General features: G+C 41.3%; 22 protein-coding genes across 27 annotated transcripts; 14 read left to right on the top strand and 8 right to left on the bottom strand.

The window, feature by feature from the left end:
- Positions 1-883: 883 nt before the first annotated feature.
- myo1hb (myosin IHb) lies at positions 884-17,186 on the bottom strand. Its single transcript, XM_079551232.1, has 32 exons — positions 17,072-17,186; positions 11,532-11,693; positions 10,580-10,695; positions 10,219-10,417; positions 10,076-10,156; positions 8,323-8,502; positions 8,148-8,246; positions 7,404-7,517; positions 7,251-7,322; positions 7,051-7,170; positions 6,886-6,953; positions 6,671-6,776; positions 5,686-5,766; positions 5,516-5,607; positions 5,356-5,450; positions 5,237-5,283; positions 5,093-5,173; positions 4,908-5,013; positions 4,151-4,268; positions 3,875-3,988; positions 3,727-3,803; positions 3,588-3,656; positions 3,064-3,148; positions 2,832-2,994; positions 2,673-2,756; positions 2,466-2,559; positions 2,337-2,392; positions 2,127-2,262; positions 1,977-2,062; positions 1,701-1,798; positions 1,115-1,214; positions 884-1,034 (listed from the first exon to the last, which is right to left on the bottom strand). The coding sequence occupies exons 1-32, from the start codon at positions 17,099-17,101 to the stop codon at positions 1,008-1,010; spliced, it is 3,156 nt and encodes a 1,051-aa protein (XP_079407358.1). The 5' UTR covers positions 17,102-17,186; the 3' UTR covers positions 884-1,007.
- A 3,591-nt stretch (positions 17,187-20,777) lies between these two features.
- On the top strand, positions 20,778-31,614 carry LOC306959920 (synaptic vesicle 2-related protein-like; the record flags this gene model as incomplete). Its single annotated transcript, XM_079552175.1, has 15 exons — positions 20,778-21,000; positions 25,946-26,031; positions 26,111-26,209; positions 26,292-26,363; positions 26,438-26,562; positions 26,885-26,948; positions 27,022-27,147; positions 27,231-27,359; positions 27,426-27,502; positions 29,346-29,422; positions 29,518-29,622; positions 30,453-30,564; positions 30,642-30,723; positions 30,795-30,884; positions 31,438-31,614. 15 exons carry the CDS (start codon positions 20,778-20,780, stop codon positions 31,612-31,614), a joined length of 1,644 nt encoding a protein of 547 aa, XP_079408301.1.
- Positions 31,615-37,408: 5,794 nt separating this feature from the next.
- On the top strand, positions 37,409-43,978 carry LOC306959919 (synaptic vesicle 2-related protein-like; the record flags this gene model as incomplete). Its single annotated transcript, XM_079552174.1, has 15 exons — positions 37,409-37,520; positions 39,320-39,405; positions 39,485-39,583; positions 39,666-39,737; positions 39,812-39,936; positions 40,233-40,296; positions 40,371-40,496; positions 40,583-40,711; positions 40,781-40,857; positions 41,535-41,611; positions 41,711-41,815; positions 42,671-42,782; positions 42,860-42,941; positions 43,013-43,102; positions 43,802-43,978. 15 exons carry the CDS (start codon positions 37,409-37,411, stop codon positions 43,976-43,978), a joined length of 1,533 nt encoding a protein of 510 aa, XP_079408300.1.
- A 3,371-nt stretch (positions 43,979-47,349) lies between these two features.
- On the top strand, positions 47,350-63,391 carry ssh1b (slingshot protein phosphatase 1b). The gene is made up of 15 exons (XM_079551832.1): positions 47,350-47,675; positions 48,328-48,365; positions 52,900-53,000; positions 53,847-53,911; positions 53,990-54,111; positions 54,349-54,417; positions 55,152-55,217; positions 55,845-56,039; positions 56,132-56,225; positions 56,297-56,425; positions 58,226-58,272; positions 58,464-58,610; positions 59,301-59,501; positions 59,646-60,258; positions 60,353-63,391. Exons 1-15 carry the CDS (start codon positions 47,595-47,597, stop codon positions 60,911-60,913), a joined length of 2,529 nt encoding a protein of 842 aa, XP_079407958.1. The 5' UTR covers positions 47,350-47,594; the 3' UTR covers positions 60,914-63,391.
- Positions 63,392-70,407: 7,016 nt separating this feature from the next.
- Positions 70,408-77,525, top strand: coro1cb (coronin, actin binding protein, 1Cb). 2 transcript variants are annotated; one of them, XM_079582809.1, is made up of 11 exons: positions 70,408-70,726; positions 72,935-73,134; positions 73,981-74,103; positions 74,508-74,637; positions 74,761-74,942; positions 75,018-75,137; positions 75,510-75,614; positions 75,688-75,833; positions 75,952-76,009; positions 76,211-76,453; positions 76,650-77,525. In XM_079582809.1, the coding sequence occupies exons 2-11, from the start codon at positions 72,937-72,939 to the stop codon at positions 76,770-76,772; spliced, it is 1,428 nt and encodes a 475-aa protein (XP_079438935.1). In that variant the 5' UTR covers positions 70,408-70,726; positions 72,935-72,936; the 3' UTR covers positions 76,773-77,525. The 2 variants fall into 2 exon arrangements, with proteins under 2 accessions (XP_079438935.1, XP_079438936.1); XM_079582810.1 differs by having other exon boundaries at positions 70,410-70,726; positions 76,653-77,525.
- Positions 77,526-77,552: 27 nt separating this feature from the next.
- On the bottom strand, positions 77,553-85,870 carry LOC306983088 (uncharacterized protein; the record flags this gene model as incomplete). Its single annotated transcript, XM_079582812.1, has 4 exons — positions 85,758-85,870; positions 78,147-78,279; positions 77,961-78,041; positions 77,553-77,669 (listed from the first exon to the last, which is right to left on the bottom strand). Exons 2-4 carry the CDS (start codon positions 78,261-78,263, stop codon positions 77,553-77,555), a joined length of 315 nt encoding a protein of 104 aa, XP_079438938.1. The 5' UTR covers positions 78,264-78,279; positions 85,758-85,870.
- Positions 84,306-86,516, top strand: tmem119b (transmembrane protein 119b). Its single transcript, XM_079582811.1, has 2 exons — positions 84,306-84,605; positions 85,598-86,516. Exon 2 carries the CDS (start codon positions 85,605-85,607, stop codon positions 86,394-86,396), a length of 792 nt encoding a protein of 263 aa, XP_079438937.1. The 5' UTR covers positions 84,306-84,605; positions 85,598-85,604; the 3' UTR covers positions 86,397-86,516.
- Positions 86,517-90,382: 3,866 nt separating this feature from the next.
- Positions 90,383-91,884, top strand: LOC306959716 (chemerin-like receptor 1). Its single transcript, XM_079551897.1, has 2 exons — positions 90,383-90,532; positions 90,755-91,884. Exon 2 carries the CDS (start codon positions 90,775-90,777, stop codon positions 91,801-91,803), a length of 1,029 nt encoding a protein of 342 aa, XP_079408023.1. The 5' UTR covers positions 90,383-90,532; positions 90,755-90,774; the 3' UTR covers positions 91,804-91,884.
- Positions 91,885-92,828: 944 nt separating this feature from the next.
- Positions 92,829-96,602, top strand: rnf185 (ring finger protein 185). Its single transcript, XM_079552050.1, has 6 exons — positions 92,829-93,327; positions 94,960-94,978; positions 95,854-95,966; positions 96,041-96,095; positions 96,161-96,278; positions 96,357-96,602. The coding sequence occupies exons 1-6, from the start codon at positions 93,176-93,178 to the stop codon at positions 96,452-96,454; spliced, it is 555 nt and encodes a 184-aa protein (XP_079408176.1). The 5' UTR covers positions 92,829-93,175; the 3' UTR covers positions 96,455-96,602.
- A 572-nt stretch (positions 96,603-97,174) lies between these two features.
- Positions 97,175-99,550, bottom strand: LOC306959825 (uncharacterized protein). The gene is made up of 2 exons (XM_079552049.1): positions 99,182-99,550; positions 97,175-97,864 (listed from the first exon to the last, which is right to left on the bottom strand). Exons 1-2 carry the CDS (start codon positions 99,309-99,311, stop codon positions 97,185-97,187), a joined length of 810 nt encoding a protein of 269 aa, XP_079408175.1. The 5' UTR covers positions 99,312-99,550; the 3' UTR covers positions 97,175-97,184.
- Positions 99,551-100,645: 1,095 nt separating this feature from the next.
- On the top strand, positions 100,646-104,333 carry LOC306959209 (paired box protein Pax-6). Its single transcript, XM_079551238.1, has 3 exons — positions 100,646-101,714; positions 101,803-102,041; positions 104,240-104,333. Exons 1-3 carry the CDS (start codon positions 101,501-101,503, stop codon positions 104,315-104,317), a joined length of 531 nt encoding a protein of 176 aa, XP_079407364.1. The 5' UTR covers positions 100,646-101,500; the 3' UTR covers positions 104,318-104,333.
- A 1,437-nt stretch (positions 104,334-105,770) lies between these two features.
- ess2 (ess-2 splicing factor homolog) lies at positions 105,771-115,649 on the top strand. The gene is made up of 10 exons (XM_079551235.1): positions 105,771-106,114; positions 106,303-106,471; positions 106,572-106,655; positions 106,728-106,897; positions 106,978-107,095; positions 107,539-107,669; positions 107,751-107,853; positions 107,928-108,037; positions 114,890-115,005; positions 115,265-115,649. The coding sequence occupies exons 1-10, from the start codon at positions 105,968-105,970 to the stop codon at positions 115,542-115,544; spliced, it is 1,428 nt and encodes a 475-aa protein (XP_079407361.1). The 5' UTR covers positions 105,771-105,967; the 3' UTR covers positions 115,545-115,649.
- A 1,226-nt stretch (positions 115,650-116,875) lies between these two features.
- On the top strand, positions 116,876-128,717 carry dgcr2 (DiGeorge syndrome critical region gene 2). 2 transcript variants are annotated; one of them, XM_079551944.1, is made up of 11 exons: positions 116,876-117,337; positions 123,064-123,096; positions 124,023-124,142; positions 126,249-126,335; positions 126,403-126,613; positions 126,691-126,767; positions 126,849-127,031; positions 127,110-127,313; positions 127,421-127,573; positions 127,709-127,945; positions 128,135-128,717. In XM_079551944.1, the coding sequence occupies exons 1-11, from the start codon at positions 117,256-117,258 to the stop codon at positions 128,356-128,358; spliced, it is 1,611 nt and encodes a 536-aa protein (XP_079408070.1). In that variant the 5' UTR covers positions 116,876-117,255; the 3' UTR covers positions 128,359-128,717. The 2 variants fall into 2 exon arrangements, with proteins under 2 accessions (XP_079408070.1, XP_079408071.1); XM_079551945.1 differs by lacking the exon at positions 123,064-123,096 and having other exon boundaries at positions 116,878-117,337.
- A 3,888-nt stretch (positions 128,718-132,605) lies between these two features.
- car15 (carbonic anhydrase 15) lies at positions 132,606-138,465 on the top strand. Its single transcript, XM_079552334.1, has 8 exons — positions 132,606-132,817; positions 132,907-132,936; positions 134,319-134,495; positions 134,802-134,947; positions 135,076-135,168; positions 136,498-136,564; positions 136,645-136,805; positions 138,205-138,465. Exons 1-8 carry the CDS (start codon positions 132,766-132,768, stop codon positions 138,427-138,429), a joined length of 951 nt encoding a protein of 316 aa, XP_079408460.1. The 5' UTR covers positions 132,606-132,765; the 3' UTR covers positions 138,430-138,465.
- A 2,858-nt stretch (positions 138,466-141,323) lies between these two features.
- setd1ba (SET domain containing 1B, histone lysine methyltransferase a) lies at positions 141,324-155,412 on the bottom strand (the record flags this gene model as incomplete). 3 transcript variants are annotated; one of them, XM_079582706.1, is made up of 17 exons in its annotated part: positions 152,976-153,182; positions 152,623-152,765; positions 152,312-152,410; positions 151,781-152,051; positions 151,188-151,309; positions 149,286-150,368; positions 147,583-148,317; positions 147,116-147,289; positions 146,760-147,038; positions 146,611-146,683; positions 145,420-145,767; positions 144,095-145,303; positions 143,699-143,865; positions 143,496-143,621; positions 143,302-143,421; positions 143,090-143,227; positions 141,324-143,004 (listed from the first exon to the last, which is right to left on the bottom strand). In XM_079582706.1, exons 1-17 carry the CDS (start codon positions 153,034-153,036, stop codon positions 142,831-142,833), a joined length of 5,322 nt encoding a protein of 1,773 aa, XP_079438832.1. In that variant the 5' UTR covers positions 153,037-153,182. The 3 variants fall into 3 exon arrangements, with proteins under 3 accessions (XP_079438832.1, XP_079438831.1, XP_079438830.1); XM_079582705.1 differs by lacking the exons at positions 141,324-143,004; positions 143,090-143,227; positions 143,302-143,421; positions 143,496-143,621; positions 143,699-143,865 and having other exon boundaries at positions 144,084-144,727; positions 144,833-145,303; XM_079582704.1 differs by lacking the exons at positions 141,324-143,004; positions 143,090-143,227; positions 143,302-143,421; ... (1 more) ...; positions 143,699-143,865; positions 152,976-153,182 and adding an exon at positions 154,684-155,412 and having other exon boundaries at positions 144,084-145,303.
- A 1,896-nt stretch (positions 155,413-157,308) lies between these two features.
- rhof (ras homolog family member F) lies at positions 157,309-159,269 on the top strand. Its single transcript, XM_079582114.1, has 5 exons — positions 157,309-157,784; positions 157,849-157,936; positions 158,485-158,594; positions 158,833-158,967; positions 159,091-159,269. The coding sequence occupies exons 1-5, from the start codon at positions 157,668-157,670 to the stop codon at positions 159,253-159,255; spliced, it is 615 nt and encodes a 204-aa protein (XP_079438240.1). The 5' UTR covers positions 157,309-157,667; the 3' UTR covers positions 159,256-159,269.
- A 1,248-nt stretch (positions 159,270-160,517) lies between these two features.
- tmem120b (transmembrane protein 120B) lies at positions 160,518-165,680 on the bottom strand. Its single transcript, XM_079552002.1, has 12 exons — positions 165,452-165,680; positions 164,864-164,982; positions 163,544-163,660; positions 163,392-163,451; positions 163,222-163,317; positions 163,060-163,149; positions 162,918-162,983; positions 162,787-162,848; positions 161,523-161,615; positions 161,243-161,307; positions 161,020-161,088; positions 160,518-160,932 (listed from the first exon to the last, which is right to left on the bottom strand). Exons 1-12 carry the CDS (start codon positions 165,533-165,535, stop codon positions 160,816-160,818), a joined length of 1,038 nt encoding a protein of 345 aa, XP_079408128.1. The 5' UTR covers positions 165,536-165,680; the 3' UTR covers positions 160,518-160,815.
- Positions 165,681-166,656: 976 nt separating this feature from the next.
- morn3 (MORN repeat containing 3) lies at positions 166,657-168,068 on the top strand. The gene is made up of 5 exons (XM_079551794.1): positions 166,657-166,927; positions 167,017-167,174; positions 167,254-167,413; positions 167,500-167,684; positions 167,777-168,068. Exons 1-5 carry the CDS (start codon positions 166,783-166,785, stop codon positions 167,840-167,842), a joined length of 714 nt encoding a protein of 237 aa, XP_079407920.1. The 5' UTR covers positions 166,657-166,782; the 3' UTR covers positions 167,843-168,068.
- A 312-nt stretch (positions 168,069-168,380) lies between these two features.
- On the bottom strand, positions 168,381-169,692 carry orai1b (ORAI calcium release-activated calcium modulator 1b). Its single transcript, XM_079551795.1, has 2 exons — positions 169,099-169,692; positions 168,381-169,005 (listed from the first exon to the last, which is right to left on the bottom strand). The coding sequence occupies exons 1-2, from the start codon at positions 169,210-169,212 to the stop codon at positions 168,448-168,450; spliced, it is 672 nt and encodes a 223-aa protein (XP_079407921.1). The 5' UTR covers positions 169,213-169,692; the 3' UTR covers positions 168,381-168,447.
- Positions 169,693-169,839: 147 nt separating this feature from the next.
- Positions 169,840-182,953, top strand: kdm2bb (lysine (K)-specific demethylase 2Bb). Of its 2 annotated transcripts, none has more exons than XM_079551793.1 (21): positions 169,840-170,012; positions 170,776-170,920; positions 170,991-171,069; positions 171,137-171,183; positions 172,209-172,387; positions 172,473-172,579; positions 173,082-173,175; positions 173,307-173,460; positions 173,600-173,715; positions 173,870-173,996; positions 174,058-174,422; positions 174,507-174,593; positions 178,757-178,987; positions 179,134-179,277; positions 179,367-179,453; positions 179,588-179,914; positions 180,039-181,066; positions 181,160-181,323; positions 181,899-182,060; positions 182,204-182,422; positions 182,684-182,953. In XM_079551793.1, exons 1-21 carry the CDS (start codon positions 169,968-169,970, stop codon positions 182,863-182,865), a joined length of 4,089 nt encoding a protein of 1,362 aa, XP_079407919.1. In that variant the 5' UTR covers positions 169,840-169,967; the 3' UTR covers positions 182,866-182,953. The 2 variants fall into 2 exon arrangements, with proteins under 2 accessions (XP_079407919.1, XP_079407918.1); XM_079551792.1 differs by having other exon boundaries at positions 179,367-179,454; positions 179,580-179,914.
- Positions 182,954-187,147: 4,194 nt separating this feature from the next.
- On the bottom strand, positions 187,148-210,571 carry rnf34b (ring finger protein 34b). The gene is made up of 8 exons (XM_079551653.1): positions 210,440-210,571; positions 196,453-196,671; positions 194,397-194,873; positions 192,130-192,192; positions 191,826-192,027; positions 191,717-191,740; positions 190,173-190,214; positions 187,148-188,458 (listed from the first exon to the last, which is right to left on the bottom strand). Exons 1-8 carry the CDS (start codon positions 210,443-210,445, stop codon positions 188,274-188,276), a joined length of 1,218 nt encoding a protein of 405 aa, XP_079407779.1. The 5' UTR covers positions 210,446-210,571; the 3' UTR covers positions 187,148-188,273.
- Positions 210,572-222,135: 11,564 nt separating this feature from the next.
- On the bottom strand, positions 222,136-254,032 carry lrrc75bb (leucine rich repeat containing 75Bb). Its single transcript, XM_079551923.1, has 4 exons — positions 253,605-254,032; positions 243,662-243,790; positions 239,644-239,756; positions 222,136-223,313 (listed from the first exon to the last, which is right to left on the bottom strand). The coding sequence occupies exons 1-4, from the start codon at positions 253,896-253,898 to the stop codon at positions 222,716-222,718; spliced, it is 1,134 nt and encodes a 377-aa protein (XP_079408049.1). The 5' UTR covers positions 253,899-254,032; the 3' UTR covers positions 222,136-222,715.
- Positions 254,033-254,239: the final 207 nt, after the last annotated feature.

The raw sequence follows: 254,239 nt of genomic DNA, 5'->3' as shown, positions 1-254,239 counted from the left end.
TGCCCCGGGTCGGAGGCGCAATACACACTAATAGAATTATGAAGAAGAAGCTAACAGGCTAACTGTGGGCTAGCGCCACTTAAACAGTATTTACAGCCAAGTTTGAGTGAAAAAAATTATCTCCATTGTGTAATTGGATGTGCAATATCCCTCTGTCCCTTTGTCTTTTCTGTCACCGTAGTATTTACTCTCACGGACAATTAATGAGTAAAAAAACGCAACATGCTGCAACACCTGCAGTGACGCTTATGGTCTCTAGGGGCATGAGTTACTTAGTACTGCTTTAAAATATACACACCAAAACTCCTAATTCAAAGCAGTTTGCAGAAAGAGGAGCAGGTTGTTTTTTTGTCATGGGAGAAAGTTGGTTTGGCCTAAATCAGGTTACTCATGTGGCCCTGTGTCAAAATGAATTACTAATGCAGACGAAGAAACCACAAATGTATCATACAATACTAATGCTGCCAAACTTTTGATATCTTAGTGGAAAGAAAACAGAAGCTGTAATAATGAAAAATTTATTGTGTAAATGTATGACAAAGTAGTGATATTTGACAGTTTTTCTCTAATTTGAAAACTATATACAGTAAGATCAATAAAATACTATGTAAATTGTATTACTATGTAAATATTGTATATTAACATATATATTAAAAGTTAATAAACAACGTAAAGTCTTAATTATAGGTAATAATGTCATGTTGAAGACTAATCTATCTGATATTTGATCAACACTGAGGTATTAAAGTGCTCAGTTTTTATGGCTATGCATTTGTTACACTAATTGGTTGCCAGGATTATGTATTTATCTCTTTTGTTCATTATTTCTGAGCATGTGATGTCATAACATAAGCAAAATATAATTGAGTGGCTATGTCTGCAATGTTATTCTCATGTCATTGTTTGATTTGTCCATTCATTGGAGGTTTGGTTTCCCTCCATTGGCGACACACACAGAGCAAGTCCTTAAAGAGAGCAGAGCGGGTGCAGAAAAAAAAAAACAGGCTTTATATTCTGGATTTGGTCCTTGACTCCTGAAACGAAAGTATGGATTGCATTTTGGTTACGTTGATATGATAATGATACGTTTGTAGATGACATGTGTTGCACTTACAACCATTAAATGTCCATTCTTTGCTCTGTAGACCATGGGCTCCTGCCCACTCTTGAAGTCCACAAACCCCTCCCTGCCAGGATGGATGTCAAACCGTACACTAAACAAAACATTAGTCATACAAAAGTGTTATTCAGAAGGTTTTCTGTTTTCTGTTTTCTTCCAATAGGTTATGTTCACGTGACATCACAACATTGTAAAGATTGAGGCTATTCTTTGCTGGTAACTTGTGACACGTTTTTGTTTTTGTTTATGGTGAACATCTCTGTAATCCCTGATATCCATATCCATCTGAAACAAAAACTGCCCTCATTGTCTCCTCTGTCTGCACAAATGACTAAAGTTGGATTATGTTCTCATGGGTGTCCAAAATTGGTGTAAAAACATTGGCGTTATATTTGTAACTTGAAGGGATTTTCAGCCAAAAGAGGAATATGTCAGGATTAAGTTAATTAAGTTGACCATTTGTTTATTTCTTTCTCCCATAGACTTGCATCGGCACCATCCACCTGACATTATTACATCATTCTGATTATGACGACATCCAGAGAACGTGAACACAACCTGTTTGGCCGTTATGGTTTACCTGCCCTGGACCACCTTGATGCAGTCCTGCTTGTTGGCAATGACACACAACTTGGTCATGGCCTCAAACAGGTAGTCGCACTGCAGAACGAGGTCCCCCTGGAAGTCAATAATAATGCCATGGTTTAGTGTTGACTGTATGTTCACTGGCCTAATACTATTAGGCTATTATGTAAGTTAGTTTAAAGCACCATAACAAAATACACACAAAATATTACGGCTCCAAAGCTCATGTTTGACAGTATAAAAAGTAAGAAACAAGACTGTGGGGACACACCTTTTGCTTGTTGTCATTTTGCTTCATGTCTGCATATATTACATGTAGTATCAAGAAGTTGTCACTTAGATTGCTAACAGAGACACCTACAGGAATACAAATCAATGAATATTGTCTATGTCAAGTATTTTGACCTAATTTTGTCCTAACCTTTGAGAAAGTTGAATTCTATCCGCTGTTTGATCTTGACCTCCTCCACGAGGTACGCGGCCTTCCGTGTGAAGATGAGCTGCCGGAGACGAGGCCTGAACCCGTTTCTGTCATACTTCACCACTGGCACACTGTACTGTCGGGCAGGGACAACAGATCCATGAAGTTCAGATCGAAATCCTGAAAGGGGTGTTTGTCACAGGAAGTTACCTGGATACGTTCGGGCCGAATCATTTGAAGCACTTTGAGACTAATGTCCTCTTCAGCTGTAAGACCAGTGCATACGGTCAGGTGAAAGCTGCGGATTTCTGCGCTCTTAAGATGTTAGAAATGTGTTACCAATCCGGGTATCCAAAAATGGCATGCAAACACTGAAGGGGTAGTTTTCCTTTTTTCCTTTGAATATTGAACTGGCCTGAACCTTCAGCACCATCTGTGGAAGACGAGCTATCAACATCATTTAACTCTGAATGTTACATATTACGTTCATTACTGACCTGACTGAATGAGACATGGAAACGTGTGCCGTATTAGAAACATAAATACCTGGGTTTTATGCTGTGGAGTGATCCCTCGCATGTACTTCCGCACCATGTGTCGAGTGTAGAGTTTTTTCAGTAGTTGTGATGCCTATAAACCGAAAAGCAACACAAGAGGTTGACACTGACACTGTGCAAATCAACACTGTGACCATGCGCCCCTCACCTGCTGCATTATGGGAGGAGGGGTGAGCCACAAATCTTTTTCCAGCACTGTTTTAGGGAGATTTTCCTTGAGTCGCGTGAGGTAGTTCTGCCGCACATAGGCCAGATACTCACTGTTGTCAACGCAGGCTGGCTCATGTCGGGTCATGAAGCCCTTGATAAATCTACCACAAACCAGACGTTTTACAATCCGACTTCACTCAGCTTTTCTCGTGTACATCATGGGTTCTTACTTTTTGATGACTTTAACAGCCCACTGTCTTTTCTCTTTCTCCTTTCTTGCCATCAAACCTCTCCAGCAGTTCTCGATTTTAGTAGCTAAATGAGTAAAAAAAAAATGATTCACTATACATTTATAAATATGTCATTTCTAAATTGTAAGTACAAGGGATATTACTTATTTCTTCTTTCTAACTTTCACACCTCAACCCTTCCCCTGTTCATAAGTACATTTCACAACTTTCAGGGAGCAATGCAGTCACGTTCATGTCAACAACAGCACCATATTAGGTCCTCAGCCTCTCCTTTACAACTCAAGGCATTATTGCAGCAACAATTCTCTGAAAATTTTTAATATTTTTTTATCACTCGTTAATACGGCAAAATGAATGAACCTAATCCCTGACAATAGAATAAAACAATAAGACACAACTTAAAGTTAATAAATGGATCATGGAGTCATCTAGGTCTGAAACTGACCCCATTATTATAATTTTCAGCCTCTTGAATGCAAACTATTAAAGGAGTTAATAGTTACCGGCTTCTCGCTGCTTTTTGTAGTCTCCTTTCACTCTGTGTCCTTTATATTTGGCTTGTATCCTCGTCGCTGGAGAGAAGAAACACATTTATTTCACTGATCATGGCCCTTTGAGTCAATATTCACAGCAGTGTCTCACCGAGCTTGTGCTTGCAGACCTGAAAGGCATCTTCTGTTGCAAACAGTGTCCTTGGATGGCGGATGAAGATTTTTGTTCTTAAACAGAAAATGTAAAAGTTTATATTTACAAGGTTGAAGTAAGATGGAACTGTGTTGCTGATGTTTACCTGCCCATCTTGTACTCATCACGTGTGTAGCCCAAGTGCTTGATGAGGCACAGCACTCCCTCTGCAGCGGTGCCTTTCCAGTGCGGCCACGTCTCTGGACACAGAGCCTTATATCTAATACAAACAAAAGTGTTGCTATTATTCCACACAGCAAGAAATAAAAATATATTTATCTAGGCCCGCCATGGATGCAACATTTTTGAAAGTTCCTCTCATAGTAGTGACATATTTCAGCACAAAACACTCAATATTTTAAAATCAGGTCCCATGTTATACCTCTGAAGGAAAAACTCGTATTTGCGGCGATAGGCAAATCCAGCACGCCTCACCCTGAGGTGCTCCATCAGACCCAAGTACTTGACCTGATGTCTGACCAGCACATCATCAAAGCGCCCTGCAGAGGGCAGTGTAGGTCATTTATAGTCATCACAGGATTCAAAATGCTTTGCCTAGGATAGTTGGTACATGGTGTACATTCATCATCCAATGTGAGATGTATTAAGATTAGGCACCAGTCCACTATCCTTCAGGTTAGTGGCCAGGGCGGGGTCAGGGTTAAGCTGATTGGTTGATATACAGGTGCTTGACTTATAATTAGAATATCATGACAAAGTGCATTTACTTCTGTTATTCAACTTAAACTGTGAAACTAATATATGATATAGACTCATTACATGAACAGTGACATATGTCAAGCCTTTGTTTGTTGTCATTTTGATTATTATGGCTCAGGTTGCAAAAACCCCAAATTAAAATCCCGGAAAATTCGACTATTTTGGACTTTATAAATGGACTGTAAGCCATAATCATCAAAATTATAACAAACAAAGGCTTGACATTTGTCACTTTGCATGTGCTGAGTCTATATCATATATTACTTTCACAGTTTAAATTGAATTACAGAAATAAATGCACTTTTTCCACAATATTCTACTTATACCTTGACCTTTCACTCTCATGACTTGTGACTGGTTGCTTTACCAACTATCCAAGGAAAAATATTATCGCAGGGAGCAGCTAAACAGTTGCTTACCTGGTTGCTTTGACTCATTTGGTTTGATGCAGCGAACATACCAAGGCTCTTTAGACATCAGGATCTCAGTCAAACCCACCAGACTGACTTTAAACTGTGTCACAACCTAAGAGTTATAGAGTCATGATGTTTAATTAAATTACCTTTGTAATAGAACAGACATAAAGATATTAGAAATCACTTACAGTTTCTGGCCTCCTCTTACTGTCTGGTTCAGTGGCAGGAAAACAGTGCTTGATAATTGCATTTGTGGACTGGCGCATGACCTCGATCAGAAAACATTAGTGTTAATCGATCATAAGTGAACAGCTTTCAAAAGAACAAATTACCTCTTTGCCATTGCGATACAAGAGATCATTGTTTTTGTCTAAGAATCCTCCAAAACAAAATAATAATAATATTAATACAGTTATATACACCAATATTAATGTCATTTTTCACCTCTTACCTACAACACAGTATGTAACCTCCCCAGCATAGTGCAAGAGGCGAAAATCTCCCCTTTCCAGTGTTTTTCTGGTCTTCTGATTAGCAAGTTTATGTCTGTAACGTTCAGAAACTATTAGCTAAAATGATCTGGTCATTCCTTTTTTTTTTGTCTGACTCACGTGACAAAATGTGGGTGATTTCCAATTTCTTCCTCCATTTTCTCCAGGAGGGTGAGATCAGTAGCTTCACCTGGACGTAAACACTCTTCATCCTGTAGGAAATGGCAATCTCTGAGTTAAGAAACATCTATATTGTGCTCGACAAATTGGAAAAGTTTGTTAAGTTTTACCAACAACGAGACGATCCCTTTGTGTTTTGCCTCGACAAGATCACATATGATTTTGTTGTTAAAGAATGGCACTGGTTCCCACTGCACAGAAGCAAAACATTATAACAAGATGACGGGGAAATACGTATAAACTGATGACTCCATATGTAGGTACATAAGCTGCAGAAGTATCTTTAAAAGGTACTACTATGACTTAGATCTAAACTGGGACTAAACCACGACTTGACCTCTTAACCCCCGCCTGAACCGAGAAAATTTTCTTGTGCTCAAAGTGTCAAAATAGCAACGAAAAAGAGGATGAAAACGCAACAGAAAAGTGCCAAAAACATGAGGGAAACACGACAAAAAAGCTACGAAAAAGCGACAAGAAAGTGACAAGAAAAACAATGAAAAAGGAACAAAAACGTGACAAAAACACGCCGAAAATGTGAGTTAGGACCAGTTTTGTAGGTCTTAGCTTTCAAATGAGGTATTACACTGCTGCTCTAAAGTCGAGAAGTTTTCCGATTTAGGTAAAGGCACTCGGTTCAGGTGGAGGTTAAGAAGTCATTGAAAAAGACATTTAAAAAGACTAAAAACAGGAAGATGAAACTAAATCTATATTGCAGAGGCCAAGAACCTGTAGTCTTCTTGTGATTTTATGTAACTGTGATGCACTTTGAATTGCCCTGTGTATGAATTATGCACAAATAAACCTTGCCTAATGAATGTGAAGGAGACCCCAGGAAGAGTAAGTAGTTCCTGAGCTGAACGGGATACCCTCATTTAAACTACTAAACAACTACACTAAACAAACAAGTTGGTATCACACGTCCAACAAAGTAAAGTGTTTCTCATCTGTGGGATCATTTAACAGTAGGTTTTTGAGCTTTCGCCAAAAATGACTGTTGATAAGTTGAAATTTGTATTTTCATGTGAGCCGAGGCCATTTCAGGTTGAAATCGGGCCCACAAACTTAGAAAATAATGAACGTAGATGCCATTACTTCAATCCCTTCAGTCTCATACTCCTCTTGTTCTGATTTGAGGGTCAGCTGGATGAAGAGCTGCTGCAACTTTTCATTGCAGTAATTGATGCAAAACTGCTCAAAGCTGAAAAAGAACATTCAGAAATGTCAGTGTCCTTTCCTTTGATAATTGAGATTAAATAAACTTAATTCTTCACTTTGTGTGTTGGCTCTTTGATACTTTATAGACATACCTGTTGACACTGAATACTTCAAATCCGTAGATGTCCAACAAGCCAATGACTGTTTTTCTAGAGGAGTCCTGTTTGGATATAAAAGTGATTTTCAGAAATGAATGGGATGGAATTCTTACTAAACTAAAAACAGAGTAAATTTGATGAAGGTTTCTCTTAACATACTTTGTTTGCTAAGGATTCATTGACCTTGTTGACCAGCCAGTTAAACGTCCGGCCATAGATGGCTTTGGCAAGTGCATCTCTGGCATACACGGCATGTTCCACAGAGAAGGGACTGTGCACCTTGAGTAGAAATGGAGGCTGAGCAGGCCACTCACACAGCGATTGAAATGTAAAAGTATCACACGAGTAATATAAATAACCTCCTCCATTTTGGCTTCAATCTTCTTGTGGGTTAAGCCGTGTTGTAGCACAGGGGCAGGAATACCAAGTAACTGCATTGCAACAGAGTGTCCGGGTTATGTCTTATATTGTAGGTCACATGCACATATACGTCATCACTCGTTCGTCCTGACCTTTGACACCCAGTGGATCTCCTGACTGTTGTTGAGCGTGGCGTATCCTTGAGCGCCCGCTTCAAATTTGATGTTCCCCAGATGAAGAACACTGGCAATGATTGCAAACAGGTTCTGTATTGCACGAGATAAAAGTTATTGGGTTGACAGGCCACGCAAGGCAACAGTGTGTGGGTCTGGTGACGAAACAACATTTAAAGGGGGGGTATTATGCAAAATCGACTTTTTCAAGCTTTACATCATGTTATTATGTCACCCCCTCATTAAAAACATGCCTGAAGTGTTGCCTTGGCACATGCACGTATTTTTGAGTAATCTGTAAAAACTCTGATGGCAGCCATTTTAGGGATAGGTTTGCCTGAGTCCTCCTAGGAACGCCTCCACCTCCCGGAGACGCCTCCGAGCTTTCATCACCAGCCGAGTAACCAACCACTGCTCCTCAGCAGAACCCCCTCCCCACTGATGCCACAGACAGCGTGTGGAGGGGGCGTGTCTGAAAGAGTCAGAGGTTCTTAAAGAGACAGAGGCCTATTTCAAGACATTCGCTACAGCCATTTTGAGAGAGCAATTTTATACAAGGCAGTTATTCTAATTTACTGCATTTACAGACCAACAGAAGGTTTCGTCATCATTGTAGTGTGCTATAGACGGGTGCTAAGTGATTAAAAAAAGCATAATACCCCCTCTTTAACCTAAAGATGCTCCGCAGTGAGACTTTTAATGTGATTGAGCTCACGTCCTCACCTCAATATCAACCTCACTGAACTCTATGACAGAGAGAGCGTTCCGCACTGTTTTCCACTCGCTTTTGTCGTTGATGGAGCTGACTTTGGGACAGTTCCCCTGTTGGACACGGAGGCACGGTTAGTTGCTTGTTATATCCATCCAGTGAAGTACAAATGTGTTTTCTAATCCCGACCTGCATCAGATAACTGTAACGCTGGCAGTTCCTCTCCAGGCCAAGCCACCGCAGTAGCTCCTCCTCCCCTCCCTCCACCAGCTGGTAGAAAATGTGGAAGTTTCTCTCACCATGGTTCTGGTGAACGACACGCGACTTCTCCAGGAGGTAGCTGAGAATGTGACCTCCGACAGCACCGCCCTGAAGCAGTCATACAGGTCATAGAAGCAGTGGAGAAAAGTCAAAGTACTGCGGAGTGTGGCATCTGCGTGTTTGTTTTATAGGAACACAAAGGAAAATATATGAAAGTAAAAGGGTGGAGGCACTTGGAATAATTTCAGATTTACAAAAAGGTGAAATTGAGTACCGGTAGTTTTCAGTGTTTTAGTTAAATAAATCATGGCAACACGTAAACAAGCAGCAACTTCCCCCTCTCATGGTACAGCGGCGTTTTTTTTCTTCCGCTTTTTCTGTGAACTGCATTTGTAGTTACTTTTGGTGAATGGTCTCAACTTATATAGTCAGATCGGAAATGAGCGTGATGCGGGAAGGGAGAGACAGAAGAGTTATGTAGTAGGAAACTTGTTGGAACAGCTGAGGTACAGCTACAGGATTCTTGGAGGGGCTGAATTGATGAAAGTTTTCTATGCGCCCTGTATGTGACATACAATATACTCTGTTTCGGACTGAGCCGTTCTGGAGAAGCAGAAATGCAAAAGGAAACATGAGGCTTATTACGACGACCACTGATGCTCTTCATTCATCAGGAGGTAAATCAGCAGTGGCACTGACACACGTTGTAAATACAGCCTTTAAACGCAACAAATGCAGCCGCTAACATCAGCTGCTTGTTTCCGTGCCACACGCTTGGATGGTAGTAAGTGTAAAGACCGCCCTTAAAGCAGGTCGAGTGAAGGGAATGCAGCCAGCGCCCATTGAAGTCAGCGCTGCTGGTAGTTCACGCAAAGCATGCATTTGCGCTCGACCAAAAACTCGCCATATTTGCATCAGGCACAAGATCTGGTATCAAGGCAAGACTCACAGCTAACCTTTTGTCCCTAAATTGTTCTGACTAATGCTCATTCACTGGAGAATTACATTTGTCTGCTACGACTTCCCAGAAGATGGCAAAAGACTGCTGTGGATCGGAAGGAGCTGCTAAGGAGGAAGAGGAAGGAGGAGGTGGAGGAGTCGACCAGTGCAGGACACCACGCTCTGAAACAAGGACAAACCGGTGCTGTCTCAGAGTATCTGAGGAGACTAAAGGCAGCCAGGCAGGTTTCCTCCGGGTGCTACGGTTTCCCCGACCTCTAAAAACATGCTGGTCAGGTTGGCCCACAGTGGTGGCGCCTCTCAGGACAAACCCAACACCTGAACGTATTTCATTAAAGCACTTAGCCTACTTACTTGCTAGTATTAGCTTTATTCTGAACACATCACAATCAGATAATGTTGTGTCTGGGGTGAGGGGAATCCCAGGTGCTGCAAGTGGATTAACATAGATGAAAGGGTAAAAGTCTGAGAGAAAAAATTATCATGTTCATTTTCTGCATATTGACTGATCTCAATCACAAACGACTTCATCCACCTGAACTATGTGTGAATGTAAAGAGCGAGGAGCTGGTGATGGCAGAAAGGGTCACTGAGTGAGCAACTGATCAAATGCCCAGTCCTGGAGTTTACGTATACATTGTTACTACATTATTTCTAAGACCTGGCTGATTGAGACTTTGAATAAAAGGGCAGCTAATTCCACTGGTGTCATTCAGCGTACCTGGTAATTAAACTGTATATCCATGTACTTTCCAAAGCGGCTCGAGTTGTCATTCTTCAAAGTTTTGGCATTTCCAAAAGCCTGTAAGGTGCAAAACACGTTCAGCGCTGTCACACGGGTTAAGCATGAATCTACACACTGACCTCCAGCACTGGGTTTGAGAGAAGCAGTCTGTCTCGAATATTGTTCAAGAGTTTAGTACTGGGACAGCTGACGGCGTAGAACTGCAGGATTTTCTTGGAGGCCTCTGTTTTTCCCGCCCCGCTCTCTCCTGAGATGAGGATGAAGTGGTTGTTGAACTCTGATAGCATGGTGCGAAAAGCGTTGTCTGCAAGAGCATAACTGAAAGTGCAGGCAGTTTTAAACATTTTGCCCTGATGCTATGGAAAGGTCATTGTGTGTGGCTCCTCAAAAGGGAATCATTTCAACGCGATGCAGTTTCTACATTTTTAGCACTTTCCGAATTTCAAATGTGTTACGAATGTTATAAATTAACTTTCTTACATGTGAGGAGGAAGCTCGAAGAAGTTTACACCCATGTAGATATCCATTTGCTTCTTGCTGTATATGTCTAATTCTTTGTAGGGGTTCACAGACACCAGGAGCGTGCCAATGTAGGTCTGGAGAGGAAGAAATTACAAAAGCATTTCAATTCAAAGCACACCAGCGAAATGTTTCAGTCTGTATTAATGCCATTCAGTTTCAAGACTCCAGAAGAGGAGCAGGCGAGGCTTTAAGACTCCTTGAAGAAAAGATGAAGACAGAACTAGTGTAGTAGGAGTCTGAAGCAGGTAACATAATTATGTTAAAGATGCAACTTGGCCATTTTATACTCACTACTGCCACCTTGGGTCATACGTGTAACTGCAGCTTCTATATTAAGCTCGTGCATGACGGCAATTCGGACCCGAAGTAAAACTTTTTGATTTTAGAGGCAGTTGTGGTGAACAGGTCTGGGCTCATTCTACAAATTAGGACATGGCTGGAACATGTAGGGGAGGAAAATACTTAATTTTAACATTTTTAAACTCTGCATAGTCCCTTTAACTTAGTAAATGAAACTTTTTGAGCTACTTTCAGTAGTTTTACCACTTAGTCCTTTCTTTAATCTCTCTCAAGATATTTTTTTTTTTATATATTAGTATTTTTACATTATATTTTATGTTTTGTATGTTGGACAACATCAACGCTGAAACATTTAGACTTATCCACTCAGTTACCCAGTATTCAAGTAGTATTTTCACTAAGTACTTTTGACCTATACATGAGCAATTATTTGGGTCTGTACTGTTTACTTCTACTTTATTGTATAATAACAGTAGTCTTACTTGAGTAATTATTTCAGAAACTCTATCCAGTTCGGTTGGTGCCATTTACCATAATCCTATAACCTCTAAGAAAAAGCTGACAACAAATGTGTCAAAATAATGACAAACAGAGAATGAACGAGTCATACATAAATGAGGTTTTCATGGAAGCGCTTCCGCAGGTTGTCCAGGAAGGCTGTCTCACTGGTGTAGGAATCCAGCAGAACAAAGTCCTGGATCCCAACTCGATCCCGGGCCGTGAGCGAGGCCTCCATGTTCCTCAGCATCCGGTTACAGCGCTGCTCCAGGCTCTGCAATCCAGAGAGAAGTCTTCAGCGGTTGTTTCTTTTGTCAGGCGATAAGTCATGTGTCATATGTTCTGTGGATGCGTGTTATCTGAGTGTGATTACTTTAGCACCCACACACACACACACAGTGGACCCTCACATCCTGGTGGTTGGGTGCCATATCTGCAGACTTCCAGATTAAACTGGTGTCCGTGTCCTTGACTGCATCCTCTTAACAATAGCAAATCTAAATCCAGCCACTATTATCTCACCTGCTTCCTAAAAAGTTATCTATCCACAAGTCCACAAATAGACAGTGCTACAGGATGCATCACAACTCTGTCAACCAACACTGTTAGGGCCGCTCCAAAGCCTTTACAAAAAACATGAGGCAAAAACCTGTCTCTTGCCACTATTGTAACTATTGTGAAGAAATATAAATCTTTAGCATTTGAAAATGGTCTTGTCTTATGTCAGTTTAGCGTGACAGTGTTAGTGAAATCATGTGAAGCAGGATGAGCTGCTATTTGAGCTTTAGGTCCTCCACATTTAGAGGTCCTCTGCAGGATGTGAAACTCTTTGCCATTAACTGTTCTGTGAAGTTTAAATTCAACTTGACATTGTTGAAGGACGGTCAGGTTTGTGATCACTAGCACAAACCTGGTAATCATGGTATTTTTCAAATTGCAATATTGTGTAAATAATTGATCAAGTGTAAATGTATTTGGGCTTCTGTTAAGGTGATCCTTCTGCCGGTGCTTCTTATTGATGCCCGTGGGGTGTTTTATCTGAATGTTATGGACTTGAGTATGAATTCTCACTGCTCATTGTATAAATCCTATGTCACTCTGCCTCTGCCCAGGGACTACAGATGAAAACTATTTGTTTTATTACGCGAACACAGCCACGCAGGATTATAGCCATGGTCCAATTTCCATCCAATGTCCCGCACTCACACTGTCAAACACGCTCTCATTCATCCTGGCCTATTGTTTTTAGTGATGGGGACCGGAGTACCCAGGAGAACATGCAAACTCCACACAGAAAGGCCCCGTCTTGGTGGGAATGGAACCCGGGCACTTCTGAATGTGAAGCACGAGCACTAACTGCTGCGCCACCGTGCCGCCCAGGGCAACAAGAATGGTCACAAATGGCAAATTATTGTTGATTATATTCCTTTATGCTCTACAAATGAACAAATGTACCTGTCCTAATAAATGTAAAATCAGTGTTTTTAATTGTATTCGATAATACTTCAACCACATGTTTGTATTCCACTCAAGATGCTCAGACGTGTCAATCTCGAGTATTCCCTGACCAGCTTAGAGACATAGGCTGTTCCCCAAAGACTATGTACCTTTCCTTACCACCGAGCTAACTTCCTAAGTGTCCTGCCTTGCTCCAAATAAAGCTGCTAATAGATCACAAAATAGAAATCGAAGAGAAGAGGGGACAATCTGAGGGGTTAGGGGTTCAAAGTTTTTTTTACTAAATCAGCTAAAGATGATTAATTCTATGACTGAAATCTCCAGATGTTTTCATTGGCTAATAAATCTAAATAAAAATCGAAAAGGGGACGAATAACATTAATAATACAATACTGAAATCGCCTCATATCAATTAAAGTCAACACCAAACAAACAAATCTGGATCTTTGTTGGGCCATGAAGTTGTGCCATTTGCTTGGATAATAAGAGCCATTGTGCATTATGGGTGATTTTGGCTGGTTCAAGACAGCACAGGATACGGGAAATTATCCACATGTTAACCAAAGAGAGGACACAAAGCCCTGGAGGAAATGAGCTTTGGAACAGCACTTTGTGATGATGTGGAGGCCCGATCACGCACCCTCCAGGAGTTATCTGAAACAGATGCCTGAGCCACCTTTATTCAAAACTCTGCTATTTCATTATGTGTTTTGAAAAGCCAGGGACAGTGGCTAGACGCCTCATGTACATACTGTAGCATCGGCCACCTTTGGCAATGCATTCTTGTGTAATGTCCCTGTCAAGTAAACAAATAAATACAACTTAAATTTCAATATTTTCATCATGGTGTAAAAGAGCTGTCTCCAAATTAACAGTACCTTTAGACATTGTACCTAACTAAATCTAGTACAATGTAATGTGCTCTGTAACAATGTGTAATAACTTGTACCCATGGGTTAGATACACAATGGAATAATATGTACCTGTAGTTTGTACATGAAGTAATGTAAGCCCTAACCCAAAGGGTCTCGTGTCCTATTACACTATTTACCTAAAGTACTAATACAAGTTATTCCATTGTGTATCTAACCCATAGGTACAAGTTATTTCACATTGTTACAGAGCACATTACATTACATTCAAAAATATAAAAAAAAACATCACACTGCCATTGTCTGTGACTTAGAGATCTCTGCAATGCCTGTGACAGTGATTCTTGTATTATTTCATGATTTCATGCTCAAGGATTTAAAATAAAACATGCAATCAAGATCCAAAAAAGTGACTTGTTGAAAATGCATTTGTTTGACATGTACTGAGAGTCTTATCTCCCACTGCATGTATGAAACGTCAGGTGAAAGTCAACACCGTTAGACCATTCAATACTCTCTCGTCTCTAGTTTAAAGATGATAACATGCCAGGGAGAGCGCACTGCACTTTAATTACGGCGCTATCAAAGAGCCTCTGTGGATATGCTTCAGCGCTTTGGCTCTCATCACAGTAACACACACTCACCACCTCTCAGGCCCTCTGCTTACCAAGAAAATACCAAATGCCCCCTGGCCAGATCTGGGAAACACCCGACTGAAAACAATTAAAAATATGTAATAAAATTAGGGGAAAACGTTGAACTGAGAACTATTATTTTTTTGAAACACATCCAGGAGCAACATTTGAGACTCAATATGAGCAGCTAAACTAATACAAGAATGAAAATCCTAACACATTTTAAGAGATCTGAACTATTGTCTGTGAAAGGCGCTATATAAATAAAGATCTTCTTCTTCTTCTTCTTCTATTGGGTTAGCAGGATTCATACATCATAAGCATCATCATTTCTCTTTGCAAAATTGTACAGTACATAAATACAGTCTATTGCGCTTTCTATTGCACTGCCATCAACTGTGCAGCCCTAAAGCAAGGTGAATGCAAAATATTCATACCTGCTGAGTCCCAGATGCAGTGAAGTATCTTTCTCAAAACAAAACATTACTGCCTTTATATGGAGGGGAAGGTGTGACAGGAAACACTGACAAACTGCAGCTTTGGCTTCCTTCACTCGGAAAGCATCAATTATGAAGAGGGAGCAAAAAAAAAGGGAAGCAACTCCGATTCAATAAATAACAATGAGCGATTACCGTACAGTGGGGGCGCCCAAAGTGCGGCCCGGGGGCCAAATGCGGCCCTCAGATCATTTTTTTGGTGGCCCTCAGGCTTCTTCTTGAGTTGCCACACATGGGCAGAAATGGCACTTTTGCTGCGAGTTTATGATTCTACAACCTCTAAAACTGACATTGTATGGTGAGACAGAGCAGGCATTAAGTTCCCGAGCCTAAATGGTTTGAACTTCTCTTAAATGCGCCCAGTTGAATGTTGCCCTGCACTGACCGCCGAGCTGTGGCCCTCCATGCTGTGTACACTTCAATGTGCGGAGTCACTGAGTCGGTTTAATCTGTGTTTACATTTTTCAGTATTGTGAAATGTTCTGAATGGCCTAAATGAATGTTGCTTGTCGACTTCATTGTTATTTTTGTCAGAGTAAATATTCTTTAAAATGAACTATGCCCCTTGATTAAAAATAATATTAATACAAAAGTCACATACCTTGACAAAAATACTTCAATAATGTTTTAAAATATATATTCCACCTGATTTTTGCACCGCTACAGTATAGTCCTGGAACTAGTTTTGTCTTTGTGTCTAAGCAGTTAAAGAAGGAGGTGGGCGGATGCAGATTTACATCCATATGAACACAATAAATCCACCTTACGCGAGCTCTACATGCAGTCAGTGTAAACATCAAACTTTGAGACAAATGCTCAGCAGAACAGGTAAGACTATCTGGCCTGAGAGGGCGCTCTATTGTCCTTCTGTTTCCAGTATGGCACAGGATCCTGTTACCGGTCACAAAGTGGCAGTTATGCTTCTGAAAGAGATAGCACTCCTCGTGGGCCACTGACAGACACCTCACATCGTCCCCGGCAACACACATATGGGGGCCACTGTGCCGAAACCTGACCGGACCCCCACAGATGGTGCGGTTAGCTGTTGTTTCAACACCATCAACATTTAGGTGAATTAGGTGTATGTATATCAGGCATTTACTGATTTAAGGGTTTTCCATTTGGGGCTTGGAGGCAGAACAGAAAGGCTGGTTACTACACCCGCTCTGAGGGAAGGTGACTTAGACAATACGTCCTGTGTTTCAGAGGCTGATCCTCCAACTGATGCTGAGCGGCAGCCTAGACTTTATCATCTCTGGAGCAGTGGCACCCAATCCTTTGGTCTTGCCCCTTAGATCTTCCATTTATACTTTGTGTACCCATATCATATCACTTTCTAACTCTGGTTGAGGTGCTCTATTATATTATTTGATCCATCCTTCTCTGCCATTGGGGCAACAGGTACAGATAATGGTTTAAACGGTTTGACAAATCATGAGTAAATGAGGCGGCACTGTGGCTGAATGTTTAGTGCTCTTGCCTCACAGCAGAAGGTCCCGGGTTCGATTCCCAGACGTAGGTTTACAATACAATAGGTTAATCATCCAACAGGTGATTCTGAACATTAGCCTGGCTTGACATCTGGAGGTGGGTCCCCTGCTGCCCACTACTCCTGGCAGGTTGCCCCAGCGGCATCAAAGGTTGGGTTAAATGCAGTGGACAATTTCCCCACTGGGATCAATAAAGTGCAGCTCGAGCTAAATGAGGTGTGTTCATATGAAAACTTAAAGACTCTAAAATTCATACAGTTTAAGCCTCACCTTTTAAAACAATATAAATACTAGATAAATACTATAAAAAACCATTCAGTTTCTTCATCTGTTTGATCTGACATATTTCCAAACAAGTGCGCGCCCCAGGGGTCGTCCTCATAACATGAGGCCCTTTGTCTGACCGCATGAAGAGGCCAAAGCACCATCAGTGGCACATGCACCACAGTTTGAGAACCACCACTCTAGAGGCTGAATGTGAGTACATGGTTATGTCTGTGTTTCATCTCTGCAACACCTGTCTATGGTTTTTCTCACTTAAAGCGCAACTCATGGGATAAGAAATCAGTCAAAAATATCAGGCTTTGGAATTCTTATCGTAACCTAATTATGCACATGCTTAAGTATACTTTACTGGTGTTCTTTTTCCTTAATAGAATTTTAACTGAACTGAATTGAAGCAAGGCAAGTGTGTGTTTACCTCTCTCCCTTCCAGCGCACGGTGTGTCATGGTTAAACGACTGTGGAAAAACGTGCAGGAGACTTCCGTCCAACAGCGAATCTCTCTCTGAGACGTGGAGTTTGGGTCCTCTTCAGTGAAGTTGTCCTACAGCATTTTGCATGACTCCTTACAAATAATTCACCACATGAAGAGATTCAAAATCCCGGCTAGGATCGGTGCTGGTCCGTTTGGGGCGTGGAGAGGCTGCAGTGGTTCTCTGGTGCCATCCCGGTGCCTCTGCATGGTCCGTAATGAGGGTGTAATGGACGAGCTGGCCCTGGAAGCAGCGAGGTGGTTAAACATTCATGGAGCTCAGGCAGCAAACATTCAGTCAGTGCCTCACCTGACCATGAGCCTGCCGATCTGAGGAGCGTATGTAGGCTAACGAAAGGATGTGGCAACTTGATCCCCTCGGAGACCCGTCCTCACCTTCCTCCTCACACAATTACAGTGAGGGATTCCATTACTGATCTTTGATTAGGCAGATGCATTTCAAACTAATTACTAGCTGCACATTCAAGTCAATTGGGGTTTGGTCTGTTGGAGATACAGTTACAGCAACTGGCATTTATGAATCATCTGTGAATAATCAAAAGTTTCATTTCAAGATGATAGAAAACAATAATAAATATTGTGAAAACATAGAAATGTATTGTCATTATTCAAGTTTCTCATCTCACCAAATGTTAGGGCAGTCTTGTGGCCAGCGTAACACTGCCTTCTTTTCCGGCTCTTTAAAATTTAAAATTCAAGCTTCCTGTAAGCATCAACAGAGGCATCTTGTATTACTGCCTCAACTTTAGCCTGGAACAAAAGTTGACAAGAGGGAATATAGTGGAAAACCTGTCATTAATATATAAAGTTAATACTGACGAGTTATAGTTTTCCACATCTGCTAAATCTGTGTGTTTTCCAACCTGATGATGGTTCCTTGTCACTGGCAGTAAAGGCAGTGACTAAATGTTCAGTCTGTTCAATGTTAATGCAGCCGTATACGTAGCCCTTACAGGTTTGTGAGTCAACCTCAAGATGGGTTACAGGAGAACTACACAAACATTCAGTCCCATTAGTGCCAAACAACTAAACTTTCCAATCATTTATTCATGTGAGCAAAGAGATTCTTGTCTCTTTGTCAGAGCTAAAGGTCAAGTTAGAGGTTTAGAAAGACAGAAACACAAGACTACCAGTGACCATGTCGGCAGGATTAGTAAAAATTAAAAGTTTAATGATGTGATCACAACCTTCTTTATGTCACAGCTGCACAAACCCCAGTTTACGAGCTGTTGGTCCCAATGTTTGAAACTTTCAGTGTGTGGGGAAGTGCAGTTTGGTTTAATTAGCCTATGTAGCTTCAAACTTTTCTGCCGACTGTAAGTCTATGGAAAGCCAAAGATATACTGAACAAAACGTTTTTCTAATTATCAATATAAAATGTTAAGATGAAACGAGAAAGAAACTTCCGGTCATTTGTCAGGTGCCGGAAGTAAAAATCCCACTTATATTTTGCATTGAATTTTAAACAACAAGTGTCTAAAAGCACGATGCTCATGGACCTAAAACACACAATTTTAAATCAAAGATTTAAAAAGATTTATAAAAGGAAAAGCTATAAAAGCATTTTGCCGTATTTTCAAGTATTTTTTCAGTGTGTTTCAGTGTTTTCTTTCTTATAAAATATCTGCGTAATGGTCTGCAATCAGAACATAGCTGATTAGCTGGGGTCGTACTTTCAAACTCTTAATATTTACTTTACTTTTTTTCCGAAAAGTCAATGTGGACTCTGAATGATATTTTTTTACTTCCGACACCCAGCGAGGGTGAGACTGTTGAGCTGTATTGGCTCACACACTTAAGCTGCATCTCAATCCTTCACATGCTCCAGCACGAGGGAGGAAGAAGAGCGATTGTTTTCACTCGGTCTGAGAGCACTGTCACACACTCTCATACACACTTGGGTTCCACCCTGCATCCATCCAAAAACAGTGCGTAGGTTTGAAGTAGGTCTTCACAGCAGCTTCTGTAGTGCACTTAATGACTTTAGGCCAATAACCTCCAATCTACTATGGAGTGAGGAACTTGTTTTAACATCTTGCTCCCATCACAAATGTACGTCATGTGTCACTCAACAGAGTGTGGAGAGAGTGACTAGTGAGTGTGGAGATAGTGACTATCTCCACACAGAACAGAAGGCAGAGGTTCTCTCGGTCATGATGGGCGTTACAAAGTGTTTTCACTTATATTGGTAAATGTAATGTAAAGCATGCCTGCAGGAAGGGTGTAAAAGTCAATAGCAGCTCTCGTTAATTAGGCCTCAAGCTGAATTCTCTCTCTTGAGAACTGAACTTGAACTTGAAACTGAGGCGGTGGGAAACTGAACATTCCATATTGTCAAACTGTGAAACCGCACATCTTCTTTGTCATTGTTTTAAGCCGGTAGAAAAAGATGCAGGTTTGTGAATCTGATCAAACTGATGAAGTATTACTACAATATGTGTCAATTTTCTGTCGGGAGATTTCTTAGGAACAGAGTTCAGAACAGAGTTGCCCCTGCCCTCCACCTGAGATTATGACATCACAAATGATAGAACGTGAATGCAACTCGTGTGAACGGGCTTGTGTTTCACAACAAGAAGGTCCCGGGTTCGATCCCGGGCAGATGGAGTCTTTCTGTGTGGAGATTGCATGCTCTCCTTGTGACAGCGTAGGTTTCCTCCGGTCTGTAAAGGCGACCCTGCAAGTTGTGAAATGCGCCTATAAACTCGTCTCTGTGAATAATCAGGATGCAGGGGCGGATTGGGTCTAAAAAATGGCCCTGGACTCTGACCAGCCCGGCCCAAGTTAGTGTAAACACACACGTCCACAAAGACAAATTTTGACATCAATTTATAATAGGCCTAATTTTTGTTGCGCGATTGCTGTGTCACCAATTAACAACAGAGCTGTTAAACAAATAGAATAGAGATTTGTTTTGTTTTTTTGCTGCTTCACTGTGCAATTGCAAGGCCGGGTAGCAGCACCCCCTTGCAGGCTGGTGGCCCTCAAGCCAGCAGCCCTTCTGTGCTCCTCCAGAATGGACCTATGGCCAGTCCGCCCCTGGGTCATAATGACACGAGATTGATTCAATAAAAAATTAAACGTGTAGTTCTATTCTCAATACTTCAACAGCATTAAGTTGTTCAAAGGTTTCCAGTTAAAAAGCTTTTAAACAAATACTGAGTCACAAATAGCCTAAATCTATTGTTAACATCAAGATGCAAGAAATTTAACAGTTTTTTGTCAACAGTTTGTTTTTGTCGCTCTTTTGTTTTGTCACTTATTTCCCCCCAGAAGCATTTAGATTTGGGTAATGCCAAAACTGGAGAACATTTTTCTCAGTTCAGGTTCTTCTCCTAATTAGAAGGACATAGCGCTATTTCTCCAGGCAAAATGAAGATATTTTTTATAAAATAAGCCTTCATTGTGTATGAAAAAAGACATCATTTGATAATTAATGTCAGAAAAGTATTAGTAACCAAAGGCCAGAGTAAATGTAATATTTCTTTGCATTAGACGTTCAAACAGAGCGCTACCCGGAAGTAGCGTGATGACATCATCACCTAGCAAACTGAGGTTTCCATGGTCACCATAGTGTTTTGATGCGTTAATGTTAAATAGAACTTCTGGTCTCTATTTGTTCGGTGGTGCGATGGCCGAGCGGATAGCGCAGGTCCCTCGACCTCATCCACATCGCACCACCGGGGACGGCGCTGCCCATAGCCATGTCTACTACACGGATGTCATCATGGCGTGTCGCTCGCTAGACACGTTGTGGTGCCTCCGTGGAGGAAGCAGGTCGTCTCTTTTCTTTAGCGGCCAGTTTTGTGGAAAACACGCCAACTCTAAGGTCGCGGGTTCGAGCCCGGGAAGGGGTTAGAATGCCACAATGTTCGGAAACAACGAAACACATAAAGATAAATCTATTGCTTTGACATTACATGGCAGTTGAAAAACATTGCCCGCTGTCTTTCATGACCTGTCCGACTCCTGACTGTAAAATAAACAAAACAAAAACGCCACCTGCTGTTTGCCTGAGGTTACTACTTACTACAGGCTCACGCTGCCTTCACACTGTGGAGATGATCTGTTGCATTAACACGGAAACTGATCTGAATTATTGTTTGTGATAGAACGATGGTTAAAAAGAAAAATCAATCAAGCCAAATAAGAAATTACACCTATACAGTGCCTCTCGAAAGTATTCATACACCTTGAACTTTTGCACATTTTGTCATGTTTACAACCCTAAACATAAAGATTTTTTTTTTTTTTTTTTTTACTGAACGTTCACACACAAGTAACAGACAACTGTGAAGTGAAAGCAAAATGATACATGATTCTGTTATTTTTCAAAAAATAGAAAAGTGTGCATAAGTATTCATACAGCATGAATGAATACTTTGTGGAACCCCCTTTTGCTCTAATAACAGCAGCAAGTCTTGGGGTTTGACTCTACAAGATTTGCACATGTAGAGACTGACATTTTAGCCCATTCATCTTTACAAAACAACCTAAGCTCTGTCAAATTAGAAGGAGAGCGTTTGTGAACGGCAGTTTTCAGATTATTCCAGAAATTTTCAATAAGATTCAGGTCAGGACTTTGACTGGGCCATTCTCACACATTAATATGTTTTCATTGAACCATTCCATTGTAGATTTATCTTTGTGTTTAGGGTCATTGTCCTACTGAAGGTGAATCTCCGCCCCAGCCTCAGTTCTCTTGTGACTCCAGCAGGTTTTCCTCCAAAATGTCTCTGTATTTGGCTCCATCCATCTTCCCAACTATTCTTACAATCTCCCCAGTCCCCACTGAGGAAAAGCAGCCCCACAGCATGATGCTCCCCCCCGTATATTTGACACTGGGGATGGTGCACTCAGGACGATGAGCAGTGTTAGGTTTGCTCCATACATAACGTTTTGCATTTGGGCCAATAAGTTCAATTTTTGTCTCATCTGACCAAAGCTCCTTCTTCCACATGGAGCTGTGTCCTCCATATGACTTCTAGCAAACTTCAAACGGGATTTCTTATGGCCTCCTTTCAATAATGGCTTTCTTCTTCCACTCGTCCATGAAGGCCAGATTTGTGTAGAGTACGACTTATAGTTGTCCCATGTACAGATTCCTCCAGCTCAGCGGCAGGACTTCACAGCTCCTTCAGAGTTATCTTGGGGCACTTGGTTGTATTTCTTACCAGTGTCCTCCTTGTTTGATCTAATATTTTAGGTGAACGACCGTGCCTTGGTAAGTTGGCACTGGTGCATCCATTTCTGAATGATGGATTGAACAGTTGCTCCGGGAGATGTTTAAATCTTGGGAAATCTTTGTATAACTTAACACTACTTTAAACTTCTCCACAGCTTTATCCCTGACCTCTCTGGTGCTCCTTGGCCCTCATGATGTTGTTTAGTGACCAACACACTCCGACCACAGCTCTGAGGGCCTAAAAGAACAGCTGAAATTATACTGAGAGTAGATTACACACAGGTGGCCTCTATTTAACCGTTAGGCCAAGGTGTGAACATTCTGGAGTCATTATGAATGTTATAAAGGCAATTTAATGCACTCAGAAAATGCTGTATGAATACTTATGCAGCCCCACTTTTCACTTTTCTATTTTTTGAAAAATAACAGAATCATGTATCATTTTGCTTTCACTTCACAGTTGTCTGTTACTTGTGTGTGAACGTTCAGTAAAAAAACCTAAATAAAGTCTTTATGTTTAGCGTTGTAAACATGACAAAATGTGCAAAAGTTCAAGGTGTATGAATACTTTCGAGAGGCACTGTATATGCGCCTATCGTATTTGGCCTATGGTGGAAATGCGGATGTGGAAGTGAAAACACAGGTTAACCATGAACTCATCCTCATATCAGTCACTCTCATCCTCTCACAGACATGCCCATGTTATGGTGGTGACTGCACGAGCAGGTTTGGCGAAACTCAACACTGATAGGCTTTGTTTCTTTACTCTTGACACAGGCGTGTTGGACAGAACAACAATGGAGATTTTTTACCGGAAACGTACTTTTACATTGAGTACGAGGTTCGTGAGCGCTTTGATGAGACAACTTCACTACCATGCACTGCTAACCTACATTTATACGGACTTACCATTGACCTGTCCCATCTTCCTCTTTGTTTAGGACCGAGGAACGCATACTGGGCCGGCCAGATGAGGATTTGTGCAATGACAGTGAGATTTATACCAGAACCGTAAGACCCTCGAACCCTGCGACCATCTGTGGTGCCAATGAAGGTTTTTGTAAATTTTATTATTTTATTTATTTTATTTTATTTCTATTTATTTATTTAGCTTGTTAAGACTTGGCCAAATTGTTTACTGTTTATGTATCAGGATCCCCTATCTCTGTTCTTGAGCCAGCTAGTCTTTTTTCAATGGGTTAGGATGTAAAATGTCCATCCTCCATCCAAAATAGGGGTCACAAAACAGGAGGCTTATCTATGGACGGACTGACAGATATCACAAAACAGAAGAACAAGGACCATGTGCATCGTGTTTTTAGAGTTTGCTCATGCAGGAGTGGGACTATCGCAGTCCATGGCAGTCGAAAGCACGTCTCTATATCCGTCCATCCATCCATTTTCTTCTGCTTTATCCGGCCGGGTCGCGGAGGCAGCAGTCTGAGCACAGATGCCCAGACTTCCCGAGCCACGCACACCTCCTCCAGCTGTTCTGGGGGGACCCCGAGGTGACACCAGGCCTGCTCGGAGACATCCAGCGTCCTTCCTGGGTCTTCCACGAGGCCTCCTCCCTATAGGACATGTTTGTCCCGAGGGAGGTGATCTGAAACAGATGCCCGAGCCACCTCAGCTGGCTCCTTTCAACGTGAAGGAGCAGCGATTTGCTAAATTACTGTAAAGAGAGCACATACTAGCATGATTTCTTATTTGGCTTAATTGACTGATATTTCTTCATAACATCGTGCAAGCACAAAGCTAACAATAATTCAATTCAGTTTCCGTGTTGATGCCTGTTTAGTATAAAGCATTTCATTCACTTTCATTGTTCTGTTGTAACTACTTAACAACAGAACCCTGCAAAGGAAACTCATTTCGGCCGCTTGTATCCACGATCTTGTCCTTTCGGTCATTGCCCAGATACCAGATATGACCATAGGTGAGTGGGAACTTAGATCGATCGGTAAATCGAGAGCTTTGCCCCCGACTCAGCTCCCTCTTCACCACAACAGTCCGATACAGCGACCGCATCACTGCTGACGTCGCACCGATCCGTCTGTCGATCTCACGCTCCATCCGTCTCTCACTCGTGAACAAGACCCAGAGATACAGTGCCTCTCGAAAGTATTCATACACCTTGGACTTTTGCACATTTTGTCATGTTTACAACCCTAAACATAAAGATTTTATTTTGATTTTTTTACTGAACGTTCACACACAAGTAACAGACAACTGTGAAGTGAAAGCAAAATGATACATGATTCTGTTATTTTTCAAAAAATAGAAAAGTGAAAAGTGGGGCGTGCATAAGTATTCATACAGCATTTTCTGAGTGCATTAAATTGCCTTCATAACATTCCTCATGACTCCAAAACGTTCACACCTTGGCCTAACCATTAAATAGAGGCCACCTGTGTGTAATCTACTCTCAGTATAATTTCAGCTGTTCTTTTAGGCCCTCAGAGTTATGGTCAGAGTGTATTGGTCACTAAACAACATCATGAAGGCCAAGGAGCACCAGAGAGGTCAGGGATAAAGCTGTGGAAAAGTTTAAAGTAGTGTTAAGTTATACAAAGATTTCCCAAGATTTAAACATCTCCTGGAGCACTGTTCAATCCATCATTCAGAAATGGAAAGAGTATAGCACCACTGCCAACTTACCAAGGCACGGTCGTTCACCTAAACTAACAAACCGAACAAGGAGAGGACAGGTCAGAAATACAACCAAGTGCCCCAAGAGAACTCTGGAGGAGCTGTGAAGCACTGCCGCTGAGCTGGAGGAATCTGTACATGGGAAAACTATAAGTCGTGCTCTACACAAATCTGGCCTTCATGGACGAGTGGAAGAAGAAAGCCATTATTGAAAGGAGGCCATAAGAAATCCCGTTTGAAGTTTGCTAGAAGTCATATGGAGGACACAGCTCCATGTGGAAGAAGGAGCTTTGGTCAGATGAGACAAAAATTGAACTTTTTGGCCCAAATGCAAAACGTTCACTTTGCTTTCACTTCACAGTTGTCTGTTACTTGTGTGTGAACGTTCAGTAAAAAAATCTAAATAAAATCTTTATGTTTAGGGTTGTAAACATGACAAAATGTGCAAAAGTTCAAGGTGTATGAATACTTTCGAGAGGCACTGTATTTGAACTCCTCCACTTGAGGCAAGGACTCTCCATGTGAAATGGGGAAGCCACCTTTTTCTAGTGAAGAACCATGGCCTCGGATTTGGAGGTGCTGATTCTCATCCTGGCTGCTTCACACTCGGCTGCAAACCGCCCCAGAGCGCGCTCAAGGTCCTGATTTGTTTAAGCCAACAGAAGAGCAGCGTCTGCAAACAGCAGAGATGAGATCCTGAGATTCCCAAACAGGACACCCTCCGGTCCCTGGCTGTGCCTAGACACTCTGTCCATAAAAGTAATGAAAAGAACCGGTGACAAAGGGCAGCCCTGGCGGAGACCAACACGCACCGGGAACAGGCCTGACTGACTGCCGGCAATGTGACAACACAATTTTGTTGTACAATGACAAATAAAGCACTTTACTTACTTACTTACTTACTAACTTACTTACTTACTTACTAATGATAAGTTCTCACTGGATTGTTTGTGATGTGTTTTTAGATACTTTTACTGTTGATGATGCCCTAGAAGCTGTTGGCTTTGGAAAGTACCAATGGAAGATCAGCTTGTATGCAGGACTATCATGGGTACTTTTCCCACTTACACATGTGGTCACTCTAATCTCTCTCCATCTAAAATGTATTGTCCATTCGTCAATCTGAGCAGATCGCTGATGCCATGGAAATGATGATCCTCAGCATTTTAGGACCCCAGTTACATTGTGAGTGGGCACTACTCGGCTACGAGGTGGCCTTCATAACATCAGTAAGTCTGTCATCATCTTCAGATGTCTATGCTGTCTATATTGAAAAACTGTCAATGGATAAAGAAAGTGAACATATTTCAGGTGGGGTTTATCGGGATGGGAGTTAGTTCCCCGTTATGGGGTCATTTATCAGATAAATATGGCAGAAGAACAGTAAGTGTGTTTTTTAATGTTTATATATACAGCAGTTCTTTTGAAGCCCAATCATCTGTGTGTCTGTTTATTAGGGGCTAATTTTTTTTGTGGTGTGGACACTTTACTATGGCCTGCTGAGTTCTTTTGCTCCTCGGTATCACTGGATGATAATCCTTCGAGCACTTGTGGGTTTTGGTGTTGGCGGAGCACCACAGGCGTAAGTACAAATGTTTATGTCCAGGTTCAGTCTCTGATGCTGTAAGGTAGGGCTACGTAAATGATCACAATCAAATAAAAAATACAGTTTTATGGCTCAATGAGCAAATTGACCAAAAGGAGAAAAACAGCAATAATAATGTGATAATGACTCTGAACTTGTTTAAAATATCCACAAACAACTGAATCTTATTAAAACATGAATTGCAAATCTAATCGCAAATATCAAATCAGAAGAATCAAGATTGTCTTTGTTTTAATTTCTTTTCCACAATTGTGCAGCCCTATTGTAAAGCTTCCATTAGCTTCTCTCTTGTCTTCAGTGTGACGCTGTTCACTGAGTTCCTCCCTGTGAAGGCAAGAGGAAAATCCGTCATGCTCATGGGGGTATCCAGTGGTGTTGTATTAGTTAAGTTAATCTGGTATTTCTTACATCTGACAAACTGTGTGTATGAATCAGACATTTTGGGCTCTTGGTGCTGTTTGTGAAGTTGCCCTGGCTCTGTTGGTCATGCCTACACTGGGCTGGCGATGGCTTCTTGGTCTGTCAGTTCTACCAATGGTTATCTTTGTACTTCTCTGTCATGTAAGTATGATTAAAATGCATGAATAAAATACTGCACTTTTATTTCAGCGGCATTCTCTTAAAAACCTGTTTTTATTGCCCAGTGGCTGCCGGAAAGCCCTCAGTTTGACGTATTGAGAGGAAGATGTGACAAAGCCTTGAAAACATTAAAGCAAATGGCTAAAGATAACAAGAAGTCGTTACCTAAAGGAAGACTTATCTGTAGAAATGTGGTAAGACTATAATGATGAATTACAGGATAAACTGCACTGTTGCCTAGTCTGTTTTTTTTATTTTAGCAAATCAATCGTGGAAGAATCAAAGATCTCTTCATCCCTCAGTATCTACGAACCACACTTCTTTTGTGGTTTATTTGGTAAGTTGTAATGTTGATTTACAGACACTAGACTAGACACTAGGGGTGAGACCATATATTCATTTTGAGATACAGTGCCTCTCGTATGTATTCATACACCTTGAGCTTTTGCACATTTTGTCATGTTTACAACCCTAAACATAAAGATTTTATTTTGATTTTTTACTGAACGTTCACACACAAGTAACAGACAACTGTGAAGTGAAAGCAAAATGATACATGATTCCGTTATTTTTCAAAAAATAGAAAAGTGAAAAGTGCAAAGTGGGGCTTGCATAAGTCTTCATACAGCATTTTCTTAGTGCATAAAATTGCCTTTAAAACATTCCTAATGACTCCAGAATGTTCACACCTTGGCCTAACCATTAAATAGAGGCCACCTGTGTGTAATCTACTCTCAGTATAATTTCAGCTGTTCTTTTAGGCCCTCAGAGCTGTGGTCGGAGTGTATCGGTCACTAAACAACATCATGAAGGCCAAGGAGCACCAGAGAGGTCAGGGATAAAGCTGTGGAGAAGTTTAAAGCAGCATTAAGTTATACAAAGATTTCCCAAGATTCAAACATCTCCCGGAGCACTCTCCCGGGAGATTGTAAGAATAGTTATGAAGACGGATGGAGCCAAATACAGAGAAATTTTGGAGGAAAACCTGCTGGAGTCAACAAGAGAACTGAGGCTGGGGCAGAGATTCACCTTCCAGCAGGACAATGACCCTAAACACAAAGATAAATCTACAATGGAATGGTTCAATAAAAACATATTAATGTGTTAGAATGGCCCAGTCAAAGTCCTGACCTAAATCCTATTGAAAATCTGTGGAAAAATGTGAAAACTGCTGTTCACAAACGCTCTCCTTCTAATGTGACAGAGCTTGAGTTGTTTTGTAAAGATGAATGGGTTAAAATGTCAGTCTCTACATGTGCTAATCTTGTAGAGTCAGAACCCAAAAGACTTGTGCTGTTATTGCAGCAAAAGGGGGTTCCACAAAGTATTCACTCATGCTGTATGAATACTTATGCAAGCCCCACTTTTCACTTTTCTATTTTTTGAAAAATAACAGAATCATGTATCATTTTGCTTTCACTTCACAGTTGTCGGTTACTTGTTTGTGAACGTTAAGTAAAAAAATCAAAATAAAATCTTTATGTTTAGTGTTGTAAACATGACAAAATGTGCAAAAGTTCAAGGTGTATGAATACTTTCGAGAGGCACTGTATATCGTGATATTTTGCGGGACGATGCGATACTTTTTATTCAGATATAGATACTTTTGATGACGTTATGCATATTAATGAGGTGGCAGTCCCCCACAGTTTTCACATTCAATAGAGACCAATGATGATATATGATAGTTTATATAAATATGAATTAGATTAATTTGAGGGTGATTTATTCCTTTTGAATAGGACTGTGGTTTGTTGTTAATTTAAATGTAACTCAATAGACCCATTTTCCAAGTCAAGGATAATTTATTTACTTATTTATTGAAGAAAAGTGTGTACAAAGCACATGAAAACAAATGTTAAAGATGTATACTATGTAGTATGCAAAAAATAATGGTTAAAATTCACATGTTTCTTAAAAAAACAGATGCATCATAAGTTATTTTTGAGCAATATATCGATTATCACAGTATCATTAAGTTATTGTTCGCATAAGCCATGTATCGCGTATTGTATCACAGGTTTCAACCCCTACTAGACACTAGACTTAAGATGCCATGATTTTGTATAATGACTCAAAGAAAATACAAGAATATATCTTAAGTAGATAAGTAGATTGTACATAGGACCTAATAGCATGCATGAATTTTAATTGACTAAATCACTGTTGTGCATATCCAGGTTTGCCAATGCTTTCTGCTATTATGGTATTGTCTTGCTGACAACCGAAATGTTCCAAGATGGAGATGCATGTGGAAGTGAGTGTTTTTCTCATTTGTGTCTCTTATTTTTTATTTTTTGTACACAATGTACACAATTTCCATGGAACCTATATTACATATGTCTCCTTTAGCAACTCAAGTAATGAAGAGTGAATTCACATGTCGACTGGGGTGCAAAGATTTAACAACAAAGGACTATGTAGATCTCTTATGGACAACACTGGCTGAATTCCCAGGTACATTTTATGAATCCTTTATGAGAAGAGCTTAACACAAATAAATCATTTTTTAAATTGCAATACATAGATTATATAGAGCTATTAATTAAAAACAGAAAATAAGAAAAAAAGTAAAATGTTTGCATGATGCAGCAAAGCAAAGTCCAATTCACAGTTATGGCCAGTGTGGGAGAAGAGCGCGATGCTTTATGTGAGTGGAGGGATAACGGGGAACAGTAAGGAGTCTGTCTGCCTCAGGCTGAAATGGAACTGAGAGGCAAAAATCACATGCATTTAGAATATGCTTGGGAGATCTTATATATCTCATATATTGTTGCGGAGCCCTATAGGACAGGTTCTATTTTTACTAAATCTAAAGGTACATTATTAAACTTTGTATGCAAAAATATATATGAATGCATATTTGACTTTTTGGTGACCCAACAGCTGAATGTGTAGTTAGCAGCTTTACTTTCCATCACAGTGGCCCTGTTTGTGAGCATTGCTTTGTCCATCATAGAACTGCTATTATTTATTTAAAACACACTGCAATCACTCGTATTGTTTTTAGGGTTTCTGGTAGGTTTTCACTTCTGATGTAACTGTCTCCATGGTTACACATATATTCCAACCAGAAAACCAACCCTGAAAACAATTGATCCTGGAGCCACTATGATGGATAACAAAGGCGACATGCTGACCGGCCATACAGCCACTGGGTCACAAAAATGTCAAATACAAGCCTATATCAAAAGTTTCTTTTCCCCACATAAAAAGTTCCATAATACACCTTTAACAACAGACCCCAAACTCACTGTTTTCATACTTTTTTTTACTTTTTTTTTTAGGTATTTTACTTATCCTTCTTGGCATTGATCGAATTGGTAGGAAGAACAGCATGGCGCTGGGTTTCGTGTTGTTTACACTGTGCGTGCTGCCCATGTATGGGTGCATTGGGAGGTAAGTCTGACTCTTACCTTTCCTTTCATCTGTCATGGCACCAGTGACATCAGTAAGATGTATTTTTCATTGTGTAGAGTATCCCTTACAATCCTGATTTTTGTCGCGAGAGCTGTTATCTCTGGAGGATACCAAGTAGTTTATGTTTACACTCCAGAGGTAAGTACTTTGATTTGACCTACTTTGTGGGTAAAAGACTAATTGCATTACTACATTCTTCTTTTCTCTAGGTGTATCCTACAGAAGTAAGGGCCTTGGCCTTGGGGATCTGCAGTAGCTTTGCCAAGTTGGGAGCCCTCCTCACTCCTTTTGTTGCACAGGTATGTGATTTTACAAGGAGTATTAACATGAAATACCGATGCTCATCTTTAACTCATTGACTGCCAGCGATTAACCAATCAGAGAGCTCCCCACTGCCAGAGGTTTTTCAGGATTTTCTCAAGATCCAGAGAAAATTTTGGTCTAGGTCTATGTCAACACGAAACCCACCAAAAGAAAGATTAGACTCTCTTCTTTCATGTAAAAAAAAGTTTGTTTGTACCTCTTTCCATTCTTTTGTAATAGTCCGTAAAAAATAGGTGAAATCACCCAAAAAGCTGAGAAAACGAAAGGGGAATGCTGCCACCTAGTGACTAGCCACCTAGTGACTAGTCACTAGGTGGCAGCATTAGGCAGCACAACTAAGATTTTAACACCAGACATGCTTAAGGCTTTGCTACAGCTGTTCCCATTGAAAAACCTAATTGACGTCTATATACGTCATTGGCAGTCAACGTTCGGTCTTTGGAATCATTTCTGTTCAGTATATCATCTATGTTGCCTGTGCATTAGTTCATTTTAGTTGCACTTCTGAACAACCTTTTCTTGCTGTAGGTGTTGTTGCGGTCCTCAGTCAGCCTCACGTTGTCTGTGTACTGGCTGTGTTCTTTGCTGGCTGGTATAGCAACCTTGTTCCTGCCCATTGAGACCGTAGGCAGGAGCATGCAGGAGCGGGCAGCTGAAGAGGAGGCTGGAATAGAGAGCACACCTTCCACTGAGCACACACACTGACTGAATGTACAGAACAACATTTCACCAACTGCTCACTGTCCAGGGTTTGACAGTCCAGAGTTTGATTCCCACCTGGAGCGTGTCTGTGTAGGTTTCCTCAGGGTCCTCCGGTTTCCCCTACCACGAAAAACATGTGCAATAGGCCAGGATGAGTGAGAGTGTGTTTGAGAGTTCGTATGAGGGACGACGGATGGAAATTAACCTAAGGCTACAATCCTGTGTGGCTTGTTCATGAACATGCACTGTCAAATAAACCAATAAAACAAATGTGAGTGTGTTCAACAACCAATACAAGCGTAAACCATTATCGTTATTATTATTATTTATTTATAATGCAATATTCAATATGTGTTTTGAGCTGTCAACCGATCACCACCTGGTGGTGAGCTGGATCCGCTGGCAGGGGAGGAAGCCGGTCAGACCTGGCAGACCCAAACGTGTTGTGAGGGTCTGCTGGGAACGTCTGGTGGATCCCTCTGTTAGTGGGGTCTTCAACTCCCACCTCCGGAAGAGCTTCGCCCAGATTCCGGGGGAGGCTGGGGACATGGAGTCCGAGTGGACTCTGTTCTCCTCCTCCATTGTCGATGCGGCTGCTCGTAGTTGTGGCCGTAAGGTCTCTGGTGCCTGTCGCGGCGGCAATCCCCGAACCCGGTGGTGGCGCCCGGAAGTAAGGGATGCCGTCAAGCTGAAGAAGGAGTCCTACCTGGCCTTGTTGGCTTGTGGGACTCCTGAGGCAGCTGAGAGGTTCCGGCAGGCCAAGCGTGCTGCGGCTCGTGCGGTCGCGGAGGCTAAAACTCGGGTCTGGGAGGAGTTCGGGGAGGCCATGGAGGAAGACTATCGGTCGGCCTCGAAGAGATTCTGGCAAACCGTCCGGCGCCTCAGGAGGGGGAAGCGGTGCTTCACCAACACTGTTTACAGTGCGGGTGGGGGGCTGCTGACCTCGACTGGGGATGTCGTCGGGCGGTGGAAGGAGTACTTCGAGGACCTCCTCAATCCCGTCGTCACGTCTTCCAATGAGGAAGCAGAGGCTGGGGACTCGGAGGTGGGCTCGCTCATCACCGGGGCTGAAGTCACCCAGGTGGTGAGAAAGCTCCTCGGTGGCTCCGGGGGTGGATGAGATTCGCCCTGAGTACCTTAAGTCTCTGGATGTTGTAGGACTGTCTTGGCTGACACGTCTCTGCAACATCGCGTGGCGGTCGGGGACAGTGCCCCTGGATTGGCAGACCGGGGTAGTGGTCCCTCTCTTTAAGAAGGGGGACCGGAGGGGTGTTCCAATTACAGAGGAATCACCCTCCTTAGCCTCCCCGGTAAGGTCTACTCCAGGGTGCTGGAGAGGAGGATCCGGCCGATAGTTGAACCTCGGATCCAGGAGGAACAATGCGGTTTTCGTCCTGGTCGTGGCACACTGGACCAACTCTATACCCTTCATCGGGTACTCGAGGGTTCGTGGGAGTTCGCCCAACCAGTCCACATGTGTTTTGTGGATCTGGAGAAAGCGTTCGACCGTGTCCCTCGTGGTGCCCTGTGGGGGGTGCTCCGGGAGTATGGGGTCCGGGGCCCTCTGCTAAGGGCTGTCCGTTCCCTGTATGACCGCAGCAGGAGCTTGGTTCGCATTGCCGGCAGTAAGTCAGACCTGTTCCCGGTGCGTGTTGGTCTCCGCCAGGGCTGCCCTTTGTCACCGGTTCTGTTCATTACTTTTATGGACAGAATTTCTCGCCGCAGCCAGGGGCCTGGAGGGTGTCCTGTTTGGGAGCCTCAGAGTCTCATCTCTGCTGTTTGCGGATGATGTTGTTCTGTTGGCTTCAACGAACCAGGACCTTCAGCACGCTCTAGGGCGGTTTGCAGCCGAGTGTGTAGCGGCCGGGATGAGAATCAGCACCTCTAAATCCGAGGCCATGGTTCTCCACCGGAAAAAGGTGGTTTCCCCTCTTCAGGTCGGTGGGGAGTCCTTACCTCAAGTGGAGGAGTTCAAGTATCTCGGGGTTTTGTTCACGAGTGAGGGACGGATGGAGCGTGAGATCGACAGACGGATCGGTGCGGCGTCAGCAGTGATGCGGTCGCTGTATCGGTCTGTCGTGGTGAAGAGGGAGCTGAGTCGGGGGGCAAAGCTCTCGATTTACCGATCGATCTACGTTCCCACTCACCTATGGTCATGAGATTTGGGTCATGACCGAAAGGACAAGATCGTGAATACAAGCGGCCGAAATGAGTTTCCTTCGCAGGGTGGCTGGGCGCACCCTCCGAGATCGGGTGAGGAGCTCAGCTACCCGGGAGGAGCTCGGAGTAGAGTCGCTGCTATTTCACGTCGAAAGGAGCCAGCTGAGGTGGCTCGGGCATCTGTTCCGGATGCCTCCTGGTCGCTTCCGCGGGAGGTGTTCCAGGCATGTCCTAGTGGGACAAGGCCTCGTGGAAGACCCAGGACACGGTGGTGGGACTATGTCTCCGAGCTGGCCTGGTGTCGCCTCGGGGTCCCCCCAGAACAGCTGGAGGAAGTGTGTGTGGACCGGGAAGTTTGGGCATCTCTGCTGAGACTGCTGCCCCCGCGACCCGGCCCCGGATAAAGCGGAAGAAAATGGATGGATGGATACTACTGAGTTGAGTTCATGATCTTGTATTTTATTATTAATTTTGCCTGGTCTTGCATTTCCCTTAGCATCACTGATAATATGCATGGGGAAAACTGTGCTCTTGCCTGACAGTTTGTGAGTTTATTTCTTAAGGATGTGACTTTTTGTCTCTTCCTCGTGAGACCTGGTTTTAATGATTTTATTTTAGTGGCACGTGACGTCCCTCTCCATTAATTCCCGACACTGTCAAGCAACAACTTCCCCTTTCTCTTGTTATGGCTCCCTCTTTTGGTACAATTTGACATTACATCCTTCATTTTAAACAGAAACAGATGCATCCCTCACTCTTGCAGTGGCTCTCAACAGGTATCACTACAGTTTATGCTGATTTGATCTTTAAAGTACATGTAAAGCTGCTCTGACAAAACAGCTCTGCGAGTCATAAGAGACTCAGTGAATATTCTCTAAGAAAGGCTCACAACCCACTTAAATGTTTTGGGTCCCAGCCACCAGTTGACAATCAGTGCTGTATTGGATAGAACAACAAACACTACCAGTCAAAAGTTTGGAGATGCTTTTAATGTATCTGCTTTTCTTTATTTACTTTGTGTGATTCTGATTGAAGACATTAAAGTATGAATGAACACACGGGTTTATGTAGGAAACCAAAACGGGTGAAATAACTTCCAAGTGTGTTCATTCATAAATGCCTTCAGTGAGAATGTACAGTGTGAAATAAAAGAAAAAACTATTCAGAAAAAAAAAAAGCGGCTTCAAACCTTTGACCGGTATTGTGTATTTACATGTATGTATTTATTTATTCATGTGATTGTTTATCTGTTTACCTGTCGCCTGCTGTTTACCTCACAGGCTCATGTGTACAACTCAGGGCATGGCTGACTATTGTGTGTGAAATCAAGTGTTCCTGCAGAATTCATAAAAAGTTACCTTCTACTGTTAACCCCTTAAACCCCGCCTCAACCAAGTGCATTTTCTCCAGGTCGGCTTTACCCAAATGTATACCATGGTGTGGGTGAATACTCGATTCTGATTGGCTGGAGGGTGTCCGTGAAAAGTGATAATGTACCTGCAACAGTTAAATAACCACTGCAGCTGTTGCCATAGTAACGATAAACAATTGAGCTGGAACTAGCTTCAGGTAAAACTGATTAAAAAGTGAAATAACTCCTGCCCAAGACTTAAAAAAATAAGCAAACAGGCCCCAATGAACAGTTTCAGTTGGCAGGACCATGGTATGAGTGGAATAATAGACTCATTATCGGAAATAACCGTGCGAAGGACGGTTGCTTCCGCACACTCCTCTTCGTGCATTATCCGTTACCTAAAAGCTTCTCGATAAAAAGCGTCGAAAAAGTGAGGGGGGGGGTAAAAAAGGAGCGACAAAAACACTATTGAAACATGATGAAAAATATTTGTTTAAAAGTGATGAAAAAGCAACAAAAACTCGCCGGAAAAGCAACAATAACACAAAAAAAGCAACAAGAAGCAGGAAAAAAACGATAAAACAAACAAGACAACAAAAAAACAGACTCTTGCCTCACAGCAGAAGGTCCCGGGTTCAATTCCCGGACGTAGGAGCCCTGCAGATACTCCCACATCAACCAAGCAGCATCAAAGGTTGGGTTAAATGCAGTGGACAATTTCACTGGGATCAATAAAGTGCAGCTCGAGCTAAATGAGTTGTGTTCATATGAAAACTTAAAGACTCTAAAATTCATACAGTTTAAGCCTCACCTTTTAAAACAATATAAATACTAAATAAATACTATAAAACCATTCAGTTTCTTCATCTGTTTGATCTGACATATTTCCAAACAAGTGCTCGCCCCAGGGGTCGTCCTCATAACATGAAGAGGCCAAAGCACCATCAGTGGCACATGCACCACAGTTTGAGAACCACCACTCTAGAGGCTGAATGTGAGTACATGGTTTGTGTATGTCTGTGTTTCATCTCTGCAACACCTGTCTATGGTTTTTCTCACTTAAAGCACAACTCATGGGATAATCAGTCAAGTCAGTCAGGTCCCGGGTTCGATCCCGGTCAGATGGAGTCTTTCTGTGTGGAGATTGCATGCTCTCCTTGTGACAGCGCAGGTTTCCTCCGGTCTCCACTAAACATAATATGCCAGGTTGAGCGAGAGTGATTAAGGGTTCAAGTGGGGGATAACGGATGGAAATAAGCCCATGGCTACAATCCGCCGTGGCGTGTTTACATGCATGTTCCATTTGTGCAAGGGTGGCTCAAAATAATGTTGTTTTGGAAAAGTCTACCCCATGTGGATCTGTGTTCCTTTTGGGGTAGAAAGTCATGGGATTTTTGAAGGATGTTTAGGGGCCGCCCAGCGCAGAGGAAGTTTTATCATATTAAACAAAAGGTGTAAATATGGATTTTTTTTTCCATATATGAAACTTTTATTTGCAAAATTGAAGAAACCATTTAACATTACAAATTCTTAATTATGCTCTTCAATCTAACTAGACACAATTTACTCAGTTTATAACATCTCTATGCAACTAGACCTATGCAAAACCCCAAAAATTCTTTCTACCCCAAAAGGAACACGGATCCACATGGGGAGGTTGACACACACAAAAAAACATTCTGTTGAGCCACCCTGTGTGTTCATTAAAGGCATTATACTTGCTTTTTTTATGGAGCTTTGTCCTTCAGTAAATTGTAAACTCAGACATTAGTGCATTATTATAAAGCATTTGGAAACATTTTATACAAACTTTCAGCTTGTTTTCTAGCATTTCTGTAAAGTTGTGCAAGTTGTGAAATGCGCCTATAAACTCGTCCCTGTGAATAATCAGGCCACAATGTTCGGAAACAACGAAACACATAAAGATAAATCTATTGCATCGACATGAATTGACATTACATGACAGTTGAAAAACATTGGATAAAGGTGCCTGCAGTCTTTCATGACCTGTCAAATACTGTAAAATAAAACAAAACAAAAGCGCCACCTGCTGTTTGCCTGGGGTTACTACAGGCCCACGCTGCCTTCACACTGTGGAGATGACCTGTTGTATTTGTTGTATATAGATTATAAAGTAGTTACAACAGAGCAATGAAAGCGATATTCCAAACAGGTATCAACACGGAAACTGATCTGAATTATTGTTTGTGATAGAAAAATCAATCAAGGCAAATAAGAAATTACACCTGTATATGCGCCTATCGTATTTAGCCTATCGTGGAAATGCGGATGTGGAAGTGGAAACACAGGTTAACCATTAACTCCTCCTCATACCAGTCACTCTCATCCTCTCAGACACATGCCCCAGGTGTTGTGGTGGTGACTGCACGAGCAGGTTTGGCGAAACTCAACACCGACAGGCTTTGTTTCTTTACTCTTGACACAGGCGTGTTGGACTGAACAACAATGGAGGTTTTTTACCAGAAACGTACTTTTACATTGAGTGCGAGGTTCGTGAGCGCTATGATTAGACAACTTCACTACCATGCACTGCTAACCTACATTTATACGGATCTACCATTGACCTGTCCCATCTTCCTCTTTGTTTAGGACCGAGGAACGCATACTGGGCCGGCCAGATGAGGATTTGTGCAATGACAGTGAGATTTATACCAGAACCGTAAGACCCTCGAACCCTGCGACCATCTGTGGTGCCAATGAAGGTTTTTGTAAATTTTATTATTTTATTTATTTTATTTTATTTCTATTTATTTATTTAGCTTGTTAAGACTTGGCCAAATTGTTTACTGTTTATGTATCAGGATCCCCTATCTCTGTTCTTGAGCCAGCTAGTCTTTTTTCAATGGGTTAGGATGTAAAATGTCCATCCTCCATCCAAAATAGGGGTCACAAAACAGGAGGCTCATCTATGAACGGACTGACAGACATCACAAAACAGAAGAACAAGGACCATGTGCATCGTGTTTTTAGAGTTTGCTCATGCAGGAGTGGGACTATCGCAGTCCATGGCAGTCGAAAGCACGTCTCTATATCCATCCATCCATCCATTTTCTTCTGCTTTATCCGGCCGGGTCGCGGAGGCAGCAGTCTGAGCACAGATGCCCAGACTTCCCGAGCCACGCACACCTCCTCCAGCTGTTCTGGGGGGACCCCGAGGTGACACCAGGCCTGCTCGGAGACATCCAGCGCTTCCTGGGTCTTCCACGAGGCCTCCTCCCTATAGGACATGTTTGTCCCGAGGGAGGTGATCTGAAACAGATGCCCGAGCCACCTCAGCTGGCTCCTTTCGATGTGAAGGAGCAGCGATTCTACTCCGAGCTCCTCCCGGGTAATTGAACTCCTCACCCGATCTCGAAGGAGGAGTTAATGCTGAACGTTTATTTGCTAAATTACTGTAAAGAGAGCACATATTAGCATGATTTCTTATTTGGCTTGACTGACTGATATTTCTTCATAACATCGTGCAAGCACAAAGCTAACAATAATTCAATTCAGTTTCCGTGTTGATGCCTGTTTAGAATAAAGTTTTCATTGTTCTGTTGTAACTACTTAACAACAGAACCCTGCAAAGGAAACTCATTTCGGCCGCTTGTATCCACGACCTTGTCCTTTCGGTCATTACCCAGATCTCATGACCATAGGTGAGGGTGGGAACGTAGATTGATCGGTAAATCGAGAGCTTTGCCTCCCGACTCAGCTCCCTCTTCACCACGACAGACCGATACAGCGACCGCATCACTGCTGACGCCGCACCGATCCGTCTGTCGATCTCACGCTCCATCCGTCCCCCACTCGTGAACAAGACCCCGAGATACTTGAACTCCTCCACCGACCTGAAGAGGGGAAACCACCTTTTTCCAGTGAAGAACCATGGCTTCGAATTTGGAGGTGCTGATCCTCATCCTGGCTGCTTCACACTCGGCTGCAAACCGCCCCAGAGCGCGCTCAAGGCCCTGATTTGTTTAAGCCAACAGAAGAGCAGCGTCTGCAAACAAAGGGCAGCCCTGGCGGAGACCAACACGCACCGGGAACAGGCCTGACTGACTGCCGGCAATGTGACAACACAATTTTGTTGTACAATGACAAATAAAGCACTTACTTACTTACTTACTTACTTACTAACTTACTTACTAATGATAAGTTCTCACTGGATTGTTTGTGATGTGTTTTTAGATACTTTTACTGTTGATGATGCCCTAGTAGCTGTTGGCTTTGGAAAGTACCAATGGAAGATCAGCTTGTATGCAGGACTATCATGGGTACTTTTCCCACTTACACATGTGGTCACTCTAATCTCTCTCCATCTAAAATGTATTGTCCATTCGTCAATCTGAGCAGATTGCTGATGCCATGGAAATGATGATCCTCAGCATTTTAGGACCCCAGTTACATTGTGAGTGGGCACTACTCGGCTACGAGGTGGCCTTCATAACATCAGTAAGTCTGTCATCATCTTCAGATGTCTATGCTGTCTATATTGAAAAACTGTCAATGGATAAAGAAAGTGAACATATTTCAGGTGGTGTTTATCGGGATGGGAGTTAGTTCCCCGTTATGGGGTCATTTATCAGATAAATATGGCAGAAGAACAGTAAGTGTGTTTTTTAATGTTTATATATACAGCAGTTCTTTTGAAGCCCAATCATCTGTGTGTCTGTTTATTAGGGGCTAATTTCTTTTGTGGTGTGGACACTTTACTACGGCCTGCTGAGTTCTTTTGCTCCTCGGTATCACTGGATGATAATCCTTCGAGCACTTGTGGGTTTTGGTGTTGGCGGAGCACCACAGGCGTAAGTACAAATATTTATGTCCAGGTTCAGTCTCTGATGCTGTAAGGTAGGGCTACGTAAATGATCACAATCAAATAAAAATACAGTTTTATGGCTCAATGAGCAAATAATAATGTGTTAATGACTCTGACCTTGTTTAAAATATCCACAAACAACTGAATCTTATTAAAACATGAATTGCAAATCTAATCGCAAATATCAAATCAGAAGAATCAAGATTGTCTTTGTTTTAATTTCTTTTCCACAATTGTGCAGCCCTATTGTAAAGCTTCCATTAGCTTCTCTCTTGTCTTCAGTGTGACGCTGTTCACTGAGTTCCTCCCTGTGAAGGCAAGAGGAAAATCCGTCATGCTCATGGGGGTACTCCAGTGGTGTTGTATTAGTTAAGTTAATCTGGTATTTCTTACATCTGACAAACTGTGTGTATGAATCAGACATTTTGGGCTCTTGGTGCTGTTTGTGAAGTTGCCCTGGCTCTGTTGGTCATGCCTACACTGGGCTGGCGATGGCTTCTTGGTCTGTCAGTTCTACCAATGGTTATCTTTGTACTTCTCTGTCATGTAAGTATGATTAAAATGCATGAATAAAATACTGCACTTTTATTTCAGCAGCATTCTCTTAAAAACCTGTTGTTTTTATTGCCCAGTGGCTGCCGGAAAGCCCTCAGTTTGACGTATTGAGAGGAAGATGTGACAAAGCCTTGAAAACATTAAAGCAAATGGCTAAAGATAACAAGAAGTCGTTACCTAAAGGAAGACTTATCTGTAGAAATGTGGTAAGACTATAATGATGAATTACAACATAAACTGCACTGTTGCCTAGTCTGTTTGTTTTTTTATTTTAGCAAATCAATCGTGGAAGAATCAAATATCTCTTCATCCCTCAGTATCTACGAACCACACTTCTTTTGTGGTTTATTTGGTTAGTTGTAATGTTGATTTACAGACACTAGACTAGACACTAGGGGTGAGACCATATATTCATTTTGAGATATATCGTCATATTTTGCGATATTTTTTATTCAGATATAGATACTTTTGATGACGTTATGCATATTAATGAGGTGGCAGTCCCCCACAGTTTTCACATTCAATCGAGAACAATAATGATATATGATGGTTTATAAAAATTATGAATTAGATTAATTTGAGGGTGATTTATTCCTTTTTAATAGGACTGTGGTTTGTAGTTAATTTAAATGTAAATCAATAGACCCATTTTCCAAGTCAAGGATAATTTATTTACTTATTTATTTAAGAAAAGGGGGTACAACGCACATGAAAACAAATGTTAAAGATGTATACTATCTAGTATGTAAAAAATAATGGTTAAAATTCACATGTTTCTTAAAAAACAGATGCATCATAAGTTATTTTTGAGCAATATATCGATTATCACAGTATCATTAAGTTATTGTTCGCATAAGCCATGTATCGCATATTGTATCACAGGTTTCAACCCCTACTAGACACTAGACTTAAGATGCCATGATTTTGTGTAATGACTCAAAGAAAATACAAGGATATATCTTAAGTAGATAAATAGATTGTACATAGGATTGAATTTTAATTGACTAAATCACTGTTGTGCATATCCAGGTTTGCCAATGCTTTCTGCTATTATGGTATTGTCTTGCTGACAACCGAAATGTTCCAAGATGGAGATGCATGTGGAAGTGAGTGTTTTTCTCATTTGTGTCTCTTATTTTTTATTTTTTGTACACAGACAATGTACATAATTTCCATGGAACCTATATTACATATGTCTCCTTTAGCAACTCAAGTAATGAAGAGTGAATTCACATGTCGACTGGGGTGCAAAGATTTAACAACAAAGGACTATGTAGATCTCTTATGGACAACACTGGCTGAATTCCCAGGTACATTTTATGAATCCTTAATGAGAAGCGCTTAACACAAATAAATCATTTTATCATCATTCTATCATTAAATTGCAATACATATTATATAATATACAGATTATATAGAGCTATTAATTAAAAACAGAAAATAAGAAAAAAAGTAAAATGTTTGCATGATGCAGCAAAGCAAAGTCCAATTCACAGTTATGGCCAGTGTGGGAGAAGAGCGCGATGCTTTATGTGAGTGGAGGGATAACGGGGAACAGTAAGGAGTCTGTCTGCCTCAGGCTGAAATAGAACTGAGAGGCAAAAATCACATGCATTTAGAATATGCTTGGGAGATCTTATATATCTCATATATTGTTGCGGAGCCCTATAGGACAGGTTCTATTTTTACTAAATCTAAAGGTACATTATTAAACTTTGCATGCAAAAATATATATGAATGCATATTTGACTTTTTGGTGACCCAACAGCTGAATGTGTAGTTAGCAGCTTTACTTTCCATCACAGTGGCCCTGTTTGTGAGCATTGCTTTGTCTATCATAGAACTGCTATTATTTATTTAAAACACACTGCAATCACTCGTATTGTTTTTAGGGTTTCTGGTAGGTTTTCACTTCTGATTTAACTGTCTCCATGGTTACAAATATATTCCAACCAGAAAACCAACCCTGAAAACAATTGATCCTGGAGCCACTATGATGGATAACAAAGGCGACATGCTGACCGGCCATACAGCCACTGGGTCACAAAAATGTCAAATACAAGTCTATCAAAAGTTTCTTTTCCCCACATAAAAAGTTCCATAATACACCTTTAACAACAGACCCCAAACTCACTGTTTTCATACTTTTTTTCTTTTTTTTTTAGGTATTTTACTTATCCTTCTTGGCATTGATCGAATTGGTAGGAAGAACAGCATGGCGCTGGGTTTCGTGTTGTTTACACTGTGCGTGCTGCCCATGTATGGGTGCATTGGGAGGTAAGTCTGACTCTTACCTTTCCTTTCATCTGTCATGGCACCAGTGACATCAGTAAGATGTATTTTTCATTGTGTAGAGTATCCCTTACAATCCTGATTTTTGTCGCGAGAGCTGTTATCTCTGGAGGATACCAAGTAGTTTATGTTTACACTCCAGAGGTAAGTACTTTGATTTGACCTACTTTGTGGGTAAAAGACTAATTGCATTACTAAATTTTTCTTTTCTCTAGGTGTATCCTACAGAAGTAAGGGCCTTGGCCTTGGGGATCTGCAGTAGCTTTGCCAAGTTGGGAGCCCTCCTCACTCCTTTTTTTGCACAGGTATGTGATTTTACAAGGAGTATTAACATGAAATACCGATGCTCATCTTTAACTCATTGACTGCCAGCGATTAACCAATCAGAGAGCTCCCCACTGCCAGAGGTTTTTCAGGATTTTCTCAAGATCCAGAGAAAATTGAGGTCTAGGTCTATGTCAACACGAAACCCACCAAAAGAAAGATTAGACTCTCTTCTTTCATGTAAAAAAAAAGTTTGTTTGTACCTCTTTCCATTCTTTAGTAATAGTCCGTAAAAAATAGGTGAAATCACCCAAAAAGCTGAGAAAACGAAAGGGCAATGCTGCCACCTAATGACTAGTCACTAGGTGGCAGCATTAGGCAGCACAACTAAGATTTTAACACCAGATTTGCTTAAGGCTTTGCTACAGCTGTTCCCATTGAAAAACCTAATTGACGTCTATATACGTCATTGGCAGTCAACGTTCGGATTTCAATTGACGTCTTAGGACGTCATTGGCAGTCAATGAGTTAATGGTAAGCAATGATTACAACTTGATACCTCTATATTGGATCAGCAATCCTGGTTCTCTTTATGGCTACCATTCTCAAAGTGGGTTTCTTGATTTGGGGAGGCACATATTCGGGGGTGTTTGGAATCATTTCTGTTCAGTATATCATCTATGTTGCCTGTGCATTAGTTCATTTTGGTTGCACTCCTGAACAACCTTTTCTTGCTGTAGGTGTTGTTGCGGTCCTCAGTCAGCCTCACGTTGTCTGTGTACTGGCTGTGTTCTTTGCTGGCTGGTATAGCAACCTTGTTCCTGCCCATTGAGACCGTAGGCAGGAGCATGCAGGAGCGGGCAGCTGAAGAGGAGGCTGGAATAGAGAGCACACCTTCCACTGAGCACACACACTGACTGAATGTACAGAACAACATTTCACCAACTGCTCACTGTCCAGGGTTTGACAGTCCAGAGTTTGATTCCCACCTGGAGCGTGTCTGTGTAGGTTTCCTCAGGGTCCTCCGGTTTCCCCTACCACGAAAAACATGTGCAATAGGCCAGGATGAGAGAGAGTGTGTTTGAGAGTTCGTATGAGGGACGACGGATGGAAATTAACCTAAGGCTACAATCCTGTGTGGCTTGTTCATTAACATGCACTGTCAAATAAACCAATAAAACAAATACACTTAAACAGTGGAAGGACATTGGCTTTTTATCAAAGACCTTTAAGGAAGTTATTCTTGATTTGAGTGTGTTCAACAACCAATACAAGCGGAAGCCATTATCGTTATTATTATTATTTATTTATAATGCAATATTCAGTATGTTCTTTTTTTTTTTTAAATCTAGCTATAGTGGAGTAGATCTCCCCTTCCTATGGTTCTCCCCAAGGAGTTTTGTTTTTGTTTTTCCTCAGAGGGTTTAAGGACAGGGGACGCCCAGGGCACGTTTCTATCTGCTGCTAGAACATTATATTTGCATGGACATTACATTGGTTATTGTTTAGTGTTTTTTTTTTTAACTCGTGCTGTTCTTTGGGTCATACAAAACAACTTCCATGATTGGTTAAAAGTTGTGGAATCAAGGGTCACACCGAGATACTTAAATTTTGAGACAATTTCTAATACTTCACCTCTTAAACGTACAGCAGGTTGTTTTGTCTTGAGACTGTTTCGTGAACATCGTACAGTTTTTTGATAGGGACATCTTAAAAGGAAGCTTCGACCCTGTTAATACCAACACAGTTTCCTTGAGTTACTACTGAGTTGAGTTCATGATCTTGTATTTTATTATTAATTTTGCCTGGTCTTGCATTTCCCTTAGCATCACTGATAATATGCATGGGGAAACTGTGCTCTTGCCTGACAGTTTGTGAGTTTATTTCTTAAGGATGTGACTTTTTGTCTCTTTCTCGTGAGACCTAATTTTAATGATTTTATTTTAGTGGCACGTGACGTCCCTCTCCATTAATTCCCTACACTGTCAAGTAACAACTTCCCCTTTCTCTTGTTATGGCTCCCTCTTTTGGTACAATTTGACATTACATCCTTCATTTTAAACAGAAACAGATGCATTTTCCCCCCTCACTATTGCAGTGGCTCTCAACAGGTGTGGCCCCGGGTCCCAATATCACTACAGTTTATGCTGATTTGATCTTTAAAATACATGTAAAGCTGAAATCAAAACAGCTCTGCGATTCATAAGAGACTCTGTTAATATTCTCTAAGAAAAGCTCACAACCCACTTAAATGTTTTGGGTCCCAGCCACCAGTTGACAATCAGTGCTGTATTGGATAGAACAACAAACACTACCAGTCAAAAGTTTGGAGATGCGTTTTATGTATCAGCTTTTCTTTTTTTACTTTGTGTGATTCTGATTGAAGACATTAAAGTATGAATGAACACACGGGTTTATGTAGGAAACCAAAACGGGTGAAATAACTTCCATGTGTGTTCATTCATAAATGCCTTCAGTCAGGCCCGCCTTAATGCACCCATAGGCCCCAGGGCTTAAACAGAATTGTAGGCCCCCACCCCGCCTCAGCGCAAACCCTAACCCTAATGCTAACCTATAACCCTAACACTAAATCCCTCAAAAACCCTAACCCTGCTACTCCTACATGTATCCCTCTGGGCCAGGTAGGGCGGACCTACTCCAAGTGCACATATAGGAGCGCAGCGCAATCATCGCATATGGTTAGTCCTGTCGCAAAGTGAAGTGATTGACATGAAAATCAACGAATCACCTTTTATTTTTTCCCCCCTTAATTCTGATAGGCTCTTGACTATGGTAGGCCCCTGGGCTCCAGCCCCTGCTAGCCCATTGGTTAAGGTGGCTCTGCCTTCAGTGAGAATGTACAGTGTGAAATAAAAGAAAAAACTATTCCGGAAAAAAAAAAAAACGGCTTCAAACCTTTGACCGGTATTGTGTATTTACATGTATGTATTTATTTATTCATGTGATTGTTTATCTGTTTACCTGTCGCCTGCTGTTTACCTCACAGGCTCATGTGTACAACTCAGGGCATGGCTGACTATTGTGTGTGAAATCGAGTGTTCCTGCAGAATTCATAAAAAGTTACCTTCTACTGTTAACCCCTTAAACCCCGCCTCAACCAAGTGCATTTTCTCCAGGTCGGCTTTACCCAAATGTATACCATGGTCTGGGTGAATACTCGATTCTGATTGGCTGGAGGGTGTCCGTGAAAAGTGATAATGTACCTGCAACAGTTAAATAACCACTGCAGCTGTTGCCATAGTAACGATAAACAATTGAGCTGGAACTAGCTTCAGGTAAAACTGATTAAAAAGTGAAATAACTTTTTAATCAAGACTTAAAAAAATAAGCAAACAGGCCCCAATTAACAGTTTCAGTTGGCAGGACCATGGTATGAGTGGAATAATAGACTCATTATCGGAAATAACTGTGCGAAGGACGGTTGCTTCCGCACAGTCCTCTTCGTGCATTTTCCCTTACCTAAAAGCTTCTCGATGAAAAACGTCAAAAAAGTGAGGGGGGGATAAAAAAGGAGTGACAAAAACACTATTGAAACATGATGAAAAATAATGTTAAAAAAAGAGCAAAAAAAAAAAAACAATTAAAAGTGATGAAAAAGCAAAAAAAAAAAAGGAGCAACAAAAACTTGCCGGAAAAGCAATAATAACACACAAAAAAAGCAACAAGAAGCAGGAAAAAAACAATAAAACAAACAAGACAAAAAAAAAACAGACAAGAAAGAGACGCGGCGACAACGCAACAAAAGAGTCACAATCAGTTCTGACGGTCTTAGCTTTCAAATGAGGCGTTACTGTGGCCTTTAGGCTGTGAGCTCCAGTCGAGAAGCTTTTAGATTTAGGTGAAACCAGACTGGAGAAAACGCACTGAGTTAACATAAGAGGTGAAAGAAAGTATCTACACATTGTCTCAAAAAAAAACAGCCGTTTATTTTCCTCTATTGTTAAATGTTACAAAATGCAATCTTTACTTTTCCTCTTTATTTGTATTAAAAACGATGCATTGCCGTGATCTCAGCGTCGTTTTGATGCCCGTTCATTCTGATAAACGTCTTGATAACTTTTATTATTGAGACGTGCATAGTAGTCTGGCCAGGCACCTTGACAACATTGGACCAATCAGAGCGCACACGCGAACTAGGCCAGCCAATCAGAGGCATCCGGCCAAGCTGCATGTCATTTCTGCCCTGTTTGCAACCTGCGCGCTACTTGTTTGTCTACGCTCCGACGATGTAACCTCCTCGGACGGACTTCTCAGACTCGGCACCGGTGCTTTTTTATTTTTTTTTCGTCCTCTGCGTGGGCTGCCATTGCGGAGGGGCGTATTGAATATAGGCTCTCCACACACACACACACACAAAAAACGTGCGCCTTCCTAGAGTCAGGTGCCGCTGCTGGATGAGACTCTGACTAGGCATTTTCTCCCCGGTGACAGACACTCACTACCGCCGCGCATCTTCCCAGATAAGCGCTCCTCCTCTTCCCCCCTCTCCTCTCCGGCGGAGCACCACAGACCATGGCCCTGGTGACTCTGCAGCGCTCTCCCACCCCCAGTGCGGCATCCACGGCGAGCACGACCAACAGCAGCGCGGGGGAGGTAAGAGGGAAAAGCCTGGCTCGCTGTTTGGATTTGGGTTGTTTTCGTGTGGCACAGTGTGGGGGGGGAAAGACGCAATAAGCCTCTACGGGGGGATAGATCAATAGTCAATGGGTGGTGCTGGTTTTTAACAACGCTAACTTGATTTATTGGCTGCAATACGTGGTCGGCTGTTTACTCTTGTTTTGTGACATTAGATAGGCTAGGGCTCTTTGTGAGAGGTTGCAGCAGAGGATTTGTAAACAAAATCCGGCCAGGGGAGGAGGGGTAAGTGCAGGGCTTCTGGTTTAGCAGCGTTTAGGAACAAAGTGGTCTTTCCCCTTTAAACCTCGCACAAAATTGCACACTGGCCTCATGTACAATTAAATGCATTAAACTTAACCAATCATTGTTTAGTTAAGTCCAATAATCAACCAGAATATAGGCCTTCGGTATCTGAGATTTAGTTATAAAGAGGGTGGATTTGCATTTTTTTTAAAAAAAATTTTTAAAGGCATTGATGGGAAAAAGCACGAGGGCTGCTAAAAGTGATTTTGGGAATGTCTGAACTTGTTTATTAAGGGGCGTCTAGAGATTTTTGCAGAAGCATAGATGGACATGGCCAGTAGATGGTGCTGCTCTTTTCATCCCTCATTTTTGCTTTTGTCTTCAGGACTTCGGGAGTGATGATGACAGGAAAAACAATCAATGGTAAGTATCATATTATTGTACGACAACACTAGTGCATGTGTGACAAACGCTGCAAATGGAAGTTATAAATGGTGTGTTTCTGTGCTTCTTTATTTTTCTTTATCACATTGCATTGAAGTTTTCAGTTGTTGTTTTTTAACAAGGACACGTAGTGCTTATCATGAGCTCATGTCACATACTACAATATTTTAGCCAAAGCATTTATCAGTGCCCGACGCCCGTCCCTACATGGGCTTCAATGGAAAATACTTCATAACAACACAGTGTACACCAGGGAGACAAGGAGCCCTTTCTGCGACAGTGGTGCAGTTGGTAGAGCGGGTCGTCTCGTGATCGGGGGTTTGAATCCTGCTTTCTGAAGGTGCACACTGCCGTTATGTCCTTGGGCAAGACACTTCCCCCTCCTTGCCTCCAGTGTCGGCGTACATTGGTTCCTTGCTGTAAAGCGCTTTGAGTGCCTAATGTAGGTGAAAAGGCGCTTTATAAGTTGAGACCATTTACCATTTGTCGGTAGCTCGCCGAGGGCTTTCCACATTTCTACAAAAGCGCAATGAATGATGCACATTTTAGAGGTAATTCTTTGATGTTTTGAACATGTTGAACACAGTCTGTAAATATATGCTTCAGTATAGTGAAGTATAAGGACAAAACTCAAGTCATTTAAAGGAACAGGCCACCGTTTTTACATATTGAGATATTTTCTTACCTTAGCTTTGACGAGTTCTTTAGGACCTGTCTGGTCTTCACCAGTGCCTTCAGTCACGTAAACACAGCGCAGACGGCGTTAGCATTTAGCCTCTCCCTCTCTCCTCTATAGCTCCAAAACAGGTCAAGATAGAAGCTACCGAGCTCTTCCACGTTTTCCCTATTTAAATATGGTTACGTGAAGTGTTACACTACAAAGTATAATTACACAAAATTAGACAATGTGGATTTTGTAAGCGGATAAAAGGGGAAACTAATAATGTAAGCCAGGAGTAATTTGGCATCCGCACAGTAAAGTGAAGATTACTGCGCGGATTTCGAACTACTCCTGGTATTGTTACGCCTTACAATATAGTTTACTTTGTAGTGTAACACTTCACGTAACCATATTTAAATAGGGAAAACATGGAAGAGCTTGGTAGCTTCTATCTTGACCTGTTTTGGAGCTATAGTGGAGAGAGGGAGAGGCTAAATGCTAACGCCGTCTGCGCTGTGTTTACGTGATTGAAGGCACGGGGGAAGACCAGACAGGTCCTAAAGAACTCGTCAAAGCTCAGGTAAGAACATATCTCAGTATGTAAAAACGGTGGCCTATTCCTTTAAAGCAGTCCTGGGCAAAGTACGGCCCGCGGGCCACATCCGGCCCGCGAGATGATTCAGTCCGGCCCATAACTTGTAGGGCATAAATTCATAAGCATGTCAAAAAAAAAAGTAAGTCTCTAGCTCATTCCTGTGCGGAGTTGTGATTTTTTTTTATTATTACCAGAATGCTCACTCTAGCCACTAGGGGGCAGATTAAATAAGAATAAAAGTAAAGAATTCCACAGGTGTCCAGCAAAGGGCACTGGCATAATAAGATATAAGGATATAAACAACACATTGTAGACAAGTGGGAAATGGGACAGTCTGCCCCTGGGCAGCTGTGGCTACAATAGTAGCTTACTACCACGGAGTGCGGAGAGAATGAATATTGACTACAATGTAGCAGAGACTTGTGACACAGGCTTGTAAAGTGTAAGCCGTTTATATGAGGCTACAGTCCTGCCAGGCTCATCATTATAGATTTATTGAAAAAAAGTCCTCAATGTATTTTCCCAATCAAAACATTTTTTTTTATTTTGGAGCTTTTGTTCATGGACCCCGGCGATACACTCCCGATATATTATACTTATATCCCGATATAAGTTTGTGTTATTGTTGGTGCGGCCCTCCAACTCAATTCAGGCTCCTCATGTGGCCCCTTATGAAAATGAATTGCCCACCCCTGCTTTAAAGGAACAGGACACCGTTTTTTAAAACTGAGATATGTTCTTACCTGAGCTTAGACGAGTTGATACGCACCTGTCTGGTCTTTGTGCCCGTGAAAGAGTGTGGTCGCTTCTAACCTCACCCCCGTCTGGAGCTATTGGAATACAATGGGAGAGGCCAAATGCCAACAACATCGTTGGTCTTTTTGTTTGACTGAGGACACACACAAAGACCAGACAGGTACGCATCAACTCGTCTAAGCTCAGGCAAGAACGTATCTCAGTATGTAAAAACCGTGGCCTGTTCCTTTAAATTGGGCGAGATGGTGGCGCAGCAGTTGGCGCTCGTGCTTCACAGCTAGAAGGTTCTGGGTTCGATCCCCGAGCCGGATGGGCCCTGTCTTTGTGGAGTTTGCATGTTCTCCCTGTGCCTGGTTTCCTGCGGGTCCTCCGGTTTCCCCTACCACTAAAAACATGCACGATAAGCCAGGATGAACGTGTGAGTGAATGAAAGGTGGTGGTCGAAAGGCAGATGTGAGCAGTCGCACTCATGACGATCTGTCCCAAAGCGCTGCTGTGTGTGAATGTAACTTGTCCCATGTAAAGCACTTTGTGAAAGGCGCTGTACAAATAAATCCCTTCCTTAATTGTATTGAAATATCTTCTTCTCTAAAGGAAACTCTGCGTAAGTTACACAAGTGTCTTTTCAAAATATAGTTAGCTCTCTGACATTTTTGTTACGTAAAATTAGCTCTGGCGTACGCTAAACGTGTCTGAGTCTGGCCTCTGACTTAAAAGACTTTGAGTTCATGTTTGAAAAGGACCCAGTCTGACTCTCATGATGGGAAGTTCAGCGGTTTGAATCCCGGCTTCCACAAGTGCAGACTGTCATTGTGCCCTTGAGAAAGACACTTCACCCTACTTGCCTGGGTAAATGTAGTGTGTGTGAGTGGTTGGTGGTGGTCAGAAGGGCCGATGACACAGATTGGAAGTCTGGCTTATGTCAGAAAACATGCTGCAACATAAGGTGATGGTCGCAGGTGAATGGCACAACAATGGGCATCAGGATCTCGTCACAGTATCTCTGTGTTTTCAAAATGCCATCAATAAATGCACCTGTGTTCGTTGTCCATAACGGTGCCGGTCCAAAGTTTGGAAGCACTTTTTATGCATCTGCTTTTCGCAATTTTCAATACTATTTACATGGTGTGTTTCTCATTGAAGGCATTAAATCATGAATGAACACACGGGATTATGTAGGGGGAAAAAATGGTGAAATAACTCAAAATATGTTTTATATTATAAATTATTCAGAATTGCCACAATTTATCCTTGTCATTTTCTCATTGAGCTTCATACGGTCATCATCTGAAATGGTTTTCAGTATTCCAGTTAGGTTAAAACCATCTCCGGTGACGACATCGTGAAACTCATTAAATGTCAAAAGTGTGCAAAGTAGAAATCAAAGCAAAAGAGGCAATTTTGAAGAATCTATTTCAACCGTTTTTTTTGTTTAAAGGAACAGGCCACCGTTTTCCCATATTGAGTTATGTTCATACCTGTCCTGAGCTTAGACGAGCTGATTTGTAGCTGTCTGGTCTTTACGCGTGCCCTCAGTCAACCAGAAAGACCAAAGATGTTGTTCGCATTTAGCCTCTCTTCCGCTCCTCTATGGGGCCAAACGGGGGTGAAGTTTGAAGCGACCAAACTCTTCCACGTTTTCCCTATTTAAATACAGTTACATGAGTAGTTACACAATCCGATACATAAAAAAGAGTGTACTTTTGACCGGTATTGTACGGCGGCCCATACCATGACCCCACCACGGCCATTGGCCACTGACGTCAGCAAACCGCTCCCCCACACACTGTCTGCCATCTGACCTGACATGTGCAAACTGGGATTCATCCGTGAAGAGAACACGTCTCCATCGAGTGTGAGCATTTGCCCGCTCAAGTCGGTTACGATGCCAAGTTGCGGTCAGGTCGAGACCCCGATGAGGACGACAAACTCCCTGAGACGGTTCCCTAAGACAGTCTGTGCAGAAATTCTTTGGTTATGCAAACCTATTGTTGCAGCCGCTGTCAGGGCTGGTCTCAGACACTATTTAAAGCCACGCTGCAGAGTAGTCCAGGTTAGACTTTGCAATGTTACAAAAGAAACTAAAATGTAGAATAAAAAAATTAAATACTTACCATACCCGTAACACCAAACATGCTCCTTAAGATTAAAAAGAGGCTCTGCTATTTTTGCAGTGGGTTATAATAAAATTAAAAAAGTGTTTGGAAGAGGACCTAAACTGTAGCCTGTAGCACTCTGACCTGAGGAGAGGCCAGCTCATTATAGAGATGCTTGTTTTTGGCTGCATTGTTGACAGTATAAACCCTGTTAAGAAAATGAATGCTTGTATTTTACTTTATATTAATTGAATGAAACGTCACAGTGTGTACAGTGAGATTATCCAGTGTAACAGCTTTAAGAGTCTAGAGCTCAACCAACAGTTTGGCAACAACCTTTTTTTGGTGTCTGGTCTTGTTTTCAGAATGTTCTTGTTTTCCATTTTTCTTTGTTTCTTGTTTCAGCCTCAGTGAGAGTTTCTTTATGGTCAAAGGAGCTGCCCTCTTCCTCCAGCAGGGCGGCGCTGCACAGGAGCCAAAAACCCCGACCCATCATAAGCATGCAGGTAAGACCTCAACTTGTCCCCCAAAAAATGAGCTCAAGACAAAAGAAGAGCACAGCTTGAGAACATACTTGTAAACAAAACTCTATGTATACATACATTCAGTTTTGTTAATAGTGGTGCAAATAGTCCCTTCTTAGTAAGGACGAGCCGAGAGCTACAGTAAGTCCAGGGATAAACCACAGCTGAATTCAGAGCTAGATCATTAAAATCTCTAAAATAATCATATCTGTGTGTATAATCAGATTCAATTCAATACTATTAATAGGACAATAACGTCTGATGTGTGTACAGTTATGAACAACACTAAAATAACGTGTACCACTGGTGGTACTTGGTCTCCTTGAGGTGGTACACAGGGTCATCTGCATCTTTTTAAATCTTTTAATGTATGTTTAGTCATGTAGTTTAGAAATGTAGTTTAGTCATGTATGTTTAGTAAGGCAGTTTGTAATGTATGTTTGTAATGTATGTTTAGTAATGTATGTTTAGTAATGTATGTTTAGTCATGTAGTTTAGAAATGTAGTTTAGTCATGTATGTTTAGTAATGTAGTTTGTAATGTAGTTTAGTAATGTATGTTTAGTAATGTAGTTTATAATGCATTTAACAGATTGGTCCACATGAAGTGCCAAAACAAAACACATTTCAAAATTCAATTTTCACACTCATTTGGCCTCTGGTTCCATGCTGGGATGTCATCTGCATACCCTCTATACTGGTAATTGCTTTAATTGATGGTTGCTAGGCGCCACTGAAGAGACACACAGATTGAGGAGGTCACCTTTGTGAAAGAACACACTGTTCATATTCATGAGTGTTGCTCATTGATATATTTATTTTTATCTAGGGGATCTACCTCAACACCTTCAGGTCATGTTTAAGATTCTTCGCTCTGAAGATCGTGTTAAATTGGTAAGTGTAAAATTGTCCCACAAACATTTAACCAACATTTAACGAAGGATTGAACAGTATCTGTCCACTCTGTTGCAGGCTGTACGATTAGAGAGTGGCTGGTCAGAGAGAGTGCGGTACATGGTTATCATTTACACCAGTGGTCACCAAGACACTGAAGAAAATATTGTCCTGGGAATGGACTTTGCAGAGAAAGACAGGTATGATCTCTCTACTTTCATATAGGGCTGCTCGAGTGAAATGCTGTTCTATTATATAGGTGACCTGATGTGCTGTGAAATCAATGAAAAAAAACATGCTAACCTCCACAAAGCAGTTCTGAAAAGCATGTGATTCTTATTAGGCAGTTCATATTTCTCCGTGTTTCTTACCAAATTGTGCTATGCTTCTTTCATGGCATGTTTTCACCAATAACGTGTATATTTTGTGGTATGCAGTAAAACGTGTTCGATTGGAATGGTGCTACCACTGTGGAGTGACACAAATATCCACTTGGATGGAGATGGGTGAGTGTGTCTGCTTTCAGAGCTTTGAATGTGAAATAGAAAATGGAAAAAGTTCTGTTTTTTAATTGGTTTTGGTTTTATTTTTGTCATAGTTTTAGTCACAGTGGTGTTTCTGTTCACTAAAAGTACTACTACTAGTTACTAAACAGATAAAACCAAATACATCATGAAAATAGGGGACTAAAACATCAGAATTACAAGTTTGATATCATTTAATTCCCTGCCAAAGGAACAGGTCTGTGTTTTGTTCATGTGGGAGATGCTCCAGGAAGCAGAGAATGATTAAATATAGCTGAATAGAATAATATTGAATGTAAAAAAATAAAAATATTAGTCTATGTCTTGACAAAATGACTCATCTCATCAGAGGACTAAAGACTAAAACTACATTTGTGAGCTATTTGATTTATAGTTTTACATTGTGTGTCACTTGGCCATGTCTCCCTCAAAAAAGAGATTTATCTCAAGGGACTTCCTGGTTTTAATGAGGGGGAAAGAAAAACAATAATCACCCTTTGCCCTCAAAAAACACTGTTGGCTGCGCCCTAGTGGCTGAAAACGGTACGACACTCATTTGTGTTCTTGCTGAGCTGAGGGCTTTGCGTCGGAGGAATGTTCCACCGGTCCGTGCTGTTGAATAGTCCCGTGAATAAACAGCATTGTAGCTATGTTTACATCCATGAACACGTCTCTCACGCTCAAACTGACGTCTGTTTTCATCTCTGTTCCCTCAGAGGCTTCAGCGTTAACACAGCAGGGAGGTCACATGTCTTCAAGCCTGTGTCTGTGCAGGCCATGTGGTGAGTAAATCTTTGATCTGTGGGATTAGACTAAGAAAGATAAGCAAGAGTCTCTATCTGGACTAAAGGGTTCTTTCTAGTCTGTCATTTCGGGTAATTTTGTTTATGTACAGTATATATATTTTTTAATTTCATCTCATTCAAAATATGTGTTAAAATAGTGAATGAAAAGGAGCAGAGAGAATCTTATGATCTGCCCCCTTAACTTTAGGATCACTTCTTTTTCTTTTTTTTTAAGTTTTACAGATACTTTTGTGCATCTCGTGTACAGTATTTACACAACCATCACTTCCATGTTTGTTCTCACATTATCCATGTCTAAGTTTAACATTGTAGGTTTGTTCCATTACTTTGGAATTAGACTTGGGTTTTTTAAAGGTTGACTCTCTCTTTTAAAAAAAATGTAGCAATTATCCTGAAATATACAAAAAAGAATGCTCTTCTTAGATACTTATCGTAATGAATATGAATATAATATTTTGTAATGCCTTAATCCACCAAAATGTTCCCTCAGGTAAATTTGCATAGCTACATTGTCATCTGTTACTGTTAGTGCTGATAATAACTGTGCCATCTGCTGGTCACTCACTAGAATTGCCTGTCACTTTCGCCACATTTGCCTTACAGGTCTGCCCTTCAGGTCCTGCACAAAGCGTGTGAGGTGTCCCGTCGGTTCAAGTACTTCCCAGGAGGCATCGCTCTCACGTGGATGGCCTTCTATGAGAGCAGCATCGCCTCAGAACAAAGCTGTGTCAATGAGTGGAACGCTATGACGGACCTGGAGACCACGCGGCCTGATTCTCCTGCCATGTTTGTGGAACGGTAAATGAAAGTACAACATTACTACATAAACAATACGGTCTGACTCTATAGAAAGATATTCACACAAACTACTCCCGCGTTTGCTTTTGCAGGCCAACAGAGAGGGAGAGAACAGAGTGCCTGATCAAAGCCAAACTGCGTAATATTATGATGTTTCAGGACCTGGAGAACATCACGTCAAAGGAGGTATTTCAAAAGTGTCAGGCTCTACAATGTGTCTGTGAACGACTAAATACAAAGGTTGATTCTGTTTGCAGATTCGAAATGAGCTTGAGCAACACATGAGCTGCAACCTCACCGAGTACAAGGAGTTCATAGACAATGAAATGCTCTTAATTTTGGGACAGATGGACAGAGCCACACTCATCTTTGACCACGTCTATTTGGTAAACACCTTTTTAATGTGTTTGAGATGCTGTTAAAGGTTCTATAACCGATTTTTTTTTTTTTTTTTGTATACATGCGTTTTCAGTGACATCACACATAGTTCCTGTCGCCATTTTGAATACCGAAGTAGAATTATGCAGTATGACAACATGTAACAATATCTCTACTCAGGATGAAAATGAAAGACAACTGATTGACAGTGGCATTTTTATGTACTTGTAATCATTGTTCAAGAAGATAACAGTAAAAACATGGCCCCAGAGACGCACGTTTACGTGATATGACCAGCATGTGGCACAGACGGAGCAGCTCTGTCTGTCGAGCTACAGCAGGATTTACTAAAGATCTGCTTCACTCCTCAGACTAAATTAACCCATCAAAGAGGAAACACAAAACCTTTCTTTGTGATTTGTGGTTTGCCATGTCAACAGAGTCTCGGTCCGAGAGAGTCAGTTTAAGCTGTTCAAGATGTTAGCATGCTACCGGTTAGCAACTGTCAACCATTGACAGTTGATTCAATTAACAGTTGACAGTTGATTCAATCAACTGTCAATGGCTTCAACACATGTGTGTCTCACATCTGTGAACACTGATGTTTTGTTTTGTTATTTTGAGGAGTTAACACTCTAGCTTATAAGCGCCCACCCCCAAAATCCATACAATTAAATAATACAAAGAAAAAGTGCAAAAGGAACATAATACAAAAGGAAAAAACAGGAAACAACAGCAAAAAAAGATTATACATACTCACAATCCGATCACGATAGAAAAGACCGTTTACAGGTGGCATTTACATAAGTCATTACATGACTGGAACACATGTACTGTATACATCTTCCACAAAAGCGTAATACTGAAAACAAAACAATAATGCTACCTAAGGCGCCGTATCAGTCGCATGCACGACCCCTGCAGCATGCACACATACACACAACATGCATGTTTACATGTTTATTATCAATCATACAATATAATACAATTAGCAGCATCGAGTTTTGATTTGCCTCATTAGCAAAAGAGAACCGTACACTTCAAGGCGGCTATTTTAACACAGACCAAACTGACTATTATTTGAAATATTCGCAGAATTAATTAACAGAAACGAAAACGAAGCACAACTACTACAGCTGTCTCGTTTTATGTACAATGTCTAGTACAAAGCAAGTAACAAATGGCGATCATTAACAACTTTGTTTCAGATGGTTATCAATGCCAAACAATGTTGACATAGGAGGAAATTCTACAGTAACAGCTCAGCTCTGACCTGTCACATGTTGTATCCAAGGCTAGATGTTTGGAGTGTGGTTTCTCTTGGAAAGGCTTATCGTGTTGAAGCAAATGCTAACCGGTAGCACAGCATCTTGAGCAGCTTAAACACTGACTCACTGGTTTCTTCGCATAAATGTGTGCCCTCTGGAGATGTGTTTTTACTGTTTTCTTCTAGAGTAATGATTACAAGTGCATAAAAATGCCACTGTCAATCAAATGTCTTTCATTTATATCCTGTGTAGAGATATTGTTACATGTTGCAGTACTGCATAATTCTACTTCGGTATTCAAAATGGCCGCCATAACAACAAAAGTCACATGACTAAAAGGCATGTATTGTCAACTTTACAAACAATACAAAGGGGAATTACATACAGTACATTTTGAATTGTTTGTTGTCTTCCAAACTGATTTCAAACATTCCCATTCCTCATGGGGATTACAATACAATTAAATGCAATAGACTGAAATACAAAGCAAATTAAATTCAACTACAAGTAAAACAAAACTTGTTTTTTGGCTTGTTTCAGGGCTCTGAATGGAATGCTTCAAATTTGGAGGAGCTGAGGAACGGCGGGTGAGCTTTTTATTCACTGTCTCTTAAATGTTCTGTGCTTATGCAGTTCAGTTATAGACGTTCAGCTTTCTGTCGTTAATATAAAAAAAACGTCTGACTAACTGTTAAAAAAATTATATTCAGCACATCTATTTGCGAAACGCAGATGTGCAGCAAAAATAAGTGACTGTGTGCTTTGTCCTTCGGTGCAGAGTGGGATTCATTCTGAATGTTACAAGGGAGATAGACAACTTTTTTCCAGGGCAGTTCTCCTATCACAACGTGCGAGTATATGATGAGGAGGCCACAGACCTTCTGGCCCACTGGAATGACACCTACAACTTCATTGTCAAAGCCAAGTAAGACACTAAAACAATACTGTACTACCCACAGTCACGAATGTACCAATATTGAAATATTGAGACTGCTGTTTTAGTAGTTAGTACAATTCAGTGTAGCTGTACCAGGTGTGATCACATTGAGAACAGTTCATCGTGCAAATACAAGACACAACACAACTGTTAAGGCCAATGCACACGAGACGCTTTGATCCTATGAGAGAATGTACCCAGGTAGCGGCAACACTCAACCCCGCAACACGATTCAGATCTGCTGAATTCAGACACGGTGCAGCGGAAAAAACTGAAAATACATTTACAATAAGATCCAGCAACGTTTCTAATGTGTAGAATGAGCCCAGACCTTTTCACCATAACTGGCTCTAAAATCCTGCACAGTCACTCAAAAAGTTGTTACTTCTTGTCTGAATTGCCATCATGCACAAGCTTAAGGTGCAGCTATGCATAAAACCTGAGGTGGCAGTAGTGAGCACAAAATGGCCAACTTGCATCTAGCCCCTTTAAATGGGTTTAATGATGTGCCATGACGTGCTGTGTTCTGGTGTGCGTTGGCCTTAAGAGGTGAAAGAGTGCTGTTTAATGTGGTTGTGATGCAGCTGTCTGGAACCTTACATGGTGTAAAACTCTCACAATGCTTTTTAGAGCAAAGTCATCATAAATTCAGATTCAATGAATGTCTGTGTCCAACAGGAAAAACAATTCCAAATGCCTGGTGCACTGTAAGATGGGGGTGAGCCGGTCTGCCTCGACTGTTATTGCCTATGCCATGAAGGAGTACGGCTGGTCATTGGATAAAGCCCACAACTATGTGAAGCAAAAACGGAGCATCGCTCAGCCAAATGCGGCTTTCATGAAGCAGCTTGCTGAGTACGAAGGAATCTTGGATGCAAGGTAAAAGTAGATTTTTCTGGTTAGTTAGCCTAGTTAACTGTTGCTGATAATGTTTGGTTCAAGTCTACAGTTGAAATTGTGCTGCTGGACCTTTTTGTTTTTAAATGTTTGTCTGATGTCTGATGTAATGCCCCTGTTTTACAGTAAACAGCGCCACAACAAACTGTGGAGACCTGAAACTGATGAGGAGAGCTCTGATGATCTGCAGGCATCTGGACACACCACTGGAGGGGAGGAAACGCCTGGGCTCAGAGACGAAGAGGCCTGGGGGGGCTGTGGGGCGTCCCCTTGCAGAATGGGTTTAGAAATGGAGCCCTTGGACTCTCTGAACTATAACTATTACTTCAGACGTTTGTCAGATTCTGCCCTAGACAGTGAGCCATCCACACCAGTGCGAGGTCCTCCTCTGCTCGGGATGGAGAGGGTTTTCATAGAGATTGAAGATGTGGAGAGGGATGCTCTGCTGGAGGATGATGGCTTTCCTATGGCTCATTTAGTACCACCTGGTGAAGGCACAGCCGCTCAGACGTGTGGCCGCCTGGACCCTTTGGAGGACATGAGACTGAGACTGGAGTTCAGCACTCTGGAAGAAGAAGATGAAGAAGAGGCCAAGAAGGAGGAAGCAGAAATGGCTGCTCTTGCTCAGACCCCTGGAAACTCTGATCGACAGGAACAGGGTCGTTTAGGCTTTGCAAACCTGAACACGAACAACAGCAACCGCCTGGCAGCTAAACGCAGCTGTCCTGCAGCCTTTGATGTAAGTTTTTCTGCTCCAGTGCTTATGTCTACTGGGCTACTTTGAAAATAATTTCTGCCACCACCTGATCTTTTTCTGTTTTATCCACATTTAGGATAGTGGAAGTTCTAACAACCCCCTGAAGGTAAAGCCCTTCTATCAGCCGTGTAAGGACTGTCTGCGGCTGCCCCAGGGACGACGCTGTGATCGTCCAGCAGGGGGCAGGTCCCATCGCCTTAACTCCTCCCGCCACTATAATGTCCCCTCCATCTACATCCATCCACCTGGCACCACTTTCACTTCCAGTCCAGCTTTATCATCCATGGCAACCGGAGTCATCACACCAAACCTGGTCCAGCCCTGCACTCATTTCTGTCCCACCTGCACTACAGGAGTTCCATTGGCTCATCGGCCCAAACTAGCTTCCCCCATGAGCTGTGAAGAGGCCGACAACATGTCTGAAGAGGTGCAAGGACACATTCATGCATCAACAGATGCCATAAATCCTTCCCCAGTCTTAAACCCTCATTGTGAGAGTGCAGTGCCTCTCCAGATGCAGATACCGACTCTGGGGATGGGATTTGGACTTGAACTAATGCAGCAGAGGGCAGAGCAGCTTGAGAAGCTGCCCAGTTTGGAGGTGGAGAGCCAGCTTCCAGTAAGGCCTCTGCCTTAATAAATCCGACCTGGAGAAGATGCAGCATTGGGGGGCTTAGCTGTGCCTCTACAGTGCACTTTATTCACAGGCCTTGACTGATCAGAACTCAAAGCTCTGGCCTGACCCGTGCTGGCATATGCTGCCATCCAGTTCCACTGTATTTATAGGAAGGCTCCTAATGTCGTGTGTCACTGTAATACATTTAGATCTGAAGGTTCAGTGCTGGCTGGTTTATCTGCTTCTCTAAACCATTGACTATAGACATGTGTACGCTCTCAATTGTCCAGGAATTTTCCATCGTAGCAGAGGTTTTCATAGTCAACTAGACTGGCTTCTTAGAGGCTTCTTCTTGCACAAAACATCCTTAACTCAAACCACCCAGTCCAGTTGACAACTTTGAAAAACTCTACTACAATTTCTCTAAAGACCTTTCCCAACACTGCTCACAGCAATTACAATATCTGATTCGTGTCCTATGGGGTTAGGTGGCATATTCATGGCCTAATGGTGGTAGGTCATACTGACCATTGACAGATTTGATCAAAAGCAAAGATTAGAAGATTATTACCTGACCAATAGCTAACGCACTTTGATGCTGAAATTTAAAATATGCTGATGTCAGTACATTTTATGTTTTGGATTCACCTATAGTGTATAGTGAAGCACGTTCAAACAATGTTTCAATTTGGGATCACCGCATAACCACTGGATCACCACTGATTCACAGCTGTTTCTGTTCTTGTAGATTAGACATTTTAACATTAGATGTGGCATTATGTAAAATGCATGTCATTGTTTGTATGCCTTGTATCTGATCACCGTCCTCTTTGTGTATGTGATGCTCCATTGAGTCTATTTTATTATGGATATGATCATGTACTTAGAGCAGTTGACTGAGCATGGCAGTGTCACACACGAGTTTGCAGGACACACTCCACACATGCAAGCTATCTTAGAAATCCATTTATTGGCACAAAAAAACTATCCTCCTCATACCAAGAGAAGACACACTTATCTGTTAAAGTGATAGCCTGTAAGTCTTTTCGTTTTTCCCACCAAATTTAGTAGATTGTGTATAATTGACCGCCTGAAATGTGGCGTAACGTAAGTGATATTGAATAATTCTATTTTTCCCTCTCTTTACTGATCTCAGCAACTAATGAGAATCCACCGATGAGACGAGCTGTCCTGTGAACCTGCCTGTTAGGTTCAATCACAGGGGGATGGGGGGCTTGATTGTTTACTTTTTGATCTCTTTGTTCTCATGTTTCAATCTTACAGACTATCATTTTGAGTTGTGTTTGCAGCTTGTAGAACTACCTTACAATGAAAGGCACAAACAAATGCACACAGGCGACTGAATGGCATTAGCACATCTCTTGATACTGAAACAACATGCTGGCTAATGTAAATAACTGTGCATATGTTTAAAACCAAAAAGTAATATCTGGTTTCGGTTAAGTACTTGAAAATTATTTTTGCACTTCATTGTTCACACTTTTCACAGAGCCTACAACTGCGGTGCCACAGGGAGTTACTGTGTAAATGTGACCTTTGCTTGAATTTGTGTTGTTCTGTTGAAGCATGCTGGGTGTGCTGGAACCAAAGGAGGGTTATTGTTGCTTTTTATTTAAGTTATTTTTATTATATAACTATTGTTTGTATTTATTTTTATACCTCTCGGTAGCTTGGAGCTGCGGGTTTGCTCCACTGTAACCTTTTATTGTTATGTTGCGATCAACTTTACATTGTAGCATGGTGTAACCTAAGCACATCCAGCTGATTTTGAACATGATACAGTAGGATTTATTCACTGCAGAAAAGTCTATTTTTCCCAACATTATGCATGAACACCCCTCATTTCTCTAGCAGTTTGTTTTGCATTTAAGTGCCTTAAATCCAGCCTTAGCTCCATCATTTTAAAGGATTAGGATTTTTGTGAGTTAATGGTTTGGCCTTCTGTAAACAACACATTTACTCTCAGTAATTATCAATAACCATAATAACCATGTGTGGCATGAATGCCAGCAAACAGAACGGATGGACTTCCATTATCATACATTACTATTATCAGTATTATTTGCCTCTGTGGTTTCCTTTTTATAAATGACTGAGAAACCTCAAATGTGCTCGAATTGCTTTTGGTATGACAGCTGAAGGTCCATACAGTTTTCTCCAAATGCTTGCAAATGTTATTAGCAAGATTATGCTATGAGCGCTTCTTTATGTAGAAAGATGCTTGTATCGTTTTGGTGCATAACACTCAACTTGCTTTGCCTACTGTGGAAGTACAAAGGCTTCTTCCAGTCCAAACATCAGGCATCACCGACAATCCACAGGAAAACTAACAAGGACATTTGCCCGTTTCTGGTGGAAACTCCTAATATCCTCATTGTCTTCTGTATGGTACAATGCCAATGTTTATGTGCAATGCACTTTTTATATTTGTTAAAATAATATCCATGCTAATATTTATCATGGAAATAAACCATTACTTCTGCATAGTATTTATTTATATTTCTTATTGAGTTATTAAAGGGTGTTCCAGTTCAACATAAAATGCAGTGTTCTGCCCTGACTCGCTCTTTAACTGGGTAGAGAGAGGGAGCACTTTTATTGAATTATCCAAATGAAGTGGCTCTGACATCATGTGAAAGGTGACAGCTTACAGACGGACTTTCAGAAAGTCTTATGTTGTTCAACAGCTGCAGCTGGACCAGCATCACCCTAAACTTACTTTGTAAGTATACAACTACTCGTAATACTTTTGCTTCAGAAGAAGACATTTTGATTAGAGCAGGAAGTCTCTTATTATAAACAGTATGTTGGGAGAAACATAGTCTTATTTTGGAAAGGCATTATTTAATATAGAAGAAACATGCCCTGGTAATACAAATGAACTGTCATGGTCTATGTAAGATTAACCGTGTTTTATTTGCATTCAACAAATGAATTGTTATTAGAGGTAGGATAAGAAAGCATATCCTACAGTGGGGACATGTACAGTATCTTTACCTCTCTAACACTACTACAAAGTATCGAGCTAAAATGTTCAGCAAACATTGTGCTTTAAGGCAGTGGTAAGAGGAAAAAACAGGGACAGGGCTAACAAACAGCCTGTACCCAAGTCACACGTCTCTCATAAACTGTCTGGGTGGTTAGTATTGGAAGCATGAAGGTCAGTAAAGAGGACCATGGAAACATTACCGCAATGGAGGGGCTTTCACACAGGCTGTCATAGTAATGCAACCGTCCCAAAAATAACACTGTGCTCGAGCGGCAAACTCTCGCATCTGTCAAGAGACTACAATGTCAGACAATTAGACGACCAAAGCTCAATTGTCCCGACATAAAAATAACATTGAATCTGAATCTAAATGAAGATACAACTGATATTGTTGTCTTTGGTGAAAGTGCCATTGGTCTGACTCTCGTTCTCTGGTAGAAGCCAAAATATTTACTAAAATAAGAGTCACGCTGCTTAAAAATAACTCTACTCAAGTAGAAGTAAAAAGTAGTGGCCCAAATAATTACTCAAGTCAGAATAAAATTGTTCTTGAGTACTGTGAGCACTGAGTAACTCTCTGGGCGTTAAAGTCTGATTTATGTTTGAGCAGTGACGTAAATCATGAGAACACGAAATAAGGAAAAAAATAAGAAAATACAATAAAAACCTATAAAAAATAAATCAATTTGAAGAATTAAACAAAACAAGAAATACATCTATTTTTAGTTTTATTTTACTCCAGTAAGAGTACAGATACTTCATTGTAATATTACTCAAGGAGAAGTAAAAAGAACTGTAAGGGAAAAGTACTTGCAGAAATACAATTACTTCGAAAAGTTACTTAAGTACATGTCCTTGAGTAAATATTACCCACCTGCTTTTTTATTGATGGCTCTTTTGGATAAGCAATTAAGCTCAGGTCAACACCAGCTTTTTTCAGGTGAGGATTCTTGGGGAGGTGAAGCTCTACTTGCTCTCAAATCAAAATAGGTAATTGGAAAGGTCGACCATAACCAGTCGTTTGAACCACTGTGATTCTTTGTATTTTACATTGAGCCACTCCTCGACTCATCGCCTCCTGCTTGAACAAAATGCAGCAGCACGTTTGCTTAGAGGAGAGTCTCGACTGGATCACATCCCTCCTGTCATAGCAGCCCTTAGTATGAGCCACCTGTTGTTTTCAGAATTGAGTTTAATATTGTACTGCTCGTTTTTAAATGTCAAAATGCGGCGCCTTATTTATCAGAAATGATTTGCACACACCTGTCAGAGCTCTGAGGTCCTCTGGTCGTAAGTGCTGAGGTGACACAGCCCTCCCACATGGCTACTTCAAACCCTTTAGCACTGGCCTACATCACTAGCTGAGCTGGACATTGCTCTTTTAAACTATTTACATTACAAACTTACTGTTTTCACTTTTATAAACACGTACAGAGAAGGAGATGCATTGTGTATCCCCCTTAGTTAGTTACCCCAAAACAGTGTTTCCCAGCCAGAGGTTCAGGGCCCGATGGGATTATGGAAGCACTTGGCACAGGGTACCTGGAATATTCATTTAAAGTGCTTTGAATTAAGTTTTGTTGTTGTTTTATCTTTGGCAAATTTACACATAAAATATGTTATGAGCTTCGGAACTACAGTTGTCGATGTAGGTTTTATTAGAGGTCTACTTCCGAGATGAATTAGGTAATAGGGAACCACTGCCCTGATGGCTAAATTCAATATTACAGCAACATTAAAGCCACACTACGGGACATTACACATGATAAATAGAATATTATACAAGTATTCATTATATTGTAGCTGTTTTTATTGTTAAAGACAACACACACATCTTCACTTTAAGCATGCTTGGTTCTCTTCAGACCTGACTCGTAACTGTGTAGGGAACAGGACCTCATAGCTTTCCTCTATGGATATGTTGATTAAGCTTTTTTTCATTTTTTTATCACATCAGGTCCCCTTCCATATGCTTTATTCTGTTAGCCCACAGCACAAACAAAGCATTGCTAGTGCACTACCAAGCTGTGCATTAGTTTGTTAGGTTTTATGAAAGTCTGTTTTGTGAAGTAGCACCGAGATAAACCCTGGAACATGTGCGCAGTGTGGCTCTAATGTGCACTGTCCAGTAGTGATGCCTGTGCTGGTGGTGAACCCGGACAGCCTGGGAGAAATGAATTGTCACTCAGCACTTCTCAAGCTTAAAATACCTCCGGCACATGATTGCAGATGCAGAAGGAGGGTGAGGGGTCCAGTCACCTCTCCGAACATGAAAGAAGCAGCGTTAACATCATACCTCTGTTATAGTTTATTTATTATAGTTTTACCCACACATTTTACCAGTCCTCTTCGAGTGAGTCCAGAAATACATCTCTTCGTTCTACTCTTTAGACAGATAAGCATCTTTCTTTGTATTAATGTCTCTCCCCATGTAAAATAGCGGACTCAAATCTGGTGCCTAAAAGTAATCTTTGGAGGGAGCTCTGCAAGCAACAATAACAAACTTTAGACAGGTTAAATGGAAGAGCATACAGAACAGATTAGCCCTGTCTTCAAAGCTAATTGAGAATGCCTGATGTCTCATGCTGACTCTGAGAGGACAAATTAGACTCTTAAATAATGCAAGCTCTAACTCTTGGTGTTGTGCAAGAGTTTGGAAATAATACAAACTTAGCTTTGGTGATAAATGTGGTGCTACTTGGTTTATGTGACATATCTTGCCTACTTTTCTTTTTAGTTTCCCTACACACTGGCAGCAGCCTTTATGGATAGCCGGCGCAGAATTTCATAGACAGACAAAAACGTCTACGTGCAAGTGAAAGAATAGATGTTATGCAGAGTATGTCACAGCACGGTAACCGATGGCAAAGAAAGTCAATTCTACATAGTTATTATTTGATTTGACACTCACTTCATAACATCCACAGCTCTGTTCTGCTATGCTGTTACATCACAGCATGTCATTCTAAACATAACCCTCAACGCTCCAGACTGAGGCTCAAAACAAACCTGCATATCCTCCATTCTAAAATAATTAAAGCCATACTGCGTACCATTTCACCCGTGGAATAAAAACAAAACAAGATTTAACTTTATTACGGTTGTAAACAAAAACAACATACTGTGAGCGTGGTGATGTTTGCTGCTCTGCTTTGACCTCTACAGGCAGCCAGACGTGATACATTCCTCTTCTACTTTATTCTGATAACCCAGTGCAAAATTAATATCATCTAGCTGATCATTAAGAGGTGGTGTTGCTGCCATGTTTATGTCTTGTTTGTATCTTAATGTTTTGCTTACAATAGCTGTTTTTGTGACAAGATATATATGGAATGTTCCGCAGCGTGGCTTTATCCTGTTACTTGCCGTCCCCACAATCAATCGGTTTGGGTTATGATTAGGGTCAGGAACGGCAAATGTCATGTAAGTTGGGTTTCATTCATGTACAGATCTAACATATAGAAACTAGAAGGTCTTGGCTTTCAAATGAGTTATCACACTGGCATACAGGCTGTACGCTCTCCTGCCAATACGCTTTGGCATTTGGATATGCAGAATTTGAGAAAATCACTTTAGCCCTAACCCTAAGACGGCAGATAACAGGTTAACGACAGGAATGGATGAGTGTAGCTGATTTACCCTGATTTGTGTGTTTGTTTCCATCAGGGAGAGAAAAGCAGAATGGGCCAAAAGCTTGACAAGTCGTTTGAAAACGATGAGGACTTGCTGGACAATTCTGATTGGTCGGCACGAATTGGAGGGACGCCAATGCCGGGGCTGGACACCAAAGACCAGCAACATGACAGTTTTGTGACCCCTAAGAATGACCCTGGAGTCACTGTCACTGTTGCACGTACAGATCCCCAAACAGGGCAGCCAATCACGGGTCCAGGTCAGAGCGAGTGCCCTCTCAACACCAACGAACAACAGGTGGGCGGAGTCGACAACAAGCCGGGCACCACTCGAGCCGCAGAGGGGTCAAAATCTGTTCTGAGCGTGGAGGAGCGCAGACACCAGGCAAAGCGGCCTAATAATAAACATAGTGCGAAAGAGGCTGTGGTCTGTTTTGGGACCACAGCAATGGAGGGGCAGAGGAAGGACTTAGAAGGAAGAGCTAAGGCCACCAGAGACGAAAATGAAGAGGACTTTGTGGTACTAGAGAGAGATGAGTCTTGGGTTTCAACAAATGGGGAAAAAATAGAGGTTCAAAGCAGCAGAATCCGATTGTCGTGCCAAGAAGCAGCAAGCAGTGAGAAGAAAAGCTTGAAGAAGTCTACAGGCAGAGTGGAAGTCACTGCTGCTGAGAGTGAAATAGGCTCACATTCAGTTGACATGACAGACAGCAGGTGTCAGCTAAAAGCAGTCAGTCCAATTGGAACCACCACTGCAGAGACAACTGGTGGAGGAACGGGAGAGTTGGGCGACCAGAGCGCCAGGGAAGTCCGAAATGCGCCGATCCCTAAAAGCAGAGGTCTAATGAAAAGGATTGTTAGACGGAAAACCAACGACGAGTGTGAAATCATTCCGTGCGAACCTGCCGCGAAGACAGAGGCACAAGAAGAGGAAGATCCAGACAGGGCGAACTATAAAGAGTGCTTTTCTGGCAGTAAAACACAAGAAACTAGCAGGTTTGCGGGCGCTGTCTCGAGAAGGGCCAACGCTGGCTGTGTTGTTTCCAGGAAGGACTGTCAGTCCGTTGCCAACTCAGCTAAGCCCTCTAGCTCCAGCATGCTCCAACAGAAAGACGATCCGACTGTGTTACTGGAACAATGCGATGCCATTCCTGATCTCCAATACTGCAATGGAGCAAAAGAGGTTGCAAGTTTCAAGAAGGAAAGTGAGTTTGTTAGCTTCTCTGCTGTCATCAATCCTCCACCGCAGACGCATATAATGGCGGAGAAGGACTCGCAGAAAAGAAATGAGCAAGATTCAAAGACAACGCTTGAGGCAGAAGAACATGTGGGTGAATCCCTATTAAAAGAAAGTTCAAAAGCTAAAGGTCCACCGCCACCAGTTCCTAAAAAGCCCAAAAATCCATTCATAAAAGTCAAGAGAGCACAGTTAATGTCAACAGATGTAACGAAACGGGGAAAAGATCACCACCGTTCGGAAGAAAAAGTGAAGAGGAGACACACTTTTCATTTTAACAAAGATCTATTCGGACAGGCGCCTCTCAACCAAGATATGTGCCAGCTTTGGGATGAACGGGGAACATACTACTTACCAGCCAATGTAAACCGTCTTTCAGTTGACCTCAGTCCATGGGAAGAACTCTCGCGCGTGGATAATTATGGAGGCACAATAGATTTTGACTATTGTGCACGTATTGCAGATCTATCGCCAGACGAGGAACCGAGGGACCTGGACATGCTGCAGAGGAGAGTGTTTTTAGAAAGAAGGTCGAGGAATAAAAGCTCTCCTCAAACAGTGGCCAAGAAACCTGCAAATCTTCATGCCTCAGTGGAGTCCTTCCATGTCCCAGAGACGTCATCAGAACAGGAGATAGCACAGACTGAAGTGGATGCTGGCAGGAGACAAGAGTTTAAAAATGATCTAAAAGTAATCGGCTCACAGGTTTCACAGGAGTGCAGTAAAGTTGTCACGGTTCACAATGATGACAGAGGTGATTTGGCCTCATACAAACCTGTGGCTGAAATTGTAAAGGAAACAAATAAAATCCAAAGACATTCTTCCTTTCGAACTAAAACAGAAGGACCGAAATCTCCAATTCGGGTTGTAGACCAGAGTGTCAATGTGTCCCAAATGAAGAACACTTTTGATGTTCCAAAGAAATCCAAGGAGCGACCACAGGAGGCTCCGGCACCTCCGAAGAAGGGTAAGCAGAATTTGCATTGTGGATGAAGGTGTAAAATATTGTTAAAAAATAATAATTAGAATAAGAATGAGCACATTCCATCCATGTCTCCCACTTGTTTTGCTCCTCTTTATACGAAAAAAGGAATCAGGTGAAAATTATTTTAAACTTGTTGCTTGTTTTAGCATGTAGCTATAGTTGAGTGTAATAACACATAGTGTTAGTAAGTAGGATGCATAGGAGTTTAAAACATATATACAATGTATTTATTTAGCTACACAAGGTAGCTGCAATGCTGAATAGCCTTGTAATTGTATGGCATTTGTGCCCAAATGTTCATTTTTTTAAATCTAGCCTGGCTTTGAGCTGGCACATTCCTAAGTTGAATGGGGCTTCAAGACACAAGATTGTCAATAATTGTAGGCTACAATCCAAACTCCGAATGAAAAACCTCAGCCACCACCAAAGGTTAAAGCAACCCTAAGTCAATGAACAAAACCGATTCATTCTTCAAAGGTGGTCCTTTGGGACAAAAGTAGCTATTATTTCGAAACGGATTCTTCCTTACTGGCCAATGAATCCTCTTGCTGGCCTGCCCAAAAGGGAAAGTTGAATGCATAAATCCCACAAACCCCCACCCCTGCAGCCGCCCGGTCCCCATTCACAGTCTTGGGAAACGCTTGCGCATGTGCTGTAGCCGGTCGTCGGCGTACCCCATTGAATTTAATAACGATGAGAATAGGCGATTTCTAGTCTTCCGCAGGTGATGACAGATCAGGGGATGCTCTTCTGGACATCTGACTTTTTGAAAGAAACTACTATTTGATCCATTACATTATATAAGTCGGTGTAGCCGATAACGCTTGGAGAACAGAAAAACCGCTGGGCGTTTGGTGAAGACAAGGGATACTAAAGGAAACGTCCTGCAGGATAAGGGCGCGCCTAAACTACCACATTCATGTGTTGTGATTGATTGCATCCGTGAGAAATTCTTGCGTAGTTCTAGAAGGTAAGAAAATATCACTAGTCTTAGTTACACTGTACATGTACTGAATGGGCAGGGTTGCGGGACACCTATTTGATGAGTTACAGGATGCGAGCAGCCAAAAGCTTGGGTGGAAATGTCTGCACTTGCGTCAGCTAGCGGCGGTCCGCGGCAGTTAGCGGCCAGGCTAATGGTTAGCATCAGACTGTTTTCAGCGCTAACGTGGACCGTTATAAGGAGATTTATCCTTGTCCGGGGAAAAAAAAGGTAGTTCAAGCTGCATAAGCATCCACAGCGTGTCTACGGTCTCATATTAAAACATCCAATTCAAATCAAGCCACTACATTGTGTTAAAACAATCTATTAACAAATGTAGCTGTTTGTGATTTTCAAAGCATCCTGACAGTAGCTAGCAGCTAGCTAGCAGCCCTTTCTGCTGCTGCTGTCGGACAGCCGCACAGCTGTCGAGAGTGCTCGCGGATCTGGAATACAATTAACACTTAATTGCATCATTATTAATGACAATGTGGACTGATCATACCCTAGAAAATCTGGTGCTGAGCTGAAACATCCTTAAAACATTAAGGTTTATGCTCAGGTTAGACCATGTTTTCTGTGGAATAAAAAGAAAAGTGCTATGGCGGGCTTCCAATGAATGAATGTTTCTGCAATATCCAGTGATTCAGTCATAATTTAAGTAATATATATGTATATATATGTTATATGACCGTAACTTTATACATGGATGTTTAAAATGGATTATTTTTAAAAAATCCACTTTTTATAATATATATTTTTTGTAAGTATGTTCAATAATATATGAATAACTCTTTACACACATATGACTGAAACAATACAAATTGTGCATTTTAAAATAAACAGTGATTAGCATGGCAAGTGTATCATCAAATATAAACGACCTTACTCAGTTATATTTTGTTGCTTATTAATCATTACTATTTATTATTGCACTTAATCATTATGGTGAGAATTCAAGACTTAAGTCACACAAAAAAGTCACACATTTCAGTGCAAAAGGCAGCTCACATTTATACACAGCACTGACTGCTGGTTGCTGACTGTAGCAGCACACTGAGGAGAATAGAGTAGTAAAGTGTAATGTATATTAGCCCAAGCCTGCGGGCGATGAAGCCAGCTCATATTGTCAGATGTCTAATGCAGAAAAGTCAAGGTTCTTTTGAATAATGTTCTCAAAGGCCGAAAAGAACACAGTGTTCTGGTCAGACATAACTGCTGATTGTGCTCTGGAAAGACTTTCTAAAGCCAGGCCTCGGTTAAAAACTGTAAACTCTGAATGGATTTACAAATATCTTGTTCCCTTATCACCTCAACTAAACCGCACCACAGAGGTCGGGTGATGTTTAGGATTCAAGTGAATAAAAACATAACACTCATGCAGTGGCCCCCAACTAAATCTGTTCAAGATCCACAACATTTTCCTTTCGCTCCATTGGGGCCCAGAAATATATGTGATTGTTATGGAAATCCAGATTAAAGCCTCTGGAAGTCTGGATCTGGACCCATTTCTGCCAGTTGTGGACCCCTGCTCTAATGACTACTCATGCCATGATGAAAAGTGACACCAGAGAATGAAAGGTGCCGTTCATTTAAACATGTATAAGAAGTATAAGAACAGTGTACACCCACACAGACCATTGTCCTTCAGGCTATTTCATGAAAACACCTGAGTACGTCTGTAATTGAAAAACTTAACCTTTATTGCAAATCTTTTTGTGTCTAAAGTAAATGATCTAGTCACTATACTGATGTCAATGGAGTTTTACTGAGAACAAATGGGTTTCCAGCCATTATGCAACAAAGATAAAGCATCCATGTTGTAGGTATTATTTAAATAATGATGTTTGATTCATGTTTTCCATTCACAGAATCTGTGAGAATCGAGAAGCAGGTGTGTTGGTGTGACGCCAGGCCTGTAGATCTCACATCTCAGTTTATAGAGCTCAGAGCAACAATGTAATTACAACTATGAAAAGCTTATTGTTTCAATCATTGCATCAGAGAAAACATATGCTTCTTGGAAACAAGAATCTTCTCTTTCAAATATTTTGTTTGGCATTTTAAATAAACACAATTATGTTGGAATGTGGTAAATGTTTCAATACTCGAGCAGAGAAAATACCATTTCCAAATTAAATGGAAAAAATAAACCTCAAACTGTTGCATTAATACACTTGATGTTTTTCTTTTTAGACATGTTGAGAAGAGTTGTGCGCCAGAGCAAGTTCCGCCACGTCTTTGGGCAGGCGGTGAGAAACGACCAGTGTTACGATGACATCCGCGTGTCCCGAGTCACATGGGACAGCTCCTTCTGTGCTGTCAATCCCAAGTTTGTTGCCATCATCATTGATGCAAGCGGCGGAGGAGCCTTTCTTGTGCTGCCGTTAAACAAAGTGGGTACTGCCTACTGTTCGATCATCAAGGACCTATTGTTTGTTTAGGATGCATTAAGTGTGTATTAGTTAAAGCTAGTAAGAGCCACATGTAACATCTTCTAAATCAGTGCTTCTCAGACTTTTCACATCAAGGATCGCCAGGATTTACGCAGGTCTATAAGGAATAGTATACAGCATTATCACACAATATTTTAGTCATTAAGAAGTTCAGACCATATCCAATACTATTCCATCTTGCCCGATCTTTGTCCCAGTGGTTTGTTATTTCCAAGAAGAGCTTATGCACGCTTGTAGGTATAGATCAGGGGTGTCCAAACTTTTTTCACTGAGGGCCACATACATAAACATATACAAACAACTGGTCCGCACTCAGTAGAGGTCAGATAAACTTCACCTCTATTGTATTAAACTATGCTTTTTCATTGAATATGCTTAAAGTAAAGAAAAAAGACTTTCTATTAATGGATTTTCATTTATTTTATATACATTAAATTAAAGCAAAAAACAATAATAAAAAATTCAATTATATTTTTAGAATTTGCCGCAGTTGGCCCGCGGGCCGTGACTTGGACACCCCTGGTATAGATAATCAATTCCTAAATGCACATCTGATATGTATCATGTTGAACACTTGATACTTGCAGGGGGATGGGCCTTAGAACTAGGTCATTGTGTTGTTTTTCCAAGTCAATGGTCACAACCTATTTTATACCGACTTAAAGCTCAGTTTAGAGGCAGGTGTTTTCCTGCAGGAGATAAAACTCAGTTATTCTATATAATGTAAGCAAATGTTTATTGCCTTTATCTCGCTTCTGCCTAACACTCTTTGTGCTTGTTCCACAGACTGGCCGTATAGACAAGGTTTACCCAACAGTTTGTGGTCACACAGGCCCAGTGCTGGACATTGAGTGGTGTCCTCACAATGACCAGGTCATTGCCAGTGGCTCCGAGGACTGTACGGTCATGGTAAGAGCAACACATAATCTCACAGCTCTTAAAATCTATGTGCATCATGTCACTGTTATATTTAGGGACGGGGATTTATAGGCTTTATAGACTTACAGTGCTTTTCACTGACATGGTTCATAAGAGACCATTATTCACTGTCCATGCTCACTCACCACATTTAAACATAGACAAGGACAGTGGCGTGTCTTGCCCAAGGACACAAGAACAGGTGGCATGGATGGAGTTTTATGGCGGCAAATAATAAGACTTTATAGCTTGTATTGTGGCATGAGTAAAATAAATAGCAACAGTCACAGATATTATATGTACTAGTATGAAGTATGTATTTTTTCATGAGCACATTTTACAAGTATAGTATCTGTAGAGCTGTGTGTTAATCTTTTGTTGTGATTTGTCTTCAGGTGTGGCAGATTCCTGAGAATGGCCTGGAGTCTCCGCTTTCAGAGCCAGTTGTGGTTCTAGAAGGACACTCGAAGAGGGTCGGCATCGTGTCCTGGCATCCCACTGCCCGCAACGTTCTTCTCAGCGCTGGTAATGTCTGACAGAGGCCTCAGGGCACATCTGAACTCCAAATCTGACCATTATCTCACAGAGGGGCCGTCCAAAGGGCTGAAAATAGACCGTGAGTGGTGTTTATGCATGTGTCCATTTTAGGGTGCGACAACCAGATCATCATTTGGAATGTGGGCAGCGGCGAGGCCATGATCCACCTGGAGGACATGCATCCGGATGTTATCTTCAGTGTCAGCTGGAGTCGCAGCGGCAGCCTGCTCTGCACCGCCTGTAAGGACAAGAAGGTCCGCGTCATTGACCCGCGCAAAAACAAGATTGTAGCGGTGAGTGGAAGCACCAGACGAACAAGTGCCATGACTGTGGTTGTTTCCAATATTAACACTTCTGCTTGTTTTTAGGAGAAGGACAAAGCCCACGAGGGAGCTCGGCCGATGAGAGCAATCTTCTTAGCAGATGGAAATATTTTCACCACAGGCTTCAGCCGCATGAGCGAACGTCAGCTAGCCTTGTGGAAAAGTGTATGTCGGAGTGAACCCTGAAACAGCACACACAGCTTTACTTTTATTTCTCAAATAAAAGTTTCAGTCAATGTACAATTAATGAATAGTTATGTCATGTAGCCATTATTAACATAGTATCATGTAACCGGGTCTTCGATATCAAGGCCAGAAAACCATTTGGTTTATCTGACACATTTGTTGATGTACTTTACCTCTAACCTATTACTAACTTTACATGTCTTTCACTACACAATGACAAGCAAAAAGTAAAAAAAATCCCTCCAAATGAAACAATATATTGGTGGATAATGGTTCATCCATCTCATAAAAAGTACAATACAGCAAAAACATATAATTTTAATCATTTTTATTTGCATGTTTGTTTTCTAGGACAACATGGATGAACCAATATGTGTTCAAGAGATGGACTCTAGCAACGGGGTCCTCCTCCCCTTCTACGATCCGGACACCAACATTGTGTACCTATGTGGGAAGGTAAGAGGGCCCTAAACTGTTTCCAGGTGTGTCTAAGTCAAAACTTGTCTAATAAGTGACTCTGTGTCCTCAGGGTGATAGCAGCATTCGGTACTTTGAGATCACAGATGAAGCACCGTTTGTTCACTACCTCAACACCTTCTCTACCAAGGAGCCGCAGAGAGGAATGGGGTACATGCCGAAACGGGGCCTGGATGTGAACAAATGTGAAATAGCAAGGTACTTATCATCGCTGCCCATGTCTGTGTGCTTAGTATAGTATAAACATGTCACGAAGCACATTGTCGTTGAAAATGTCTTATTGTGTAATATTAAGTGTTAAATCTCTCACTTTCAGATTTTATAAACTGCATGAGAGAAAGTGTGAGCCAATCATTATGACTGTTCCCCGCAAGGTAAGTGTGTGTCTAGGAGTTTTCTGTATTTATTATTTTTTTCTGCTAATGCTAGTGCTAATACACTAAAGGGGGACAACAGTAGTATAGGCCCTTTAAGAATGCTAAATCTGAAATTGAAGCTTCCTGCGATATGGACATCGGGTCAGCTAATATTGCAGCCCCTTGTCCCCAGTGTGTCACGTCTGTGTCTCTGTCCAGTCTGACCTTTTCCAAGACGACCTGTATCCGGACACGGCGGGCCCCGACCCCACTCTGGAGGCTGAGGAGTGGTTTGCCGGGAAGAATGGTAGCCCTATCCTGATCTCGCTAAAGCACGGATATGTGTCAACAAAGAGCCGGGACCTGAAAGTGATCAAAACAAACGTCCTGGAATCCAAGCCAGCTCCCAAAGCAGAGAGCATCACGCCTGTCAAGAAGCCGGCCGCTTCACAGCCTGCAGTGGTGAGAGTTTCACATTGAGGCTTGTTTTTATGCTCATATAGTTCATTGTAATTAAGACTGCTCTAAGTAAGTTATCACAGCTCTAAGTTATAGTTTTTTCTCACTGTTTGTTTCAACATGCATCAACTGCTCCTCAACTTTCTGGTTTTGTTTGAGTTGATAATGAACAGTTGACATGACGGTTTTTGTTTTGAAGCAGAAAATGGAAGACAAACTGGAAGAGGTGCTGCGAGAGTTCAAGTCACTCAGGGACCGCGTCATCCTACAGGACCGTCGGATCGCCAGACTGGAAGAGCAGGTCGCCAAGGTCGCCTTGTAAGACACTGCGGTGTCCCAGGATCTAGTCCAATGGATGTGGTCAGCTAAGGCCCCAATCCCAAGATTCGGCTTCATTGAACTTGGCGTCTATGTAATGGCTCCAAGTCGACATTCCAAGATGGAATTTGCTATTTTCCAGTTTCACACTCCAGTCCTGTCTCAAGAAGAAAAAACTCTTGCAGCTCATGTTTGTTTGAAGAGACATTTTTGTTGAAGGATAAGTCTTAATTTTGTTTTAAAATGTGGCAAAACATTCTCATGTGAAGTTTGTACTTCTCTGAAATTGTATGTAGCATCAGTATTTCCATTTTATGTTTTTGTGTTGCCAAATATCTTTTTTTTTTTGCGTTTTTATGCACTGCTTTTACATTTTCTCTCCCGATGTACATTCCTGTCACACACTGATAGAATCATTTAGCCGAGCTGGACTTTTGTAAACAATAGCTGTTTTTCCTCATCAGATTTATGAATGTGGCAGAAGTCCTTATTAGACATTACTGTTCCTTTTTGGGCTCAACATAAAACATTGGGGGGTAGAGCGAGGGAGGGAGGGGGTGGGGGGGGGGATTGGGGATTTAAATGTTGTGCAAATTGTGGTGGTGCCTCTTGTCACTGTAAAGGGTCAAAGTACCGCTGCTCTCCTCAGTGCATACGTGGTGTTGGGACGGGACCACTCACCCAGCTTGTGTTTCACTGAACCCCAACCAACAGGTCTGTGGTCTGTGCACATAATAAAGATTTTACACATCAGAAACTCTGCGCTTGTTGCATTTTGTTCCACCTATCGAGCTGTGATCTCTGAGCAGGCCTCTGTCAGCAGGTGGTGCCAAAGCTTAGGGTTTTGCGGTGGCTGGACCTGCAGCAGTGCAAGTTGATGAGTGAGGAAGTTCTGTATTTTCTGCAAATGACAGCAAATACACTAAACAGGCAAGCACATTTCCACAGCGTCAGTGTTTTGATATTTTGTCTTTTCTATCTCTTATAAAAGGACATTGGCAGCGTTTAAATGAAATATCTCACATTATTAATTGTCTAACTTAAACTTTGAAAATCTTGTGATTAATACAAGTTTTATCAGCAAAACTTTCACATGTATTTGCCGAATACAATTTGTTTTTTTTTTAAATTATTATTATTTATATATAGTATTCATCCACCAGTGATCCGTTTATGAAAGCTTACATCTCACCATCGGAAATCTTTTGAGAGCACTTCCTGCTGGTTTGATGTTAGTCATCAGAGCATCAGGACTCATCTCAGCTGCCATACCCTGTCACACAACAAGGTAAAAACTTTCAAAAGCTTTATCCATTTTAGACAATTCACTTAAGAGTCATCATAAAATGTATCTCTCAAGGACGTCACTGGTTGTTACAATCATGTTTGTGCTCTGAGTTTGAACATTTCCTTCTCTTTTCACAGTTGACCTGTCATTTTCCATGGCACCCTCAGTAGAGCTCGAGGGTTTTTCTGATTGAGTCCGTGTATCCATCTGTGGGCCTGCACAGCTGCAAGGTAAGACCATTCAAATGTGTAGTTGATAGTACTACCTTCAATTTGACAAATTAGATTGAAAGTGTCTGATTTGGAAATGTTACTCTTCACCCTTTTGTATTGGCAATTCAAATTCTGTTAAAATAAGTGAAGTCTATTTTAAACCCCCACCAAATAGTAGACTTATGTTCTATATTGTAAAATATAGTAAAATGTACGACGTGTGGCAAAAAACCCTGCTGTTTCGTAATACGTCCTTTACCACCCACTTGAAGTTCTCACTTTCCGTCAATGAGTGTTGCATTGCTCAAAACATAAGAGACTTTTCTTTAAGAATAGTATTGTACCCTTCAAACTCTTAGGAGTGTACGGTGGAGAGTTTTCAAAGTATTTTAAACAGGCTACAGGCGCTCATCATATAAATAGAATATCATGAAATAGTGCATTCACTTCTGCTATTCAACTTAAACTGTGAAACTAATATATGATATAGACTCATTACATGCAAAGTGAGATATGTATAGCTATGTATGTTATTTGTTTTTATTTTTATTATTATGGCTCAGCTTAAAAACCTCAAATTAAAAATCTCAGAAAATTAGAATATTTTGTACATGGACAGTAAGCCATAATCATCAAAATTATAACAAACAAAGGCTTGACATATGTCGCTTTGCATGAACTTAGTCTATATCATATATTAGTTTCACATTTTAAGTTGAATAACAGACGTAAATGCACTTTTTCATGATGTTCTAATTCAAATAATAAATAAAATACATCTGCGATTGCAAAAGCTTTTAGTGGCTTCACACCCAAACATGGCGTTGAACATCGGGCCAAACAAATTAGTTTTTTTTCCCACCAAATGGACTGAAGTCACAGTAAATACAAAAAGTACATTGGACCTAATAATTGTATTATAATCTTTCTTTGTTGTCCTGCAGGTTGTGACCATGACGTCTCTGAGCATGAAGACATACCCTGCTTTGTTTAGTGGAATAATTGCATTGCTCTTCCTGGAAATAAGAAGTGAAATCCTCCACAACGACACCGTCACCCCTGTGCACTCTGTCCCAACACCAGCAGAACTGACATCCCCCAGCCCCACATCGCCTTCTGCTGCTCTGACAACATCTATAAGCTCCACTCATGCAGCGTCGCCTCGGAACTCAACAGACAAAACCAGAACTGCAAGTGAAAAGCCGTTTGCCCACACTGTCAGCGTCTCAGGAACTGAAAGGCCCACCACACACAAAGACGCATTCTCCACTGCAACAACTGCAAGTGCACGTCCTGTTAATATCACAGACCAAACGAAATCAAAAGAGAAGAAGTCAACCGCGTTCCCAAAATCAGAATCAAGCCCATCACTGAACAGTACAACTCCGACAACGACGACAAAAGCACCAGCCGTGACATCTGGACAACACCCAGCAACCAATAATCCAGCAGATGCATCATCAGTTACAACTATCTTACCAAAAACAGACCCTCAAACACCAGAAAATACAACGGCCTTCACAGTAGCACCAAAGCCCCCGGCGTTGACAACGAGCTCCGTGCCAACTTCACATAACACATCAAGTGAAAATCCTACGCCGGCCATGACAATGTTGCCAGAAAACAGCAGCAAAGGAATGGAAACTACCAAATCAATACAGGAAACCACGTCATCAGCCACCACCATGAAGCACATCCAAGACACAACCAGTAAAGAGTCGAACCGGTCCACAACAGCCACCACTGAACTGCCTGCTTTCACACCCAATGCTACAAATGGATCTGCGCTTGTCGACCACACAAAAACTACTGAAAATACCAACAACCTTTCTGCGACAACTCAATCAACAACAGGGACCACTGCCTTTTCCAACAAATCAACAACAATTGCTGAGATACACACAACAAACGCTTCCATTTCAGTGACCACAAATGCCACACAGGCCGGATTGATCCCCGTTATTACCAAAGCAGCACCGACAAACACACCGAATTGTACTACAGCGACTGAAGCCCAGCCCTGCTCCTCTCTAGGCGTGGCAAAGCAATGTCTGATCGTCATCGCGTTCCTTGCGGTCGTGGCGACTATCTTCATTATTTCCACCATTGCCCTCTGCACCAAGCTGTCATCGAGGAAGTACAGACTGAAGAGGCAGCAGCGGGGCACAGAGATGACGTGCATATCTTCGCTGCTCGAGCCCACCGCACGAAGATCCAACCACACCCCGATTCGTTACACGAGGCAGCGCAGTCCGGTGCCCAATGGAGTCCTGGTTATTCACAATTACGATGACAGTGACGACGAGGCTGGAGATAATCTCACCCTGAGCAGCTTTCTGCCAGAAAATGACCGCTATGTCTAAAGGCACAAGACCAGAAGTGCAAGGGGCCCCATGAGTCACCTGAATTGAGAGGGCCGCACCAACGATACCTTTAATTCTGCTCACTTTCCTCCCATTGCAAATTGTCAGTTCTATCTCGCTTGATTGTAATTGTAAATATTGTACAAAGTCTGGCAGATGTCATAAGATTTGCCGTTCGGTGTGGATAATGCTGATAGATTATGGAAAGAAAGTCGAGGGCCGGACAAAATTGCTTGTAAAGATGTTGCGAGGACTTGTCTTGTTTGTTGTATGTTCGGTTATTGGTGAAGTGTCATCATTATCAGTCAGCTATGTCAGATAGTGTATCAGATGTGAGGGGGATGTGGAAAGAGACGCCGCTTCCCCTTTGAAGCGGGTGGTTTGGCCTCGCAGCACGTCCTTTTTACCGAGGAGGAGGAAGCAGCACAGGAACCGCAAACACGAGCGCACATTCATATATTCAAACACTTTGAACCGTAGCTGGCACTGAGCGCTGTGTGGAAAAGACTCTTGCAACATGTGACTGAGGACCTGAGCAGATCAAAGATGTTGTCCCCCAAATATCCCCAGCAGATGGCCTGATGGTTTTTCACTTAGCAGCAGGAGACAGGAAGACCCTCACTGTCGGGGGCTCACTGTTCCTCTCACTGTCTTTTTAGTGTCATTCGGAATTTAGGATAATATCAAAATGATTTCTGAGTTGCGGCAGTTCAAGTGTCTTATTCCTGCAGCTTGTTTCTTAAAGATTCATTTTGAAGTTCATCAGTAATAAGTTTTACTATTATGCTGAGCAGATCAATAGAGTATTGTGAGTTTTAAAAGCAGAATCTACTTTACTTGAGTTAAAACATGGCCAGGTCTCACCTGACTCAGGAGAGTGATTTCAGGAACTGTGCATTTTGCATATAGTGTTCAAGTGTATAATTTTGAAATGTTTTTTTTGTTTTTTTTTGTAGATTCCATTGAGATATGAGTATGTGAGCAAATATTGGCATTTAATTATCAGAGCTTTTTTACAAATAGCTGTCTACGTACTAAATGTTTTATTTTTTCTCATTAGAGTCATTTTTTTTATTCTGTAAAGCTTGTTTTCCGACAGATTTATTTTGAATGTTGCCTTATGCTGTAAATTCTTACATGGGATGCCACTGAGTGTACCATCATTAAATAACACACATTCATTACACATTTATTACAATTCACAATATTTTGAAAAATCTAAACTCAAAGTGCTTTGTTTTTTTTCTAATTAATTGTTTTGTGGTGAATGTGCTCTTTCTACAAACAGAAACCTATAAAGGATCTCTTCATATCTCTCAGCTGGTGGATCGGGACCTAAAAGTGGCTCGCAGAACCATTTCCAGTGCCTTTCCCTGAGAACATTTCCTTTATTTTTCTATCCTCTGAAGAAGTGTGAGGACACTACCTGAGAGTGTGAAAATGTTTCTGTAGCTTTACTGATTTTTAACAACCGGAAATGGTGGAGACTTCTAGTATTTTACATTTTGCACCACAGATTCAAGTCTTATTTGGGTTGTGGCGTGTCACCCTTTGGTAACGGGTCCTGATGCCCTACCAGCTGAGAACCCTTGATAGAAAAAAACTATTTTAAAATATTTAAACCTTGCATGCGGGTCTAGGTGTAAATCTATTTATCAACAAAGCAGACTTTTCCATCGACTTTATTTGTTTGGTACAAAGTGCAGTTTTTAATTTATATTTTATTGTAGTCTAAGATTTATTCATGTGTGACTCAGTATAAAAATACTTTTGTGTAACTGAGAAGATCTAGGGGCCTCTCCTTTGGAAAATCTAAACTTCAAATATTTTTTTATTCTAGTGCATATTAGGTCTTTAATTATCCCACTTAATTTATATTTAAAAGCATAAATCGATTTCTGATGTGCCAGGGTTTACTTTTAGGATACATTTAGTTGTGTGTTCTAAAAGCGTATCAGTATAATCTACGGCAGCTATAATATGCACATTACCTCTTGAATTGTGAGTTTGTGAATATCAATTAAAACATGCTGTCACCATCCTGTGTTTCAAATGAAACAGTGGAAACATTGAGGTTTGAGGATCAACAGAGCGAGGGCCACTGTAAACTGTGTGGATGCAGGAGCCGCTCAGATGCGTCTAATGACCATATAAAGCTCGACTTGTCTGACGGACTGCCTTGGCTTCTCGGACCTCTCAAAAGGCAGTCACATTCTATCCTAAAGTGGTCACACGCACCGTCGTAATTGCTCAGTGCTGCTGCTGGACAAAATACACAGCATTGTTTCAAAGAGCAGTCTATGCTCCATCCCCCGGCTCCCGCCATAGGTCCGCACACAGGAAACATTAACCTCTTCCTGCGTGAGCCAGGAGCTGCTCCCCCCCCCAGACACATTTTACCTTTACACACTTCACTTCTACCAGGCACAAATGCCCAGCCAGGGTATTTTTTTGTCCTGGTTTAGACACGGTTTAAACCAGGAATAGGCCAGTTTGCTTGGTCACGGCCCAAACTCAATCACCTTATTTGACAAATATAGTGTGGTACACCGAATATGGTTTCCGAGTGCTCCTGTAGGGAATTGACTATATTTACAGTACTTTAACAGGGGCCCGCATTAATATACCTCAAATCATCAGGGGACCACACGATACATGCAGTGGGACCAGATGTGGCCCTTGTTTACACCCTGGTCAGACATTAAGTAAAGGTAAGTGTGTTTCTTTTGACCCTGTTTTAGATGTTTTAGAAACAAAACAACTGATTGATTATGATGAAAAAGATTGTTAAAGGTCGTTGGTGATGGTATTGCTGAAATATGTTCTGAGATGCTTCTAAACTATTATAAGAATCATCATTGGGAGATATGATAAGACCTTAAAGCCTCGTGTTTAATTTTCAAGGCAAGACACTGCAGGTGAACAGGTTCAAATAAATGTAGGTGTGTAAACTAAAAGCTTTTTGCAGTAGATGGCTTTTTAATTACTTTACTTAATTTGATTAGTTTTATCAAATTATTAAAAAAAATATATAGCAAGTTTTCTATAATCTAATATTTTCCAAAAGAAATAACATACATTTTGTAGCCTGGCTCTGCTAGACTACACTCCTCTGTTTATTCTAAACTGGAGTTTGTTTCACAGCTTGAATACTTAGAATACAAAGATTTATTGATTTATTTGGTTGGGACAGTGCATGTTAATGAACACACATGGGTCTCATGCATGTAAACACGCCACGCCGGATTGTAGCCACGGGCTAATTTGCATCTGTCGTCCCCCATGTGCACTCTCAAACACACTCTCATTCATCCTGGCCTACATGCAAACTCGAGCCCCAGACCTTCTGCCTCTCTGAAGCAGGAGCACAGTGCGGCCCTATTATTGTTAGATAGATTATTTTTCTATCTTTGTCTTTGAACAAACTAATTATTGAATTTGTATTATTGTATTTCGGGGTTAAAAGCTCAAATAATTAAGCAAGTGATTAAATATCAACAAATCCCTCTTAAACAAAACATTTGTGTCGGTGGGTTCAACCTTAAGTGCGATGTCCGTATAGAGCGAATACAAGCATTTTGAGAAAACAGCCTTTAGACTTCTGTACAAATCTAGGGAAAAAGTTAATTTAGTCCATTTCTGTATATCCAGATGAATGATTTGATTGACCCACAATGAACATAGAACAGTCTGCTCCAATCTTCAGGGGCTAGACACTCGAACCGTGTCCTTGACTGTTCTGTGGAGAAAAGCCTCACACCAGACCGTAATAAACTGCTACCTAACAAGAACAATCTGTGAGTGGACCAGGCTGCTCAGACACTGCTGGAGAAAAGGGGGAGGAGGGTCGAGGAGGAGGGATTTGTCCATGGTCTGCACTATCCAGACAAAACTCCAGGCTGAAATCTGAAACAGCTAGAAGGAGACCACCCGAGTCTTGCAGTCGACTTTACACACTGCAGTCACTTCTGATGGTAAGTGCAAGGCATTGTCTGAGGTAGAAGCTTAGATTGTGCATAAAGTAGAGAGTGTTACTTTAATGTGCTGAGATTAGCTGTGGGAGGAAAAAAGCCCATTATCCCTCTTTTCCAGACGAGAGCAGATGTTTCAGTCACCAAGCTTGTGCGCAGATGAAGTAGTGGAAAGACAAAAGTCTGATGTCTGGCCACAGAGCCGGAGTAAACCAGCAGAGCATATTGTCTATTTACTTTGCATCTGTGCATAATCTTGTAAGAAAAAGTTAATCATAGTTTGGATATTCAGTAATCTTGAATCTACATTCAAATTCAAAACCTTAAGGTTAAGCTGCTTTATTTGTCATTATACAACAAAAAAACAAATTCAATATTTGTCCGCTGCATTTGACCCATCCTTTGATACCGCTGGGGCAACCTGTGAGGAGCAGTGGGCCACTGCGTGTGGCGCAGGGACGCATCTCCAGATGTTGAGCCAGGTTAATGGTGAGAATCATCTGCTGGAGGATTTGTGCCTGTTTTGGGGTCGATGGGGGAACCCCATCCAGACATGGGGAGAACATGCAAACTCCACACAGAAATTCCCACAGGGTCCCGGGATTAACCCTGAGTGCTAACCACTGTGTCGCCCTGTTGATCAAACTGAAGTTGATGATATTTTATTCTATTAGCACCAATTGTCACCGTCTTCTGCTTCTAGTGAAGCTAAGTTAAAGCTAAGAAAAGTCACTTAATTATATGACTCTAACAAGGATTTTCATATCTCTTTACCAGTAAGCAAATAAACCTCAATTTTGTTCCTACTGAACACCATAGTTGTTTCCTCCAAGTTACTTCATCTGACATCTTTTAAAGTGGAGCAACAGTGGCCCATGAGGTCCACAGGGTTGGCCAGTAATCAGATGTAGCAATTGTAGCTTCAAAGTGTCCTGAATTACACTGAAATGGTGAGTAAAAGTTGATAAGCCTCTGCTAATCTGTCTCATTTGCAGAGACAAAATGAAGATGCCTGTGACTTATCCGATCGGTCTCTTCATTGGCGGTTTCCTCAGCAGTGCTTTGGCTGCAGCTCTGCCACTGATCAGCACTTTTGAAGGCAGCACAGATGAGGAGGAACTCTTCAACTTTACAGCTTCTTTCCCAACCACGTACCTGTTCTCTGAGCTTCCCACCACACCAGCTGTTCCCCAGGTGAACGCTGACGCCCTGAAGCGAGTCGAGGACTTCCTTCGGGAGAACACACTGTTGATTCTCGTCACAATAACTTTGGTTTTTCTGATATTTCTGATTATATGCGGGGCCTTCTTTATGAGCCGCAAACAGAAAGTGAATGCATACTACCCTTCCTCTTTTCCCTCGAAAATGTATGTGGACCACCGGGACAAAACTGGAGGTGCTAAACCCTTTCATGAAGTGCCAGAAAAAGAAAATCTGGAGCAGATAAATGAGCCAATGGACAGCCACAAACAGCTTCAAGCAGACATTATGAGAGCTGCCCGGAGTCTGCGGACTCCCAATAAAACAGGTGGTCAGAAGGAGGACCACAGTTCTGAAGAGACGCTGAGGCCACAAGACAGCAGCATTCTGGATGCACTGTTGCCCAGCCTCCCAGAGGAGGAACCGTGTCAACTTTCTGTCTGTGAAACAGCAGCAGTTTCTTCAGAGGAGAACCTGTCTGAGAAAGGTGAATCACAGGAGATTTCACTCTGCAGGAATGCACGACCGTCCTCTCTGCACATCCACGAATCTGCCACCCTGCAGCTGATCGCGGGGGAAAAAACTGCATTCTGAAAAGTCCCGTGGGGTAACATGGCTGGGACAGGGACTAAAATCTAACCATAGTACTTTAAAGTGATGTTGATCCAAGAGTTCAAATAGATGTACTGTTGCAGAACATTTCTATGTTCTACATTCTGGGATAAACTAAATTGGTATCACTTTATTTTACACTACCTTGATACATTACACCTAACTAAATTTAGTACAGTGTAATGTGCTCTGTAACAACCTGTAATAACTTGTACCTATGTAGTACGTACACAATGGATTAACTTGTACTAGTACATAATGTAATAGGACACAAGACCCTTGGGGTTAGAGTTAGGATTATATCTTATTACATTATGTATCTACAAACTACAAATACATATTATTTCATTGTGTATCTAACCCATAGGTATAACTTATTACTTACATTACATTACATTACATTACATTGTTTGTTTGTTTGTATACTTTATTGTCCCCGTAGGGAAATTTGTCCTCTGCATTTAACCCATCCTTCGATGCCGCTGGGGCAACCCGTAAGGAGCAGTGTTCGACGGCAGTGCCGCGCCCGGGGACCCATCTCCATGATGTGGAGCCAGGCTGATGGTCAGAATCACCTGGTTGTTATGAAGCCCATTACATTGTACTACATTTGGTTAGGCACAATGTATCAAGGGTGTAAAATAAAGTGTTACCTTATTTCGTCTGGACTGGGATCCTAGCAAGGCTCAGTGTAACATTCCTTTTTTATACATAAAATGTGAGTAATATTATGTGCTAACTACAACACTTGCATGTTTCAGAGTTCCTACAAACACATCAGCCCACGCCTTTCCTATTTCAAATTTAAATTTGAGTCATTTCTTTTTAAGTATATGTTGAAACAAACCCTAGAATTTTGTTTAACTTAACTCTGCCTTAGACAGTGCATGGAGGTTTACATGTGTGTTTCTATGGGGTTTTGCTTGTGTTGTAACCTCGAAGAATGTCAAATGAAAGCTTTGAGTGCAGTGAAGTAGAGAAGAGTATGGTTTGCGTGATTTCCCCTTTTTAAAAAGGAAAGAGGTGAGCAATATTCATGTCACTGTCACAGCTGCACACAAAATATAGTTAAAAATAATTATGTAACATTTATAAACATTGATGTCACATAAGAGCCAAATAAAATGAGTATTTACCATTTAATTGTCAATATCATTTATCATGCATGTGTTTATTATAGGATTGTCCTTGAGCATATTAATGAAATGTTTCTATATTTCCACAAAACAGCAGCAAATGTTCAAATCAGTGCAGTCTTTTTATAAAAGAAAACATTTGACAATCTGCAGTCTTTCATTGTATTCACTTTATTACTACACAAGGCAGCGTGCCTAAAGGACTAATATGTACAATGAACCAAAAGGACCCTTCTGAGGCCGCATTTGGCTTTTTGCATAAAAAAAATGAAGTGACTAAAATACGCCTGAGAGGCTCCTAGTTTTCCCCACATCTCCATAACATCTTTGAAAAAACCAAGTCTAGACGAAAACAAAAGGCGTTTCAAAGTACTTTCTGCCTGAACAGTACTTAAATTGTGCGTTACTGTGACTGGCTGTGAGTTAAGTGTACAGGGAGCGCAGACTTATTGATAAGTCTGGAGTCACTGAGGGCTGAGAGTATGTGCGTAATAATGTACTGGATGTACCTCAACACTGCAGAAACATGCTAAGTTGCTCCTAGAGTTTGCGAGGCAGTGCAAAGCTTGAAAAAAGGTGATTCAGATCTGGCTTCTCACTGCCTCCTGCTGGTCGTCCTGCTGCTTCAGGCGATAGTCAGCAAGGGCTGCTTTGATGGCGTCCTCCGCGAGCACTGAGGGTGACATTAACGAGTTAGACTTAAAAGTCACAATCCTGAGAGGAAGAGTCATAGATACAGACTTACTGGAACAGTGAAGTTTAACAGGTGGAAGGCAGAGCTCTTTGGCAATGTCCGTGTTCCTTATTGTTAGTGCTTCCTCAACCTATCAAACAACAAATATTGAAACTCAGTCAAAGTTGATAAGACATTTTCTTGGAAGATACAAAGCACGCAAGCATTTATTTTTACTCACCGACTTGCCCTTGACCCACTCGGTTGCAAGAGAGCTGGAAGCAATGGCAGAGCCACAGCCGAAGGTTTTGAACCTGGCATCTACGATCTTGCCTTCATCATCCACTTGAATCTGTGAAATAAAAGATAATGCAAACATCCAATAAGAACTTCACATGAGAAATAGAATACGCTCAGCAGTGCTCACAACTTTTGCTGTCTCATTTAGAAGAAGAATCACATTTATCTCTTCAGTGTTGCGTCCATGTAACATTTTTAAACACAACATTTCTAAAGAGCCACCAGCTTATAATCGGCTGCTGAGAATCGTATGGTGGTAACTATGGTAGCAATTGAAATGTTGATTTTTCTTTTTAGTTTATGGTCAATATCCCTGTCATTTCTGGAACCAATGAGTAACATGTATTAATGATAGTACATGTAACTCATTGCAAAACAAAACTACTGCTATAGTGATAATAAAAAAACTGCGTCGTTATTCTCGGCCTTTTGGTCATAATTGTTTTAAAGTCAATAACCTGAAGCTTCATCACATCTCCACAGGCAGGAGCACCAACCAGGCCGGTCCCGACATTTTTTGAATTTTTATCCAGAGAGCCGACATTTCGTGGGTTTTCATAATGATCCACCACCTGCAAACAAAACACAAAAGTTTAGCAAGTAAAGTTGGTGAGAAACGCAACATGTTTCCACACAGGTAAATAATTTGGTAGCTTTGCTGGGCTTTGTTAGTATTTGCTGAGTCACAGTGACACACACACATATGGTTCGTCATTTTTTGTTGTTTGTTTTTTCTCCTGATTATAACTATATGTATGAACAACTGATCAGGATCTCGCTGTGTTTTGGTGTGTATTTAATCAACATAAGTGAATTCTGCTCCATTGGGTTGCAGACTAAAAAAACAACATAAACAATCAGGGGTTTAGTTTAGAAATATCCCTTTTCCCCCCATAATAAAATAAAAACACAATCAAACACATCGCATAAGCACTCGACCGATAAACGGAGTTACAAAACCAGCTCAGTGCTGTGACCTGTCAATGACGCATATATAACTAAAATGCTGTAAGCACAAACGTGACAAGCCTAAATAAAACTCTTTACCTTCACGTGGTAGCAACACTTGCTGATAAATTCTGGAGCAGACAGTCTTCTGGTGAGGAAAGCCAAAGGATAAAAGCACTTGTTCGCCACAGGACCCGCCATGTTCACAGACTGTGCTCAAATGCTAAGTGACGCACTTGGCTAACGGGCTAACTTGTTTGTTAGCCTCGGAAGGTCACGTGTCTCCACCGAACACTGGGCGGAGTAACGTGGTTTTATTTTTATGTTTTTGTTGCAATATTTCAATCAAAAAGGCAATACAAGTGAATACTGAAAATAGAGTAGCACCATACATTAAATACAAATAAATAATACTTTGTAGTGAATTTAAAATGGCATCAGATTTAACCCTTTCATTCGCCAACCTGGTGTACAAAAATGCACACGCCTAAAAACAGGCGATTTTTGTTTAAATCTCTTGAACTACTAGATGCAATAATAAATATTCAATAATTTGAAAATGCCCAACCAGAAACCTAAACAATAAACAGAAAAACATTAATATTTTCTAAAAAAAATATATATATATATTAGAGGGCTGGTGTTAAGAGCCTTGGACGTGTCAAAGATGAGAACCAATATTGATTTGATTACATATTCTTTGTCCAAATTTTCTTCAATTTTCTTTGCTCTTCTATCACCATATATAGACATTAGACATTAGATTACACACAGGTAGACTTTATTTAGTCATTAGGTCAACATGTGATCATTCAGAAATCATCTTCTGAAGGCAGTTGGTTCCACTAAAAGGAAATGGGGCCTATACTTTTGCACATTACACTTTTTTTTTTTTTTTTTTTCAGCTATCTGAAGTTATGTTTTGTTTTCACTGTTTTCTTTTGTTTCGTCACTCACATTACTCAGCCCAGGAAATCAGAATGAGAAGTGAATCCAAACTAAGGGTGTATAGAGGTGTAGCACTTTGGAGAAAGGCAGAAACTGTTCTCAACACTCCAGACGTAAGTACTTACTTTTGAATGTTATTTGCGTGTGTGTGTGTGTGTTATATATATATATTTATCGGCCCATGTGATATTTGCATTTGGTAAAAAAGGCTACAGATGGTGATTTTTGTATATAATAAGTATAATAATAAAGTATTTTATTATTATTATGTGAAGTTCATTGCTGTGTTTATATATTTTCACTAAATATATTGACATGTTTTTGTGATATTTCAGAATTTAAAATATTGAACATAATGGATTTTGATTATAAAGAATATGATGACTACAGTCAACCCAACGACACCGAGTATAATACAAACAACGAAACTGACACAACTAATGGTGGACTGTTTCTTTATGCTGGCACCCAGACATCTTGGACTCCAGTGTTGGTCACAGCAAATATAATTGTTATTGTGCTTGGCCTGGGAGGAAACTCTTTGGTCATCTGGATCTGTGGATGGAAAATGAAGAGAACAGTGGCTACAACCTGGTATATCAGTTTGGCCATTTCCAACTTCATATTCTGTGCCTTCCTGCCCATGAACGTGTACTACATGATAACACTGCACTGGCCTTTCGGACTACTCCTGTGCAAGCTGACCTCCTCCATCTTATTTCTCAATATGTTCAGCAGTGTGTTCCTCTTAGTCCTGATTAGTGTTGATAGATGTGCAATGGTTTCATTTCCTGTTTGGTCACACAACCATCGGTCACCCAGGAAAGCATCAGTAATTGTTGGTATGATGTGGGTGCTATCTGCCCTCTTTGCTGTCCCTTCGATTGTGTATAGGCACAGCAAACAACATGGGTCCATTACTGTGTGTTATACACATTACAATGCATCCTCTGAGCACAAGGCAGTGGCACAAACAAGGTTCATTTGTGGCTTCATTTTTCCCTTCTTAATCATTGTTGTTTGTGGTGTTTGGCTTGTTGTGCAGCTAAAAAACAAGACTCTCAAATCGGCAAAACCATACAAAATTATGTCAGCGCTCATATTTTCATTTTTCGTCTGCTGGGTCCCTTATCATACCTTTATCCTTTTGGAGTTAGGAATGGAAAATCACAGCCTGCATGTGCATCACACTGGACAAAAGGTTGGGACAACCCTGGCTGCTGCAAACAGCTTTATCTCACCAATTCTATATGTCTTCATTGGCAATGACTTTAAGACCATATTAAAAAGGTCACTGACATCAAGAATAGAAGCAGCTCTGTCAGAGGATTTACGCTCTGGACGTGTCACTTCTAAAAGATCAATGTCTTTGGGAAATTTGTAATTCTAGTGAATAAATCAATAGCTTAAATTTACAGGACAGCAGGCTGGAGGCTTCATTAGGATAATCACTTGGAGGAAATTTAAAAAAAAAATGTTTATAAGAAGAGAACACTTCATTGTTTTTTCCGTGGCTGTTTTGTCTTTAAACCATAGGCAAACTTATGAATAACTGCTAGTGCGCATGCCCATAATACTGCTCCAGGGGAAGTTGCACAACCATTAAAAGGGCATGTTCTGACTGAAATGTGTGTGAAATGTGTGTTGTAAACAGATTCAGAAAGGACTGATGTGTTTTTTTATTCAACTTTTCAAACGTACCATGTCTCTCTTGTTGCAAACTATAAACCACTACTTTCATGACTCTACACGGTGAGAGCTGGCAGCCATTATGCCGGACTGGAAGGCCACCACTATGGTGACACTAATGTAAAGTCCAGTGTCTTTCCTTGTACCTGCAATAAACTGGATCTTTATTTCTTAAAACTGCTTCTAATGAGTCGCTTTTTCCCCCACTACATCTTGCTTTATGCTGTAAATAAGAAGTAAGAAATATGTAATATGAATTGACTGTTCAATACTGTGGAGGGGCAGAGGAAAGAAGGAATGATACATGGCCATAAATCAGTGTGCAATTTCAGTCATTTGTAATCATAATTGATTTTTTGGTCGCCTTACCAAACGAAAACTGATGATAGCCTTAATTTTATATGAACAAGATCTATTTATCCAAACACAATAATGCACCATAACCAAAAAAAAGTGGACCGATTATCTCACAGTGGTGCAGTGGCTATCGCTTGTGCTTCACATGCAAGAGGGCCCGGGTTTGATCCCCGGCCGGAGTGTGGAATCTGTGTCGGTTTCCTCTGGGTACTCTGGTTTCTCCGACCATTCAAAAACAAAACATGTACATTAGACCAGAACGAATAACTGTGTTTACCTGTGTGTGAGACAGAGCACACACAAGACCCAGCAGGTGGCGGTAGAGCTTAATCTTTGTTTGCCAGCGTTACAGAAGAACCAAACCACGCCCCCGGGCTGTCAGACCCGGATCTGCATTTCTGTGGACTGTTGCAATAATGAGATGGTCTAAAACGGCCTTTAAAGTTGATATAACAACCAGGACGTCACATCGTTTTATGTTTGTAGATCGCTAACGTGCTATTTAGCTTACCATTTACTTGGTATGGGTCACAGCGACTACTTACTGGGTGAAGCTAACATCCGCGCTAACTGTAGCAGCAGCTATTTACTTTTTCCACTGTTGGCCTGAATGTTACAACTTCTTCTTGTCGTGGGCTTCACTGTTTCACTGCGCTATCAAGGCCACTCCAGCTCACCCGTGCTGTCGGCAATAAAGGGCTTCATGTTAAATGGCCACTTCATCAGCTGAAAACACTGGGACCACGTCCAGCAACTCGACCACTGCGGCCGACAGCAGCAGCCAGGACAGCACGTTTGAGTGTAACATATGTCTAGACACGGCCAAAGATGCGGTCATCAGCCTGTGTGGCCACCTCTTCTGGTGAGTCTCATATAGGGTGACCACCTGTCCCTCTTTTGGGTGCCTCCACAGCCATTTAGACCTTTGTCCCCCGTTTAATGGGTCAAAAAAACAACACGTCGTCATTGTGGAGGGTGCTATGATATTAGCCTATCAACGCACGCGATTGATGCTACGCTATGTCGATGGTGTGCGTTGATAGGCTAATATCGGCACCTCCACAATGGCGACGTGTTGTTGTTTTTTGACCGAATTTTCAAAAAAGTTAGATTGACAGAGAATGACAAATAATCCACCAGTGTTTGCACGTTTTTGAGTCGTTAAAGGAACAGTGCTAAAATTAAGACTTTAAAGGGATAGTTCAGGATTGTTGACATAGATACAGACGGCAACTCGTCATAGAGGGGGGCGTGGCTTCGCCAAGGGGGAAAATAGAATTCACTCTTTTTAGCCATTTTCTGGTGTAATATGAACTTATTTATCACATACAAATAAAGTCAAGTCTAAATTGGGCCCATATGGATATTTTCTCACAGCAGATTGTTCTGTAGAAGTGAAAAAACGGCAGTTATAGCTAGCGCTAGCTAACCGTTAGCATTAGCCCGATGCTAACATGAAGCGTCAAGTTAGCATTCTCCATTATTTATGTATTTATGGGCGGTTGAACCACTTTGCTCCTCTCCATGTCTTTGTTTCTTTATTTAGTATAAACTATATTCATATTTCAGCGTCTGTTAAAGTCGTTTATGAATAATTAGAGAAAGTTTAGATTTTTCTCCAAATTGTTTTCCCCCTCAATTGTTTTCAAACATGACCATATATGGGCGAGTCCAGATCTATAGGGCCTCATTTCCTATTTATCCAGAATGTTGTTGATTTCTGGAGATTTCTGGAGCCCTAAGTCAAAAATCCTGAAATATCCCTTTAAAGGTGCATTATGCAGCTTTTTATGCAGGAAAAAAAAAAAAGGTTCATATTAGTGTGTATTTTACCTTGTCGTGACCCAGCGGTCAGCATGGCGCCTTTACTTTCAATCACTGTGGAGTCTACAATGCCCCAGGGTCAATTGTTTTGTAGGTTTTCTGGTGAGAGGCTCCGTCAGCAGTGAAGACCTTCCAAACAATTGATCCTGGCGCGTCCTAGAGACCACTGTGATTGAAAGTAAAGGCGTCATGGTAACCACTCCTACCACTGCTGGGTCACTACAAGGACAAATCCGCACAAATATCAACTTTTTTTTCCACATAAAAAGTTGCATAATGCACCTTTAAATACTGCTGAAAATCATGAAGTAGGCATTAAATCTCAATTTCTTGATCTTGTATGCCATGAATTCATTTTACTCATGTTAACTCCATTCCTCTGCTTATTCTAATGTCTGATTTGTGGAATTTAAGGCATTCAAAAAACTTAAACTTTGCATCAAATGTACAATAATGTGTTTCTGTTTTACAATATTGTGTGACATTTCTGTCTATTTGATTTTTACATTTCTCATGTACTGCATCGCATGGCTTGTCCCACTTTCACTGCTATTTGGGGTGCTCACCCTATTTCTAAATAATAAATATTTAACATATAGAGGAAATGCATTTGAATTTTATAACCGGAAACAACTTGTACTCTTATTAATATTTCCTTTTTCCCTTACAGCTGGCCTTGTTTGCATCAGGTAAGCGTTCATATGTTTGGTGTTTGGTGTTGGCAATAGTCTTAACGCTCAAGCCCTCGTCTAAAATACTAATATTCACCCTACACTCCACCTCCAAAATGCATTTTAAGCACTGGGTTCTGTCTCAAAAATAATAAACATCTAGAAAAAAGCTTTTGCTGTTCTGGGATCATTATCTCCTGCTCTCTTCATATTTTCATTGTTTAACCTTCCAAATACTAAAATGTCACAAACTGTGTATTCAAAAAAATAATAAGTGATTTCTGTATAAAGGATGTGAAGTAAATTCTATGTGTGCAGGTGATGTGAACCCCAGACTTTGATGAGAATGGATTTTGATAAAACATATTAGCTTTGTGTGTGAGTAATATCCCCCATATTACTCACACACAAAGCTAATATGTTTTATACCTGAGGGGCCTATTTCAAATTTCAAAAAACATTTTTTTATGCAAATAGTTCTCATTGTGTGGGGGAATATTCAAGTTTAGAAGCAAAAATCGGAAATGAGTTGAGCATAATGACATGTTAAAAACTACTAGATTCTATGTCAATACCTCAGATACATTCCAAAAAATGTTTTCGTGCCACAGCTATGCCTTTCATATGACTTGCATATACTGTATTTAGCATTAGATCATATGAGAAATAAACATTTCCACTCTGGTTAACCCTGAATAACAAAGATAACATTGCAAGATGCAGTTATCAGAATTTCTGACATTAGAAATGAAAAAAATAATGAATCAAATAAATATCTTTGCCAATTAGAAATGACCAAAGCAGAGAGAAACAATACAAACCAAGAGCCCTAAAGGGGTGTCAGGAATGCTTCAGGGTAAGATCTAATCGTAACTGTTTGTGTCTTTATGCAGTGGTTGGAGACACGACCAACTAGACAAGTTTGTCCTGTGTGCAAAGCTGGAATAAGTCGAGATAAAGTGATCCCACTGTATGGGAGAGGAAGTACTGGGCAGCAGGATCCCAGGTCAGAACCCTGAAACACATTTAGGACTTTTCATGTCTCAGATCATATGTGAATATTGTAATTGTCTATAACAGAGAAAGAACTCCCCCTCGGCCACAAGGACAAAGACCTGAACCCGAGAATCGTGGCGTAAGTGTCAATAAGACATTATGTGATTTTTGTTTTTTGTAATAATGAATGTTTTGTATCCCTAGGGATTTCAAGGTTTTGGGTTTGGAGATGGAGGTTTCCAGATGTCATTTGGAATAGGTGCCTTTCCATTCGGTATTTTTGCCACAGCATTTAATATAAATGATGGCCGACCACCACCAGGTACGTTGTATGCATTTCACTCTGGATTGTGTTCTCAACATCAAATATTTTCTGAATATTTATTTATTTCCCAAACAGCGGCTCCGGGGACACCACAGCACATGGATGAGCAGTTTTTGTCTCGACTTTTTCTCTTTGTGGCTTTGGTAATTATGTTTTGGCTTTTAATTGCCTGAACAGCAAAACATAATTGTACGTATTCAGGGCTTAAGGACGGTTTCTTAAAATGTTATTCCAATGTACTTTTTAGTTATTTTCCTTAAGTTTAACTGAATACCTGCCAAGCTTGATTTGTTTAACATGCAGTCATTGCAGAATCCTCTTTGTGGATGTCTCAGACTTGTTTGTACAGACTACACTCCCCACTATGCAGTAGTAATAATCAACAGGCCGAAAGTCTAGACCTGAAGTGGGTAAAAAAGTCAAGTTTAATAGATTATAATTGTTTACATGAAATTTCAAAGCAGGTTTCAAATTGATGTGCCATAATCACATTGGTTGAAATAATACATTTGAGGAGCTGCAGGTTCTGTGCGTTTATTTAGACCGACTTTGTTGAAGTGTTTTTAAATGAATATTAAGTTGACAAAAATGAACAGTCAATTTATACGAAGAGTTGAATTGTTTTATTTAATAAATGTTCTTATTTACAAAACTACATACACGATCCAAAATATTAGACCCTTACTATTAAGACTATTTTAGATCTATTGTATGTAAAATCTGTTTTACGAAGCCACAAAACCAGTGTGTTTACTGTATGCAACTAACATGCAGAATCCTGTAAAAAAAGATGGTTAACAATATTCTCTAAATGTGAAATTAACCAACAAATCAATATTGTAAATAAAGACATTCATATCATTCATTGTTAATATTCAAGTTTGGAAACGGAACAAAATCCCGTCAGTCCTGCAGATCGTGCTTGTCCGATTCCAGCACATTGAACTCTGCTTCATACATTATCTGTTGGATTTTTATTTTCGTTTCACATCTTTTCTGAGGAGCAAGTCTTTTGAGAGCAGGAACAAAACTCAGCAAAAAAAGTTCGTCTTCGTCTCGTGACCTGGAAGAAATGTTATTATTGCTGGTGTCTTTGACCATCCACTTCGGAGAAAACTCTGCGTTTGTGTTGGTTGGATCATTCGTAGGGAAAGAGTCGCGTGTCGACCGCCGTTTCCGTCCAGGCTTGTTCATAATTGGGGAGATACTGGATGAGATCTTGGCCAGAGCTGCCAGCTGCGCAATTTGAGCCTCTTGAGCGACAGACGCGATCTGCGGTTTGATGTCATTTTGATTGACCTGGTTGGCTTTAATGCACGACTGTGGGGTCTTGATCACTTCTGCTGTGGTTTCGCCCTCTGCACTCCCCGATTCGGCGTCATGGTTATCTTGCTCATCCTCAGGAGACAAGTCAGTCAGGCCAATTCTTGAACCAGTGAAAGGAGCGATAAAGTTCATTAGCTGTCTGTATTTCCATCGGCTTTGTACAGGTTCTCCAAACAGTGATTTGCTTTTGATCTCCAGGCGAACTTCTTTCAAATAACGGTCTCTCATATTCTTCCATTTTCGTTTGCACTCATCAGCTGAAAGAGAAGACACAAAGATGAGGCAAATGTGTTTCAGAGGGAAAATTTAGAAGCAGCACTACTACATTCAGCAGACCTTTTTACATCCTGTCTTGCCTCTTCTTTTTTAAAAAAAAAAAAGCATTATCTTTAGGGTCTCGGTGTGGTCTGATCATATACATAGTTTACCATTATTCTGGGTTGAAATCTCAATACCATATCTGCCTAAATTGAAATTGTTATCCTTAAAAAACAAAAACACAAAATAAATCTATGGCCAGAACCTTAAAGGAGCTATACCTGATTTCTTTTCTAGTTGTGGAATGAAATCTGCTTCGTCTTAAGTATATTGTAAACTCCGACATTTGTGGGGGAAACACTGTAGATCTAATTATAAAGCATTTGTATCTGTTTCATGAACTTGGTAGTTTTCTAGCATTCTTGTGAAAGTGAACCCGGAAACGTGCCTATAAACAAGTCCCTGTTGAGAATAGGGATGCTCCACATGTTTGGAAGATTAGGGATGAGTTTGTTCCCCCACCAACATTTCAATTTAGTGGCTTCCTCATTTATTGTTTGAAGTGGGGGGGGGGGGGGGGGAATCAGGAATAGGGCCTTTTAAGGACTAACAAAAAATGTGTCGAGGGCCACATTTGGTCCCATTGCATTAGCTTTACAACACTTGTGTGGCTCCAGGCTGTACACTGCTGCTGTAGGTTGACACTATTTAAACCTACTGTGATTCAAAGTACAATGTTGGCCACCAAGACTAGTCTTATCAAATCTCATCGGAATGTGTGAGTGGACATTTAGTTTCATTTTGTTCGCGGACCAAATGGCCTACAACACGCCGATGCCTTTTACATCTTTGTTTTTTGTTTTTTTTTCTCAATCGTCTTTTTTGTTGAGATTTTCAACTCCCGGCGCCATCGCGGTAACAAGCGAAACGACACACGCGCGGCTCTCAGTCCTTGCCGCTCCCGTTAACGCTCCGCACACCGCTTCACCGTCTTGCCGTGCCGTAGACGCGGCTAGCGGCGCCAACAAAAAGCCTCACCGTGCGGTTTACCGTGTGCGCAGCGCGGCCTGCTGCTGCTGCTGCTTTGCTACCGCTAGCACGGCACCGCGGCAGCTGAAGCAGCGACCACGGCACGCGCGCGCGGTCCTCAAACCTCAGAAACAATAGTGGCGGTTCAATATACGAGGAAGGAGCGCAGTGCTGTGGGCGCATACTGCGTTTAACTCTACTTTACTCGTCATAGCGTTTAATCCTACGTGGGCAAACCGAGAGTGAGTAAAGTTAGGATACGCGTTTCAACTTTATAATATACTCACTGGGGAGACCTAGTGTCATGCTGATGTTTTTCCACGCATTGGCCCGAGTTTGTGTGCAGCGGTAATTTGGTAAAGTCACGTTGTAGAGCTCGGGGTAATTAAATACCGCCAAAATTAACTTATCGTCCATGTCGCTTGCTGCCGTGCCGTGCTTTTGCCGTGTGTGCTTTTGCTGCGCGGAAGGACGGACGCGGAAGCGGCAGTCTTCTCCCGCCTTTTCCGCTCAGCAGCAGCGATGAGTAGCGGACCGCCTGCCGCCCTCTTTGGACAGATAGGGCTCCCCACACTGCCTCAATAACAATTACATGACATGGAATAAGCGCTAACAGCAGCTATTACAAGTCTAACACTAATTATGCTAATAAAAGGCTCACACTAATAAAACATATTGCTAATCTCGGTAAACTGTGGGCTAATTCCCTATCCTTTGGTGGGAAATGAAAAAGGCATGGCTAACCCACACCACTAAAGGACAGGCATGTCTTAGTTTCAAAAACGTTTTTGCTCACTGGACACAATGGCTAGTCTTTTTCACATGTTATGCATTATAATATAGTGATGAATGTCTTGCTTATTTTTAATTGCCCTATAAAGGCCTATTGCTGGTTTAAAGCCACACTGTGTAGAATTATGCCCAATAAATAACATTGAAATACAAGCTTTTTATGGCAGATAATCATTGAAAAATACCTCATAAAGCTCACCTCTCCGAAGATATGACTGCAAACTTTACCGGGAGTGGGTACGTCTCCAGCTCGTCTCCATGGCAATGTGACTACAGGCAGTAAAGTTTAAGATTTAAACAGGTTAGTTTCTCATCCAAATCCATTCTTTGATTATTCACTGCAGTAATACAAGTGATAGCAATGTCGTCACATCCAAGGGCAGTGGTAGGCATTTTATGTTTTAAACAAATGATAAGATTCCTATGATCGGCAAAAAACAATGTTCGGGGGAGTGCTTCTCTTGCGCTGTAACAGATCGATCAGTTTATAAAACCGTGTTAGAGGCCTGGATGCATCAGCTGTTGCCTCCATTCACCAAAACATCCGGCAAAAATTGTGTAAGTAAACAATAACAGTGATTGCTCGTACAGCATTTTGTGTGCTGAGCTGATCATAAGGAATTTTGTTTTGCCGGCAACAGTATAGTCCGAAATGTTACGCAGTGTACCTTTAACGTAGACTATAAAATGATATCATACATGGTGCACCATATTTCATTTGCTCATTGTATTAACACTTTCAATTCAGGAAACCATGATTAACAGAATACCTTCAGATTTGAACTTTCTATAAATAGCCTACTTCAATAGCCTAGTTGTAGTTTTAACATATTGTCGATAATAACCCGCTTGAGAGAAAGTCCTTACAGAAAGTTACTTGCCAATATAGAGATTTGTGTTAAGCAAGTGTTAATGTCAAGCCCTCATTAGGATGCAGCAAAATGTTCCACCACCTCTATCAGCGTCCAGATCAGCCTTTGCCAATGAAAATCAAACTCTCTAATGCTGTTCAAAATATCAACATTAAGGTGCTCGTCTTCAGCAAGTATAAAGGACTGAACTGTTTATTGTCTATTTTCAAAAGTCTTTTCACAAGAAGCTTAAGATGGATTAATTCTTTGGAAAGGGGTGTGTTGCCTTGTATGGAAGATTTGTACAAGGATGAATTTAACCTGTAATTGCTTTAGCTCTGCTGTGAACAGTCACATTGTCACACAAGTCAAAGTGAAAAGACTGCACAGTACAGATAAGGCGCACATACAAACCACGCGTACAAATCTATTACTGCATTTCATGTGTTAAGAGGTTTTCTTTTTAGGATTGAAGCTCAACATCTGTTTCATCAGTGCACACTAAATGCATACTTTTTATAGATTATCTGCACCTTGAGCCAAGAAAGTGACATTATGAAATGTGTTTAAGGGCTAATCCTGAAGTCAGCTACATAAGTCGGTGACCACACCAAAATGTTCCACAAATCCACGGTTATCTCCTTTTCTCTAAAACCTTAACAATAAGGATCTTAGCTGCTCCCCTCTTCTCATTTTATGCAGCGAAATCTGATTTCTTTTGGAGAAAGGAATAAGGCCAGATTAACTGAATCTGCTGTCCTCCCCCTAACCTCTTCACAAAACTGCCCAGATTAGCCAGGAATTAAGTTTCAGACGTTTTATGTGGCTCGTCCATGGGGGGATTACAGTTTTACTCTTTTTTTTTTTTTCTTTGCCTTTAAAAGTCACTATAAGGAGCTGATACTTGGTTAAGGAGAAGGAAGAAGGATGTTGCACTGGAAGCTACAAACATTGGCTGCATAGATGGAGAGACAGAAGTTCCCATTTACCATTAAAGACATTCTGAACAAATATCCAGATAATAATCATACAGACACCCCTTTATGTGGAATAATGCTCTCTGGAGTTAAGGATAAACCACGACCTTCTGTGAACCATCAGACTTGCTTCTGCTGCTGTTATTGCTCTCACTGCTCACATTGTGGAGAGCTGATTCAGACGGACTACATTCATGACGGTAGGTTTAAACTTAATGCACGCTTGTCTTTCTTTTGTTTTCTAAGAAATGTGTTGTTCGTTCAGCTGGTTCATTGTCTCTCCTTTAGGCTGCACCTATGGATGGTCTGCAGCCGTGCTCTCAGACCAGTGCAGGCAGGGGGATGATGATCAGCGAGAGGAGCAGTTGCATGGCCAAGCACAGAGGAGAACCAGACGTCACCGCACAATTTTCACTGAGGAGCAGCTGGACGCACTGGAGGAACTGTTTCTGCTCAACCAATACCCAGACGTCAACACCAGGGAAAAATTGGCTGACCGCACACAATTACGAGAAGAGAGGGTAGAGGTAAGATTCATGCTCAATATGGGTTAGAGGTTGTGTTCATGTTCATTCTAAAGAGCCCATACATTAATGAGGGGTGGGCAGCTAAGTACTACGTACTTGCCTGTTAACTGCCAATTGTTGGATTTGTCTTGTTGTAATAATTCTGTATTTAGAGAGCGTATCATCTTTGCCCTTACAAATAAAAAAAGATGACAAATATTTCCAACAATATAGTTTATAGTTTATAGTAAAAATGTGGAAGCATTCAACATTTATCCTTTTTATCATTAAACATTACTTTAAAACTAATATGACAGGTTTTCATTATCACTTTGATGGAATAATAATGCGTTCAAGCATTAATCATAGTTCTATACAAGTTCCATACAGACCCAGCAGACCAGTAAACACACAAGCTATATATTCTGACTAAAAGAACCAAGAGATGATGGAAGCGCCGTGCCCTCATTCAGCCTAGTCCAGTTGACGCTGTTTGAAAATCTCTACTATGATGAAGTATTCTTGGATGACTGAGAGCCACACACATCTTCAATGAAAATTAATTTATACAGTCCTGATAAAAATTTTCTGACCAGTTGAAAAATGCCACACACAAAAAAAATCCCATTTTACTTTGGATCTGAACAAGGTTTCAAGTACAGCTTCAGTCTGCAAAAAGAATAAATGTGACACAAAATAACAATAACAAATACATTGAAATAGGCTGTTTTTGTGTTATTATCTGTCAGACATTAACACTGTCATGACGTCCTTCTGGCAAAGGCATTAAAAATGTTCTTGTTTTGAACGTGTACTGGTTGTTGAGCTGCATAAACAGGGTTTCTCGCAGGGCGCCATCGCTGCTGAGGCGGGACACAGTATTCAGAACGATGCCCCTCTGTATAATTTACACACAGGGACATCAGTCGCTGGTACAGCGGTGAGTCTGGATTTTTTCCAGGCAAGGGTTGCAGTGAGACAGTCATTTTTAATTTGCTAAAAGATCCTGAGTGTTATGGAACAACAAAAGTCAAGTGGAAGACCCAAAAAAATGTCACCAGCACTGAGCTAGAGGATCAGATTGGCTGTCCGTCAAGACACTGGACGATGCTCGATCCACATTGAGGCCGTTACTGGAGCCGACTGCAGCCCAGTAACCAGTGGTTCCCACAGACGTGTGGGATGCTCTGCAACATCTGCACAGAGCCACCGGCCGTTTGACCTCCCTGCACCACCTGAAGCTCCATTAACCCACTGAAGGAAAAAGCACCGCAGATCATTATGGCGCCCCCTCTCTGTGGGGCTCAGTATATCTACTGAGATGTATCAGTACATCTGAGGAGAATCTGGGAGCGCTGCCAGTGACATTGGAAACCATCAGGACCATCAAAGTTACATTTTTGTAATCAGAGATTCAAGCGTTATTGCACCTTTCAATGTCCCATGTTTGGTGCTCTCTTCAAAGTCCAAATGGACAGTTTGTAGCGTTCAAGAAGACAAGGCCTTTGAAGAGGTGTTTTGTTTTTAAATCCCTTCAGTGGCAGAAGCCTCTGATGGTTATTGGGCTGCAGTCGGCTCCTGAAACGGCCTTAATTTGCGTCGAGCATCGTCCAGTGTCTTGACGGACAGCCATTCGGATCCTCTGGGTCAGTGCTGGTGACATTTTTTTTGTTTTCCTCCACAACCCTCAGGATCTTTTAAGAACTTCAAAACGGCTGCGAGAGGTCCTGCTTATGCAGCTCAACAATCACGTTCAAAATGAGAACTTTTTTTGCTTTTGCATCAGGATGTCATGACAGTGTGAATACCTGCAGAAAATGACACTGAATGCACATTGGCACATTTGGTCTGAAACAGAAATAGGCTCCAAAACAGCCTATTTCTGTTGTAATTGTTGTTTTTAACTCAAAGGTTTACTCCAAAAAAATTGTCTGACTCCCATTTCTCCTTGGTGCATATTGAAGTTCTAGTTGGAACCTTGATTCAATCATGCAAAATGTGTTTTTTTGCCATTTTTCAACTGGTCTTAAACTTTTGATCAGGACTGAATCAACGGAACATTAATATAAGATGTGACTGAACAGTTTTCAGTTACATAGTCACATGTGACTACAGTATAGTAGTCACATGAAACCAGCCCTTCGTCATTCTACGTATACATCGAAGACAAGTTATCAGTGTAACTATCGTGAATGTTATTGAAAGATGTTCTCTTTCAGGTTTGGTTCAAAAACCGAAGAGCAAAGTGGAGACGACAGAAGAGACTCACTTTCAGTGTGGGGCATTTTGAAAACTAATATTCATGAATCTTGAGGTAAACATCTAAGACAAACAATCTTCGAACTGACTGAATAACAAGTTATTCTGCTGTGATTTGGGGCTATTGTATCACAATAAATGAACCTGAAAAACGTCTAAATGTGGCTGCCATGCCAATAAAATAAATAGTTTGTTCTTGACTTGAAAGCATAAATAGCCTACTAACAAATATTTTAACTCACATTTTTGTGGTTTTGGAAAGATTTTAATATCTGTCCTGAGATGTTAAGAATTTCAGGTTTAAAGTAGCATGGTACTCAGTGGCACGGTGGCACAGTGGTTAGCGCTCGTGCTTCACAGCTAGAAGGTCCTGAGTTCGATTCCCACCAGGACGGGGCCTTTCTGTGTGGAGTTTGCATGTTCACACCGTGTCTGCGTAGGTTTCCTCCAGGTACTCCAGTATCCCCTACCACTAAAAACATGTATAATAGGTAAATGCTCCAGCCAGGTTATTCTGACCATGAGCCTGAGATGGGTCCCCACTGCTCTCTACGGGTCGTCCAGTGGCGTCGAGGGATGGGTCAAATGCAGAGGACAAATTTTGCTGTACAGCTCATGTATAATGATAAATAAAGCAACAAACAAACAATTAAAGAATGTAGTGGAGTAGAAAGTACAGATACAGGAGCTAAAATGTAGAGAAGTAAAAGTATTCATCATAAAATTTACTTAAGTAAAGAAAACACTATCTATAATTTGTAGTTTTTACTTTGTTACTTTCCACCACTGGAATCTTTGTTTTGCTTTTGCCATCAGGACATCATGTGTGAATAACTGACAGAAAATGACACTGAATCCTCATTTTTGTACAGATTTGGCCTTTTAAAGCCTTTTATTTCTTCTTTTCAATAAAAACTGTACTCATTTTGTTTTGACTCACTCTCATTTCTTCTTGTTGCATATTGAACTACGTTGAACTTTGTTAAGATCCAACCATTAAAAATTTGAATTTTTGCCATTTCTCAACTCTTAAACTATTGCTCCGGACTGTAATTTTATGGTATTTCCTTTGAAAATATTATAATTTTCACCATATTCCATGTTTTATTTCTCATCATTTATGTTACTACTAAAACATCAAACCTTTGCACTCAGTTACTCACAGTACTCACAGTACTCAAGTAAAACTATCTGTACTTTTTAATGTCATTATTTAGGCCACAACTTTTTACTACTTGCGTATAATTATTTCAAAGCAACGTTACTCTTACTTGAGTATTTTGGATACTTTGTTATGCTATAAAATATTTTTAATATTAGTTTTATTGTTAATAATAATTATTGTTGACAATAATAATAATAATAATAATAATAATAATAATAATAAATCTTGTGTATCTTTGACTGATTTTCTCTGAATAAACAAAAATATATACTTTTAGAGTGAAAACTGGTTGTCGTAAGAACGTTCTTCCGGTGACGTAGCTGGATCATCATACGTGCGTAACACACGACGCCAAACAGTCGACATGGTTAAGCTAACTGCCGCCGCGGATGTCATTTAGCTTTTGTAACAAAGGATGTACAATGTATGTATTTGTGTGATTTAGCGCGGGTGTTTGGGGGACAACTGTAACGCGATCAACTCTGTCTAGAGTTCACTTGAATATAAGGCTAGTGTGTCGATAATGGAGGGCAGCGCGAGCGTGCGAAAAGCCCTGTCCGGGACCCTGGTTCCCTCTGCGGTCACAACAGTGGCCGTGCGAACCCAGACTGAGGACGAGAACCAAGAGAAGCCAAAGAGGAAGGTTCTCGACGAAGAAGAGTACATAGAGGTGAATAAAATGACTGACTTTGTGCTGCTATCAAGTTCATAACAAGTCGTCTGCTAAAGCTACCTGCTAAGCTAAAAGCGTTTGCATATTGGCTAAATATAACATGATGGATCAATCCAAGAAGCTATATCAAAACTCTGCTAATGTTTACAGTGTATATGATGTTACTGATAGGTTTGTTCTCTCAGAATTTAGAAACGATCATTCAACGAGACTTCTTCCCCGATGTGACCAAATTACAAGCACAAAAAGAGTATTTGGAGGCAGAGGAAAATGGAGATCTTCAGAGGATGAGAGAAATATCCATAAAGTATGGATCTTCCTTGGCAAGATCTACACCACAATCAGTGGCACCTTGTGAGTTGTGTATTTTGCAGGTCTAGTACTTGGATATTTTCTGTTATACTTGGATGGTAACTCACAAATTCTCCCTCAATTGCCGTGTGTTTTTCTAAAGATGTTACACCGGCCAGTTTTGAGACACCTGTGGGTCATCCTGGGTCTCCTGCCTCCAGCCATACCAGGAATTCAGTAAATAAAGGTAGAGCATAAAACATTCAGTGAGACAAATAATCTGTGCAATAATGTAATTAGTCTGTCATTGTGTCTACAGAAATGAAGGAGGGTGATGAGGAGGAAAAGGACTTGCCAACTCTGGATCGTTTTCTTGCTAAAAATACCAGTGAGGATAATGCCTCTTTTGAACAGATCATGGATATAGCGAAAGACAAAGAGAAACTGAAGCATGCCTGGTTATATGAAGCTGAGAATGAGTTTAAACTGGTAGGATTGCTACATTTCAGTGCCCTTCAGAATGTAGAAATGTTTTTGCCTGTTGTGCTAAGATGATTTGTACTTTACAGCGACATCAAGAAAATCTGGCTTTACTAGCGCCAGAGAAGGCTGCTCTGGAGTGTGTGAAAGCTGGACTTGAGACCTGGGAGTATAAAGCAAAAAACGCGTTGATGTATTATCCAGAGGGTAAGGGCAATGGCAACCACTCCATAAAATGTATCATTGTGTTTTCTCTTATTTAGCTATAATGATTATTATAGAGCAAAGCATTTCCTGGATCCGTAGGACTTCAGGAGGAGCTGTTTGGGAGCTGCAATGCTAGGAAAACATAAGGACACGTAGGGAGCTGACATAGACAAACTGGGTGGCTATGTACTTAAAAAAAAAAAAAGACAAAGCAGGCGAAACGGCACTTGGAATAGTTGGTGCAAGAGATTCAAAGATTGCTCAAGTGTGCATGAATGCTGCGAAACATAACCCTAGATTAATAAGGGGAAAGTATGACCTGGCAGAAAGCTGTAAAGTCTGTGCATAATACCCCCCCACCCCGCCCCCTCCCACACACACAAGGACTGTCTTACACATTACTGTAATTAAATGCACCGCATGATTTCTTTGGTTTTTTACAGGAGTAAAAGACGACACCACCTTTAAGAAACCCAGAGAAGTTCTTCACAAGAATACTCGATTTTCCGGAGATCCTTTCAGCAAAGCTCTCAACAAAAGCCAGATTCAACAGGCAGCTGCCCTAAACGCACAAGTAACATTTCACTCATTTGTATATTTTATGAACTCCGTGTTTCATCTCAAGTAAAGTATTTGATGTGTCTTCTCTGTTCAGTTTAAACAGGGTAAAGTGGGACCAGATGGAAAGGAGCTCATACCTCATGAATCTCCTGGGGTAAATGGTTATGGCTATGTGGCAACCCCATCACCTGCACCTGGTAGGTGCAGCTAACACTCTCTCTTCTAAATAACAATATGTACTCTGATGTCTAAAAGCTCTTTGTGTTTATAGGTGTAGCTGAGTCCCCTCTGATGACCTGGGGAGAGATTGAGAGCACCCCATTTCGACTAGATGGCTCGGACACACCGTATGTTGAGAGAAATCATGGTCCATCCTTTAAGGTGAATATTATAATAAAGACTCATACGTCTGATGCACTTTTCAAAATTGGGATGGCAATGCAGCTTAATTGCATCGCCTCTGAACATCATAACGCACTGTGTGTCGGCCATCAAATGTTCCCACACTGAATGGCATTTAACAGTATTTGCACTGCTGTTTTATTAATGCAGCTGACAAAAAAACAGCCCATATTCAATGTGAACGATGAGGAATAAAAGACACATGTGCCAACATGGCAGTGATCGGGGGGGCTTCACAAACAAATATAAGTTCAGATGCCCCAACAGTTAGCAGCCTGTAGTGTTCTCTGGAGCTGGTGTTCACAGCGTGAAAGAGGAAGGCGAAGCTCCTCACAAAGTCTAAACTTCTGCAGCTACTTCTGCGTCTTTTTGGATAAAAAGTTTCCGCTATTGACCAATTATAGCCGATTCTGCTCCGCACTGGTGCACACACGGCGCTGTGGGGATGACAAATAGCGGGTCAGGTAGAAGCTGGACACTCAGAACGGAGACGGTCCGATGTGCACAACAGGTCGCAGACATAGATGCAGGCCACACAGCTGTCTCTGTCTCTAGTTCATTCTCAATCAGTGAACACGGAACGATGTGGACCGCCGGGGTGGCCATGGACAAAAGTGGGTGAGCACAAGCCCTAGTGTAGCGCCATGTATGCTTTAAACAGGCTGATTTAAACAGCTATACTTAAGACATTCTCTGCTTTGCTGGAGGTCAATGTCCAGTGCTGCCCTTGTGTGCTTTTCAGGTTTTCACGCTTTGTAGATGCGGACATTTTGTCTACAATTCTGAGAGCTGAAGTACTTCCTGCTTTGAGAGGGGTGCAGACGCGTCTCTGCTTGCTTATGCTGCTTGCCTCTTTATTCGCTTTTTTAATCATTCTTTTTTGGCACATGTCACACGGATATGATTTTATTCTCTTCTTCTAAGTGAGCCAAGACTTTTTAAATCATTTTTTAATCATTTTATGCCTTTTATTTTTTACAACTCATCTGGACCAGCGACGACAGTCTTATCAACATGGCTGCGGGAGTAACGCAAACATCTTCTTGTGAAAGCTGTCGGATTTATCAACAAGAAATTCTTTTGCTGCGGGACAAAATTCTCGCCTTTGAGATGGATAAAGGACTTAATGACACGCTCCCTATGGAACACGGTAAGAAGACTGGAAAAACTGATACTTGCAACCTAAAGCTAGACGATACCGTAACGTTCCCGAAACTATACAAACAACTTGGTGCTCGGCCAAAGCAAAGACAACATACTAGCAAAAATGAACCTGGAATAAAGTTAACAAACAGATTTTCACTTCTCTCAAAAGATGAGTGTAACAAACGGAGAAAATCAGAGAGAGACAGAGAAAAAGAAGTCAAAACAAAGCTCAAGAGGAAAAGTGTGGCAAGTGTCAAGGCCAGAGATATCCTGGTGCTTGGAGACGGAGCCATATCTAATATAAACAATGACAGGATTACTACAAGCAGTTATCCCAGCGCCACAGTTTCTGACATCATAGATGTTCTAAACAAGGAAATCACAAATAACCCTGGGATTGATAAACTTATCATACATGTTGGTGCTGTGGACATAAGAGACGAAGAGTCTGAAGCCCTGAAAGAAAAGTTCAATAAACTTTTTGAGAGACTTGATTGTCTGGATAAAGAGACAATACAAATGTTCATCAGTGGACCCATCCCAAACATCGATGGGAGAATAAACAAATTCTCCCGGCTATTTCAGTTGAATACATGGCTGTCCAACGTCTGTGAGCCGAGAGGACTGTATTTCATAGAGAACTTTAATCTGTTCTGGCAACGTGATGACCTGTTTAGAGGAAATGGGCCTCACTTGAGCAGAGGTGGAGTGAGACGACTGACGGAAAATCTCCTCCACGCTCTGCAAAATCAGAGGAGGCCTGAGCTACAAGAGAGAGCCGAGAGGAGCATGAGAAGAGCTCCTGGCTCAGCAGCAAAGGCCTCAACTGCACCACCAATAAATGATACAGTCGCAGCTGCGTCATCTGCACCTGCAGTAAAGGACTCAGCTGCAGTAATGGTTCCAGCCATAGCAGCACCACCTGCACCTATGGAATCAGCCACATTTAAGGATTCAGCCACAGCAGCACCATCTGCACCTATAGACTCAGCAGCAGTTAAGGATTTAGCTGCACCAGCACCACCCGCATCTCCAGAAAGCGTTTCAACAATAGCAGCATCACCACCTGCATCTCCGGGGAAAAGCTCAGCTTCAGCACCACCTGCACCTATATCAAACGATTCAGCCGAAGGAGCACTTTCTCTTACTCCACCACAGGCCTTGAGCCCGACTACTACATCTACACCCTCCAGAGACTTTTCTGAATTGTTCCCATCCCCAGAGTCACCTATGGGATTTTCCAACCATCTTGAAAACTTGATCAAACATGGGACTAAAATGACTCCCCTCACTCCAATTGTGTCAAGACCAAGGCTTTCATCCCCAAAGAAGCATCATGCCCCTCTCCCACCTCCGCCTTTTTCACAAACCAAGGTCTCCCCAGCTCGGCCCCCACCACCGGCGCCCACAGCTGTTATCTCCAGCAGCTTCACTGCTGCTGTCTAGGACATTAGGGGCCTCTGCGTTGCTACCATACATAGCAAACTCAAAACCAACCAGAGGTCCATAGAGGGTGTGTGTTCTTACAAGACAATTAGTACTGTCAAACAACATAGATTAGATAAGAGAGGGACAGTCAGACCGTCCAATCAAAGAAATCTAATCCATATCCCCTGCAAAAAGATTCCACCCACTCAAACACAGATAAATCTCAAACATGCTGTACTCAATGTCAGATCGCTAAAAAACAAGTCCTTTTTAATAAATAGTTTTATTTCCTCTCATAATCTAGATTTTATGTTTTTAACTGAAACATGGCTAGACAAAAACACTGGTAATGCAGTTTTGATTGAGTGTAGTCCATCTCACTTCAATTTTGTGTCTGAAACACGCCAAAACCAGAGGGGTGGGGGTGTTTGTGCCATATTCAAGGACAATTTACTCCTGCAAAAATTGTCATTTGGGGTTTTTCCATCGTTTGAGTATGTGTCATTCAAAATTGAGATAAAACAATCTTCCATACTTTATATGACTATTTACAAACCACCACAGAACTGTTTTATTGAAGATTTTACTCAATTACTGTCATTTATATGCATTGATTTCGATTGTTTAGTAATTTCAGGTGATTTTAATGTGCATGTGGATGTGACCAACGACAGGCATGCAATAGAACTCGGTGCTGTCCTTGAAATGTTTGGTTTAACTCAGCACGTGAGTGAGGCGACTCACAACAAAGGCCACACTCTAGATCTAGTTATTACAAAAGGTGTTAATATATCAAATGTGAATGTTGTTAATGTTGCATTATCTGATCATTTTTGTGTCTTCTTTGACCTGTGTGTGACACCTAAACCAGTGGTTGGGCCTGGAGTTATTCAAAGAAGACACATAAATGATAAAACGAAGACACAGTTTATGGAGATGATCAGATTTGAAAATGCCCCATGTTCTAATATTGATAATCTGTTGGACTCTTACACATCAAGGGTCTTAAATGTTTTGGATACTATTGCTCCTGTCAAGGTTAAAATGGTTAACAATAGGCAAAAGGCACCTTGGAGAAGTGAAGTTTCGGTCAGGGCACAGAAAAGGGAGTGCCGAAAAGCCGAACGGAAATGGCGCAAGTCAAAGCTCCAGGTTCATTTTGAGGTTTACAAAGAAGTACTTTGTGTGTTCAACCAGATTTTGCGTGGAGCAAGGGAGAAGTACTTCTCTACAATCATCTCAAACTGCAGAAACAATTCTCGTGTTCTGTTTTCCACAGTAAACAGATTAACTAACCCTCCAGTTTCACTGCCCCTAGAACTAATCTCGACATCTAAGTGTAATGAGTTTGCAATATTTTTCTATGACAAAGTCCAAAGCATTAAAAATGCCATAAATTCCACAACACAAAAAGAAACTCTGCCACCAGATAAACACCTTGAGCTGACACATTTCACACCTGTTACTGACAAAACAATCGAAGAGGTTATCTCTGGTCTGAGTTCATGTACATGCTGCCTTGATGAATTACCCACTAGATTTCTGAAGTCTGTGCTGACCAGCTTGTTACCACAACTTGCTCAGTTAGTTAACATCTCACTCCAGACTGGAGCATTTCCAAAGGCCTTGAAAACAGCAGTCATTAAGCCTCTTCTAAAAAAGAGCAGCCTTGATGCCAAGGTAATGAACAACTACCGGCCCATATCAAACCTGCCATTCTTAGGAAAAGTCCTAGAGAAAGTAGTATATCAGCAGCTCACTTACTTTCTCCTGTCTAACAATGTGTTTGATACTTTCCAGTCAGGCTTTAGGCCCCACCACAGCACTGAGACAGCTCTGATCAAGGTGACAAATGATATCCGCATGAACACCAACGCAGGTAAGGTCTCAGTTTTAGTTCTGCTGGACCTGAGCGCTGCCTTTGACACAGTGGACCACGGGATCTTACTTCACAGGCTAGAAAACTGGGTGGGAATCTCTGGTACTGCTCTAAACTGGTTTAAGTCCTATCTCGAGGACAGGACGTACTTTGTTGAAATTGGCAACTGTGTCTCAGACAAAATTGCCATGACCTGTGGAGTCCCCCAGGGGTCAATCTTGGGACCCCTCTTATTCAACTTGTACATGCTTCCATTGGGTCAGCTAATAAACAGCAACAATGTGTCGTACCACAACTATGCAGATGACACTCAAATCTACGTGTCACTGACGGCTGGTGAACATGGGCCTGTAGATACACTCTGTCACTGCATCCAACAGATCAGTTTGTGGATGCAAAACAACTTTCTCCAACTAAACTCAGACAAAACTGAGATCATTGTTTTTGGCCCACAGGCACAAAGACAAAGTGTTGTCAGTCACCTTGAGTCTCTCTCTCTAAAACCAAAAAATCAGGTTAGAAATCTAGGAGTGATCATGGACTCAGACCTGAACTTAAACAGCCACATCAAAGCAATAACATCAGCAGCTTTTTACCATCTGAAAAACATTGCTAAGATCAGAGGAATAGTGTCAAAACCAGACTTAGAGAGACTTATCCATGCGTTTGTCTCCAGCAGGTTAGACTACTGTAACGGCCTACTCACTGGCCTCTCTAAACGAGCTATCAGACAGCTACAGTACATCCAGAACGCTGCTGCTCGAGTCCTGACAAGAACCAGGAAATATGACCATATTAGTCAAGTGCTCCGGTCTACAAGTCTTTTCATGGTTTAGCTCCAAAGTACATCTCTGACATGTTAGAGCCGTATGAACCATCTCGGGCCCTGAGAACTTCAGGGAGGGGCCTCCTGGTGGTTCCCAGAGTCAATAATAAACACGGTGAGGCTGCGTTTCAGTTTCATGCAGCTAAAATCTGGAACAGTCTTCACGAGGATGTGAGACAGGCCTCAACTCTGACAATGTTCAAATCCAGGCTGAAAACAGTTCTTTTTACCAATGCATATGACTGAAAGTACTTATCTGCACTCTCGCCTTTTACTGTAATTGATTAATTTTATGTTGATGTTTTTATTGATTCTATTTGTTTTCAACTGTGAAGCACTTTGAATTGCCTTGTGTATGAATTGTGCTCTACAAATAAACTTGCCTTGCCTTGGCTGATCGCTCATTTAGCCAATGGAGAAATGGGGCCACCGACAATTTACAAACAAGTCTGCATCGTGTATAAACCCTTCATTGGTTTTACTCAGAAGCACAATCTCCCCATTGTCCGGTACTACAGAGGAAGGAGCATTAATACCAAACAACAAAAGGTGATTGGATCCTGACCTATGTCAGGGGAACGAGAAAGCACGAAAATGCACATGACGTGCAGCATCTTTCTACAGCTGGACTGTCCAGTCCAGATGCATGAATTGGAGGAAGTGCTTATTATAAACGAGAGCACTTTATACTGTATAGGTCCTGACAGCTTTTGTCTTTACTGCCTCTTAAATATTCAGAAGTAAAAGTAACATCTGCCTCATGATTGGCAGCTTGTGACTCACTGTGCCAACTTCAACATGTCTCATGGTCATCTCTGCTACTGCTTTGGTCCGTTGTAGGAGACTTTGGGCACATGGCATAGCATGGCATACTGTAAAGGTCTGAAAAACAATACAACGGCTGTACCCCACATCAATGCGCCCTGATCTGAAGGCTGGCATTACCCTCCTCTGTGCACTATGAAGCAACAGAACCAATAATGAAGCAATAATAAGACTCGATTTTAAAGAAATTAAATAAACCGCGTTGCTGCCTCTGCTGTGGCCACAGAGAAAGTGACAGTGGGGCGATTGTGCTTCTGAATAAAAGTTCTGAAGAGTTGATACTAAATGCTGACTCTTATCCAGTGTCCCCGTCTCTCCGCTAAATGAGATGCCTCTAGTCAGCCCAGCTCGCAGAATTGTCGATAAAATCGCGTCTACAGAGCACAAAACCTCTAAAAGCACCCAAGAGCTAGCCTGGCTAACGCCAGACTAAAATAAAAGTGATATTTAGTCTGGGGAGTGGGGACCACCAATGCATTTTCTCGTAGGAGAGGTGTGGTTTACGATCGTCCATAGCCGTTTATTGGGCGCGAAGAATGTCTATCATGCGTCTGCACGGGTGCTGTCATGTTGGATCCGTAAATAAATAAACGTTTATTTTTTTAATCCGTAAACAAATTACAAGCATGCATACAAGTATGTCAAACTTTGTTTTTCATTACAGAAGATGAAAAATGTTTTGTTTTGATCAGTGTCTTATTACAGTATTTCTTATTTGTCCGGTAAGATCCCAGAACCAGGGCGAAGAGAGCGGCTGGGTTTGAAGATGGCCAATGAAGCTGCTGCTAAGAACCGCGCTACAAAGCAGGAGGCTTTGCGAAAGGCCACACAGAACCTTGCAAGGTAAATACCAATTTCAATTAGATTGGCAAAGAGTGAGTCAGCGCTACACACACAGATAGGAGACCAACAGCAGAACAGATAGAAGTGACATCTGTGCACAGATAAAAGGCTAGAAGTCAGTTATAAAAACCAAAAGCACTAAAGACAATATACAAAACACAGTAGATCAATCATCAAGTGATACATCAGATACAGACAATTTACAGTGTGCATGTTGACATGCAAATAGATTTACTGATGTGTGTTTTGTTTTTTGCAGTCTTACCCCAAAAGGCATGAGTCCAGCCCTTAGCCCCGCTTTGCAGAGACTTGTCAACCGGACTTCTAGCAAATACACTGACAAAGCCTTAAGGGCGAGTTATACCCCTTCACCCTCACATAGAAACATTGCCTTGAAGTCTCCTTTTGACGGCCCTCAAACCCCGTCAGGAACACCAACACCCAACAAGGCCAAGACGCCGAGTTCTCAGGATGTGACTTCCCTTACAGACAATCTTCTACAGCTTCCCAAACGAAGGAAAGCGTCAGACTTTTTCTAGTGGACAAACATGAGTCGTGTTCAGTTTGTAAAAAGGATGTGCCTGTATATATCACATTTTGCTACATGTTCAGTGGAGATGTTTCTTTTTTATTAATATTAATGCATTTATGTGTTAATTGGCTTTTTATTTCTGTTTTAACTCCAATGTTTTATAATGCTATATATTGATGTGTAAAAAACAAAACAGAAAAACAACCAACATTAAAAGCATTGTGGACTAGTTTAATGAAATCACTGTGTCCTCCACATAGAGCGACCCTGCAGGTTGTGAAATCTTGTAAATAAATACAGCAATGTTGTGATTATATTTGAGAAATATTGATTTGAAGTGACTACTCTTGAGTGGGGGGGAAATTTTTACTAGTTCCACTTCTTCACTGATGCATAAAATAGATTTATTTTGTGTTCTTTTAACTTCATTCTTTGGATTCTTTCGATTTTCTCTCGGGCTGGGACGATCCTTTTTTGTCATGATCTGATATGATTTGTGATACAGTAAGTATTTATGATGAGTGATATGTTTACCTTGATATGTGTAAAAAGAAAAGTTGTGTCCAAAGTTTATAAACCATTTGACATTTTAGTGTTGAGATTGAAAAGTGCATTAACTCAAAATTTAACAAAACACTTACTGGAAAACAGGAGTGTATGGTAAAAAATGCCTTCAAACACAAGTATTGAAAGTATTGATACTTGGTATTGCAGTGTGTTTTCTCATATTGTTCCTGAAACAAACATTTACACTCTGGGCTACTTGACACTCACACTTTTTTTTTTAAACTCTAACTTGATTAATTATTGTGTTTTCACTTATACTTAGTGTTGGGGAGTAACTATTCTGGTCAAATTACTCTTTCATTTGAGAGTATAATACAGTTACAATCCACATATTAAGGGAAGCATCCCAGTATCAATCATTACATTTTTGTTCCATATTGCACAGCATTGTTAAGAACTTTTAATGTTGACCTGTTTTTCCTCAAATGAAGATTTAAAAGCCCTTATGCCACAGGAAAAACACTGCACACGTGTCACATGATGCTGGATCTGCTGCTCCATTATAACAGCTGTTCCAACAAGCTAGTCTTCATTTTGTAATTATACACCAAATATACGTAAATATAATGACAATCAATGTGAAATAAGGCAGGTATTCAGTAACTACATTTCAAAGTATTCTCCCTAACACTGCTTATACTTGAGTGTTACTTCAAAGTAAGGTGACTCTTGAGTAAATATTTGTCCCTGGACACTGCCCCACCTCTGAATGCGAAGGAAAGGCTGTAATGAGGTGAAATAAAGTGCTAAAGTGAGGAGATTGTGAGTGAATGGCAGGCTCCGCCCCCTCCACAGCTGATGCTGCTCTGCCCGTGGCTCTGCCTGAGCTCCTGCTGCTCCTGCGTGTTTGGGATTGTTGTGATGGGAGGCCGCAGCCATCTTGGATCAGCACAGCTCCACTGCAAGCAGCAGGACACAGGTCGACTTCAGTCCGTAAATGTTCGCCCCTCGCCCCGATTCTCCACACCAGGGCGCTCCTTGGCACCACTGTGAGCCCCGCATCGCGTTTCTGCCGCAGGCCGCTCGTGTGGGCGCACAAATGGACGGAGTCCGCGTTCATGAGTGAAGTCCGAAGAGAAGGGCGACGGCGGCGCACAGCCTCGGTGTATATTTTTTATTTTCTTAGAGGAGTTACTATGAATGGAGGATAAATGTTGCCGAAAGCGGAGAGCTGCAGTTTCGTCCTCTTCTCGGTCTTCTTCGTCCTCACTTTGACGGACCCTCTTCGGACAGGTAAAAGCCCAGATCACTGTTGTTAGCACTAATGCTCCTCATGCAGGAGGCTTGAGGCGGCGGGTCAGGCGAGCAGGCCCGCTGTGGTCCTCACTGCAGCGCGGGGCTCCTGCACCGCGGCCGCGAGCTGCTCAGGAAGGACGTTCATACCAGTTCAATCAACAATTAGTATTCAATTAGCACAACAACCTCCATTACTCACACAATACCCGCCTCGTGCACACAATTGCATTTCTTATTCCTCAGTCAGTGCATTTTGGCCGCACCACTACTGCAACCGATAAAGTTTGTATTGTTTTAGATGCTCATTTAGTTGAAGATTTGATGTAAATGCAGATTTTCACATTTAAAGGTTTTCTCATCTTGGCGTAAATGTCAAAAGTCATAATCCAAGCTTTATATCATCGGTAAGCAATAGGGCTGGGACGATCCACTTTTTTCACGATCCGATACGCATCACGATACTCAGGGGCCGATCCGATACATATCACGATACTCAGGGGCCGATCCGATACGTATTGCGATACGGGCGATCGCTGTTATTGTTTACTTCCGCAATTTTCGCCTGATGTTTTGGTGAATGGTCGGCAACAGCTGATGCATCCAGGCCCCTAACTTGGTTTTATAAATTGATAGATCTGTTACAGCGCAAGAGAAGCAATGCCCCGTTTATGGACATTGTTTTTGCTGATCATAGGATTTTAATAAAATGTTTATCAAATATGAAAATGTAAAATACCGACCACGGCCGACGGATGCGACGACATCGCGATCGCTCGTATACAGTAAGTCGTTAGGATTTGTAATATGTTTACCTTAAAATGTGTAAAAAGAAAACGGTTTTGTGTCCAAAGTTTATAAACCCAATGCCATTTGACATTTAGTGAAGCGTGAAGTGCGTTAACACAAAATGTAGCAAAGTGCTGTTGCGGGAAAACAAAGGAGTGCAGGATAAAAATGCCTAAGCACAAGTATTTCGATCCAAATCTGATCCGATATTTTGTCCCAGCCCCAGTAAACAGTCCCGAAAGGTCCTCGCTCTGCACTTTGACATAGTCTGGATCAGCATTTTAAAGTTATAAAAGACCTGGGAACATCCATGAAACACCGCCTTTGATTTAATAAATGGAAACTTCAGTTTGACGACTCCATAACTGATTCTATGACTGCCAGCAGCCATGCTTTGTCTGGCCATAATAAAGACTCCAATAAAGCAACGTTTGTTTATTCTAATGTCTCGAAACATCGTGTCCTCCGTGCCCTCAGTTTGATCATGTTACGACGATTCAGAAAAGAAAACTCTGGGAGGTGCCATTTAAACGTCTTCATTGTTAATTACATTTTGGTAAATAGGGTTTATAAAACAAAACCTTGTCTAATTGTGGTTTCTTCAGGCGGTGTCTTGTGATGCTCATAAATACAAGCTTCTGAACTTGTAGCTTTAGAAGTCACTTGTATCAAAGCTAAAAGTTTGACTTTGCAAGAAAACATCTTTACCTAACGTCTGGCTGCACAGGAAGAATAACTGGACTAGTTATCAAATGTCCTTTTGTCAAATTGTACATTATTTGTTGAATAATGTCCGGGACTTCATAATTGTTTTCAGACGTGGATCCACCACTGAGTCTGGGCTTTTTCAAATGATTTATTTTTTATTTTCATTAGCTTTTCAATTATATATCATTGGCCCAGTGATCTTTCAACACAGTGTTATTTTTCTATGACTTATTTCCACCAATGACAATCTTAGGACAATGAAAAAAATGTGAAAACTCTAAAAGTAAACCATTGCTAATTCACTTTCACTGTCAAAACTTTAGATGATTATAAAACCAAATGAAATGGCACGTCTGACTTTATTACACTCCATAATTACCGTTACTTTCCAGACCCAATGGTTGTGGCGTTTGCAGCTTGAAGGTCCCGGGTTCGATCCCCGGCCAGATCTGTGTGGAGTTTACATGTTCTCCCCGTGTCTGCGTAGGTTTCCTCTGGGTACTCCGGTTTCCCCGACCACAAAAAAAAAAAAAACGAATAAATAAATAATCAATCGAGAACGTAGCTCAGTGAAGGAGATACTGGCACGAATCCACAGCACAAACACAGTACCAGATCAAAACTGTTTACTTTGTTTGTCTGCGATATCATGAATCAGTATAGGTAGATATAGACGTAGAGTACTATTCCTGAAAACATGCATTGTTTGTCCATTGCAAGAGACACAAGCCTGTCAGTGTTTCCCTATAGCTTCATCCTTGTTCTCAAAGAGTCCCACACTGAAGTCATGCTTTACAGGGATTCTTCTAACTCTGTTGCAGTGAGTGATCTAACATGGCTGAAAGATGAGCTTATAGCAGTGATTATCTACTGCTGAAATTCAGATTCTCCTGGAAGCCGAGCTTATACCAAGAAACGGCCACTTAAGCAAAAATGCTCCACACGACAGATGTTATCGTCTTGAGAGTGCTGCTTCTCTGTGTAGCCATTTTCATACGCTGTGTTTTTGGTCGATTTACTGGTGTCGATGATGTTATCACCAACTTCCTGAAAACACTAGCACGCTGTTATTTTTATCAAATGGTAAATGACCACTGGTTGGTACTTTCTTGCCTACATTTATGAATTGTTCTATTTGCAAAGTGTCATTATCTTATCTTTTTAATTGGAACTGGGCTCTCTTTTTTTTTTTTTTTTAGTTTCAATGAACAGTCTTTGCAACACTTTTTTCCCCTATAACATTGAACGTGTGGTGTCCTCTGATTTGAGTAATTGATCACCGTATGACTTTGTGTACACAGGAAAGAATAGGAGTTCTTAGTTTTGATTGTTGACTTTGTAAACACATCACACTGCAAATAAGAGGAACAAATAAGACTCTCATTTTTATATGTTTAAAGTGCAGTACATTGCCTTCCTCTAATGGAAAGAAAAGAATATGACAAGATTTCTAAACTTTTAGTTATTGACCATGGGTTTAAACGTCTCCATACTGTACCACCATCATCTGTAACTCGGTTTTGTTTTGGTATTTGTTTTTGTTTTGGTATTGCCATCTTTAGGGCAGCTGTTGTCACACGCTTTTGTTTTATACAGACTCTGAACACAGTATAAAACTCTGACAAAGAGTAGCCAATTAATACTTACTTGGGTCTAGCTTTTCTCAAACCTCATAAAATATTTCACGTTTCAAGAACCACCAGGCCCAGTGAAAGATCAAATCAGGACTAAACTGGGTGTTAAATAAAAAACAATTAAAACATAATGCATGACGAAAACATTGAGAATATGCCATTATATATATACCGTATTTTCCGGACTATAAGTCGTACCAGCCGTGCCTTAATATAGCAGTTACGCATAAGACCTGAGGTGACAGTAGTGAGTATTAAATGGCCAACTTGCATCTAGTCTCTTTAAAGCAGTACTAAGTAACGTGTTTACCTTAATAAATCCTTTTCGAAGTCCCTGTGGGGGTAATACAAGTGTTTATGGGATGATTGGAGGGTCTTTCATCTCCCCCTGGTGTCTCTGGACAGAAAACCATGTTTGCAACTTGACTGCCACCGGTGCGGAGAAAGCAATACACACTAATGAAATCACGAAGAAGAAGCTAACATGCTAACGGGCAAAGCTAACTGCGGGCTAACGTCACTTTAAACAGTATTTACAGCCAAGTTTGAGTGAAAAAAATGTATTTCCATTGTATAATTGGATGCTCAGTAACCCTCTCTCCCTTCGCCTTTCCTGTCAGCGTAGTATTTACTCTCCAAGACAATTAATAAGTAAAAAATCGTAACTTGCTACTACACCTGCAGTTGCACAAATGGCCTCTAGGGGGAAGAGTTACTTAGTACTGCTTTAATAACACGCTGCGACCCAAATAAAACTATAATTTGTCACATATCGTATAAAATATTGTATTTACCACAAATGTTTCTTATTGAACAAGCCGTAGATTTGCTTTTAAAGGGACTAGCTGCAAGTTGGTAATTTTATACTCACTACTGCCACCTCAGGTCATACGTGTAACTGCAGCCTCAAGAAGTGACTTCCCGTTTCGATCCAGCACGCCAAAATAAAAGCACCATCTTATTCATTAGTTCAGCACTTCATTAGTTCAACTTTCTTTCTGCCTGACTATTAAATGACAAAACACTTAAAATGTGTGTGGTTAATTATATTCTAGTAATGTTGCAAGTACCTGCTGAACTAATCAATGAGACGAGCTGTGTCCTTTTATTTTGGCGTGCTGGAACGAAACAGGAAGTCACTTCACTTATGCACAGAGTCAGTTTTAAACTATGGGCTCTTTAGAATGTTGTGATGATGCAACTTCTCGGCACTTATCGTTATGTAGAACAATAAGAATAGAATATACTGTTAATAAATTCAGGAGAAGAAAATTGATGCAGTGAGTTTTAATGTCATTTAAATGCTCACTGCACAGTTATCAGCTGGTCATTGGTTTCTCATCTGAAATGTAAAATGTTCTGTAGGATATACTTGTGTCGATATAAAAGACAATGTTGTGAAGGGAGGGATGCTACTTCACCCCTAAAGGAGACGACCCATGTCTGTGGTGCACGTGTCATGATGGCGATGTGTGTGGTAGGGCTGTGCGAGCGACCTCAGGGCTGCCAGCATTTCCGCAAGGACCCAAAAGAGTGCTGCAAGTTCACTTGTCTCGACCCTGGTACAACTTTTGTTTAAAAATAGTCTGACACACTCCACAGAGCACCTGAGGCAAATACATTTTTGGAATATAACTGACCTTGCATCACATCAATTATCGCATTTTGAGCATTTCACTATTTTCCAGCAGATCACTCCGCCGCTGTTTAGCTTATACAACCATGAAGCAGATGCTCAAATATAGGTTATTTTAAATGCAAAATGGTTAAAATTATCGACACAAACATTTATATGGTTAGTCTGGTGTTATAAGTGATTTTCCTCAGGTGCTCTGTGGAGCGGGTCAGACTGTTTTTAATGCAGGCTAGCTGATACCATAGAAATGCACTAGCCTTGTACTAGCCTAACACCACTAGACTCTTCAAATATAAGAACTGCATGAATAAAAAAAAACATATAAATATCTCCAGAAAAGGTGGATGGGCTCTTTAGAATGTTGTGATGATGCAACTTCCTGGCACTTATCATTATATAGAACAATAACATAAAATGACTGTTAATAAATTCAGGAGAAGACAATTGATGAAGCAAAACCAGTTGTCTTTTTGCTACATCTTTGTTGGCGCAACAAAAAACTCCCTGACCCAACGATCATCAAAATGTTCTATTCCTTCTTGTTCAGATGCAAGGAAAGCAGAGATGGCTTTGTTAAACAAACATATAGGGGCGATCAAGAGTGGCACATGATATTAGGAGTAAATGGGTTACACCTCACAATTAGAATAGCTCTTTTCTGCTCATAAATGATGTTTAATGAGACTGTAGTTTTGTGTTTGAGTTGAGGTTGATGAAATTGTGTCTGTGACTATCAGTTATCCATTTGTTTTTAATCTGAAAATATATATAATGGAATAAAAAATCTAGATTGCTCTACATTATTTGCCTGCCATGTCGTCCAGCTCTACTGTAATTGACAGTAGCAAACTTTGTTATATTTAGTGACTGCTACGCCAGCACTGAACACTGAAGGTTAACGTTAAGACGTGCAAAAGTAACGCACAGGATAGTTACTGTACTGTTTCTATTTGTTACAGGTCCACGTCTAGTTCTGGCAAGATTATTGTCAGGTAAGCAAAGCAGCCCATTGTCTGGTACTGCAAGATTTGAACACAGGTTAGATGGAAAGACACTGGGGTTGAAACCCCACATTGGTTGGCTGTTTATTGTGATGATCGGTGTGACCTGGGGCAGCTGAACACAGGCAGCTTTGATGTTCAGGTGCAGATGGGAAGACAAACAGCCTGTAGACGGCATTTGCATTCAGCCTCTGCTTATCAGGCCTCTTGAGAAAGCTCACAAACCGGCACATTTTTTAAACAATCTGAACCTCCGAGTGGATAAGAAATGTGCAGTCCTTAAAATGTTGCAGCTGCTAGACCTCACTCTATAACAAATGTCTTTTTAAAAGTTATTTTCCAAAGCATCAGAAACCATAAGATGACAGTGGATCTTCAGTGGAAGTGTCTGTGGTGTCATTTTGCAAATTGACCCTGATTCACCCAGAAAAGACTTTAATTACTAAATTGAGGTTTATTTTATTATTGTTATTATTTTTATAATAAACGGCACCTTTTACTCTGAAGTTTTTATATAAATTCAGAAGTGTTTTGAATTGGTTTCTTTGTGTAGGTTTTATCTAACGTTATACATTTTGTAATAAGGCTGTCATGTGTCATGTGTGATTGTTTAAGTCAAATGGATCACGTCGTCTTCCTTTTCAGCTCTCAGATTATGTGATGTTTGAGTTGGGGCAATGCTATATTTGTTGTATTGCCCAATTATCAAATGTCTCAGGCGTCTGTCCCCAAAAACACGTAAATACACATTTATTGTCCCTCAAAAAGCTCACAGTTGTGGGCAGTAGACACAGCCAGGACAGATGCAACAGGGGTTTCCAGTGCGCCACATATGGCCAGGACGCAAAACATAAAAATGGCTCCAAAAGTTTGTGTTAAAGTCTGATGACCATCCATATTCTGTCTTTGTGTTTCAGAACAACGCTGTCCCGGGCAGTTCGCCTGCCGCAGTGGAAAACTGCAGTGTATCCCTTTGTCCTGGCAGTGTGACGGCTGGACAGCATGCGAGGACAAGAGCGACGAGATGGACTGTCCTCGTGAGTAAACCACACACACTCCTGTGGCGCCCCACGATGGCCCACGGCTGCAGTAGCACATGACTGTGGCCTCGACCAAAGCGCTGACTTGAGGTTCACTTCTTTAAGTGCCACTGTAGGCAGTTGTACTTCTGATATTTGTCCATTTGACTCCTGAGGGTTGGCTGCACATGTGGCTGTGTTTACGTGGGTTGATTTCTTCAGTGCTGAAGGTATTGTGATGTTAAGCCATGACTGAAATCCTTTTGTTTTCCCCTCTTTAAGTCGAGAGCGACTTTATCCCCAGATCTGTGACCGCATAATGGGAATTATTGAAGGGATTGAGTACAGCATGTGACCTGCATACTGCAGCAGCTGAACAGGGCTTTCCAATTCCAACAACAGCAGAGGCTGGTTCACTTATTAAGGCCATGGGAATGTTTTCATTCATAAAACTAAAGCACATGTCGGCATGCTTAAGTGAGGTGGTAGCTGGTATTTGGCCAATTTTTCTCACTTGAAGGGCTCTGCAGCTGCAGTAGGTTGAGTTGATAGCTTGATTGATCTCTGATAGAGGACAGGATACAAACTACTACTACTACTACTACGAGAGATTCACTGTTCTTTATTATCATCAGGTTTACGGCCATTTCTTTGGCAGAAACAGCTCTGGTTTTGGAGTTTGACTGAGACGATGAAGGTGTTTCTGTGTTAAATGAAACTAAATCGATATATAGTAAGAAAAGAAAGTGATCAGCTTTTTTACCATATTGTCCAGCTCTACTATAGACTCTTTACAATGATGTCACATGAACGCACCCTATCACACAGATTAATAGTAAAACTCAAGATAAGCGATCATATCGTGATCGTCCACTCTACTTCAACCCGAAAGACTCAAATAAGGGGTATGTGAAGAAGAAGAAGATCTTTATTTATATTTTCACAGACATGGTCACAAAGCGCTTTACATGAGACAGTTGTACATTCACTCCATACTCGGTGGTGGTAAACTACGTTTTGTAGCTTCATTTCCCCTGGGGGAGACTGTCAGAGGCGCTTTCGCGACTACACACGTCTGCGCCAACAGACCCTCTGACCACCTCCACACAATCACTCACACACATCATTCATCCTGGCCTATTGTGCATGTTTTTAGTGGTAGGGGAAACCGGAGTACCCGGAGGAAACCTGCGTCTGTGTCGACTCACACACATTTTAATCTTAATGGGAAACAGCAAATGCAAATACTAACACGCTCATCACACACTTTCTTGTTCTCAGTAACGGCAACAGTTTAGAATATCTGGCCGCAGACGAGTGTAACCTTATTTACTCAAACCCCCTCTCTCATATTTACAGCTGCCGAATAACCTGAAAACATTTCCTATTCCAATGTAGATCTCCTGCGGATCAAGAGCAACATTTTTTAGAACAAACAATTGGAAATGTTTTGGGGGTTAATACTCATGTTCATGTTTCAGTGAAATGATGTCCTAAACTGTTGGACATTCCTGCGTTATTAGCTCTCCAACATTACCCCCCCATACATTTTTTATGACTTTCATTCAATGACATGTTTGTCCCTCTTTTTACATTACTTTCAATCAGAACATTTGCCATGACAACGGTTGCTATTTCTCATCTTCAGTTTCATTTGATCTATGCATCTATCTAATACAACACATAATAATTCTACATGCACTAAAAACGATTACAGAAGTTAGCCTGCAGAGTTTGAAATGAGTGTTACATTCATATTGTCGGGGCCCTGTTCGATAAGGGGGGGCCATGGCGTGCACTCTGGGACTTTGGGACAGGCCGACTTCAAACATCCTCCACTCGGGATGAACAGTCTGCACAAACGAACCATTTTGGGACATTGATCCAAATTAACCCAGCCGTGCTAAACTTGGTACAGTAGGTCGTGTCCTGAATACGAGGTGACTTCAAACAAAAAAGCTGTTTTTGCTCATTGTTTTTTGCTTCGGGATACATTTTTAATCTATGGACCATGTTTTGTGTCCTGAATAAGGTCTTGAATGAATAAATGAATGAAAATGAAATGTGCTGTACTACAAATACCTGAACCCTGCACCGGTTAACCCCGAGTCCTGTGTTTTGCAGCCGTGAAGGAGGAACGGTATCGCTATGGCAACGGTTTTGACCAAGTGGAAGATGTGGTCGGTGTGGCCCAGCCCGTGCGCTTCAACAGTAAGCATCGTCCTCCGTGAAGTGAGCGCTTTTAGACGGCGACTTAATCTCCTCCTGTCGTCAACAGAGAAATGTCCGACTGGCTGGCACCACTACGAGAAAACCGCCAGTTGTTACAAAGTTTACCTGAGGAACGAGAACTACTGGCAGGCCGTGGACACGTGTCAGAAAGTCAACGGCTCCCTGGCGACTTTTGTGACCAACGAAGAGCTGCAGTTCATCCTGAAGATCGAGGTAGACTTCGACGACCAAGTCTGTGAGCGCAGAGACCAGTGCAAGTGAGTTCAGCCGAAAGAAATCCATAAATACTCACAATAAATACATGGAGCTGATTACAACTGTGAATGTTTTTAAGGTTTTGGGTTGGCTACCAGTATGTGATCACCAACCAGAACCACTCGTTGCAGGGCCGCTGGGAGGTGGCTTATAAAGGTATTGAAATAAAGTCGTTGTGTTATTATTACTGTATGTATTTATCACCACTGTCAGTTTCACATTTGTCTTATTACACAGGTGCTATGCAGGTGTTTCTGCCTCCTGAGGGTCTGGCCTCCATTGGCGATGCATCTCCCTCCCAGGACAATATGTTCTGTGCCCAGCTCCAGCGCTTTCAGATTAAAAGCATGAATGATCGGGGTCTGCACAGCTGGCACGCTGAGAACTGCTACAAGAAGTTCCCCTTTCTTTGCAAAAGGAGTAAGTTTTAACGTCACTTTACAGCACAGTTATCAGCTGGTCATTGGTTTCTCATCTCGAATGTAAAATGTTTTGCAGGACAAACTTGTGTTGATATAAAAGACAACGTTGTGAACGAGGGATACTACTTCACCCCTAAAGGAGACGATCCATGTCTGAGCTGCACGTGTCATGATGGCGAGCCTGAGATGTGTGTGGCAGCGCTGTGCGAGCGACCTCAGGGCTGCCAGCATTTCCGCAAGGACCCAAAAGAGTGCTGCAAGTTCACATGCCTCGACCCTGGTACAACCCAAGCCCTTACTAATTACTTACTTGCACCACACGATGGAGCTCTAGCTTTTATGTGCTGCTCTGTACAAGTACTATACTAAACCTTTGTTTTCTCTTAGATGGTAACAGCCTGTTTGACTCGATGGCCAGTGGAATGAGACTGATCGTCAGCTGCATCTCGTCCTTCCTGATCCTGTCCCTGTTGCTGTTCATGGTACACAGACTGCGCCAGAGGCGGCGTGAGCGCATTGAAACGCTCATTGGAGGGAACTGTAAGCATCAAGATGATTGTTTTATTTTGTAAATCCCATATTAAACTCAACTCTTGGACAGTCTGGTCCCGATCAGACATTTACAGTTTCTTCTCATTCCAACATGACATTTTCCCCTGTTCCCCTTTGTCTCAGTGCATCACTTTAACCTTGGCCGGCGGGTGCCTGGGTTTGACTATGGCCCAGATATGTTTGGGACTGGCCTTACTCCCCTACACCTGTCAGATGATGGAGAAGGAGGTGCTTTTCACTTCCAGGAGCCACCCCCGCCGTACGCTGCCTACAAATATCCCGACATTCAACACCCAGATGACCCCCCTCCTCCATATGAAGCCTCCATCAACCCAGACAGTCTGCTGTATGTGGACCTTGGTAAGAACCCTGTGACGCCTCTTTTACAGTGTGATCAAGCGACGTGACCCTATCCAACCTGGAAAAATGTGTGTCTCAGTAAAAACATGTGCCTTTTTGCTACTGTTTATCAGATCAGAAATGAAAAAGAATCACTTGGCTAGTTATTAATGAATATGAATAAGTGGTGATCGTTATTTTTCTCCTCAGGCCACACTGGGGTTCCCATGGTACCAGGTCAAATGAATGGCCTTAGAGATGGATTACAATCTGATATCCCTAATCCGCGTGGTCCCGGGTCAGTGGTGCCCCCGCCTCAGGAGAGGGAGGACTCCATAGACAGCAGCACCCTCCTGGTAGGACCGGACACCCCCACAGACGGCCCTGCCCCAGGCCCGGTGTCTCCAGACTCCTCCCTCAGCACCGCAGTATAGGACTGACCCAACAGCCGGACTTTGGCGTGAGGTTAGGAGATCCTAAAAAGGGCACCATGATTGAGTGACCATGTAGAAACGTGATTCACGACGCCAGACGTTTAAAGTTTGTACAGAAATATAAAGCGGTTTGGTTGAACAACTTCATGTTTTGTAATGAGACTGACATCTGAGCGAGCAGAAGTGAACACTGGACACACGACCGAAACGCTACATTTTTACTATGTTTTTGCCACATCCGAGCGACGCTTTTGAACTGCCCGGCCCTCGGATCCAGACGCTCCTCTGTAAATACAGGTCTCAGGTCTGCGAAGGTCCGGCTCATGCGACGCTCCGGTAAACAGACCCTCCACGCTCGGTCCCTGCGCGTTTTGTTCTTGGAGCCGGATGAATTTGTATCGGTCTATGATATCGTTTCTGTAGCTTTGCTTGTCGCAACGTTCCCCCACTTTTCAACATTTACAAGCGAAAACCCCTTCACTTTCTTGTTCATGTGATGATAAGCGTCTTCCGGGTTTAAGAAGCTGAATTGCAGTGAAGGGTATTTTGTAATTGTGACGTTAAGATAAAATGTAACTGGTTAGATTTCTACGAGATTCAAGTGACATGCGTTGTATCAAAGATTGTTACGGTACTGCAGTTTCTCATAACACATCTAGGATAACATCTACATAATAACTTCTAGGAGCAAAGGGTTTCTGTTGAGTTTTCAGAAATACTCAGGTTCTCTTATTGTTACATCGTCGCGAGCTGATTGCAGGGTAGTGTGAAATTATATTCATTTGCTTTATGTTTTGCACGATCATCTCTAACATTCATAAAAGGTTATTTAACAAAGAGTCCTCAGTCATTCAGAAAAGTAATCAAACAGATGGGCCTGAGACAAACGATGCCAAACACCGGTTAACGAAATCTACATCGTCCGATCTAATTTTGTGTGTATTGCAGAGACAGTTTTTTTCTTAAAAGGGGGGGTATTATGGAAAATCGACTTTTTAGAGCTAGTTTGAAAAGCTACAATGTTGTGTTTCGAGCCGCTAGCGCATGTTTGAGTAATCTTTGATTCTTCTCCAGTGGCTATTCCTAGCTCCTCAAAATCTTTTTTTAACAAATACCTGGAAAAAGCAGTATGCCCTCTCTTTAACGAACAGGCCAGACATAAAACCGCAGACAACACACAAAAAAACAAAACAATCGGGAACAAAAACAAATGTAACTGTTTTCTGTAGCCCTACTCCTTTTCCATGTGTGTGTTATATTGTTATTATTCTTTGAGCTCAAGTTTTTTTTAAGACCTGACCCTCTGACCAGACAAACCATCCTCTTGAACCAAAAAGCAGCAATTTGGACACACACAGAACACATTCTTTTCTTAACCTATCGTGCCAATGACATCAAACTTAAAGCAGTACTAAGTAACTTGTTTACCTTAATAAATCCTTTTCCGTAGTCCCTCTGGGGGTAATACAAGTGTTGATGACAGGGGGGGTCTTTCATCTCCCCCTGGTGTCTCTGGCCAGAAAACCACACTTGCAACTTTCCCTGCACCGACCCCCCTATACACACTAATGGAATCACGAAGAAAAAGCTAACAGGCTAACAGGCAAAGCTAACTGTGGGCTAGCGCCACTTAAACAGTATTGACAGCAAAGTTTGAGTGAAAAAAATGATCTTCATTGTGTAATTGATGTACAATATCCCTCTGTCCCTTTGTCTTTTCTGTCAGCGTAGTATCTACTCTCACGGACAATTAATGAGTAAAAAAACGCAATATGCTACAACACCTGCAGTGGCGCTTATGGCCTCTAGGGGCATGAGTCACTTAGTACTGCTTTAAGAAATATAGATAAATATGTGGGTCATGGTTAAATGAAGTTGTTTTTTTTTGTTTTTGATAATTTTATGATAATCTGCCATAGATGTGTATCATGGTTTATCTGCCATACAGCACAGTCCATTTAAGGAAGTCAGAACTTGCTCGTAATGAGAGTGCCGTCTGTTCATCCCTAATGCTTATCTGTGTTTTGAGGCTCTCGGTCCTAAAACTAACTCTAGCGGGGTGTGATTGAGCTCTTTGCATTTTTTTTTTTTACTTATTTTTTCATTTTTTTTGGGTGGGGGGGATATAACTTGTGACAATTTTTTTTTAAAAAGAGTAAATTCCAACATGTTTTTGCTTTGACGACAATCGCTCAAGTTAATGACGAGAGACGCACTTCCACCAGCATCACCTGCTTCTGTACCTGCTGCAGCTAAAGGGCCGTTAACCTGCTCCATATCATGAGTCTGAATGTAATGACAATGTTAAGCTTTAACACAAATTCTGTTATTTTTATTTGGCTTTGACAATCCCTAGTGGATTTCCCAGCAGCATTATCAAAAGTCCGCTTGTGTGTTGTTGACAAAAAAAAAGTATTTCTTTGACTACATTTTCCATGCTGCTTTTTGGACCTGTGGTGCATGATTTTTTTTCCTCCCCCTCTGGCATGCGAGTAATTGCTTTTCTTCATGGCGACATTTTTAGCTGGTGCTCGAGCGCCCTCAACTTAACCAGCTTTGCTCTCCTGTGTGTTATAAAGCCATTGTGAGGAAATTAATTTTGTCCCATCTTAACCCTGTAAATGGAGTATGTTTTGCCATTGATTACAAACTCTTGAATTAAAGAAGTTATCTGTTTTTGCCAGGGGCTTGTGTTTCTCAAAGGTTGATGTACATCTGATCAAATGCCAAATAAACTGCACCATGACGGACGTCCCCCATGCGTCATTGGACATTGCACTTTGAGGCAACATTTCGGCTCTCTGTGACGACGAAGGGAAATCCTGCCGCCAAATGTCAAGGCTATTAAGGTGCGACGCGGGGAAGTCCCGCAGGTCACAGGCTGTTGGGTAAATCTACTTCAACCTAAAGACTCCAATTATTTAAAGTAAGGAGATAGTGCCCCTCGCAGTGACTGGAGGCAGTGATAGCCGAGCGCAGAAAGAGTCCTTTGTTCAAAGAGAGGGAACCAATCAGAGAAGAGATGAGACGGAGTGACGCGGCGCAGCTTAAACTCAGGACACTCAGTTTAGTTTTTCATACTCGTATCACCATGAAATATATATATACATATTGTAGGTGTCCTGTGTCCATGTAATTACAGTAATGAATTACCGTGATCATCTGTTTTCAGCAAAGGACCCGTTCACATATTGACCATAATGTACGACAAGTTATTTTGCGGGCCTTGAGGGAACTGTACAATGCTGGTAAATAAAAGTGTTTTTCTGATAAAAAAAAATAAAAAAAGGAAAAACAAATGAAAACATACAAGGAAAAAGAGAAAAGAATGACATACACATCATGATACAAAATACTTATTAAAGAGCATAAAACTCAAAAACTGATCAAAAGGAGGAAATGATACAATAGCCCTAAACATTGCAGTAATACGGAGAGATGCTGAAAGATTACTTTATTGCTGTTTTTACTTTTGACAATGAGAAAAGTAGAAATGATGAAGCAATAAACCTTTTGCTTTGTATAATAATTCAGGTTCTAGATGTTACACTTAATTCACTTCAGTCAATTTAAAGCAGCAAAATCTCCATGGAGATGAGCTGGTGATAGAATGACCTCAAGTATTGAAAGTGGGACAAGTCGTGTGATGAGATGATATTCTGAAGTCAGGACACAATATTGTACATTTTATGCAAAATTAACTTTTTTATGTTGTTTTAGTGTTTTTACCTGGGATAAAACTGAGCTAAACTAAAACTAAACCTGGACTGAAGAGGGTATAAACCTGATATTGAAAAAGCACATATATACAGTAGGTGGGACAGGGGAACAGAGGTCTAAATGGCTGTGCGGTACAACCAAAGAAGGACAGGTGGTCCCAAAGAGGGGCAGAGGTGGTCCCCCTGGCTGGGGATGTCCCACTCCCAGTGAAGTTACGAGGCAGGTCTGAGGATAGACGAGTCCGTTCAAAATACAGACGTGTGTTTTTGTTCTGGTCATTTTTCCACCAATAGAAACAATAGAACCTTTGAAATAAATACTTTATTTTACTCATCAGGTAAATGGTGACACAGTAAAGGATTTTAATGTTAAAAGAACTGATTTACTTTGTGGTGGTAACATTTTCTTGGAGCCAGATTTTCCCATGGGTTGAATGGTTCTTGTTACTAGTCACTGGGCATCGTGCTGCAGCAGGACGGGTGGCGGGGTGGTGGGGGCACTGAAGCTGTCCTTGCATCAATGAGCCTGTTGATCAGTAAAGACCACTGGACTGGTAATGACAGGGTTCAGCGATCAGGCCCGCTCCAAATAAAAGCTCGATTTTACCCGCACTCCTACTTAAGTTCATCCACCCACTGATCCACCGCTCTACCTCAAGCCTCTGCACCTGCGGATACGCAAGAGATCATGATTTGGACTGCTGCTTTTCTCATGGCTGTTCTCTCTTATGTTGTTGCAGGTGAGATGTTGTCTTTTTCTTCATTGTAAGGTTTAAAAAAAATGGTACATACAAATATCCTATGGTCAATGTGCATTTATCTCTTCCAGATGACTATTGTTACAGTGAGCCGCACTGTGGTAAGTAGTATCTTGATTTATAGAGGGTATGTAGTCACAGTAGGAGAACAAAAGAACACTGGGTTATGGCATTTATTACTTTTTTTTTTAGCCTTCCAGCTTAGGGTTAGGGTTTAGAGTTAGGGTTATGCTTAAGTGTATTGTCAGAGCTCACAGCCTATATGCCAGTGTGATACCACATCTGAAAGCCGAGACCTTGTAGTTACTCAAAATATGTGTTAGATCTGTGTGAGTGAAACACAACTCACATCACATTTGCCGTTCCTAACCCTAATCGTAAACCTAACCCTAACTTCCTCATCAGAGGGACGACAGGTGATGAGACACTCAGTCAGGGTTAGTCAGGGTTTAGAATAAAAATGGGAAATAAGCTTTAGAAAGGTTGTACAACTGGTTCAACTTCAGTTCCCACAGTGGAAATACAGACAACCCGAGTAGTATCTTAATTTCAAATGACAGCAAGTTGTATAACGCGTTGTGTTGTTTGAGGCATTGGTCAATTGAGGGAATGCAAGTGATGTCATAGCAACGGCAATGTAGCTGACGAGTGTCAAGTGTACGTTGTTATTTGTTGTGACAGTCAGCCTGAGTGTTACGTTTAAGATAAAAATGTGTCATTGGTTCATCATTTTATACTTTATACATTTTAATCAGACAATGTCATTTATGCTTTAGCAATGAATCAAGTAGTTTAGACATAATTTAGCCCAATTCCGGTTTGTTTTAGACCTCTAGTTCCTGGAGGTACTTTTAGGTACATTTCACGAGGAGGCGCTTGGTGTGAAACATTTGAGAACCACTGCTCTATGGGTCTCATCCAGGGGCGGAGCTGGAAAAAAAATCACAGGGTGGCAAGCAGGGTCAGGGATAATTCTCTTGTTGAATGTTTATCGTGGGGGTACACAACTTTTGCTCGATCGCAAGTCAATTTTTCCATTTTTTCTGTCCATAAAAAAGAAAAAGAAGAAAGGAGTTGGCACTTGGCTCCTTATTTAGCTATAAGTTGTTATAAATCTTTGTCCTGTCAGAATCGGCCTCTGTAAGCACCCAAGTAGCTTCTATGTGAGACATATCGATTATACAGACCATAAAAACTATTAAATGAATCAGGCTTTGGAGATCTGGATTGCAACTAGTCCTTGAAACAATGCATTTATAAAGTGCCAGGTTAATGACTACACTAGAATGTAGACCGTTCCAGACGAGGACAAAACCTGGCTGACATCAATGGGGTGGCATCTGGGGCAGCCACCTCGTTCCACCCCTCTAGATCCACCCCGGTCTGATCCAAGGTGATCTCAAATGACTCTGACTCAGCTGTGAAAGCAAGTAAGTTCCAACAAAAATCATAAACGCTGCAGTTGTCGCGCGTCTTTCCACAGATCCTTACGCGTGGGGGGACTATTTTCACTCCTGTCACCCGTTACTTGAAGAACACCACTCGCCGATTGACCTGGACCTCCACGTGAGCCGGGACACCTCTCTGGACGCCGTGTACCTGGAAGGGTTTGAGGAGGTGCAAGCAGGACACTGGACGCTGGAGAACGATGGACATTCAGGTGAAAATATGAGCAGGATCATTTAAAGATCTCCTCCCGGGGGGTCAGCCAACGGATGTGAGTGGCTGAGGCGGTTGATGGTTCTGCTGCTACAGTAGAAATAGGGCAGAGTTACAACATGTCACTGTGAAGTTCATTCATGTGCGAGAGGAAGGGGAGAATTTGACTTCCTGACTTCCTAGTGGATGAAGCTGTCCTTCAGTCACTCAGACCTGGCTCGGGTCAAGACTCCAGCGTTCCTCCTATAAGGCAGAACTGAGACTTACGTAGCGCAATGTGACTGACTATTGCTCCTGTGTGCTGCAGTGGTGCTGTCTGTGGGCAGTGGGATGTCGGTGAGTGGGGGCGGTCTCCCGGGTCTGTATCACACCTTGCAACTGCACTTCCACTGGGGCGGCCCGGCCTCCAACGGCTCTGAGCACACCCTGGACTCCCGCAGATACCCCATGGAGGTACAGTGGGGTCAGTAGAGAGAGCTGCCCCTCCCTCCCTCCCTCCCTCCCTCCCTCCCTCCCTCCCTCCACACACACACACAAGCCCGACCAGTGTGGGCAAACTCACCCTCTGCTCTCATACACAGATGCACATCGTCAGCATGAAGTCCGTCCATCCAAACATGTCCGCGGCTCTGGCAGATCCTACAGGGCTGGCCGTCCTGGGATACTTCGTTGATGTCAGTACATGTTGTGATTACGGTATTTAGTCTAGAACCAAACCTCTCTGTTAAATAGATGTGGTTATGTCAGTCTTGACGAGGGCTGGGTACTGTTAAACGATACCAGTCTGGCATCGAAAGCAGGTACAGAAAAAAAATCTATCTTTAGATGCAAGTTTCAATGCTGTTGGTCCAGGTACAGCATTAAAGGAAGTGACTTGTTTTTTTTTAGGTCAAATACCGTACATGATTTTGAATTAAATTATTTTTTCCCATTTTTTCTTATTTTTGATCACATTTTTCCCCCAACATTTGCCCCATTTTTCATTTTTTTTTCTTATTATTGCCCCAATATTTTTTCTATTTCTCAATCATTTCCCCCCTTATTTGTGCTCATTTGTTATTAATTCAATTTTCTGTATTTCTCCAATTTTGTTTGCAATTTTCCCCACAACTTCTTCTTAATTTGTTTTTAAAAATGTTTTCATACAATTTTTCCTTTTCTTTTTATTATTATTATTATTTTTATCATTAAATATTTTAGTTTAGGCATCTTTTAGGTATCAGTATTGAAAATCAAGTATCGCTCAAGTACTGGTATTGGAGAAAAAAATGTAACGGAACCCAGCCCAAGTCTTGACCCTTCCCCTCAGGAGTAAAGGTTTAAATCAGTGGAAAGATTCACCAAATGTCCACTGAAATAATACTATTAAGGTGTATGTGGTGAATGTGTGAGAAAGTCGCTCAAGTGCATGTAACCCTAAATCCAACCCCGACCCAAACCCTAATCCTAAACGCTGTCACATGCAAATGAGGGCCATGGTTTTTTCAGGGCCAAACACAATTTTACCTGTATACCCTAACCCGAACCCTAACTCCAATCCCAACCTTAACCTTTACCCCAAACCTAACCCAACCCTAAATCTAAACCTAACCCAACCCTTAATCCAACCTTAACCCTAACTCCAACCCCAACCCCAAACCTAACCCAGGGTAATCTCTTTTCAGGGCCAATCGCAATTTTATGTGTATCCCTAACTCGAACCCTAACTCCAATCCCAACCGTAACCCTAAACCCAACCCTAACTCCAACCTTAACCCTAAATCTAACCCTAACCCTAACTCCAACCTTAACCCTAAATGCTGTCACATGCAAATGAGGGCCATGGCTTTTCAGGGCCAAACACAATTTTATCTGTATACCCTAACCCTATTAACCCTAACCCCAACCTCAACCCTAACTCCATTCTTAACCCTAACTCTATCAGAGTACACCCTGGTATTTCTAAATTGATGCATTAGCTCACAAAAAACTCAATCAGCTGTGTAATGAATGGATTGTTTCAGGTTGCGTATGCAGACAATGTGCCCTTCAGCCACATATCACAGAAGCTGTCCGCTGTGGCATACAAAGGTAAGTGAGCACCAAACCTTCACCGGTCAGTTGGAGCGTCGAGCGTCTTTTTTTAAATTTCTTTTGTGTTTTCCTTGAAGGACAAACGGTTAGAATCAAGCCATTTCCGCTGATGAGCCTCCTGCCCAGGCACAACATGAGCCAGTATTACCGGTACCACGGCAGCCTGACCACTCCTCCCTGCTCTCAAGCCGTGGTGTGGACCGTCTACGAGGTCCCCATCTACATCTCATGGACTCAGGTCAGTTCATCCTGAGTGGAGGGAGCACAGTCGGGGACATGCACAGCCCAGTGGATTATTGTTATTTAAGATATTGATATGTACAAAGCAATGGCACGGACAAGCCAGACGTTTTAAGTGTACATTTGCATTATTAATTTGTATCTGTGCTAATTATAAGTGATAGTCCTACATTGTTCTTTAAAGTCTATCTAGTTTATTATTAGGTCCACATCATTATACCTTGTATGTTGCTATATTAATCAATGGTTTGTTAGTGTTACTAGAATCACTATATACATATACAGTATATATATATATTTTCTTTTTCTGGGGGGTGGCCCTTTTGTCTTGGTTGAGCACATGCCCCTCCAAATGCCTGTGCACGTCACTGATCATAACATCCAGTTTTTGTAGTAAGACATAAAGAATAAAGCAAAACAAGATTAAAACAGGTAAATCAGGACCAAAACAAGTCTAAACTTTAGTTAGATTGGGAACATCTTGACTAAAACCAAACTTATGAACATTTCTAGGGGCTTTGTTTTTGTTCTTTTCAGCAAAATTGGTAAACCCAGATGAAGTTGTACGTCCTATACAATTTTGTGATATATGGTATATAGACAATATTTGGTTGATATATTGTTCAGCCCTTGCAAAAATGAATGAAATTGAAAATAAAGAAAGAAAGAAAACACCTTTTAATTCTGCTCAAGGGTGTCAATGTTAAAGGGATATTTCAGGATTTTTGACATAGGGCCTCATTTCCTAGTTATCCAGAGTGTTGCTGATTTCTGTAGATATTTTTTTTCGTAATTCATGCAGTCCTTGTATCTGAAGAGTTTCGTGGCGCTAGGCTAGTGCAAGGCTAGCACGTTCCCATGGTATCAGCCGCACTGCATTCAAAACAGTCTGACCCGCTCCACAGAGCACCTGAGGCAAATCACTTATAACACCAGACTAACCATATAAATATCTGTGTCCATAGAATAATTTTTGGAATATAACTGACCTGCATCACATGAATGATCGCATTTTGAGGGACTATTTTCTAGCAGATCAATCCGCCGCCGCGTAGCTTATACAACCACGAAGCTGATGCTGCTCAAAGTTATTTTAAATACAAAATGGCTAAAATTATCGACACAAACATTTATATGGTTAGTCTGGCGTTATAAGTGATTTGCCTCAGCAACACTCTGGATAACTAGGAACTGAGGCCCTATGTCAAAAATCCTGAAATATCTCTTTAATGGGGAATAATTTTAAAGGACCTAATTACAGTTCTGTCTGTTTGAACTTACGCATCAAATAATAAAATGAAGCCACTGCAGCTCACTTTCTACCATGTTTAACTGTTTATCTCTTTTGTCTATTTTGAGTCTCTTTATTCATAAACAAGACTGACCTTTGTTCGCAGCTCGCCCAGTTCACATCCCAGATTTTCTCCACAAAAGAAGACGCTGAGCAGGTCACGCCTCTACAGAACAACTTCCGACACATCCACCCCACCTTCGGTCGCGTGGTCTCGGCATCCAGGGACGCGCAGCTCCTCAGGGGGGCCGCGGGACGTCCTGCCTGTCCCCCTCTGGCACTGGCCCTCATCCAGACCTGCTTACTGGGGGTTGTCCTTTTTGCACTTTAGCACCACAAGGAAACACTGCAGCAGCAACTTGAAGAGCACAAGAGCGGAATGTTATTTTAAAGGTGCACTATGCAACTTTTTATATATAAAAAAGGTTCAGATTGGTTCGTATTTGACCCAGCGGCCGAATGGGTGGTTAGTTTAGCACCTTCACTTTCCATCCCGGTGGCTCCTATGATGCCCAGGATCCATTTGATTTTACATTTCTGGTAGGTTTGTTGAATGGAATGTATATGTAACCGTGGATACGGTTCAATCAGCAGTAAACACAGTAAAAACAATTGATCCTGGAGCGTCCTACACTGAGTAAAGGCGCTATACTAACCACCCAATGGTTAAATACCTATTAATATCAACTTTTTCTCAAACACAAAGTGTATCTTTAAGGAGAGGTTCCAGCCTAAGGTTGATTAGCAGAGGTGGGTAGAGTAGCCAAAATATTTACTCAAGTAAGAGTAATGTTTCATTAGAAATACTTCTACTCAAGTAGAAGTAAAAAGTAAGAGTAAAAGAAATACTTGAAAAAGATTTTACTTGAGTACTGTGAACGCTGAGTAACTGTTTGAGCATAAAAGTCTGATTTATGTTTCAGTTGTGACACAAACAAAACGTGAAATAATATGAAATATTTTCAAAGAAAATACCTTAAAACATATAAAAACAAATCATTATGAAGAATTACATTTTTAAAAACACAAAATAAATCCATTTTACACATCAAAATTAAGATTTGTCACTTTAAGATTTATTTGGCAAGAGGATAAATGGATAAATAAAGGACAAATAAAATAAAATGTGGTTAATTACAGCCCTGAAAAACATGTCTATAGAAGGTGATACTTGTACGTCCCAAGACTGTGAAGGGAAAAAAGCATTCCTTTGAAGTTCATATTCCCCATATAAAACAATGAATACATGTTTATTCAGTGGAAGAATAAACAAGATGACTGTGTGAATAAAACCTGCAAGTTTAGAGACCAATCCGGCCCAAAGAAGAGCCTGACGTGTCTCCTCTTATGCTTTTGATCAGGTTGTCTATGTAACATGACACACAAACTGAGAATGTTCTCTGCCAGAAACACGTAGATTTTTGTTTTTCTCCCATATAAAGGTATCACATATAAGTGATTTTTGAACTAATGTCGCCAGCCACTGATTCACAATTAAGTGCAAGCGAGTGGTATAGGATGTCAAAATGGTGGTAATTCTTTAGAACAGTGGTGATTGTGCCACTGTTTACACTAAGAACCGCTTGGTAAAGATATTTGGCTTTCCGAGCACCATCAAGACTGGACCAATCACAACTCTGAAAGTCAAACTGGAGGTGAAATCTAAGCCTGCAATATTTAAAATGTCTTACAAAAGTATAAATAAAACTGCTTCCCAATACATGTAATCAAAATGGAAGAGGACCACAGGCTCCACCGGAAAAGGGTGAAATACCAGGAGTGGCACCTAGCTGGTTGTTTTCTTGCATTTGTTTAGCAGGAGTATTTCGATCTCCTCTCAAATGTTAAAGGCTTGTTTGTTCAAGGGTATTTTTCAACAATTAAAAACATTTCTAATAAAATAAATGCTCGTATTTGATCTTTGGGTGAAATGTTAGGCGGTGTTGCTTAAATATGGCATGCCTGAATCATGATTTTAAAACTTGCAGTCGGAAACAGAAAGCACATTTGTCCTGGCTAACAGTGTGAAGTGAGCCTCATATGCCGTCCCGGCCTGTTGTCCCATCCCTTCAGCTGTGATCACACCATCCTCCGCCTGTCACCGCCTCATGCTTACACTGCCAAACACTGAGAGCTTTTATGTGCAGACCAGTGCAGCCTGATGTGTCACTGTGTTCAGAGCTGTGAGTCTCACTGTCTCCATGGCCACTGAGTCCGTTTAGTGCAAGTGATATAGGATGTAAAAAGTGCCATGAAGACTAAAACTCTTGTAAAACTCAATATAAACATGTAAAGGGTCCCAATGATCATGAATAATCTTTCCGGTGGTTTATGAAGATGAATTATTTGGAAAAATTGCAATGTATCCAGTGTCTGTCAGAGCAAAGCAGCAACATGTTACGGGTAGGGCTGGGTACCGGTACTTTAACAATACTTGGTTTTCCGATTTCTGAACGATATTTTATTCGATACCTATACATCAATATTTGTCATAGAACCAGAAAACAGAATAATAATGTATTCCTTTTCCTTCCATTGAATTTCTTTTACATTTGTATCATTTATCTGAGGTGAAATAACCAAGAAACTTACTTTAACTACCGCCTTTGCTCTGCCCAATCCCGTCAGACCTTGGAAGCTAAGCAGGGAAGGGCCTGGTCGGTACTTGGATGGGAGACCATTTATTAGTAGCACCAGGAAGCCGAGCAAATGTAGTGTGTGTGAGCGTGTGGTGGTGGTCGGAGGGGCCGATGGCGCAGACTGGTTGCCTCGCTTCTGTCAGTCTACCCCAGGGCAGCTGTGGCTACAGTTGTAGCTTACCACCACTGAGTATGGAGTGAATGAATAATGCAATGTAAAGCGTCTTTTGAGTGTCCAGAAAAGCGCTATATAAAACCAATGTATTATTATTATTATTAAAAGGGCGGGAAAAACGCTTTCCACATTTTTCGTTGCTCCTATTTAACAAATTCTCACCTCCCTTTTTTACTCTTTTTCCTTAATTTTTTTCCAATCCCCCCATTTTTCACCTTGTTTCACTTTCTTTTATGTTTCTTCACCCACTCCCCATTTACACCCCCCCCCCCCCCCTTTTTTATACTACTACTACTACCCATTCCTCTCAGTTTGTACAAAACCAGGGACAGTAATTGTGCAAATGTGTTCAAGTCATTCATAAAAATCAAATCACTTTTTGATGGATGTATTCAAAATTTATTTTTCCTTTTCATACATTGTTAATTGTAATAAATAGACATGAGAACAGGCGATATGTCTCCTCTTCCCATGTCAATTCTGCACCTTTTGCTTGTTTAACTTCACACCGCAAACAAATTCTCATAGAATTTACAACTGAAATAATAAAAAAAAAGCTTGACACAAGCTGAATTTCCTGCTACCAGCTCTTTATGTTACAAAGACTGGAGCTGTTACGTGTAGCGTATTTCAGAAACAAAAATATATATATATATTTATATCATATTCACAGTTACAGTATTTACATGTTAGAATTATGAAGCAAATGGGCAGAAAAATGAAGACGTTTCTACAAGAAACAATCTTTCAAAGGGAAGAGGCCTGTGCACCTTCAGAAACCCTCACGATTCTATTCACAGATCCCTGAAATATTTTAAATACTCAGTCTTGTTTAAAAGGAGGAGGATGCATCTTAACAAGTATGAATCCGTGAAGATAAAAAAGATTTGTATCTACTGTACAAGTCATATACACAATATAAACAAGGGGGAAAGGCAACGCCAATGTTGAGCAGTGACTGACTTGGTCTAAACAGGGCTGCGTCAATGCAAAGCACGAAAAGCAAAAGTGCATTCACAAGGTCTATGTTAAAGACGTAGATGAACAGACTACATGAATTTAGCAACACATGACGTTAATACTCACTAATGTTTGATATGGCACTTACATAATAATCTATATCTTTTTTTTAAATATAGTTTTATAGCTATTTTGCTGCTTTCTGGACGTCAAAAGAGAAAGCTTGATTTTCATTGTCTACATGATTGGTTGGCCTTTTGCACTGTGGCCTGAAGGGGGCAGTGTACTCACATTCAGGTCATAAATACTCATTCACTCATCACTCAAAGTCACACAAGCGTGATAATGCAAAAACGTAAGCAGAAAAACACTGGGTTAGCCATAATACAAACTGTTACGTGTCATTTTTGCATAAACTGTTAGGAAGCAGCATGATTCACTTTTAGCTGGTGAACTCAAATATTCCAGATTACATGACAGGACAGGCCAGGGCGATTTACGTTTGCTTGATTTTCAGAAGAGGTAGAAGAGGCAAGATTCAATCGCTCAACTTCAGCGTCCAAGAATGTGCTGTTGTGACAGACTTGTTATTCTGAGAAAGCAGCTAAACACGGGGTCTTAAACCACACGGTGTCGGTAAAGCTCATGGAGGCTAAATGGAATAAGTAAAATACTCCCGCTCGATAAGGAATCATGCTTAAACACTGGATATACTGATGCTGTGAGAAGGGGCGCTGCATGTTTAGTCAATTAGGGCAATATATCATAAACTTTGCATTTCAAAAGCACCGTAAATTGTAAACAATCTGGAGTTTAATGGGTGAAGAATGCTGGAGGCAGACCAACCGCGTCCAGTCAAGTTCTCCTTGGTTCCAGAAAACTCCTTTGTAGAAGGTTAGGCCCGTGCCTTATGCCAATACGGGGCGTGTGTGTGTGTGTGTGTGGGGGTCAGCCGGACTTAGTTCAGCGTTCCCCGACAATTCTCTGCACCGCACAAACAAGGGATCTTCTCATCCTCGATAGGAAACTTGTAGTCGTACGTGATTTCCTCATTGACATTAATAGGCTGTCTGGAGTAGATCACAATCTTCTTTTGAGACTCGACTGTGATGACCTTCGCATAACAGTTTGGCTAAAAAGAAAAGGATGAGAAGGATTCACAGAGTTAGGTTCAGGCAAACAATGCTCCGAGAAAGCAAAACAAGCCGTTTCCTTACATTACAGCTGTGGTTGATGAAGCGGGCGAAGTTGCCGCACTTTGTTGCATCTATAATTGTATCATGATCAACACGGAACATGTAGCTGCTACCAATTCCCTCTTCCTCATAGCGCTTCTCCCGCATATCAGCAATCACCTAATCAAGAGACACGTTGTAATTAATGTTAAAACATTCACAGCAGCATTCCCAACATGTTTCCCTTTTCTCACCTGTCTGATATTTTGCCCCACGTATTCGATCACCATTTCATCGGCAGCGATAGGCTCCTGGGCGAACAGTCCCCAGTCGTGAATGTGCGACTTACAGAATCGAATCTTTTTCTTACGGAACTGAAAGGCACAAAGTTTAGATTAAGGATCGATTCTATGATTAAAAATGAGCAGATTGGGTGAAAGTCGGACACCTTTAATTGATTGAACTTGAGTAAGTCACTGTCACAGGCGAAGGAGGACAGCAACCGCCGCTGCTCAGACCGTCGCTCCGAGCCAGCTCTCGACGAGGCGTGAACCTGAGCAGGGATACTCATTCCCTGGGAAACAATCAAAATCATTTTTAAACACAGTCATTGAAACGGAAAAACATTTTAGACCATTAGAAATATATTACCTGTGTATCAACTGGGGGCTCCTCTGATTGTAGCCGTGTACTTTGAAGGTATTTGATCTTGTCCTTCTTGTCAATTTTGTAGTATCCTTCACTTCGTGCGCAGCCCGTCATGTGGTCCCTCATGCCATCATCTCGCCGCTTTTTCTTCACTCCAGGGACGTTAGTAGGTGCAGAGGAATCAAGGATAAACTCACAACTTCAAATGTGTAAACAACATGGTCTAAGGCCTCTGGTGGTGTAAGAGTGGCCAGGGCTCTAGGTCGCACTTTTACCACCAGAGGGAGCTACTGTTTATCATAGAACAGCCAAAAGCCAACTGTAGACTCTAGAGGACTTAAGACACACTAAAGACCACACATTTTATGAAAAAGCATTAATCAAAGCATTAAAGGATATTTGGATGGTTGACCCACAGTGTGTCGTTGAGCCAGTCGTTGCCATTGTCCTGCTGGAGCATCTTCTCGTATGTGATCTTTAACAGTCGCACATCCTCCTCATCGATGCCTTCGTTCCAGATGTCATAAAGGATGGTCATCTCCTCAAAGTCTGAGCGAGGTTTGAAGTACGAGCGCGGAGGTGTGGTGACAGGAGAGAGACTGTCCAGCAGCAGCTCCTCCCAGCTCCTGCGTGTCTTCCGAGGCTTCACCACCACTGGCTCCTCATCATCATAGGACAAGAAGCCATCTTCTGGAGGGACGACTGTGCGAGGCTTGACCCCGTCTTCCCTAAAGTCCAGAGCGGTGGGGTCGGGGGACTTACCGGACAGATGAGTCTCCAGAGGAATAGACTCAGAGAAAACCTTTAGAGTCTCCTCTTCTTCAGAGACAGCTGGGATCTTCTTGGTTTTAACTCGTGCAGCCTTCTTCTTGGATGACAAGAAGTCCGATGGAACAGGAACATCCAGAGACAGAGAAGCAGCGAGGTCTTCCGAGGCGGAGGTCTGATTTGGCAAAACACTGACAGGCGGCTCTTTGAATACAGGTCCATCATCAAGGCTGGTCGAGGAGGTTTTTCTGTTCAGGCTTAGTGCTGTGGGGTCAGGGAACACAGGTGTGAAAGTTAAATCTCTTCCTGGCGTACGTGGGACACCAGCACTAAGAACAGGAGACTGAGCGGGGTAGGAGAAAGGGCTACCAGGAATGTGAGGGGAGCTAAGCAGCAGACTGCTGCCGGTCAGCGGAGCGTCACCTCCAGGCGTGACGGGCACCGTGTCAGTGCTCTGGGACTTGCCCAGACTGCGAGCTCGCTCCAACAGGTCCCTGCCTGGTGTGCGCGGGATATCCTCGTCTGTGGGGAGCCGAGGCTGCTGGGGAAGGTCCGGCAGTGAAGCAGGGGGCGGGTGGAGGAGGGAGCGCCCCTCCAAAGAGGGGTGCGGTGGAAGAGGGAGGTGCATTAAAGATGCAGGGGGTTTGGGAGCAGAGGAGTTTGACTCTAAAGATGTTAGTTGGGCATCAGTGCAGGTCACTTCCTCCTTTTCACCTTTACCTTTGGCTTTTATCTCCAGGTCACTGTCCACAATGATGCCAGTTGGGGTCGGAGGCCGAAGGTTTGCTACAAGCTCCCGAGACTCCGGCTTGAAGTCGCCACTCATGTTTTGCTCTTTCACTGAAGAAAAAAATATTTTCTTTAATACATTTTGGAATTAACATAATTTCAAATTAAAGTAAGTTATAATTTATACATGGCACAGTGTAAAACAATAAACTAATATTACATCTCACCTGGGACACTTGTCGGTGAAGGAGGCCTGGGTTTCTCCTCTGGCTCTTCCTGTGGACTGGGAGGTCTGTGCCGAGACTCTTTACACTCTTTCTTGTTGTCTTGCCTGTCCTCTATGAAAAGTCCCACTGGGGAACTTGGAGCTTCTTTAGTCTCAGCCTCGCTCTCATCATCAGAAGATGAAGACGATGATGACGACGATGAGGTCTTTTTACTGCCGCCCTCCGCCTCAGTCCCTCTCTCTTCTTCCTCACTCTCCTCTTCCTCCGAGCTCACGTCATATTCAGAAGACCCTGAGCTCTCTGACCCAGAGTCCGAGCTGACTTTAGACATGACGGAGCGCTCCTCTTCTGTGAGAGGTAAAGATAGAGTCAGTTATCGTCAGTAAAACTAAACTTCTTTACAGATTTATGGAGATTCTGTAGAAATGCTACAAATTTAAAAAAAGACAACATTGAGACATTTAGCTTCCATGGAAACAACTTTAAAATGGAAACAAACACAAAACTATCCTGGCTCCTACTGCTGCGTTCCAGGCAACTGGGATTTTTCCCCCTTGAAAATTACGCCGTTCCAGCTGAATAAACTTGGATGTAAACAAAACGATTCATCCTACAACAGTTAGCTCTAAGATGCTAATGTTATATGAACGTTTCTCCGCAATAGATATAATTTAATACATACAAAGAAAAGAAATGTTATGCTGAGGGCTGTGACTAATTTTGATAAAAGGTTTTGTCATTAGCTACACTTCTCCACTGGGGGCCGCCATTGCTGTCTTCATCTGCTTCATCTGTATCTCTGAGCACTCAGGTCATCTCTGAGTTTACAGTAATTACTACTTTGAGTGTTTGCGTTCCAAGGCATTTCTCCAAGTGGGAGGTCGGAGATTTACCAGTAATAGTTGCTTGGAACGCACCATTACAGGCGAAAGTTTCATAGACAAACACAGCAGGTAATAATAAAATTGCTGCCGTTTCTGCTGATGAATTAAAATGATTAAAATTAAATATTAATGACCACAGATAATATTAAATAAATGAGAGAGAGGAGGAGAAAATTTAAAAAAGCATTTCACAAAGACCTGGGACAGATAAAAATACCATTATGGGGAATGAGAGCTCAATATACAATATCAAATAATTTGTATTATTGTATTTTTAAGCCCACTTAAAAATAACAAAACTATTTACCTTCATCTGAGGAATCCGAGTCATCACTTAATGAGTCCCGCTCCTGCTCTTCGTCGCTCTCGTCTTCACTCTCCTGACAATGAGAAAAGGCATCACATCAGCGCCTCAACAGCACGGTGAGCGACATGAAGATGTTAAAGTGGTCCTACTTTATTTGATGAGACTTGCTCTTTGGGCTCAGTCTCTTCTGGCTCCTCCTCACGATCGGACAGAGACTCCTCTTTCTCTGAGGTGTCTGCCTCTTCTCCTTCGCTGTCCAGTTCGAGAGGTCGTGAATGCCGTCGCTTTGCTGCCGCGCTGTCCGCATCCAGCTTGGACTCATCCGCAGGTTTACCTTCCTCCTCCAGCTCATCGTCTGCCGGAGTAGAGGGCCGTGGTCGCTTGTTTTCACTTGTAGCTGCCGCATCAGGTGGACCTTTTCTTTTAACCTGAAAACATCCCAAACATTAAGACACTGGGCGTTCTACAGGGAGCACCTTGAATGTTCGCTCATAGGGAAGATTACCTTGAAGGAAGGCAAACGGATAGCTCCTCGTAAACCAATGCCCAGGCCCATTCCCTCATAGCTGAGACCCTCGCCCTTGTTCCAGTTTTCCAACAGACTGGAGCCCATTGTCTCTTTGGGTTTGGGTTTTTCCTCTTCTTTACCTTCTCCCCCTTTTATTGGCGTCAAGGATGCCTGAGAAAGAGCAATATTTGTGTTTTTAATAGTGCGTTCAATTGATTAATTTATAAAAATCTGATTAATCACAATTCCTTTTAATGTAAAAATCATATTCATTATTAATACTAGGCATGAAACTAGATTTTAAAGCATTTGCAAACATATCATTTACAAACAATTAACTATAGAATAAATATGTGAAAAGGCCCAACTGTGTTTTGTTTTTGCAACACCATCCTGCTGGTAAATTAGTTGCTATGTCATTTCACAATCATTACAGCAAACACATTTTCGGTTATTTTCCTTACCTTAGCTGAGCGCTCCTTCTTATCCCACCAGTCATCGAAGGCCCTGAAGGCAACCACCTCGACCATTTTGCGATTGAGGTCCCTCTTCATGATGGCCTTCAGCTCTTTGACTATGACCAGCAACACTCCATCCACGGTGGCCTTATGAGGGTCCTCCTTTTTAGAGTCATACCCGGGAGGGGGAACTGTTGGATTAAACTTTGGTACTCCAGCATGCTGCCACTCTTGCCCATGTATATCTGATGCACTCGCGTGGGAAGCACTCACTGACAAAGGTGTATAGGGGCCTCCATAAGTGCTGTCTATGTAGTGAGGGTAGGGATAGGACCCTCTAGTTTGAGCCATTCGACTCAGTACCTGCTGCTGCATCTGGAAAGACATTGGGACAGTGCTCCATTGTTCCCATCTCAAACAGTTCATGAGCTCCATTTGCATGAGGGGCATCATGCCATGTTGGTAAGGGCCCATGTGGGGCAGCATGTGGTGGGAAAGTCCATGGGGATCAGTCAAGTGTGGATGTCCCGGGACACCAGAATGAGGGCCAAAGTGGTGGTGTGGGATGGAGTAGCTGGCCTGGTGAAGAGCAGCAAAGCCAGGAGGATGGAGGGCTAACGTCTGCATTGGTGACAATGCAGAGTTAACAACGATGCCTTTGCCACAGTCTCCGCTGGTGATGGGAGTATTGGGCATCTCATCATCAGAGATGTCCATGTCTTCTCCTGATGACTGATGCACCTTAGGACAACAAGAGAGAACTGTCAGAAGTCTACACTAATCTAAAGGTATTTAGGTATGTTATAAATATGAAACAAGTTACAACTTTGCATAATGTAGGATTCTCCTCTGACTCAAATATCAAGTGTGGAGCAACAGGTGTCCTTAAACTACAGTATGAAACTGCACCGTCACCATCCACCTGTTCACTTTTAGGAATAATTTACTTTTGTTTGCTTCAGCAGTATACATTTCTTGCTTTATATATTTTCTTTACAGGTCACTTCATGCAGTTACAGATGCACAAAAAGGAGTTGGTTGAAAAAAGAAAGCTTAATAGGTTTGGAAAGCTAAATCTAAAATAAATAAATTTCATCATTAGCAATAATTATAATAATTATTATCTACGTTTGTGTTTAACCCCATATCATTTCAGAAAAAAACTTAGAGATCCCATTAATTGCAGCAGTAAAATGAAAGTACAAAGGGAAAAACAAACACATGGGAGTGGCGTTATCCAAATGACCTGCTTGCACTGTTTGCTTTGTGGTAACTTGTAATGTGAGACAAGGTGCTTCCACCAATCGAGGCATTTCGGCTTGTAAAACCAGGAAGTTTGGGTCAACAGTCAAACTGCTTTCCTTTCTCTGAACAAGAATACAGAATGTTTACTCTTCAAAAGCAAAAATGGTTCAGACGATCTGTTTAAAGCAAGTAATCTTGTGCTCATGTGTACAGGAGCAGAAATAAGCAGGTTTCTACTCAATGGGCAAAAACATTAAACGCTACAAAAAGGGAAAGTGTTCAACCATCAACTGAAACTAGACCCAACTTCCCGTCTGTCTAACTGCGACTGCTTCACAACAAAAACAGTTTAGTGCCATTTAGAAGACTGATCACAAAGTATAGTAATAATGTAACAGGCAAATCAGTGCTTCTGTGTCACACAGTTGTAAAATATATGAAAAATTCAAAAGCAGATTCCCTACCGTGTCCATTTTATCCGTAGGTGTGTGGCTCCGATAAGGTCCATCTTTGTAGTCACTTTTGTTCCTCTTGTCCCGCACAGGTGAGCTAATTCTCTTGAGGAGAGAGGCAGTCGAAGGGATGGGCTCATCATCATCGGAGTCCGGCAGTGGAGTTGGACTGATGTCCTCCAAGCCGGTGCTACAAGGACGGGAGTTTTGCTGGCCGCTCTGAGAGCCCCCTGTGTACGGGGGAATAGGGGATAACTGAGAAGAGGAGGAGGAAATGGGACTTCCTTCCATTCGCACCTCAGTATCAGAGTCTCGCTCGGCAAGGAAAGGCAGTTTTGTCCTTTTTTCCTTTAGAAGCATCTCAATTCGGGAATCCAGACTATTGCGTTCTGCATCCATGTTTGGGGAGCCGGGAGAGGGGCAGCGTTCTGGTGTTTGGGGGGGTGGTGTAGTTGGTTGAGGAACAGGTTCAGGCGGGGGCTCAGGTATAGGGGGAGTTTCTGGCCGATCTTTGACCGGTTCAAACTCTGTAGGAGCTGCCGCAGGAGGCTGGGGTGGTCTCAGATACTCTGCCTCTCTCTGAATTGAGTGAAAAGCAGGCTCTGAAGGGGGAAAGGCAGGGGGAAGAGGAGTCTGATAAGGAGAGAAGGCTGACTTGAAGCTCGGGGTAGTCGGGGTAGTCGTTGTGTAGGTGTATGAAGGCGTTGGTGGTGGCGGTTCGGGTGGAGTGGCCTGCTTGAAAGCTTGCTCGGACGATGAACTCCTGTACATGTTACTTCGATACTGGGGTCTCTCTGGGCGACGATTGTATGCGTCCTGAAACTTACTCTCATGCCTACGGGATTTGTAGCATCCTGAGCTCTCGGCCCGGGTGGACTGATATGCAGGAGTCGACTGTCGAGAAGAGTAATTGGAGTCTTGAGAGAAAGGGGTACTGGTCTGTCGCGGGGTATGAGGTGTTCCCTGGGACTGTGGCGTGTCCTGCCTGAGGCTGGAGTAGCCCGTCTCCAAGGACATGGGAGTCGTGGAGTTGCTGGGTGCCGCAGCTCCTCCAGTAGCACTACTTTCAGACAATCTGCGGATGGGCTCACAGGCCTTAGAGAGAAACATAAGAAGAGTGAGGCAGGCGAATTTTAGAGTTACTTCAAAATGTGTCAACATCAACCACACTTCCTTGACTGTGAAGTTATCAAAAACATAAATACAATTAAAGATAATAACAGCAAAGTTCGACCGCAACAGAGTATTCAAATATTAACTATACGTCATTCAGGGCATAAGAAAGAACTAAAGCCTGAGCTGCATCACAATCCCCTCTTATAAAGTGCTCAATTCTGTGGAATTGTCTTCCTAATGCCACTCTGTTCTCCAACTACTGCATGGACAAGGAGGACTACAGGTATGCGGCACTGAAAATGTTAACAAGTAGTAGTATTGGTAGTGCAGTATTGGCAGCAGTTAGCGCTCATGCTTCACATCTAGAAGGCTCCGGGTTCGATCCCCGGCCGAACTGGGCCTTTCTGTGTGTTTGCATGTTCTCCCTGTGTCTGCGTAGGTTTCCTCTGGGTACTCCGGTTTTCCTTCCTTAAGTACAATAGCCAGAATGAAAGTGTGTTTGCCAGTGTGATCGGAGGGGCAGACGGCACAGATTGGCAGCCTCGCTTCCATCAGTCAACCCCAGGAGCAGCTGTGGCTACAACAGTAGCTTACCACCACCAAGAATAGAGTGTATGAATAATGACTACTACGCTTTGAGAAACTTGGGACCACAAGCTTGTAAAGTGCAATACAAGTGTAAGCTATTATTACAATCATTATTAGAAGAACCAAAGAAATGGATCTTGTAAAATACAAAACATTGTACCAAAAATGCAAGAATAAATACTGTACATTTCATAGTGTAGAAGTAATTACCAGTAAGGCTTCTGCCAGACTTCGAGGGGAGACTTCTCTTGCCTCCTCACCACCAACAGGTAAGGTCCGCGGCGTGTAAGTGCCATTCATCAGAAGCTGAAAATACCGGAGGCGATTCTCACCTAAAGCACAAATGGCGCATGCTGCATGACATACAGTGGTAAAAAGCTTCACAAAAACATTTATACAAAAATCAATATACAAAAAATTTTACCAGATTGGAAAACTACATCATTATGAAGAACATTAAGTTATTTGGCAAAAAGTTAAAGTTTTACAGTAAAAATAAGTATAAACATATTATAGTACTTGGCATCTGATTTAAACCTATTAGCCTTACAACAAAGAAAACTGGCTGGGATTGTTTACAAGTGTGAAATTAGGCACAGTGGGAATACACAGCACCCTCTGCTCTGGGCTTATGGGAGCCGCTGTAGTTTGAATGAAATTCAATTATCTGATTTCCAAGAAATATAGTATGAAAGAGATACCCTTTAAACAGGGCACAAAATGTGGCCTTATGAATATTCACACAGAATTACTGCTACAACTCTAGTCTACTGCTACAACTGAATAACAGAGACATTGTTTACCTTTAGGATCCAGCTCCACGTGGATGATGTTTCCCATCACAGAGGTGTTGTGAAGTGACTGCACTGCTACTTTGGCTGATTTAACAGATTCAAAAACAACTTTGGCAATTCCCAAGTGCTTCTTGTTTTTAGGATTATATAGAATCTCCACCTCTTCGATTTCCCCAAACTTTTTGCACATGTCAGTTAGAAATCCTTCTCTTATGTTATCATTCAGTCGAGCAAACGTTATCTCCTTTGGTGGAACCGGCCCAATGTAGCAGTCATCAATCTGGAAAACAAAGTTGAAAATGTGGTCATGTGTGGTCTTGGTGACTGTTAAAGAGCACGTGACTCAACTGAAAACAATACAAGAACGCTACCACCACTGGGAGATGAACCTTTTGATCAAAAATATGAGCGTTTGCGCGGATTTATGCAGCAATTCAACATCCTTAAGATGAGTAAGGGGGCGTGTCTGCAACTTTTGACAGCATCGTTCCCACATGGAACGGCTGGCATCAGCTCTGCACATCTTGGTGAAAGCCTTACCTTAAATTTGGGCACCGGTAAGTCGGTCTCTTTGTACTTTGTCCAAAGACGACCGATCCTTGGGTCTCGAACAGTATCCACAGGCGGTAATCCCGAGTTCTGCGTCAAAAGAAAGCATGACACTGGTGTTATCCGTCCCAATAACAACTCCCAACTTGAAAAGTAGATTGACGGTGTTCGGACAAAGTTCTCTATCACAACAAACTCTATCGACACTCCGCGGGGCCATGGTGATAGCCCCACTGAACCCATCATGGAGGTCGGCTACTTTGTTACTATTGTATCCACGGTAAAGGCGGAGGTCCACTTACGGGCATAAAAGTCTGCCCATCGTAGCGATACAGTTTGTGTGAGCCTTTCTTCAGAGCTGGGTCGATAATCAACTTGTAACTTCTCCAGTGGTGAATCCGCTTCTCTGCCGAGCCAGGATGACTGTCCATGCCGTTCGCCAAACCTGAAAAGACAGAGCGACAATATCCAGGGTAAAGCAGCGGCGCTTGAGACGGTGCAGTTAGCAACACCAATTCTCCACATAGCCAAATGCAACAAATGCACGTTTTACCATCAAATTCACACAACAAGACTGACAAAATGTAGCGCGTATCCCAGCTACGGAAACAGGCGGAGAAGGGTTGGAGAAAGAGGGGAAAAAGAACCAGCTTACTTGAACTCTGTTTTCTGCCATGGTCTTCGTTCAATCTGTTTCTCTCCCCTTGCTTGGACATGATTCGCCCAGAAGATAAGTATTTCTTTAATTGTCGAAAAGACGAATATGCTTTCCTCTCCCCGCTTACATTACATGGTTTAGCTTGAAGAATACTGCCTCCTTTTAGGCGAGAGCCAACACATATTGTGCCTCTGGTCTGTAGCTTCTGTCTCTTCCACAATACACCACTAGGCTTATCCTCCTATGATATGCTGCTGGTCGCACATTCGCCACAGCCAGTTTCGTCGCTCCTGGATCTTATATACTCAGACTAAAATGTGAAAATGTTTTGGATCACACACAACGACATTTATATTTGTTTTGCATAAATCTTTTTATTTAAATTTCTGCTAATTTCGTTCGTGTTTGTGTAGAGAATGTGCTTTCTGAACGTACCCACACAGACAAAGTGATCGTTTTAGATATAACGCAACAAATATTTTTTTTTTGTCATGTTTTATCAATGGGCTGTGGGTTACACTAACATTTTTTATAAGCAGGCAAATTAATTACAACCACCAAAGATAACAGTGACATTAAATGACTATTTCACGCTAATGTCCAATTTATTAAATTTGCAACTTGTGACCTAAATGTAGTTTTTGATTAGATTTGTTGTGAAATAAGAGTGCTTTTTGTTTGACATTGCCTTGTATTCAGTGCTAGGGCAATTGGCTGGTTAACAGAGGCAGAGAGGCGGGCCAATCAGAAGGCAGTAGCAGAGGAGCTGACTGCTATTAGAGGCACAACTCAGGAGTCCTTCAACAGAGAGCAGAGAGAGGGGGCAGAACGCTCTCGGCAGCCATTTTCCTGAAACAGGACTCATGGCCTATGGGGTTGCTTTGTTCCTAAAGGGATCTTACACTGACCTTCTTTGGACTATGATAAAACTATGATTGCTCCCTTTAAAGGATTGAGAAGAAGGAAGATAGCCTAATGTTATGGACATTTTTAACCTTTTTTTCCCTCTTCATGGAATCCATCTTTGTCTTAACTAGGTCAAGGCACACCCATAAAAAGTATTTCTACCTTTTAAGTGAAAATATGAAAATGTTTAATAAAGAACTTAATTGTGTTAGTGACAAACAATTCTTAGAGAACACAGTCTCAAAATATACCAAATGTTTAATGGCAGATTGTTGGCACTGTACATGGTGGCCTTGTAGAATAGCTGATGACCTATGTAAGTCATTTTTTAAAAGTATCATTTTACGTCATTTGAGGCATGCTTTGCTCAAATTAAGGCTATTTCTTTGCTTTGTCAAGTGAAATGAATTTGAGGTAACATTTTTTTTCTTCAGTTCTACGGTTGAATAGTCTTTGCATACCTTGGGTTGCTACATATCTTGAAAGTTGAAGGCCTTTAATACAATGTGTTTGTTTGATTCATTGTAAGTAACTTTTATATTCTTCTCTCAACAGCAGGGCTTTGGCAGTCGTTCCCTTGAATGAGAAGACAGCCTTATATGCTACACAGTCCTCTGTGTATGCTGGCTGTTGTTGACCACTTGGTTTTTCCAAATCCAAGCCTTCAAAAAGGTATTTAGTATCTTTAGCCTCATAGCTGTCCCAGAACAGCTGCTCCAACGTTTAGGGCGATTTTGCCCTCCCTCGACTCCCACTTTCCCTAATCTTGGACGAGGTCCTCTTTAAAAAACATATTTACCTTTGCTTTTTGAAGCAACATTGACAGCAGGCCTGAACGCAAGCTCAGGAACAGCTTCATTGTCGGATCTTCAATTAAAGTGTTTTATTGCGGGCTGAATGGGATCGCCTGGAAAACAAAACAAGACAAGAGGTCAATTAGCACAAGAGATCAGCTTCTAGGGAAGAAAACGCAGATTCGGTCTTGTATCTTGAAGTGTCATCTGACTGGGCAAAATGCAAATCACATCTCCTCTTGAAGACAGGATTGCAGTCAAGTAGGCTCTAACTTCTTCCACTTAGCTGTAGCCTATACACATGGAAAGGTAGGCACATTTTCTTGTCTTTAAGCCGTCTAAAGCGCAGGCTGCGTTAAATAGGTTAGGGGCAATGTGCACGTCTGTAAATTCATACAACTATGTGCTTGCTCAGTTATTAGGTTGTGTTCAAAACTTACAGTCAGTATTCAAATATGTCCCCAAAGACTTAACCCGTCAAATTGATTTAAAAGTCATTTCTTGTCTCTCTCCCTTCTGCTCCTAAAGACCACTGGAGGCGTTAACAACCAGTTTGATCATTGCTTTCCTCGCTATTCTCAATCTCAAAATGGCTACTTCAGAGACAAAGGACGGCGGTGTTGAGTAAAATGTTGCTGCGCCATTACTGGGTGAGGCTCTTTCAGGCTAGTCGACGAACATGTGGAGCTCGTGTCATTGGGGGAGCCGGGGAGGTGACCGCTTCTTGTGGATTTTTTTTGAGTGTAAAATATGTACTAAGTTTTAACAAACAGCCGAATACGAGCGAGAAAGAGTAGTCTGTCTTTACTGCGCTCTTTTCGGTCTGGCTGCCGCGGCGGTAATCTGAGAGCTTTGGCCGGTTGCCATGACAGCCGCGCTGCCATATAAGGTCATCGGGAATGTTCGACGACAGCGGCGGAAGCGCCCTCAGTATCGGAGCGAAAACAACATTGGCGCCTGCTCTATCTCTCCAAATGAACGCCACACCAAATACAGCCTTATTGTGTCTGTCACGGGCTTCTGGTTCGGTTCTCGTGAAAAAAGAAACCATTTGAATTAGCCGTTTGGAAGCGTCTTGCAGAAACACGCGTAGTGATGCGTGTGGCGTTTGGGCGCGTGTAATGGCGTTTTAGGATTTACTCGGGATTGCATGGGATAGACGATTAACAAAACGGCGTTGGTGAAGTGGCAGATGCGAGGCCTGTTTTTTCCAGTTTGGACTGCCCCCTGCGCTCCCCGGCTGAGCGAGGGCGCCGATTATCAAGAGCGCGCATTCCTGTTTGCTGGTCACGAGGCTTGTGTAGTTCAGATCACCCAACCCCCACTAATGTGGCGAGGTAGGGGCCGCGATGCCAACGGCTGCACACACTTAATTGAAAAAGTGACGCCTTTACTGAATATGTATCACTCATTTGATCTCTAAGGAAAGGATTATTCGCCTAAATGCTCCTGTTTCAAAAGGGAAACACGCCCTCCAGCTCCATTCCCCGTGTTGTCATGTTGCCATTTCCATTACGCAGAACGGGACTGCCGGGTATTTCCACAAAGAGGATTGGCCTTTCACAGGTCAGCCGTCTTTATACTTTGGGGACGTCATTTTTAGCAACCCTCTTCATAGTTCTTTCTGGCCGTGTCTCTTGTTGAGAATGCATGGATTGACAGGATTAGTTTGCCCTCACTGCCATTCACCCTTTAAATCTGTCTGGTTGAGATGGAACATGATTGTTTATAAGTGACTCTTTCTCTGATCCATCAAACCACTGGCTACTGGATTGTATTTATAACCAGGCACATTCTTGGATTATGTTGTCTTGATAAATGTGGGTATGTTTTGTTCCCTTTCTTCTTTCAGTGTAAAAACTGTTCATACTGCATGCCATGTACAGAGTGTTTATGTATTTGTCTTTTTTGCTTTAAATAAATAGTCTGCTTTGTTTGGGAAGTAGGTGTTTTCTTTTTAAATGCTGGTTTAAACTTTAAAATAACACATACACACTGCACTTTTCATGAAAACACTGTACTGTGGCCTAAAAGCCTAAAAGACACCAAAGACTTCATGTAATACATTGTATTTTACATATAGTTATATAAACATATCTAACTATATATATACATAACTTTTTTTTACCTCCACTTTATGCCTAAAATAAATAATACCTATTAGATTATAAATAATGGTCATTTGCCACAGAGCAGGCAAAGATGAGCAGACGTTTTCTTTTGTAACAACAGCTGTATCACAACTAAATTACTAAAAAGCAGAATAAACAGCAAATTGCTTGAATTGCTTAAAGGCACGTGGGAAAGTCGTTCTACGGTTGAAGCGTTGGAAACATTTTTATATAGTCATTTTAAAGCCAAAATAGGCAATATAATGTAAATATTGCATAGTGTTTAGATTATGCTCTACATACTATGTGTTATTTCAATTCTCTGTAGGCCCACTACTGAAATTGACACTTTCCACTTTGTTAAATCCTTATTCTGGCAGTTTTTTTCTTATAGATCACACCAGAAATGTTAAGAAAGTAAAAGGGACAAAGCAGAGCACCAAATATAACAGGCCGTCACACAGTTTGCTCTGGGTGCGGCCATTTACTCAGTCTATTTATTTATTAATTGATCATTCATGACATTCTTGCCTCATGCCACTTCTTGCAAATGCTCAAGATCCCTCCCAGTATTGACTCATGCTTGTATGAGGAAGCAGCGACTCTTCGCACTGCCTACAGAGATGATTTTTTTAGAGAGCCTATAGGCCAGGGGGGGGAAAGAGTGTAGGGGGTCAACTCTAAACATTTCCAATTGAACAGGAAGAGGAAGTGGTGAACCAGCTCAGATACCTGCTAAAACATGAGGCTCGTCTCTTCTCGTTTGACACCGCCTGTACATCAGCTCAGCGTTCACAAATATATAGACGTTGCCATGTATTTGACTTAAGCCGGAGAGAGAGCTAGAGTGTATTTGTGGCTGTGGGATCATCACTAAAATGACCAGCAATGGTAAAGCTAAAGCAGGCGATGAACTTAAAATTGTGATTGTGGGAGATGGAGGCTGTGGGAAAACATCTCTGCTGATGGTCTATGCCAAAGGTGACTTTCCAGAGGTAAGGGAAAATAATATATCTTTTTCTTTCTAAATATCTCCTGGTAAAACGATGTATTTTATAGACTTATGCTCCATCGGTCTTTGAAAAATACGCCACCACTATATCTCTGGGAGGAAAGGAGATAAGGCTCAACCTGTACGACACAGCAGGTGAGGCTCACATTGAGGATGCTCAACTCTCATCATCTCGTCATTTAGGAAGCCCGGTTCATGAAAGGCCAGTGTGACCCAAAGATGTTTCCCAGAACCCTTGGTATACAGCTTACAACTATCGCTCAGGTTTTCTTGAAATACATTTGCTGAACCTATTGTAGGAGGAAGTCCTGTTGAGCACCAAAGCCGGTTTATCTCTCACAAAACTGCAGCAATGATGAGTGTGAAAGGAAACTGAAGGCAGGATGTGGTTTGCTCGCATGCAGCTTCACTGTGTGTCTTTTACACAGTGGCTTCAGGGAATTTTCAGACCATTTTTATTTATCTATGCCTATACACTCAAATCGGTCAGACTTTAAAGAACATACCCTTTCTGCTGCTTTCTGTTCATAACTATGCTATACAAGTCGAGGGCAGACTTTTTATGAATGAAAACAAAAGCAAACAGACACAGCAAAACCTTGAACCTTCTCAGTGTCAGATTTCAAAATAATGTGTTTATTACCGCAGTCACTGAAGGGTTTATTAACTTTCCTCTTTTATAGGTCAGGATGACTATGACAGATTGCGACCACTTGCATATCAAGAAGCCAACGTGGTTCTAGTTTGCTTCGATGTGACTAACCCCACCAGCTTTGAGAACGTCCTGATAAAGGTATGCGCCACTGGATGATGCATAAAGAATAATGTGGTTCAACTGGACTATGGGGTTTGCGCTCGTTGTACTTCTCTGTAAATGATTGCAGGAGCTTGGTTTGTTTTCTGCATTACAATAATTAACTCCATTGTGGACATTGACCCCATCGCTCACACAAGACCCCGCGGAAAGCAAAGATGTCAGTATAACAAGTCAAGACCCATTTAACGCATGCAAAACTCCTTTTCCCAAACAGTGGCATCCAGAAGTAAAGCATTTTTGCCGTGACACTCCTCTCATTCTTATTGGGTGTAAGACAGACCTCAGAAAGGATAAAGAGTGTGCGAGAAAGCTGAGGGCGTTGAACCTGGCACCCATCACATATATACAAGTAAGAAGTGTGCAAGTTCAAAATGTTATATGTATGTATGCATTGCAGTGTGTGTGTGTGTGTGTGTGTATACTTACATACATACATATACACACATATATATGGTATTATTTGCGTTTTCAGGGTGAGGAGGCCTGCAAGCAAATTAATGCTGAACTTTACCTCGAGTGTTCTGCCAAATTTCAAGACAATGTGATAGACATTTTCAAAGAAGCCTCCAAAAGGGCGCTGGTGTTTAGACGAAAGCAAAGAAACTACAAGAGGAAGAGGAAATGCATCATTTTGTGAAATTGATGTGATGAAACTGCTGGACATATGTGGCCAGAGGTGGATGTTGGTCTTAACTGGTTATAGTCCATTCTGTTTTCAAGAAAAGTATGATCATTTTGTAAGGAAGAATTCTGAGAACTCTGAAAAAGATAAACTAATAACAGGCCTATAACATTATTATTTTTGCATGATCTCTTTTTAAAGTTGAATAAATATGTTTTTTTTTTTTTTTATCTATTGGGTGTCTCGTTTTCCCTTTTACAATTGTACAATAATTATAAAACAGCAAACACTAATTGGATGTGAAGGGAGCAGAAACACAACACACAAGTCATTTATCTTTTACAATGGCGCCCACTAGTGTTAAACAAGTTGCTGGGACATGGCAAGCTTTAAAAAAAAAAAAAAAACAGACGCCTGAGATGAAATGTTTTTAATTTAAATGTGTAAATGATCAATTGACTGCAAATGGACACGGTGTGTTGCAGGTCACCTCCAGGCAGTGCTCAGTCTTAAAACACGTGCTGCAGTTTCTCAAAGGTTTGTTTGTAAAGGCTCCCGGCCGTCCAGGATGTATCTGTTGTAATGGCAATTTAGCAGATGTAAGATGTAAAACTGTTCAAACACAAGGTTTTACGATGGTTTGTGAGAGGCGTAAAAACACACCCTGGGTAGTTTCATCCCAGCCCAGAATAAAGACTATTCTGACACTAAATGAGAAGAGCAACGCCACGTGTCCAGAGTTTAAAGCGGCCAATAACTGTCTTAAGTTTTGATAAGGAGAGCGAGACTCATACAACCCAGTCCAGTCACAAGTGTGTTGCTCTAGTGAATGAATGTTTTAATGTCCTATATCTCACAGTACATTAGCAAAAGCATTGTACACATCTCCATAAGGTAGAAATAAAATGTACACTTTTCTTTCAATACAGGAACAAAAGTTACAAATCAAAAGGTATGAATTCAAGTTTAAACAGGAGCTAGATTTTATACAACAGATTGCAGATAACAATGCATTTGTTACAATAATCCATTGCATTTCACTGTATGCCACACATATTGTATTGTACCCACATATAATAAGCTTCAGCATTAACAAATGCTAGTAGAATAACAATGTTTCCTTTCTTTGAATTCAAATGTATGCATTCTGATAAAATGTTGTTTGGAAATAGAGCTTCAGTTTTAGCACTTCACAGAAGTATGTACACAACAGACTCGGGTCATCAAAGGCAATTCATATCAACTCACACCATTTGTCCTTTTTTAGTTGCACTAATTCATGCACTGACCCAAATTCCACAAATGATGCCCACCTTACATCTGTATAAGATGAAGTAAAGTTTAGCTGGATGCCATTTCCTTTGATGATTGACATTGCAGCAACACCAATAGTTTTAATAAAGCAAAAGCTACTAGACAATCGCCGCTTTGGGCTTGACGCTGTTGCCATCATCAAACCTGAGACAGTGGTTTTAGTTGTTCTTCTCCCGACCAAAACATGCAGACATGAGACTGCCACTTGATTGTGCATTGTTGATTCAGAAGTTACTGGCCTTACAAAGAGGGGGTCCATCATCACTCATTTTTCTGCATGTTTTCCGGAGATTTCTGAATTTTTTGGCGAACAACTTTCAGGGTGGTGAGGAAGTTTCCCAGGAAAAGGACTAGAAATGTTAACGCCAGCATATAAACCTGAAAGAATAATAATGACAGGTCTGTCCAAACAACGCGGAACACTTCCCTAAACAGTATTTGTAAAGCTCATGCAAAAGACTTCACCTGCCACTCTTTACAGTCCTTATGTTGTGCCAAGCGAAACAAGGTCACCGAGTTGTAGAGCTGCCAAAACTGAAGAGAAGAGAAGGCATTATCTTTCACAGTGTAATAGTAAACTGCCCTCAGATGCACATTTACACTTGATAATACTCCAGCAGGTACAGTGCAGCAGTCACCACAACTGTAACTGTGGGGTATACCGAAATAAATGACATTGCAAACTCACATGGCCAAAGAAGAGGAACGGTAAGAGAAAAGTAAGGCCTCTCCACATCCAAGACTGGAATCCCTCTGGAGAGAAAAGGAACAGTGACCTTGAGACCCTCCACCACAATGGCCTGTTTACATATCCACTATTAACTATCTGACCTTTGAAATCGTTAGAGATAACTCAACTCATGTTACTGTTAATGTTAACTGTCTGTACCGTCGCCCTTTAGCCTATATTTCTCACATGGTGTTGCAGATGGCTTGAGAGTTCAACCAAAAATAGAAAAACATCGTACCCACTGTGAGATCCAACTGATTTCTCTCCCCCAGAGCTCGGAGCCTGTATAAGCAGCCACTCTGGTAATAATACTGAAGGAACTGTAAAAAACCTGTACAAGAACAAATGCATATGACAATGGCTTTAATTTTGTACTCTAATGTTGATGTTGACAAATATATGTTCATAGGATGTACAGGACGTGTAGAGTGTGGCTTTACATCTGCGGATCCATGTGATTACATGTTATTGACTGATTTGCAAGTCCTTGTCACATCGACTGATAAAGTGACTGTAAAGTGCTTTAAAAAGAACTTGCATTGATAGAATCTGATTTACATCTGTTGAAGAAAACTTCATCCAAGATACTTAAACAAACCAATTGGATTGGACCAGTTCAACCTGAAAAGTCACATGCTCATGCAGTATCATGAGCATCTTACCATGACATGACGCATGTGATACGCTGTATGCACTTCATGCATGATGCGTAACCTCACTTCTGCTTTGTGATAAGCAGTGAAAACAATTTGAAATACATAATTGCCACACATTTTTTTATTCAACTTTTAATATAAAAAAAAAGGACTTCAGATGATTGTGTATTAAGTATAGATTTACAATCAGAGCAGTAACATTTCACTGGATATTCTTTCAATTCTGAAAATAAGCTTGTTGTGAGCATCAGCTTAAAAAGGTGCATTATGTAACTTTTGACGTGAAAAAACAAAGTTGATATTTGTGTGTATTTGACCTTGTAGTGCCCCAGTGGCTGCATGAGTGGTCATCATGGCGCCTTTACTTTCCATCAGTCTCAGATGCTCCAGGATCAATTGTTTGGAAGGTTTTCAACGCTGACAGATTCTCTCACCAGAAAACCTACTAAACAATTGATCCTGGAGCGCTGTAGAGACCACTGTGATGGAAAGTAAAGGCACCATGAAAACCACTCATGCAGCCGCTTGGTCACTACAAGGTCAAATACGAACAAATATCAACTTTGGGTTTTTTTTTCTGATAAAAAGTTGCATAATGCATCTTTAAGAAGCATGCACTTGAGGGAATTTCAGAAACTGGTTGGATTTTCATTTTAACCTGGTCACAAATTCATCACAGATGAGGTGTGGTTCAGTCCTAATGGAATGTCGACATAAGTATGATGCACATGAGTGGAGCTCTACACTTCTTGTTTATTATACATACGGATGTTCAGTTTAAATAGTGGTTTCAATAGGTTATACTGATCCTGACTTTGTATTAGCATTTTAAAAACAATGACTTACTTTGATAAATGGAGAATGCTAGGAACTGGCTTCTGAACATTTGATACATTGGTCCCTCTGGCCTGCACAAAACATGAAGTCATTTCAACAGATTGCATTTGGACTCACACATGTAAGGCACAGCTACTCACCATGTGAGCATGACACCTGAGAGGAAGGTGGACACATAATGATGAGAGACCCACCATCCTTTTATCCTGATGAATAGAAATAGATCATTAAAGCACAAAATACACATTTGATCACCGGGATTAAAATGCTACTTTTACAAACCTAGAGCCATTACTCATGAGAATGCTTTCCCTTATGGTCAAGGTGCAGTAGTACCATACAAGTAAAAAGTTGAAGATTTCATCAGTAACACTGAGAAAGAGAGAGAAAAGGTTTATGATATTAATAGTTTATAATTTAAAAGTGTGTGCATGCGCCACTTACCGATAGTTTAAAAAGAACAAACATGTTATGGCTCCGAACATTAGAATTATTGTCATATAAAGTTTAAATTTCTCGTACTCATCTTTATACGCAAATCTGTGTAAAAACAGAAACAGGCTTTTAGATGGTAAAAGTTTATCAACATTGAAAGACAGACGTGTTGTTCATACTTTGCCTGATTACTGAGAAGCGTGACATTCACATTCCCTAAAACCAAATTTAGATACAGCCTGAAGGGGAAAAACAACAACCAAATCAATCTTTCAGAATTAAAAGCCTGGCATGAAAACCTGACAAAAAAGAAAGGTTTAAAAGAACTGACCCATTTCTCTTTGGCAGGTATGCTTCCATATCAAAAAACACATTTTCTCGCTCTTTGATTTGAGTCTGAATGTCATCAAGGATCTTTAGTTCCTTCTCCTCAGACGCTTGAGCAATTCTGGGACAAAGAACAATGAGAGAAAGATTAATCAGACAGTAGGACATCGAATGCTATAAACTGAACACGAACAACGTCCACAAAGGAACATTGGCCAAAACATTTTTTTTTAAAGTAAAGGGAATCGTAACAACTTAAGTGTTGGGTTACTACTGGAAAATATGTCAAACAATGGTACGAAACCTAAATGTAACACTAAATGGAGTACTTTACTAGCCTGGCTAACACCAGACTCAAATCACAAGTGATATTTAGTCTGGGGACCACCAATTCATTTTCTCGTAGGAGAGGTGTGGTTTACGATAGTTCATAGCCGTTTATTGGGCGCTACGAATGTGTCATGCGTCTGCAGTAGCCACAGCCAATGGTATCATCATATGAGATGACGTATGACGTACCCGCTGTAAACTTTTGAGCTAAACTATTTAGAACAAGGTCTAAAGCTTGATTGAAAAATACCATCGCGTCTGCTGCGGTCATGTTTGATCCGTAAAAAAACGTTTTATTTTTTATCCGTAAATAAACTACAAGCTTCCGTATATCGAATAGCGCGTCATCGTCTTGCCGTCCCTCCTCGTTCTGTGATTGGTTCCCAAATCCATGCAAAAATTTCGGCCATGGTCCCCAGGCTGCTGTGCAGTTCGAAATGATTCGAGCGCACACAGCAGCATGGCGTTAGCCAGGTTAGTACTTTACACTATATTATTGTATAATCTCCATTGGTTCAACACTGCATGAAGAACTTAACATTCTCCTGACCCCTTCCCAAACTCCAGAGTGTCGTGGCCCCCTTATCCAACCAAAAATCCCTTAATAATTATATTTTACTATATTCAAAAGGAATTTGTCATGCTTTACTGATTTAAATGATACAAAATAACCCATAGCATTGTTTGTGTGGGCTAAACACGTATTTAATGTACTTGATTTCATTTCCCTTCAATGTAGCTATATATAGTTTTTCTCAATGTACTTGTTTTGTTCATAGGGGAGGCATATTTTCCTTATTGGGGTGGCAACTAAAAAAGGTAAAGAACCACAGCATAGAAGTTCTTTGAGAGCCTAATGTAGGTGGAAAAGCGCTATGCAAGTTGAGACCATTAACCATTTACCATGATGCACACACCAGGGCTAAGAGGTCAAACACAGAGATGGTCAAAACTGCCCACTACGAGTAGACACATGGATGAACACTAAACCTACCTCTTTAGACTGTGTTTTAAATCCTTCAGACTCTTTCTCTGTTTGCTGATGGCATTGCTGCAGGAGGTCTGAAGGCTGGTGAGCTCCTCAAGTTTCTGTCTGTATGTTTTGTGTGTTTCCTAGAAGGACATAAAGTGAAGACAAACATAATCGTGCATTGTGATGCAGCTGAAGGGAGCATAAGCACAAATGTTAGTTCAGACATTACAGATTGTCCAGCTAGCCAGTATGCTAACAAGAGAGTGCAGATTTTAGGCGAGATATGCGTATAACTTATCCCCACTGAGAGAAAATGATCCTTTTAAAATAGCGTGAAATAAAGAGCGTAAGATCTGGTTTAAATAATGCATGGAAAGATCAAAATGTATAAAAAGGCATTTACTTTTACAGCTCATCACAATTATTCATATTTTTGGGCAAAATGTCACTTTCAAAGTACACTGTAATGAATGAATAATCGTCTACTGCGTTCGAGCTACACGATTGGAGCAAAGAGAAGTCAACCACACTAACAGAGGCTAACCTCCTACAAACATTTGCAGTGAGTCCAAATTCTAATATTGTGCGCACATTACAAAAGCCAGTTACCTGCAATTGTTGGTATTCCTCGTCAATTTCCTCCCATTCAGTTTGAAACTTTGATTTTGACATTGTGGCACCGGAGCAGACCATTGAAGCGGAGCAGAGTATTTAGCAGAGCAGAGTATGTAGCAACAACCGGGACCCGAGACTTGAGTCGCACGAGATTTTACCGGGTCGCCGTACGCATGCGCACAGCTCCCTGCGCTGTGGTCCGTAAATCATGAGATGAGTGGACATCATGGACATATGACACTGAAAAAAGACTTCAGAGTTTTATAAAATACATGTGCTCTGAAGGAATGGGCCAATACGTACGCTTAAGCAGACCAAAGGCTTGCTGACGCCATCACTTTTGGAGGCAGGAAAGCGATCTGCTATAACTGAATCAAACTTTGCCGAGCGTCTTTGAATTACACGTAGGCCATAGCCGTTGCTAAGAGACGGCGTACACTTCCCCGTGAGGGTCGACTCTCCAAACTGCGAACAGTAACAACATGTTCGCGTAGATTTAGCTTAGTTTGCACCCATTTAAGTATATAACATGTACCCTGTAGAGTAGAGTCTTGGGTGTTGGGTTGAGGCATTCATCCACCGGGACAGACTTTTTAAGGTATTGTGTAATTTGGTGTAATTCGTCGTTATAGCCTACTTCACTAGCATTTGCCTAAAAGTCAGTGCGGCATGAACCTGCGACTCATCTACCCAGTTAATGTATGAGTTAATAATATCAATACGATTATTTTCTTGGCCTGGCTCTTTTTTTCAGACCGAGCGCTCAATTTGTAGAAAAAGTACAGACATGAGAAAAAAATTAAAAGTAGCTGAGATTAAAATTCTACTTACATTGAAAAGTAACTAGCCTATCCACCTTCTAATGCACCAAAGAAAAATAAATAAATACCAATTACACATATTTGGAAAACCATTTAATTACAAGTGCATTATTTTTCAATCAAGCCAGGTTTAGACCTGGACTAAACCAGGTCTAGTAACCAGGTCAAACTGAAGTTGAGCCACTGACTACTGTTCAGATCTACTTTGCTATAACTATTATACACCTAATTCATTTTGTTTACATTGAGAACAAAGCAAAGGTTAATGTGTTCAAAGTACTTTAACTTTTAATCCACTTCATAGTGTGGACTGGCTTTAAAATGTAGTGAAGAAAAGTAAAAACAATTAATTTAAGTACAACACTTCTTTTGCTTTTGTACTTCGTTACTTCACCACTGCTTTTCTTGTCTGCCTAGTTTTGGCGTCGAACATGAATAATTATCATTCTGGTCACAGCTCTAAAAGCTTCTTTTTTCACAGGGGTCCCCCTGACTTCTAACACTATGCAAAGTCTGCGACCGACTCAGAAAAAACAGCCACTGTCCACACTGTGGGCCCAAAAGGCCCAAAAATGTGGACTGAGGCACACTGTTTATTCTGCCATTGGAAATGAATATACGGGAGAATGGCAAGACAACAAGAAGCATGGTGAGAATGATGCACTCATTTGTTTGATCTAATCAACAATTTGCATATAGAACGTCAGGCTAGCATTACTTTGTGTGTTCTTTCCCAAGGTAAAGGGATTCAAGTTTGGAAAAAAGGCGGTGCAATATATGATGGAGAATGGAAATTTGGAAAGCGTGACGGATACGGAACTTATAGCATTCTTAATCCACAGTCCAATGCATATCTAAGGAAGTATTTCGGCGAGTGGAAAAATGGAAAGAAACATGTATGCAGGACTAGTCTATACTGATGGCACAGCACACAGAGATATGAAGCAGATAATACTGTACAATGTGCCTCAACAGGGTTTTGGGACATTCTTTTACAATTGTTCATCGGTTTATGAGGGAGAGTGGAGTGAGGATACCCGCTGTGGTTTGGGAACAATGCACTACGCCAATGGAGATATCTATGAGGGAGAGTGGTGGAAGGACAAGAATCACGGAAAGGGCAAGTTCCAATGTGGTAAGTTAAAATAAAAATATCACAAAATGAAAAATATTGCTGCCTTCAATCGTTCTTTTTTACTGGTACCTCATTTCATGTGCAAGCAAAAGGAAACTGGTACGAAGGCACATGGAGAGATGGAAAGAAGAGTGGCTATGGAAAGTTCTACTACTCTGGCCAAGGGCAGCTTTACGAAGGCTTTTGGTTGGATGGGATTCCAAAATGTGGTACCCTGTCTGATTTAGAGAAAAACGAAGTACCCAGACCTCCAAAATATCAGATTCCACAGGTACATGATTTCAAATAGTTGATATTTGACAGAAAAAAGTTCCCTAAATTGTAACTCAAATGTTGATAAAATCTGTTTACTTTTCTTTTTAGTTGCAACTGGCTGATATGCAAGCAGTATTAAACGAAGCCCAGTTGGCCTACACTGATCTCTTTTGAGGACATTGCTCGAGAATAAAATCCCAGGCAAAAAGATGCAAGGTCTACACCCTATGTATTTCTGTCAGAATATGTGTGTGTGTTTAATGGTGCAAAAACCAGTCCTTCACTCCTCTCTACTATTGCTCTCTTATATGATAAATATTTTAATGATTAATAGTTCAAAAGCAAAACATTTAAGTCAATTTTGTCCACACCACGTTTTTGTGTCGTCGGAAGTGCTTAAAAAGTTTCACACATTTTGTAATTCTTTGCAAACACCATGCAGTAAAATAGCAAACTGTTAGAATCACATACACAGTATAATACAAGGGCAACGAAAATAAGTTATGTGGTTCATAAAATAATAAAAATCAGTAGTTCTTGTGAAAGAGCAAAAGCAGGCAGTCAACATATTCCAGGTCTTCTCTGTTACAGAAAGTTATTATATAAAAAAAACTAAGTTAAGACTTTTTACACTAGTTATATGTTATGGCAACTTCATAAATTCAGTCTTTCAGCTAACATTTAAAAATCCAGAATCCAACTCAAAAACTTAAAATGAACCTTTCAAATATGTAAAAAGTGGCCTCAAGCAACCCAAAGAGGTGCTTTGTTTCTTTCTTCTAAGGGAAATGTGAGGATGCAGATTGCAGAATAGAAGAGTCTCCTCTGTTATCCAGCTCATTCTGTAATCTGGTAAGGTTTGATAGTTCTTCGAGCTCTTGAAACTGTCTGTCAGTCTTGTGGCTGACTAAGGAGCGATAGAAGTGCACAGCAAAAACAATGAACACCAACCCAAATGGAACCATAATAGAAGTGGAGGTGATTGCAGCGGCGACACCAGATGAAACCGTATTGTTGCTAGATTTGCTGGGTTTGATTGGCAGAAATTTGACCCAACAAAGCAACACCACTTCAGCCAGAAACAGCAAGGTCCCAATAACTGTTGAAAAAGCCCATGCAAGTTCAATGTGTCTGTGCATCCGCTCATGTGGAGATTCCTTCACAGAGTTCAGGTTATGGACATTGCTCACGGCCTCTATGTTGGGCAGGATACAGGTGCTGACCATAAGAGCAAAGAGATGAACAGCTACAAGCACAGTGGTGCAGGCACTAAAGGCAATAAGCAGAGCAGGAGGGTAAGGGTAACTGTTGTCCAGCTGTACTTCCACCATGGCCACCTAAAATCATGGGCACATGCAACATTAATAGACATGTGTGCAACAGACAATGATACATAATTCAACCAAATGTGAAGTTTTAGAGAATATTACCATAGCAAATCCGGAAAGCAGCGCCGATGTGCGACTTGAAGCCTTCAGTTTAGCGCGGCTGAGGTAGAGCTTTCTCCAGGACAGTGCCTGTAGTGAATGCTCGCTAAGACTCATGTTGTGCCTCTCATTAAACAGCCAACGGATCGAAGAAGCGTGTTTACCTTGTTAGGTTTAGCGAAAGCAGACTTTCGGCATGCTAACAGACTACACTGACAAGACACTTAACCTTGCCGGCCGACTGAGAAAGCTATTTTTTCCACTACCAGCGGCAGCAGCAGTTCACAGCAGTTCACAGCGTGCTGCACCGACAGTGTTGTCTGCACCTTACATTTCCCACAATCCTCTGCGCCCAAAGGAACATCCGCTAAAACAAGCTAGCTACATAGTAATAACCAGAACCACAGAGAACAACAGAGTGGTTCAATCTTCTTCTTTAATCTGTAACCAGTGAATATCCTGTTGCGTGTTTGTTATCTTAAACGTGCCATAGATCTTACGTTCACCGACGTAACCCTTTACACATGTGCAGCCACACTTGTCACAATGAATGAAAACAAGCCTAACTTTTCATTGCACGCTATGTTTTGTGAGAAAATACAAAATAGCGTAATACAGTCCACACAAACGAAGCCTGACCAACGTGACGATGATGTATCGGGGATGAAAAGCGTCCAGATTAAAGCAGTCAAGATGAGTCCGTGTCTTGTGACGCTGTCCAACAATGTTTTGGTTCCAGGTGGTGACGTAATAGACAAAAACATGGTTCCGTTGTTTTGAACCTGGAAAGCGTGCTAAGTGTGGCTTTAACTTTTCTGCAAACCAACATGGTTTTCCAAAGCTGAGACCCTGGGCGCCGTTCACAAAGGAAGATGACCCAGTCTACGGAAACGTGTGCTGAGTCTGGACGCAGGCTGGTGTGTACTATCCTCCCTGAAGTCATACGTGAAGCCTGTCGTTAGCTTCAGAAACGACACTGGCTGCTAATTAGTAGCTATGCTAACCTTTACATCAGTATTGCGCTCTCATTATCACACAGTGTAACTTAAAGGCAGAAGCGAGCAAAGCCATGCACAATATCAGAGCAGATTACTCTGCAATGCTCCTATGAACATAATATGCCTTTGGCTAAGAATGAACATAGAATATGACAATCAGATTAAACTTTGTAAATAACAGTATGGCATTGAACAGTTTAAAAGCTATGAACAAGCAAAGTCATGAATGAGGTAAATATTTCAACCATACCAGGTCTTCAGATTCAAACACCTTAATTTACTAATAAATGTTCAGCTTAGACCTTCTCAAACTGTGCTCACCACTTGTATTGGCTGATTGTTTTGAAACGCTGTTCTGTAATTCTGTGTAATTTTCCTTATGATTTTTGCCTTTCGAGATTACTTCTGTTAATCATGGCTTTGGCTAATTATAGACCTGAGTTAGTGCATGTGTTTACTCCCTTTTCTGTTGCCTACCTGGTTTGGATCTAGTAGTAGGCCAATAAAAAAAAAAAAATGCCAAAGGGATTGACGGCTGGGTTCTTGAATCAAAAATCAGCCTCTGCTCAATGTGCCATCATATGTTCCTTATGTGGTCGCCTATGGTGCACCACTTTGAGAACCATAAAGCAGTGCTGCTATGACCACACTTAAAGGTAATTCATTTTGTTGCTAATGTCAGCGTTCCATCTGCCGGAGGATGTATGATGAAAATGATGATCCATCTGATGTAGAAGAAATTGCCAATATTAGAGGTTTCAATGTGGAGGAGAAACTTGTCTGTGACATCTACACTTCACACTTCGTACACTACATGGATGGCAGAGGTACGCAATATACTGTAGCTGCCAGATCCACAAATCGACTCTTTTACAGTGTTCTCTCTTTCTTTTTCAGATTTTACCTATGAGTATGTGCAAAAGGAAGGTCTTAGAAAACCTCTGATCTTCAAAGAGAAAGATGGGTTAGGGATTAGGTAAGGCTTTCTTAAAAATGTCCCAAATGAAAATGCATCTTTGTAACCAACATTTTTGTTCATACAGAATGCCTGAACCACAGTTCACAGTCAGTGAAATCAAAGGTCTGGTTGGTAAGTAAATTAAAAACAATCTTTTGTGAGTGGGGAAGTCTGAAAGAAACTACATAATAACATAATAATAATAATCTTCTCTCAGGCCATAATTGATGGTGAAAGTTGAATAGGTTCCTGTTTCAATTCTAAAAGTACATTTTAGTCTAATTACTGCATTGCTGGTTCAAAGAAGAGTTCAATTGCAAAAGCAGATACCTATTTGTTCCTGTATTGTACAGATGATTAACAACAAGTGACTTTAATTATATGTTTATGGCACTGAAACAGGAACAAGGAGGCGGGAGCACATCACCCCTGTGCTGGCCTCCGTCTACTGGCTCCCTGTCAGCCACAGGGTTGACTTTAAGATTTTGATGGTTGTATTCAAATGAATCTCGCCCTTGAGTATCGCGCTGAACTCTTGTCCATTCAGATCAGGGAGTCAGATCAGGGAGGTCTACAAATCAGCTGTGCTTGAATGTGCCCAGATCCTGTTTAAAGACACGAGGAGAAAGGGCTGCCGCTCCCAAACTCTGGAACAGTCTCCCCCAAAACATTAGAGCTGCTCTAACCTTAGAAACCTTTAAAACCGCCATTAAAACACATTTGTTTGCATCGGCGTTTGATTAAAGCCCTACATTATAACTCTTATTATGTGTCTTTTTTAAACCCTTTTTTATGTTGTGTGTATTGTGTTTTTTTGTTTGTATTTGAAGCACTTTGGGCACCTAATGTTGTATAGTATTATGTGCTATACAAAGAAAGTTGACATTGATTGACATTTATGAAAAACACTGCTATGTAAGAGGACATTTACAAACATAGGTCAATAGCACTTATCTGTTTTTGCAAATTAACTCTTCTAATGTCGAACCAAGCTTTGTACAATTTCAAAACACTTTACTGAAACTGTGGCAACATGTTTGCACCATCTAGTGGGGAAGGCTGAACTGCATACAGTAGATCATAGACTTAAATACATGCGTAAAACGTGTATTGATTATAAACAATGAGAAATATCCATCTTCTCTTTTGCCTCACAGGGAGCCGTCGATCTGTGGATGTGATGGATGTGAGCACCCAGAAAGGCTCTGAGATGAGCATGGCCCAATTTGTCCGCTATTATGAGACACCAGAGGAAGAGAGAGATAAGCTCTTTAATGTTATTAGTTTAGAGTTCAGCCACACCAAGCTGGAACACCTCATCAAAAGGCCCACAGTGGTAAGAGCATGATCATTTGCCAAGATGAATCAGATTAGAAAAATAAATGTAAAAAAAATCTCAATATTTTTGCCTGATTTTATAGATTGACCAAGTTGACTGGGTGGACAATATGTGGCCTCCAGACCTTAAACAGAGGCAAACTGACGGAACCAATGTTATCTCAGAAATGAAATACCCCAAAGTGCAGAGGTATGGTCGGTTCGTACGTTTGAATGAATACAGTATGTATTTATATCCATGTGCATTTTCAGTGGCAAATACTTGATTTACTTTTATTTATTCGCTGCCTCGACATGGTGCTCTTGATGGTTGCTAGGCAGCAGTCTTCCACAGTGGACGGTTGTTTTGTAACAGCTGTGGTCTCACTGCACAGAGCCTCTCATCCAATCAGCCGCTTACTATCAAGCATTTATTACACTCAGAATCCACTTGTGGTTTTTTTTAGGCTACAAATCACTATTGCAGGCTGTTCTTTTTTGCTGAAAAGCCTAAAATGTATAGTGTGCTGTAATAACCATGTAGCTCAATGCCCTTTTTGGTAATTCAACCACACAGATGAATCAATATCATGTCAACAGGATTATATACTTCACTTACTTTAATCTTTATTTAAGGAATAACGTACTGCATGTGACAAGTTTTTGCTGTTGTCTGCAATTACTCTTTTATGTATCCTCCACTTTCTTTATAGATATTGTTTGATGAGTGTCAAGGGCTGCTACACGGATTTCCACATTGATTTCGGCGGGACTTCGGTTTGGTATCATGTCTTCAAAGGCGAAAAGGTGATTCATGCAGTATGCAATTTGTGCATTGCCATCTCTGCCTTTCATCAAAGGAATTCACCTGCAAAATAAATATTTTGCCAGGATTTCCTTTTGCCGTTTTGAGTATACGAGTTGGTAACTGTTGACAGGTGTTCTGGCTGGTCCCTCCAACCTCTTATAATCTCACCCTTTATGAGGACTGGGTTCTGTCTGGGAAGCAGAGTGACATCTTTCTGGGCGACCGAGCCGATGGATGCCAGAGAGTAGAGCTTAAGCAAGGATACACTTTCTTTATCCCGTCTGGTGAGTCTGCAGTGCGTTTCAAAGCCCTCAGAAACATCATCTCAACCCAGGGATGAGGACATGTCGATGACAGCGTCCGAACAAATGAACCAAGCGTGTCAATCTTGTGATCTCTAATCATTGATGTCCTGCGATTTAGGCTGGATCCACGCCGTCTACACTCCCGAGGACACACTGGTGTTTGGAGGAAACATTTTGCATAGCTTTAACATTCCTATGCAGATCACCATTCATGAGATAGAGAGCAGAACCAAGGTAGCTTCTCTCATAAATGTATGCAACACTGTAAACACTTCCCATGATCTCACATTATTCCCCAAGTTTTTTTTTTTACTTTTAATTAGCTACTTTTGGGCTGCTTTGTCTTGGCCTTTCATATTGTGTGTTAACATTTGCCTATTTTTTTTAGGTCAATTCCAAGTTTCGCTTTCCTTTTTACTATGAGATGTGCTGGTATGTTCTGGAGAGATACATGTACTGCCTTACCAAACGATCCTACCTTATACACGAGTCACAAAAAGCACCAGCACTATTGGGTGAGTAAAGCATTGTTTGTTTATGCTCACACAGTTCTCATAATTTGTATATTTGTTTTAGATCCCGACTCCAGGGCAAACATAGACAGCCCCCTGTCTGATTCGAGAAGCCAGGATATGATCGAGGACTCTTATGAGAGAGTGAATGTGGATAGTTCACCTGGGAACATCAAGGCTCAACATTTAAGATCTGCTCTTTATCTGGACTTTGAGGACAGCTGCAATCCCGGTTCTAACTCTGTAGATTTTCCCAAATCCCCATTGAACTCTTCACTCCATGAGTCAAAGATTAAATTGACATGTTTAACTGAGTTTGAACTAATTGGCCTCAAAACACTGGTAGAAAAACTTGAATCACTTCCTGAAAATAAGAAGTGTGTTCCAGAGGGAATTGTGGATCCACAGGGACTGCTTGAAACCATGAAGGTATGAAACAGCAAGTCAACAAAATGCTCAACAAAATGTGAAGTGTTTTATGTTTTTGATTTTTTGTTGCTTTTGACTGCTCAGGTCATCTTAGAAGAACACGCTGACGATGACTCAGAGTTGGCCATAACTGGAGTTCCTGTAGTGTATTGGCCTAAAAATAATAACACGGTAGGCATAGCTCATGTGTCGTAAAGAAACATGGGTCATTTTCATTGGTCTTCTCTATTACCCTTATTTCATTCTTTTTCCAACATTTATGTCATAACTATATAATAGGGCTGTGCAGTTTGGCAAATTGAATCTTAATCACAGTTCAGTGATTCTGAATAATCTTCATGAGGCTTTGTAATCGTCATGTCACAGCCTCCTGGTGCAGTGACAGCACCTGAGTTTGAGTTTGGAGACAATTCAGACACAAACACATTTTTTAATGTCTGTCTTGTATATATTTTCTTTTTTTTATTTGTTTTTTTTCAATCAAAAATCAATATAAAGAAACAAATGGTGTGTTTGTTTGTGCCACACTATAGCCCTACTATATAGACTGGTACTTAATAACGACTTGTTCATAATAATTTACTATATTTAAACTTTACTTTATTGAGATAAACGTGACCCATTTTCTTCACAACACTGAATCTCACACATCCTCAGTTTTTCTGTGGCTTATCCTCCTCCCACTCTTCAAAACTCATTCTATTAATTCCTCGGAGCATCTGATTTTCTTGCATAATTTGGATTTTGCAGCATAATCACACATAATCACTGGTCATGATGCACTGTACAGCAACAGCCAACCAGTAAGTGTTCAGGCAAGACTGCCTCATTCTTTCATGACAAAAATACACACAGAGACGTGTCACCAAAATATCTATTTTTAGACTGGAGCCACATTTAATCTTTCATGGTTAGAATTCGGTCTTTCTAAAGAAATAGAGTTCTAGTTATAGAGCTTAGCTGAACTTAAAGAGTGAATAAAGATCAGCATTATATGTAGTTTAGAGAAGGGACATTTGAAGACTGAGATGTGACTCATTTCTACTATGATGATATAAATAGCCGCTGATAGAATCAAAGCACTTATTTTTAGACTCCCACTTGTGACTCATAGTTACACTTTATTAAACACATGAACACATTCAATATACACATTCTTATTCTTTCTATCTATCTATCTATCTATCTATCTATCTATCTATCTATCTATCTATCTATCTATCTATCTATCTATCTATCTATCTATCTATCTATCTATCTATCTATCTATCTATCTATCTATCTATCTTTCTATCTATCTATCTATCTATCTATCTATCTAATCATTATTTTATTTTATTTATCTTTCATTGTGGTGGAAATATAATTTATATATTTATTTTACATAAAACCTTCCACCTATAATGACATCACCAGTGAAAGCAGCATTTAAATGTGTCTGTCAGTCGGTGATTTCTGTGTATTTTAGGACGTCCTGCATCTTCCCCATTCATCCCTTTTGGCCAACTGCTGGTGCTGGGCCTCTTTTGTGTTTGCCTTTTGTAATGATATGCCATCTGGCTCTATTGGCTGAGCCCAGCCTTGTATCCTCTCCCTGTGATCCTCATGAATATGACCATGTTGCATTGTCATTCTGCTCTCTGATTGGCTCCCGCTCACAAATATTTAGGCGCACTGTGCCGTCCGATTGGCTGAGCTCTTCCCAGCAGCACTCCCTTTTTTCCTGGGAGTCAGTCCATGTTAATGAGGCAGGCTTGTCTGTGTTTTGTACATCTGCTTGTGGTATTGTGGGGCTGTGGAGCAGGAGGGAGGGCGATAGAGGCCAGACAGCAGGAGTAAAGGAGGAGGAGAGCGCAGCCATGTCAGTTTGCTGTGCGCTGGACGCTGTGTGAAAAACCAGCCATGGCCATGTCGCTGAGCGCTGATGATGAGGACTACGACTCAGACTCTGAGCAGGTTAGCACCAAAGCCCTTCAGGCAGAGGGCCACTAAAGGAATGCTCTGAAAGGATAGAGCTTCGTAATGCACCCCAGGGCTGAGAGGAATAGGTAAAGAGAGTGGCACAGATTTAGATCACCTTTGCTGCTGTTTGCTTGTATAATGCTCTGTGTGAATTAGGTATCAGGCATGTGTATGCTTGTTTTAGCAGATTTAATAGATAGAGTATGCTCATCTTCTCAAAAATATATCACTAAATCTGAAGGGTTTACATTATACACATTTAGAATTGATTAGTGACTGGAGTTAAGGCTCTGAAGTCACGCATGTGGGATATTTTATTTAGTACACTTTATTTACTATTTATTTTGCCAGATAATTCAAATGAGAACCAATTCTACAATCTACAATGACGACCTGGCCAGGTTAAAAATGCACACTGTATGCCATTGCATGAGGTGCATGCATTACAAACCCCATAATGAGTTGACATTGTGTATATTCGCTTACATTACACATGATTAACACAGTGGTTTGCTAATGTAAATAAGCCACACCCCCTTACATCATTTCAGGATGCCAATATAGTTCTTTTTCAAGTTTACAACTACAAAAATGTCCTAATACAGATGACAGTACACATTTATAAACATTCATATTTTTGCGCATTGTGAATTTTTTAAGAAGATTCCATTTTGCATTGTTTTCTTTACTGCTTTAATTGCTGTAGAGTTCAATAGGAGCTTGTTGTTTACCCAGAGTTTGTCCGGGCTCTTCGCATCTACAGTGTTTTTGACAGGAAAATCAATTCAGTGACACGTGCTTCATTAGCGGTGACACCTGTGAGCTCAAAACGTTACAGCAGCTACGCGATAAGTAATCACAACCCGTAACTCTTGATTTCAACTCATTGTTTATGTGACTCCCCATTACAGTGTAAATGTAAGTGATTACTCGCACCTTGACAACCTCTGCTGCCGTGTCAGTCTGTGTCAGTGGGAGAGCGGTTGCTTCAGGGATCAGATCACTCACCGAGCAGATGGTACAGTTGCATGAGAAGTAGGGCAACAATAAGAACCATTATGTTTAGTTTTGCTCTTGATGTGTGTTTCAGCTGTAACCAAACAGATAGTTTTGATCAACAGTTGTTTGATAGGTGCACCTGTGTGACCCTTTGGAAATCTGGCACAGGTTGTTCATACAGTAGTAAATAATACAAAAAAAAGTCCTGTGTTTCTTGCATTGCTTTACTTTCATCACAGTTGTTGTTGATTATTATTGTAAACACCAGCCCCCCCCCCCCCCCTCCAGTTGTCTACTTGTGCCGGCATGGTTCCTATAATCTCCTGAATATCTGCAGAATAGTCCAGATTGCCTATTTACCCCCCTCCACCCCAGTACCCCCACCCTTCTAATCCTGTCTGGCGGCCGCTTATTTGGTTGCATGTGTCAGCGGACCTTTGGAATATTGTTGGGAAAATGTTTTAATGTGAGCCTTTCTGCGCGAGTCCCTCAATACAGATCTTATTGGTTACAAGTGTGCGTGTGTCATAGAGTGTTCTGTTAGGGAATGGGACGTAGCTGTTGCTATGCTGACGCTAGGAAAATCTGCACTGCCGATGTAACTAAAGAAATCACATCTTCATTTCCTCTCGCTGCAGCCTTTTGCTGTGTCTGTCTTCCTAATTCAAGACCTATCTTTTTGAACAAGCATTGAGTATGAGTATATTAAAATGAATCAATGATGGAACTACTTCATGGAGCTCTATTCGACATAATGACGTGCCCCCTCCACATTGGAGAGTAGCTCCTACAGATTTATGTGTGAAATGTTGCCATCAGTGCAGTTTTGCTTTGAAGTCAAAGCATGTGCATGCTAAATTTGGATGGTGCCTTCAGGGACAGTCTTGATGTGTTTGTTTCCCCTGTATCCTGTGCCTCAGCAGCAGCAGCCAGCATAATGTGCCTCCATACACTCTGGTGATGTAAGGCTGAAACTAAAATAACCAAATGAGCATCCACATTGTTTTCCGATGCTGTCTCATGAAGGCTCTGACAGTAGCTTTGCCCTAAGAGCAAAGGCTGTCACTCTTGAACCACCTCCCTTTAAATTAGTTCTAAAATTATGCTAGTGTTTTGCTTTTAATAAGATTTGGTAGTTAATAGAGGACGAATCAATAGTCATTTGCACAACATTACTGTACTGTATACAAACAAAGCATGTGTTGTGCTTTGCAAAACTTTTATTACCTTGTAATTCATTTTTAGCCCATTAAAAATAGTCAATGGTGAAATATGTATTATTAATGCATTTATGCCATTCTCCCTCATTAAACTAATTTAACTAGCATTTATGTGCATGTCAATTCTTCCTAAAACTCTCTGTAATCTTTCAGCCACGGCCTCCGAACCGGCCAAAACCTAAGATGGCAGCTTCTCCAGCTTCAGCAGTCAAACTGTCTGCCAGTCGAGGCACCTCCGGAGCACGCAGAAGAAGAACAAGGTGCCGAAGGTGCGAGGCGTGTCTCCGCACTGAGTGTGGGGAATGCCACTTTTGCAAAGACATGAAGAAGTTTGGTGGACCTGGTCGGATGAAGCAGTCCTGCATCATGAGACAGTGCATTGCAGTAGGTTTCAAGAGAGCATGAAAATGTTATTGCCAAAGTAAAACAAAACAACTAGTAGACCAGCGGATTGAACCTTCATTGTAGATTTCTACTTTACAACAGCGTCTGTGTTAATGCTCTTACTAACAAAACCTGTCTTTTCTCAGCCGGTCCTTCCTCACACTGCAGTGTGTCTGGTCTGTGGAGAGGCAGGCAAAGAGGACACAGTAGAAGATGAAGAGGAAAAGTTTAACCTGATGCTCATGGAGTGTTCTATATGTAATGAGATTGTGCATCCAAACTGTTTGAAGGTGGAGTTTTCCCATCGCACATGTTTTAGTAAATTTTGGATGCTTTATCAACAATTAGACTAAATCTTTTCATGTCTTTGGTATTTAAGGTTAAGGACTCAAATGGAGTTGTTAATGATGAGCTACCAAATTGTTGGGAGTGCCCCAAGTGCAACCATGCCGGGAAAACAGGGAAAGTAAGCCTCTTTACTGATTTGCTGTTGTGTTCAATATAAATGTCAGATCTGCAAGTGTCTATTCCGCAAAATTGATCAAGTCTTTACTAGGTGAATTATGTCTTGCTTCTTTTTCTACGTTTTTGGCTTCAAAGCAAAAACGTGGTCCAGGTTTTAAATATGCATCAAACCTCCCTGGGTCTTTACTGAAAGAGCCGCGGCTAAACCGGGACCAAAAAGAAGAGTCTGACTCTCCAGTGATGGCGACTGCGACTGTTACCACTATGATCGCAGCACCTCTTTTGAAAAGGAAGGCAGAGCGGGACGACGTCCCAAAGAGAAGAGATGAGGAGCCTCCAAAGAAGAGGCCTCCTCTGCTCTCTTTGGATAGCACGACCCGACCAAGGCTGGACGACAATCCTCTGAGGAAGAAAAGGAAGCTCTTTGACACCAATGATGAACCTGTCATTATGAAAAAAAAGGTATGAATGTGTACCAATATAACATTTATCATATATTTAATATACTTTCATTTGTTACTGGAAGTCATCAGCATTGTAAAATGTTTCCCCAAATATGTACTTAAGTTTCCTGTTTCTTTGTCAGAAGAAGCCTTTGAAACATGATGGTTCAATGTCTCCAAAACTCCTTCGTCAAATCAAGACTGAGAATGATCTGGAGGATGACCATGAAGATAATGAGGAAGATGATTTCTTCTCTAATAGGATTTATTTTAAAGACAGAAAGTACAAAAATGAAGAGGAGGACGAAGAGGAGGGAGAGGAGACGATAACACGACACAAAGATCAGGGTGCAGATGACAAATCAAAAGTATACCTAAATCCTCTGCTGAGAATGCCAGGAGGGCGGAACAGTGACCGCCTCGCTGTAAACACCACCAGAGCCGGGCCCAGTGCTGACCAGGCAGACATAAAAGACAAGAGCTCCACTCAGCTGAAGGCTCGGCATCAACGCAAGCGTCCTATGAAAGAAAAGGAGTTTAACCGGGACATTGCAAAGATTGAAGAACATTTGTTGAAGAGAGAAGACAGCCCAGCCAATCAGAACAAAAAAAATATTAAATTTGAGGATTCTGTGACTAGTCAGAATCGAAAACCTCTAAAAACCGATGACTTGTCTACGAGTCAGAACCGAAAGAGCCTTAAGACTGAGGATGGTCAGCCCAATCAAAACAGGCGTCCACTGAAAACAGAAGACAGTTTGATCAATCAAAATCATCGACCAATCAAAACAGACCATGAAAATGAAGTGAATGACCAAAAGTCAAAATGGCCCCTAAACAATGGCAGTGGTGACCTTGGGGACTGGTTGCGCCATAGAGGGCGGGACATCAATGGGAACCAAAAAGGTTACTCACCTTTAGGATGGAATAGGAACTCACCAATCTCACCCATCTGCCCCCGACCTCCACCCTCTTGCTCTCCACCCAAATGTATCCAAATGGAGCGCCATGTGATACGTCCTCCTCCTATTAGCCCCCCGCCCGACAGACTGCCCCTGAATGATGATGAGTCTCACGTGATGCGGCGAGAGGCGTGGATGTCTGTTTTCAGTCATCTGGCTCACAAAGACCTGTGCGTGTGCATGCGCGTGTGCCGTACCTGGAACAGATGGTTAGTGCCAAACACAGAGCCTAGCCTTGCCAATGTTAGACAACAGCGCACATTTCTAATCATGCCTGTCTATTTCTATCTATATTTGAGCAGGTGTTGTGACAAGAGGCTGTGGAAGCACATCAATCTCAGTAGGTGCAAGTCCATCACTCCTCTTATGCTCAGTGGTATCATTCGCCGGCAACCTGCTGCTTTGGACCTCAGCTGGACCAACATCTCCAAGAAACAGCTCAGCTGGCTCATCAACAGACTGCCAGGTAAATCTTATTACAAAATAAATGTAAAATCACAAGAATGTTCTATGACTGCAATAGAATCAACATATTATGCGAAAGCATAATGCAAATGTATTACCGTATTTTTTTGCTGGGGGTGCAACTTATACTCAGGTGTGACTTAAATATTCTTTTTATTTTCACACTGACAGCCGCGAGAGGACACTCTAGGTTTGTGTACCAGTAACTGCTACTCCTGTACAGGTGTATAATGACAAATGAACAGTAATTGAGTAGCAGAAAGAAAGTCTGGAGTAAGGGAAAAACAAAGCAGAGGTTACTCTTACTGCAATGAAGAAAACAAAAATAGCTAATTGCAGGCAGAAAGCTCGATGGCCACAGCTTGAGCAACAAGTTCGCAAATGGGTGTTTGAACAACGTGCTGCCGGGAGAGGCTCGTCAATGGTGCAGTTACGCCTCCATGCCCAGGTAGTTGCCAAGGCTGGTGCGACTTATACTCCGGAGTGACTTATAGTCCGGAAAATCCAGTACTTTGTGGTCACAGACTATGTATTCCATGTTTCCTGTAGACAGATCTGTTTTGTGGTTTCCACTAGGTCTTCGTGTGCTGCTGCTGTCCGGATGTTCCTGGGTTGCTGTCTCTGCTCTTTGCACATCAAGCTGTCCATTGCTGCGGACTCTGGATGTTCAGTGGGTGGAGGGACTAAGGGACGCTCAAATGAAAGACATGCTGTCGCCCCCGACTGACAACAGGCCAGGTACCTGCCCTCTAATCATTTAAGGCTAAAGCACTCTGTAATAAAGGTTTCATTGGAAGTTTCATTTATGCTGTAGTTAATGCTCTTCATCTATACTAAGACAGTTATAAGTCAGATCACCCTCTCATCTTGTGGTTGCACAGGTCAGCTGGACAATAGGAGTAAACTGCGTAATGTGGTGGACCTGCGTCTGGCAGGACTGGACATCACAGACAATTCACTGCGGCTCCTCATCCACTACCTGCCTCTCTTATCCAAACTGGACCTCAGCTACTGTAACCATGTGTCCGACCAGTCTGTCAACATCCTGACGGCAGCCGGGACCACCACCCGGGACTCTCTCACAGACGTTAAGCTGTCCGGTAAGGCTTTGGGTGGACCCTACATAAAAATAAGTTTTTATTAAATAAAACCTTACTTTTCACAAACAATGAAAAGTAGTATATTATTGGGTCAATGTAGAAACTTGGGTAGTACATCTCAAGCAGTCTTCCCGCTCTCTTTAAACCTTAAATAGTCACAATATCAATGTTTTCTGTATTTTAAAATGTGTGTAAATTGAGAGAATGTGGGACCCAGCTGGCATCATTTATCTTTCTAATCCAACCTGTTTCTGATTGCAGTGTGCAACAGAGTGACGGACCAGTCGCTGACGTTTTTCAAACGCTGTGGAAGCATCTGCCACATAGACCTGCGCTACTGCAAACAGGTGACTAAGGAGGGCTGCGATCAGTTCATTGCAGAAATGTCCGTGAGTGTTCAGTTTGAACTGATAGAGGAAAAACTACTGCGAAAGATCAGCTAGACAATACTGTCCACAAGGGGGCAGCAGACTACTGCGTTTTAGAAGGACTGAACTGGAACAAGGCCAGTTCCTAACGAAGCTGAATGTTTTTGTAAAAAATTGTGTTATTGTGTACAATCTTTGCACCTTTACCTTAACTTATTTATTTGTAATGTAATGTACTGAATCATGGTTATCCACTGGTGGTCATAGACTGTTATTTTGTTCTAATGCAGCGTCATAGAGTCATATTTTTATATCAGAAGGTGTTTTTACACCAGTGTATACTGTACAGTGAAGTTTAAATAAAATTATAATCTACATAAATATTACACTTTTCTGGTGGAGCAGCAAAGATTTTTGCCAAATAATCGGCCAGTAACTTGTGGTTTGGTGTTTTTACTCTATTGCATTTGTTCCTGCACCAGGCAAAGGGACTGCATATTGTTCTCAATAGGCTACAGAATGTTTTTCGTGAGACTAAATATCTCTGAGAGGTATTCAAACATTTATTTGCACTGATACGACAGATGTGAATACTGTACATGAATGTATTCACATGTGCACTGTAATGTGTACGTTGTACATAAATCATATTTTTGCAAAGCTAGCTCTAATAACAGTCAGTATTTACTGTAGTAAACAGAGTTGTTTATGCAGTCGGTCTGTCCTGATTACAGGTGCTTAGTAAAAGGAACAGTCACAGCTCTGCATGCAGCTATTAGATGTCTCCACACAGTCACTGTATACTTGTCTTTAGTGTTTACTTTCAACTTACTGTAACACTTTTAATGATCTTTACATTGGCACAAATCATTCAGAATGAAATTCAATGCCTTTTCCAAGGAGCTCAGGTGTTTCCATAAACAAGTACAGAATATTAATCGTTTACATGCACTACAAAAAGGGCTGCTCTTGAATAAATGTCATGGTGAGCTGTAGGTTAAAGGTCAGGTTCAAACAGGACACACATCATAACAGTTGTGTGCTTTCAGAAAGGCTACACCTGAACGATTTGTGCAAATGTAACTGTGACAATAAAGGAATGTTTACTGTTAACATATTGGTTTATGTCAGCTTTAATTGAACTGATCAACACTGGTTGTATATATTTTTATTTTATTTTTTCACTTTTGAGTTAGATACTACTTTGCTTCCTTTGGCCTTGTTTATTGTTTGTTGCTATTTAAACTGTGCAGAAATGCTGCTGATGATAGTTTTTATTGTTGTTTTTGCATTGTTCTGAGTATTTGTACGTTTACATTTTGGTTACCGGGATCATATTTTAATAAACATGTTTTTGTACTTTTAAAGTCTTTAGGGAAAAGATATGTCATACTTTGAAATATTAAATCTATTGAAATGAAAAGTTTTGAGTCCCTTTTAGCATTTGCTTTCCCATGTTCCATAGCCTTAAGTGCATATGACACATTAGACACAGTTTTTGCTAAAACATAGTTAACACGATTATATTTAAGATTTTACTAAAGATGGCACCCAGCTTTCTTTAGTTCGGCCATAGTATAGTATATTATAGTTTCACTTCCTTATTGGACATTGACAGGAAGTGACATAGATGAAGGCAAATTATTTTAAACTGTTACCGTGCCGACAATGTTGAAGAGGCTAGATGCAAGTTAGCCATTTTATACTCACTACTGCCACCTCAGGACATACATGTAACTGCACCTTCTATATTAAGCTCGTGCATGACGGCACTTCGGACCAAAGTGGCACCGTTTAGAGTGACAGCGCAGGATTTTAGAGGCAGTTGTGGTGAACAGATCTGGGCTCATTCTACACATTAGGACATTGTTGGAACATGTAGGGGAGGAAAATACTTAATTTTAACATTTTTAAACTCTGTATAGTCCCTTTAAGTCAATGGAAAATTAGTCAATTTTTTTTTTTATGAGTTAAACTGCTGGGGAATGTCACTTCCTGTCAGCCGCTTAAAAAATAAAGATAACATTTCTTCATTCAAATTGCTACTGCTAAGAAGGCACAATGAAAGATCAGGACCATTTTGATTCTAGAACTGCATTTTATTGAGTAGAATAAATCAATCTTTTGTTGTTTACCAAAATAAAAAGGTATAACATTCTCGAAAATAAAGCTCTAAAGAAATGAGTGACCTTGTTGATAATGCTGTAGCTGCCTTAAGTGACATCTCAGAGAAACAGCAGCACAGATGGACCGGTTACAGTTGGTGGTGGGTTTGTAACGCGTGACAGGACAGACAAAAAGACAAAGCAACAAAGGTTATCAGATACAGAGTGAGAGATATCATCAGAGGTGGGTGGCGCATCCCAAATATTTACTCAAGTAAGAGTAACATAGCTTGATGATATTTTTGTTCAAGTAGTGGTAGTGGTAAAGTTCCCAAACAATTAGGCTGTAGAGTTGGGCAAGAGTAGAAAATCATCTGAAAAGTCTCAAAAAAGTAGTGGTGTAATCTGACACAAAAAAAACATGAAATTATGAACAATCTTACAATTCCTAACTAATACACAGCGAAAGGTAAATAAAAATAAAGTACATGAATTGCAAACTTTTTTTATTATCACATCAACATGAAGCTTTTGTCACAGTGAAAGGACAAAACAAATATTTCACTCAAGTACAAAATAAAAGTGTTGCCTCAAAAAGTAAAACGACTCGAGTAAATGTAACCGATTCCTACCCACCTCTGTTAATCCATATTATTCACCTCATAATCTAAACAGATGCGTTGTTAAAATTTGAATCCAAGACGTACAAAAAGTGTGAATGTGGCCAAAGTGATGAGAGAACCAGTACATTCTGAAAAGATGCATTTTATTTCATAACCTCTAAGCTATTTCAAACTACCAACTTTCAAGTGTAAAAATAGACATTTAGTAACCATATATGCAGTTTACTTTAAAGTTTTTTTTTTAAAAACAGACCACAAGCAAAGTGTACACAGATCCATGTTAGAAGATGACAAGAAAACAATTTTTATTTGCATATGTTAAAATAAACCAGGCGTTGTCAGACTCGATATCTTCTCCTTTGTTAAAGTAACACCTACAGTACTTTCGAGCTGGACACACAGTAGACAAACAAAAATATACAAAAATCTCGTACATGTCTCATAGGTTAGACATTTAAAGCCACACTGCGCTCCACTCAAGAAATAGAATAACATACAAGCCTCAGTTTTCATCATGTGAGGGGATACTGGTGAAAGATATCTCCAAAAACACTTCTCCTCAGACCTGACCTGCTGGGACATTAAATATCTCAACTCCTTTTTTTTGATACCCCACATTGCTGTCTGTACTGATCATTAGGAGCATGTTTGGTATAAAGGGAATGTCTGTGTAAGTTCTCAGACGTGCAGTAGTTTTCTTTTGTAGAGAAGTGTGGTTAAAGTTGTCATTTGTACTGGCTGTTTCACCACAAAGGCTTGGAACTCTGAAATTACGAGTAGCAGGCAATCATTTACACAGCTTCGCGATCCAATTTCAATTATTTAATCTGCAACTGCATGGAAACACCACCGGAGTGTGTTAAAATGAATGTCACTGGTTTGTTTTTATCATAACTTCACTTAAAGAGCATATGACAGGTTTCAATGCTTTTTGAAATATGACTTTAGAAGGATAACATCTGTAAGTTGTAAGTTCATCAGTTTCATAATTATCATTTTATTTCAGTGAAGCAGCAATTTGGATGAAGAAAATGTTTAAGTTGCTGACAGGAAGTGACATGGAAGAAGGTCGTCACCAGTGGAATCGTCCATATATGGTCGTGTTTGAAAACAGTTAAGGGGGAAAAAACAAAACTTTCTCTCCTAATTATTCAAAAACTACTTTAACAAATGCTGAATTATGAATATAGTTTTCTACTAAATAAAGATACAAAGACAAAGGGGCAAAGTGGTTCAACAGCCCATAAATATATGCTAACACGATGCTTCATGTTAGCATCGTGCTAATGCTAACGCTAGCTACGACTGACATTTTTTCTTTTCTTCTACTGAACAATCGGCTGTGAATTAACATCCATATGGACCTGATTTAGACTTGACTTTATTTGTATGTGATAAATAACTAGAAACTAGAAACTAGAAAAACTAGAAAATGGCTAAAAAGGGTGAAAAATTGTGGCACGGCAACAGTTTATAATTGTTAACCTTCTTCTATGTCGCTTCCTGTCGGTTTCCAATAAGGAAGTGAAACTATAAACATCACAAAAATGGCCAAACTATAGAAAGCTGGGTACAATCTTCAGCAAAATCTTAAATAAAATCGTGCAAAAATTGTGTCCAATGTTGCTCATCAAAACCTGTGTGAAAAATCAAATATTTTATACGACAAATTACACTTATATTTGGGTGTCAACTTGTCATTGTAGTATAACGGTGAGTCCCAAACCCGCACCGCTTGAGAACCACTGGTAAAACAACTAGTACAGATGACAACTTTGAACAACTCGATATAACCTGGAATGTTTCGCAGTGCAGCTTTAAGTTGGTCGGACCTTCTAGTTAAACCCATCCTATTTTCAGATGCCATCATTCAAGCTGTATATCAAGTATATCTTACATTTGTATTGAAGTTCGTGTTAGCTTTTTTTGGCCTTGTTCTTTGGGGTGGAGGGTCTGAATCTCAGTGTCTGAACAGTACAGATGACTATATGTGAAGCACTGACTTAGGGGTAACGAGATTATCAATCCAAATTTTCACGTTTCCGTTCTTTTTTTACCGCCAATCCGAAGTCGGTGGTTAATGTATTCATGTACGGCATCCGAGTAAATTACATCAAATAACTATATAAACAACATCCATGAATATCATTATATCAGATTTGAAAAGCTTCCACCCCTGAAGCGCTGAATTACATCTCACTGTGCACACCAGCTGCTCGCATTGATATTTTCGGTGTCGCGACCTGAAAAGTTTCTGAACCGGGCCTTGTCATACGGAGGGGAAACAGAGGGGCAAAATAAAAATCATAAAACTTGCTGGTTATGATGCATATACCGTGAACCAAATATATATTTAAAGGCATGACATTTGGCACCCTTCATTAGTGTGTCCTGCAACAGTTAGGTGCATACATTAGCTTTGTAATATACTAAAAACACATATAAGTCTTTGTTTTCTCATATTGCACATCCTAGAGAACACTGAGGGAGAAACGGCACGGGTTCACCTCGCCGTGTAAACAGTAAATCTCTCCAACATTACTTCAAGTACTTCAAGCCACTGCCCAGGGTGCTGTCGGCCTGATCATGTGAGTCCGCAGTGTTTGTAACAGACTAAAGTGTCCCAGTGTGACGTCCCAGTAGAAAAAGAAAAAAAACAAAGACGAAATAAGTTATAAAGGCCAGTCTGCTTTGGGACAGTGAGCAAGTCATGCGTCGCACGTTCAGCCTCAGAGACCGTCCAGATGCTGCTGTCCTAAGACTTGAAGACATGCACGGCCCTCACGACGTACTGCCGGCAGATGGGGCACTCGCTCATCCTCTTGCCACACTTGGTGCAGGTGACCATGTGCCCGCACTCCAGCAGCACGCAGTCGATGATGGCGTCCATGCAGATGCGGCAGAGGTTCTCATCCAGGGACAGCTGCGACTTCACGCCGTCTGCTCAAAACAAGCGACAGGGAATTTTTTTACCAGCAACTCTGGAGAAAAGTTTCAGTTTTACTTTACAGCACAGTAATAAAATGAAAATGGCATGACAGCAGCCGTCTTTCTATGGTGATAAACCCAAGAAAAACGAGCCATAATTCCTAATTTATCATCTTCATACAAGCTTGTTGCACAATGTGGCTACGCTAGTTCCTCTGAGCTGAAGTTGTGGGCGCTAGTACTTCCTGTCCGTATTAAATTCCATTAAGATTAGCTTCGACCCGTTCCAGTTTGTCTTGAAGCTAAAGGATAACATGCATTTAAACATTTGAAATAGTGCCTCAAATATAAACAAATCTGCACATAAACCGTATTTTTTATCGGTATATATTTTTATTCCATTTTTTTTTAATAGCATGTTAGTGTTTAGCTTCAAGACAAACTATCCATCCTTTATGATCTCCTCTGAACTTGTTACATCCTACATCAAGATTTGAACACACAGTAAATGATCATCTATCTTACTGCCCACCACGTAATCTTTAGAAAATAAGATTATTATTCCAGCAGGTTGATCTCTATAGGAAAAGAATACAGACAGGAAGTACTGGCGCTCACAACTTCAGGTCAGAGGAACTAGCATAGCCACACTGTGCAACAATGAGGCCTGTTTAATATTTTTTATCCTATTCTATACCATGCTGTAAAGTAAGCTCGTGCTATCTCAGAAATACATGCCTGTTAATCCATGCATTATTTGCTGATGAAAATAGCTCATGCATAAGGTGAGGAACATGATGAGATAAAGAGTTCAGCTTTACCCAAATATAAAAGCTTTGTTGACGGGAGAGCAACAGTGCACCGTCTCATTTGAAAGCTAAGACCTACAAAAAGTGATCGGAACTTTATTGCCACATTTTTGATGCGTTTTTGTCATGTTTTTGTTGAGTTTTCTTTTCGTCTGTTGCTTTTTTTCATGTTTTCGCCACGTTTTGGTCACTTTTTATTGCTTTTTTTTGTTGCGTTTCATCCTCATCTGTGTCGTTATTTTTGACACTTTTTCCAAGAAGCTTTTAGATTTGGGTGAAGCCAAACTGGAGAAAATTAGCTCGGTTCAGGTGGGGGATGACAGGTTAAGTCATCAGAAAAGCATGTAGATGTAAGTAGATAAGCAGATGTAGGTCTTAGGAAAGACGGGTAACAAGTAACGAGTAAACAAACTATGCCGCCATGAACTGCATAGTTATATGGTTGTGCCAATTTTGTTTTGCTTCATCTCTGGTCAGTAAAATGACTAAAACCCAGTGGGTCACAACCTTCGGAAATCAAACCAGACCAAAGACACAGTAAATATATGATGATATAGAAAGGATTAGGGCTGCGCAATATACAAATGATTGATATCACTATACATGTATGACATCCTTGAGGTTTTTCATCTGACCAATATTTACTTTTTTTTTTTTTACTTCTTTAACCTGGAAGAAACAAAGTACATCTTAGTTCTGATTTTCCATAAGTGCTCATTTTTGTGCAGAATTTGGTCTTTGTGTTTGATTTTGGCACAGTTTGACAAGGAAGAAAGTCATTATCGCAATAGTCCAGACAGTTATTGTCGTATTTATTGCTCGTATTGTGCAGCCCTGGTAAGGATGAAGGATGCCTTTAGCGTTGACAGTCACATGTGCTGAAAATGATGATGTGGCTTTCTATGAAAACACCTTACCTCTAACCTCTCTGTTGCACTCAGGCGGAGGAAATGCAACCACTTGATATTTTTGAGGCAGATAAGTGATAATAAAAAAAAACAATTTATTAGTTTTTTGATACGCATATAAAATATTATGCCCCGAGATGTGATCACCAAACTGAGATGGATAAATGGAAATGAATAGAAATAATTTGCATCAATATTGAATCCAGGACAATCTTAATCTGGATAACTTGCCCCATCACACCTGATACCACAGCATAGGCAATTGATACTGACGGGCTTTTCTCGCACTCTACAGTCCATTTTTCATTTGTTAGTCCATTTTAACATTTTACAGACTAAACCATAGAACTATTCATATTGATTTGATACATTCATGTTGCCAAACAAACCCCCGACATTGTGATCACTCATATGGACAGACCTGGCCCAAAAAGGAAAAAGTGCTACAACCTGGATGTATCCAAGCAAATAAGTTAAGTCATTAAGTTGTATACGTTTCTTGTACAACCTAAAGCATGATATATTTTGATGTATATAAAGAATACTTAAAAAAGGTTGAGTGGCTAGCACTCACGCCTCACAGAAAGAAGACAGAACAGGCTCTGTCTGTATGTTCTCCACGTGTCTGCGTAGAGCAGGTGAGCAAACTGCAGTCCGTTTTTTTCCACGGGATATTGCAATTGCGGATTTCTGGCCAGAGACACCAGGGGGCGATGAAAGACCCACCAATCATCCCATCAACACTTGTAATGCCCCCAGAGGGACTACAAAAAGTATTTATTAAGGTAAACAAGTTACTTAGTACTGCTTTAAAAGTTACTTTAAAAATATACATCATAACTGACTTTATATCAGTTCTGTAATTTGGCTAATTATTTTATTTTAGTTAAAGGGGCTAGATGCAAGTTTGCCATTTTATACTCAGTACTGCCATCTCAGGTCATATGTGTAACTGCAGCTTCTATATTAAGCTCGTGCGTGCCGGCACTTTGTACCCGAATTAACACCTTTTTGAGTGACAGTGCAGGATTTTAGAGGCAGTTGTGGTGAACAGATCTGGGCTCATTCTACACATTTGGACATGGCTAGAACATGTAGGGGGAGGAAAATACATTATTTTAACATTTTTAAACTCTGTATAGTCCCTTTAAGCAATATAACCATGAAGCGAGTTCAGGATACAATTTAGTGCATTTCGCAAAGGGAGAAAATTAAGCAGAATTAAGTATAACTGACCGTTGGTGCGGCTCAGTCAGGTTAGTCAGGTGGCCCACCCCTGCAGTGTGTCTGAGTGCAACCCCCCACCCCCAAACATGCTCTCGTGGACTAACCCTCGAAGCAATTTCATTTTTAATTGTATAATGATGATAAAACCTACTTTATCATCCTTAAAAAGAACTTTACTTTATGTGTTTAAGAGCCTTATATCCAACTATCCAAACCTGTTGTTAGTGTGTCATCTCTTATTGGTGGCGACTATTCACTTCGACTTGCTTTCTATATGAGCAATTCTAGTACAAACAGGAAAACAACTGAGTCAGTAGAGATCTTACCTGCTGTGATGCTCACATTCTCCACTAAAAGAAAAGAAAGAATTGTATTAGGAAAAAAAAAGGACGAAAATGACAACGTGTTGTTGGTCCATAAAGAGGAAGCACTCACTGGACCTCCTGTTCAGCTCGTTTTCTCTGTACAGCCGGTGCACTCTCTCCAGCAGCTCCCACTTCTCACAGCAGCCCGAGTAATTGACAAAGTTCCTGGCCAAAATCTCCTTAAGCTGCCGCACGGACAGGTTCTCTATGGCCTCCTCATTGTCCAGATCAGAGAGAGAGGCTCTGATCCTCCTCTGAGTGGCTGGACTGACCTGCAGCCCACACAAATCGCAGCAGGTCAGTGTCAAGAGTAACTCAGCCATAGATTTACCTTAGGTCTGTACCACAACTACATTAAGACTGTAATGTCTCACCTCCATGAGATTTTCAGTGGGCTCCAAATTTAAAAGTGACGTCGTTGAAGTGTCCTCTTGCTCCTGTAAAAAAACAACACAAATATGAATCAATATGTGACATGCATAAGCCCTGCAAATGGGGCGTCTGAGTTTTTCCGACGGTTCTTCATTTGAACTGTAGATTCCCCTTGTTCTTTTCTCAGCTTTGGACAAAAATAGAATCGTCCTAGTCAAAGAAAAATAAATATATTCTCGCTTGTGTCTCTGCTCGAGCGAACGGTGCAGAGCTGTCAGTCACCGGCGCCTCCTCCAGAGCAGACATGTTAATAATATAAAGCTCTGGTGGTCTCTCTGGCCCCGACCTTTACCGCAGCCGCCTCAGAGACCGGCCGCCCACGCTCACGAGATGGGACTCTTATAACAGGGGATATGTTTATGATCTCATTCACTGGGAGAGATGAAGTGCAAACTATCTCCAGTCCTCTCAGACTTCAAGCATCCTCTATATAATATACAGACAGACAGATTTACTTAATTTATAAATGAAATTACAATACTGCTCAGAAACATTTTAATGGGCCTGTAGATACACTCGGTCACTGCATCACACAGATTAGTTGGTGGATGCAAAACACCTTTCTCCAACTAAACTGAGATCATTGTTTTTCGCCCACAGACACAAAGGCAAAGTGTTATCAGTCACCTTGAGTCTCTCTCTCTAAAACTGAAAAACCAGGTTAGAAATCTAGGAGTGATCATGGACTCAGACCTGAACTTAAACAGCCACATCAAAGCAATAACATCATCAGCTTTCTACCATCTGAAAAACATTGATAAGATCAGAGGAATAGTGTCAAAACCAGACTTAGAGAGACTAATCCATGCATTTGTCTCCAGCAGGTTGGACTACTGTAACGTTAGGCAGCTGCAGAAGAACCAGGAACAATATTAGATTGATTTGATCTGCTTTCTTGTAATTTCATGCAACTGTGAAGCATTTTGTTCTGCCTTGTGTATGAACTTGGCTAAAGTAACAATGTGGTAAGTAACCTACTGTGCGTTATATATAAGTATATTATTTGACCTCTATTGTCATTTCGACTCACTATATCTGATTTAATCTCCCTCTAATGTTTGTAATCCTCGATCACACATAACTCCAACGTAATGTAATGGAACGCCTGCATGCACTTATTCTTGAACGTCATTAATGGCCAGATCCATTTTAGTGCAATAAATCACTTCCCCAAAATTCCCAACTTTAGTTTCATTCCTATTGCACGCAGAAAACACTAACAAAAAAAACAAAAAAAAGGAAACATCTGTCTATGTTTTTTAATCAATCTCAGTTTCCTTCACTTTTAAGGTTTCCTTCAGTTATCTTAACATTATACGAAGCACATCCAGATGACAATGGAGCATATGATATATTATTGGATAATATCCTCTACAATGTATGTAGACTCATCAAACACCAAAACACTTAAAAGCTGCACAAATGCAATGAGCAGTGACGCGGTGGAGCTGGAAGCAGCTTTCCTGACGTGGCCCTGTGATGCTGTGGGCAGACCCTAACCTGCGAGGACATTGCATAACACTCTGCCTATGTAACCGGCCTAAAAAAGCCAAAGGGCTTAAGCTGTGGTGGCTCATCTAAAGACTAAGCACAGAGCAGTCATTCTGTAGATGTCACACAAACGCCACAAGAATACGTCTGTGAACAAAACTGAAGCTGTTGTGCCCGCGTGATGGGTGGCGGATCCAGACACCGTCCTCAGAGTATTAAAACTGAATGCAAGTAACATTACCAGCATGAAACTAAATTATGTACTCGGGGAAAAACAACAACACATGAAACACACAAATGACTAAATTCTAAAATGTGTGTCATCTTTTGATTCACATCAACACAGGCCCAAGTGAATATGTTGATGTTATTGCTCTATTACAGCAATCATCACTGAAAGAATGAGGACGGATGCTAAACAAGCCGCACTTTACTGACGTCTGTTTGTGTGGGGCATAGGCAGTCGGCCCATTGGGATTGTTCTTGAGGTTTGCGGCTTTACTCACGAGGAAGCTTATTCATAACTAGTTTATTGGCATCCTTTATGTATAGTAATCTCACTAATAGAACAATGGGTTGTACATGAATGTGGGTCAAATGGGGCCCACAAACAGTGTTAATGATAGCATGAATGAGCCATATACAGTGCTTAGTTGGTCTACAGTGTCAGTGCCCTTTGCTTTCTTTTAACATTGCAGCCTCACATCACAGTACTGACCTGGCTGGTGCCGGAGCTGTCGCTGGGGCTGAGAGCGTCTCCCTGAGAGGCAGACAGGACGGACAGTTGTGAGGCGGAGCGTGTGGCAGAGGGAGGGGAGGCCTGGAGGGGCGAGTGCAGACTGTCCGTGTCGTCCTCATCCTCTGCGTTTTCCTCTTCATCAGGCCCCTCCTCCTCCTCCTCCTCCTCTTCCTCATCCTCCTCTTCGTCCTCCTGCTCCAGTACTGCACTGGAGCTTTCACTGGTGCCTTGATGACACAGCACCAGCTCCACAAGGTCCTCCTTCTCGCGGCAGGTGTCTGTGGGAATGTTGCGCAGCAGCAGGTATTGGCGCAAGTCCTTGACGCGCAGCTGCATGAGGCGCGGCCTCTGGAAGGCGGTGCCGCGCAGCAGGTGGCAGGTGGCGCAACAGCGCAGGTTCTCCGTCAGCACCGAGCACAGCGCACAGAAACTCTTCTTGCAGTCGCAGCAGATGTGCTGTGGAGCAGGAAGTAAACAGGTTATTGTTCGGTATTGCTTCACAAACACTGGCACATTCAATCATTCTATACATACATATTAACCATCTGCTAAAAGAAAAGTACTATTGAAAGCAAGTCATGACATTTAGGCTAGTGTTTAATGATCTTAACAGAAATATAAAAGCATGATGAATATGGCACAGTTAGACATAATAAAAGGGTGATTCTTGTGTTTTCTCCGAAACGCAACACTAATGACTTATTCATTCACTGCGTATAGGCCATCATTCAAATGAGTGTTTACTCCAAGTAGACTAAACACTCAAGAATAAATCACACATCATAATGGAGGAAAACATAAGTCAAGAGAAATGATGTGCTGTCCCAGGCTTGGGTCGACATTTGAGGAAAAGCGCTGTGTAAAAATAAAAAATCTAGTGTATCAGAACTTTAAAAGGGAATCTCTAAAAGTCTGAGTTGTCTGTAAAGTTTATTTAATATGCTCAAATACATTTAACACAATGTTTAGCATCTCATTTTTTTACATCACATTTTGGGTTTATTTAAAAAGTTCAGGGGCATATGTTACAACTCAGAGTACAGATGACGGCTTTAAGAACCATGTGCCACTGAGGGCCACAAACATCCAACATTTAATATCTAGAATTAATAATATGTGACACAATTTGCTCTTATCATTTTCTCACTTTGGGATGTTTTGTACTACTTTAGGTATAACGGCATTAGTAAACTAGACGTTCAATACGTTATATATATTTTAAACGACACCAAGTGGCCCTCATCTGTGAATGTGGACATTCAAATGTAGTGCAGAGCAGGATATCTGTGCCTCTGGTGATGCTTGACATTTTCTTAAGTCAGGCTCCTCATAGCAGACTGGCACTTCAAACGTGCTCGCGTTACTCGCTTTTTCTTATCATGGGTTCACACAAGGAGGACCCTTTGACCAAAACACTTTTCTACAATAATTAGTTGTTAATCCCATGGCACATATCACGGTTCTCCGATCTCAACAGGGAGTGTGTGGGAGCTGCTGTGTGCATGAGGACGATAGAGTCATCTGCAGCAGGTCTAGTGTTTGAGTTTGTCTAAATGTCACAATGACATTAAACTGTGGCACTGAACTATAGTGACAAAATGCCACAGAGAGGCTCGGAATCATAATATAGACACCTGACTTCAAATGCTGCTGATGTACTTTTAAAAGTCAAGGGTTGAGTGAAGGAAAAGAGAGAGAAAGATAGAGACAGAGGTATTCCAAAACCATATACAGTACGTCTAAATGACACACTTGTTTGAATGTAGAGTAGACATTATTTGAAGAATGTTGTGGGAACGTTGTATTTCTTTGAGCCCATGAAAGGAGTTTATGAATTGGTTATTTTTCCTTAAAATATAGATGTGATCTTTCCTGAGAGTCGCTGCTCACAGTGGCACACCACTGTTACATAAGCAACAAAATGCAGTCTCAATGTAGGATTATCCTGCCTGTTGTCGGTCTAGACAGCCATGTTCACATCCTCTGACACTGTATTCCAGTGTACAAAAGCTCTGCTGTGTCTGTAATACTGTACCTTGCGTCTGAAGACAGAGAAAGCCAGCCCGCAGGCCTTGCACAGCTGCCCGGCACTCCCTGAGCTGGTGGGGGGGTATGTGGAGTATCCTGCACTGGGGGCGAAGCGGAAGGGCCCAGCTCCCGTCCCGAATGCTGGCTGAGGGGTCCGCACTGCGCCTGTGCCCATCACCTCATTCAGCAGCCCGCAGCAAGACGCCCACATGGACGACGCCCCCGCCTGCAACACAGGCCAAAAAGAGGCAACGGGAGACAAAGATACAATGAAAAACAAATCCAGCAAAGTCTTTCTAGACTTAAATTAATGAATGCACTTTTTGTTAAATAAAAAAAATAGAAAAAAAAATATATATATATATAGTGCAGTGTTTACTAACAAAATACATCACTCTTCACACCCTTAGTTGCGTTCACTCTTTAGTAACACCAACTTCTGGTTGCATCTGCACCTTCTCCACATTTTTATTATGAGATAACAACAATAAGTTACATTTTGAGCCCTTATAGAAACACCTTAACAATAGCGAAAAGCTGATATGATTTCTTAAAAAGAAGGTCTTAGTTAATCCCAATTCACTGAGAAAATGCAAACACAAATGCAACTTTAACAGATCAAGACTTTAAGACTTATAAGGACAGGTTCGTATAGTCATATCAAACCCTGAAAACACTTTGTTTTTTCTTTTGTAAAGTACTGGATATTATGAACTGATCAAATGAAGAGCTAAGAAGGCCTGTTGTTTACAAAAGCTGCAGTCACATTCTGGAAATGTTTATACACTCCAATTGCAAATGTGTGTAGTGGGAGCTCAGGCACTGTATCTTAGGGTATCTAAGGTAACAAACAAAAAAGTGAATACTAACATTGCGATGTAAACCGCTATGAATTGACAAGTATTTTACAGAGTGTTTTTCAAGCAATCTCAGGGCTCTCCACACTTTGAGAACGCATCACTTACTACGGGACAGGGCCAGAGTACACCCTGGACACATTACCAATATTTCAACCCAAAGTAAGAACATTTACTTAGTTTCCTATAAGTACCTTCCTAGATTGAAATAAATGTTTGCCGATTGTATCCAATATGTCCATAAAAGCAATTGTTTGGTTCACAAAGAGAACATTTGCCTCATCAAGCTTATAGTGGGAGGGGAAAGTATGTGAACCCTTTGGAATTTCTTACATTTCTGCCTAAATTGGTCATAAAATGTGGTCTGATCTTTATGAAAATCCCAATAATGAGTAAACAGTGTCTGCTTAAACTAATACCACCCAAACTATTACATGTTATCATATTTTTATTGGCCTTAACACGTGAACATTCACAGGACAGCGTTGAGTAAGTAAGAGCTGGTTGACCGTCCTTTGGCAGCAATAACTTCATCCAGACGTTTCCGGTAGTTGCAGATTCTTTACAAACCTGTAAAGAGTTCAGTAAGATTCCTGGGATGTCTGGTTGGTCATGCAGCAGCATCTCAATCAGGTTTAGGTCAGGACTTTGACTGGACCATTCCAGAACACGTTTGTTATTCTTCTGAAACCGAAGTGGATTCGCTTTTGTGCTTTGGGTCATTGTCTCGTTGCAGCTCCATCCTCTGCTGGACAGATGGCCTCAAGCTTTTCTGTAAATATCTTGATAAACTTGTGAATTAATTTTTGTATTGATGATAGCAGGTAGTCCAGACCCTGACGCAGCAAAGCCCCTACACACCATGATTCACCCTGCACCATATACTTCACAGCGAGGATAAGGTTTTGATGTTGATGTGCTGATCCATTTTTCCTCCACACATGACGTTGTGTGTTCCTCCCAAACAACTTCACAGGATGGTCCTTGGAAGTGAAGCAACAGAGCGAGGCATGGTGCACATCAGACAATGCTTCTCAACAAGAGACACCTGCCATCTTAGGGTTAGGGCTTGGGTTAGCAATGATGCATATCCAAATCTCAAAGTGTATTGACTGGAGAGCTTACAGCCTATATGCCACTGTGATACCTCATTTGAAAGCCAAGACCTAGTTTCTGTGAGATGAGATGAGAGTGAGTGAGATTTGTTTGAGTGAAACACAACTTACATCACATTTGCTATTCCTAACCCTAATCATAACCCTAATCCCTGAATCGAACCCTAGCCCAGTGACCGGGGGGATGGCAAGTAACAGGTTAACTAGGGTGTGTTTTTCAGTGGCAAGGGCAGCTTTAAGCCACAGCTCAGTGATTGAACTTCAGGTTGGCTCACCCCAGACTCTAAATGTCTGCACACATTTGTCTAATTAGCTCTTGGAGGATCCTTAGCCAGGAGGTTCACTTACTTATTCCACCCTGTCCTGTGAATGTTTACATGTTATGGCCAATAAAAATATGATAACATGTAATTGTTTGGGTGGTATTAGATTAAGCAGACACGGTTTACTCATTCTTGTGATTTAAATAAAGACCAGACCACATTTATGACCAATTTATGAGAAACTCCAAAGGGTTTTTCCTTCCACTGTGTGTAGAAATGTAGACAGCCACGGGAGAGTTACTTGGAAAGAGCAGGTGAGTTGGACACCTCGCTCTATCTGAACATTTCACACATTTGTGTGACTTTACAATTACAGTTTTCCCAAACGCCAACAACACACAATAAAACCAAAGGTACAGGCTCTGAAAAACAGCAGTGAGCATTTCTACACAAAGACTATCTGAGTTAGAACTAATCCAGGGATTAAACTAAAAGTTCTTAACCAAGATTGAACCAAGATTGAACAAGAAATAAACCAGGACTCAATGTTCGTGTCGTAGGACTCAGTGTTCATGTAGTAGGACTCAGTGTTCGTGTAGTAGGACTCAGTGTTCGTGTAGTAGGACTCAGTGTTCGTGTAGTAGGACTCAGTGTTCGTGTAGTAGGACTCAGTGTTAGTGTAGTAGGACTCAGTGTTCGTGTAGTAGGACTCAGTGTTAGTGTAGTAGGACTCAGTGTTCGTGTAGTAGGACTCAGTGTTCGTGTAGTAGGACTCAGTGTTAGTGTAGTAGGACTCAGTGTTAGTGCAGTAGGACTCAGTGTTCGTGTAGTAGGACTCAGTGTTCGTGTAGTAGGACTCAGTGTTCGTGTAGTAGGACTCAGCATCAGTGTAGGAGTTAGCAAAGACTGTTCCGGATGAGTTAGCAAAGACTGTTCCGGATGTTGACTGATACATGTTTCTTTAGGTTTTCTCTTAAGAATACTGCACTTGAGCTCAAAGAGGCATCTAAGTGCTCTTAATTGTGGAAATAGCATTGTTTTTTTTTCTTTGGAGCATTAAGCTTGAGCACTGAGATCTTAAATCGTTTGTCCTATGGGGGTTGAGGGCGAGACGGAGGGACGGGAGAGCTGCAGCCTGAGAGTCTATGAAGTTGGACATAATTGGACAGAAGTGGATTCTAAAAGCTCTATTAATGTGGGCCTCACGGTCAGCCACGCTCAATGCCTCGTTTAAACAAGTGCCGTGCACGGCAGTGGATCCGCCATGAAGTCCTGAAAATGTGCCATTGTGGATTTGCGAAAATTTAAATTACATCCTCTTAGGAACACCATTTGAATTTAGGACACGGGGGGCTGCGGATATAAGCTACAATAAATCATTTTAGAAGAATTCAGCTCATTTTATAATTTAGTTGGTGACTCCACTGAATGATGCAGTGCAAGTGCAAAGCTTTTGTGTGAAGGGAATCTGAAATTATCCAGATTATCACTAATCTGATATCAGGGTCCGGGACAAACAGTGCTGCAGTTCTTTCTGGAACATTGAGTTTCAGGTTTTTGACAGAGAATCTCAGTTGTTTGCTGCATTGAGGTGCGCTGATCTATCATTACGTAGAGCAGGGAAGCTTAGGGGCCGTCTACATGTTGTGGTGACGTGACCCAAATAAAATATATGAATTTCATCTTATCATAACGTTGGCACAATAATATCATAGTAACATTACTGTAATATCAATAACTCTGTTACTATAATATAAAAATATCAGAAATACAGAATTGTCTCAAAGGGTTATTTTGTTTCAACCACTGATCAGCATTTTTTTGTTGGCAAAAGCCTGCAATCAATGAAGCAGGTGTCCCGACGCGCTGCATCAGAGCCATGCACGAGTTTTGGTCCATGACTTCATTTGACAGCTCAGGGTTAAACGGGGTGAAGAGCAGCAACAGATATTTGGCAAATTGTCAAAGCTGGGACTCGAACCCGTGACACTGAGGTTGAAGGATTGTTCCATGTACGTGGCAGCAACCTCCACCACTCAACCACTGGCTGTGCCCAGCTAATGGAATTTTAATCAAATCATGATTAAATCTAAGGATGATCTCAATAATCAGCATGGTGCTTTTTAATCAGCAGGTCTGCAGCCTCAGCTCATTGTTTGGAGCATACAGGCTTTGAAGAAATAAAATGTATGTATAAATACAGGACTCAGTGTTAGTGTAGTAGGACTCAGTGTTGTATGTATACATGTATTTATATATATATTTATATATCTGTATTTATTTATTTAAAGGGGAAAATGCATTTACAAAAAAATACAAAAAGCTTTCCCATACCCACTCACTTCCACCCACACACCCAACCCTCCACGCCCAGCCCCCAGAGACCACATATTTGATAAGGTTGTTTTTCCAGCTCAATATCTCATAACTTTTCAGAATTTTGCACCGCTGATATTTTTGCCCGATTTTTTAAAATGTCTTCTCTGCTTTAGAGGAAGCTCAAAGAGACAGACAAGAATCAGCACATTCCAAAAGCAAAGAACGGTAAGTCTCTATCTCTTATGGTTCCAAAATTATAAGCAAACGTTTGCAACATAAAAGATATGTAATAGGTGTACAAACTTGTGACCATTTTCCCTGCAATGTTTCTCAGCCCCTCTGAGGCCTAGGAAGTTGTTCTATCACTGTCAGTTCCAGAGATATCAGCCTTTTAGTGGCATAATATCGACCGATAGCCGATATTGTAAAATACCCAAATATCGGCCATATTAATGAAAGTCTAGTAAATTGAAAATTGAGCTCTATTAGGATAAAAAAAATCTTCATTACATTGTTTTCCTTTTCGCCCTGGCCTTGTCCAATGCTGTGCCTCTCAGCAGATCTCAGATAATACGTGCAACTTATCTGGCAGCTGTCTAAAAAAAAGAAAAAAAATCTATATACAAGGACCTTCTTTGAACACCTATTGAAATAAATGTATCCCAGAATGTTTGGCTACAATCCACATACATAAACCCCATCACTTGAACGTGATGACCATATGTAAAAACAATGATGGCAAGGCCTGGCTTCTGGGAGCATATGGTACTGATGAGCACAGAGGGTTTGGGTGGGGTCAGAGAGTCCAGAGAGAATGCCTTCTGTGTGCTCCCCTCCAGCTGCACAATCAATAGCCCCACAACACAGCGTTTTCCTCGGACAATGCAATTCTCAAGACAATGTTACGAGTTTTCTTAAGACGGCGCTACGTGTTTCCTTAAGGCGGCACCGGGTGATCTGACCTGTCCCATCTGCTCAGGGATCGGTTACGTAATGTACCACGAGGGCTCTATATGTGGAGTCGGTGTGCGAAAGTGGAAAAGCCCTCGTCGCCAACGCATTTACAACAGAGACAGAGGCAGTCAGCCAATGTCACTGCTCATGCAACGGGCAACTACCACCTCTGTTGCTATTAATGCTATAATGAAGGAGACTTATCATGGCCGATCTGACTCAAGGTAGTTGCTTTATTGGTCAGGTTAATTGCCTGTCAGGTACTTACAGGTTAACTCGCGTAATTGCAACATTTTAGAAGTCTGAGCACCCACTAAGAGGAGGGTCAACAGGAGCAATGGCACAAGGGTGTGTGACAAGTGTGTATAAATCTGTTCTATCTGTCGTCAAAAGATTGCTATCGCAGTACTACGCAATATTGCAAGAAGCCACTGTACACCGCAAAAACCACTGAAGTCTTACATTTACACATGTTTTTGTAAAACGGAGTTAGAATTGTTTCAAGTCCTGTTTTTGGCACAATTTGATGGGGGAAAAAACCCAATGGCACGTGCAGTATTGACATAGTTTAGTAGAATATAAAGCGTTATTGCAATGTTCAAGATGGTCATCGAATACTGCAATTTTGGTCTCATATTGTGAAGCCCTAAATTGAACTACTGTATGAGGTTACTGACCATTTCCTGAATTTATAGGTTTGCTGACAGTATGGGACAGATCTCATACTCATAATAACGTAGTTTAGTGATCTGTCAAGGCAAGGCAGATAGATTTGACGCCTTCTGCACAAAGTCACACCAGTAAACAATCCCTTCACCATTTGTTACTACTTACATAACTTAAATTCAATTACATTGTTGGTAGGGCTGAACGATATGATAACAATGCTTTATTGTTTTTTTTGCCCATATTGATTGATCTCCTGCCTGGCCTGCCAGACACTCCTCCTTTCTGTTCAAAAGGAGAACCGTCTGGGCGGCTCGCAGCCAATCATTTCAGGATTTTACCCACATTGGTCCAATCACGCACCAAGAGACGGAAGCCGTCACCTGTCACCACCACGCACTCTTCCAAAACATTAAAGATGGCGGCGCGGCGACTGATGCACTGTTTTCTTCTGCTCTTTCGTCTGTTTTAAATCATTTGGAAAATATTAAATCCCTAAAACCGGAGCAAGAAACAGCGTTTGAAGTTTTCCTTGTAATAAAGGACGTTTTTGGAAAGGCTTCCTGCCGCTTGTTACTGCGACGTTTCGAGCGTTGCTCTGATTGGTTGATGCCGTCTGTCAATCCTGCCCACCGGGAAATCGTTGAGATCATACTGCTCCCAGGCTATATGTCTTTGAAATATCTATGAAAAAGCATTTAGTTTGGCAGGCCAGGCAAATTGATCTTGATTTTCCATTTAATTATTATTATTATTATTTTTATTATTTTTAAATAATAAAAATAAATACATGTAGCGGATTCATGAACTCAGAAAAATCTTTTATATAAACCTCAGCTAAAAAAAAGAAAAAGCTTTCCACCAGCTTCATTTACCACAAAAATCTCCCAATGTTTGTTAATAGAATGATTGGGGGGTCTTTCATCTCCCCCGGTGTCTCTGTCCAGAAAACCAGAATTGCAACTTCCCTGCCTCCAGGTCGGAGACACAATACACACTAATGGAATCACGAAGACGAAGCTAACAGGCTAACGGGCACTGCGGGCTAGCGCCACTTTAGCAGTGTTTACAGCCAAGTTTGAGAGAAAAAAAATATCTCCATCGTGCAATTGAGTTGTGGCACAATGTACAATATCCCTCTCTCCCTTTGTCTTTTCTGTCAGCGTAGTATTTACTCTCACGGTTTGATTACGCTATAATTCAGGTGGTGCAGCTTTAAATTCAACCTACCAGCCAGTGATTATCTCATTTTAGCACACATGAAAAGGTGCATGTGCAGCCTTGGCCTAAAATGTTGTGACTGTGACATCTTTGAGTTCACAGTAGTTCACAGCAGGATAGTGCAATCTAATTAAGTTATAAAACTTGACAATAGCCTAATCTTGACCTATTGTTCAGTCTAAATTTCTCCAAGGTTGGTGAGATCCTCCTCGTCATACAGATAATATTTACGGCCGTCTACAAAGACAGACACTGTGCAGTGGAACATGTGGCTCTGAGCCAGAAACACAAGGCCCGGGTGTCACTTCAATTAGTGCACTGTCGGAAGGCCTACAAAAAAACACAAACCACCAGAATCAACTCATGTGTAAAGCATTGAATTGTCTCATTTTCTGGCTATTGTTAAAGAGTATGAGAAACACTGCAGCACAACTACTGTAGAAAGTAACACTTTGCATTGAGTTGCCTTATATACGAAATGCGCGGTATAAAATAAAGTTGCCTTGCCTTTTGCACCAGTGACAAGAGAGTAGGTTTCATGATCCCTGTGTTATGTCTTTATTATGTTAAAGGGATATTTCAGGATTTTTGACATAGGGTCTCATTTCCTAGTTATCCAGAGTGTTGCTGATACCTGGAGATGTTTTTTTTGTAATTCATGCAGTTCTTATGTTTGAAGAGTTTCGTGGCGCTAGGCTAATGCAAGGCTAGCGCATTTCTACGATGTCAGCTAGCCTGCATTAAAAACAGTCTGACCCGCTCCACAGTGCACCTGAGGCAAATCACTTATAAAACCAGACTAATGATATAAATGTCGATAGAATATTTTTTGGAATATAACTGACCTTGCATCACATGAATGATCACATTTTGAGGGACTATTTTCTAGCAGATCACTCCGCCGCTGCGTAGCTTATACAAACACAAAGCTGAGGCTGCTCAAATATAAGGTATTTTAAATGCAAAATGGTTAAAATTATTCTATCGACACAGACATTTATATGGTTAGTCTGGTGTTATAAGTGATTTGCCTCAGGTGCACTGTGGAGCGGGTCAGACTGTTCTTAATGCAGGCTAGCTGATACCATGCACTAGCCACGAAACTCTTCAAACAAAAGAACTGCATGAATTACAAAAACAATATCTCCAGGTATCAGCAACACTCTGGATAACTAGGAAATGAGGCCCTATGTCAAAAATCCTGAAATATCCCTTTAAGATGTAAAAATTGTAACCACCGCTCTAATGATATTGTGATATGATTGATTGATTGATTGATTGATTGATTGATTGATTGATTGATTGATTGATTGATTGATTGATTTACCATATAGCCCAAGACTGCGTATTTCCATTCTCTATTGTGAAATGCTTCCAACCAAAGAAACCTTGGGAACCAGTAATAGGTGATGATGCCCATCTGGCAAATCCATCCACTGAGTGTGTTCTGCCCCGATTAAGGTTTTAAGAGGTACATGTTTCTCATATTGTGCAGTCCTAGTTGTGGGGTGAGAAAAAGCCCCCACGAGAGGATAGGATATGTCGTAATATTTGGTCCTGCACAATATAAACTTGCTGAGGACTTAAAAACTCAATAAATCTCTACCTCTCTCCTATGATTCATAATAAAGCCATCTCATACAAGCCTAATACATTCAAGTCATCGGGATGAAGCATTATGAGGTCTCAAGCGTAAACACCACCGAACATATTGAGCTCACTATCTCACTGTCTCACATTTCATTTCCTCTGCCTTGGCCCGGTTTGTCTCCTCTCTCCTCCTGACATGCTGTACACGCATCACTCATGTGTTTAGCCGAGAGAGTAACAAAACTGTCAAGGCAAATGTACTTAATCATTTAGCATCTCTTGTGTAAACTGACATGAGAGCGAAAAAGAAAGAAAAATGTAGAGCCCCTTTTCGGAGTCTAGAGAGAAACCCCCCCGCTGCTTTGACCTAGACTGTGAAATAACAGATTTACGAAAGCGATGTGTGGATTTGGCTCTGAAAATATGTTTGTTACCGTAACGCAAACAGATACTGAAGAGATGAGACACACTTGGACAGTTCCCTCCTCTACCCCAGTGCCCCCAACCCCCTCCCGACCTGGACTCCGGCTTTAGACTTCCTGATCCACTTTAAAAGTCCTCTGTGAGTTTAGCCTTATTTCCAAGCACCAGGGTGATGTTACATCCACTAGCACAGGCAGGCCATCGTTGCACTGGAAACAAGACGGCGAGGAGATTGCGAACGTTTTAAGCTAATTGTCAAATTTACGGAAATCCAACATGTCAAGAAAAGTTAACGTGGGATTTTTCCACAGGCAGTGGTTCTGAGAGCTGGGCCTCAACAATGTCACCAGCATGTTCTATGTTATATGTATGTAACAAACATGGCTGCAATAACAGAACATGTTCCCAATAGACACAGACGGCATCTCTGGAATTGCCCATATATGGTCAGAGGGGAAAGAGGAGGAAACATTAAACTTTCTCCCATTACTCCAAAACTAACAAATGCTGAATCATGAATATAGTTTTCTACCCAATAAATAGCTATACAAAGACACGGAGAGGAGCAAATTGGTTCAACAACCCATAAATAGGCATAAATAACAGAGAATGCTAACATCATGCTACATCCTAACACTAGCTACGACTGCTGGTACATACATATGGACTTGATTTAGACTTTATTTGTATGTGATAATTATGTTTATAGTCAGCCGGAAAACAGCTTAACACGAAAAATGGGTGTTTCCCAAAACTTCCTTCCTTCCCCCTCGGCGAGGCCACGCCCCCTTGTACGACGTGATGCCGTCTGTATCAGTGCTTAGCAATACATGCAGACAATACTTTTTTGTAGTGAGTTATTAAAATAAAGCATTTAGGAGATGACCTAATGACTCTGTGCATAACTTCAAATCATAACAACGCCGCCCAAGAACTGACTTCCTGCTCTGATCCAGATCGCCAAAATAAAAGCACACAGCTCGTCTCATTCTTTAGTTCAGCAGGTACTTGCAACATTACAAGAATATAATTAAACCCACACAATGTAAGTGTTTTGTCAGATAACAGTTAGGCCGAAAGAAAGTTGAACTAATGAACTGCTGAACTAATGAATAGGATGGTGCTTTTATTTTGGTGTGCTGGATCGAAACAGGAAGTCATTTCTTGGGCGGCGTTGTTATGATTATTAAACATAAAGTCTGGCAGCAATATCTCCATGAAGAGAAGTTGGTGAAGTTACAAGTGAGGTCTGAGGAGAAAAGCACCTGCTCACAGTGGAGGCATGTTTTTTGGAATAGGTTTATATTTCCACCAAAAGAAAAACAAAACAGTAATGAAATTAAAGGCTCATTTTTGAACTTTTTATGCAAAAAAAAATGAAATAGAATTAAAAAAACACAGCATAGGGAGCATCATAGAGGTCACTTAAAGCAGTAAAAGCACCATAACCACTCAGCCTCTGGGTCACTGAATGGTCAAATACGCAGAAATAAAATGTTTTTTGTTCAGTCCCATAATGCACCTTTAATGCTTGTATTTGATCATTTTTATTGGGTGAAAGGTTACACAGTGTGACTTTAAAACAGTGTTAAATATCACAGGGCAGAGGCACATTCCAAACACAGTACAGTATAAGGAACTCCACATGCAAATCAAAATTATGGCTAGAACAGAAGTCACAGCTCACTGTCACCCAGGTATTCCAGTAAACAGGGTTGTGATGGACATAAATAAAGTCAATTAAGATCTGCAATGACCTGCTGAAAACAGACGTCACCTCTAAAAAATCTATGGGCGATAATCTCCAGTCGTACACCGGAGACTACCACCACATGGCGTTTGGACGGGGACAGGCATTTTGTTTACAACTTACAGCTGGACGCACGATACAAACAGAGAGCCATGACGTCATGCACACGGTGTGGTTACATATAAAATGTGAATAAATTGTCCTGTTAAAGAGTCACCAGTTAATCAGACTACTACAAAAACAGTTCCCATTATATGATGCTGAGATGAGAAGCATCACATATGCTGATGGTCTGTTGTCCACAGAGGTGGGTAGTACTCACTTCTAAAGTCAACTATACTTTTCAGAGTAGTTTTAACTTTCACTTGAGCAATTCTATAATGAAAAACCCATACTCTTACTTGAGTAATAAAATTAGTTACTCATTCATTCCACTGTTATTCTTCAAGTGGCAATAACGTCATGTTGATATATAAAACAGATGCAGTTTGTGTTTCATTTACTTTATTCTTAAGAATTACTTCCCTCTATATATTTTGGGTATTTTCTTCGGAAATAGGATTTTTACATTTTCACAAACTGAAACATAAATCAGACGTTTGCGCTCGATTACTAAACAGAAAGTAGCATTTTCTTCAAGTACTTTTTACTCTTACTTACTTGACCACAGTAATTATTTGGGCACTACTTTTTACTTCTACTTGACTAAATGTAACATTACTCTTACTTGAGTACATTTTTTAGCCACAGCCCACCTCTTGCTGTCAGTCCCACTTTATTACAATGTCTTCTGGATATTTATAGCAAGACTATATTCCTATCTAAAGTCCCAGCTGGGGAAGAGATAAACAATCAAATTAAACAATCATTATGCAAACAACTGCAGACTATACACGGCCAATATATTTTGCAGATTTGGCTTTAAATGTTTTATTTCATTCTTTTTCATGTATTTGTTTATTTGGTTGAGACAGTGCATGTTAATAAACACATTATGTAAGCCTGACATGATACGAAATTTGAAGTTCGATATTACAATGTCCTCTGGTATTTATAGCCAGACTCATTATATTCCTATAATCTAAAGTCCCAAAGAGCTCAAACAACTAATTGATTAATTCACAACTAATCCTTTTCTGGTTCACACAGACTCAAATAGAGAAAAAATGACATGATAATTGTGTATTTTTGTACGAAAACCTACTTTGTTTGTATAGTTACGGTATGTAGTGTTTTGTACAAAGTACATTTCATAAATATCTGTCTGTGTCTCATCCAATCAGAAGCTTCATTAGCACTTAGAGCCTTCAACAAACATTCACTTTACGTTTACTCCATCAACACGTCCTCAAGCGGCGCCACTTTGCTCTATGTGACAACATCACAGCCAAGCGATTAATCGAAAAATCATTGGTACATTAAACGATTACCCATTTGGCTTTAAATATTTCACACATGTAGACCTGTCATGATGACAAAATATGAAGTGCGATATATTGAGGCAGGAAAATATCAAGATAAACAATATTACTGAGGACCACTTGAGTCTTAAAGGCAAATCTACTGCTTGTTCAATAAAAACATGTGGAAAATATATAACAAAATAGGACTTTAATTTGGGGCTTGTAATCCTAGGGTAATGGTTGGTCCCGAAACCCTACCACTTGAGAACCACTGCTTTATGCAATTAACATGAAACTCAACTCTGTAAAATAAAAAAAAACTACAAAAATAGAATATAACAGTAAATACATGTACTGATGATGATTACAGAGCCTCTAATATTGTTTTTATTGGACGATAAGTCGATATATAGTAATTATCGTAACACACATGGGCCTCATGCACGTAAACATGCCACGCCGGATTGCAGTCATGGGCTAATTTCACTCTGTTGTCCTCACTCGAAGTCTCAAACACCCTCATCCTGGCCTATGTTAGGCTACATGTGTTTAAAGGCAGGGGAAACTGGAGGACATGGAGGAAACCTACATAGACGCGAGGGGGACGCAAACACCAGGAAGGCCCCGTCCGGGATCGAACCGCGACGTCACCGCAAAACATTAAACAGTGAAAGGTTTCCAGGTAAATACAAATACACAGAAAGCAACTGCACTGTAAGCATCAAACAATCTACCATGGCCACATCTTTTGTAATGGCTCAGCCTATACTGTGAAGGTGAGCGGTCAGTTGGCGCAGGGGAAGCCCTTCTGTTTTTGGAATACAAATGACAGTGGACCCTTTGACAAGAGGCTTTTATGACAGCTCGGTACCACAGGAGGGCCCAGCCACTGCTCTGTTGTGGACGCTCTCCTCATGACAATACAGAAGCGCCACATCCGCGACATCACGTCAAAAGAGTATGTGTCCCCTCGACATCACTATTCATTACAACCTTCGCATCAATGACATCATCTCCATCATCTGCCATGAGCTCGTGCTGCAGAGAGAGAGGGGGTACTCCGGTGCACCTTCACATCCTGACACAGCAGACCCGACGCACGCACACACACGCACGCGCAGAGAGGAGACCCAAGCTTTCCCGAAACAGCCCGACGCACACACCGTCTTTATCCCATTACCCTGGATTAAAGGCTGACCATGAATGGACGTCGCTGCGGAGGCTTTGGTGCGCTGAACTGTCAGAGCCCGTTACCGCACACACACACACGCACACACCGACTGCACATGCTGTTGATTTACGCTCACATTTTGCACGAAAAGCGGGGAAATGCTGCTCCAGAAAGGATTTAACCCCGTTAGACCGGACCCAAAGTGGCATCAACCGTGTTCCTATCAGATGAACAGGTGAAGCGGCGGTTTGAAGTCACATACCTTCATTGCAGCTCCTGTCCAAGGAATCTGCTGTGTAATTTCAGGACGACGACCATCGCGAGTATTGTGCACAGCGGACTCAAACCATTACGTCTTCCCTCTCTCTCCAGCTGCTCCGTGCGCGTGTCTGCGCGGCGTAGAGCAAATGGCCACAGAGAGCCGCAGCCAACCACAGCGCGCGCGCAGACGGCACTGGTTTGTACTGCAGCCAATCGGAGCCGACACACGAGGAGTGGGCGGCCGGAGAGAGCCGTGCGTAAAGACGACAGACGCATCATCTCGTTTTCACTAATCTACGATGTTTCGCGGTAATAAAACGGTGGTGCACAATGTGTTACGTGCTATGTGACGTTAACACGAGCTTCATATTGATTTTGTATTGTAAACCAAGTGGCTAAATGATGGATTGACAAAAGGACATGTTGAATGAATCAAATTGTTATTAATGTATCACTGAAATAAGAATCGTCATGAGTTTAATTCTGATTTGACTTGGTTTAAGATTTGTTTTTGAGTTAACAGATCTTGATCATTAAGTCTGAGGGTGTGAGAAGAAGAAACCTAAATACATTTTAATTCTCAGTGGGCGACATCTTTAGCTCAAGCGGCAGGTCGCTGTCTGCACACTGCTGATAGAGAGGCTTGTGAGGCACGTGGTCAGTGCGGGCTGTGAGCCGCAGGGGGCAGCACTGAGGCACATCACTATGATCGTGTCAGGTCGAGCTTCGTGAGAGAAGGTGGGACAAGCTCTCTCCCCACCGCTGTCGAGGTGTAGCTCCTCTGCTGCACTGCCCACCCAGAGAGCAACACTGACACATGTGTCTGCAGATTTGGCCACTTTCTACCCCTGAACGCTTTTCTGGAGTGTGATAAACGTTTGAACTATGTTGCTATGAATAACTAACTAAGTACATTTTCTATTAGCCTATAAACATGCCATTCTTAAAAAAAAGTAATTGAAGTAATGGGCCCCCAAAAGGTTAGGTTCTGTTGCTATAATCATGTGTAAAAGATGCTTTCAAAGATGTTGAAATATTAATTAACAATTAGTCATCTACCTTTCATCTTTATACAGTTGGAGAGTTAAAGGTTAAACAGAAAACAATAGCACATTGTTGGCCTACCCTCATCATCATCATCATCATCATCATCATCAAAGGGATGGAACAGACTGAGCAACATTAGGGGTTACAACTTATTCAGCTCCCTGATGGCACAGGGCCCAAAATAACTCCTGTGCACACTTCTCTTGGCACAGCACACGTCAGTATTTCTGCCCTGATGGAAGGAGCTCAAAGTGGTGGGACAGCGGATGCATCGCTTTACTGTGACGCTGAGACAAACTATTGGCTTGTGATTTTACGGCCGTGTTTGACTCTGCCAAGTTCAGCTTTGTTTTTGACAGTTAAATGGCCCGATCAAGAGACTACATTAAACATAATACACTCTCAATCAAGGACTGATGACCGCTTGTTAAGATGGGGTCACTGACCTCAAAGCTTCAGCTGACGCAGCAGGAAAAGCCTTTGCTGTGCTTTCTCGTAAATACAGTCAACATGCTGATTAAGTATGAAAGAATTGTCCAAAATTGTTCTTAAAGAGGGGGTATTATGCTTTTTTCAGCCACATAGCACCAGTCTATAGCACACTACAATGATGACCAAACCTTCTGTTGGTCTGTAAATGCAGTAAATTAGAATAACTGCCTTGTATAAAATTGCTCTTTCAAAATGGCGGTAGCAAATGACTTGAAATAGGCCTCTGTCTCTGACCCTTTCCGACACGCCCCCTCCACACGCTGTCTGTGGCATCACAACAACTCTCCGCTCGTTGGCTCAACAGTATTGAAACTACGATCGGTGCATTTTCATTTTTATTGTTGGAAAGGAGCTACTGTTTATCACTTTGTGAACAATGGCCACACAGGATATTATTTGGAGACGAACCTTCCACACCGGACGCTTGGAAGGGGCTCTTGCCTGAAAAATAACTGCTGTTTGGAGGCTCTCTCTTTGCATCTGCCATGCCCTATGGATCTCTAACTATACCCCCATGGACGACACCAGGATCTGCAGGAGCCCATACGATTCAAAAGACGGACATTATCTATGCAGGTGGACAATGTTTTTTCGAGGTTACCCCGTTAGCTTGTTATAATCGACTACAGCTCATTGTTGATGAAAAGTCTGCAATAAACCACAAATGTGTAAAGCCAGGCTTATTGTGTGATCATCGTAAAGGCTGCTTCGAGTAGTTGCTGCTTTATTGACGTTATTTGTGCATAATATGCTGCCTGTTTTCAATGAATGTTGTGAAGGTGAAGGTTGTTAGCTTGTCGCGGCTAATGGTGCCTTAGCTCCGGGAGAAAACCACTCAGCTACGACTCACTGTAGATGAAATGTGAGCAATAAACTACAAAATCAACAAGCCAGGCTCCGTGTGTGATCATCATAAAGGCTGCTTCAAGCAGTTGCCTGTTTTAGTGACGTTTTCAATGCATAATATGCTGCTTGTATTCAGTGAATTTTCCCGTTAGCTTGTCGCGGCTAGCTTGTTAGCTCCGGGAGAAAACCACTCGGCTATGACCCATTGTAGATGAAATGTGAGCAATAAACTTCCAAATCAACAAGCCTGGCTCCGTGTGTGATCATTGTTAAACGGTTCTTTATGTGTGTGGTGGTTTTATTGACTTTATGTGTGCATATTTCTCGTTTTCACGTGATGACTCGAGGTTTAGCTTAGCATTAGCTTTCTCCGGAGGCTCTGTGCATCATCAAGGCCCAGCGCAGAACCAGACACTGAAATAAGCGTTCTTGTCACCGGTTTTAATCCTGGGTGTTTCGGTAACAGAAACACTGATGTGTGTCTTTGTAAAAGTTTCAGAACTGCTGTAACTCCGGTTCACAACACATGAAGCTAATCCTCCATGATGACTCTGTTTACATCTTAGGGCTAGACACTGCGGGGAGGGGGTTCTGCTGAAGAGCAGTGGTTGGTTACTCGGCTGGTGACGAAAGGTTGGAGGCGTATCCTGGAGGTCGAGGGCGTTTCCTGAAGGAATCAGGCGTTTTATCCCTAAAATGGCCGCCATCAGAGTTTCTACAGATTACTCGAAAATACGTGAATGTGCCAAGGCAACACTTCAGGCATGTTTTTAATGAGGGAATGACTTAATAACATGATGTAAAGCTTGAAAAAGTCCATTTTGCATAATACCCCCCCTTTAAATACTTGAATGAGTCACTTGCTCCACCCCCAGTCCATTTCACTGAAGTGGTTCGACCAGTGGATTTGACTGCTCCAGTTTCCTTTTGCTGGTGAAGCACATTTCTTTAGTCTTATTTACGTTAGGCTGGAGGTGACAGTCTTGTTGAGGGACTCCCATCGTCTCTATAGCCTGTCCGTCCATGGGAGTGGATCTCTCCTTCTGTGGTTCTCCCTGAGATATTTTTTTTCTGCTACTGGGTTTTTGAGTTTTTCCTCGCCGTGCTGGAGAGTCTAAGGACGGGGGACACCGTGGCTCGTCACCACCTGCTGCCGACACTTATTTGGACATTGCGTTGGCCTGGATACTTCATTTGCCTGAACTTTACATTGTCTTGTTTATTGTTTTGTTTCATTGCTTTAATGTTTGTCAACATGTTTGTCCTGTGAGGCAGCTCCCATTGTGATATTGGGCCATACAAAAGAATTTATTGATCGATTGATTGATTTTCAAAGCTAGACCCAAACAATTACCAGTAAATATTCAGTTTAGTTTAGAAGAGGGAGCTGAGTTGGGGGCAAAGCTCTCGATTTACTGATCTACGTTCCCACCCTCACCTACGGTCATGAGATCTGGGCTGAAAACACAAAATCGCAGATACAAGCGACCGGAATGAGTTTCTTTCGCAGGGTGGCTGGGCGCACCCTTAGAGGTAGAGTGAGGAGCTCAGTCATCAAAGCGGAGCTTGGAGTAGAGCCGCTGCTCCTTCACATCGAGATGAGCCTGCTGAGGTGGCTGGAGCCTCTGTTTCGGATGCCTCCTGGGCGCCTCCGGGCATATCCCATTGAGAGGAGGCTAGGAAGGCCCAGGAAACGCTGGAGGGACTATACCTTTGAGCTGACGCGAACACTTCAGGGTTCCCCCAGAACAGCTGGAGGAGGTGTGTGTGGATAGGGAAGTCTGGACATCTCAGATTGACCCATGACCCGACCCCGCACAAAGTGGAAGAAAATGGATAGATGGATAGTTTTGAATGCAGCTGTTGAAGGAAGCTGATATCAAGGCGCTGTAAGCAGCGGTGGGATTATACAAGGACATTTGGAAACTCCCATTTGGACATGTACTTTCTTTTCATGTCTTTCTGTGCATTGGTATAATTGATGTACAATTAGGTTTTCAAGGTCTGAATAAATTAATTAATTCAAACTCATTCTGTGTCAAATCTTATTTAAAGGTATAGCGGAGGATGTTCTATTTCCGGGTGGATCATCAAGACGATTGGTCCTCCTAATAGTCAATCATTCTGGTGATATGCCTATGTAAGGCCGTCGTGCGCGCTCGCCCCTTGTTAATTTCTGCGCATGCGCACTTTCAGGCCTATGTGAGTTACACTGTTAGCCATTCATTGCTGCTGCAGAACGCACCGAGTCCTTTGAAAATGGCAAGTGTATGAGAAAGGCTTCAGAAGCGAGAAACAAGACCAGAGTGTTTTTGGGAGATTCTTCCTCGTCGGAGGCTGTAGAGCAGGGGTGGCCAACCCGCGGCTCTCGAGCCGCATGCGGCTCTTGGCCAATCAGAGTGCGGCTCTTTGCATGATTGGATATGTTTAATACAATCCGGCTCTTTGCAAAATAATTGGTAAATATTTCCCATAAACTGTAACAGTCTTTGACCAAAAATCCAACCATCGTCCTACAGACCCTGTTTCCATCTCTACACATGAATGAGAGTCCGTATCTCTCTCCTTTTCGAGGCGGCGCGTAAAAGGTGCCCGTGCGGCAGCCTCAGTCAAAGCGGGATGTAGGTTGAACAACAGGAAGGCAGATCGTGGCTCTAGGATTAACTTCTGTGCTTTTCAGGTTTCTGATCAGCTACTCTTTATTTGATGTAATTTGGCCTCATATTCACAGAAAAATATCAAAATTAGGAAATGGAAAAAAGCGGAGCTCTTATTAAGCGTATGATGCGAAGCGCGACATTGCAACGCGGAAATACGCAAAGTCATGACTTTTCTTTCACATGTGACAGTAACTGTAACAGATGCAACTTAAAAGAGACTCTGAGACGTCCAGAGGCTCCTGGTTAAAGTTCATGAACTTTGTGCAGCCTACAGTGCGTTCTCTGCACAGTCCAGTCAGGACGAAGCTGCAGGCACTGAGCGCACAGGCCAGGGGCGAATCAGAGAAGGGGGCTCAGTGGGCAGGGCCCATCATACAAACACACCCCAGCATAAAAAAACAAAAAAAAAAAAACAAAAATAATAATAATAATGTAATTCTGTCTCAGTCAGAGCAGAAAGCACAAAATTTCAGTTAATATACATGTATTTCAATCTTGAGGAGTAAAACCATTCAATCTAACACAATTATTTAAAAAAAAGAAAAAGGCCTGGCATAAAATTATAGTTTATTGTGATTAAATAAAACGGTCACATTCTATTCAATCACAATAAAGTACCGCCCCGGAATCTCGCTAATGGTTGGTGCCTTTGTGGCTCTTCACAGGATCAAGGTTGAAAATTTCGGCTCTTGGCCTCTGACTAGTTGGCCACCCCTGCTGTAGAGCGTTTTTTTTTTAAAGTGGAGAGGGCCGTTCTTTCCTAAAATTCGGGAAAATCCTCCAGTAAACCTTTAATTTGTATTGATTGAAAACAGAGGCAATAAGACTTTGTTTACTTTGACTCTTTGAGTTCTGCAGTAAAGAAACTCCTTCAGCCAATGAATAACCCCCCAGATGACTCAAGCATGTGAACAAAGTGTTCATGTTCACTGTGATGAATGTGGACGAGAAGTCCATGAACAGAATGTGAACCCATGACTAAGGTTTGTCCAGACCTTCAGTCACTGTCTGGATGAGAGTCAAACCCTCCCTAATTTGGCCCTATATGCAAATTGTGAAGGGTCCAAATGTCCAAATGTCTGCACTTACTTAGTAGAGACGCATCATGCACGTCGGGAGACGCCTCTGACGAAGACGGAAGTAGTTCCCTTGTCCGTCGAAACGCGTAAGGTAATTGAACAGCTTTTGTTTGTTTCAACCTAGTGTCTTTTAAAAAGAAACCAAAAAGTTTACTTAGTAACGGGGTCAAGGCAATGGGCATGAAGTCTTTCATATCTTTGGCCATGGCAGTCTTGGGAAGGGGGAGTTATAGTGGAGGTTTTCCTCACAGTTGGAATAGAACTTGTGTCCATAAAAAGTTTGGAAGTTTGGTAAATACTTCCCCAATACTGGGCACAGGCGTCCTTCACTGAAATCTTAAAGGTGTGACGTCTAGGGATGGGCGGATCGATACCATAGTATCGATATATCGATACCAAACGGCTACTTTTTACGTATCGATATTGGGCAAAAAGTATCAACACTAATTTGCATATGTAAAAAGAAGGCGGGGCAGCAATTATCAACACAAAAGGATGATTTATTTCTTCCAAAATAGTTACAACAGCAAAGGATTGAACTGAGCCAGGCATGTCATTCTGGTTTAGGTTCTGTTTGTCATTTAAGTATTAATTAAACATTTTGTTTGTGTGTTTAATTTCACATTAGTATTGTTTAATTAACCAGTTAAAGTAATATAATTTTAATTGACCAGTTAATTTGATAAAATAACCAGTTTAAATGTAGCCTATATTGATTGAAATACATTCACCCATTTGAAATGACCAGTATCGGTATCGGTATCGACAAAAATGACGTCCTCACGCAGGACGGGAGCTGCTGTTGCTCATAACGAGAGAAGAAGATGCTCATTTCATTTGCAAAGGCCGAGGGATCAGTGAAATAGCTTTCCCTTGTTCCCGTCCCATCATAGGTTGAGGCCCCTCCAGGGTTAACATTACCATTGCAGAACTTCTCCTCCACCTTTATTACTCGCTTCGCTCGCTCATTTACCTGGTTATTCTATGACTACCTGCACCGTTTTTTAAGGAGCAGTTGTAAATGTGAGATCAATAATTCTATTATTTATCAACGTCAACATTTTTTGCTCTCTCACATTTCGCCTGACAGATCATTTAATATAAACCAGAGTAAGCAAACCTTTTTATGAGAGTGTTTGGATACATGTGGTTCAATGTTGGTGAGTAATCTCTGGGACAACATCCAGCAGCCTTCACTTCGTTTTCTCATTGTGAAACAGCTCAGTAAAATAAACTTCATCTCTTGGCACTGGCATCCCACGTGTCCAGTTTCCTGTAAAGCGTCTGTTTTGATTTCCCAGTCACGGCGTGTGGGATTTCACTGTTCACTCGTTCGTCATGTGGCTCCTGAGAAAATTTTCTGTTGGGCATGTCCCGCTTTCTGTACCAACACCAACCACAAGATGGAGTATGTGCACTGCATATTGACCTCTTCTGGTCCACCTCTATTTGAGTCGTCTTCTATCTTCTATTTATTAGTTATATTTGGAAAACCCTTTTCAAAAGAAGGACATTAGAACTTGGGTGCGGTATTAATAAAGGCAAGGCAAGTCTATTTGTAGAGCACAATTCATACACAAGGCAATTCAAAGTGCTTCACGGTTGCATAAATACAAGAAAGCAGATAGAATCAATAAAAACATCAACATACAATTGATCAATTACAGTAAAAGGCAGGAGTGCAGATAAAATACTTTCAGTCATAAGCACGGGCAAAAAGAACTGCTTTCAGCCTGGATTTGAACATTGTCAGAGTTGAGGCCTGTCTCACATCCTCGTGAAGACTGTTCCAGATTGTAGCTGCATGAAACTGAAACGCAGCCTCACCGTGTTTAGTCCTGACTCTGGGAACCACCAGGAGGCCCCTCCCTGAAGTTCTCAGGGCCCGAGATGGTTCATGCGTCTGTAACATGTCAGATGTACTTTGGTGCTAAACCATGAAAAGACTTGTACACAAGCAGAGCTGTTTTAAAGTCTAATCTCTGAGTGACAGGAAGCCAGTGCAGAGACCGGAGCACTGGACTAATATGGTCATGTTTCCTGGTTCTTGTCAGGACTCGAGCAGCAGCGTTCTGGATGTTCTGCAGCTGTCTGACAGTGAGCAGCCGTTACAGTTCAACCTGCTGGAGACAAACACATGGATAAGTCTCTCTTACTCTGGTTTTGACACTATTCCTCTGATCTTAGCAATGTTTTTCAGATGGTAAAAAGCTGCTGATGTTATTGCTTTGATGTGGCTGTTTAAGTTCAGGTCTGAGTCCATGATCACTCCGAGATTTCTAACCTGATTTTTTGGTTTTAGAGAGAGAGACCCAAGGTGACTGATAACACTTTGTAAACAAATTAATACATTTATGGGATATATTATCAGCAACTGTATTCTGCCATCAATCACTACTATAATGCGTAGTCTCTTTGTAAAGTACAGTGTAATACCTTTAAATTAATTCTTAATATAGTATCAGGTCAGGGCTTCTGCACCGGCTGGATCAGCTTATTTAGATGGCGACTTAGAATGTAAATATTTGACAAACACAGGGAGAAGCTGAGAGAAGCACGTCAGCCAAGTAATCAAACTCCAATTTCTCCAGATCATTTTGTCATTGAGCTAGAACAGTGTGTCTCATCCAAGCCTGACATTTATGGGCCTTAGTCTTCCTTCTGCTATAAGACTATCTCCAAATTATCCATCAGCAATACTGTATCTGCTGCCATGTTGTTTACAGACAGAAACTTGCGGTGCTTTTTGGCTGCAGCCCATGTTATTTGACACTATCCTGATTTCCTCTCAGCCACGGACTGAAGATGAACGCCCTAAAGCGGATCCCCCTGAATGGTTGGACGGCTGCAGTCAGCAGAATGGGGGTATTAGTCTGTTCCTCTGACAGCTCCAAACGGGACAACCTTCTCATCCTCTGTCCCGCTGAATGCTGACACTACACCAGCCACATCACACCATCCCCTGGGGCTTCTCCGATATCAGAGGAGTTTCACTGCAACACGGCCCATATGTTTTGCTGTAAACACAGAAGATGGTGACGTCAAGTAAAACAGCTACAGGCCCCAGAGTCCGATACACGGCCGCGTTTGTGAAACATGTGTGTGATGCAGCCAAATGCAGGTCGCAATAAGTTGAAGAACATACAGAAAGATAATGAGTTAATATATTTTATTGAAGGAAAAACATCAGGCGTTGATGACTGTGTTGTATAGCACTTCGCTACAACAATAACCAGGGCTGGGACGACACACTTAGTTGTGATCCAATACGCATCACGACATTCCAATGCACAGGGTATAAAGATAGAACATAATGCGATATTTTACCCCGAATGGATTGATAAAAGAAAACACCAAAATGTATAAATCAAATATAAATCTGAGAAATCTGTCTGGCTCCCAATCAGCACCAAATCTATTTAACAAAACTATCTTTAAAGGAACAGACCACCGTTTTTTTCCATACTGAGCTTAGACGAGTTGATGCGTACGTGTCTGGTCTTTGTGCGTGCGCTCAGTCAGGCAAAAGAAGAAGAAGAACTTTATTTGTATAGCACTTTCACAGACATGGCCACAAAGCGCTTTACATGAGACAATTGTACATTCACCCCATACTCGGTGGTGGTAAACTACGTTTGTAGCTTCAGTTTCCCCTGTGGGAGACTGACAGAACCCTCTGACCACCACCATACATTCACTCACACACATCATTCATCCTGGCCTATTGTGCATGTTTTTAGTGGTAGGGGAAACCAGAGTACCCGGAGGAAACTTAAGCAGACACAGGGAGAACATGCAAAGTGCCCAGTGTATTCCTATAGCTCCAAACGGGGGTGATATTAGAAGCTACTACGCTCTTCCACGGGCACAAAGACCAGACAGGTACACATCAACTCGTCTAAGCTCAGGTAAGAACATATCTCAGTATGGAGAAAAACAGTGGCCTGTTCCTTTAAGTCAGAAACATTTGTGTTAAAAGTATTACAATACATTGCAACACGATATTTTGTCCCAGCCCTATAGTAACAACATTGTAAAGGGATGGAAATAGCATAGTAACTAACGGATAACTGGAAATAATGTGCTCTTTAATTGACATTCTGTGATCGGCTCCAGTTGGGATTAATCTTATACCATGATACAAATTGTGTGCCATGTTACCATCATTACCATGTTACCGCACTTTTAAGTACCATGCTATTTACAGGCCCTTACCATTTAAATACTTAAACAATTCACCAAGGACTGAAGTGAAATCAAAAGGAGGCCGGAAGAATGTCAAACAGACCGTGCTTATGTTATGTATTTTCGAACGTATGACTCACAATGTTATTCTTCTGACGCTTGTAACAGCCCATAAAAAGAAAGAAGTGCGCTTCCATTGACAACAGAGACGTCCTTTAAGTGCAAATGTGTAAACAGTTCCTTTCTGCTGTCAAACATAGCCTTTACCTAAACCACAGCTAATTATATTTCATAATCAAAATGTCCCTGCTTCTCCCTGTTAAACACAACACAAATATAAAGAGCAAGCAGACAGCATTACAATGTTGTGCACGCTGAGAAAGGAATCTTCTAAATTGAAATCATAATTGCATTAACGCTTGTCACAAAACTTACAATTAGATATTTCTCTTAAGTTGCGCAGAATACAAGATATCCTGTTGCTTCAAGCGGGATCTATAAATAGCCTGAAGCATAAAAGACTGGCAATAATATCTGGGGCTAGTCCTATTTGCTGGGTAAAATAGATTCTGTGTTCACCATCTGGGTCTTCTGGAGTCTGCTGTGATTGCTTCATCATCAGCGTTTCCCACCAACACAGTGTGTCCTGAAGCAGCTGCTTTCACTTTGCCTCCAAACAAAGGGAAAGTTGCCTTATGAGAAGAAAATAGAATTCCTGCAACTAGGACAAAAGTTAAACTCTTATATAGTAATGCCCCACTATAAACGGACACAAAAGGTGAGATGAGTCAGCCTCGGTCAGCCGTAGCCCCGGGGCAGGAGAATCACTCAAACTCATCACTTCACAAATAGACATTTCCACAGCAGAGGATGAACTAACAACTGATGCACAAATGTCTGTTTTAATATAAAAAACTAAATACAATGAAAATGTAGCACAAGCTCCTGATCGCCTAATGGGTGAGGCTGCTGCTGTCGATGTATGCAGAACACTGAGGTCTCTCCCTGATACCCCTCTCTCTCTCCAAAAAATAACAGATAACAGATATAATAGATTAGTGCACCTTTGCTCCAATCATAACAATAAATAAATAATGAGTAACTCGGACTGCGTGACATTTTTAACTAGTGCAGACTCACACACTTCACAAAAGTAACCGGGTAACTCTGGCTCAAATGGGGAAACGGCATGAGATTAACAGCTCCAATTCAAAGCAGTACTAAGTAACATGTTTGCCTTAAAAAAACGTTTTGTAGTTCCTCTGGGGTAATAAAAGTGTTAATGGAATGATTGGGGGGTCTTTCATCTCCCCCTGGTGTCTCTGGCCAGAAAACCACACTTGCAACTTAGCTGCCTCTGGGTTGGAGTCACTGATGGAATCACGAAGAAGAAGCTAACAGGCTAACAGGCAAAGCTAACTGCGGGCTAGCGCCACTTAAACACTATTTACAGCCAAGTTTGGGAGAAAAAAATGATCTCCATTGTGTAATTGGATGAACAATATCCTTCTCTCCCTTTGTCTTTCCTGTCAGCGTAGTATTTACTCTCACGGACACTTAATGAGTAAAAAAACGCAATATGCTACGACACCTGCAGTGGAGCTTATGGCCTCTAGGGGCAGGAGTTACTTAGTACTGCTTGAATTTACAACCCATGATGACATTGGGCAGTTTACAGTCCTCTTTTCAGACAGCTACTGTGCCCCTTACACAAAGGCACTTCACCCCAAGTGGATTGGCTCAGTATCAGACAGGAATGATTCACAACATTTAAAACATACATCATTGAAAACATGTCCAAAATCCATTGATTAACAAACATAAAATGGTCCCGCTGTCTGGAGTGGCACAGTCTGGACAGCTGCAGGGTTTGACGTTGGAGCAAAGTTATTCTTAGCAGGAGCATTGACTCCAGCTCACAGACACAGAGAAGTGAACGGCAGGCGGTCAGTTCACACTCTCTGGCCATCACCTCCCACAGAAATGCACCGACACAGTCCTGGACGCTGGGCGGTGCTGAAGCCCCCAGCCCTGGAGCTCCAGCCGGTCCTCGTCCTCCTCCCTGTCCTCCTCCTCCGCCTCCTCGTACAGACTGGGCTCCTCCACTGACGTCTCCATGGCGGGACTAAAACCGCCAAACAAGTGCATCTCGCTGTACTCATAGATAGTGGGTAGGCTGCTGCGTAAGCCAAACCTCCGTCGTAATGCTACCAGTAAAGGTTGTGGCACAGTGTATATGTCCACGTTGTTGCCCAGATCGATCCAGGCCAGACAGGGGAACCTCCGCGGGTCTTTCACAGCGTCGGTCAGCTCTTTGAGAATGGCCACAGTGAGACGGTTGCCATTCACTGCCAGGATGGTGAGTTTGGGCATGCCGCTGAGGAAGGGCAGCAAAAGGTGGAAACTGTTGTCCTGAAGCTCGGTGAAGCTGAGATCCACCGCAGACACAGAGTCGCTGCTGCTCTGGAGGTACAGCGCTACTTTCTGGACGTCCCGCCCAGAGAGGGGGATGCCCGACAGGTTCACCACATCCCCAGAAAGTTTCTTCTTCAGCGTCGTCTTCAAACTGAAACACAGAGCACATTTACGTTTGAAATTAAAGGAGACTCGCCTTGGAAGGTTTTCTATCTTCAGCCATGTTATAAACTTTGCTTCCTCAACAGAAGCACAGCTGAAGTAGTATTTTACTTCTTTTAATCAAGTTTAAGCAATCCTTTTCACTTAGGTTATCTCCTCTTTGGCAGCAGAAAGTAAATGCTGATTTGGACTTCTTGCATTTTATATCATAATAGGTAGAACTGCCATAATCCATTCATTTTTATCTTTGAAAGCTGACATAAAATAAATAAAAAATAAATGAACAAACAAACGTGTGTGTGTGAGACCTGATAGTAATTTTACTGTAAGAGCGGGACGTCTTCGGCTCGTGTCCATGGAGACGTGACTAAAATATATGAAATATGAAATTTAAATAGGTTTGGTCCACATACAAATCCATTCTTTGATTATCCACTGCAATAATAACATTTTATGATTCTAGCAGGTCATCAGGGGCATGTTTTGTATTGTAGTAAAAAATGCTTTTCAGTGGGCCTTTAAGGTATACCTTATATAGCCTGGGAATACCCATGCTGCTGTGTGTATATATATATCCTACGAGACAGCAGCAGACGCAACGGCATCTTTCGATCAAGCTTTAGACCGTGTTCTAAATAGTTTAGCTCGAAAGTTTACAGCAGGTACGTCATATGTCATCGGATACAATGATACGATTGGCTATGGCTGTTGATAGACATTCATTCCCAATAAACGGCTGTGGATGATCGTAAACCACACCTCTCCTACGAGAAATTAATTGGTGGTCCCCATACCAAATACAACATGTGATATTTTGTCTGGCAATAACCAGGCTATACCTTATAGGCAAATTTCCAGCAAATTTGTCCCCTGCATTTGTCTCATCCCCAGTGCCCGGAGCAGCTACCACTGCACATCAACTAGGACCCATCTCCATGTCTTGAACTAGGCTTGATCTGGAGGTCTGGAAGTTTCAGCAGATTGCATGTGTGTTTGGCTTCTGTCTGATTAGAACACTAAAACTAAATGATCTTTCCTGATCGATTGCAATAGGCTGCCACACAGGCCCAATAGTGCACATAACTGTAACGTACGCAGGGAGAAACCACCGGCAGATTAGCCATCAATAATGTAAAGATGAACATTTGCATTTAGATGTGTCGCATTGCAAGTCCCCCAAGCAACAAACTCTGTCTCCGTCACTCACATGCACCAGCTGTTTTCACACACATCGACTGCACTGCTGCCAAGAACAAGACCGCCATCAGAGAAAAGAATAAAGTTCTCAGCTAATTAGTTCATATTTTGTTTTCTGATTGCAGTTCTGTCCCATGGCGAGGCAGATGTATGAAAAGTGGATTTCTGGGGCAACGTTTAGACTTAGGACTTAGGTTAGGGTTAGAGCTAGGGTCTTAGGCAAGGCAAGGCAAGGCAAGTTTATTTGTAGAGCACAATTCATACACAAGGCAATTCAAAGTGCTTCACAGTTGTGTCTTATGTCTTAGCACATTAAGTACCTCCAAACTACACTATTATTCCATCGTTTATGTAACGTTATTGCACATTGTTACATAGCACATTACATTGCACTAAATTTGGCAGGTACAACGTCTCAAGGGTAGTGTGAAAAACAAAGTGTTACCGTGTTACTGTGTTTGAGCTGTTGTGAAATTGTTTAATTGTAAGTGGAAAGAACTCAAACCGTCAGACGCTGCTCCAAAGCGGAGTAGGTTTAATTGCAAGAGATCAGGATCTTGAGGAAAAACTTCATTGTCATGCTTCTGTCAAGTATTGTGATTTCTTTTTTTACATTATTAATAACACATATAGATTTGTATTGTTTTGAGAGGTCAGTGCCTGTATATGCTAAATGATTTCAGTCTGAATGCAGCCATTAAAATGACAATAGCCCTTTGATTGTTCAGCTCTAATACAATCCATATCCTCGTGTAGAGCCATCCCCAGCTTGTTATTATCCGCTTTGTGTTCACTGAAGCCTCTCTTCCCTCCGGCAGAGCTCCTGATATTGTTTCTCTGAACCTCATAAATCGCCGAGTCGCATTCGTTACATCCGCCACCCTTTGCGCTCGCTTAAGGGAAAGCCAAGATTTGTAGCCCGCCGTCTCCTTATGCGCAGCGTTATTGATTCCCTGACCTCGGCGCACACGTCCACATCTCTCTCTGTAATCTCTCCGCGGCCACTCGCAAATTTCGCATTCGTGTATTTCTTGATTTTGTTTTGTTTGTTGACGACGCATTAAAATTCACATCGGGCCGCGGGAGCTGGAACTTGCGAATATCAGGTCATTTCTCGTCGGGAGCTGTTTCTGTGTTTACCGATTTCCTTTCAGCCACGGGGCACCACGCCACAGATACATATTTATAACAGTCTGTTTACAAAAACTTACACATTTCTTTGTGTGTTTTTGGAGCAAGAATCCTCACAAATCACTGCTGTTTGCTGTATTCAACGGATTTCTTGTCACTTATTTATTTTTCTACAAATTAAACATTTACATTGATGTAGAAAATCCAGTGCTAGTTTTGTGTATATGTTTGCAATAAAAAAAAGTGTTACACGATCCAAATTTAACATGTTGTTTTTCTAAGTGGGTATTGTTCCGCCTCACAATATAGTCCCTTTTTATCCGCTTAGAAAATCGACATCTTTAATTTTGTGGGACTAGACTTGGATCGTTTTTCACGTAACTGTGTTTAAATAGGGAAAACATGGAACAGCTTGGTAGCTTCTGACTTCACCCCAGTTTGGAGCTATACCTCTGCTGGGAGAGGCTAAATGCTAACGAAATCTGAGTGACTGAGCGCACGCACAAACACCAGACAGGTACAAATCAACTCGTCTAAGATAGCTAACATATCTCAGTGTTTATAAACGGTGGCCTGTTCCTTTAAGCTTGACCAGTGCAGGACACCACGCTCTGAAACAAGGACAAACCCAGGAGGAGGTGCAACCGTTTCAGATCAGGTTGGCCCACAGTGACAGTGCGCTCAGTCGCAGCGGCTCAGGACTAACACCTGAACACTATTTTGTTTGTAAAATGACAAATAAAGCACTTACCTATTTAGTCAGCTGTACATAATATGATTTTATTCAAACATATTCAATCAAATTCACTGTTTCATAGAGCGTCTCCCTATGAACGAAGCACCTGTTTATTTGGCAATTCACACTAAAGGCAAGACGGTGATGATGGGGAAACATTTTAAATGTAGAGATAGCAAGAGGAAACCTTGGCTGTAGATTTTTATAACTAAAAATATGGATTCTTATCCCTAAAATCCCCCAAGTTACCAATATTTTGAAGACAAAATTCATGGGTTTATTTTGTTTTATATCAGTAACAGATACTTTTTCAGAGCGGATTATGGCTGTGTTGTTAAGTCTTAATATACGCTATTTATTAGTGGAACAAAAATATATATTTTTGAAATTTACAACTTAATTAATCTGGCTAGGAATAGATATATATAAAAAACTGAAAATCCCTTTTAAATATTGTTAAATCCATGCTAGATTTTGTGGCCCATAGAAATTACAATTTCTTAATTAAATCTATGGAGAAATATTGAAAGAGTTCAATACTTATGCTCGTTATTATTATAATGCTTTGTTTCCAGGTGAAAGTTTATATGTTAAGAGACCAAACTGGCCCAAAACCTGAAAATGAAAAAAGAAAAAAAAAAAACTCCCTTTAAGTTCCTACTTTTCACTTCAATTTAGTTTTTTAACGCAATTTTATTCAGCAAAAATACTACTTTGACTAAAATTATGATGGAAAACTTTAGTTGACGAAATGAACACTGTTCTAGCAACATGTTTTGTGAAGTGAATGTTTGGGCCACTAGGCAACAAACTAACCATAGCCTCCACAGCTCTCACCTGTGCATCAGCGTCAGAGCAATGGCTTTCTGGTTTCCCTCCATCAAACGCAGAGCTTACAGAAGGAGGCTGAGTGGGAGGGTCTGATGCGTGTTTAATGAGATACACACTGCCTTTGACTCTATCCTCCCACAGTCCCACTGGTTTAGGCATCAGTGCATATCCTGCAAACATATGGATTGCATCTTCTGATGTGGCGCTCGGAGGAACCATCTTTAAGCCTATATATTGGCGACAATCTTCAAAGCGTAGTGTCACAGTATACAATGTGTTCCCTGGTTTCCTTAACAGCAACACATGCCTGCATTGACTTCCTCCTGAAACAACTAGAACAAAGAGCTATCGAGTGGCTTAATGCGTAGTATATTGGGGAACGCTGTCTAATTGCACGGAGTATGTTTGTCCGCGGGGACGTTGTTAACTTTTACAAAAGGAACAAGGGTCTTGATTTCGCTCCTTCACACTTGTGTAAAAGCCCAGAGGGACGAGTCAAAGAGCCAGAGCGGCCTGCTGAAAGATCAAAACACAAAAGAGGTCAGTAGAAAGTAGACAACACACCTCCTAATGAGTGTCTGTTGCAACATGACTGACAGGAAGATCTTTGCAGAGCGTCTGCATGAAAAGTATGGGTGGATAATGTTGACAAGGGCAAAAACAGGTGTTGCTTCTTTAGTAGAGCTGCAATAAATCAAATCAAAGTACATTTCAATGATTATGGTAAAAAAAAAAAAAAAAGGAGTTTATTGTGAATCTGAATTTACCTTTATTCTTAAAAGTGGTTCAGGCAAATAAATAAATAAGCTATTGCTCACATAAAATAATGTAAATAGAATTTACATTTACATGTTTAGCACTGACCACAAAAGCTTTAGGTGCATACGACCGGTCACAGAAACCATTTCACCAGACAAACCTAAACCAAACCCAGCCGTGGCGAGCTTAGTGCCTTTACTGCTCCAGGATCAATTGTTTTTTTAGATTTTCTCTACTGATTGAACGTGTCCATCCATGGTTACGTATAATTCTGGCGAAAACCCACCTGGAATTCCCAAGAACCTCAGATAAAATTGATCGTGAAGCCTCATAAAGAGCGACCGGGATGGAAAGCTAAGTTAAGTAAGTGCTTTATTTGTCATTGTACGATTGTACAACTGAATAACGTTCAGGTGTTGGGTTTGTCCTGAGCCGCTGCCACCATTGTGGGTCAACCTGCAGCATTTTCTGGAGGTTGGGTAAACCGTAGCACCCGGAGGAAGCCTGGCTGGCTCTGTCTCCTCTGATCCTCTGAAACAGTGTAGCGCCTCCTGAGATTGTCCCTGTTTCAGAGCGTGGTGTCCTGCACTGGTCAGCTCCACCTCCTCCTTCCTCTTCCTCCTGCAGCTCCCTCCGCTCCACAACAATCTTTCACCATCTTTTGGGAAGAGCGTAGCAGTTAATCTGTTTTATTCTCCAGTGAACGTTCATTAGCCAGAACAATAGGTATTGAGGCTTGTGCGGCTTAGCTGTGAGTCTTGCCTGGATACCTCCTCGTTTATCCCTTCTTTGTTTCCTGTAGCTCCTCTTGTGCTGCCTCCACTGGGCTGCAGGTGTGGGGGCTCTAGGTGCCTCTTCAGTGTCTCAGAAGAAGAAATTTGTCAGTCTCAAATGTCTTTAGCCCGTAAGCTAGCTGTTTACCATTAAAACATTTACTTCAAGGTTTCTATGGACTCTGCAAATAAAAAAGCAACCCATGGAGCAGCTGGGCCATACGGCCAAAAGGCCTAAACCGCCTTTAGTCTCGTCAGATCTCGGAAGCTAAGCAGGAAGGGCCTGGTCGGTACTTGGATGGGAGACCGATTAGGAACACTAGGAAGCTGATGGCGCAGACTGGTTGCCTTGCTTCCGTCAATCTACCCCAGGGCAGCTGTAGCTACAACAGTAGCTTATCACCACCGAGTGTGGAGTGAATAAATAATGACGACAGTGTAGCGCTTTGAGAAACTTGGTAATGCAGGCTTGTAAAGCGCAATACAAGTGTAAGGCATTATTATTATTATTATTAAATACGCACTAATCTGACAATTTTTAACAACAAAAGTTGCTTAGTGTCACTTTAAAAACACACATGTGACTCATACATGTAAACACAAGACGCCGGCCATGGGTTCATTTACATCCACTGTCACTTACAATGTTTTTATTCACCCTGGCCCCAGAGCGGAAGCTATTGTACATGTTTTTAGTGGTGGGGGAAACAGAGTGTCCAATGGAAACTACACAGACACATACAAACAACGCATAGATTTTTTTTTTGTACTAAATTGCCACTGATGTAAAATGAGGCTCAGTTGAACCAGCATTATCACTCGTTCTGATCTCCCCGGCTTTTCAACACAGCGCTTGTTCCCCTTCATTTACTCTCATGAATGAGTAATGCAGCCGGATCCTGCAGGAGGTGAGACTCGGCACTCACTGTGAGACTGACTTTGCAAATGAGCCATGAAGACTGTGCAAAAAGAGCAATACTTTTCTTTTATGATCAGAATAATGCATCATGGATAAAAATGTTGATTCGAACGCGCTGGACACCAGAAGAGTGTCCTGAGTGTGCGCACGGGAGCCGTATCCACTATCAGATCGTGAACAAATATTATATTATTGCATGACTTTGCTGTACACTGTAGTCATTATTCATTCAGTGCATACTTGGTGGTGGTAAACTAGTACTGGGGTCAGAAGCCAATCTGCAACATTGGTCCTTCTGACCCCCATCCGCTCACACACAAAAATATTTTGTTCATGCATATTTTTTTTAGAAATCATTTTCTTCACCCATGGATAAAGCTAGAAAGTTATTTTGCAGATTATTTTCCAGATCACATAGGAGGCATATTTTCTATGTAGTTTGAATGTGAGAACAGTTTTAAAACACCAGCGCTTGTTATACTGGGGGTCAATACTAAAGAAGGCGAAGAACCGTTATCATTAGGCTCCACCAATTTTGAAAGTACATTAACGAGATGAACTGCGTCTGCGTGATGCAAATGTAGAGGTGGGTTCTGCTGAGCATGCAGAGAGATGCTGACGCTAAAACAAGGAGTTCCTCAGACCTTCAGGATCAATGCTCTGCTCTTGACTTGTTTATTCCTGATCTGAAGTGTTTTTCCCCTGTGGACATGGGAGACGCCGCAGCACTGGCAGACGTGTGAAAGGACACAAAGTAAATAAATAAGATAGGACTTTAATGATCTCACATGGAGAAATGACATTACATCACTATAATAAAATACTAAAAATTAGGACAGGAAAAAATCAGCATTGGCAGTGTATTTACAGTCATTGTGCAGGTGATTGACAAAGTGACACTGATACAGAGATGATTGCACATGGATGGTATAGAACTTTTTGGACATGAGGTCCTTTACTGTAGTGTCCCCCTGACCAGCTTGTCCTGCTCTGTGCTGCCCGGGGCCGAGCATCAGTCATCAAAAGTCATCAAAATGATAGATATTATTGGATACATGCTTCCAGGGTTTATTATTTTCAGAGGTATAAATTTTAAATGCCATTTTACATCTTCATCAAAAGCTTCTTTTTCATTCACACATGCTGCATATTGAGTCTTTCTCTTATAAACCAAACACAAGAAATAAAATCTGAATTATACCCTCATATATTAACAAGGATATTGGGCCGTTTCACACATGTCGTATGGAATTATAGCTCAGTTGTAGCACGCTGATACAACTCCACAATCAGCACCAAGTTATGTAGGCAAAAATATGTATTATTTGTCCAAAGGGATTGTAGAAACCGATAACGTAATAAATTTGACCAGTTTCAAAATGTAATAAGCCGATAACGTAATTGCAACGAGAAAATCCTTTGATGATGTAATAACCGCAGCTAATAATGAAACAACATTACTCAAGTTATTTGATGTAACACAATGTGGCTACTTTTTCATGTCTTCTTTTGGATAGAAAGACATGAAACCAAAAAAAAAGAACTGGCCTTCGAGCTTAGTTAATTCGTCTATCTCAACCCAAATGACACACATATTCACCATATTTTAACATAAATGTATTACTTCTTCCAGAAAATGTCCTTGACCTTGTACAGTCCATAAGAAGTATAAGGCTTTGATCCATTGCCAAATATTTTTTTTATCCGCAAACTTAAGCCACTGCTGCGTCCGGCTGCCTTGTAAAGCTTCATGACGCTAATGCTGCTGTCACGGCTTTTTTGTGGTCCAACACTCTCTGCAAGTTCATCCCTAATATAGAGGTCGGGATGAAATGGTGCAGACAATTCACCAAGTATTGTAGAGACTCGATTGAAGGTTCCAAGCACGGTCATATCTTACTCAGGAGAAAATTCTATAATTGTCGATAAGATTTCCAAAGGTAAGTGTGGGTCTACAATCTCACTGTGAGGATCTTCAATGCTGTTATGGAAAGGACTATTTGCACAAAGCACATCAGCAATCGGTGAGTACTCAGGTTCAGGCTGAGAAAGAGTGTCTGGTTCATCATCAGGTAGGACAGTTTGAGTGTCCGACAGTTGTCCTTGTAAACAGACAACCAGTACGGGACACTCTGTGAATCTCTGTATCCTGAAAGGCTTGAATATGAGCTGAAAAGGTCCAGATCAGTGTTTGTCTGACATGTCATCCCAAAAATAAGTCTGATTTGTTATTTATATTATACTAGATATGAGGCTGTAAATATATACAGTATACAGTATAGAATATTTTACTAACAGTTTTCCACAAACTGTTGTTGAATAAGCCTTAAATCAACCTAATAAGCTGAAATCTTCTGCTTGCCTTATTTTTAAAGTTCTAAATGGACTGGCTCCTCCACCCTTAATGGATTTTATATGTAGAAAAACAATACTGGAGTAAGACCCAGAGTACTAACCAGGGGAGACTGCAGTGTGCAAAGGCGCTGGACTACATTCAGTCAAAGGGTGCCGTCCATCAGAGGCATATCATTATAGAATACGTTGCCGGAGCACACATGAAACTGTGAAGCCTTCCTAACATTTAAAGGGGTCCTTAAAAAAACAGTCATGCTCCCATTAATGAACTTATGCTTTTCCTTGGACCAACTCTTTATTCCTGTTATGTTACTGTTTTATTAATGTTGTCTTATTGTTTGTGTTTTTTTTCTACCTGCCCTAGGACAATGGATGCAATTTAGCTTTTGTGCTAATTCCAGCATATTTATGTGGAAGCTGTCGGCCGACACGTTGATTAATATGTACTGTCCTAATAATAATAATAATAATAATAATAATATAATAATAATATTAACAGCTATCAAATTTCAAAAGTGTGATTTATTAAATTAAAATAATTTATCGATTGACAGCACTTATAGTGCAAAGATGCCCCTGAGACAATCCAGCATATTACTGCAGTTCTAGGAACAGCAAAGATACTACTCAGAACTCTCTGGACACCGGTAGAGGACCCGAGCTTGAGGGTGAGGAGACAAGCTATTTTTTTTTTTTTTTTTTTTTTACAATCCTTGCATGTTTTATATCTATTTATATATATTGCACAAACCCAAAAGAAGACATGACAAAGTAGCCACATTGTGTTACATCAAATCACTTGATTAATGTTGTTATTACATTATTGGCTGCAGATATTTCACGATCAAAGGTTTTTCTCGTAGCAAGGCTGATAACGTAATAACTTATTACAGTATCAGCTCCCACCGTTATTACGTTATCGGTTCCTACAGGCATAAAAGGATGAATATGTTATAATATGCTTACTGGTCTTATTCTTATTTTAGCTGGTAGCCCCTAATGCTCTGGTAGCCCTCGGCTGTAAAAGCTGGGTGACTCCTGGTGTAAAGAAGAGTCCCCTGCACAGCCACTGTGTTTCTGAAATGGAACGAATACTGAATATTTTCTGTAAATGTTTAATTACGTGACTGAAGCACATGACATTTTAGACTGTGCTCCATTTTCTTAACTTAAGCATCAGTTCGAGTTTAATGAGAAGCCGTCAGCTATAAGTAGCGCACTAATTCGCTGCTTTTGTGAGAAAGATGAAAGTGGTTCACGCATTTACCATCCAATGCCTATTTCCTTGGAGATACAGTGGGAACATTTTCTGGGAAGCAAAAAATAGCCCCAAAAGCTCATTTGGATTAAATTTCAGTGAAACATTTAGCGGTTTCTCTGATTAAAGCTGGCTCCATTGTGTGTATCTATGGGGTATGGCTCAGAGCTTTTTAGCATCGCTGATCTGTCTGGCTTCCTGGAAATGTTAAATGCATGTATGAAGAATGGCACACTGCTGATTCCAGAAAGACAGTGTTTTAGGATAGGTTCAAATACGCACAAGATATTCTAAAGTAGCACCTTAGTAGCACGAGCGTTGGCACATTTGCAGTATGTTAATTAGTGCAGAGAACTTGAATACAGTCAACACATATACTGTTACTGCATCCCCCAGCTCTCCAGGGCCACCGTGACATGAATCTGCCACACTTCTTCAGAGTTCCAACCGTGATCTTCACTTATGAGAAAACACCCTATATGCACCCTATATCACTAAACCTGACCACTGTTGTGCATTTTTTTATAGAAGAAAAGGCAAACCGCAAAATATTGCAAATTACCAATGTGAAAAAAGAGAGAGATTGGAAAAAAAATGTATTAAAGCCGGTTAGTGTCTGTAAGTGAAATCCCACAACTCAGGGACAGGAACTATGCAGAAGAGATGGTTCAATAGGACCTGTGCACAGATTGTTGTGGCAAACCTTTCCTGTTTTAATGTAAACTAAAAGGGATATATGATTGAAAGAAATGTCAAACTATTCTGCTTTATGCATCAAATTAATATGAGCTTTTTGTTTCAGGACTAATGTTGCGTTCCAGGTGTCCTCAGACGTTGGATTTTTTTATTGCAAACTAGTACAAATCGTCTTTAAAAGTTGTAAGCCGCAGTGAGAACAAAAGTGGACAAATACTGCCTTCTGGTGGGAGTTATGGAATCATTGAGAGGAGCCAAGCTGTATTAAAACAAGAAAAGAAACCGCTAAATACAACGGTGAGGGTAAGCTACATGCAAATGTTACGCTGACGTCAAAGCTGCGCTAACAGCGGCTAAATGCTAATATCGGCAAAATCCCCTTTATGATGTTGCAAAATATTAAATCCGTATGACCTGCGTGTTAGTGAGGACGGTTCACTCGCTCGTTGCCAATCAGAGGCCAGAGTCTGTTCACGCCACATCAGACATGGACTAGCGCGCTTTGGCCACAGCCAGAGGTAGGTCCCAAAACCTATACCTGGTCAGACCGGTTTGGCCCTGGCCTTTGTTATGGAAAAGCTCGACAAAGCAGGTGGAAGAGCCATTCAGCCGACATGTGGAAAAGCAGCTTTACTGTGACTATATTTTTACATTTCTTGTGTTTTTGTCCTTATACAGAGACTAAATAAGATATCAAACATATTCACCAGATATACACACATAGAACCATGTAGAACTTTCATGTAAGTAAGTAAGTGCTTTATTTGTCAATGCACCGTGTCCTGGGTTTGTCCCTCTTTCAGAGCGTGGTGTCCTGCACTGGTCAGCTCCTCCACCTCCGCTCCACAGCAGTCTTTCACCATCTCCTCGTTTGTCCCTTTTTGTTTCCTGTAGCTCCTCTTGTGACGCCTCCACTGTGCTGCAGGTGTGGGGGGGCTCTTGGTGCCTCTTCAGTGTTTCAGAAGAAGAAATGTGTGGGTCTCAAATGGGTTTAACTGATGAGCTCGCTGTTTACTTTTAAAAAGCTGCTTCTTCAGGACCATCATGGACTCTCTGCAGTAAAGAAAATCACCGAACTCCACAAAAACAGGGCAAAGACGCACAAAAGCATCCAGTAAAACATGTGGAAAACAGAACCCACAAATGCAGCTCGCAGAAAAAGGCACAAAGTGCAGCTGTGCCAAGACAGAGGGAGGTTGCTGCCTGTTTGAATACTTTTTTTTTTAATGTGACTCAAACAAAAAACTAAAAATATATTTGCTCTGCATCAAAGCAAATGACGGCCAAAATGACGCTCTTCAAAGGCACATAAGAACTGTAAATTCACTGCTGATTTAATTCAACATGACACACTGGAGAAAAGGGAAACTAAACGCATAGAAACAGTGACATTACATAACTGTACATGACGGGGGAGTGCGCCTGAGTCTGCTCCCGCTACACTATGTCAAACTGTGGTTATGAAACCAGCATTAAAATGCAGGGCTCCAACACTGGATAGTGGGGAACTGATCTGTATCAAGCCCCACTTTACACCAGTGTTAATTTTGACAACATATTTTAATTAAGTTTTAGTCCTAGTCTTTTGACTAAAAAGTAATGTATTTTTAGTCGAGATTTAGTCGAAAAAATCGTTTCAATTTTAGTCTAGTTTTACTGGACTAAAATTGCATGTCAATTTAGTCGACTAAATTTAAGACTAATTTAGTCGACTTTGCATTGATAATATTCATTATAATTATATTTAATCCAGGTCCTCTGCTTCATGGAGCTGCTCCACATGATTAAAGCTCAGAGCTGATCCTTTGGCAGAGAATTTACATGATCTGAGGCTCTTTCAGACGGTCAATACAAGTTGATGATTTTAGTCTCTCCTTTTCATTTTTATTTAGTCTTATTTTAGTCGACTAAAATATCTGGACATTTTAGTCATAGTTTTAGTCTCATGAAAAACTTTTAATTTAGTTTTAGTCCAATTTTAGTCGTCAAAAATATCTCTTTGACTAAAATTAAGACTAAATATTTTAGTCGACGAAATTAACACTGCTTCACACCTTGCATTACTAAGGCGAGGTAAGTTAGACACTTGTTTAATGGACTTAGTTTCTGTGTGTCTTTCCTGACTGAATTAATCTTGGAGCTGCTCAGACTAGACCATTGTAGGTATTTGTGCAGTTCCTTTTGGAAAATTAACAGTGTTTTCCTAAAAGTTGAATTTACCTGGAACCAAGATTGAGTATGTTTTGAAAATACAAGCATAGGAGGGAATGGCGTGGGCTGAGGTATAAGATTACAATGAGTGAGTGGAGAGACTTCTCGTATTGCAAGCTTCTGCAGTGACAAGCCATGACACAAGTCAAGCACATTTGATCTCCATCCGCTATAGCTTTGTGTCCAAACAAAACATAGCTGTTTGGCAAGGACAGCACTTAGTTTAGAGCTTCAGGGTTTATAAAGGGACAGGAATGAGGGGCCACCTCATGGAGCAGGGCATGGACTAAACAACTAATTAATAAATATTTGGCCCAAACCACTTCTGGTTCAGTTCTGAATGGTGAAGTGTGGTTCAAGGTGGATACTCGTCTGTTTGTGAACTCATAAATACTGCGAGACTTCAGCCAAGGTAAACACTGTCATCGGAGGTTATTCGAGTTTACTTTGGTGTTGCATGACAGGATGATTTGAGGATTTGTGACAGGATGTGTGTCACAAATCCTGGACAAATTTAGGATGTAGAATTTTCTTTTTTTCAACCTCTTCTTTCTTTAACCAGGAAAGTCCCATTGAGATTAAACACCTCTTTTTCAAGGAACTCTTGGTCAAGAGGCAGCAAAAGATACGGTCACAATTTCAGGTCGTCTCAAGTGCTCCCAATCTGGACTTAAAAGCGTTCAATTGAATAAGTTAAAGGAACAGGCCACCGTTTTCCATACTGAGATATGTTCTTACCTGAGCTTAGACGAGTTGATGCGTACCTGTCTGGTCTTTGTGTGTGCGCTCAGTCAAAACAATCAAAGATGTTGTTAGCATTTGGTCTCTCCCAGTGTAATCCTATAGCTTCCAAAATGGGCCCGGGCAAGCACAAAGACCAGAGAGGTACACATCAACTCGTCTAAGCTCAGGTAAGAACATATCTCAGTATGGAAAAGCGGTGGCCTGTTTTTCCCAGCTCTGTACGGCTCTGCAAATGGAACAGCGAGCAACAAATGATCTGTGTGATTAAGTTACTGATGTAGGAGGGCAGTAGACCAAGCATGGGCTTATAAATAAAGTATAGTTCACAATGATGGGTCAAGGCCCTACAGTTAGTAATGAACCCCAGATATAAACAGTGTCAATCGAGACACTGAGCAGAGGCGTTCATCACAACAGAACCACCTCTATGACTCAAAATGATTAGTGAACCCTTCTGGTTTATCCACTAATGGCAGCAACCACTTATATACACAGGCCTTCACAAACACAGCATCGCATTAGAACGACACAAGACGAATCGGCTGGAGCGCGGCGAGGTCCAGAAGCTCCACTTTGAAGCCAGAAGACACCTTTATAAACAACATCTCTCAACGCTCCTCACAGCGAACTCACTGGTGACTAACGCGAGGTTCACTTGTGCCGCATTCTGGATGTTTTCATAAGCCGCACGACTGTAAGGCACAAACAACCGCCGCGCCGCTGCGTCTCCACCGACGGCGGCTGTGGCAGTTTCCCCGAAGAGCTTTGCACCAATTATTGCCGCGCGGTGGAGATGAGTAATCAAATCTGCAAACGGAGTCCAATCTCTTTGAAATGTGCTGCGAGGGCAATTTTAGCATCAGGAGGAGGAAAGATATGAGCCTGATTAATCTGGAATTCAATAGCAGCTACAATAACGTTTAAAAAAAAAAAAAAAAGAACTCCCCCGTACTTCTGGTGAGACTGTACATTCGGGAAAGCTGCAGGCGTAAACAGAGATGATGAACCTTTCTGATTATTTAAGAAATGTGACACAATTAAAGCAAGGTAGGAATAGCGAGCGTGGCACAAGAAATGACATTTGAAGCGTTTTATATTGGAAGCGTAATACATTTTCCCCTCATAGCGCCGCACAAAAGGACCACAGAAATGCACAATCACTCATTTCTCAATATGATGCGCTCAAATCGATCCACAGCGCAGAGATACTGTATGTGGTTTCTAATAGTGCAGCTTTGCAGTGATCCCCCCCCCCCCCTTTTTTTTTTCTCCTCTGTCTGACAGTGTTTCCCCAGAGCCTCAGCTCAAACTGCAGAACCGCGGTGTGTGTGTGGCAACTGTTGAGCAAAATGGACGCTCACAAGAAGGAGAGAAGTAGAAGAGGAAGGGGAGAAAAAAAAAGGAAGGAACAAAACAAGCCCACAGGAATAGACAAGAAGAAATGCGCTTTCAAAGAGGGGAGGGGTGGAGGGGGGGGGAGTGTAAGACCCTTAGCTCCTTTTGCAGAAATGTACAGGAATGATCGACTCAGGCAATTAGATTCTGATGAGGGAGATGATGAGCAGGGTGTTCATGTATTGGCAAATAAGGCGTCTTTCGATGGGAGCAGAATCACTCATTTAAACTCCACATGCAGGCAGAAAGGCTGAAGTGTCTTGCCCATGGACCCAACTACAGCGTCCCATTCTTCTTGATTATAAACTTTTGATCAGGGTCATTTTATGGTTCTTTCTTTTTTCATTATGATTTAAAAACAGCAAACTCTGCTGCTTCACATGGCCACTAACTATGAGTGTTAAAAATCTTTTTGTGTTATCTTTCATATTCTTTAAAAAATAGTAAAAAAAATAAATCAAAAGTTATGCCAGAGTGTGTAAACTTTTGAGCACAACCGTAAAAAATTACAACACGATGTTGGTACTTTATAAAATCCGTATGCGCTCAAATAAAGGACTGCACAGGTGCCTCCTCTTCCCTCTCTCACCCTCCGTTCACCGCAGAGTTTGGGCGACAAGTGGAGGATTCTCTCCTCTGATTGGTCAAAGAGCTGTCTTCTTATCTAAGCTGGAACTGAACCTGGTCCAGGGCAGGTCAGCACTAAGGGCATGTTTCCATGGAGATCTACCCTGCTAGAAAGTTGTCCAGCTTTGCAGTACGGCAAAACCAGCCAGCCCTGAAGTTACCCCGCTAACCCTCTAATCCAGCTCCAGTTTACCCGTCAGGTTTGGGACTGCTGACTTCTGGATGCGTGGGCAAACGCTCATTTGCTTCTATTGCTTTTCTAATAGTGATTTCTTGTGCAACTCTGCTTTGAAGTCTGGGTCTACAGCTAAAGCTGTGCTGTTGTCTCGGCGGCTGCAGAGAAAGCAGTGAGAGACAGAGCGTGCTAATGAGCACACTGGGAGAGTCTGCGTGTTGTGTAGAGTGTTACATCCAAACCCGAGTGGAGAGGGAACTCGTGCTGTCAGAAATCTTTCAGTCTGAGCTAATCACTGAGCCTGGAGGCCCCGTTACTTCATCAATGTATTTGTTTAAGTGGTATTGCTCCTATACCACTGTGGAAAGAGAAACATTGAGGCTGCCTGTGACTTGTCATCATGGCGTTCTCCTAAACGGTGTGTGTTTCTGTGGCTGCAGCCTGTCATGGCAGCTGCGCGGGTGTTTAAGCAGAGGATGGATGTGGAGAGCGCTGTCAGTGATTAGACTCACCAGGCCTGAGACTTCCTCCTGGGCACGCTCTGTCTCGTCCACTTGGAATGAGGCGTCAGGTGGTAAATCAGCTGCCGGCAGATCTTATTGGTCGACTTAAAGGAATCCGTCTCCTGCAACATAAAGGCAATATCATATTCTACTCAGAAAAATAGACAATGTCAGCGTCGTCAGTTCGGGTCAGACTCTGACGGGAGAGTACGCTGATTGTTCACTCAATCTACTTCATAGATTTACGTCAGGCCCGGGGGCAAACTCTGGCCTCTAGGATAGAACCTCTGGTCCCAAGATGATGTTATGATATTATTACACAAATCAGATTAAGTGATGTTAAATGTTAGAGTATCTGTTAAACCACTCGAAAAAGGAAGAAGATACTGTCAATTCCTTGAAAAGAGATGCCCTTAAGTCGGTGATATAATGTGAAAAACTGTGATTTCAGACTGTAGTGCACTGGACATGACTGGGAGGTTTGATAACAAATCCGCCACATCAAACAAGCAAACTTTACCCATGAACTATAATAACTCCTAAAAATAGGAAAATATTAGAATTTTTATTTCCCATGAGGATTTGTTTAGTTTTATTTATTTATGTGTCAACCCTTAAAACAAGGCATTTTCCCCTAACTATAATTTGTTTATTCAAAGAATCTTCTTCTATTATGTTGCTTAATGTCAATAAAAACCCATAAAGACACCAAAACCTATACATTTAAAGCTGGCTCTAGATAAATCTGCTTTGATCCTTATTTCATCAACTAAACACATTTATCTTAACAATGACGGAAGCATCCAGATGTTAGACAAGTCAAAATGAATGTGTCCCGCTGATATATAGCAGACTGTACAAACCAATATTACTTTAATATTCCTGGTTACATTTTAAAGGCAGCATTTACAAAAAATAATAAACGTTATTACCTCAAGTAAAGCCAAATAACAACCACAAATGGAGTGTTATCTATGAACGCCACAGATGGACAGTGACAGACACAACATATTTCATCATCCTGAGCTGCAGCTGCTTCAACCTTTCCTACTTTCATTTCCTCGTTCCTTCACTCCTACATTTTCTCTCCTACACTGCTGCCTCCTCAGTTAGACACTTTGATTTACTCTGTGCTGAGGAAATCTAATTAATGGTACGACATAACAACATGGAGGAGGCAATGTGGCGAGAGACTGCAGCAATTTGCCTAAAGGCGATTAACCATTTGCACGAGTGCTTTCGTGGGCAGATATGTCACATCACCGGAACAACACACGGCCCTTTAGTTTAGAGATTATATCAGTTTATGTGTACTGTGGTCCGCAACTGAGACATTATGCCTATTCTAGTCAAATCCAGCATTTATTGTTCGTAACATGCTGAGGTAAGCTTCAATCCACTGCACATTCAATCCCAGTCAGACTGGCTTTTAAAGCTAACATTGCTTCACATCAAGGAAGATCTGGGCTCTTTGCACATTTCTTTCACATTTCCAGTGCGATCCTTTTGGAGTTTGAAGCCTGACTACCTGGAGAGGGCGGCCTGTCTTGTCATTGTAGATCTTTTGTGTGAATCCTTTATTGAGAAGTTGAGCACTAACTTCCTCAGGCCTGCACATGTTGGGTTCAGTCAGTCTTTTAGAGACGGGAAGAGTAAGTGTCTGTCTTGACATTAGTTTTTGTGCTGGAGATCCAAGTTTGGTGTCACGAGGTTTATTCTTTAAGTTTAGTCGGTTGAAACATGACGGTTTTGGAGACTTTTAGCACTACGGACAGCTCTCTCTGCTAATCCGTTAGATTGGGGATACTCAGGGATGCTTGCTCCGAGGGCCTGACCTACAGTATATATCGGCCGGCCAATATTTGGGTATTTTCAATATTGGCTATCGTCCAATATCGCCCGATAAAAAAAGTTTGTTTGTACACCTTTTAAATGTTTTTTTTAACTTTTGCATATTAATTTCAGAACCATACAAGAAAATGACTTACTCTATTTTGTTTTGGAATCTACAGATTTTTCTCTTTCAAGACAGTTTTTCAAGCCATTTGATGTAATCACTCCTATGTATGTCACTCCTGAAGAAAAGCGACATGTTTATTTTTGTGTAACTACACTTGGATCGTGTATCTACTCAAACCGTATTTAAATAGTGAAAACATGGAAGAGCTTAGTTGCTTCTAACTTCACCCCTGTTTGGCCCCATAGAGGAGCGTAGGAAGGAGCTCTTGACTGAAAAATAACTGCTGTTTTGGTTCTAACTAGTCCCTCTTTGTTACTGCCATGTCCTATGGATCTTCAACTATAGCTATACACACGATCTATGCAAGGATCTCCCTAGTACTTAAGCACATATCCAGCCCATATGTCCGAATAAAGGACTATTATTTGTGCCAGTGGACAATGGTTATTCCAGGTTAGCCCCGTTAGCTCGTTACAATCGCCTACAGCTCATTGTTGATGAAAAGTCCGCAATAAACCACCAATGCATCAAGCCCGGCTCAGTGTGTGATCACCTCAAAGGCTGCTTTATATAGTTACCGGCTGTATTGAGGTTATTATGGCATAATACTTGTTTTCACTGGATCTATGCGCTGCTAAGGAGCTAGTTAGCTCCGGGTGAGCGGTTAGCAGCTCGGCTACGGACTTGTTTTTTGACATGGCTGATGTTCGCACGTTGAAAACACAGACTCGATAAAGTTGTATTGGGCAGAGAGATAATCAGAGGCCGTCAGTGCTTATGAAATGGCTGCTTTTTACTATAGTCTCCCAGGGACAGCTCACAGACCCCGGGGGGCAACGGTTAGTTATCCCGCCCGGCCTTCGAGGCTCCGAGCCGGGCGGGAGACCGTACAGCGGGGCAGTGCGTGGCTAAAAGTGTCCGCTGAAGGCAGGAGGGAAGACGAGCCCCAAATGTAGGGAGTCGGAACAGTCGAAGTCTGCATCATAAAATATCAGCTACAGAATTGTATTCCTGTCTTAGCAGAAGATGAAGCAAGCAGAGCGTACGAACCGGAACTTGCGAAGACTATTGTTACCCATAACGCACCGCAAAATTCAGTCGCTCCCCCCGCTCATCGGATGAAATTTTGGGAGAGCAGAGCGCCCGAATTAAAGTGGCTCTTTTTGTTCGTATGGTTTTGCATTGTCGCACACCGAGCACTTCTTCCTGCATGTCCCCTGGAAGCATGCTTGTTTGAGGGTTTTCCCTAAACTTTCTCTTGAGACATTCCAGGTCCTCCTTGGACTCCGCGGGAACAAAGACATGTCCATCCTTGCACCTCCGCCGCATAAACTAAAGACCTGTCGCGCTCGCTAGCATCGAGTCCGGCCAGGTTCAGGAGAATGTAGGAGTCTGAGTGCGCTGCAGGTGTTAAAATGTCGTACTCCTGTTCAAATATCCAGTTCTCCGCTATATTGCCATCAAACCAGCGGGTCGGGTATTCTAATGATGACGACTGGCTTAAATCAGAACTCCCTGAGGAAACACTGCTCCAAAGTTAAAGGCATTGTGTTGATTTTGAAGGAACGATGTCTGTAAAGAGATACTTTTACTTCTACTGTAAGTGATCGACAGTAGTTTTGATTGTGATGCGATAGCTTTGGTGTTGGAAACAGTCGCTGTATGAGTGGCTGAATCCAGAGCACTCTCTAAACCCCCGTCACGTCCCAGTGCAACCTGCCAGTCGCCTGCTTCAGTCGGGACCCGGACCTCTCCTCTTCCGCCTTCCGGGCTTTTCTCCACCAAACCAACTCAGATTAGATAACACAATCATCCGGACCAGACTGAAGTCACCTTATCTGACCGCCCGCCCCCGACTAAAACTGATAGCAATAACAATCACGGATCCTGCTGCACACTCTTTTACTGCTTCTCGGACTTTAATCTTGAGAGCAGAACTGTATGAATTTGAGAAGCTGCTTGAAGAGGACAGTAACTTAATGGCACCATGAGTTCTTGAGAAGGAGATTGAGCAGAATAGAACAGTTCATACAGAGCCTCCCCTTTAAAACAGAACGGCGGCCATACCCTTTTGGGACACTGCAGATCCTTGGCCAGACTGAGCAGGAGTTCGTGGGAGATGGGGTCCACCAGGTTGAGGAAAGCTGCGTTCTTGTACAAAATGTCATTGAGCGACGTCCCCTGGAGTCCCAAGTCCTGTAAGCAAAAGAGTGGAGGGGGAAAAAAAAGGCAAGTTGAAGGAGGCGATGAAACGAGCTGAATATCAAAGTATGGTGAGCGTTTTTCAGATGCCGAGTGATTACACGCTTTGTTCGTCGCCACGTTTCATCTCACCCTCACAATGCGCCGAGCTGATAAGTTTAATCAGAGAGCTGTTAGAGAGCAGGCGACGAGCGAAATGCGAGGCGGGTACATGGACTCTTACATTTTAAGTCAATAGTCTTTTTAAACTGACGCATTAACATTCTGAAGACATCGTTTTCCACGAGGACCCGGATTATTTTCAAAGCTAAAGCTCCCGCACTTCTATGAAAGATCGCAACTCTTGATGCCGGATAAAAGTTCATATGTAGAGCGGTTTAAGAAAAGAAGAATTGAGGACATATCCGCAGGGGCTGGGGATTTCTCTTCCTTCTCACAGTGTGGGTTTACTACAGAGATACTGTAACAGCATCACCTGTTTGTGGATTAAAGATCAAAAATACATTAACAGACAAAAATGTATCCAAATCACACACAATAGTTGCACAATAAAAGTAGATACAAATTAAAGAAGTATACATTTAAGTGGTTTAGGCGGTTTTTGTTATTATTTATTATTTTTTTATTTTCTTCATCTCAAGCTAATTTAATTTTTTTTACATTCTGTAAAGCTGGTCTGTCTAGAGAGGGCTATTGCGGAAGTAGGTACATTTAACAGAATGTAAACATGTGAGGTTGATGTTGTGTTTGTGTATTCTATTGAAGATGTCATAATGGCAGGTGGAGGGCAGGGGCCAATATAACTCTATGGGAGAAATACAGTTTTTGCAACAAATCTCCAAAATGAAAATTGACAAATGTTTTTCCTCATCAGTATTGAGTGGATTCACAAATATTATTCAATATTGTCTCCACTTTTGGACGCCTTTCGGAGAAAATAATTGGATCTTAGTTCATATGTGTTGGAGGAGAAGACAAGGAACTTTGAAACTTTGAAAATATTAACCAAAAAATAAGACAAAACAATCTGCAGTTTGACAGTTACAACAGTTTCAACAGTTACCATAGTTACTGCCATGGAATCTTCTGCAGCCCTCCACCTCAATTTTAAACTATACAGACGGCATCTCTGGACTCACCCATATATATGTATATGTATATGTATATGTATATATATATATATATATATATATGGTCACCTTTTTAAATTAGCTTAACTGACTAATCTATTTATTTAATCCTAATGTATAAAATATATATGGGAGGTTGTGCCAGGCATATTGTCTTAAATGTTGTAACCTGTAAAGCACTTTGTGATACCTTTCGGTATGAAAAGCACTTTATAAATAAAGTTTGATTGATTGATTGATTGATGGTCATCTTTGAACAGTTAAGGGGGAAAACAATTTGAGGATTGAGGTTTTCTACTAAGTAAAGATACAATGACATGAAGAGGAGCAAGATGGTTCAACAGCCCATAAATACATAAATGACGGAGAATGCTAACATGCTGCTACTTGTTAGCATCATGCTAATGCTAACACTAGCTACGACTGCCGTTTTTTCCGCCTCTACTGAACAATCTGCTGTGAATAAACATCCATATGGACCTGATTTAGACTTTACTTTTTTGTGTGTGATAAATGTGTTTATATTTTGCCAGAAAATGGCTAAAAAGAGTGAAAAATTGTGTTTCCCAAAAGTTTTCCCCCTCGGTGAGGACGGGACGTTCTATGAAGCGATGCCGTCTGTATCTACAGGCTCTACATGTTGTGATGTCACGTGAACACGAACAAGAGAATAAGGCCTTTATTAACAAAACAGCTAATCATTTGGACCTGCATGTGTATGTGTGGATTCTGTGCATTGAATGAACACATTTTCAACTATGAACGCTTGACTCTTGATCCTCTGATTCCCTGTTGTTCAAGTGTCAGCTTCAGAAACTCACTGTAATGTGTATTTATTTTTATTAATATTTTTATTATTCTAATAAAGGAGAAAGCAGCTCCTCTACTGTTTTTAATGTTACATGTAAAGGCCTGCAGCTCAAGAATAAGATCCACTAGACTGAATGTAAAAATAAACTAAAGCTCGTTCTGAAGTTTGACCAAATACTACATTTGGTTGATTATGGAAACTCCTAACTTGTATTTACCAATTTGTGCCAATGTCTTGCTACACCTGTAAGCACACTGATGACCTGTTACTATGGAATATAATGAGTTGTAGTAAGGTTGGTAGGTATGGTATGTGCACATGTGAAGTATTTATTTTGATTACACTGCATCAAACTAAATGATGATTAATAAATAACAAATACTGTAGCTAGATAGATTCATAAATAAAATGGAACGTCTTTGCAAAGATAGATTCCACCACAATAATGTGCTGTCATGCTGTTATTTACAGAAAAACAGTGTGTTAGAAGTGGGAGACGCACTGTCAGCCCTTCATGTAAAACTGTAAGTCTTTACAAACAGCCTGAGGTCGAGTCAGTGTAAAATATGCTCTATAAGCTCTGACAGATGAACACTTAGGGGCACAGCGAAGCAGAGGGGAAAACTCCCATCAGCGCTTTCTCCTCCTCCAGTTTCTGAACTTGATTTATTGCAGCGGCGCTCGCTGGGATTCCCTGACGATGGGATCCTCAGGCCAAAACTGCCTTATATCCAACTCATTTAGTGCACACACCTGGTCCCACAAGTGTCCGAGAATAAAAGCTCGGGCAAAATTACAGCGTCCAAACTCTTGAGCTATATACATGTGTACTTTTTATTTTGAATTAAAGAAAAAACAAACAGAAAAAAACTTTATGTATGACAATATGGTTACATTCCAAGCTCCAAAAAAATTAAGAAATGCTACTTTTATGAACTGAAATACAATATCAATTAAAGCTATGTTTCACAACCTGTTGACCTCAGTGTTCATAGACCTGGGTCAGTCTGTTCTTTGACCATATGCAACACGGGCTTTGTAATTTGTACAGTACATCATATATATACATCAATTGAATGATACTGAAACAACTTGAATGCCTCCTAGTCTTTCATAAGACACAGTGTAATGTCCTCCACTCAACCAAAACCAGTCCAGTCGACGACTCAAGCTTCACTACGATCAGTACTTCCTGGATGAATAAGAGCCTTGACAAACTCTATTTGTATAATTACCAAACCATTGATGTTACGAGAGGTGGTTAGAGCAGCCAAGTAGTGACTCAAATAAATACTCAAGTAAAAGTCAAAAAGGACTTGGAGAAAATGTTACAGTTGTGACATAAATTATGAGAAACGAAATGTGTAATAATGTGAAAATACTATTATTTCCAAAGAAAATAACATAAAGATGTGTTAGATATATATATATATAGTATATATGAAGAAAAAAGTAACAATTTATTTAAAGCAGTACTAAGTAAGTCATGCCCCTAGAGGCCATAAGCGCCACTGCAGGTGTCGTAGCATGTAACGTTTTTTTACTCATTAATTGTCCGTGAGAGTAAATACTACACTAGAAGGGAGAGAGGGATATTGCACATATATTTTTTTCCACTCAAACTTAGCTGTAAATACTGTTTAAGTGGCGCTAGCCCACAGTTAGCTTTGCCCGTTAGCCTGTGTGGGAAATTGATGTTTTTTAACTAATGTTATATTTTATAATGCTATTGAATATTTTTGACGAGTTTAATCTATGTGCTTTAAGTTTCAGTTGAAACCAATCCATTCACACGCACACTGCCGTAACAATACCCCATTTCTTGCTCTTGCATTCTTTTGCTTAAACCTGTGGAGACGTCTGGTGCCCTGACCAGAGCTGTGAAAAATAACTCCATATAAGGCAACAGGAAGGACCTGATGACCTTGGCCCAAGCTCCACTCATCTCCTATCTCCTCATGAACTCACATTTTTCTGATATATATTTGTACGCGCGCAGTTAGACGGAGCCGTTTCCTGGGACTGCCCCGTTCGAGCGCCGTGTATATTGTTAGGGACTTTAGCATTCAGATAAATGTGTGTTTAGAAAATGTAATTGTTATAGGGAATACAATCTCCTTGACTAAAACTACTGAATTCTGGTGGTTTCTCCTCAGACCTTGGGATCAACGAATACGCTGGCAAGACCTTTTTGATACTTTATATTTTAAACTTAACTGTTTAACTGTGTTTAAATTGATCTTATGGAGTCAGATCTTATGTAAATTTTGTTTTAATATTTCCTGTGAATCTCGCCCACACCTGTTAACTTCTTCTTCGTGATTCTATTAGTGTGTATTGGTGACTCCGACCCGGTGCAGGTGAAGTTGCAATTGCGCTTTTCTGGCCAGAGACACCAGGGGGAGATTAAAGACCCCCCAATCATCCCATTAACAATTGTATTACTCCCAGAGGGACTACATAAGGGATTTATTAAGGTAAACAAGTTACTTAGTTCTGCTTTAACTCAAATAAAAGTAAAGATACTTCTATACCATATTACTAAAGTAGAAGTAAAAAGTACTGAATGATATAACTACTCTAATAAGTATAGTTTCTTTAAAATGTTACTGAGTACGACCTGCCTTTGGATGGTTTTGGTCCAAAAATCAACATTTCACAATAAATATGATTCATTATTATCACAAAACCCAATTTCCAATAACTTATTCTCTGCACCCGCTATACGCACTCTCCATACACAGCACACCGCTCATTTGATCTGAGCTGTTCTCCATCACAAAAGCTCAGAATAAGCAACAAGCTGCTGACGGCACAACCCACACACTCGCTTCATTAGAAACAGTTAAATGTATTGCCTTGCTGTACTGCAGCGTCAGCCAAATGCCACAGCTGTCAGGTGGCTCGACGTTTATTTATCACATGTACACAATCTTCAAAGCGCGATGTACACTAACCTTTGCTTGGACAGTTTAAAGCCATATCTTGTATCGTGTGGAAAATTAAAGTTGGCACTTTCCTGACGCAGTGGCAGCCCTAAACCCAGCTTTTCCTCCAGCAGAGGGACAAACAGTGAGGTTAATCTGGAAGCAGGGGAAGTCACATATGTCATCATTTTCTCAACAAAATACACGTTGCACTATTTCCACAACTGATGGAGAATACAAATGACCACACTCAAGAGGAGAACACCAGCACTAAATACATTTGGGATTCAATCAATGTGTTTTAACATTGAAGCCAAGTAAATATGGCTGTACTAATATTGTTCATGAGGTGGACATTTCAATCAAGTATGCTCCACCTGCAGAACATAGTCTCCATTGTGTTCTTCAAAGTCCAAAGTGAGCTAAACCAAATGATAATGAAACTTGAGCTTGTTCAATGAAGCAAAAAAAAAAAAAAAGAAGAAAATATCTTGACTTAAAAATGATGAAGTTGCCTGGTTCAATTGTACATTCTTGAGCATGACAATAATCAAGCTGATAAAGATTTGTCCTCCTTTATCTTCAAGCTAAAACACTTTATACATTGAAAAAAAAAAAGCACAGTCACAGTGGTAAATATTCAGCGACTGCTCATGTCATAACTTCGCTGATGTGCAAGAAAATGTTAAGTCCCGCCGAGGCCGTGAATGGTAAATGTGTAATATGTGTAAAAAGTTAATTATTCCCTATGGTGCAAAGGTTTTTAAAAGCTGCATAATGTGTATTGTCATATAACATTTAGATAACACCAATAATATCGTTAAGTATTAAATCCACTGCTTCAAAAACAAGAATACTACTACGAATGCATCTGGTAAATATGATAAGCCGGTGCGTCCTGACTTACCATTAAACGTGCATAGATTTAAAGCTTGAGACTTTGTTCATGAACTGCTTATGTTATATTAATTACAGTTTCTTCTGGGCATGGGTCACATAGCAGGGTGTAATTGATATGAGTTATTGCGGATTCATTGTTTACAAAGGTCCCAAAGTAATTAACCTTAGGGCCGAGATGCAGCTCTGAAATTACACAGCCACTCCTCTTTCTTCCTTGTCTAAAAGACACATGTCGGACATCAGGGATCTCAAAGTGATTATCTCCAAATCCATCCTTAGGGAGGAAAAGCTGCTTTAGAGTAACACCATAACAATGTGCATATCTGCTGCCAACCCCCTTCTCAATGCCCGGGTATTATCAGTCAGCAGTAAGGAGGAACTTAATAACGCGTTACTAAAGACTATTTTCAGTAATGAGTCATCTAAAAATGTGTGACTTTTTTTGTTTAAACCAGCAATCAGATTAAAGTTACTTATGAGTCACTGTGCGTTACATTTTTGTCATTTTTCCTCATAAAAAGATCGATTTGATTTCTTCTTTTGTCTCTGGGAGCAACAAGTCACGAATGCAAACACTCACGACAAACGCAACAATGCAGCGAGGAGAGAGATGCACCTTTTCTCGCTGGAAATAACGGTCACGATCATGAGTTTATGTCAGCACTGTTGATGTTACTGTTGTTGCATGTTGAGGCAGCTGCTGAATGTAACTAATAAAGTAACGTGTAATCTAACGTACTGTATGTACCCTTAAAATCAAGTGATCAATCACAACCAATAGACTATTGTTCAGCACACGGAAATATGTTTTAATATTTATTATTTCAAATTTAGTTTTGTTGCCGGTGCTGTTTTCTCTCCACCAGTGGAACTATTGAACTGACCACAGGAAAATAGGTGAGGAAGATCTTAAACTGGCTCCATTCATACACGGTCAGAGCTTTGAAAGACATTTTTATAAACACTCAGCCTCTGTTATTCTCTCTATCTTATAAAGCTTTGAAGATTATCTGGGCACGGATGGCTGCATACCTTATTGAAGATTAGGTAACTTAATAAGCCTTTAAAACTTTGAGTAGTGAAGATTCTCATTAAATCAATATAATGACTGGGGATTGCCGATGAAACTGAAGTCAGTTAAAAATGCCTCTACATTGTTAAATCTAATCTAGTACCGTAAGTTTAAAGCAGTACTAAGTAACTCATGCCCCTAGAGGCCATAAGCGCCACTGCAGGTGTCGTATCATCATCATCACACAATGGCAGTATTTACAGCCATCAAACTTGGCTTTAAATACTGTTTATGTGGTGCTAGCCCACAGTTAGCTTTGCCCATTAGCCTGTTAGCTTCTTCTTCGTGATTCCAATAGTGTGTATTGGGGCCTCCGACCCAGTGCAGGAAAGCTGCAATTGTGATTTTCTGGCCTGAGACACCATGGGGAGATAAAGACCCCCCAATCATCCCATTAACACTTGTATTACACCCAAAGGGACAATGAAAAGGATTTATTAAGGTAAACAATTTACTTAGTACTGCTTTAACAGGTGTGATACAGGTGGGCACTGCTCTGGTCAATGCACAGCAGTGAGTAGCAGTGATACCTATCAGCCGGTTCGTATCAGTTTGGTTTGGACCAAGGTCAAATAACGAGAGCCTGTGTGATGTAACTGTGTGTACATTACACACTGAGAGATCTGTGTCTATGCCCCATTATCTGGCAACATTAAAGGCCCTGAAAATAAAACCTGATCTTCTGACGACACAGACAAGCGCATTCTTTCTTCTGGGCCTCTGGCTGCATGTCCTCCATCACAAAGAGTGCACACACAAACTACACAGTGTGGATCTGCCTTAATATTCAGCACAGGAGCTGCCCAGAGTCCATCTCTTTCAGACCAGGCAGGTGTCCAGACCTGATGCTCTGCCAATGAGGAGACACATCAGCTTAACAACAAAGCCACTTCAGAGTGCTTATGCTGATGATATTCATGGGAGTAAACACCGACAAGTGTGAGGTCAGCACCGCTTTAGTAAATAATATAATATTGTGAGGGCACGCACAAAATGTGATGTTTGCATGTGGGAAGAGGGAGGGTGGGTGTGAGGCGACGTTTTTAAATCTGTAAAGTGCTTTGTGTTACAGATAATGTATGAAAGCACTGTTTAATATAGAGTTTGATTGATTGATTTGCAATGGTCACTGCTTTATGATTAAAAAACATGTAAGAAGGATTGTGTGCTATATAAGGCTACTGAATTTGTTTTATAACCTGACAAGAGCCATATTGATAATACAGTGCCAATAAACATTAGCACGCACTGATATCGCTGCAGCTTGAATCCTTCGGGAAAAGGACATGATGGAGCAGCGTTTGCAGCTGATTGGATCAAGAACAGAGCAATTCCATTCAATATTTAGTTTTGAAAAAAGTTTTGTGTGATGGTGTTATGTGTAGCAGCTTTCCTCGTAGGGCTGTGCAATTAATCGAAATCCGAATACAATTTCGATTATTACACTAAACAATTACAAAATTAGCATAATTGATTTTAATTTTTTTCTTTTTGCAAAGCAGTCTTGCATTATTTCATGGCACTGGGATTACGTGCCATGGCTCATGCTTTTGCCTGACATAGAAACAAACAGCGCTGTGTGATGACGTCATCAGGCCGCGCTGCTCAGTTTACTTGCGCAGGTGTGAGGGCTGGCCAGCAGGGGGCAGGTGTGAAACAGAGACCTCTCCTCCATCGAGGCAAACTTGAAATCATTTGTACTTTCATGACTGTTCAGAAAACAGAAAATATTCAGCCTAGTTTTTTTTAATTAATAAATATATAAATAAAATAAAGATTTTTTTTTTAAAGGCAACAAATAATGGTTTGAATCGTGATTTCAATTATGCCTAAAATAATTGTGATTATTATTTTTTCAATGATCGAGCAGCCCTACTACCTCGTGTTTTTGGTCACTGCTGCGTTGTTAATCAGTATCTATTTGACCCAAACAATTTTGGTTTGGTACTTGACGGTGAAGGCGGGAGCGGTTCATGATGCATTCAAAGGGCAGTGGAAACATCGTGACCTCCCACAGAGCATCTCTGAAGCCGGATGCCGTTGACAGGCTGGTGTTTCTTGCACAAAAATGAAGGTCTGTCTGTCTTCTAATGTCTACCTCAAGACAGCACTACTGTTCATCAAAGTAAAAAAAGATCATATGTATTGAGCTGATAGTCTTTTGGTTGAGACGGTTCAGATATGATCAAGTTAACAAAAAGAAACAGGTAATCTCAAGCTGATGTTTAAACAGGTTTATCTTACACTGAGAAATTTAGTTTGTTATCTCTTTATATATAAATGCTGCCCTCAGAAAAACATTGACCTATTTTATTTTATAGGCTATTTTTACTGAAGATTTCTTTATTTGTTTAAATGTGCACCTTACGCAGCTTTGTTATACAGTTTTTATCTTTACATTTTATAATGAGTATTTGGCTTTGACTTTGACTTAGCATTTCATTTCACAGCTCTCACTTTGCAGAAAAAATATCGGGATATATATCGTATATCGATATTCAGCCTAAATATATTGGGATATGACTTTTGGTCCATATCGCCCAGCCCAGGCACAAGCCTTTTTTTAGAGACCCTTAGGGCTGAAGGGTAAGAGTTAGGGTTTCATGTCTACATTATGTACCTCCAAACTACAAATACATTATGTGGCCTAAGTATCCCATAATACAAGTGATTCCACATTGTTGCATAGGGCATTAGGTTACATTGTAGCCTACTGAATTTGACGTGTACAATGTATCAAGGGTAGATAAAATGTTTCCTCAACTTGTTTTGATTTGCCAACTTTCTCTCAGTAATATTTTGAATCTTAAATGCAAAGTCCTACAGTACAGCCTTATTAAAGCCTATATTATTATTCGTTTCATTTAACTTAGGTGTATGGGACGATGTAATTACAGCATATTTTAGACTGATTTTAAGCCTGTTTAAAACTAAATAAGTGAAAAGGGGAGGCAGTGTAATTATTCACCTTTCTCAGCAGCTTCAGCACTTCAGCGGCTTGCTCCAGCTTCTGCTCCCGGAGATGCCGCTGTATCTCGCGGATCCACGCCACCCTCCTCACGTACGGACTGTGCTTGCTTTTGCGCAGCATCCCTGGAAGCTTGTCAGACTTCAGCATCAGCGAGGTAAACAAGAAGTCCCTTCCACTTCGGGGCGCGCTCCGCTCGGCGTCCAGGGACGTGTCATTGCGCTGACGTCTCCTCCTCCTGGACAATTTCGCGTCAAAATCGAGACTTCTCTGTCTGGTCAACTTGGAGCCCATCACTCCGGGGCGAGGGGACACGAGCCGACGGCGAGGAAGAGGGTTTCTGTCACGCACGACCAAAACATCCCAGTGAACTTGTGGTGGGATGAGCGCGGGCGAACGCGGCCGCAGGACGAGGCAGCTGAAAAGTTAGAAAGTGCGAAGCAACTACACAACAGTTGGCTCTGCGCGTGTGCCGTGGCTGTGCCCTCTTCATGCAATGCTTGAGCTTTGTGCCATCCTCAGCTATACTCGGAGCTCGTGCGCTCACCAGCCAATCACAGGCGACTCCTGTTAATCCCGAAGAGTCGTGCTAGAAACCGCTCCACTCGAGCTGTGTATTGAACTAGAAAATACAT

The sequence above is a fragment of the Gobius niger genome (assembly GCF_951799975.1).
Source record: "Gobius niger genome assembly, chromosome: 2".
Lineage (NCBI taxonomy): Eukaryota > Metazoa > Chordata > Actinopteri > Gobiiformes > Gobiidae > Gobius > Gobius niger.
Note: the sequence above shows the minus strand (reverse complement) of the source record. Positions and strands in the feature narration are given on the sequence as shown.

Excerpts from the sequence above, each read along its gene's own strand:
- tmem119b (XM_079582811.1), top strand. The coding sequence starts at position 85,605 with ATGAAGATGCCTGTGACTTATCCGATCGGTCTCTTCATTGGCGGTTTC.
- ess2 (XM_079551235.1), top strand. The coding sequence starts at position 105,968 with ATGGAGGGCAGCGCGAGCGTGCGAAAAGCCCTGTCCGGGACCCTGGTT. Across the intron at positions 106,115-106,302 it reads ACGAAGAAGAGTACATAGAG|AATTTAGAAACGATCATTCA; the intron begins GTGAATAAAATG and ends TTGTTCTCTCAG. Across the intron at positions 107,096-107,538 it reads GTTGATGTATTATCCAGAGG|GAGTAAAAGACGACACCACC; the intron begins GTAAGGGCAATG and ends GGTTTTTTACAG.
- LOC306959209 (XM_079551238.1), top strand. The coding sequence starts at position 101,501 with ATGGAGAGACAGAAGTTCCCATTTACCATTAAAGACATTCTGAACAAA. Across the intron at positions 101,715-101,802 it reads GACGGACTACATTCATGACG|GCTGCACCTATGGATGGTCT; the intron begins GTAGGTTTAAAC and ends TCTCTCCTTTAG. Across the intron at positions 102,042-104,239 it reads TACGAGAAGAGAGGGTAGAG|GTTTGGTTCAAAAACCGAAG; the intron begins GTAAGATTCATG and ends GTTCTCTTTCAG.
- coro1cb (XM_079582809.1), top strand. The coding sequence starts at position 72,937 with ATGTTGAGAAGAGTTGTGCGCCAGAGCAAGTTCCGCCACGTCTTTGGG. Across the intron at positions 74,638-74,760 it reads CAACGTTCTTCTCAGCGCTG|GGTGCGACAACCAGATCATC; the intron begins GTAATGTCTGAC and ends TGTCCATTTTAG. Across the intron at positions 75,138-75,509 it reads AGCTAGCCTTGTGGAAAAGT|GACAACATGGATGAACCAAT; the intron begins GTATGTCGGAGT and ends TTTGTTTTCTAG.
- ssh1b (XM_079551832.1), top strand. The coding sequence starts at position 47,595 with ATGGCCCTGGTGACTCTGCAGCGCTCTCCCACCCCCAGTGCGGCATCC. Across the intron at positions 56,226-56,296 it reads AGAACATCACGTCAAAGGAG|ATTCGAAATGAGCTTGAGCA; the intron begins GTATTTCAAAAG and ends TTCTGTTTGCAG. Across the intron at positions 60,259-60,352 it reads GCTGTCCTGCAGCCTTTGAT|GATAGTGGAAGTTCTAACAA; the intron begins GTAAGTTTTTCT and ends ATCCACATTTAG.
- LOC306959716 (XM_079551897.1), top strand. The coding sequence starts at position 90,775 with ATGGATTTTGATTATAAAGAATATGATGACTACAGTCAACCCAACGAC.
- orai1b (XM_079551795.1), bottom strand. The coding sequence starts at position 169,212 with ATGAGTCTTAGCGAGCATTCACTACAGGCACTGTCCTGGAGAAAGCTC. Across the intron at positions 169,006-169,098 it reads TGCTTTCCGGATTTGCTATG|GTGGCCATGGTGGAAGTACA; the intron begins GTAATATTCTCT and ends CCATGATTTTAG.
- rnf185 (XM_079552050.1), top strand. The coding sequence starts at position 93,176 with ATGGCCACTTCATCAGCTGAAAACACTGGGACCACGTCCAGCAACTCG. Across the intron at positions 96,096-96,160 it reads CTGAACCCGAGAATCGTGGC|GGATTTCAAGGTTTTGGGTT; the intron begins GTAAGTGTCAAT and ends TTGTATCCCTAG. Across the intron at positions 96,279-96,356 it reads TGATGGCCGACCACCACCAG|CGGCTCCGGGGACACCACAG; the intron begins GTACGTTGTATG and ends TTTCCCAAACAG.
- lrrc75bb (XM_079551923.1), bottom strand. The coding sequence starts at position 253,898 with ATGGGCTCCAAGTTGACCAGACAGAGAAGTCTCGATTTTGACGCGAAA. Across the intron at positions 243,791-253,604 it reads TGCTGAAGCTGCTGAGAAAG|GACTTGGGACTCCAGGGGAC; the intron begins GTGAATAATTAC and ends TTTTGCTTACAG. Across the intron at positions 223,314-239,643 it reads AGGAGGAAGTCTCAGGCCTG|TTTGAAGACGACGCTGAAGA; the intron begins GTGAGTCTAATC and ends TCTGTGTTTCAG.
- myo1hb (XM_079551232.1), bottom strand. The coding sequence starts at position 17,101 with ATGACACACCGTGCGCTGGAAGGGAGAGAG. Across the intron at positions 4,269-4,907 it reads AAATGAGTCAAAGCAACCAG|GGCGCTTTGATGATGTGCTG; the intron begins GTAAGCAACTGT and ends TGCCCTCTGCAG. Across the intron at positions 3,149-3,587 it reads CAAAAAGCAGCGAGAAGCCG|CTACTAAAATCGAGAACTGC; the intron begins GTAACTATTAAC and ends TTACTCATTTAG.
- kdm2bb (XM_079551792.1), top strand. The coding sequence starts at position 169,968 with ATGACCCAGTCTACGGAAACGTGTGCTGAGTCTGGACGCAGGCTG. Across the intron at positions 171,070-171,136 it reads AAAGATGGGTTAGGGATTAG|AATGCCTGAACCACAGTTCA; the intron begins GTAAGGCTTTCT and ends TTGTTCATACAG. Across the intron at positions 172,388-172,472 it reads TCATCAAAAGGCCCACAGTG|ATTGACCAAGTTGACTGGGT; the intron begins GTAAGAGCATGA and ends CTGATTTTATAG.
- car15 (XM_079552334.1), top strand. The coding sequence starts at position 132,766 with ATGATTTGGACTGCTGCTTTTCTCATGGCTGTTCTCTCTTATGTTGTT. Across the intron at positions 132,818-132,906 it reads TCTCTCTTATGTTGTTGCAG|ATGACTATTGTTACAGTGAG; the intron begins GTGAGATGTTGT and ends TATCTCTTCCAG. Across the intron at positions 136,806-138,204 it reads TCTACATCTCATGGACTCAG|CTCGCCCAGTTCACATCCCA; the intron begins GTCAGTTCATCC and ends CTTTGTTCGCAG.
- morn3 (XM_079551794.1), top strand. The coding sequence starts at position 166,783 with ATGCAAAGTCTGCGACCGACTCAGAAAAAACAGCCACTGTCCACACTG. Across the intron at positions 166,928-167,016 it reads GCAAGACAACAAGAAGCATG|GTAAAGGGATTCAAGTTTGG; the intron begins GTGAGAATGATG and ends TTCTTTCCCAAG. Across the intron at positions 167,175-167,253 it reads GGAAAAATGGAAAGAAACAT|GGTTTTGGGACATTCTTTTA; the intron begins GTATGCAGGACT and ends GTGCCTCAACAG.
- dgcr2 (XM_079551944.1), top strand. The coding sequence starts at position 117,256 with ATGTTGCCGAAAGCGGAGAGCTGCAGTTTCGTCCTCTTCTCGGTCTTC. Across the intron at positions 123,097-124,022 it reads TCTGGCAAGATTATTGTCAG|AACAACGCTGTCCCGGGCAG; the intron begins GTAAGCAAAGCA and ends TTTGTGTTTCAG. Across the intron at positions 127,032-127,109 it reads CCCCTTTCTTTGCAAAAGGA|GACAAACTTGTGTTGATATA; the intron begins GTAAGTTTTAAC and ends AATGTTTTGCAG.
- rnf34b (XM_079551653.1), bottom strand. Across the intron at positions 194,874-196,452 it reads TCTCTGTCTTCAGACGCAAG|CACATCTGCTGCGACTGCAA; the intron begins GTACAGTATTAC and ends CCTGCTCCACAG. Across the intron at positions 191,741-191,825 it reads CGAGCTGAACAGGAGGTCCA|TGGAGAATGTGAGCATCACA; the intron begins GTGAGTGCTTCC and ends CTTTTCTTTTAG.
- rhof (XM_079582114.1), top strand. The coding sequence starts at position 157,668 with ATGACCAGCAATGGTAAAGCTAAAGCAGGCGATGAACTTAAAATTGTG. Across the intron at positions 157,937-158,484 it reads CAACCTGTACGACACAGCAG|GTCAGGATGACTATGACAGA; the intron begins GTGAGGCTCACA and ends CCTCTTTTATAG. Across the intron at positions 158,968-159,090 it reads CACCCATCACATATATACAA|GGTGAGGAGGCCTGCAAGCA; the intron begins GTAAGAAGTGTG and ends TTGCGTTTTCAG.
- LOC306959825 (XM_079552049.1), bottom strand. The coding sequence starts at position 99,311 with ATGGACGATAAGTTAATTTTGGCGGTATTTAATTACCCCGAGCTCTAC. Across the intron at positions 97,865-99,181 it reads CATGACACTAGGTCTCCCCA|CTGATGAGTGCAAACGAAAA; the intron begins GTGAGTATATTA and ends CTTCTCTTTCAG.
- tmem120b (XM_079552002.1), bottom strand. The coding sequence starts at position 165,535 with ATGGTCTGCTCCGGTGCCACAATGTCAAAATCAAAGTTTCAAACTGAA. Across the intron at positions 163,150-163,221 it reads TTGTTCTTTTTAAACTATCG|TGTTACTGATGAAATCTTCA; the intron begins GTAAGTGGCGCA and ends TCTCTTTCTCAG. Across the intron at positions 162,984-163,059 it reads CTCATGAGTAATGGCTCTAG|GATAAAAGGATGGTGGGTCT; the intron begins GTTTGTAAAAGT and ends TCTATTCATCAG.